The following is a 288,358-nucleotide window of genomic DNA, read 5'->3' on the forward strand; positions in this document are numbered from 1 at the left end:
GCTGTTATTTCTCGTTTCAAATCATCAATGGTGGCTGGGAGAGGTGGCCGAAACACCATATCCTTAACATACCCCCATAAGAAAAAATCGCAGGGGGTAAGATCAGGGCTTCTTGGAGGCAAGTGATGAAGTGCTCTGTCATGGGTTGCCTGGCGGCCGATCCATCGCCTCGGGTAGTTGACGTTCAGGTAGTTACGGACGGATAAGTGCCAATGTGGTGGCGCTCCATCCAGCTGAAATATGAATTGTTGTGCTTCTTGTTCGAGCTGAGGGAACAGCCAATTCTCTAACATCTCCATATACTGTAGTCCAGTTACAGTAGCACCTTCGAAGAAAAAGGGACCAAAAACTTTATTGGCTGAAATGGCGAACAAATGTACAACTAAATGAAACTTTATAGCTCCCTTAATTCGCTGACAGATAGTGCTTAGCTCTGCCTTTTGTCGTTGCAGAGTTTTAAATTCCTAAAGTTGTGGTATTCTTTTTGAATCACCCTGTATATTTTAAAGAGAGACTGATGAGTAAGTAGCGCCCAGAACCTGAAAACATCGAGGCACTTTCAATAACGTGTGCTACCTACTGTACTATGACCACCACAACTTTCTTTAATTCAAATTTTGTTAATTTTTGGCGACTTTTACTAGAAACATACTTTTTAAAGAATTATTGATGTGAAAATACGGCCTGAATTTAAAAACACTGCATATGCCATTCAATGGGAAAAGTGACATCTTCTACTAAGACTTCAATTTTTGGGCTAAATTGAACTGACAAATTTCAAATATTTCTATAATCCATTAGAAAAATGTACTGAAAAATTAATATTTTTCAGAATTTTGAAATATAAAATACTTAGTAGATTACAATATTTTCAAATGGTGGCCATAAAATACCCACCCTCTACACTTCCCCACTCCACCTTTGGTATTGTGAGGGGTAAGAGAACGCCGGAGACCGAAAGGCAGGTGCACCTGTTACGAAAACCATACGATTATTTCAGATCTTGTGGAAGACTTGCTCCTCTTCGGGCAGCAGTTTTACGTAGATCGCTGTAGTGTTTGAAGCGACTTGCGGAATGCCCAGGTGATACCCTTGTTCTAGAAGGGTCGTCGAACAGATAAAAGCAGCTACCGTACAGGCCTGTATCACTAATGTCAATGTCTTGCAGGATTATGAGGCATATATCGTGATTGTATATCGTAGCCCTCTTTGAAGACGGAATTTTCGAACAAACGCTACTCGTCGTTAAAACTACAACACCGGAAACGACACTAAATAAATAAATTTTATTTATTGCGCGTATACAGTATGGTAGGAAGATACATAATCGAATTTTGGGGGGATTTGGGGCATAAAAGGTGTTAAATTCTGTTGTGGACTGGCAAGACAGCCAATCCACAGTGACTGGTAGCCGAAAGGCACGCGTTTAAGCTCACACAGACTGCCGTGAGGTCTGGAACAAGGTAAAGTAATTATAGTAGCCAAAAATAGTACATAGCTCTTGGAATACTTAACTTTAATCTATAATTGGAGAACATCGCTCTTGATACATAATTACAATCTCAATATAAACTGGTACTGGCGCCTTGCTAGGTCGTAGCAAATGACGTAGCTGAAGGCTAAGCTAACTATCGTCTCGGCAAATGAGAGCGTAATTGTCAGTGTAGCATCGCTAGCAAAGTCGGCTGTACAACTGGGGCGCGTGCTAGGAAGTCTCTCTAGACCTGCCGTGTGGCGGCGCTCGGTCTGCAATCACTGATAGTGGCGACACGCGGGTCCGACCTATACTAACGGACCGCGGCCGATTTAAAGGCTACCACCTAGCAAGTGTGGTGTCTGGCGGTGACACCACAGATTCACTACAGTAAACAACATCAACATCATCAGGATCCCTACGGGAGTGATGCTTAAAGGGTTGCAGTATATTCTTAGAGTCATCATTTAAAGTTCTTTCTTGGCTCTTTTTAAGTAGCCTTTACCGGGATAGTTTACGGCTATCTTCAACAGTCTCCCAGTTCAGTTTCTTCAGCATTTCTGTGACACTCTCCCAATCCTGTGACCATTCGCCCTGTCCTTCTCTGCATACATTCAGTATCTGCCGTTAGTGCTATTTTATACGAGTCCCAATAACTTGAGCAATATTCTAGAGTGGGTCACGTGAGTGATCTGCGAGCAACCTCCTTTGTAGACCGATTGCGTTTTCCCAATACGCTAACAATAAACCGAAGTCTACCACCTGCCGCGCGGGATTAGCCGAGCGGTCTTAGGCGCTGCAGTCATGGACTGTGCGGCTGGTCCCGGCGGAGGTTCGAGTCCTCCCTCGGGCATGGGTGTGTTTGTCCTTAGGATAATTTAGGTTAAGTAGTGTGTAAGCTTAGGGACTGATGATCTTAGCAGTTAAGTCCAATGCGATCTCACACACATTTGAACATTTGAAGTCTACCCCCGGCTTAACCAACGACTGTGTCTACGTGATTGCTCTATTTCATGTCCGTGCAAACTGTTACACCGAGGTATTTGTATGAACTGACCGATTGCAAGAATGCCTCATTGACGTAATAGTCACATGATACTACGTTTTTTCGTTTTGCGTAATGCAGTTTTAGGTCTGTGAACATTTAAAGCAAGTTGCCAATCTTTGTAAAACTCTGAGGTCTTGTCAAGATCTGACTGAATACGAGTATTTCCTTTTAGACGCAACTCCACTGTAGAAAACTGCATCGGTCGCAAAAAGTCTGATGTTACCATTGATGTTGCCTGCAATGTTCAACCCAAACAGCAGGGATCCAAACACACTTCCTACAGAACACCTGACGTTATTTCTACGTCTGTCGATGAATCTCCATCCAAGTTAACATGCTGCCTCCTCCCTACCAAAAAATCTTCAAAGCTGACACAAATTTCGCATGATGTCCCGTACGATCAGACTTCTGATAATAAGAGAACCGAGTCAAATACATCCCGGAAATAAAAAAATAGCGCTTATACTTGGCTGTCTCGATCCAAAATTTTCAGTAGATCACATGAGAAATAAGCGAGTTGGGTTTAACATGATCAGTAAGTTGTTATTTGGGATGGAGAAGGTTTTGAGCTCAGAATATGTTGTAAAATTCTACAAAAAATAGGTGTCTCGGATATTAAAGGGTAATTTTGTGGATTACTTCTACCAACAATCTGGAAAATAGGTGTGAAATGTTCAAATGACTCTAAGCAATATGGGACTTAACATCTGAGGTCATCAGTCCCCTAGACTTAACTACTTTAACCTAACTAATCTAAGGACATCACACACATCCATTCCCGAGGCAGGATTCGAACCTGCGACAGCAGCAGCAGCAGCAGCGCGATTCCGGACTGAAGCGCCTAGAACCGCTCGACCACGGTGTGAAATGTGTTTTCTTTCAGCTAGTGGGTACGCTTTTCTGTTCGAAGGATCTACGATAGATTTTAGTCGTAACAGGGCCTCACTCAACCTCAAACTCGGTCAGATGAATTCCATAGGGCCATGGAGCTTTGTTCAGTTTTAACAATTTCAGCTCATTCACAACACCAGCGCCACTGAGAGTTATTTCACGCAGCTTTTCAGTGGTATGAAGATTAAATTGCGGTAATTCTCCTTGGTTTTTCTTGGTAAAATGATCTTCAATGGATTATTCCTCCTCCTCCTCCTCCTCCTCCTCCTCCTGATCCTCCTCTTCCCCCCCCCCCCCCCCTGCTACTACTACTACTATTTTCGTGGCAAGTAAATAAAAACACCTACAGCCGTCCTTATGATTTTATTTTATTTTGTCGCTACCAGTTTCAACGCTTCATTGCGCCATCTTCAGGCTGTTTTTGACGTGATACATGTTGATACGCTCCCTATGCATACTACGTCTGTTGCCAGCATTACTGGATACGCAGAAAATATGTCAGCAGTTGATAGTTGGAGTGCTGACACGTTATCTGCGTATCAAGTAATGCTGGCAACAGTTGTGGTATGCATGTGGAGCGTATCAACTTGCATCGCATCAAAAACAGCCTGAAGATGACGCACTGAAGCGTTAAACTGGTAGCGACAAAATAAAAACATAAGGACGGCTGTAGGTGTTTTTATTTACTTGCCACGATAGTAAGCGACCGTGGTCCCAGAGACCTCCTGCTAAAAGGATGGACATACAAAACTATTATTATTTTGTCCTCCCTGGCCACCTATTCTTTTGCCTTTCCTCACTTTCCTGCAGCAGTCACCACAATTTGCTCCGACGGCCAGGTCATTTACTTCATCTGTCGATTTAAGCCATAGCTGGCAATGTAGTCAGTGCCTTCCCTATAAAGCTCATGATTTACTTCAAGCAACTGTAATGACGTTTTCCAAAAGTACCACTGTCGTCACTTCTCGTACAACTCTATCACTCTCCACCTGTAGTGACCTCGATGATGGTGGACGGTCTGCCCGAAACATACTTCACGTCCACCGTACTTTCCTTTTGCAGAACCAACTGCGACGCGTAAGCTTGCAACTCCTAGCAGAGTTACCACCGACAAAAAAATAAAAACTTTGCGAACCAGCCGTCTACACTCATTTGGAGGCGCCTCGTACACATCTGAAAACAGCGTCTGGTGAACCGCCTCTCTGTGGTGGGGGTGAGGGAGCGGATTTGTGTGCGTGAACCGCCGGCGCGGATATATTTAAGAGGGTGTCCTGAGGATGGCGCGCCTCTGCCATACAGAAACGACGCATTAGGCCGGGCTGCCTTAATACCTCTCAGGCGTGCTGCCTGTCTCCCCACTCCCAACCTCTGCTCTCTGCTCCCCCCATCTCCCTTCCCCCTCCCACCCGCACCTCACTTCTAACCACCCCCACACGCCACGTACAGCAGGCCCGTGTCTCACCCCTCCCACTTCCAGCGCTGTGAGCAAACCACCTCATTCCAAGTTTGTGCGAAGTTCGCGACCCACGCCTGTGCGCAAGGAGCCACGGACGTGTCGGGTTTTCATTTGTTACCATAGCTACAGCCTCCACCACACACACAGGGAGGCGAAAGTCGCCACCGAGCACTCATGTACAGTGCGTAGCTACAACACGCTGAATTCTTACCGAAATCTGAGTCATCATAAAAGGCGGAGGAGGTGAAAGGGGAGCAGTAGTTGAGAAGCGACTGAGAGACGCCTATAGCCTATCCAATAGTTTTGTTTACACTACTGGCCATTAAAATCGCTACACAACGAAGATGACGTGCTATAGACGCGCAATTTAGCCGTCAGGAAGAAGATGCTGTGATATGCAAGTAATTAGCTTTTCAGAGCATTCACACACGGTGGCGCCACCTACAACGTCATGAGGAAACTTTCCAACCGATTTCTCAAACACAAACAGCAGTTGACCGGCGTTGCCTGGTGAAACGTTGCTGTGATGCCTCGTGTAAGGAGGAGAAATGCGTACCATAACGTTTCCGACTTTGATAAAGGTCGGATTGTAGCCTATCGCGATTGCGGTTTATCGTATCGCGACATTGCTGCTCGCGTTGGTCGAGGTCCACTGACTGTCAACAGAATATGGAATCGGTGGGTTCAGGAGGGTAATACGGAACGCCGTGCTGGATCGCAACGGCCTCGCATCACTAGCAGTCGACATGACAGACATCTTATACGCATGGCTGTAACGGATCGTGCAGCCACGTCTGAATCCCTGAGTCAACAGATGGGGACGTTTGAAAGACAACAACCATCTGCATGAACAGTTCGACGACGTTTACAGCAGCATGGACTATGAGCTCGGAGACCACGGCTGCGGTTACTCTTGACGCCACATCACAGACAGGAGCACCTGCGGTGGCGTACTCGACGACGAACCTAGGTGCACGAATGGCAAAACGTCATTTTTTCGGATGAATTTTGTTCTGTTTACAGCATCATGATGGTCACATCCATGTTTGGCGACATCGCAGTGCACGCACATTGGAAGCGTGTATTCGTCATTGCCATAATGGCGTGTCACCCGGCGTGATGGTATGGGGTGCCAATGGTTACACATCTCGGTCACCTCTTGTTCGCATTGAAGGTACTTTGAACAGTGGACGTTACATTTCAGATGTGTTACGACCCATGGCTCTACCCTTCATTCGATCCCTGCGAAACCCTACATTTCAGCAGGATAATGCACGACCGCGTGTTGCAGGTCCTGTACCGGCCTTTCTGGATACAGAAAATGTTCGACTGCTGCCCTGGGCAGCACATTCTCCAGATCTCTCACCAATTGAAAACGTTTGGTCAATGGTGGCCGAGCTACTGGCTCGTCACAATACGCCAGTCACTACTCTTGATGAACTGTGGTATCGTGTTGAAACTGCATGGGCACCTGTACCTGTACGCGCCATCAAAGCTCTGTTTGACTCAATGCCCAGGCTTATCAAGGCCGTTATTACGGCCAGAGGTGGTTGTTCTGGGTACTGATTTCTCAGGATCTATGCACCCAAATTGCCTGAAAATGTAATCACATGTCACATCTAGTATAATATATTTTTTTCCAATGAATATCCGTTTATCGTCTGCATTTCTTCTTGGCGTAGCAATTTTAATGGCCAGTTGTATACAAGATGTACAGTTTTCCTTCCGCCGTTTGCCGATAGGTGGCGACAATACTAAGTAGCTGTCGAAAGAAACAGATCGCAGACGTCAGGCAGTTAGCTTGGACCTCGGTCAACAAAATCCCATTCAAAGATAAGTCGATTTGTGTCTGCTTCACAAAGTTGTTCCTGATTGAAAATGTCAGTTTACGAGCCTAATTCTCGTCATTTGCGGGAGTGGTGACTGTTTTGTTTCAATATGAAGAAAACAGCGGCTGACTCCCATTGAATGCCCTCAAATAAGTATGGTAAGGACGCTTTTAGTGGAAGAATGTGTCGTGAATGGTTTCAACGCTTCAAGAACGGTGATTTTAACGTCGTAGACCGGCATAGTGGTGGAAGGGAGAATGTTTTCGGAGATGCAGAACTGGAGACACTGCTGAGTGAGTAGTCGCGTCAAACTCAAAAATAATTGGTACGATTAGTGGGAGTGACAGAGCAAGCCATTTCAAAACGTCTAGAGGCTATGGGAATGATTCAGAAAGAAGGAACTTGGGTCCCATGTGAGCTGAAACCAAGAGACGTTGAACGGCGTTTGTGTGTTTCAGAACAGTTGCTTCAGAGGCAAAAACGGAAGGGATTTCTGCATCGCATTGCGGTCGTGGACGAAAAATGGGCTCATTAAGATAACCCTAAACGCAATAAAATCATAGGAATATCCATGCCATGCTTCCACGTCGACGGCCAAGCCGAATATTCACGGCTCCAAGATCATGCTCTGCATTTGGTGGGACCAGCTCGGCGTCGTGAACTATGAGGTGTTAAAACCAAGTGAAACAATCACAGGTGCTCGTTATCGAACACAATTGTGTTTGAGCAGAGCATTAAAAGACAAATGGCAGCAGTACAGCGAGAGGCACGATAAAGTGATTTTGCAGCACGACAGCGCTCGACTCCACGTTGCAAAAGAAGTCGAAACCTACCTGGAAACGTTAGAATGGGAAGTTCTACCCCACCCGCCGTATTCTCCAGACATTGCTCCCTCTGACTAACACCTGTTTATATCCAATGGCGCACGGCCGGGCTGACCAAGACTTCCGATCTCATTAAGTAGTCACAAATTGGATCGATTTGTGGATCGCTTCAAAAGATGAATAATTTTTTTAACGTGGGATCCGTACACTGTCCGAAAGATGAGAGAAAGTAGTGGCCAGAGGTGGAAAATATTTTGAATGATACATGTGTAACCAATTTGTTTCATTAAAGCCTCAAATCTTGGAGAAAAAACGGCGGAAGCAAAGTTGCATATCTTGTAATTTAAATTTTTCAACGTGTTTGAGCATCAGCAACAGCGCAGTCCACGTACGAACTTGATAGGAGACTAAAGGAAAAAGTTTATTAATCCAATACGAAGGTTTCGCCAAATATACAGGGTTTCCATGAAGTCCCTTTACAACTTCAAAATTTTACTACAACGTCAGTTTTTGAAATATTTTAATAACATTTCCTTTATTGTAATCAGTGTTTATAAAAGTTTTTTGACGGTGTTTAATAGACCTCTGCATGGGCGCATTTAGTTGCACGAAGCACTTCAAGGCGGTACTCGATTTCTTGCCATGTTCGCTGTAGCATAGCGTAATCAATGGTGGCAATGGCATTACGAATCCTTTGCTTCAAGTCATCAATGTTCCGTATCTGTATTTGATACACCATATCTTTTACATACCCCCACAAAAAAAGTTCATGGGAGTGATATCTGGCGAACGCGGTGGCCAAGGAACTGGCCCATCCCTCCCAATCCATCTGGCTGGAAATGTTTAATTGAGGAACCGACAAGCATGCGGTGGTGCACCATCTTACGGGAAAATGATAGTTGGTTGTAAGTCGATCAGTTGTGGTGATACATATTCGGCCAGAAGGTCCAGGTAAACATTTGCAGTAATTGTTGGCTCACTGAAGAATAATGGACCAATTATTCTCTTGCACATGATTCCACACCACACATCCACTTTAGGACTATCCCGGTGAAGCTCCCTAGTCACATGGAGGTGTTCAGATCCCCAGATTCTCACACTGTGTCCGTTTAATGTCCCAGTAACATGAAAAGTTGCCTCGTCACTGAAACAAACTCGCTAGAGAAATGCTTCATCCTCCGAAAGGCGTTCCAGCATGTTGAGTGCAAACTCTGTCCGTTTTGTCTTGTCATTTGGCTCAAGTGTCAGTAACAGCTGCACGTTGTAAGCGTACAACCGTAAGTTCTTGTGGAGGACCTTATGCACAGCTCAACGTGGTAGTTTCAACTGTCTGGTAGGAGTGCGGATGGACTTCGTAGGTGAACAAGTGAAGACGTTTAACACGCGATCGATGTTTTCCTCGGATGTTCTTGGTCGCCCGCTGCCCCCTTTATCCAACAGTGTCCGTGTCACAGGAAATTTTTTGTTCGATGCACGGATTGAAGGGCGCGATGGTGGATCTTTTCCAAACTTCGTTCTGAAGTTACGTTGAGTCTGAACATCTGATTCTGTCTCAATAAACCACGACACACGTTGTGCCTTCTCTTGAGGAGTTGCCACTTTATGGAGGTTCAGTTCCTTTCATCAACAGAGTATTTGAAACACAAGATTTTAGTATATATAGTAACTTTACTAAACAGTGATTATAACAAAAGAAATTTTGTTAAAAGTTTTCAAAAACTGCCGTTGTAATAAAATTTTGTCCACCCCCGGTAGCTCAGTGGTCAGCGCGATAGAATGTCAATCCTAAAAGCTCGGGTTCGATTCCCGGCTGGGTCGGAGATTTTCTCCGCTCAGGGACTGGGTGTTGTATTGCCCTGATCATCATCATCATCATTTCATCCCCGTCGACGCGCAAGTCGCCGAAGTGGCGTCAAATCTAAAGACTTACACCCGGCGAACGGTCTACCCGACGGGAGTCCCTAGTCACACGACATTTTTATTTAATAAAATTTTGAGGTTGTAAATGGACTTAATGGACACACTGTGATTTTGCCTTGTTGAAAAGGAAACTGGACTCATAATATCATATATTGACTTAAACGGATGTTGAAGCCGTAAGGATCTTGTTTAGTACAATGTGCGTGTCACCTACAAACATCAAAAATTAAAATGCTTTACTGAATGTAGGAGCCCAATACTGTACGGCTTTGTCGTAAAACTGTAGAATCAAACACATGTGACAATACATACAAGGCTTGTTACACGAGCCGAAACATGTCACTTTAAAAAAAAAACATGCGAACCACTGGCTCCATCAAATATTTAATGTGGCAAGTGGAAGGCTAGTTACTTGAGGCGGCTCATGTCACTAGCCTTGTATGTTTCATGCTAAATGTCTGATGGAGCCATTGTCACGCATGTAGGATATTACAGTTTAACTACAAAGCCCTACAGTATTGGGCTGCTATATTCGGTCATGGATTTTAACTGTTGATATTTGTGGGGGACGTGCACACTGTACGAAACGAGATCCTTACGGCTTCAAAATCCGTTTATATCAATACGCGATTTTACGACACCATTTTCCTTCTGGAAAAGACAAATTTATGTTTGTCGCAACCATGATAAAAGATTAAAAAACTCAAGTCTGCGACTGGTCGGCTGTTTTTTTCAACGCTATCAAGTTATTTTAATGCACACATTCAGCAAGCTGTGTGGCGCAGACGCCGTTGAGGCATGGATCCAAGTTGTTAACAAGGCACTGTGCAAGCTGGCGGAGGCTCCATAATGGTGCAGGTGTGTTTACATGGAATGGACTGGGTCGTCTGGTCCAACTGAACCGATCATTGGCGCAATGGTTATGTTCGACTACTTGGAGACCATTTTCAACCATTTGTGAACTTAATGATGCCAAACGACGATCGAATTTTTATGGATGATAATGTGCCATTGTCACGGAGACACAAATGTTCGCGATTGGTCTGAAGAACATTTTGGACAATACGAACGAATGATTTGGCCACCCATATCGCCCGATATTAATCCCACCGAAGGTTTATAGGATATAGCCTAGATGTCAGTACGCGCACAAAATACGGTACCGTCAACAGTTTTGCAAGGCTCAATATTTCTGCAGAGGGACTTCTAACGAGTGTTGAGTCCATGCCGCGTCCAGTTGCAAAAGGAGTTACGACCCGATATTAGGAGGTACCCCATGACTTGTCACCTCAGTGTATACAATTACTTGGAACGTAAGCAGAAACAGCTCCAAAAATTTCGTCGACTTTCGCTGAAGGCCGAATATCAACAGAACAATTTAACGGCTTAAGACCTAGGAAGAAGAGCTTTCAATTTGAAAAGACTGAATGCCTTATCTTAAAATATTTCATGTAAAACTCGGCTGAAGACCACACGGAATACTTCACACTAAAAAGGAAATCACTGAATCAGAAGGCAGCCTAACCGAAATTCAGTCAAAGAACCAACCAACAGAATCAGTTCTGCTCCACCCGACCAGCAAAACGACGACAAGATGTCAATAGCACAACGTTCTAGATACTGGTGTTCAATCCAGCCAAGTCAGAATAAACGCCTAAAACTACCAACAACACCTCAGCTATCGAACTACACGCCGTGGTGGACAGCATCAACACGACGAGGAAAATAAACTGCAGAAAAATGTCAAATGTGTGTGAAATCTTATGAGACGTAACTGCTAAGGTCATCAGTCCCTAAGCTTACACACTACTTAACCTAAATTATCCTAAGGACAAACACACACACCCATGCCCGAAGGAGGACTCGAACCTCCGCCGGGACCAGCCTCACAGTCCATGACTGCAGCGCCCTAGACCGCTCGGCTAATCCCGCGTGGCCCAGTATTTCCATTCCAGTGGAATACGTAATTAAAATTTACTCATTACGCGTGTTGATTGTCGGTTCTTCCACTACCTAGAGGCCATTCCTACAGATGAAGTACATGATGGCTATTGGGAATATGTAAATTTACTAGAAACGTTTCCTTTGAGATCGCAATATAGAGCTGCTGTGAATGCCCTAGGCCGCGCGGCTACACTGCCGAAAACTACGTCAACGACCAGGGCAGGTCACCGGAACGTCAACGGCCACAAGGCAGAAGATACCGCTGGTACACTTCATTAATGAAGGAAGGAATTAAATTAAGTTAAACACCACACAGGAAGACGGCTGCAATTCTAGCCGACTTCAACGCACACACGTTGTTGCTGGAGGGAATCCCCCAGAAAGCGACAACCAGGAACAAACGAAGAGATGTGATAGCAGTTGAGGCTTGACAGTAGGTTAAGTGAGCACTCAACTTTAGTGTCCAGGATCGGTGGGCGTAGAACTTCGTAACCCTCGCAAGAAGCGCCTCACAACTCAGGCTCCAGCCTGACTACGCGTCAGGGAGACTTCCTCGCTGCTCTGCCCCAACCGACCACACACACCACAGCCGAAAAATATATCCGCCACACCAAAGATAGAACAGCAGTACTAGTATCGATAGACGCTGCTGCTGCCACTCACGGAGAGAAGACAGCAGCGTTATGGCGGTAACCGAAGAAGAAATAAGACACCACTGGACTGCAACCAATGATAAAAAATAAGGCATGACGCGAGCCAGCCACAGCTCACGTATCCCTTTACTTGTTTAAAGACTAGCCACATATTCACTTCGTTTAACTGTTTTACTGGCAGTGACTCCTAATACATCAAGTATTTGTAGCAGTTTTAGTATTTCGTGAACTGCATTTGCCAGAGCTGGCAATTTTACAGACTGCTGAGCGAAGCGGACGGAAGGACACTATTTACGCAGGTTGTAGAAAAAGTAACATCAGGTGGGATAGCATTCGTCGAAGGTTATTGTGTGCAGATAGAAGACTAAGGAAGGGGGCTGAAGGGGGGATGGTGTACTGTGGAGACAATATGCAACCGGCGGTGACGCAGCATTCCTCTGGTGGAGCGCAGCCCCTAGCATCCCTAGACAGGAGCTGGCGAAAGTCTAGGTGGCCGCATCGTCGCATGTCCTAGAAAATTCTATAAAGAACAGTTACGTGTCTCAGATAGCTGGTTACAACAGGGTTCGTGCAGAAGCTCAGCGAGAGCACGGCACCAGTTTGTCAATAGGAAGACAATGCACCGCTGGGCAGCGTGGCCTCCGTGAAAGCAACGTGGAGAGATGGGAAGCCATCTACGACGCTACGCCGTCGACAAAACACGCCACGGGAGGAGGAAGATTCCATGAAGTGGAAGTTCGCGGCATCCTGGTCCCAAATAACTGTAACGGGGCTCTCGTAAAAATAGCAGGCAGTAATCGTAGGTGCTGTTTTGTTGAATCGTGGGGTTCTTCGAGTCACCGACAGCCCGAAGCCAAAACAATTTCTTTCAATTAGCTTAAGGGGGGGGGTAGGACGTTAAACGGGCCGACTTTGAGCAGGAAAGGCACCACAGGACATATTTTCTACTGTCTATACTTCTACAAATAAATTCATAAAACTTTGTCAGCATGACCAGGAAGGATTCAGGATTCACACTCATAGCAGTGGAAGTGCAGAAACATAACAAAATAAATTTTTTTAGATACGAAATTTCATCATTTTTTTCACTTACTGTTGGCTGCATTTGTTGCTATAGCTACATTTTTCTTCACAAGTAAGAGATATTCTTTGATGAATTTTGCACAGCATACAAACCATACTTACAGGTGTATGAAACTCTAGAATTTTCCAGATATATTAAAAACTGTGGTAAAAATTGAGATAATAAACTACAAAAATTGATTTTTTTCTAAACATAAAGTTTAAAACGTAACAGCTCTTTCATTTTTTCATAAATTAAGTAGATTCTAGAGTTTCAGACACCTGTAAGTATGGTTTGTATGCTGTGTAAAATTCATCGAACAGTCTCTCTTACTCATGAAGAAAAGTGTACCTATAGCAAGAAATGCAGCCAATAGTAAGTGAAAAAATGATGAATTTTCACATGTAAAAAAAATTATTTTGTTATGTTTTCGAACTTCCGCTGCTACGAGTGTGAATCCTGAATCCTTCCTGGTGATACTGACAAAGTTTTATGAATTTATTTGTGAAAGTATAGGCAGTGGAAATTAAAATATCCTGTGCTGCCTCTCCTGCTCCATGTCGGCCCGTTTGAAGTCCTACCCCCTTTAAGTATCGAAGCTCTCTAGGCGCGAAATTACGGGAGTTTCATTGGACAGATCGCTCTGATGTACTACTTTTTTGACAATATTTGAGAATTTGGAGAAGCTCTCCAGCCGGATTTTCGGGCAGTTTTTCTTCTTATCGTATGGAAAGACACTCCTGCGAAACCTATTCTTGTCACTGAATAACTGCTTGCAAGATTTTGTTTAGATTGGTTCACCGAGAGGTGAATATTATACTATAGTATATATATATATATATATATATATATATATATATATATATATATATACTAGTATAATATTATAATATAATGTATTTGTCCAATGAATAACCGTTTATCGTCTGCATTTCTTCTTGGTGTAGCGATTTTAATGGCCAATAGTGTAATATAATTTATCGTAGCTTTGACATTCTTTATGAAGGTATCTTAGCTGGCCACGAAATTAAATTCTTGTGTCACTATTCGACTACCCTTTTGAAGTCTGTAGGGGTCATAATATAGCGTCCGTAAAATATCCCTGTGTAACACCTAATAATGAACAGTCTTCATTTGGTGTCTGTGGGGACGGATCTCCGACTGAAAATTGAGGGAAAATGGCATTATGAACATGTGTCTGGCAATGCATCGTTGCCACGGCAAACGGCGCTGACGAATGGAAGTGCCTTTGACCGAGCGCCGTCTCTTCCACGTGTGTTGCAGGCTGTGTAATTGACGCAGAGTACTGTATGGAGCAGGGTGGTTTGGTATTCATGTCGGGAACAAGCCGAGATAGTGTTTGCGTACTGTCAAGCAGACGGGAAAGATCGACCTACCCGGTCATACCTGGCACATAATACATATCTTAAATTTAGTCTTATTTACTTTGTAGGATGTGACTACTGTTTTACATAATGCTATTCCTGATTTTTTGTTTTAAGTAGAAATATATTCCAGTACTAGCTTAGGTCCGCCGCATCGCTCGAGTGGACTATATGGCCTGCAGAGGTTTCTTTTATTTAATCGAGTTGTTACGTTGTTCACAAATTGCAACGCCTTCTAACCTTTTCACGCTAAAGAAGGCCTTATAAGCATTGTCGTTTCCGAAAGTTGTTCTCATCAAAACGCGATTCTGGTAGCTCGAATTCTAAGTTTCTGTTAACCATTCCTTTTGCATTCTTGCGGAAATATTTGCGCAGCAGCTGTCATCCCCTAACAAATCTCTCTTTATATCTAACCCAAAACTGAAATACCAGTTTTCAAAAATTTTGCTTTAATTCCTTTTCTTTATGTAACGAGATATTTCCTCGAAAATTTTCGTGTCTTGTTGCAGTCCCTCAGGGTTTGAATTTACACGAAAACTGAAATATATTTTTTTATTATTTCTAACCGAGAAGTCCTATGCCAATTATCACAGAGGTATCCTTTGGTAGTTCTTTAGTGATTATTTCCAAAAGATCTTTCACCCATAATTTTACCTCCTTACTTGTTGATTTCCCAAAATGCTGAAACACTTGTTTTTAATTTTGTGATTGAGAAGCCTAATACCAGTTTTCCCAGATCTAGCTTCAAAATGCCCTTACAATCGACATACTAACAAAAAAGATTTTTATCCCGTATTTCACTCCCTCAGCAGGGGAATTTCGGACATTTCCTCCTCAAACGATGTCTACGATGTAAGATCCACACCCTCTCCGAATTTCTATCCTTATCAAAAATAGTTCAAATGGCTCTGAGCACTATGGGACTTACCTTCTGAGGTCATCAGTCCCCTAGAACTTAGAACTGCTTAAACCTATCTAACCTAAGGACATCACACACATACACGCCCGAGGCAGGATTCGAACCTGCGACCGAGAGGTCGCGCGGTTCCAGACTGTAGCGCCTAGAACCGCTCGGCCACACCGGCCGGCTCTATCCTTATCGGTTTGGGCTGACCCATGATGAGTCAGTGAATCTGTCCGACCCTACTTAACCCCCTTAAGGGTTGAAATTCGATAAACAGTGGAACACGTATTTTTTCATCTCATCTATTTTTAAAGATTTAGGCTTAAAAAGAAAGTATTTTTATAAAACCTTTCAGTTCCTATGGGCTTGAATTTCCAGAAACTGTAACATGCATTTGTTTTATTTCTAATAGAGAAGGCAAACAAATTTTCATAGAGATAGCATAAAATGCTTCAGTAATAAAGTATTTTCATAAGAAATCTCATCCCCTATTTCACCTTCATAGGGATTTAGTTTCCAAAAACACGAACAACTTTTTTTTTGTGAACCCGGAAGTCAAATACCAATGTTCGTAGGTTTAGCTCCAGAAATACTTTAGTACTATTTTAATAATGATGTATTCTCAAAGAGAAAGCTTTCCCCACTATTTCACCCCCTTAGGGCTAAATTTCCAAAAATCCTGAAACACATTTCTTTGTATCTTACCGAGAAATCAAATATCAATTTTCGTAGTTGTAGCTTCAATATTGCCTTAACAGCAACATTTTCAGAAACCTCCATCCTCTTTCTCAGCCCCTTAGGGTTGGAATTTCGAAAAATCCCTTCTTAAACGACGCCCACAGTATAAGATCGACACCTTATTCAAGTTTCAAATTTCTATCCTTAGCGATTTGGGCTGGGCCATGATGAGTCAGTCAGTGTTTTAGAACATAGGCTTTGATATGATACACAAAATTAAACGTTTAACGGCTTATTTCACAGGCTAAAATAAATAAACAGTAGCCAAAATAAATAAACAGTAGCCAAAATAAGTTGACAGTTTCTTTTATTCATATACCAGATCTAATGGTGGTGAATGCTCGGTTTCTTTAGAGAAGAGATTCACTGCCATGTGGAAGGCATTGGAAGAAGTCCATTTGCGTACGTGTACTACTTGTGAGGAATGAAAGCAAGAAAGCACGGTAGACCTCGAAGTACGTAATTGCACTTAGAGCGCCAGTACCGGAAAGAACCGCTGCACTGCCTGAAAAAGACCTGCGACAGGATGGCATAGCACAATGTGACTATTATGGATAGGGAAGGAAGCTGCAAGTCTCCATCATGCGGTGAAATCGCCTGAGTGAAGCGTGCGAACCGAATGATGCAGCTCTGTTTCAATGCAAATAAGAACTGTTTCTTGAACTTCCACACTGGTTATGAGTAGGACAAAAAATTTTATGAAAAACTGTGCACAAAATTAAGAAAAAGAAAATTTTTCACCTGAAACTATTCGTTGGTATGTTTAGTATCACTTTTGAACGTTTCTTAAAACAGATTATACATCTATGTAAATAATAATATTGTGAGTCCACCAGGAAGCACGTTGTCACACGCGTTGCGTGGCCACATGACAATAAGTGTTAAGTATTGAGCAAGGGAAAATTAAATAAAAATTCATGTTTGGTAGTGTTACATAATGATTTGTCTATCAGGTGCTAACTGCAGATATTTTTGATTGACTTTGGTCTCCTAAGATACGTCGTGCAAAATAGTGTTAATGAATAACGTTCATTTTGCCACTGTCTCGCAGGTTGTCCAACATTACTGTTCTGTTAGGTGATGAGTAGTCTCATCTCCAGGCTCGTCCACTGTCCATTACTGCTGACGTGCAGACAGTGAATGTAAGAACTTGGGTGCGGCACACAGGCCGGCAACTGTAACAGGTGGCTGTGACATCACTGCCATATGTCGAGAAAAACGTCTGTCCACGAATCAGCGCGAGCTCGGAAGGCATCGCTCGCCTTGTTGGTCTTCCTTCATCGTTACCGAGTACGCCGATTGCGAAACTTAGCATTAGAGGCAAACTACTCATTTCATACTTCTCCTTGAACAGTGCTGCCGCCTGCTGAGTAATGGTCAGACTAGTGTAATACGCAACGTCATTGCGGTCACTGAGTGACGGGCATAGGTAGTTCCGTCACTTTTTAGTGAAAGCTTTTCTGATTTTCAATTGTTTGACGTAAGACAAGTTATCTTCTTTGTTTTCGGCCTCTTTCTCCGCAGTCGCTGTTACACAGTGTATGGTAAATACTCTCATGCTCATAAATTAAGGATAATTGCAGAATGTGGGGCCACACAACGTGGCACTACACAAAACTGGCTCTAATAGCATAGGCACGTAGGGAACACTCGCGACACAGATCTGTAATTCCATGGTATTGGTGGTAAGTTGAGAAAACCGTCCCGAAACACATTTGCTACAAGACACCACGGTTTCCTACAATGTACACCAACATCAATACGGGATATGATCACCATGCACACGTACACAGCCCGCACAACGGGTTGGCATACTCTCGGTCAGGTGGTCGAGCAGCTGCTGAGGTATAGCCTCCCATTCTTGCACCAGTGCCTGTCGGAGCTCCTGAAGTGTTGTAGGGGTTTGAAAACGGGCAGCGATACGTCGACCGAGAGCATCCCAGACGTGCTCGGTGGGGTTTAGGTCTGTAGAACAGGCAGGCCACTCCATTCGCCTGATATCTTCAGTTTCAAGGTACTCCTCCACGATGGCAGCTCGGTGGGGTTGTGCGTTATCACCCATCAGGAAGAAGGTGGGACCCACTGCACCCCTGAAAAGGGAGACATACTGGTGCAAAATGACGTCCCGATACACCTGACCTGTTACATTTCCCCTGTCAAAGACATGCAGGGGTGCATGTGCACCAATCATAATCCCACTCCACACCATCAAACCACGACCTCCATACAGGCCCCTTTCATGGACATTAAGGGGTTGGTATCTGGTTCCTGGTTCACGCTAGATGAAAGCCCGGCGAGAATCAATGTTCAGTCTATACCTCGGCTCGTCCGTGAACATAACCTGGAACCTTTGTTCCAATGATCATGTATTGTCTACTTGACTCTAGGCTTTACGGGCTCTCCTGTGACCAGGGTCAGTTGAATGCACCTTTCAGATCTCTGGGCAAATAAACCATGTCCGTTCAGTCGTCTGTAGACTGTGTGTCTGGTGAAATCTGTTCCAGTGGCTGCGGTAAGTTCCCGATCAAGACTACCTGCAGAACTCCGTGGCTGTCTGCGGGTACTGGTGGTGAAATATCGGTCTTCTTGTGGTGTTGTACACTGTGGACGTCCCGTACTGTAGCGCCTGGACACGTTTCCTGTCTGCTGGAATCGCTGCCATGATCTTGAGATCACACTTTGTGGCACACGGAGGACCCGTGCTACGACATGCTGTGTTTGACCAGCCTCTAGTCGCCCTAGTATTCTACCCCTCATAACATCAATATGATCAATATGTGATCTTTGAACCATTTTCAACTCATTGTCACCATTAGCACATCTGAAAACGTCTGCACACTTACTCGCTGCACCGTACTCTGACATCCACCAACACACCTCTGCGTATGTGGACTGCTGCCAGCGCCACCGTGCGACGACCGCAAGTCAAATGCACCGCATGGTCATACCCCGAGGTGGTTTAAACCCGCACCAGAGCGTTGTTTCACCATGTATCAGCGATATCCTTAATTCATGAGCATGATTGTAGTTAATACAGTCTTTTGCGATTGTAATGAAAATCTTATTAAGGCTAAGCGCTTTTCGTTTTATTTTAAAGCACCTTCACTGGTCATTGTAACAATACGGTTTTTCTTACAGGGTCATGAAAAATTCTCATATTTTATCTTACGACTACAAGAAAAATTGGCCAGGTGGAGTTAGGCTCTCGCTCTGAGGATTCCATACAGCTTAGTTACGTAAATAGACAGTTCACCCATCCTGGGAATAAAAAATCTCTACGAATTTTTCTTGCTATCGATGTCGATACTGGCAAATTATTGGTCCCAGGTATTCCAAGACCGAATCAAAATCTCTGCAATAGTTCCTCAGACTAGCTCGAACATACAGATAGAAGCGAGCACGCGACTTCAGTTTGTATTTGTAAGGAGAGAAGATTTAATAAAATATTTTTAGTTACTTACTGAAACACGACTGCAACTCTGATTTTATGTTTGCATTCAGTAATGTTCGTCTATTATGATCTTCACGTAGGACGAATGCAATGTGTGTACAAATGGCAAGAAGATTTTATGTGATATAATTAAACTTTAACAAGTTACGAATTTCTTACATTACTTGTACACGAAACCGTGTTTCTTGCCGAATTTCATGATTCTAGGACAACGGGGAGGACCCCACAGATTATGAGTGATTTCGCGAGTTTCATAAGGGCCGAATCTTTTCATCACACCGACGTAGAAGTTTGAATTTTTTACGGCGCCAAGAGACCATAGACTTTAATATGTGACATAAATTTTAAGTTGATAGGCCACCCAATACCAGAGAAAAGGTCTCAACAGACAGACATATGTATAAAAAATGACAAGACTTATTTTCGTGTAATATTATTACAGAGTAACAGTTTTTGGATTCCTTCCTTTACTTGTAGCGTCAAATACTGCTTCTTGGCGTATTTCATGATTCTACGGTCCGCAGCTCGTGGCCGTGCGGTAGCGTTCTCGCTGCCCGCGCCCGGGTTTCCGGGTTCGATTCCCGGCGGGGTCAGGGATTTTCTCTGCCTCGTGATGACTGGGTGTTGTGTGATGTCCTTAGGTGAGTTAGGTTTAAGTAGTTCTCAGTTCTAGGGGACTGATGACCATAGATGTGAAGTCCCATAGTGCTCAGAGCCATTTGAACCATGATTCTAGGTCAACGGCAAGTATCCTTGTAGATATTTATGAATGAGTTTTTGAGTATCAAAACATTTGACATGAATAGCCGCATCTTTGATGGTTTAACTTAGCGGCAAGGGACTATAGACCATATGTGACAGAGAAAAAGTATCTCAACAGACGGACTGACAAAAAGACGATCCTATAAGCGTTCCTTCCGTTCTTACAAATTGAGGCGCAGAATCCTACTGAGTATTATATTATTATTATTATTATTATTATTATTAATCACTCGTTGTTTATCTGTTTCTCGACGTGTTTTTTAACGACTCTCTACACACATATGCTAAAATTTTGTACGGAGCAGTTTCGCTGACACACAAACATATTTGCTTATTTACGTCGCGTAGGTTTACCGGCCTCTCAGAGATGTAACAACCAGCGGGAACTTGTATGGCTGTGTGCAGTTTCGGCACGTGTGCAGCAAATCATCACCGAGTCATTTCCGCGGAACTGTTTGTTCAGTGGTGGTACGTTCGTAAGTAGTGGGTCAGGGTCTTCCATCATATCCGACAAGTATTAATTTATTTTGTCAAATATTACACGACTTACGTCATGTGAATATCCCTACCAGAGCTGTAAAGTAGGTCAACTGGTTCCTCTGGTGCTATGTAGCGAGCATAGTTTTTGTAATGGACTTTCGGGGCTGGATTTGGTGCGCCTGTGTCGACCCAGAATGTTTTCCTATCTGCGTGGGTGGAACAGTAGGGGAGAATAGGTGGTGGAGGGGAAGGGGAGGGGAGGGAGAGGGGTAGGAAGCAGGAAATTGCGGTCCAGAAAGAAACCCCTGAGAGCAATCGCAAGCCAACGACTGGGAGCCTTCTCAGCAGTCGAGAACAACTCCGGCAAAACTTGTCGACACGAACCGAGATCGCCCAGTGGTGTGGTACTGGCGGTGAGGGAAGTTGGAGGTGTGTGTGTGTGTGTGTGTGTGTGTGTGCGCGCGTTGGGGGGGGGAGGGAGGAAAGAGAGGGGAGCCTGTCATGCCTGGTTGTGTGGCGAGCGGTGTCGGTAATGGTGGCACCCCTGCCAGAGAACGTGGACGGGGGGGAGCCATAGCCCGCGGTTTATAAAATTCAATTAGAGCGGGGAATCCCGGGGATTTGGGGCGGACTCGCGCGCTCTGGCGGCAGATTGAGGAAGTTGGCCCGGCGCGCACCCTGCAGACCATCAGGGCCAACATTAGGACAGGGGGCGGGGGTGGGGATGGGTGGAAGGGGTGGGGGTGATGAGAACGGAATACGGGAAGATTGTGGGTCGGGGGGGGGGGGGGGGGGGGGTCGGCGAGCCGTGGGACGGCCGATGCTCTCCGCAAACTCTGCGACTACAAGCGAAAGGGTAGCTCGCGAAGGAGTCCGGTGGTGGAGGGGCTGTGTTTTGTCGACGAGGGCTGGAACTGCGTCAGTTGCCGGTGGGTTTAGCGCACATGTGTGCTGATAGGATGGGCGTTGCCGCAGACACGCGTTCTGCGGCCGTGTTTGCCGCTTCCCGCGCGGATTATTGCGGATTTGGCGATCGGTACAGGAGGCGTGGCGTAGCGTGGGATAGCGCTTTGAGGCGGGAGGGCAGTGGAAGGCACACACTGGCTGAAGTAGCGGCTGGACTATAGAGCACTGGTAGACAGCCGGCTGTAGGGACCACACCCCACAGCAGCAGGTAAGCAGACGGTAGGTAACATTCTAGGTCTTGTTTGAAGACTCATGTTTCTCTTGTAGAAAATCAGTAATTGATGGTTTACAGCAATATAAGTAGGAATACAAGTACAACCATGCACATACGCACCAAGTACAACTCAAAGAGTGGTTGGTTTGTACCTTGAAAGGAACGTGCAGCTCGGGACACGATTCATACTTTCAGGCGCAGGTGCAATAGCTACAAGAGTCTCGATCCCATCTCCATAAAAAACGAACACTTTGCTAGAACTACATATGACGGTAGTATCTGTTCCAGAAGGAACAATTACCGTGGATGACCATGCAGCTTTGCTAGAAATTATCATTTCATTTCTAGCAAAGCTGCATGGTCATCCACGGTAACTGTTCCTTCTGGAACAGATACTACCGTCATATGTAGTTAAAATATGGCTTCCCGGCCATTGACCTTCTTGTGCGAACGTTCACGCTATGCCCGAACTCGTACGGGACTTGGTAGATTAATCTGCCACGAGTAATGAGTATGATGGGCAAACATCTATTAGGCGCACTACGAATGTAGTGGTGTGGGACATGTTGGGAATGTGGATCTCACGGGGAGCGTGCAAGGGATAAGTCCATGCAGACGCACTATCCTCTGTGCCCGCGGTGGCTCAGTTGGATAGAGCGTCTGCCATGTAAGCAGGAGATCCCGGGTTCGAGTCCCGGTCGGGGCACACATTTTCAACATGTCCCCAATGAACTACATCAACGCCTGTTTGCAGCTAGGGTGTCCATTTAATTATCATTTCACTTTGCTAGAAGTGCTTTTCCTTTTTCATACACAAATTTTCACTTTTCTTAGCTTACTTTAGGAGAATAAAATAGTAGCGGCCTCTAAGCATACGGCCCGGCTATGCGTTACCGTCTCAGTTGTGCGACTGGATTCGTGATTTCGTGTCCGGAAGGTCTCAGTTTGTAGTAATTGACGGACAGTAATCTAGAGAAACAAAAGTGAAATCTGGCGTCCCTCAAGGTAGTGTTTTAGGTCCTCTGCTGTTCCTAATCTATATAAACGACTTCAGAGACATTGTGAGCAGGCGTCTCAAATTGTCTGCAGGATGATGATATCTGCCGTCTAGCAAAGTCATGAGAAGATTAGAACCAATTCCAGAGTGGTTCAGAGGCGATATCTCTATGGTGCGGAACGTGACAATTAGCGCTAAGTAACGTTGAGAGTGAGGTCATCCACGTGAGTACTAAAAGGAATTCATTAAATTTCGGTTGAACGATAAACCGCATAAATCTAAACACTATAAATTCCACAAAATACATAGGGGTCACAATCACACAGATAAAATTAAGGGTTAGGCGAATCCAAGACTGCGTGTTATTGGCAGAACACACAGAAAATGTGACAGATCTACCAAAGAGATTGCCTACGCTACTCTCGTCCATCCTCTTCTGGAGTACTACAGTGCGGAAGGAGGTCTTTACCAGATAAAATTGACTGTGTACATCGAGAAACTTCAAAAAAACGCTCCTCGTTTTGCCCTATCGAGAACAGGATAAGCGAGTTGGGGTGCCAGTCATTAAAGCAAAGGCTTCTTTTGTTGCGGCGAGATCTTTTCACGAAATAACAATCAACAACTTTGTCCTGCGAATGAGAAACTGTTCTGTTGCCGCCCACCTACATGAAGAGAAATAATGATCATAATGAAGTAAGAGAAATTAAAGCACGTACGGGGAACAGTTCGTATCTCCTGCCCGCTGTTGGTGAATGCAACCACAGAAAAAGCGTGAAAGTGGTTCGATGAACCACCTGCCAGGTACTTGAGAGTTAATTGCACGCAACTCATGTACCTGTAGATGTAGACACGTAGCTGTAAAATAGAACATCGAGTTTAGACAAGGCGAAAGAATTCTAAAAAATCAGAACGGTGGCTGAAGGCCTTATTGACCAGAAATTCTAGTTATTTGTCAGCTGAAGGCCCCACTAGCAACAACTCAAAAACCAATTTGACGGCTGAAGGCCTGGATAGCAAATTCTTAGGAAGCAATTAAACTTCTTCAAGAGATATTTAAAGAACTATCATCAACATATCTGTGTTAAGATATCTGTCTAATTAAAATTCCTTATCTAAGAAATTCACTCACAGCTAGAGGCCTTATTAACAAGAAATTCAAATTATTTGTCAGCTAAAGGCCCCAATAGTAATAATTCAAAGTTAATTTTTTTTAAAAGAAAACAATCATCACAATCTGACCAAATTGAGAAAGGAGTGGGCTCAGACTGTGCTCCAAGGATTGACCTGGGAAAGTCCTCAACTCTGTAAATGGTGAGACGGGCAGCCAAGAGTTGTATTCACGTAACCGGATGGCAACTCCAACTAGTGACAGTTTAAACGCAGACCAACACTCTAGCAAAATGTACCTAACATCTGATAACCAATACAGTGATGGAATAACCAAGGCAAGACGGAACCGGTGGACAGCAGTGCGTCTTCAGAATCCAGTATTTAGAAAAGCCAGAAGCAGAAGGAACCAGTACGACCAAAGTAGTCCAAGAGAAACAAAACATCCGAACCACAATCAAGGAGGCTGTCGAACTACAAGCCTTACTAGACAGCAGTAGCAAGGCGAGGAAAGGTATACTGCCACGAAAATATGCTAACCTCCGGTGCAGGTACTTGAGGCGTGAGCCGCCACTACGCAGAAAAATACCGCTGATTGAACTTCATCAATAAACACAAGGAATTTAATGGTTAACAATAAGAAGTGGAGTATGGATAATTAATTTCGCTAACTCCAAACACTCCACTCGCTGCTCTTCTTCTCAGTGACCCTGGGAGCAGCAACGCGCGAATGAATGGCGTGATCTCAAAGTAGGGGAGGTTTCACTACTGGTTTGATGTTCACTCAACTGAAACGTCCTGGGTCCAGTGGACAACGAGGTTGTGGCCCTCGCAACTACAGCCCCTCGATCCGGCAGTGCCTGCGTGTCTCCAGCAGTCCCGGCTTGTCCGCGCGCTGCCGGACTTCACTGCTGTTCCGTCCCTGGCAAACTCCCCGACACATTCTGACCCAAAAAACACTTGACAGCCTTTCAAAGATAGTACCATCTACTACATCTACATCTACATCCATACTCCGCAAGCCTCCTGACGGTGTGTGGCGGAGGGTACCCTGAGTACCTCTATCGGTTCTCCCTCCTATTCCAGTCTCGTACTGTTCGTGGAAAGAAGGATTGTGTGGGCTCTAATCTCTCTGATTTTATCCTCATTGTCTCTTCGCGAGACATACGTAGGAGGGAGCAATATACTGCTTGACTCTTCGGTGAAGGTATGTTCTCGAAACTTTAACAAAAGCCCGTACCGAGCTACTGAGCGTCTGTCCTGCAGAGATTTCCGCTGGAGTTCATCTATCATCTCCGTAACGCTTTCGCGATTACTAAATGATCCTGTAACGAAGCGGTCTGCTCTCCGTTGGATCTTCTCTATCTCTTCTATCAACCCTATCTGGCACGGATCCCACACTAGTGAGCAGTATTCAAGCAGTGGGCGAACAAGCGTACTGTAGCCTACTTCCTTTGTTTTCGGATTGCATTTCCTTAGGATTCTTCCAATGAATCTCAGTCTGGCATCTGCTTTACCGACGATCAACATTATATGATCATTCCATTTTAAATCACTCCTAATGCGTACTCCCAGATAATTTATGGAATTAACTGCTTGCAGTTGCTGACCTGCTATTTTGTAGGTAAATGATAAGGGATCTATCTTTCTATGTATTCGCAGCACATTGCATTTGTCTACGTTCAGATTTAATTGCACATTCCCTGCACCATGCGTCAATTCGCTGCAGATCCTCCTGCATTTCAGTACAATTTTCCATTGTTACAACCTCTCGATACACCACAGCATCATCTGCAAAAAGCCTCAGTGAACTTCCGATGTTATCCACAAGTTCATTTATGTATATTGTGAATAGCAACGGTTCTACGACACTCCCCTGCGGCACACCTAAAATCACTCTTACTTCGGAAGACTTCTCTCCATTGAGAATGACATGCTGCGTTCTGTTATCTAGGAACTCCTCAATCCAATCACACAATTGGTCTGATAGTCCATATGCTCTTACTTTGTGCATTAAACGACTGTTGGGAACTGTATCGAACGCCTTGCGGAAGCCAAGAAACACGGCATCTACCTGTGAACCCGTGTCTATGGACCTCTGAGTCTCGTATACGAATAGCGCGAGCTGGGTTTCACACGATCGTCCTTTTCGAAACCCATGCTGATTCCTACAGAGTAGATTTCTAGTCTCCAGAAAAGTCATTATACTCGAACATAATACGTGTTCCAAAATTCTACAACTGATCGACGTTAGAGATATGGGCCTATGGTTCTGCACATCTGTTCGATGTGCCTTCTTGAAAACGGGGATGACCTGTGCCCTTTTCCAATCCTTTGGAACGCTACGCTCTTCTAGAGACCTACGGTACACCGCTGCAAGAAGGGGGGCAAGTTCCTTCGCGTACTCTGTATAAAATCGAACTGGTATCCCATTAGGTCGAGCGGCCTTTCCTCTTTTGAGCGATTTTAATTGTTTCTCTATCCCTCTGTCGTCTATTTCGATATCTACCATTTTGTCGTCTGTGTGACAATCTAGAAAAGGAACTACAGTGCAGTCTTCCTCTGTGAAACAGCTTTGGAAAAAGACATTTAGTATTTCGGCCTTTAGTCTGTCATCCTCTGTTTCAGTACCATTTTGGTCACAGAGTGTCTGGACGTTTTGTTTTGACCCACCTACCGCTTTGACATAAGACCAAAATTTCTTAGGATTTTCTGCCAAGTCAGTACATAGAACTTTACTTTCGAATTCATTGAACGCCTCTCGCATAGCCCTCCTCACACTACATTTCGCTTCGAGTAATTTTTGTTTGTCTGCAAGGCTTTGGTTATGTTTATGTTTGCTGTGAAGTTCCCCTTGCTTCCGCAGCAGTTTTCTACCTCGGTTGTTGTACCACGGTGGCTCTTTTCCATCTCTTACCATGGTACTAGATATCGATAACCACTGCTGCTGCCACTCGCAGACAGACAACGCTAGCAAACGTAGTGGCGCCAGTATACACAAGAAGAAAACTAGACGCCACTATCCATAGTGCCACCAACGCGAGCCACAACACAGCCCGTATTATTCGCTTCATTTAGTTTTGAGGAGGCGACGATTTTCATCTTTTAGAAATTTTTGGGAGATCATCGTTTGCACGCAGCTGCATAGTCGCTTTATTAAACAACCAGTTTCGGTAAAAAGCGCGTAATGTTGTTGCATTAATTTCTTCAGAAAGCGGTGCTGGGCATCAAGAACATAAAAGTGTGTTAAAAGCTGTGAGCTGTCTACGGAAGTTAACCTTGCATTACTGAGCAACTGTTTCACCAGGTATCCAGTCTAGCTTAGCAAATTCCCAATCAGACTAACATTAATTATAATCTTTTAATAGTCATACGACAACCGGTGATTTATATATATATATATATATATAAGAGAATTTAAATAAAAAGAAATAAACCAGTTTATATTTGGAAATTTATTTTAACATTGATCATTGAAATTTCAGCATATTAAACTTGATTCATAACTAAACTGGTGCCTTATTTAGGGTTGTGAAAATGTGAGATTGTAATCATACGGAACACATCAAATATGGAGCCAAGATTGGGAGACTGCGTACAACACTGCATTCATAAAATAACACACGAGGAACATATGCAAGAGGAAATTAACCACAATCAACCGATTCAATTTTCACCCAAAGAAGTTACGTTCGTAGCGCAGTCCTGTCCGTCATGTAATTACCACACACTGGTATACTAAATTCATACTGACTCTCTGTGAAATCTTCCCGAAAAGAATAGCTGACGGCTACTTTGATGATTACACCACATGCTTCACGTGGTCAACTTGGTTTACACAAAGAGTGTAACTCCACAATAATTTTGATAATTAAAATAAATTAGATCGAAAAGCAATTTACAAAAGAAAAACCTCGAACTGGTTACTATCGTCTTACTATTAACCTGATGCATCAAACCATTGTATAAGCACGTGGTACTGGTCTCACAAAGTACACCCCACGTGGGTTGAACATAAAGAAAAGTTGCTATATTGAAAAATATTGTCAAGACGAGACGTTACAATCTCACGCACATTCGCATTTAAGATTGATGATGCTAGTTAGAGTTACTGATCAACACATGGTTCCACTTTACTCACAAAGTAGTGACAAAGCAACTACCGGAATATATTCTGAACTTCACACTCGAATTACACTGCGTAGCAATTTAAGATAACATTAGATATTTTAGAGCTAAACCTGAAATAAAGCTGATTAAATTTTCAGTTAGGCTGAACTTAAGAATCCATTGTCCTGCGGACGTAGCAGACACGCGCTTAGCTGGAGATCTTACCACTTCAGAAGCTCGCCGCGGGCAGACTGACCTGGCCCCTACCGAGCGTGCTTAACAGATACAAAAGGAAGTGACCAGAGAGGCAGCTTCCTATACCAACATGACAAGGAACGGATAGGACCATACTAAGGATAGAAACCTCTTTGCTTTTAGAAAGCGTAGCTACCTGTTCCGACGTTGGTCCTACTGTTCTCTAACAGACAGGCTTGTCTGCTACCATCCAGCATGCAACTAGAAATACATTTGCTCATTCATCCTCTCACACAGAAGGGAAGGGGGATGACAATATCTTATCATATACAGTATATAAAAGAAAGCGGATGTAGGTTCGGTATGAGACTGTGTGACATGAATTACATATAAACTGTGTTTTCAAGTGTAGTAGTGTCACAGATCGTTCTTGCTTATGTGTAAATGTAACACGTTTCACTGCTCAGTCTCCTCCCGGATAGTCAGAAACACCACAGTAAATTTAGAAGAGGAATTTATGCCGTAAATGACAACAGATTTAAGAAATTAACATGAAAGGAATCCAACAGGGACCTTTCAATCGGACACCCTCAGGTATGGTGTGCCGTCGTTAATCAGATGAATTCATGTGTTCTGCCAGATTGTCTACTGGGTGCTGTGTGTGCTCCAGTATTATTGCTGGATTTAACATAAGGTTTTATGGCATGATGCTCATCAGTGGTTATGAATTGTGATGCACCTGGTTAATTATCTCAAGTGACACGTGACCACGGTCCTCTCTCCACCTGAAGGCAACGCTCCAGCCGGGTAAAGCAGCGAATTTCCCAGCTAACCACGCCTGCTGCCAACAACAAACCTGACAAGGTTCGTGAGTCCACACGCAGGATCCACACACAACACGAATTAGCGAAAGGACTATCCCACCAAATCAAGGAGTCTGAAATCAACTGCATATTACATGTATTTCTAAATTTTCGGAAGAATCATTTTCAAACGCTGTTTGCCTGAATTGTAATTTCTTCGAAGTTATGCGAAAGGTATGCACTAAGTAAAAACATAGAAAAATTATTATTTTTTTAAATTATGGAATATTATTGGAAACACCAGCATCGAAAGAGTAACTAAATATCTGGAAATCGTTGTCCATCATAAACAATGTCAGTACAACACAATCTTTCCAGAATGGGATTTTCACTCTGCAGCGGAGTGTGCGCTGATATGAAACTTCCTGGCAGATTAAAACTGTGTGCCGGACCGAGACTCGAACTCGAGAACTTTGCCGTTCGCGGCCGAGTGATCTACCATGTGAGCTACCCAAGCACGACTCACGCCCTGTCCTCACAGCTTTACTTCTGCCAGTACCTAGTCTCTAATCTTCCAAACTTTACAGAAGCTCTCCTGCGAATCTTGCAGAACTAGGACTCCTGAAAGAAAAGATATTGCGGAAACATGGATTAGCCACAGCCCGAGAAAGGCAAAGTTCCCGAGTTCGAGTCTCGGTCCGGCACACAGTTTTAATCTGCCAGGAAGTTTCAACACTGTCTTCTTACAGAGGCACTCTGCGCAACGGAGTAGTCATCGTTTACTACCAGCGTCGAAAACGTCGACAAAATAGAAGGATAAATTCTAAGAAACATACATTATTTAAAAAAAATCACGCACTACGAAGGAGTTGTGCAAATAGGTCACAAATGTATATTGATACAGGCATCGACGGAAAATTCAAAACTGTAAACTCTGTTGGCCGATGGATCAATGTGAGATTCTGCAGCGCAGCTTCACCATGCAGCGGGAAAAGATAGCAAACACCACGTCGAAAAAAAAAATGCTTCAAATGGGTCTGAGCACTATGGGACTTAACATCTGAGGTCATCAGTCCCCTAGAACTTAGAACTACTTAAACCTAACTAACACCTAAGGACATCACACACATCCATGCCCGAGGCAGGATTCGAACCTGCGACCGTAGCAGTCCCGCGGTTCAGGACTGAGCGCCTAGAACCGCTAGACCACCGCGGCCGGCGAAATTAGCAAATAAGCATCGTAATACAGCCTACTATGAACCATGTTTGCGTTTATTAATAATCTTTTGCATTCGATTATAGTACACACAAGTCATGAATATTCACTGCCCACGAAATATTTAAAAAATAAAAACGTGCGTTTTGGACCCAATCGGGAAGACTCGTTACCTTCATTGGGTCAGACAGTTTTCGTCAATGGCTAATGGTGCAATAGCTTTTAAAGACTACACGCATCTAAATAAGTGCCAATACATTTCATGTTTTTTATTTGTACGAGATTATTGTTGTTATCTGAAGCCGAATAACATTAAAGAGAGACCAAGGGGTCTGAAGCAGAAAATTCGATTTCGAAGGTAAAATAAAACACATGGGACTGATTACCAAAACACCGACAAACTATTGACTTCCCAGAATTTTTGGGCTTCAGGTACGACTTACATTACCAGTTGGGAAAAAGTGGATCTGTCGCGACCTGAACCAGCAGTGGTGGATGTGGAGAGAGAGGTGGTGGAGTTTTGAGAGCGGATGATCTGGTCGTTTGTCCGTCAGAAAAAGGAAATTTGTAAGACTGGATATCATCAACTGATATATTTATATATATTATGACTATTGAACATTATTAATGTAAATACATTGTTTGTTCTCTATCAAAATCTTTCATTAGCTAACTATGCTTATCAGCAGTTAGTGCCTTCAGTAGTTTGAATCTTTTATTTAGCTGGCAGTAGCGGCGCTCGCTGTATTGCAGTAGTTCGAGTAACGAAGATTTTTGTGAGGTAAGTGATTCGTGAAAGGTATAGGTTAATGTTCGTCAGAGCCATTCTTTTGTAGGGATTATTGAAAGTCAGATTGCGCTGCGCTAAAAATATTGTGTGTCAGTTTAGTGCTGATCAGAATAGGTAAAGAGCGAAATGTCTCAGTAGGTTCAGTTCTGCTCAGCTGTTTGAAAATCAAATAACGTAAGAGGTTTATCAGCACAGTCATTTATAAATTTTTCTAAGGGGAAGTTTCAGTATTAATGTTTCCTACTCCAGGCTAATCAGGTATTGCAGTCTTCGATACTATGTCCGTTCCTCGTTGTAACTGTTCACTTTGATGAAGGTTGAGTCCAACAATAATACCTCCAATATTTAAATTTCATTATCTCGGCGTACAGTATCAGAATATCACTTCAGTTCAAGTTCTCAAGTCAGAATAACTGAGAACAAAGTCCGCGCATCTCTATCACACAATATTACTTTTTTAAAAAAAAGAAACAATCTCGTAGCGTTCCGTTTGTAGTACTATAACAAACGGTGCTCTCTATCGACTTGATAGCTAACAAGCTAGCAAGCGACTAACTTTTCCATGATCGAGCATTGTAGACGTATTGAATTTCCTTTTCGCCGCGTTTACAACTCTCTTTCACAATAAATGTTATCTCTGACTGACATATTACTTTGGACTTAACTTTCGTCGTACTGATTTGCAGTTATTACTAAGATGTTTGATAGCTAATTAAAAATAATCTTTCTTTCTTTCCAGCTTTATATCATGACATACTCAGTAATTACTGAAATTGGTGTTCATCAAAACCTTAAGATGTTATATTATTGTCAAAGTTGTCGTACCTCTCAGGATAACACCGTTCCCTACTTTAACTTATCATGACATTCTTATTAGTGTTTTCGGGTTTCTTGAGGTGTTACAATATGCATTTCCTATTTCTGCAATAACGAAGTATGACAATGTCAAAATTTAATCTATGATTCAGCACAATATAAAATTAATTTTATTTTCGCCTTCCCAAAGCACGTAAATATCGTTTGAGATGGCCTTTAATACTCCTGTCATTATACTGCCGCGTAATCTTATGTAAAATGTAGTAAGGGCCTCAACATAACTTCGTTTACTTGCTAAAGTAATTATTCACATTTACGTGTTTAGTAGCAGCTACTGAAACCCCTTTGCGTTTAAGAACATATTCAGGATTTTTATGCGAGTCGTAAATATCCACATCATCCTTAAATTTGAACAAATCGTCCCTGCAAATCATTTTTCATAGCACAGGTTACTACTAATTGCAGACATGTGTTTCTCACTTACCACTGCCTACGTGCAAAGTTGCCGCCAGCGAGAATCTGAGATTAGAGATAGAACTCCCATTTCTCAGCTTATCGTGGAGCTATATACTAACGCGAATGAAGTCTAATACTGAATCTAACATTTGGAAAGAACACTGTTTGGTTTATTTATTATACACTACTGGCCATTAAAATTGCTATACCACGAAGATGACGTGCTACAGATGCGAAATTTAACCGAAAGGAAGAAGATGCTGTGATATGCAAATGATTAGCTTTTCAAAGTATTCACACAAGGTTCACGGCGGTGGCGACACCTACAACGTGCTGACATGAGGAAAGTTTCCAACCGATTTCTCATACACAAATAGCAGTTGAACGGCGTTGCCTGGTAAAACGTTGTTGTGATACCTCGTGTAAGGAGGAGAAATGCGTACCATCAAGTTTCCGACTCTGATCGTACCGCGACATTGCTTCTCGCATTGGTCGAGATCCGATGACTGTTAGCAGAATTTGTAATCGGTGGGTTCAGGAGGGTAATACGGAAGGCCGTGCTGGATCCCAACGGTCTCGTATCACTAGCAGTCGACATGACAGGCATCTTATCCGCATGGCTGTAACGGATCGTACAGCCACGTCTCGATCCCTGAGTCAACAGATGGGGCGTTTGCAAGACAACAACCATCCGAACGTACAGTTCGACGGCGTTTGCAGCAGCATGAAGTATCAGCTCGGAGACCGTGGCTGCGGTTACCTTTGACGCTGCATCACAGACAGGAGCGCCTGCGACGATGTACTCAACGACGAACCTGAGTGCACGAATGGCAAAACATCACTTTTTCGGATGAATCAAGGTTCTGTTTACAGCATCATGATGGTCGCATCCGTGTTTGGCGACATCGCGGTGAACGCACATTGGAAGCGTGTATTCGTCATCGCCATACTGGCGTATCACCAGGCGTGATGGTAAGGGGTGCCATTGGTTACACGCTTCTGTCACCTCTTGATCACATTAACGACATTTTGAACAGTGGACGCTACATTTCAGATGTGTTACGACCCGTGGCTCTACCCTTCATTCGAACCCTGCAAAACCCTACATTTCAGCAGGATAATGCACGACCGCATGTTGCAGGTCCTGTACGGGCCTTTCTGGATACAGAAAATGTTCGACTGTTGCCCTGGCCAGCACGTTCTCCAGATCTCTCACCAATTGAAAACGTCTGGTCAACTGTGGCCGAGCAACTGGCTCGTCACAATACGCCAGTCACTACTCTTGACGAACTGTGGTATCTTGTCGAAGCTGCATGGGCAGCTGTACCTGTACACTCCTACCAAGCTCTGTTTGACTCAATGCCCAGGCGTATCAAGGCCGTTATTACGGCCAGAGGTGGTTGTTCTGTGTACCAATTTCTCAGGATCTATGCACCAAAATTGCGTGAAAATGTAATCACATGTCCGTTCTAGTATAATATATTTGTCCAATTAATACCCGTTTATCATCTGCATTTCTTCTTGGTGTAGCAATCTTAATAGCCAGTAGTGTATGAAGACCTCGACTGTAAAAAGTGGTTAGAGGCAGTCGATGGGAAACAAAGTTACTGTATGTAAAACTTTGTACATACCGTAGGGAGTTTTAATGCAATAATTTTGTTTCACATAGACCGTCTCTTACCGCTTTTTAGAGTCGAGGTCTTCACCTAATAAATAAACAAAACCGTGTTTTTTCCAACTGTTGGGTTCTGTATTAGCCTTAACCTACAACATGGTTGCTGCAATGAATGTACTTCAAAATATGTAGAATGCCTGATAAGGTATAAGCTAGTCCTCATCTTTCCAGGTAAACTAAAGAAATAAAAATAATTATCGTCCACTTACTGGACTTTCTGACAAAGATGTTACGATGTCAGGTGCACTGAGCGTTTGTATTCTTCCCACGTGAGTTATCACCGCGGCCAGAGACGGTCTGCGCGAAACGCAAAACGGATTGTTCATCCCGGAATCCTGACAGTGGCTGACAGTGCCTCGCGACAGCCTGACAGATCACAAACGAATATTGCGTCTCCCGCTCAGGCAACGAGCTCTCAAGGCCGGGTGTGAGTCGCTAATTACGCCGACAAATTACTGCCAGCGTCGCTCATTTTTTTTTTATTATGCCAGCTCTTTGCACCTAATATGACGTGGAAATAATTAAATCCCTTTGATACACATACTGGATAGCGCAGCGTCAGGAGTATATGTCCCCATATCTAGCTCTGTAAATGCAGACAGACACCTACTGACACCCAAAAAACCGTCTGAAACAGAACACAAAGGTGAAATTCGGAAACTGGGAGCCAAAGACCCGTTAGCAGTCATAATAATACACATGAATATCTAAAGATTACATCTACATCGCTACTCTACAAATCGCACTTAAGTGCCTTGCAGAGGGTTTGAAACCGCCCCTTAGAAAAATTTATGAAAGACTGTGCTGATAAACCCCTTACGTTATTTGATTTTCAAAGAGCTGAGCAGAACTGAACGTACTCAGACATTTAGCTCTTTACTTATTCTGATAAACACTAAACTGACACACAATATTTTTAGCGCAACGCATTCTGATTTTCAAAAAAATGGCCCTGACTAACAATAACCTATACCTTTCATGAATCACTTACCTCACAAAAATCTTCGTTACTCGAACTACTGCAATACCGTGAGCGGCAATACTGCCAGCTTAATAAAAGATTCTAACTACTGAAGGCACTAACTACTGAAAGGCATAGTTAGCAAATGAAAGATTTTGATAGAGAATATATATATATATATATATATATATATATATATCAGTTCATGATATCCAGTATTAAAAATTTACTCTTTGTGATGGACACACGTCCAGATCGTCCGCTCTCAAAACTCCGCCATCTCTCTCCACACATCCAACACCGCTGGCGGCTCACCAACTGCGCAACGCTACGCGCTGTTCACATCCAACTGGCCAACACTACAATAGCGAATATTACAACAATGCCAACCAGCCACAGACTGCACCCAGCACAGCCAGTGATTTTCATACAGAGCGCTACGTGACTTTACCAACAAAAAAAACCTAAACAGCCTGCTTACAGGTTGACTGAACCACCTTCACACTAATTTTCTATTATTCCACTCGAAGGTGAGCGTCAACAAAATATTTCCGAATTCGGAGTTTAAGGCTGGTAATTGAAATTTCGTGAAAATGAGCCGCCATAACGAGAAACGCCTTTGTTTTAAATGATGTCCACAGAGCCGGCCGGAGTGGCCGAGCGGTTCTAGGCGCTTCAGTCTGGAGCCGCGCTACCGCTACGATTGCAGGTTCGAATCCTGCCTCGGGCATGTATGTGTGTGTCGTCCTTAGGTTAGTTGGGTTTAAGTAGTTCAAAGTTCTAGGGGACTGATGACCGCAGATTTTAAGTCCCATAGTACTCAGAGTCGATGTCCACAGAAAATCCTGCATCATGTCATTGACACTCTCTCCCTTATCATACAAAACGTGTTGCTGTTCTTTGAGCTTCCTCGATGTCGTCCGTTAATCCTATCTGGTAAAGATCCCAAGCGCGCATCAGTACTCCAAGAGAGGATGGACAAGCGTAGTGTAGGCAGTCTCCTTATAAGATCTGTTGCATTTTGTAGGTGTTCTGCAATAAAACGCAATGTTTTGTTCACCTTCCCTACAAAATTTTCTGCGTGTTCTTTCCAGTTTAAGTTTTTCGCAATTGTAATTCCTAGGTATTTAGATGAATTTAGGGCCTTCAGACTTTACTGATTTACCGTGTAACCGAAGTTCAACTGTTTCCTTGTAGTACTCATGTGTATGACTTCACACTTTACAGTATTTATGGTCAACTGCCAATTTTCGCACCATACAGATACCTTATCTAAAGTATTTTGCAATTTGTTTTGATTTTCTAATGACTTCACTAGACGATAAACGACAGAAGGCTGCTTAGACTGCCTCCTAAATCGTTTATGTAGGTAAGAAACAGGAGAGGGCCTGTAACACTACCTCAGGGAAGACGAGAAATCACTTCTGTTTTACTCCATGACTCTCCATCAATTACTACGACCTCAGATTTCTCTGACAGGAAATTACGAATCCAGTCACATAATTGAGACGATATTTCCTAACCACGCAGTTTGACGACAAGCCACTTGTGTGGTACAGTGTCGAAAGCATTCTAGAAATAGTCAATTTGAAATCCCTTCGTGTGAGTAAGAACTAACTTTGTTTCACAAGAACGATGTTTTCTAAATCCGTGTTGACTGTGTCAACACATCGTTTGCTTCGAGCTAATCCATAATTTCGAACACAACATATGTTCCAAAATCCCGCTTCACGTCTACAATAATGGTTGTGCTTGTAATTTAGTGGATTACTCCTATTGCCATTCTTGAATATTTGTGTGACCTGTGCAACTTTCCAGTCTTTGGGTACGGTTCTTTGTCTAGCGAGTGGTGATGTAAGATCCTTAAGTATGGACCTATGGCATCATCATACTCTGAAAGAAACGTCATTGGCACACAATCTGGCCCGGAAGACTTGCTTTTATTCAGTGACTTAAGTTTCTTCACTATTCCGAGGATATATACTTCTAAGTTACTCATACTGGTTGCTGTTCATGATTCGAATTTTGAATTTTTTACGTCATGTTCTTTGATGATGGAATTGCGGAAGGCAGTGTTTAGTGACTCTGCTTTAGCAGAACTGTTGAGAGGTGGCATGAGCCCCCTCTCATATTTCTATCTTACGATTCTCCTCTCTAATTGGATGTGGTGGAAAGTTGCTATTCCTTCACACGCGGACTTCCCACGCAGCGTCTCTCGTCACCCGGGTGGTCCGGTGACAGGCGGGCTCTGCTGATTTTGAAAGGGTGTGAGGGAGTCGAGTGAATGCTTTGCAGACGCCGACATTGTCAAAAGACACGCCCGGAGGGGGCTGAAGTAGCGGCTGGGCTAGAGGTTCCGTTGCTTCGCAGAAACTTAGTGAAAACGCTTTCTGGCGGGCTACCAGCGAGGCGTGGGAATGACTTGTGTACCGAGGCAGTTGTGGCGGGAAAATTCCCGCGCTTTCTGCAAAATAGTAACTGTGATTGGCTTGCTCAGGGCATAACTCCGTGACGTAGCAAGATCAGCGCAGAAATTGGCGCCAAGAATCTCCATTGGTGGAATGGTAGTGCTCCGGCAATGGAGTGGAATTTTCCGCCGTTTTTCGAGTTGCTGATTGGAACGTTTAACCACGGCAACTGTCGTGGGGATGGGAATGTTCGGTGTTCGGCATGTACGGGTACTCTAGAGTAGTCGGCTCTCGCTTTTCGGTCGAGGACGTCAAAGCAACCAGCCATCGCCTCCGGTACGCCAGATCGTGTTCTGGCAGTTAAGAAGACGGTTTGGTAATGTATGTCCGCAGCACCGGCAGATAGGGATTTTCCTAGGTGATAATCAGAGCTCAGCAGAGCGCGCCTGCTCGTCTTTTTCTAACTTTGTTCTGTCTTGGGTAGCAGCAATTAATGTGGGGTTAGCTGTGTGTCTCTCTTAAGATTTGAGTGGCAAGGAATTGGCTCCACATACCACTTCGTCATAAACCTCACAATCTAGTTTAGGAACAACTTCACCTTCACAGCGTTTGTTTGAGTATCCAATTTGAGCCAATTTGATGTATTATAAATGTTTCATGTATTTTTGTTTATTATTTTGTGTTTAGTCTTAATAAATCATATTGTTATTTTGGACAGAACTTTCATTCTGTTAAACGGTAGAGCAACCCATCATTTCTCACTACGTTAATGAAACCTTCCTTTATTTAACTTATTTATCAAATTAAATTATTGCAGGTGCCAAACTCTTTTCTACTCCACTTGCAGGGTTGATTACAGTCAGTTCGCATATATTTTTTAATCCATGTGCAACAGCAAAAGTCGGAGTTAGAATAGGGGGGGCTTAGAGCATCATTTACATATGTAGATTCTAGAAGAATTTAGTGTTAAATACAGTGCTTGCCCCGGCACCTCGCACTGTCTCATCGATAGTATTCCATTTGTCATCACGCAGAGAAGGCATTGTTTATGTCTTGGCACTAGCATACTTCTTCACTTACGACCGGAATCGCTTTGGATTTTCTGCCAGCTTTCGAGACGAAGTTTTGTTGTGAAAACTATTACAAGCATCTCGCATTGAAGTCAGCGCTGAATTTCGAGCTTCTGTGAAAAACCACCAATCTTGGGGACTTCGCGTTTGTTTAAATGTGCCAAGCTGTTTCTGCAACAGTGTTCTGATCTTTTGCGTACCAAGGGGGATCAGCTCCGTCGTCTATTAGTTTATTTGACATAAATCTCTCAATTGCCGTCCATGCTATTTCTCTGAATTCCAGCCACATGTGGTCTACAATTACACTGTTAATTTGGAAGGAGTAGAGGTTACTTCTCAAAAGGCGTCAAGAGAATTTTTATCATCTGTTTTGAACAGATGTACAAACATCAAAAAGTTTTGCATCACCTAGGTTCCGAGAGCTCCGGAACCTGTACAGAAAATTGGAATAGAGATGAACACAAACATCATTTCCGTCCTTTTCACTGCTCATGAAAACCATGTTGTACCACCATACAGACCTTCATAGGTGGTGGTCCAGATTGCTTTACACATCGGTTCCTCTAATACCAAGCAGCACATCCTCTTGCAATGATGCATACCTGTATTCGTCGTGGCATACTATCCACAAGTTCGTCAAAGCACTGTTGCTCCAGATTTTCCCACTCCTCAACGGCGATTCAGCGTAAAACCCTCAGAGTGGTTGGTGGGACACATCGTCCACAAACAGCTTTCTTCAATTTATCCCAGGTATGTTCGATAGGGTTCATGTCTGGAGAAGATGCTGGCTACTCTGGTCGAGCGATGTCTTTATCCTGAAGGAAGTCATTCACAAGATGTTGTAAGTAGCGTGAATAAAAGGACGCTATGTGCAAGAAGCATGAAGCGCCCTTTGAATGTATCCTGATAGCTAAAAGAGCCACGCGCACTTCGAATAAGAAAATGCTAATTGACACTGAAATGAATATAAAAGATAGGGTCGCCACCAACTCTAGCCACACGACAAAGAAGAGGTAGCACTGAGTCGGAAAATTACTTAATTTATTAATAAGAAAAACTCACAAAAGAACATTCATTGTAAAGTCATTGATAAAGAATGGGATGTAGTTATTAATATGATCCAGGCATTCTTCCCGTGAATCAAATATTGAGTAAAGTAAAGAGGGCGTGAACACCATGCGTAAGTGCAGCCTGCAGCAAGATTCGTGAAAACACGATCTATTCCAGAGCATTTGTTTCAGATAAAAAAAGGGACACTAATCACTACACCTGTGCACATGGAAACGCTATAGGTGGGCCAACAAGGAAAACTACAAGGTAAATGGCGAAGGCAACGGCGACGTAACATCGGTACACAAGATAAGATTGAAGGCAAAATTATTTATTCCTTAAAACATTGATGTAGTGCATCTATAGACTGCTATTGCATGCTAAATATGTACAATTGCTTGTGAAATACTACACGTTTCATAACAGACTCGCGTGCCCACTCGGTCCGCGGAGACAATTTCTATGGACCGTGGCCAAATTTTAATCACATGAGACACAGAAAATTCACAAATACACAAAAATTACCAAGATCCGGAAAAGATTAGAAGCATACACACACAGTTGTAGGCACATAAACATTCACACTGAACCGAGGGCACTTCAACATATGCAACTCCTTTGTGCCGCGTTCCTCTCACGGATCAAAGTCAAGACTGCATTGGGAATCAAACTGAAAGTCTACAAAAGCCTTGCATTCCCTGCTGCAACCCAGCAAGTAAATCTTTATACGACGAAACTCGAGACCAAAAGCTAAAAGCTCCCCTCTCCATGTGACAACGCGCCACGCGGTCAGTCCAACTCACCCTTCTTCGACTGGAGCTGTGCACAGCTGTGTACGCTTCCCGTACCGGCGGCAGACTGCCTCCCGCTTCTCCAGCCTCTTCCACGCTCCGCGTGGACCGGAAAACCCCAGGATGCCATTTCCGCCACCAACCTAACGCAGGTGGATTTCTCATATGTAGCGGAAACCTCTTTGCCGACTTGACCACTACGAGAGTTGGCAATGAAAGGTGGCTGCAGGACCCTTTCAATGTTCACGATGGGGCCGCGAATTGTCGTCTATGAATAGAAATGCCTCGCCCATATGCTTGCCGATATGGTTGCACTACCGGTCGGAGGATGGCATTCACGTATCGTACAGCCGCTACGACGCCTTCCATAATCACCAGCGGTGTAAGTCGGCCTCACATGTCACCCCAAAACCTCTGGGAATCTCCACCTTTCTGCACTCGCTGGGCAGTGTGCCTAAGGCGTTCAGCCTGACTGCGTTGTGTCCAAACATGTCTCCGACGATGGTCTGGTTGAATACATATGCGACACTAATTAGTGAAAAGAACTTGATGATAATCCTGAGCGGTTCATTTGGGATGTTGTTGGGCCCAGCTGTACCGCGCTGCATGGTGTCGTGGTTGCGAAGATGGACTTCGCCATTGACGGTGGGAGTGAAGTTGCGCATCATGCGGCCTATTGTGCACAGTTTGAGTCGTAAAACGACGTCCTGTGGCTGCACAAAAAAAAAGTATTCAATATGATGGGGTTGTTGTCGGGGTTCCTCCGAGCCACAGTCCGTAAGTAGCGGTCAGGCACTGCAGCAGTAGCCCTTGGGCGGCCCGAGCGAGGCATGTCATCTACAGTTCCTTTCTCTCTGTATCTCTGTAAGATGTCCGGAGAACATCGCTTTGGTTCACTCTGATGTGCCTGGACACTTTCCTTGTTGAGAGCCCTTCCTGGCACAAAGTAACAGTGCGGACACGATCGAACCGCGGTATTGACTGCCTAGGTATGGTTGAACTACAGACAACACGAGCCGTGTACCTCCTTCCTGGTGGAATGACTGGAACTGGTCGGCTGTCGGACCCCCTCCGTCTAATAGGCGCTGCTGATGGATGGTTGTTTACATCTTTGGGCGGGTTTTGTAACGTCTCTGAACAGTCAAAGAGACTGTGACTGTCATACAATATCTACAGTCAACGTCTGTCTTCAGGAGTTCTGGGAACCGGGGTGATGCAAAACTTCTTTTTGTGTGTGTATTTTCGTTTATTTGTGGTGGATTGGCGAGTTACGGTGTTTACTCTCGCTGCGATAACCGTAACCTCACTAATCCTTGTATCCGTTTTGATGCTCTTTATTAGCTCAAGATTATTTGCTGCCAAGATGTGAGCTGTGTTTTCACAACCGTTTACTATTCTGGTGTGCTCATGAACTAATTGCTTGTAATAATTTTCAGAGAATGTGTTTAGAGTAAATTAAAGTCACCACCAACTATAATTATATGAGTCGGCTACATGTTTTAAATTAGACTCAGGTTTTGTTTGAACCTTACAGCAATTGTATCATCTGACTTGGTAGATCAGTAAAAGGATTCAGTTATTTTATTCCGGTTGCCAACAATGACTTCTACCCAGATTAACTAACAGGAACTATCTGCTTCGATTTCGCGACAAGGTAAATTACTTTTAACAGCAATAAACATGCTACCGCGCAACTGTGTGTAGCTTGTCCTCTTTGAACACCGTTACGTTCCTCGCAAAAATTTCGGCGGAACTTACATCCGGCTGTAGCTAGCTCTGAGTGCCTATAACAATTTGAGCCTCAGTGCTTTCTATTGCTCTTTGAGCTCTGGTACCTTCCCAAAGCAGCTACGACAACTTACACCTGTTACACCGTTGGTTCCTGTATCTACGTTCTTTCTGTGTTCGTCCTGCACCCTTTGAAACTGAAGCCCTTTTTGTGTTTTCCCGATGCCCTCTAAGCCCTGTGCACGACACACAGCCGCTGCTACCCGTGTAGCCACCTCCTGCCTATAGTGGACTCCTGACCTATTCAGTGGAACCCGAAACCCGACCACCCTACGCCACAAGTCGAGGACTCTGCAGCCCACACTGTCGCAGAACGGTCTGAGCCTCTGATTCAGACCATCTGATCTGTACCAGAGGTCCACAACTGATCCTGTCGACTATGCTGCAAATGGTCAGCTCTTCTTTCATCTCGCTAGCAAGACTGGCAGCCTTCACCACTTCTGATAGCCGCTCGAAACCAGAGAGACTATCTTCCGATCCAAAACGACACACAACATTGGTACCAATGTGAGCCACCACCTGCAGTTGGCTACACCTTGAGCTCGTCATGACATCAGGTAGGACCTGTTCCACATCAGAAATGACTTCGCACAGTACGCCCATGGGACGAACATTGGCTTTCTGCACCTCCTTGGCAGCGAAGTCCTAAGGGGCTCATAACTCTCCTAGCAACTACCAACAATCACACCCTCCTTGACTGCCTGAATCTTGCATACTGAGAGGTTTGCTCTGAATCAGGACAAGCAGCCGCATCTGGCTGAGGGACGTTGTCGGCCACAGGTAATGCCTGGAACATGTTAGTCAAACTAACAGGAGAGGCCTTATGTCCGGCTCCTCATGAGGACTTCCGCAGCCTGCCTGAGACGACCTCCCACTGGACCAGGGGTGAGGGGTCAGCCTCAATGCAAGCAGTTTCTGAGGTGACCACCAGCGTGGACCAACTGGAGGACTCGTGGCTCGTGCTGGACGTCCGCTGGATTCCCACGGCCGGTCCACTGCAGCCTCGAGCTGTGTAACCGAAGCTAACACAGCCTGGAGCTGAGAGCGAACTATCACCAACGCAGCTCGCATCTGCACAACAGTCACAGACCGTATCCATACTAAAGACGGTGGAAAACTACACTACACAGAGAAAAGAACGACTATCGACACGCGCTGCTGAACTCTTCTGTAGACACTGACCAAAACGCGAGAAATGTGTACAGTGAATAAGATTAACACACATAGATCTGCTTCCAATATCTGCGAACTGCTGAGAAATGCGTGAGAGACTGCACTTCCAATCGGACCAGTTAGTATGGTTAATCTATCAGAGCAGTACAAAGGGACTGTTATATATTCCAACATTCACTGCATAAAGCTGGCTCTTGAAACATAATTAGGCTTTCACTGTGTAAGGATCTCATATGTTTTCTGCCATTGTAAATAACTCGGTTTTACCCATACTGGGACAAAGACGAATGAGAACGCTATACAGACAGTGAAAAACATCTTTGACTCTGTGTTTAGTTTTATCTGTGGCTGACTTGCTAGTCAGTCAGTTGTGGTACCGAGCAGTTTAATTTTACAGAGAATGAGATCTTTTATTTGTGACCCTATCTGGAATACTTTATTATGGAGATGAAAACTCGTTTCTAATACTTTCTCGTTCTTTAAGTTGATGAAGATTTTGGGGGAATTTTAAAGGTGACGAAGGCATGTGCAACAATGAAATGTCTGTTCGTCAGAACTAATAATTTGAGGAAATCTTTGCCCCTCAGACAACTAATAACGTCTATGATTAGTGTTAAGTTAATCTCATTGTTTTTATTATGTCACTATCACGTAATTGCCTGAGATGTCTGTAATTTGTTTAATGAGAGAATTTCTCAATTATTATTGTCTTCTTATGCTGTACAGCTACGGTCGCAGGTTCGAATCCTGCCTCGGGCATGGATGTGTGTGATGTCCTTAGGTTAGTTAGGTTTAAGTAGTTCTAAGCTCTAGGGGACTGATGACCTCAGATGTTAAGTCCCATAGTGCTAGAGCCATTTTTTTTTATCATTCAGTCACAACCGTTTGTTGCACAATGGTATAATTTTGCACGTACACTCACTCAGTGGTACAGATGGATAGTGTCTACAGACTCTGTTGCGAGTACGTTCATCATTAAAGACGGAATAAATTAAATCATAATATCTGATGCTGAAATTCTGTCGCACGAATAGCGAAAATGTAGTAAGCGATTAACCTTCTTTTTTGCTTTCGTCATTTTGTGTCGGGTGTCAGCGAGCAAACGTATCGTAAAGGTTGGAAATTATGTGTAAAATTTTCTGGAAGGCACTAAGTCCTTTCGGTCTCGATTACTGGACGAATGAAATCCGGGTATTTGCGTGTCATCAGTTACGCTGCCTCTAAACGAACATACAGTTTTCAACTGTAATCCTTGCCTGGCTTTAACTTAAGACTATCTAAGTCGGAAATACAAATATGTATGGGAATTAGATATCCGTCCTACCCACCATCTTTCCTCTGTCCATCACCTGCTCCCCCTTCCCTACGTCCATCTCAGTCTCCTCCCTATATCTCTTCATCTTCACCATCTCCTCCTCACAGTCTCTGTACATCTCCTCGTTTTCCCTATATATTTCCATTTCCTTCCTCTCCCTGTCTCTGTCCGTCTCCTCTTTCCCGCTCTCTCTGAGCTTCAGCTGTGTTTTTTACTATCGGCAGCGAAACATTGACTTGAAATTCAAGTGGGTTCAGATCACTAGTACGTCCGCAGCTCGTGGTCTAGTAACTAGCGTTGCTGCCTCTCGATCACGGGGTCCCGGGTTCGATTCCCGGCCAGGTCGGGGATGTTCTCCGACTAGGGACTGGGTGTTTGTGTCGTTCTCATCATTTCATCATCATCAGGGAAAGTGGACTGTATATTGATTGAGTGTTCCACAAACCAAATCATCATCATCATCATCATCATCGGTATACGGAGGAGAAATACCTCCAAAGTTTCTGGATCTGTGAACAGAGCAGCCGGCACGGGTGGCCGAGAGGTTCTAGGCGCTACAGTCTGGAACCGCGCGACCGCTACGGTCGCAGGTTCGAATTCTGCCTCGGGCTTGGATGTGTGTGATGTCCTTAGGTTAGTTAGGTTTAAGTAGTTCTAAGTTCTAGCGGAATGATGACCTCAGAAGTTAAGTCCCATAGTGCTCAGAGCCATTTTTGATCAGAGCAAGGTAGGGCAGTGGTCGGCACGTTGGACACGCACTCGTCACGTTATCCCGAATTAGATTTCCCTTCATTTGCCTAAATCGCTCCGGGCAAATGCTGACATGGTTTCCTTTGTTATAACACGGCTGATTTCCTTCCCCATCCTTAAAGCATTCCCAGCATGTCCTCCATCTCTGAAGCCCCCAGTGTCGACGCGACGTTAAACCCTCATCTTGCTTACTAGGGTCTCTGAGGACAGTAGCTTCAATGACAGCATTTTCCGTAGTTTTAATCCGCAAACGGGTAGGATTATGCGGTTCCAGACAATCCAAATTCCGTAGTAGTATTCTATTTATAAGCCGATAAGCCGTAAATACAACATTCCATTCCTGCCAGGAAGAAAACTAAACTGCATCCCCTAGTTGTGTGCCCAATTTTTGTTTAAAAATATATGTAAGGAGAAAGAATATGTATGCGAGGAACAATACGTCTAATGTTTAAAATGCCATGGTATTGTAATTAAAAATGACTGACGGGAAGAAAACTAAACTGCACATTTTCACAGCACAGCGTTTTGTTTCTCGCAGTCGGTTTTAACAGTAAACCTGCACATTGTTGTTTGGTAAAATATGAAGCCTACGAATGTCTGAAGGTTTATTGGAGTGTTGTAAATTTTTCCCTATCATACTTTATATACATATTTACATATTACGCATGCTAAAAGTATATATACTCTATGTCCGTTCAAATGCGTAGTACAGCGTTGTGTAGCACTTTGAAAATATATATATATATATGTGTGTGTGTGTGTGTGTGTGTGTGTGTGTGTGTGTGTGTGTGTGTGTGTGTGTGTGTGTGTGTGCGTGTTTGTTTTACCATATAGAGGGGATTTAGCAAAAATCTCTAAGAGATATTGACTGTATAGTTTAGGCCTATATATTCTAAGCATGCGTAATGTGTAAATATGTATGTAATGTATGATAGGGAAAAAGTTAGCAAATTTATCTAAAATATCCTGACGAACTTACTTCAAAAGTTTTACAACACACTAATAAACCTATAAACATTCTCAGGCTGTATACTTTCTTAGATAACAATATGCAGGTTTTCTGTTAAAGTCGACTGAGAGAAAGAAAACGCTATGCTGTGAAAATGTGCAGTTTAGTTTCCTTTCCGTCAGTCTTTTTTATGAGAATAGCAGGGCATTTGAAACGTTAAACGTATTGTTTCTCCCATAGATATACTTTCTTCTTACATACAATTTTAAACAAAAATTGGGTACACAACTAGAGGATTCAGTTTAGTTTTCTTCCTGGCAGGAATGGAATGTTGTATTTACAGCTTATCGGCTTATAATTACTATAATACTACGGAATTTAGATCTTCTGGATCTTCGTAATCCTACCCGTTTGCAGATTAAAACGATGGAAAATGTTGTCATTGAAGCTACTGTCCTCATAGACCCTAGTAAGAAAGCTTACGTAAAAATTTAAAGTTAATCGGTCAAGAACTTTTTCAGAATTTTGGCAACAACGTTAACGATTTGTGTTTATGTAGCACTATAGATTATACCTCTGAATGATTCCATTATGACTGCGTTTTAAATTTTTGAATTTAAGCAATAAGCAACGTATGAGTGGCCAAGTAAGTGGTCCCGACAGTAGGGATACCAGTTACTTTCGAATAAGGCTGGGCATCTCGGACATATTCTGAGGCGTGGTCACCTTTGTGCTCATACGGCAAAGACTACCAAATCCACCGGTTAGTCCCTCAACCCTTAGGGGTAAAACCCAATGGGACTCGGGGTAAGTAAGGCTAGCAACCTGCTTCCCTGGTACTTTAAATATGATGCTGGCAACAATCAGAGCAAAATGCCTCGGACCTTTGGAGGTGACGGAGTCCCACCTCTAACTGACAAACCAGGGACTCCTAAGATACGACTTGGCAAACAACTGGTAATGAGATTGGGAGCTATTAATATCAATGGGGGCTTCTCTGGGAAGAAGGTAGAGCTGGCAGAGGCTGCAAGTAAGATGGGGCTGGACGTTTTAGCTGTTAGTGACATTCGGGTAAGGGGTGAGAAGAAAGAGGAAGTGGGAGAATACAAGGTCTACATGTCAGGAGTCAAAGCAGGAATAGCACAATGGGGTGTAGGGCTTTACATCAGGAAAGAAATGGAACCCAGCGTAGTTGCAATAAGGTATGTAAACGAACGACTGATGTGGGTAGATTTGACAGTGTCTAGCAAGAAAATTAGGATTGTGTCAGCATATTCGCACTGTGAAGGGACAGATCAAGATAAGATGGATAGTTTTTATGAGGCACTCAGTGATGTAGTTGTTAGAGTAAAGGACAAGGACAGTGTTCTGCTCATGGGTGATTTTAATGCCAGGATTGGAAATCGAACAGATGGCTATGATAAGGTTATGGGTAAATTTGGAGAGGATATGGAGGCCAACAGGAACGTGAAACAACTCTTGGATTTCTGTGCCAGTATGGGCTTAGTAATCACAAACTCCTTTTTTAAACATAAGAACATTCACCGGTATACTTTGGAAGGCAGGGGAACCAGATCTGTCATTGACTATATAATAACAGATCAGGAATTCAGGATGGCTGTGAGGGACACACGTATATTCAGGGGATTCTTTGATGACACTGATCATTATTTAATCTGCAGTGAAATTGGGATTGTGAGGCCGAAAGTGCAGGAGGACAGGTCCATATGTAGGAGGATAAGAGTGGAGAAACTTCAAGATAAGGAAATCAGGCACAAGTATATAACAATGATCTCAAAAAGGTACCAGTTAGTTGAATGTAGTCAATTACAGTCATTGGAAAAGGAATGGACAAGGTACAGGGACACAGTACTAGAAATGGCTAAAGAATGTCTTGGAACAGTAGTGTGTAAAGGTAGGATGAAGCAAACAGCTTGGCGGAATGACACAGTCATGGCAGCCTGTAAAAGGAAAAAGAAGGCATATCAAAAATGGCTACATAATAGAACTCAGGTAGACAGAGAAAGTTATGTTGAAGGAAGAAACAAAGCCGAACAGATAATTGCAGCATCCAAGAAGAAATCTTGGGAAGACTTTGGAAACAGGTTGGAGACTTTGGGCCAAGCTGCTGGAGAACCATTCTGGAGTGTAATTAGCAGTCTTCGAAAGGAAGGTAAGAAGGAAATGACAAGTATTTTGGACAGGTCAGGAAAACTGCTGGTGAATCCTGTGGATTGCCTGGGAAGATGGAGGGAATATTTTGAAGAGTTGCTCAATGTAGGTGAAAATACGATCAGTAATGTTTCAGATTTCGAAGTACAATGGGATAGGAATGATGATGGAAATAGGATCACATTTGAGGAAGTGGAGAAAATGGTCAATAGATTGCAGTGCAATAAAGCAGCTGGGGTGGATGAAATTAAGTCGGAACTCATCATATACAGTGGAATGTCAGGTCTTAAATGGCTACACAGGATAATTGAAATGGCCTGGGAGTTTGGACAGGTTCCATCAGACTGGACAAAAGCAGTCTTTAAACATGGAAACAGAAAAGATTGTAACAACTACAGAGGTATTTCTTTAATCAGCATTGTGGGTAAAATCTTCTCAGGTATTGTTGAAAGGAAAGTGCGAGTATTAGTTGAGGACCAATTGGATGAAAATCAATGTGGGTTTAGGCCTCTTAGAGGCCAGATCTTTAGCTTACGGCAAATAATGGAGAAGTGCTATGAGTGGAACAGGGAACTGTATCTATGCTTTATAGATCTAGAAAAGGCATATGACCGGGTTCCTAGGAGGAAGTTATTGTCTGTTCTACGAGATTATGGAATAGGAGGCAAACTTTTGCAAGCAATTAAAGGTCTATACATGGATAGTCAGGCAGCAGTTAGAGTTTACGGTAAATTGAATTCATGGTTCAGAGTAGTTTCAGGGGTAAGACAAGGCTGCAACCTGTCTCCACTGTTGTTCATATTATTTATGGATCACATATATAGAAAACAATAGACTGGCTGGGTGAGATTAAGATATGTGAACACAAAATAAGCAGTCTTGCATATGCCGATGACTTTGTTGTGATGGCAAAGTAATATTTCAGAGCTAGATCAGAAATGTAAGGACTATGGTATGAAGATTAGCATCTCCAAAACGAAAGTAATGTCAGTGGGAAAGAGATATAAACGGATTGAGTGCCAAATAGGAGGAACAAAGCTAGAACAGGTGGATGGTTTCAAGTACTTAGGATGCATATTCTCACAGGATGGCAACATAGTGAAAGAACTGGAAGCGAGGTGTAGCAAAGCTAATGCAGTGAGCGCTCAGCTACGATCTTCTTCTGCAAGAAAGAAGTCAGTACCAAGACTAAGTTATCTGTGCACCGTTCAATCTTTCGACCAACTTTGTTGTATGGGAGCGAAAGCTGGGTGGATTCAGGTTACCTTATTAACAAGGTTGAGGTTACGGATATGAAAGTAGCTACGCTAATTGCAGGTACTATTAGATGGGAACAATGGCAGGAGGGTGTCCACAATGAAGAAATCAAAGAAAAACTGGGAATGAACTCTAATAGATGCAGCAGTCAGGGCGAACAGGCTTAGATGGTGGGGTCATGTTACACGCATGGGAGAAGCAAGGTTACCCAAGAGACTCATGGGTTCAGCAGTAGAGGGTAGGAGAAGTCGGGGCAGACCAAGGAGAAGGTACCTGGATTCGGTTAAGAATGATTTTGAAGTAATAGGCTTAACATCAGAAGAGGCACCAACGTTAGCACTGAATAGGGGATCATGGAGGAATTTTATAAGGGGGACTATGCTCCAGACTGAACGCTGAAAGGCACAATCAGTCTCAAATGATGATGATGATGAAGCAATAATTACACTAATATTGAAAACTTACTTTCTTGTTGCTCCTCGAAGCTGTTAGACAGACGATCTGAAACTCGCAGTCTTCTAGGTCACTCCGTTAGTAGTACATATGGCCATACCACGGGAATCATTCCGTTTAGATAGTTTCCACATCGTCCCCTCGTACATCTACAATGTATGCCAACTTTTTTTTGTTTTCCTCATTATCACGCTATGTGTAATCAGGTACTCCCCTCAGAAGTCTCATCTCACTGATGGATGTTGTAAAGTAACACGTAAAAAATTCAATACAATTATGAATTTTTTTCCTTCTTTTCAGAATAGCAAAGAGTATGTGATTTCGGAAAGAGCTAGAACACAAAGGAAACACACAATGTAACATGAAAAAGTTTTGTACTGATCTTATGACAAACTGGGGCGCCAAATCCAGACAGTAAATTCTGTGGCGCTGTTTTTTTCCTTAATAACGCGCAAAAACGAAGAATCAGCCAGCGAGGCAAGGATATTCTGTTTCGCTGACTGCAGTGAAACTCGATATTCTTGAGCAAAACTCTGGGCTGGACGAGCAGCACGACGGTATAGCCGTTTGGACACCACATCTCGCCGAGCGCGTGTGTGCACAAAAACATTACGTAGAGAGCCGTGTAAGTAGAAAAAAAAAAAGACCTTGGTGTGTCGGTGTGGGTGGTTGTTTTGGTGGGTGGGACGATAGGAGGCTGGGGTGCGGCAAGGGGGGTGGGGGGGAAGAGGGGCAGGTACGAGCATGTGAGACGTGGTGTGTGGCGAGCGGCAAAGGCAACAAAAGGACGACAAAGGCCGGCGCTTTGTTTTCGTGTTTGTCGGCGGCAGGCGAGGTGAGCCGCCGAGGGTGTTGTGTACCCGACAAAAGAGGGGCGTGGACCCCACCACAAAGCGCTCCTTTTCGGCAGCGTGCGCTCGGGTTATCTTTCAAACACCCGCTGCCACAATGACACGCATTTCAACAAGGCAGTGCCCCGTCAGCAGGAATTCCCGCCGAGAAGCTGCGTGCACACGCTTGAATTTGCATGCGCTGGATGTCACCCACCCGTCCTCTGCTGGTACGTATCAGCGTGCTGGCGGCCGAATCTACAGTACCCGGTTCGATGTCCAGTTGCGAAAGGACAATTTAACCGCCTAGATTAAGTGAAAATGGCTGTCCCGTTGACTTATATCAAAGCCTGTATGCAACTAAGGGTATTCATTTTATTGTAAGTAATAAAACTGTTTATTATTTCGAAAGTAATTGCCGTATCTACTAATATATTTATCCCAGTGTTAGGCAACACAGCCAGTGCCTTGATGGAAAAATTCTTGCGTTTCTCTATGGAACCACGATTGTAGACACCCATGCACCACTCCATCCGAAGCATATAGACGGTCACGAATTTTTGTCTTCTGGGCTCGAAGATATGATAATCTATGGAGAGATAGAGGGATTGTAAGGAGGCTGTGTAAGGGCTTCTCAGCGAAATTTCTCCACTGAAGTCGAAGCAACAGCACGTCAGTTCTGGGAAAGTCATGGCGATCTTTTTCTTCTTCTAATAATTTCAGAAGTCACATCGATCTTTTTCTTGATTGCAACGACCGGACGCTCAACAATATTCTGGAATGTAGCGCCATAATTAGAGCGTGGGTCGTGGACATTTTGCAAAAATTGAAGGGCGTCATTAAGTTCAAACGCCCAGGAATGTTCGCACTTGGTTGGTTGGTTGGTTAGTTGGATGGGGGAGGTGACTAAACAGCAAGGTCATAGGTCCCGGGATTAGGGAAGGATGGGGAAGGAAGTCGGCCGTGCCCTTTCAAAGCAACCATCCCGGAATTTGCCTAAAACGATTCAGGGAAAATCGCGCAAACCCTAAATCAGAGTGGCCGGACGCGTATTTGAACCGTCGATCTCCCGAATGCGACTCCAGTGTGCTAACCGCTGCGCCATCTCGCTCGGTAATGTTCGCGTAAGGCATCATTTTGTAGGAGGATAGTCCATGCCCTCGTGTTGCCAGAGTTGTTTCGACTACAGACCAGAAGCCTAAGCAACTGGAAGTAGCAACAACCTCCGTGGCTGAAACAGACAGAATTCTAAAAAATCCTAAAAAACAGAATCTCATATGGTGTTAATGGAATTTCAAGCAGAATTCGGAAAAGTTGTTCCAAACAGTAAGTACTGTCCCTAGTGATATATGCAACGCATCATTAGCACAGGGAATTTTTCCAGACAGGTTGAAATGCGCAGTTGCCAAACCTCTTCATAAGAAACGTAACAGACAGACAAATGATCATCCTGTTTCCATACTGACATCTTATTCCTGAACATTAGGTGATGTAACGCACTCAACTTTAATTTCACATTGAAGTAGATGTAATTTACGCATCACAGTTTGGATTCCACAAGGATTGCTCGACTGAGAATGCTGTTTCTACAATCACTCGTCACGTAAGACAAGCATTAAATAACAAAATATTGCCAGTTGATATCTTTGTAGTCCTAACAACGCTTTTGACTGTGTGCATCTTGTTACTTCCTTCGAAAAACTCTCGTTTTATGGGACTGATGGCTACAAGCACAGATGGTTTGAATCATACGTGACAAAGAGATTGCGAAATGTTGTGATGAATAATTCGAGCTATATCGGAAGGGTAGAAATTTAAATAACTGGGAAGAAATCACAAAGGGATTCCCACAGCGTTCAATATTACGTCCACTCCAATTCCTTATATATGTGAATCACCTTCCACGTAACATTCACCAGGCAGCATTGGTACGTTTTGCAGACGATACTAGTGTTATAATAAATAGATGGACAGGAACAGAAGCTGTCGTTAATGACGTTTTACAAAGAATTATGAAGTGAAATCTTCCTGAATTTTGAAATAACAAATAACATTCATTTGCCTACAAGAAATATAGTCATAATAAATGCTGTAGCACATCAACAAGAGTCAGTAAATACTGAAGAATGTTGCAAATTTTTGGGTGTACATACTGATGTAATCTTGAACAGGAAGAACCATATTACTGAGCTTCTCAATCAATTATATTCAGCTACTTCTGCTCTTCGTATAATTACTAATCTTGGAAACAAGCGTATCAATCTCCTTGCATACGAGGGCTATTCGGGAAGTACGGAACGATAGGTCGCGAAATGGAAACCACAGTGAAAATCGAAACTGTTTTATCTGCAACGGTTAGCTACAACTTCTAGCTGTTCTCTACACAGTGGCCTCTCAGACTTAGACATTTGTGTATCAGCTTTTCAATTCCGTCGTTATAGAAGACAGCCGCCAGTGTTTTTGACAATTTTCTACTCTGGACTGCAGCTCGTTGTCTGTGTCAAAATATTGTCTTCATAGCCAGCGGTTCATTTGAGAAGACATGAACCTCAGGGGTAGCCAATTACGGACTGTACAGTGGATGATCAAAAACTTCTCATCGAAAACGCTGCAGGAGCATCTTCATTGCCCCTGCAGAGTGCGGCCGAGAATTGTCGTGTAGAACGAACTGCATGACAGTTATGTTATGTGGATTGCATAGCGTCAGGCGAAATCTTTCGCCAGACCCTCATACTTGACAGAAGACGTAGATTTCTAGCCATCTTTACGTTCTCACTGTGCAGTCAGAACTGAAAAGAGCAACATGATGTTATCTCTGTGAGTACTAGACACAGTGTCCAACGCATCTGTGCAAAGCTTCATCACATTTTCGCTGTATTTTCCATCTCGCGACCGATCGTTCCTTACTTTCCGAATAACCCTAGTATTTTGCATATTTTCACAGAATAATGTCGTACGGAATAATTTACTGGGGCAACTCATCACTTAGATACAAAGTACTGAGTCCAAGAAATCGACCAGTAAGAATGATATGTAGTGTTGACAAACAGACGTCATGAACGTACCTGTTCAGGGAGTTAGTCACTTTAACTGCACCGTCACAACACATATTCGGTAAAAAAATAAATCCATCACAGTTTGAAAAGAACAGTGATGTACATGTTGTTGTTGTTGTCTTCAGTCCTGAGACTGGTTTGATGCAGCTCTCCATGCTACTCTATCCTGTGCAAGCTTCTTCATCTCCCAGTACTTACTGCAACCTACATCCTTCTGAATCTGCTTAGTGTATTCATCTCTTGATCTCCCTCTACGATTTTTACCCTCACGCTGCCCTCCAATGCTAAATTTGTGATCCCTTGATGCCTCAGAACATGTCCTACCAACTGGTCTTCTCTTCTCATCTTCATCTACATCCTCTTCCATTTCCATAATATTGTCCTCAAGTACATTTCCCTTTTATTGACCCTCTATACTCCTTCCACCTTTCCCTTCTTTGCTTAGAACTGGGTATAGATACAACACTAAGAAGAAAACAACCTTTATTACCCATATTAAAGCTGTCAGTGGCTCCAGGAAGGAGTCCAATATGCCGCAGTGAAAAAAAAATTATTTTCATTTGCACAATAACATAAAATGTCTGACATGCAGCAAAGCAAGTTCTAAATCTAACATGAAATCATTTATAGTCCACTGACGAATTTCTGCTTAAAAACTGATAGTGAAAGTATAGCAACCTTGTGTGTGTAGGGCTAAAAAAATTTGTTCATTAAAGGTAACACTAATAGTGTACACATATCCTATAATCTGAGTCGCCCCACGTCATTTCGGTAACAGAATCGTTCAAATGATATACGGAACACGTAGCAAAGTACACTGCCGTTTGTGAAAAGTGCAACACCGAGAAGGAATTACCCAAATAGCGCCGCACTTGGTAGAAGTGGTGACGGGTGTGCAAGCAATACGTGATACGTTTTGCAGCGAGATGGGATACACGTAGGCCGAGCAGAGCCCTCACGTGTCGGTCCTACACGGTCGGTGTTGCGCCTAGTGTAGTCGGTGCAGAGCTGTCACACAAGGTGTAAACAATATAGCGAGTGCCAGTATGCCTAGTCAAAGGGAGCCGTATCGGCATGTGAGCGAGTTCGAACGGGGCAGACTGATCGGTCTCCGGGAAACGGGGTTGTCATACCGTGACATTTCGGCTCGCACAGGGCATGCTGCTACGACAGTGGTGCGTGTGCGGAAGAAGTGGATAGAGGAATGTCGTACGCAGCGACGAGCGGGAACTGGACCACGGAACATGACCACAGCCCGAGATGACCATCTTGTCCGCATGGCCATTACGGACAGTACAGCGTCATCCACAGTGTTGGCTCGTCGCTGGAGCACTACATCGACGCTGCGTCGCCGTCTGCTGCAGGTTGGACTGGATGCGCGCATGCCATTACGTCGGCTTCCACTGTCCAGATACCACAAGCTCCTCTGACTGCAATCGTCACTGGGGTGCTGAGAGGCAACTAGTAATCTTTTCGGGTGATTCCCATTTCAACGTGTCCGGCGGTACCGTGGTGAGCGCAACCTGGAGGGCTGCATTGTGGAACGGCATAGCGGACAAACACCAGGTGTGATGGTTTGGGGCGCCACTGGTTCCGACAACCCATCTCGCCTCGTACGTACCGTCGGCACTTTGAACAGCAACCTGTACCTAACGGAGGTTGTGGAGCCTGAAGTACTGCCCCTGCTTCAGGCATCTCCAAAGGCCACATTTTACAGGACAACGCCTGGCCACATATTGCGAGGAATGTACAGGCCTCCTTCGAAGAGCGACGGGTACCATTGCTTCCCTGGCCTGCACCCTCGCCAGACATATCGCCCATCGAACTTGTCTGGAATATGGTTGGTCGGCACATGGTGCGTCACGGTCCTGCAGTAACTGGTGTCACGGATTTGTGGGCTCGGATACAAACTGCGTGGAGAGCAGTCACTCAGGAACGTATTCAGAACCTTACAGATACAATGCTGGCTGGCTCTGAGCCCTATGGGACTCAACTGCTGAGGTCATTAGTCCCCTAGAACTTAGAACTAGTTAAACCTAACTAACCTAAGGACATCACAAACATCCATGCCCGAGGCAGGATTCGAACCTGCGACCGTAGCGGTCTTGCGGTTCCAGACTGCAGCGCCTTTAAGGATACAATGCCACGGCTTACAGCAGCTCTAATTGCAGCGCGTGGTGGCCACACCACATACTGAATAGTAGGCCTCAAAGGACATGTACAGATCTGAAAAGGTAACCATTTGTTACTTGTCATGTACCTAAACTGTGGTATTAAATTAATTGAATTCATGCGCTTCCTTCTTGGTGTTGCAATTTCCACAAAAGGTAGTGTAACTTCATTTGACTGCCCTTTACATTTGTACAGGTTATGTTTGATACGATTTACCAGTTTATCTCGCAGATATCTCCACCATTGGGAGAGATCACTACAATGGCTTCAGAATGATATTTTCACTCTGCAGCGGAGTGTGCGCTGATATGAAACTTCCTGGCAGATTAAAACTGTGTGCCGTACCGAGACTCGAGCTCGTGACCTTTGCCTGTCGTGGGCAAGTGCTCTACCAAGTTAGGAAAGTAGGAGACGAGGTACTGGCGGAAGCAAAGCTGTGAGGACGGGGGTGATTGGGTTGCTCAGATGGTAGATCACTTGCCCGCGATAGGCAAAGGTCCCGAGTTCGAGTCTCGGTTCAGTACACAGTTTTAATCTGCAACGAAGTTTCGTTTTACAGTGGCTTAGGCCAGTCAGCCGTAAGTAATGTTATCTCAGACTGTTCCACTTACCCTGTGTCTCAGCTGCTGGCTGTGCCAGCTCATCATACACACGGCCTCGTTTCCAGAATCATATCCGTGAGCGACGACTTAGTTAGTCCTTGTAGTATTTACCCCGTTCTATGGTGCCTCAAATTAATCAAATTGGACAGTCATGACAGGGCAAAAAAATGCAATTCTTTAATTTGTCTTCCGCGAGAAACAACGTCTGACTTTCTTTTCTCCCTGTAGGCACATTCCATACGAATCGTGGAAAATATCGAACATTCCAAGTGCCAAATATCACCATTGTCAGGAGAATAACTTATTTGTATTTAAAAATTGAGAAGGTAGTCTGCTACTACAGAATTATGCTGCTCACTTCATCACCGTGAAAAGTGAGACAAATGAAAAAAGAAGTAATTTTTTAAGAATATCCTAAGTGCGACACCAGGGTACTGACTGATTCTAAGAGCCAATAAGAAAGTTTTTGTTTCAAAGGTCATTAATAGTAAGGCACTACGTTTTATTTGTGACAATAAAAGTACAGAAATACTGCAGTGATGTTTTTTAACATTGTAAGTGTTCTCAACAAAAAAAATTCTCAAATTTTTAACGGACAATACCAAAATTGAATTCCAGAAAAGATCTATCAGTATTGATTTCTGATCCTTACACAAACCCATTCTTGGAATAATGAATTTTATTGTAGAACTCTTTGCACTCTCAAACAATAAATGTCAACATTACCCTGAAACAGGAGATCGAAAAATAGTCTTAGTATTCAAGAGGGGTAAGATCATGGCTGATGTATGCCATGCCCTACTTAACCTGAAAATTGCAAAATAGAAATCGAGTTGAACTCACGAGGGCTGATGTCAGGGGAGTGCAGTAGGTGGTATAGCACTCAATAGCCTCATCAGTCAAACAAATCAGTAACAGCTTGCACTGTACGTGCTTGAGCACTGTCCTGCAAAATGATAGTCCGGTCGTGCAGAAAGTGTGATCACTTTTGTCTCTAAGCTGCCATAAGTTGTGTTCCAAAAATGAACAGCATAGAGACAGAAGTGATGGCACATTCTGCAGGACCTGGCCATCATTTTGCAAGACATTGCTCAAGCTCGTACAATGCAAGCTGTTGCTGATTTGTTTGACTGATGGGCTGCTAAGTGGTATGCTATCTACTGCACTCCACTGACTTAAGCCTTTCTGAGTTCAACTCGATTTCTAAACTGAAGGAAACACTTCACGGCATTCACTTAAGAACTGCTACAAATTCGTCGGGCAATAGACCGCGCCGCTCGAACTGTCAACACAACTGGCACTTGCACTGCTAAGAGTATCCTACGACTTCCACATCGCTGGCAACGGGTTACACACAATACTGGTGACTACTTTGAAGGGCAGTAAAACTTTGAAACACATATCTATTTTGTACGAGCTGTAAATAAATAGTTGCCAATATTAAAGTTGCAACCCTCGTATACGAGGTGCGACAGTAAAATAATGAGACTGATGCGGAAAAAAATGTTGCTTACCGTTTTATTCTAGTGTTGGCTCAAATGGTTCAAATGGCTCTGAGCACTATGGGACTTAACTGCTAAGGTCATCAGTCCCCTAGAACTTAGAAGTACTTAAACCTAACTAACCTAAGGATATGACACACGTCCATGCCCGAGGCAGGTTTCGAACCTGCGACCATAGCGGTCGCGCGGTTCCAGGCTGTAGCGCCTAGAACCGCTCGGACACCCAGGCCGGCGTTTAGTGTTGTCTCCTACAAAGTAGATCTCTTCTGATTGCACACACTTTTTCCAGCGCTTCTGCCATTGATGGTAACATTTCTGGAACTAATCTGCTGTAATATCCTCCAAGACCCTCGTCACAGCTTTTTGGACGTCTTGTGTTGTTTGAAAATGGTGTCCCTTGACCACCGTTTTGACTCTTGGAAATGGAAAACGTCGCACGGAGCGATATATGGTGAATATGGTGGCTGCGGTAGTTCTGAAATTTGTTTTGAGGTTAAAAATTCCTGTACTGGCGGAGTAGTATGGGATGGCGCATTATCGTGATGCGGAATCCAAATCTTTCTCATACCAAGATCTTCAGTTATTATTAGACGAACCGTTTCTCGATTGATGTTCAGTTCTTCTGCAATCATTTTCACGGATAGTCTTCGATCAGATCGTACGAGTTCACGCATCCTGGCCAAGTTGACATCTGTCTGTGAGGTTGGTGGTCGTCCATTGCGGTATTCATCTCCAACATTCGTTCTGCCTTCACTAAACATTTTATGCCAACGAAAAACTTGAGCTCTTGACATAACCTCCTCTCCTCTCTCTCTCTCTCTCTCTCTCTCTCTCTCTCACACACACACACACACACACACACACACACACACACACAAAGTGTTAACTTATTACAGCACAACTCACGACTGAGCAGTTGCATCGATGTGCCACTTAGACTAGAAGCAGATTATAGACTGAGGTCAAAGATATTGTGCCTACGCAAGCCTGCAGCGTTGCAACATCTTGCAAAGAAAATCAGTCTCATTACTTTATTGTCGCACTTCGTATATTCCAGAACAAAGGCCTTGCTGACCTTTCTTCTACCATGCGCGATCTAGCAATGAACTTGAAGATTTTCCCTATGATTTGGCATTTGTTACAAGTCTAGCGACATGCGACAGTGTACCGAGAACACTGAAAACGCGTTTTATTAGCAAATGGCACTTAGAGCGTTTGACATTTCCACTCTTCTTATACTTGCGTCAGTGGACCTCTTCCACCACCATCTTTTGCCCCCATCCCATCTCATTCTAAGTATACATTATTCTCTCCTCCCCCCAGTCTCTCTCTTCACCTTATCTGACTTGTCCTCTCTCTATAACCCATCTCTCACAGCCTCTGTTTTGTGGACCCCCCTCCCACCCCCCACCCCCTCTCTCATCATCTCCATCTTTCTTCTTCCCTCACTCTTTCTTTGCTCTCTCTCTCTCTCTCTCTCTCTCTCACTCACTATCTTAGCTCCATACAACAAGCTTCAGCTGCTCTCCCAGGGAAGAGCATGTGGTGTGGCCACGTTTTATCATGTAAAGTGAGGTCTGAATGAACCCATGAAAAATGGACTCACAATCAAGTGACAGCGATAGCGGGGAAAAAAATATTTTGTTGAGAGGCTTCTCAATCACACACTCAATATTTTCTCTGACAGGATCACATAAAATGTTTTGACCCGCCACCGTAGCCGAGAGCGCTAATGTGCTGCTTCCTAGACTCGGAAAGGAGCGCCGGCCCCAGATCGAATCCGCCCGGTGGATTAACGACGAGGGTCGGTATGCCGGTCAGCCTGGATGTGGTTTTTAAGCGGTTTTTCAGATCCCGATAGGTGCATACTGGGTTGGTCCCGAAGTTCCGCCTCAGTTACACGACTCACAGCCATTTGTGAACGTTCGCATTAGTACATGACTTACACTAGACGCAGACAGCTGGGGTGCACTACTTACGTCCTGGAGGGTTCGGGGTGGCGGCAGGAAGGGCATCCGGCCACCCTCTGCAACTAACACTACCAAATCTGTAATAACACGGCCGACCCCGCGTTGAAGCGGGACAAAGGCCTCGAGAAAGAAACGAATCACATAAAATGTTGTGTGTCATCAACCAGTATCAGCCAACATGGTCATCAGAACTAGATAAGGAACAGAAAGCAATGTTTACTGTAATTCAACACAGTGGGTAGGTTGTAACATAAAATCTAAACGAAAACTACGTTTCACAACTGTTGAAAGTATCGGCAAATGGGCACCATGTCACGGTTTATCCAACTGGATAAATCTCGGAGTGACAGTGTTATATGGTGAACATTACACATTATGATGTGTGAGAGGGTGTATATCGTTAGGAGCCAAAGCTCGCAGATATTACAGTAACGGCTGGGTTGAAAATTTCTCTTTAATTGAAAGCTCTATTAAAATGTGGCTATTCCATGAAGCTTTCAGTAATTATTATTAAAAGTAACTTTTGTTTAGTTTTTTTGCTATCTCCTACGCACAGATGACAAAGTAACATAAGATTCTTTTCTAGTTATGGTGGAAAATAGAGGCAGTTACTGGTTAATGGTGTAAGATACTTTGTGTGACTACATTTTGGTTTCACACGGTAATTATCTCCACCCCTCCATTCCTCTCCCTTCACCCTTTCCCTCATTTACTTTCTCTTCCCCCCCCCCCCCCCTTCCCCAATGTTTTTGACTCACAATAAAGGCTACGAAATTAATACAGTCGTCTGGAAGATATCCTAGCACGAATATATCAAAATAAACGTTCAGCCGGTATTCCAGTATCTAGGCAATATTGATCTAACCACCAAACTGACTCCTTTGGTTGTTTCTATCATGTCCTTTGCTACGCTGCTCCAGCGAAAGCTTCGGTGCCCGGCGCCTAGGCTTGTCCCCTGGTGGCAGTAGAGCTGCACAGACGCCGACGGTCTGTGGCGTGGCGGCTTCCTCTGCTGCTCTCAGCCCAGCGCACTCTGTCCACCCCCATCCTCGCCCCTGCCGCCCCCGCCTTCCGCCGGCACACCCGAATCTTAATTGCTTGTGCGCGTCGCCGCTTCCTGCCCCTCTGGCTGTTAAACGCGGCGGCGGCGGCGGCGCTATGGGGGTGGCAGAGCACAGAGGCTGCTGTAAGGAGACGTTGGGGCGGGGGTGGGGGTGAGACGACGGCAGGATGGAGGTGTTAGGCGCAAGTGCTGTTCCGCGTCGCAGAGCGGCCTGCGCGAGGAATGGCGCTGCGTCGGATCCAGCACAGCGCCTACCTGCTGCTGTAACACTGCAGCGCACTGCACTGCCTCTCTCTCACTCCTCAATTTCTGCCTCTGAAACCCACACTGTCTGCTTCTGACGAATACAAGGCGAGGATATCAACATCTTGAGTTCTCTCCTAGATAACTGGAGCTGGAGAAAAACTAATATCGTATTTGCATCTACATATACATCCATCATCTACAAAACTGCTGTAAGGTGCATGGCAGACAGTGCTTTACACTACATTACGTATTAGGATTTCTAGCCGTTCTAGTAACTTACCACGGATGGTCATTAGGTTTTACTTTAAAAAAAAAAAAAAATCAAGGTCTATCCTATTGGCCTAACTGCAGGCAGTGTGAATTATTTCTTCACCAAGGCACTAGGTGTGGGAAGGTGTTGAGTCCACTGCCCTGGCCATTTACCTCCGGAAAGAACCTTGATACGTATTTCATAGCAGACTGAGTGAACTTGGGGGAGTTGCGGAGGGTCTGGAACGAAGAAAAATCTCCACTGTCACTCGGATTGGACCCAGAACCTCGAAGGCTGCAGTCAAGCGCTCTACCCACTAGACCACGAACACAATAATAAAGTTCCTTGACATGAAAAAGATTCTGTCAGTATTTCAGCACGGATTTCGAGAGCATTGCTTGCGCAAAACTCTGCTTGCCCTTTCCTCACATGACGTCCTCCAAATGATGGATAAAGCTCAACAGGCAGATTTTAGATTTATGGAAACCATTTGACACGGTGCCCATTGCAGGCTGTTAACGAAGGTACGAGCATGTGGAATAAGTTCACAGATATGTGAGTGGCTTGAACATTTCTTAAATAATAGAACCCAATATGCTGCCCTCGACAGACAAGGGTATCGTCAGGAGGGAAGTGTGATAGGTCCGCTGTTGTGCTCTCTCTCTCACTCTCTCTCGCTCTCTCTCTCTCTCTCTCTCTCTCTCTCTCTCTCATATATATATAATGTTTTGGCAGGCATGGTGGGCAGCAATCTGCGATTTTTTGCTAATGATGCTGTGGTGTACGGAAAGGCGTCGAAGTTGAATGACTGAAGTAAGATACAAGACGACTTACACAAAATTTCCAGGTGGTTTGATGACTGGCAGTTAGGCCTAAATGTGGAAAAATGTAAGTTAATACGGATGAGTAGGAAGAACAAACCTGTAGTGTTCGGATTCAGTATTATTAGTGTCCTGCTTGACACAGTCAAGTCGTTTGGATATCTAGGCGAAACGTTGCAAAAACATTGAATGGAACGAGTATGTGAGGATTGTGGGACGAAAAGTGAATGGTCGGCTCTGGTTTGAAGGGAGTATTTTGCGAAAGCGTGATTCATCTGTAAAGAAGACTGCGTATGGGACACAAGTGTGATCCGTTCATGGGCGCAGCTCGAGTGTTTGGGAGCCGAAGTAGGTCGGATTGAAGGAAGACATCGAATCAGTTCGGAGGCGGGTGGTAGATTTGTTACCGCTATGTTCGACAAATACGGTGCTATTACTCTGTGAAACACTGCCGATAAAATTTAGAGAACTAGTATTTGACGCTAACTGTAGAACTGTTCTTCTGTCGGCGAACGTATATTTCGCGTAAGACTCACGAAGGTAACAGATATTAGGGCTGGTACAGAGGCAAATAGATAATTGTTCCCTTGTTCTCTTCCCCAGCGGAAAATGGTATTTAAGGCCGTGTCGCCGCGCGGGATTAGCCGAGCGGTCTCAGGCGCTGCAGTCATGGACCATGCGGCTGGTCCCAGCGTAGGTTCGAGTCCTCCCTCGGGCATGGGTGTGTGTGTTTATCCTTAGGATAATTTAGGTTAAGTAGTGTGTAAGCTTAGGGACTGATGACATTAGCAGTTAAGTCCCATAACATTTCACACACATTTGAACATTGTAAGGTCGTGTCGTTAATAGCCAAATTTAAATGTAAATTAAGCCAAAAGTGTGATTGTTCTGTTGAACAGACCAACAGATATAGTGTGTGTGTGTGTGTGTGTGCGTGTGTGTGTGTGTGTGTGTGTGTGGGGGGGGGGGGGGAGAGAGAGAGAGAGAGAGAGAGAGAGAGAGAGAGAGAGAGAGTGCTAGCTTTGATAACACTGCAGATGCATAACTGGGTCCGGGGATCTTGCGGGAATGTGCAGTAGCTATTTATGCGAGCAAGGAGGTGAATGGACAGTGGAAGCTACTGTCGTGTGATGACCTGAGAAGTTGTGTCGGACAGGATGCGTGTCCGGATGACCAAGACGTGCGGGAGATCCGGTTTCGAGAACCGCTCCGGTATAAATTTTTCTACTTCCACTATCGAATTATTCCGATGCCCAATTCCTGCTGGGGGCATCTCTCTCCCCCCTGAAAATCTACACTCCTGGAAATTGAAATAAGAACACCGTGAATTCATTGTCCCAGGAAGGGGAAACTTTATTGACACATTCCTGGGGTCAGATACATCACATGATCACACTGACAGAACCACAGGCACATAGACACAGGCAACAGAGCATGCACAATGTCGGCACTAGTACAGTGTATATCCACCTTTCGCAGCAATGCAGGCTGCTATTCTCCCATGGAGACGATCGTAGAGATGCTGGATGTAGTCCTGTGGAACGGCTTGCTATGCCATTTCCACCTGGCGCCTCAGTTGGACCAGCGTTCGTGCTGGACGTGCAGACCGCGTGAGACGACGCTTCATCCAGTCCCAAACATGCTCAATGGGGGACAGATCCGGAGATCTTGCTGGCCAGGGTAGTTGACTTACACCTTCTAGAGCACGTTGGGTGGCACGGGATACATGCGGACGTGCATTGTCCTGTTGGAACATCAAGTTCCCTTGCCGGTCTAGGAATGGTTTAACGATGGGTTCGATGACGGTTTGGATGTACCGTGCACTATTCAGTGTCCCCTCGACGATCACCAGTGGTGTACGGCCAGTGTAGGAGATCGCTCCCCACACCATGATGCCGGGTGTTGGCCCTGTGTGCCTCGGTCGCATGCAGTCCTGATTGTGGCGCTCACCTGCACGGCGCCAAACACGCATACGACCATCATTGGCACCAAGGCAGAAGCGATTCTCATCGCTGAAGACGACACGTCTCCATTCGTCCCTCCATTCACGCCTGTCGCGACACCACTGGAGGCGGGCTGCACGATGTTGGGGCGTGAGCGGAAGACGGCCTAACGGTGTGCGGGACCGTAGCCCAGCTTCATGGAGACGGTTGCGAATGGTCCTCGCCGATACCCCAGGAGCAACAGTGTCCCTAATTTGCTAGGAAGTGGCGGTGCGGTCCCCTACGACACTGCGTAGTATCCTACGGTCTTGGCGTGCATCCGTGCGTCGCTGCGGTCCGGTCCCTGGTCGACGGGCACGTGCACCTTCCGCCGACCACTGGCGACAACATCGATGTACTGTGGAGACCTCACGCCCCACGTGTTGAGCAATTCGGCGGTACGTCCACCCAGCCTCCCGCATGCCCACTATACGCCCTCGCTCAAAGTCCGTCAACTGCACATACGGTTCACGTCCACGCTGTCGCGGCATGCTACCAGTGATAAAGACTGCGATGGAGCTCCGTATGCCATGGCAAACTGGCTGACACTGACGGCGGCGGTGCACAAATGCTGCGCAGCTAGCGCCATTCGACGGCCAACACCGCGGTTCCTGGTGTGTCCGCTGTGCCGTGCGTGTGATCATTGCTTGTATAGCCCTCTCGCAGTGTCCGGAGCAAGTATGGTGGGTCTGACACACCGGTGTCAATGTGTTCTTTTTTCCATTTCCAGGAGTGTATATTTACGTCCCTACAGAACAGACACCACACATGCCTATATTACATCAGCATCATAGTTGCTAAATGAATTCGTAGTAAAACGTGTTGCATTGATTTACATCTTCTATATTTCCCGTAACAATTCTATCTGCTTACGATCCCAGCCTACCGAGATTTGAGCGTTGGTCTAACGAGGGTTTCGTAAGCTACCTTCTCTGTGGATGGACTACAATTTCCAAGGATTCCAATCAATCTCAATTTGGCATTTGCCTTGCGTATAATAAATTTTAAATGGTTGTTCCATTTCAAATCACTCCGTACCTGTATGTATACTGGTAGATTTTGTATGAGAGGTGACCTCTTCCAGTGATTATTTTGAAATCGTGAAATCATACGATAATGGGTCTTATTTTCAAAGTGCTTTATTTATGGACCATTTCACTGGGCTCTGGGCCGAAATTATCAGGGACTAAGAAATGCGGCCAATGGAGCGAATATCTGGCTGTTTATGTCGAACGCCATCTAGTGAGTAGTTCTTACCGTGCACAGTACAAGCAGGGCCAACAGGTACAGGGAAGTCTGCTTTCTCCAGCGGTACTCACCTGGAACAACAGAAACAGCAATTAACCTTGTATGAAACGAGTGGATGACCACTACAAATTGTAAAGAGGGTGTAGTATGATCTGTCTACACCTATTAAGTACATCACTGTAGTTTCGGTCTATATTTGAAGGTTAATGTTAGGAACTACTGTGCGAAGCTTGATACAGTACTCATTAATAGATAGACTGAGTCACCAAGAAGGGCCGCGGGCACGCGAGACGGGCATAAGACGGTTCCGACTGCAGCGCCACGCGGCACGAGCTACCGCTAACCGATTAGAAGTTTTCTAGTAGCCACTTTAAAAAAAATTATTTCAGTTCCATATTTGTTAACAATTGAAATGTAGATTAACATACACTGAATCATTGTTTCTCAAAAAATATAACATCTTAATTTTTTAATTCCTAATTGTATGAAAATGCGAGAATTCTCAGTAATAGAAAATTCCGCATAAAAATGCGACCGATCAATGCCTTTTGAAAAATTTAATATGCTGCCATAAACCCATTTTTCTAAAGTATATGTTAATTTAATTATCCAATTGGTAAGTAATATGGAATTGATATAAGAGTTCAAAAAAAAGTACTTGCCACTAGAGAGATTCGAACCAGCGACTGTACAGTTACGACTATTACGCCAAGCACTCAGTCACCAGTGATTATTTCAATTACTTGAAACTGTTTTGTATTTAAACGCACTTCGAAATCTTCCGCTCTTCAAACATGATTTCACTGAGTCTTCTGCAGAACTGCATCGTACTGCTTTCGAAAACTGGTGTCCGCGTTACTTGCATTCTGATTCTAAAAATATCAAGAAAATCGAACAGTTTCCCGGTCCATGAAGTCCCCTCGCGACTGCAGTCGCCCTTGTTAGGGAAGAATCCCTTCATGTAACGAAGCATTTCGCGACCCGTTCTCTTAGTGGATGGTCAGAAGTCTCGCTTGTATGTTCGTGGTCCACGAAATTCTTTCGCTCCTGACGGCTCGTCCAGAGCTCTGCCGGATGTCTTTTGAGGTGGCTCGGTTATCGCTGAGTGTAGCCGACTTACTTAAGAACGTAACTGATCAGTTCAAATGTAACTGGCCAGAGCAATAATACAGGGTGGCGCAGGGAAACGGGAGATTTCGAAATAACGTCGTTTCCATGAATAAATTCATAAAATTAGTAATTTATTAACGAAAGTGAATGTATTCAGTATGCCATTATTCAGTATGTCTTTACAATCTAAATGTCCAAAAGTGTCTCTCTACTTTTTAAAGAATCGGAAAGATGTGCTCCCATTCGGCGTTCACACTCTAACAGCCTGTTATGAAAACTGTGGAATGCGCGGTGTAGCAAATCTTGGAGAATGGCAGTGATTTCGTTTTCAGTGTTCTCCTTCAGTTCATGGATTGTTGCAGGACATCTACGGTACACCTTGGCTTTAAGATATCCCCACAGGAAGAAGTCGCACACACTAAGATCAGGGAATCTCGCAGGCCATGCAATGTCACCGTTACGTGAAATAATGCGTCTTCCAAACAATTGACGAACTGCTGCCATCGATTGTCGAGCAGTGTGTGACGTGGCTGCGTCCTGCTTTAACCACATGTTTTCGACGTTAAGATTAAGCTCGTACAGTCTCGGTGTAAATAATGCTTGAAGCATTTTAACATATCGAGCGGATGTTACTGTCACTGCACTACCATCCTCACGTTCAAAAAAATACGGGCCGATAACACCATGACATGACACAGCACACCATATTGTGACCTTGGCGCTATGTAGTGGTCGCTGGTGAAACTCACAAGGATTGTCCTGTGCCCAATAACGAAAATTCTGTTTGTTCACGAATCCGTTCAGGTGGAAATGGGCTTCGTCTGATATCCATAAGTTACCAAGGGAATTCGCGTCCTCGTTGAATTTAGCCAATATCTGGCTACTAAACTCCATACGTGACGCTGGGTCTCGTTCATGTAAGTGTTGCACAACCTGCAACTTATAGGGATGGAAGTCTAATTCGTGCAGTATTCTTTGTAAGCTTCGTCGCTTAATCCCTAGCGAAGATGCATGCTGTCGACCGGAGCGCCGGGGACTTCTCTCGATTGCAGCTCTAGCAGCTGCTACGTACCGTTGGAATGCCACCTGGAGGTTTCTTTTTCAAGGCAGATCCTGTTTCTTCAAAATTACGCACCCACGCTGTAATCGCATGCGCAGATGGGACACTTCCATGACGTCCAAGCTGGTAATGCTGTCGAAATGTTCTCTGCGCGTCAGTCGCACTGTCACCATTTTTGTAAAACGCTCTCACAGCTACTGCACGTTCCGCACCAGTCCAATTCTCCATGATTACTAAATGCGAATGCGTTCACATCAATTGTGCAAAGTTTCGAACATCTGTCGGCGCTACAGTGCTGCCAACTGTAACGTTCAAAATTTCCCGTTCCCCTGCGCCACCCTGTATTTTACAGAAACGCATCATCATACAGTGTTTTAGATCAACAAAGAAAGCATGTCAGGCCCCCAGGTCTGCAGACGACACACGCACTCCTCTGTTGTCTTGCGGGAAATAAAAAATGCCACGTGCTTGTCGTAACATCTGCATTGGAACAACAAGAACAAGAGCGAATATAATTGTTAAGGAACGCGAAAGTATTTCCTGACTAGGGAAAGTGGAAAAACAAGCTTTAGCAGAGCACGCTCTTAACTCGGGAAGCTGAAGTAAAGCATTCCGAAACCCAAATTTTTATCTACACTGAGTATCTATTGCCCAGAGTTATATAAAGAAGCAGTCGAAATACATAAACATGGAGACAATCTATATAAATTTAAAAAAAAAGTTTCTTCAAATTCGTAAAACTTAGACAGTTCTTCACCGATTGCTTTGATATTTTGACACAGTGCTCATTCGCGTATAAAATATATGTTATGTACCGAGGTCACAAAACTTAAGGGATATCACCTAATATCGTGTCGGGCCTCCTTTTGCTCGCCGTAGTGTAGCCGCCGTTGGAAGCCCTTGCACGTATACTGTTACCTGCTGCCTCTGTAGTCGGCCATAACTGCCAAAGAGTTTCCCACGCTGGATTCTGTGAACTGCCTGACCTCTTGATTATGTCCTACAAATCTTCGAAGGAATTCATCTCGGGCGAGCAGGGTGGCCAAAACATAATCCCGAACAGTCCAGAATATTCGTCAAAGCAGTTGCGTACTATTGTGGTCAAGTGACATGGCTCATTGTCACCCATGAAATTCCACCGTTGTTTCGAAACATGAAGTCCATGACTGGCTGCAAATGATCACGAAGTAGCCGAACGTAAGTTTCGAATCAATGATCGATTCAGTTCCATGTACACACATTCCACCCCATTACGGATCCATCACCAGCTTCAACAGTGCGTGGTTGTCTACTTGGGACACTGGCTTCGCAGAGTCGGCGCCACACTCTAACCCTAACATCAGATCTTACCAACCGCAATCGAGACTCATATGACCAGGTCACGGTTTTACAGTCGTCTAGGATCCAATCGAAATGGTCAGGAGCTCAGGAGAGGCGGAGAATGTGATTTCGTGTTGTTGTCAAAGGCAAAGGCTTCCACAGCCCATTAACGCCGAATTTCGCAGCACTCTCCTAACGGATACGTTCGTCGTACGCCGCACATCGATTTCTGCGGTTATTTCACGCAGGTTTGCTTGTTTATTAGCAGTGACAACTCTAGGCAAACGCTGCTGCTCTCGGTCGTTAAATGAAGGCCGTGGACCACTGTGTTGTCCGTGGTGAGAGGTAATGCGTTAAATTTGGTATTCCAGCCACCTCCTCACATAGTCGATCTCGGAGTACTGAATTCCCTGACAGTTTCCGAAATAGAACACGCCATGCATCCGATGTCTCGTGTCACCTCAAAAAGACCTAGTAGGTATATAAAACAAGCGTATATCCCAAGGAAATGTGTGTCACAATTTCAATGCACTCGATGAACAACTTTTGGAGATTCAACATTTTGAACAAACGTACATATACATTTTTATTTTCGTAGATGAAAATGCTCGTTTGCTCACAGTCAATACAGAAGTATGGGGATTACAGACTTTGAGCAAACGAACATTTACATCTACAAAAATAAAAGTGTAAATGTCCGTTTGTGCAAAACTTTGAATCTCCACAAGTTGTTCATCGACTGCTTTGAAATTTTGCCATAACATTGCATGGGAATACACGCTTGTTATATATACCTACTAGAGCGTCACGTATAATATATAAATATACAGGGTGAGTCACCTAACGTTACCGCTGGAGATATTTCGTAAACCACATCAAATACTGACGAACCGATTCCACAGACCGAACGTGAGGAGAGGGGCTAGTGTAATTGTTTAATACAAACCATACAAAAATGCACGGAAGTATGTTTTTTAACACAAACCTGCGTTTTTTTAAAATAGAACCCCGTTAGTTTTGTTAGCACATCTGAACACACAAACAAATACGTAATCAGTGCCGTTTGTTGAAGTGTAAAATGTTAATTACATCCGGAGATATTGTAACCTAAAGTTGACGCTTGAGCACCACTCCTCCGCTGTTCCATCGTGTGTATCGGAGAGCACCGAATTACGTAGGGATCCAAAGGGAACGGTGATGGACCTTAGGTTCAGAAGAGACTGGAACAGGACATTACGTCCACATACTAACACCTTTTTATTGGTCTTTTCCACTGACGCACTTGTACATTACCATGAGGGGTGAGGTACACGTACACACGTGGTTTCCCTTTTTCAATTACGGAGTGGAGTAGAGTGTGTCCCGACATGTCAGGCCAATAGATGTTCAATGTGGTGGCCATCATTTGCTGCACACAATTGCAATCTCTGGCGTAAGGAATGTCGTACACGCCGCAGTACATCTGGTGTAATGTCGCCGCAGGGTGCCACAATACGTTGTTTCATACCCTTTGGGGTTGTAGGCACATCACGGTACACTTTCTCCTTTAACGTACCCTACAGAAAGAAGTTCAGAGGTGTAAGATCAGGAGAACGGGCTGGTCAATTTATGCGTCCTCCACGTCCTATGAAACGTCCGTCGAACATCCTGTCAAGGGTCAGCCTAGTGTTAATTGCGGAATGTGCAGGTGCACCATCATGCTGATACCACATACGCCGACGCGTTTCCAGTGGGACATTTTCGAGCACCGTTGTCAGATCATTCTGTAGAAACGCTATGTATGTTGCAGTGCTCTCCGATACACACGATCGAACAGCGGAGGAGTGGTACTCAAGCGTCAATTTTAGGTTACAATATCTCCGGATGTAATTAACATTTAACAATGCAACAAACGGCACTGATTACGTATTTGTTTATATGTTCAGATGTGCTAACAAAACTAACGGGGTTACATTTAAAAAAAGGTAGGTTTGTGTTAAAAAACATACTTCCGTGCATTTTTGTATGGTTTGTATTAAACAATTACACTAGCCCCTCTCCTCACGTTCGGTCTGTGGAATCGGTTCTTCAGTATTTTATGTGGTTTACGAAATATATCCAGCGGTAACGTTAGGTGACTCACCCTGTATAAGTGATAATGACAAGGGAATCTATACAAAAACGTAAATATTAATTTGCTCAAAGTATTAAAACTCTCGAAGTACTTCACCCATTGCTTCGAAAATTTGACACAACGTTCCAAGGCAATACATTAGTTTCTATTGTTGTTGTGGTCTTCAGTCCTGAGACTGGTTTGATGGAGCTCTCCATGTTACAGTAAAGCTGCATGCCCTCGGGAAAAATTACGGCTGTAGTTTCCCCTTGCTTTCAGCCGTTCGCAGTACCAGCACAGCAAGGCCGTTTTGGTTAATGTTACAAGGCCAGATCAGTCAATCATCCAGACTGTTGCCCCTGCAACTACTGAAAAGGCTGCTGCCCCTCTTCAGGAACCACATGTTTGTCTGGCCTCTCAACAGATACCCCTCCGTTGTGGTTGCACCTACGTTACGGCCATCTGTATCGCTGAGGCACGCAAGCCTCCCCACCAACGGCAAGGTCCATGGTTCACACATAGTTTCTATACATCTATTATTTAAACACACACACACACACACACACACACACACACACACACACACACACACACACACACACACACACACACATTCGTAATATACAGGGTGTCCCATTTATCTTGACCACCTTAAACAACTGTTTGTCCAGATGCAGATTACAATATGTTTCAAGCAAATGTTCTTTAGCCGTCAGTGGGACATCAATCAGCATGATTGTCTTCGTTGTAGCTTTGTTTTCTACAAAGATATGAACAGCGGTGTGACTGTTTTCAAATGGCACCCTGTATTTTTTATTCGGTAATTCATTTCCTCTCGTAAAGACCGATTCAATAAATGTATCACAGTGTACCGTTCACTGTAACACAACGTTATTAATTACATAACACAACATTGACTTTGAGCCCGGGATCACAAACTCGTCCACCTGCTGGAGTTGTCAGAAAACAAATGAAAACTAAGTAAAACAATAACGCAAGATTTACTTTGACTCTCCTGTACCACTGCCCAGGAGTAGAACACTGAAAGGTGCTCAGAGTGGTGGGTGATCCTGGATACAGATACACTGGTGCACTGGTTGAATGAAAGAATTATTTCGTGCTTCCAATGTTGCCTGCTGAAGAGAAGCAAGCACCGTTCCTGTGTGTCCTCTGGAGTTGGTGGAATATCGCGATAGACACCGTCTTTAATACATCCCCAAAGATAAAAGTCCGGAGGATTTAAATCAGGAGACATAGCAGGGAAAGTAACTGTTCCTCCTCGACCAATCCATCTGGCAGGATACCTTCGGTTCAGAACACGATATGCACGCAAGGCATAATGTGCTGGACATCCATCGTGTTGATACCACATAAGCATTCTGGTTCTAAGCGGCACTTCACACAGAAGAGGGGGAAGAATTCGTCTGAGGGAGTTAGCATATGCTATGCCGTTTAGACTACCATTGATGAAATAAGGGCCAATAATTGTACTACCACGCATCCCACACCAGACGTTAACTCTCCATTGACGCTCATGTTCCACTTGTTTAAGCCATCGTGGGTTGTCGCTGGACAAATAATGCATGTTCCTTATATTTACCTGTCCTTTGTTTGAGAAGGAACATTTCAGCGGTGAATAGAACATACGGGTTGGCGAGGATTTACTGCTGTGCGCACTGACAGAACTGTACACCATGCTGGAAATCATTATCATGCCATTCTTGACGCAGATGTACATGGTAAGGATGGAACCGGTGACGTGTAAGAATACGATGGACACTGGTTGTACGAACGCCAATCTCGTGTTCAAGTTGTCGTGTGTTCACATGTGGATTCATAGCAATGGAAGCGAGAACAGCAACTTCGGCAGCTTCGTCTGCGCGAGTGCTAAGACGATTGTGCTGTCGTGGGTTGAAACTTCCTGTTTCCTGAAGCGTCGCAACAAGACGAGAAAACATCCGCAGGGAAGGTGGGTTCTTGTCAGGTTATCGCTCTCTGTACAGTTCCGCTGCTTGCGTAGCATTTTGCCTACCTTCAACAACAATAAAAGAAACGTTATATCGATGCAGTTTGCAGGAAGAACAGCATTTACCGTATGTCTACTCTATACAACAGTATTTAAAAGGACTAAACTACTGTATTAAATGTACCTGTACATAAGTATTGCAATTACTGTTCTGCTAACTTACATTCCCCATAGATGAGTAGCATTTCTACCTTCTCTTCGTTGGTGCACATTCTACTCACACAACTCTTCAGCTGACGATGGTTGACGGAATGACGAGTGCGCATTCTACTCATGTTTACGTTTGTCCTCTGTCAACGTCAGCACGTGGATGTGTTCCATTACCCCGAGTATCTACACTAAGCGCTGGGAGCGTCAACGTCAGTGTTGTATTATATAATTAATAACGTTGCGTTTCAGTGAATGGTACACTGTGATACATGTTTGAATAGATATTTAGGAGAGCAAATGAATTACCAAATAAAAAAAATACAGGGTCCCATTTAAAAAAGTCATACCGCTGTTTATATATTCATAAAAAACAAAGCCACAAAGATGGAAATCACGCTAATTGATGTTCCCCTGACGGCTAAAGAATATTTGCTTGAAACATTTTGTAATTTGCATCTTGACAAATTTATGCGATCCATTGTTAACTAATTACTTTAGTGAACCAAATTTCAATCAGTTAGAAGATTTTACCAACGTTAAAGTATAACTTAATTATCAGTATATCCTTTAACTTATTTACACAAAACAAGGAATAAATTATAATAATGAAAATATTAAGTCATTCATTGCAGAACTAGAACAAATCCGCTGAATTTCGGTTACATCATGAATCATACAAATGTAGAGGCTGAAATTGAACTAAATTCTTAAAGGTTACAATGACGAATAACTTACATTGAAATGATCACATTGATAATGTTGTGAGGAGAGAAAACAAAATTGACAGAAGATTTAGAAAATGTAACAGGATTATTAATGTGACTGCTTATTCTACTTTTGTCCGCCCTATTCTGGACTATTGCTGTGCTGTGTGGTATACGCGTCACATGGTACTGACGGAGGAAATCGAAATAGTTCGAAGGACGACAGCTCGTTTTGTATCATTGGGAAACAGTGCAGAAAGCGTCACGGATATGGTAAGTCAATTGGGGTGGCAATCACTAAGCCATAGGCTTTTCCGTTGCGGCACGATATTTCAATCACCATCTTTCTCCTCAGAGTGTGAAAATGTTTTGTTAGCGCACACCGACACAGGGACAAATGATGATGATGATGATGATCATAATGTAAGGGAAATCGCAGCTCGCACAGAAAAATTTAAGCGTTCGTTTCTCCCACACACTTTTCGAAAGTGCAACGTTAGAGAAGTCGTTTGTGGATGATACGATGAACCCTCTGCCGGGCAGTTAATTTTCAAGTGCAGAGTAATCATGTAGATGGTAATAATAATAATAATAATAATAATAATAATAATAATAATAATAATACCCGGCCACTGTGACCGAGTGGTTCTAGGTGCTTCATTCCGGAACCGCGCTGCTGCTACGATCGCAGGTTTGAATCCTGTCTCGGACATGGATGTGTGTGATGTCTTTAAGTTAGTTAGCTTTAAGTAGTTCGAAGTCTAGGGGACTGATGACCTCAGATGCTGAGTCACATAGTGCTTAGAGCCATTTGAACCATTTTTGAATAATAATAATAATGATAGTAATATTAATACTGATGATAAAAAGGATCACTACAGCAGTGAACATTCTGTACACAAATGATAATTTTTTTAAGTACCATAAATTATTCTTAGTCGTGTTAGTTATTAATGGAGAATGTTTTCTTTGTGCTGTGTATGTTTTGTTTAGACTTCTTTTAGATATAAATTACAGAAGTTATCCAGTAGAACTGCAAGAATCGTTACAAGAAAATAAGAAAATGAACGTGGTAATAGGCGGAAAATCATCGAGTAAATATCGAGTAAAACAGAAGTAATATCCGGCGTTCCCCAAGGAAGTGTTATAGGCCCTCTATTGTTCCTGATCTATATTAACGACATAGGAGACAATCTGAGTAGCCGCCATAGATTGTTTGCAGATGATGCTGCCATTTACCGTCTCGTAAAGTCATCAGATGATCAAAAGGACTTGCAGAACGATTTAGATAAGATATCTGTATGGTGCGAAAAGTGACAACTGCCCCTGAATAAAGAGAAGTTATTCAAATGAGTACTAAAAGAAATCAGCTAAATTTCGATTACGCGATAAGTCACACAAATCTGAGGGCTGTAAATTCAACTACATACTTAGGGATTACAATTACAAATAACCTAAATTGGAACGATCACATAGACAATACTGTGGTAGAGCAAACCAAAGACTGCGATTGACTGGCAGAACACTTAGAAGGTGCAACACGTCTACACTACCTTACACTAGACTTGTCCGCCCTATTCTGGAGTACTGTTGTGCGTTGTGGGATCCGCATCAGGCTGAACTGACGGATGACATCAAAAAAGTACAAAGAAGGGCAGCTCGTTTTGTATTATCGCGAAATAGGGGAGATAGTTACACAGACATGATACGTGAATTGGGGTGGCAATCATTAAAACAAATGCGTTTTTCGTTGCGATGGGATCTTCTCATGAAATTTCAATCACCAGTTTTCTCCTCCGATTGCGGAAACATTCTGTTGGCACCCACATACATAGGGAGTAATGATCATCACGATAAAATAATAGAAATCAGGGCTCACACGGAAAATTTTAAGTCACCGTTTTTCCCGCGTGCCGTTCGAGAGTGGAACGGTAGAGAGACAGCATGAAGGTGGTTCACTGAACCCTCTGCCAGGCACTTTATTAGGAATAGCAGAGTAATCACGTAGATGCAGATGTAGAATTCATGTTGACAATTGATTTAGATGTAACTGGTGTGTCCGATTTTTGTGAATTAAACTTATACAAGAGAGGTTGATCGTATTTCTTGGAATGTATTTCTTGGAATATGTTTCTTCTAATGCAGCTGTTTTTATTGTGCCTTGCACGTTTCGCTTCCTTTTATTTGTGAGGCATCTTTAGTGGCCTGTAATACAGTTTATTTCTGTGTCGATCAACTGCGTTTTATAATGATTACACAAATGTGTTACTACATAGGAAAAACAGCAATTCTTTATTCTTAGATGAGGAACAACGTTTGTAGCAGAAGTTTCCTGACATTAAATTTGTTTATGCTTACGATCTGTGACCTTATAATTGCGTATTTGACGTGCTGGAGCTGTACTTACAGTGTTTGCATACCCAGGGTGCCTGATATTCGGCTTTCTGCAGACGCATTTAGACTTCACACCTCACTTCCACCGATCACTACAAACAGTGAACAAAACAATCCAAGGCACTGTGGTCATTAGAAGCGAGATGTCAAGTCGAAAGCGACAGAGCAGTTCGTAAGGTTCTCTTTTGAGTTTCAAATGGTTGTAATGGCTCGGAGCATTATCGGACTTAACATTTGAGGTCATCAGTCCCATAGACTTAGAACTACTTAAACCTAACTAACCTAAGGGCATCACATACATCCATGCCCGAGGCAGGATTCGAACCTGCGACAATAGCGGTCGCGCAGTTCCAGACTGAAGCGCCTAGAACCGCTCGGCCACACCGGCCGGCACTCTTTTGAAGAAAAGTAAAAGAAACGAGTTTGGAACCACGAATGTTGCACCATGTTAGATGCCTCACTTGAAGTGGCTAACATGTAGGCTGCTGTTTGGCTTTCTGGCTGCTGCACCACCTGCTACGTTCCAGAGCCGAGCCGCAGCGCGATAACGGACGAAGCACCGCCGCCGTGTGCAAACCGCGCTCCGCACAAAGAGATTAACAACGGAGACGATCCATCAATCATGGCCCACTTTTCTTAATAAAAGCCGGAATTTATTGCTTCGGGATAGGCGAGGCGTGGGTAAGGAGCGTACGTACACGGGGAAGAGGCGGGAGATAAGAGGAGGATGGAGGGGGAGGGGGGAGGTGGGGGAGGAGGGAGGGGGAGGGGGAAGAGGAGGAGGAGGAGGAGGAGAAGGGAAGATGATGGGAGGCAGAATGGCGGAGAGAATGGCAGAGGAAAGGAGCCTGTTGCTGGCTGCAAAGCCCGTCAGATTGGCTCCACGGCGTATTTTCCTCTCTTTCGCTTTTCTTTCTTTACTTTTCCACCCCACCAGGCCAAACAAGACGTAATTTACATGCGAAAACATAGCGGCTCGGTCGGAATACCAATCAGTGGAGCCGACACGCTGTCAGAACTGCTCTCGAGATCTCTGGCTGAAGGGGTGAGCTAGGGGGGTGGTGGTGGGGGGGATGAGTGGTTTAGGTGGGGGGAGGTGGGTGGTATATAGAGGTGAGGGTCGGTAGGAGGGGGAGTATAGGAAGAGTGGGGGAGTGGCAGGTAGCGTGCAGAAATTACGACCGGCATGTGAAGAGAACTGCAAACAGATCTCCGCACAGAACACACACTCAGTTGTCCTTATGAGACAGACGAAACAGTAACAGTTTTAAAATGCAAATTATGTGACATGGCGCAACCTGCATGCAATTGCGCCGCCGGCATCCAGCGAGGTGGTGAATTATTTCTCACAGTGGACTCGGATTCAAGAGATTCGAGTTCATAACATTGCCTGGCCATAACGGAGCAGGTTTTTGTTAGTTTCCCCAGCTCTACTGAACAAATGCCTGATGGATTTAAACAAAGCCAGGACCGATTACGTTTCAGTCTTCTCCAACTGACGAAGTAAGCAGACGTGTTGGAATTTTATCATAGTACCAGTGCTGGTATTTGTAACAGGTCGGACATATGTTGTTCATTATACGACAGTTACACACTGTTTCTACTAAAACCTCTGCACATTGTTTATAATAATACAACTGCATGTTGTTTAGCATGTTACCAGCACACACAGTTTATAATAGCACACACATTGTTCATGATAGTACTAGTAATGTTGTTTATGATATGCCACACAATGTTCGTTGTAGTATTAGTAGAGGTTGTTGACGTTAGTACCAGTTCATTTGTTAGTGATACTACCATAGCATTTTGCTTACAATACTAAGAGCACACTTTTTGATTATGATACCAGAACAAATTTTCGTGACACTTAGAACACATGTTCGTCGTAGTATCTGAGCATGTTGTTTAGAGTAGCCCCACTAAACACAGTTTATGGCAGCACATTTTTTAAAAAATCATGGTACCAGTACACATACGTTATAATAGTATAGGCACACATCGTTTAAGACATTACCAGTAATGTATGGGCGCTAATGGCCATAGAAGTTTCGCGCCCTAAAACCACAAACAAAAAAAAATTACCAGTAATGCTGTTTACAACAGCACCGCACAATTAGGCGCGTAATGGGGCCCCTTAGGGAAATGGCAGCAAGAGAGGGGAAGAAAACCAATGTGCACTCCGTGTGCATACCGGGGGGAGTCATTCCAGATGTGGAAAGGGTCCTTCCGGATGCCATGAAGGGTACAGGGTGCACCCATCTGCAGGTGGTCGCTCATGTCGGCACCAATGATGTGTGTCGCTATGGATCGGAGGAAATCCTCTCTGGCTTCCGGCGGCTATCTGATTTGGTGAAGACTGCCAGTCTCGCTAGCGGGATGAAAGCAGAGCTCACCATCTGCAGCATCGTCGACAGGACTGACTGCGGACCTTTGGTACAGAGCCGAGTGGAGGGTCTGAATCAGAGGCTGAGACGGTTCTGCGACCGTGTGGGCTGCAGATTCCTTGACTTGCGCCATAGGGTGGTGGGGTTTCGGGTTCCGCTGGATAGGTCAGGAGTCCACTACACGCAACAAGCGGCTACACGGGTAGCAGGGGCTGTGTGGCGTGGGCTGGGCGGTTTTTTAGGTTAGATGGCCTTGGGCAAGTACAGAAAGGGCAACAGCCTCAACGGGTGCGGGGCAAAGTCAGGACATGCGGGGACCAAGCAGCAATCGGTATTGTAATTGTCAACTGTCGAAGCTGCGTTGGTAAAGTACCGGAACTTCAAGCGCTGATAGAAAGCACCGGAGCTGAAATCGTTATAGGTACAGAAAGCTGGCTTAAGCCAGAGATAAATTCTGCCGAAATTTTTACAAAGGCACACACGGTGTTTAGAAAGGATAGATTGCATGCAACCGGTGGTGGAGTGTTCATCGCTGTTAGTAGTAGTTTATCCTGTACTGAAGTAGAAGTGGATAGTTCCTGTGAATTATTATGGGTGGAGGTTACACTAAACAACCGAACTAGGTTAATAATTGGCTCCTTTTACCGACCTCCCGACTCAGCAGCATTAGTGGCAGAACAACTGAGAGAAAATTTGGAATACATTTCACATAAATTTTCTCAGCATGTTATAGTCTTAGGTGGAGATTTCAATTTACCAGATATAGACTGGGACACTCAGATGTTTAGGATGGGTGGTAGGGACAGAGCATCGAGTGACATTATACTGAGTGCACTATCCGAAAATTACCTCGAGCAATTAAACAGAGAACCGACTCGTGGAGATAACATCTTGGACCTACTGATAACAAACAGACCCGAACTTTTCGAATCTGTATGTACAGAACAGGGAATCAGTGATCATAAGGCCGTTGCAGCATCCCTGAATATGGAAGTCAATAGGAATATAAAAAAAGGGAGGAAGGTTTATCTGTTTAGCAAGAGTAATAGAAGGCAGATTTCAGACTACCTAACAGATCAAAACGAAAATTTCTGTTCCGACACTGACAATGTTGAGTGTTTATGGAAAAAGTTCAAGGCAATCGTAAAATGCGTTTTAGACAGGTACGTGCCGAGTAAAACTGTGAGGGACGGGAAAAACCCACCGTGGTACAACAACAAAGTTAGGAAACTACTGCGAAAGCAAAGAGAGCTCCACTCCAAGTTTAAACGCAGCCAAAACCTCTCAGACAAACTGAAGCTAAACGATGTCAAAGTTAGCGTAAGGAGGGCTATGCGTGAAGCGTTCATTGAATTCGAAAGTAAAATTCTATGTACCGACTTGAGAGAAAATCCTAGGAAGTTCTGGTCTTACGTTAAATCAGTAAGTGGCTCGAAACAGCATATCCAGACACCACGGGATGATGATGGCATTGAAACAGAGGATGACACGCGTAAAGCTGAAATACTAAACACCTTTTTCCAAAGCTGTTTCACAGAGGAAGACCGCACTGCAGTTCCTTCTCTAAATCCTCGCACAAACGAAAAAATGGCTGACATCGAAATAAGTGTCCAAGGAATAGAAAAGCAACTGGAATCACTCAATAGAGGAAAGTCCACTGGACCTGACGGGATACCAATTCGATTCTATACAGAGTACGCGAAAGAATTTGCCCCCCTTCTAACAGCCGTGTACCGCAAGTCTCTAGAGGAACGGAGGGTTCCAAATGATTGGAAAAGAGCACAGATAGTCCCAGTCTTCAAGAAGGGTCGTCGAGCAGATGCGCAAAACTATAGACCTATATCTCTTACGTCGATCTCTTGTAGAATTTTAGAACATGTTTTTTGCTCGCGTATCATGTCATTTCTGGAAACCCAGAATCTACTATGTAGGAATCAACATGGATTCCGGAAACAGCGATCGTGTGAGACCCAACTCGCCTTATTTGTTCATGAGTCCCAGAAAATATTAGATACAGGCTCCCAGGTAGATGCTATTTTTCTTGACTTCCGGAAGGCGTTCGATACAGTTCCGCACTGTCGCCTGATAAACAAAGTAAGAGCCTACGGAATATCAGACCAGCTGTGTGGCTGGATTGAAGAGTTTTTAGCAAACAGAACACAGCATGTTGTTATCAATGGAGAGACGTCTACAGACGTTAAAGTAACCTCTGGCGTCCCACAGGGGAGTGTTATGGGACCATTGCTTTTCACAATATATATAAATGACTTAGTAGATAGTGTCGGAAGTTCCATGCGGCTTTTCGCGGATGATGCTGTGGTATACAGAGAAGTTGCTGCATTAGAAAATTGTAGCGAAATACAGGAAGATCTGCAGCGGATAGGCACTTGGTGCAGGGAGTGGCAACTGACCCTTAACATCGACAAATGTAATGTATTGCGAATACATAGAAAGAAGGATCCTTTATTGTATGATTATATGATAGCGGAACAAACACTGGTAGCAGTTACTTCTGTAAAATATCTGGGAGTATGCGTACGGAACGATTTGAAGTGGAATGATCATATAAAACTAATTGTTGGTAAGGCGGGTACCAGGTTGAGATTCATTGGGAGAGTGCTTAGAAAATGTAGTCCATCAACAAAGGAAGTGGCTTACAAAACACTCGTTCGACCTATACTTGAGTATTGCTCATCAGTGTGGGATCCGTACCAGGTCGGGTTGACGGAGGAGATAGAGAAGATCCAAAGAAGAGCGGCGCGTTTCGTCACTGGGTTATTTGGTAACCGTGATAGCGTTACGGAGATGTTTAATAAACTCAAGTGGCAGACTCTGCAAGAGAGGCGCTCTGCATCGCGGTGTAGCTTGCTCGCCAGGTTTCGAGAGGGAGCGTTTCTGGATGAGGTATCGAATATATTGCTTCCCCCTACTTATACTTCCCGAGGAGATCACGAATGTAAAATTAGAGAGATTAGAGCGCGCACGGAGGCTTTCAGACAGTCGTTCTTCCCGCGAACCATACGCGACTGGAACAGGAAAGGGAGGTAATGACAGTGGCACGTAAAGTGCCCTCCGCCACACACCATTGGGTGGCTTGCGGAGTATCAATGTAGATGTAGATGTAGAATTAGATGTCGTTTACGTTAATATCAGCCCATTTGTTTCTGATAGTACCAGTGCATATAGTTTATGATAACAGCAGTAAACACAGTCTTATATTGAGGGATGTCTCCTAATAGTGTGTCGGACCTCCTTTTGCTCAGCGTTTTGCAGCAACTCGGCTTGGCATGAATTCAACAAATCGTTGGAAGTCCCTTTCAGAAATATTGAGCTGTGCTGCCCCTGCATCTGTCCATAATTGCGAAAGTGTTGGTGGTGTCGGATTTTTTGTAGGAACTGATATCTCTATTATGTCTCATAAATGTACGCTGGTACTCACGCCGGGTGATCTGAGTCGCCAAACCATTCGCTCAAATTGTACGGAATGTTCTTCAAACCAGTCACCAACAACTGTGGCCCGACGACATCGTCATGTCATCCATATCATGAAGTCCATGAATGGCTGCAAATGGTCTTCAAGTAGCCGAAAATACACTCCTGGAAATTGAAATAAGAACACCGTGAATTCATTGTCCCAGGAAGGGGAAACTTTATTGACACATTCCTGGGGTCAGATACATCACATGATCACACTGACAGAACCACAGGCGCATAGACACAGGCAACAGAGCATGCACAATGTCGGCACTAGTACAGTGTATATCCACCTTTCGCAGCAATGCAGGCTGCTATTCTCCCATGGAGACGATCATAGAGATGCTGGATGTAGTCCTGTGGAACGGCTTGCCATGCCATTTCCACCTGGCGCCTCAGTTGGACCAGTGTTCGTGCTGGACGTGCAGACCGCGTGAGACGACGCTTCATCCAGTCCCAAACATGCTCAATGGGGGACCGATCCGGAGATCTTGCTGGCCAGGGTAGTTGACTTACACCTTCTAGAGCACGTTGGGTGGCACGGGATACATGCGGACGTGCATTGTCCTGTTGGAACAGCACGTTCCCTTGCCGGTCTAGGAATGGTAGAACGATGGGTTCGATGACGGTTTGGATGTACCGTGCACTATTCAGTGTCCCCTCGACGATCACCAGTGGTGTACGGCCAGTGTAGGAGATCGCTCCCCACACCATGATGCCGGGTGTTGGCCCTGTGTGCCTCGGTCGTATGCAGCCCTGATTGTGGCGCTCACCTGCACGGCGCCAAACACGCATACGACCATCATTGGCTCCAAGGCAGAAGCAACTCTCATCGCTGAAGACGACGTGTCTCCATTCGTCCCTCCATTCACGCCTGTCGCGACACCACTGGAGGCGGGCTGCACGATGTTGGGGCGTGAGCGGAAGACGGCCTAACGGTGTGCGGGACCGTAGCCCAGCTTCATGGAGACGGTTGCGAATGGTCCACGCCGATACCCCAGGAGCAACAGTGTCCCTAATTTGCTGGGAAGTGGCGGTGCGGTCCCCTACGGCACTGCGTAGGATCCTACGGTCTTGGCGTGCATACGTGCGTCGCTGCGGTCCGGTCCCAGGTCGATGGGCACGAGCACCTTCCGCCGACCACTGGCGACAACATCGATGTACTGTGGAGACCTCACGCCCCACGTGTTGAGCAATTCGGCGGTACGTCCACCCGGCCTCCCGCATGCCCACTATACGCCCTCGCTCAAAGTCCGTCAACTGCACATACGGTTCACGTCCACGCTGTCGCGGCATGCTACCAGTGTTAAGGACTGCGATGGAGCTCCGTATGCCACGGCAAACTGGCTGACACTGACGGCGGCGCTGCACAAATGCTGCGCAGCTAGCGCCATTCGACGGCCAACACCGCGGTTCCTGGTGTGTCCGCTGTGCCGTGCGTGTGATCATTGCTTGTACAGCCCTCTCGCAGTGTCCGGAGCAAGTATGGTGGGTCTGACACACCGGTGTCAATGTGTTCTTTTTTCCATTTCCAGGAGTGTAGCTATTTCCATCCAATAATAATTTCAGATGCACCAGAGGACCCAGACCATTACAGGTAAACACAGCCCATGGAGCCGAAACCAGCTTGGTTCAAATGGCTCTGAGCACTATGGGACTTAACATCTGAGGTCATCAGTCCCCTAGAACTTAGAACTACTTAAACCTAACTAACCTAAGGACACCACACACATCCATGCCCGATTCAGGAGTCGAACCTGCAACCGTAGCGGTCGCGCAGCTCCAGACTGAAGCGCCTGGAACCGCTCGGCCACGACGGCCGGCGCCATCAGCTTACACAGTACCTTGTTGACAACCTGGGTCCATGGCTTCGTGTAAGCTGCACCACACTCAAACCCTGCCATCAGCTCCTACTAGCTGAAATCTTGACTCATCTGACAAACCCACTGTTTTCCAGTTGTCTAGGGTCCAATCGATATGGCCACGAGCAAAGGAGAGGTCTGTTAGCAAAGCCATACTGTAGTAATGGATACGTTCGTCGTGCATCCCATATTGATTCCTGTGGTTACTCGACACAGTATTGCTGATGTCTTAGCACTGACAACTCTACGCAAACGACGCTGCTCTAGGTCGTTAAGTGAAAGCCTGAGAGGTTCCATTCCCACTTTTGTACGTCGCCTCTCATTTTCATCAATTTTATTAATGTTTTATATCATTTCACGGTGCTAACAGGCCGAATAAGGTTATTGTAATGAGAGTATTTGTACTGAGAGCTCAGAATACCTTTCCCTTGACTCTTATGCATGGTGGGTTACTTCCCTGGGTGGCCTGTGCGAAGCGAGCACTTTAGGACGCGGCACACTGCATTCCCGGTTGGGGGCTGCACTTCTGCGAATACTGAGAGGGTCATACATCAATGGGCTTAAGTGCCTGGTGGAACGACTAACATCGGTCGAGTTCTGGCTATTGTATGCAGGGTGAAACGCCCTGCGAGACGTCTGAGTTTCGCTGCAGTTTGTGTGTTTACCGTTCCGGCGCATCCAGAACGAAGACTACTGGCACCGAATGACTGCATTGTCCTTTTGATTCTGAGAATACTTGTGGACCCTGCCCTGCTGGGTGCGGCGGTCTAGGCATGTTGTTTTCGTAGCCAGTCAAATGGCAAGTTCAGTGCCCTCAGCTGAATATCAGAGGCATGATTGGTCAACCTAAACTGAGGGTAGTTTACGTCGTAAAACCCTGCTCGAAACTGGAGGGAATGGTTGCTATTGGCGTGAATAATGTTCCGAGACAGTGTGGGGCAATTTTGGAATCAGCACTGAATGCTAATTCGCGGTTTTCGGGGAGAGTAGGGAGTAGAGCAATGTTGGCTCCGCTCTTGCGTTGTGAGGGCGCAGGGATTTCAGAATCTGATCTTCGTCGGAGTTGGACCGTCTTGCAACTTAGTCGCACTTTTCGCGGCAGAATTCTATGACAGCCTTCGGGGCCAGGCGCTGAAACAGAGTTGCTGCACAGCAGAAGCCAGAATCAGATCGCCGCCTAGCGACGACCTGCTACAGATTTCAGAATTGGTACAGTATTTCGCAGCTCCGGCATTGTAGGACCTATCAATTTTATACTGAAGTCCTCAACAGCACGCGCGCTCGCTTCGTTACAAGTCAACCTTTGCTGGTTTCTCCATGTGATCCTATTTGAGCTCTCACTACTAATCGCGATACTGCAATATAGTCGAGAGAGTAATATTTGATTCATTAAGACCCCCAGTTATTATCGTCAATCTATTGCACCACAGAGAGTAGGAGCCCCTTGTTCTCGAGCCAACTCTTATTATCATAATAGTCCAGTATACCCAATCCTTTAACCTACTGTTTGTGTCGATAATCATGAGCCTTTATGTTCTCGTGTATGATAAATATCATTGTAATATTTAATGTGCATATCATTTCGTAGATATACGCAGAATCCCATTTCCTGTTGTTTGTTATGGTAAAGTTCTCTTTTTTTCTCGGAGTAGATTACGATTCTTATTAAATTATTGTGAGTGTGCACTCCTTATTTTACCGACTAGCAGGGTCCACCATCATTTCGTTTCGTTGTGCGCATAATTAATTAGGTGGTAGGTAAGGAGTGGGTCGGGTGCATGTCACGTTCTTATGCAAAATTCGTCAGAATTAAAGAGGTACAAACTCTTACCCATCCCGGGACCTCGTAAGCCGCCAGCCACTGCGTTGTCCGCGATGAGAGGTAATGCCTAAAATTTGGTGTTCTGGATATACCGAATTTTCTAGCGATGTCCGAAATGATATGTCCCATGCCTCTAATTCCTACTACCAAACCACGCTCGTAGCCGTAATTGCCGTTGCCAGGCCGGAAGCACGTCAGAAACCTTTTCACACGAATCATCTGATTTCAAATTTATGCTCCGCCAATGCAGTGCTCTTTGACACCTTGCGTACGCGATACTACCGTCATATTTATACGTGTATACCTGTATCTCACGCCTTTTGTCATCTCAGTGTAGTATTAACTGCACACATTGTTTATAATAATGAAAATACATACTGCTCATTATAGTACCATCACGTGTTCCTTGTGATAGCACCAGTGCATCGTTTTTATGATAGTGCCGGTATACATTGTATATTGAGGTACTACAATATATTATTCGAGATAGTAACAGTGCATGTTTTGGTAACAGTGACAATAGTCTCTACGAGGTATTGTCCGGGATCAGCATTTCATAGGTAAGATGACAGATCTTTCTTGATGAATCTTCGCCCACATTGTCCAGTCTACCATGCGATCATTTCATTGTTCAGAAATATTTGGCAGTGTTTGCTGCATGAACGACTCACTCTGTTCTAAGCTTCCATACTTGACGGCAAATTGTTTTCAGTTACGAAGTGTCCGGTTGTGAAAATTCTGTCCGTAAACTAGTACGCATTTACGGGCAATATGCCTTACTGACCAAACGGAAAACACTTTGCTAGCCCCTGCCACGAGTAATGCTGTATCTTCATCAAACAGAGACTGACCACGGGGTGGACATATCACAGGGGACTGCTTTCTGTTTCTGTTCGTAGCACAATCAGTGCCATTGTAGCAGCCATTAGTTTGTTACAAACCAAGTGCAGTTTATGAACACGTGACCCTACCAGTTCGCTTCTTCGAACATCTCCCGCCTCCTCCAATATTCGTGGTCTGCTCACTGGTTTCTTTTCTTGAAACACGATGTTACGCGTCCTATTTTTAACTTAATTGTTTTTTAACTATAACTACCTCACTTCCTTTTTTGCGCTATTTTTTCATCTCTAAGAAATTACTAGACCTATTCTCTGCAATTAATTGTGCATGTTCCATTTTTTGTCTACCCATGCTACATTTCCCCTATCTATATTTACATCTACACTCTGCAAGCCACCTTACGGTGTGTGGTGGAGGGTACTTTGTGCACCAGCATCACTTCCCCTTTGCCTATTCCGGTCCCGAATGTTTCGTGGAGAGAACGACAGCTGGTAAGGCTTCGTGTGGGCTCGGATCTCTTGTATTATCTTCTCGGCTTTTATGCGAGATATATATAGGAAGAAGCAGTATACTCGTTGACTCTTCCAGGATCACACGCTCTTGGAATTTTAACAATAAATCACATCGTGCTTCTGAACGCCTCTCTTCCAGCATCTGCCGCTGGACTTGGTTGATCATATGTGTAATGCTTTCGCGCTTACTAAATGAATCTGTAACAAAACGTGGTGCTCTTCTTTGAATCTTGTGTATTTCCTCCATCAATTCTGCCTGGTGCGGATTCCATACTATAGAGCAATGCTCAAGTATTGCCACTCGAAGCGTAAATGATTGCGAAAGCATGCTTGACCTCTTAGCAACAAATGATCCAGTACAAATAGTCAGTATCGTGACGAATACAGGGATTAGCGACCACGAGGCAGTAGCTGCTAGGCTGAATACCGTAACACCTACAACCATCAGAAAGAAACGCAAGGTATATCTATATAAAAAAAGCCGGTAAAAATGTTCTTAACGCCGTTTTAAGAGTTCATTCCACCCGATATCGTCATGTAAGCGTAGAAAAGTTGTGGAATGATTTCAGAGAGATAGTATCGCCAGCAATTGAGAGAGATACAACACATAAATTAATAAGTGATGTTATTGATCCCCCATGGTACACAAAATGGCTCATCGCTGTTGCAGAAGCAGCTAAAAAAGCATGCCAAATTTAATAGAACGTAAAACGCCAAGACTGGCAAAGTTATACGTAAGTTCAAAATATAGCGCGCACTTCAATGTGAGACGCTTTTAATAATTTCCATAACGAAACTCTGTTTCGAAATCTGGCAGAAGACCCAAAGAGATTCTGATGATACATAAAGCACATCAGTGGAAAAACGCAATCAGTATCTCCACTGCGCAATAGAAACGGTGAAGTCACTGATGACAGTGCTACTAAAGCAGAGTTATTAAACACGGTTTTCCGAAACTCCTTCACCAAAGAAAACTAAGTCAATATTCCTGAATTACAATCAAAAACAACTGCCAAGATGAGAATCATAGAAGTAGATATTCTCGGTGCAGCAAATCAGCTTAAATCATTTAAAAGCAGGGTTTCCGGTTCAGATTATATACCAGTCAAGTTCCTCTCAGAGTATGCTGATACAATAGCCCCATATTCAGCAATTACATACAACCGCTCGCTCATAGAAAGATCCGTACGTAAAGACTGGAAAATTAGTCAAGTCACGCCAATACCAAAAAAGGGAAATAGGAGTAAACCGCTGAATTACAGGCCCATATCACTAACGTCGATTTGCAGTAGGGTTTTGGAACATATACTGTATTCGAACGTTATGAAGTACCTCGAAGAAAACGATTTATTGACACATAGTCAGCACGGATTCAGAAAATATTGTTCTTGCGATACAGAACTAGCTCTTTATACTCATGAAGTAATGAGTGCTATCGACAGGGGATGTCAAATTGATTCCATATTTCTAGATTTGCAGAAGGCTTTCGACACCGTTCCTCACAAGCGTCTTCTAACCAAACTGCGTGCCTACGGAGTATCGCCTCAGTTGTGGGACTCGATTCGTGATTTCCTATCAGAAAGGTCACAGTTCGTAGTAACAGACGGAAAGTCATCGAGTAAAACAGAAGTAATATCAGGCGTTCCCCAAGGAAGTGTTATAGGTCCTCTATTTTTCCTGATCGATGTTAACGATGTAGCAGACAATGTGAGTAGCCATCTTAGGTTGCAGACCTTCAAGTTGTCTTTGTACCGTTCCTCTCTCGAAGGCGCGCGGGAAAAAACGAGCATTTAAATTTTTCTGTGCGACTCTTGATTTATTTTTCGTGATCATCATTCCTTCCTATGTAGGTGGGCGCCAACAGAATGTTTTCACAATCGGAGGAGAAAACAGGTGATTGAAATTTCGTGAGAAGATCCCGCGCAACGTAAAATTCCTTTGTTTTAATGACTGCCACTCCAAGTATCATGTCTGTGACACTATCTCCCCTATTTCGCCATAATACAAAACGAGCTGCCCTTCTTTGTACTAGTTCGGTGTCAACCGTCAGTCCCACCTGATGCGGATCCCACACCTCACAGCAATACACGCCGAGCGGTTCTATGCGCTTCAGTCCGGAACCGCGCTGCTGCTACGGTCGCAGATTCGAATCCTGCCTCTGGCATGGATGTGTGTGATGTTCTTAGGTTTGTTAGGTTTAAGTAGTTCTAAGTTCTAGGGGACTGATGACCTCAGATGTTGAGTCCCATAGTGCTGAGAGCCATTTTTTTCATAACACTTCATAGGGCTCTGATCCATTTAGTGATTTAGCGGAAGACCAAAACTCCTAAGGATTTTCTATTATGTCCGTACAGACTTTTAATTTCGAATTCGTTGCACGCTTCCCCTCCTTACGGCAATTTTCGCTTCGTTTAGCTTTTGTTTGTGTTAGAGGCTTTCGCAACGTTTTCATTTACAGTAAAGCACTCTTTGGTTGGCACGAACCTGTCTAAAGCGAATTGTCCATTGATGGTCAACATTGTTAGTGCTGAATATGGAATTTACTGTTGATGTCTCAGCAATAAACTCAATGCGTGAGAATAGATGAATATAGACCTCTATATCCACTCAGGGTGGCCTGAAGTGTCATATTCTGGATAGAATCTCTACATCTACAACTTGAGGTGTATGACAGAAGGTTTGTCCCATTGTACTAGTTATTAAGGTTTCTTCATGTTCGATTCACGCATGGAGGGCGGGAAGAATGATTGACTGAATGCTTCTGTGGGTGCAGTAGTTATTCGAATCTTACCCTCACGATCCCTAAGTGAGCGATAAGTAGTAGGTTGTAGTATATTCCGAGGGTAATCTTTTGAAGCTGATTCTCGAATCTTTGTGGGGATAGTTTACGTGTCTTCATGTGTCTTCCAGTTCAATCTCTTGAGTGTCTCTGTGACAGTCTCCCACGGATCAAATAAACCTGTGACCATTCGTGCTGTCCTGTTCTGTAAACATTCAACATCCCCTGTTAGTCCTACCTGGTTACAGTCCCACACACTTTACCAATATTCTAGGATGGGTCATATGAGCTATTTGTAAGCAATTTCCTTTGTAGACTATATGGACTTCCCCAGTATTCTACCAATAAACCGAAGCCAACCACCTGACTTACCCACGACTGAGCTTATCTGATCATTCCATCCAGCTATTTGTAGGAGTGGGCCAATTTCAATAGTGACTCACTGGTATTACTGTCATAGGATACTACTTTCTTCGGTTTTGTGAAGCGCAATATTTAATGTTTCGAAACATTTAGAGCAAGCTGCCAATCTCTGCACCACGTTGAAATCTCATCAATATCTGACTGAATATTTATGCAGATTCTCTCAGATAGTGTTTCATTATAGATGACGGCATCATCTGCCAAACGCCTGATTTTACTATTAATATTGTCTGCAATGTCATTAATATACAACACGAACAACAGGTGTCCCACCACACTTCCCTGGGGAACACCCGAAGCTACTGCTACATCTGACGATGACACTCTAACCAAGATGTCAATCTGTTACCTGTTACTTCCCTACTAATAACTCCCCAACCCATTAGATTGCAACAATGGCAAAATACTCCACATATCGTTAGCTTATCCTCTGAACTGTCTGGTCCACACACACACACACACACACACACACACACACACACACACAGATAGAGAGAGAGAGAGAGAGAGAGAGAGAGAGAGAGAGAACGACACAGCCTGCCTCTCCTCACCACAATACACAGTTGAATCGACTGATATAGGTGTAATTTCTGAACTGACATTTCCACTACCGAATGCAGCTGGTGCTTTTTTTCCGCTCTTGACCATTTATGCCATTTTGAAGCGGTGCTGGAAATTGACAACGACGAGCTGGTAACATACGCTAGCAACAAGCATAGGTAGTCTTTCCGTCTGCGTAATTTTGGGCTCCATGGCCTTACGACCGTAAGGCGATCAGTATAGTCACCTTCAGAAAATATGACCTAACCTCAGCATTTCGCCCCAGCGGGCTCTCGCACTCGCTCTGAAGCGCCGCAGTGCCCACTGCCTAACTCGCCCTTCTCCAATGCTGCCGCCTCCAGCGCGTATCTGCGCGGCCAGCGCTTCCAGAGCTCGCCTCCAGGCCTCCATTCGTGCTCCTCCGGAGGGACAGAGGCCGGCTAAGCCACAAACACGGCCCGTCTCTGCAAACAGAGGAACCGCCCGCCCCTTAGAGAGGAATAAGCCGCACTCCAGGGCATCACTGGAGGCTCCAGGAGCAGGCCAGCATCTCCTCATAGCTTACAAAGTAAGATATTACCCAGGATTACCGAAGGCTTCTCAGAGTTTTTCTATGACTGTTACATTTTTTTCTTTAATTTTGTCACATCAACCTTCAACCTTACCTCAGTGCATGACCTACACCTAACGTCTTTGGTCACTTGCTGTGTACAAGGTCAACCTCGAATTCATCGAGAGACTTTCAGAGGTTGTTTGTAAAGATTGTCTGAGTTTTTTTTTGGTCTGATGCGCTCGTGGTCTACGATTGTTCCTTATAGGGAAATAATTCAGTTATCTTTTATAGCCTTTCTCACTGTGAAAATACATTGATGGGCGAAAATGTTACTTCCTCTGGCCACAACAAAGCTGAAAGCCATCTGGTGATGGTATGGCGACGTAGTGCGATAGTTGAAGTGTGAACGTGAAGTGTGAACGTGAACGTGAAATGCTATGGCTTTTAACTCACCTCAGGGCAGGGTGACTTAGCAGACAGTTCACTACTGTTATTTTGCTTGATGTGTGTGTCAAGGGTTGTTCGCATCTCGTGGTCGTGCGGTAGCGTTCTCGCTTCCCGCGCCCGAGTTCCCGGGTTCGATTCCCGGTGGGGTCAGGGATTTTCTCTGCCTCGTGATGACTGGGTGTTGTGAGGTTTAAGTATTTCTAAGTTCTAGGGGACTGATGACCATAGATGTTAAGTCCCATAGTGCTCAGAGCCATTTGAACCATTTTTTTTGTGTGTCAAGGACATATCATGCCATGAAGGTTATTAACAGGAAGAAGGTTGTTATTAGTCATCCAAAACATATTAAAAACTAAATAAAAAGAAGAGCTGCACCACGAATGAATGCACTGAATGGTACAGAAATCGGTAGGTGTGATGTCCATGTACAAATAAATAAATGATTATAATTTTTTAAAAAAGTTCAAATGGCTCTGAGCGCTATGGGACTTAATATCTGAGGTCATCAGTCCCCTAGGCTTAGAACTAGTTAAACCCAACTAACGTAAGGATATCAGACACTTCCATGCCCAAAGCAGGATTCGAACCTGCGACCGTAGCGGTCGCACGGTTCCAGACTGAAGCGCCTAGAACCGCTCGGTCACAGCGGCCGGCTATTAAAAAAAAATTGGACCACTTATTCAAGAGTGTTCCACAAATTGAGCTGTTGGTCTACCTGTGGCTCTTACACAACCAGTTATTTGGCTTGGCACTCAATGATGGACTTTTTGGATGTCCTCCTGACGAACATCGTGCAAAATTCTGTCCAATTGGCGCGTTAGATCCTCGAAATCACGAGCTGGTTGGTGGTTCAAAAATGGTTCAAATGGCTCTGAGCACTATGGGACTCAAATGCTGAGGTCATTAGTCCCCTAGAACTTAGAACTAGTTAAACCTAACTAACCTAAGGACAACACAAACATCCATGCCCGAGGCAGGATTCGAACCTGCGACCGTAGCGGTCTTGCGGTTCCAGACTGCAGCGCCTTTAACCGCACGGCCACTTCGGCCGGCCCGGTTGGTGGGCCCTGTCAATAATTCTCCTAACGTTCTCAACTGGGGAGAGGTCCGGTAACCTCTCCGGCCAAAGCAGGGTTTTGCAAGCATGAAGACAAGCAGTAGAAACTCTCACTGTCTGCTGTCAGGTATTATCTTGCTGAAATTTAACCCCAGGATGGCTTGCCATGAAGGGCAACAAAACGTGGTGTTGAATATCGTCGACGTATCACTGTGCTGTTAGGGTGGCGCGGATGACAACGAAAGAGGTCTCGCTATGGAATGAAATGGCAACAGAGAACGCGAAGTGTGAACGTGAAGTGTGAACGTGAAGTGGTATGGCTTTTAATGCACCTCATGACAGGGTGACTTAGCAGACAGTTCACTACTGTTATTTTGCCTGATATGTATGTCGAGGACATATCATGCCATGGAAGTTGGTTGTCGAGCCACATTGCGGGAGACAGATTGGTATCCCAACGCTGTCCAGGGCGTCTCCAGTCATATGTTCGCTGGTCACCAGGGACCAATCCGAGGCAGGACTCTCAGACAACTCTACTCCGGTCAATGAAATTCCAGGACGAAAGTAGGTCAGGAGATACCCCATGGTTCTTATCTGCAACACCTCTTAAGCCAGCAGAGTTACTGCCTGTGGACTCAAAACGGAGGGTACACTGGATGCTTCCTGAGTGGCACCTGATCGCCGATGATCGTGCCAAATAAATCATTAACACTACAGCCACTCAGTATACTTATAGTATAGTCTTATGCCATTGACCACAGTCCTTGAGAGTTTTGCACTTTTTTTCCCCCGCAGTGTGGAATTTTATAATCATCTTACTGAGGTCCAGTCGCCTTTCCACCCTTCGCAGCAGTACTTCTGTTTAGTGTTGGCAGCTCTTGGTGGTATAAATAGAGCGGGTTTAGTCAGTTCGGCAGGTTGCACGAACCGCAATGGCAGACGGCATTCCGGGCAATATACCGTCCGCTTTCCCTAAGGAGAGGGGAGAGGTCCCGAGACTAGCTGTGTTGCACCGCCCACGCTGTTACTGCTGGGTAGAGTGCTAGGTGGGTGGGGGGGGGGGGCGTGGAAGTGGTTGGGGGAGGGAGGGAGGTTGCCCCTAGCGGATGTGTCAACAGGGCAGTCCGCCCTCGGGACGTTGGGACCAAACACTGCGGCTGCAGTGGAGGCGGCCAGTCAGAACGGAGAGCGGGCACTGCACGGCCTCCTAATAACAGACCCACTGGCCGCGGTCAGCAAACACTGTGCGTCTAGGCGAAATTCTGCTACAGCACTTTGAACTGTATTTTAGATCAAATAACGCGTCCGTGAAGGTCTCAAGAATTTTTATCTGCCCTTTAACTAAGTTTCCATTTTTTAAGATCCCCTAATTATCTCAAATTCACATAGTTCACGGCTACGAACAGGAATCAAGCGCCGATGTCGAAAATGCGAGGGCGCTCTGTAAGAGCCGGCCTTGGTGGCCGAGAACTTCTAGGCGCTTCAGTCTGGAACCTTGCGACATCTACGGGAGAACTTAGAACTACTTAAACCTTTCTAACCTACGGACAGCACACAAATCCATGCCCGAGGCAGGATTCGAAGCTGCGACCGTAGCGGTCGCGCGTTTCCAGACTGTAGCGCCTAGAACCGCTTGGCCACTCCGGCCGGCTCGAATCCTGCCTCGGGTATGGATGTGTGTGATGTCCTTACGTTAATTAGGTTTAAGCAGTTGTATGTTCTAGGGGACTGATGACCTCAGATGTTAAGCCCCATAGTCCTCAGAGCCAGCGCTCTGTAAGTGATGGTTAAACCGTCCTCAGAACCAAGCGTGGTAGTTAACGTTTGCGTGGAGCCGTACGAGGTTTGTGACGTCACTTCGTACTACTTCATGTTGAGGAGTCTTGCTTTGTGAGATTTGAGATATCACTTCGTGTTATTTCACGTTGAAGAGCCATTGCTTCCCGTGAAAACACGGGAATAAATTCTCCGATATTTCGGCTACGTGCTACTAAAGGTTAAACCAGTAATAGACGAAATCGCTCTCTACGTCGCAAGCGGCATTTCCGAGGCGTCATATTGCATTCGTCGTTTTGAACTGAAGCCCTCATATTTGGTGGGCTTTATACTATAACATACGCAGTTTCTAGGCAACAGCAGACGAAGGACCTCCCGACAACGCGTTGTTATTGGTACGATTTGTTGTAATAAAACGATAGGAAACGTCATATTGTTGGTTAAAGAATTTTCGCATGTAGTTATTTTCATGTAATAAAACGCGCGTTGGGGCGGCCGCTGTGGCCGAGCGGTCCTACGCGCTTCAGTGCGAAACCTCGCGGATGCTACGGCCGCAGGCTCGAATCCTGCCTCGGGCATGGACGTATGTGATGTCCTTGGGTTAGTTAGGTTTAAGTAGTTTTAAGTCTAGGGGACTGATGACCTCAGATGTTAAGTCCCATAGTGCTTAGAGCCATTTGAACCAACTCGCGTGTTGTGGAAGTACGTAGATATAATACAGAGGATGACTGAAGATTAACCAAAAACGGTGGTTGTTGGTAGAATTCATTACAATTAAATTTCAGTTAATTACATAGCACCGATTAAAGCCATAACATAAAATACAAGGTCGGCCAACTTCAGCGCTGGGGAGCTGGTATAGGCTTTTAGTTACAAAGCGATGTGCAGCAGGTTCCGGTCAAGCTATACAGAAATTGAAACTTCCTGGCAGATTAAAACTGTATGCCAGACCGAGACTCGAACTCGTGACCTTTGCCTTTCGCGGGCAAGTGCTCTACCACCTGAGCTACGCAAGCACGACTCACGCCCCGTCCTAACAGCTTTACTTCTGCCAGTACCTCGTCTACTACCTTCCAAACTTTACAGAATCTCACACAGTTTTAATCTGCCAGGAAGTTTCATATCAGCGCACTCTCCGCTGCAGAGTTAAAATCTCATTCAGTATACAGAAATTCCGTTTTTCTTTCACCTTCACATCTTCCAGGACGTTCTGGGATTTTCGTATCAGATTAACAATAATATTTACTGCAATATTCGATGTTCTGCTGACGTAAGTGCAGTCTCTCTCAGGAGTAAGTTTGTCCGATTTTGTGAAGTTTTATAAGCTGACGTCTTTACTGACTGGACATGGAAGTTTAATTTTTGTTTTAGGACACGTTCATAGATATTTATGTCTTTATACATGTACACTATAGACAGAAGAATACGACTAGCATACGGACAAGGAAGAAAATGTGCGTTTTAATAGAGCTGAAGTAGAAGTTTTACGCGCGTCCATTTCCGCGAACAGACTGTGTGGTTTGCGAGCCGGATACGACCGACAGCTGCCGCTTGAGACAGCTACAGTCGGAGATCGCTGTAAAAAAAAATTGTTCAAATGGCTCTGAGCACTATGGGACTGAACATCTGAGGTCATCAGTCCCCTAGAACTTAGAACTACTTAAACCTAACTAACCTAAGGACAGCACACACATCCATGCCCGAGGCAGGATTCGAACCTGCGACCGTAGTGGTTGCGAGGTTCCAGACTGAAGCGCCTAGAACCGCTCGGCCACACCGGCCGGCGAGATCGCTGTAACTATGACGTCCCATGTGAAGAGGGCGCGTGACTCGTGCTGGTGGATCTCCCTTCCGCATCCCCATCAGCGTTAGCTGCCTCACTCCCCTTGAGTACGACTTCAGTTCTGGCTTCCGAGGTGGTTGATGAGAAGTAGCGGCTGAGCCTTTCCCGTTCGCAACGATTGCAAGAATGGCAACGATTAGCCGGAACGTAATCAAAATTCAGGGTCTTATTAATACACTGGCCAATTTAAGAGTATGTCTGCAGCTTGGAGGTCCTAACCTGAATCGTAACAATGATCCTAAGTACCTAGGGATGACACTTGACCGGACCCTTAAGGGGAGGTTCAGTATCTTTGGCCAGAGAAATGCATGTCCTTTGAGAATTTTTTTCTCGGGATGTATTATAGATATCAATGTCAAATTTGGTCAAAATGTGTATTGATGTTTTCTCTACAAACTGGAATTTTTTCGACCGGAAATGCCGAAGAGCAAAGGCGGAAGTGCCGTCGGAACGAAACAAAATTTCGATGTAGACCTCCAAGCGCGGTATGTCACAGGTCAGCCGGCTCGTCTGAAATCAAAATTGAGTTGACGTTAGCGAAGTATATAAGATCTTTTAGGAATTGTATCTCGTTTACGTTATTTGGAGCATAAGAAACTAGATGGCGGCAATTTGAAAAAAATAGTGGTTTTTTTCATCACTTTTTCGACTTCGTCGGCCAAGTACAAATATTTATAGTTGATGGATCGGAATAAAAGTGGTGGAACTCCTAGACAATTTAGTTAGCTTCGTCAGAAACAATCATGCCTATCGGTTCAGTAGATTTGAAGTTAGCATACAACGCGATAAAAAAGAACGTCATTACGAGAAAAACGCATTTGAAGTTTTGACTACATATAAATGCAATATTATGCAACGTACGTTCAGTCTGGTATTCCGGTTCCATAAACCAGTCCTTCCTCTTCCTCACAGAGGGCGTTCTGCTCGATCAGGGCCATCCTCCGCTGCTCCAGAGCCGCTCGTAAGGCCGGTGACAAGCGGTTTTCGGCCGCTTGAATCCGGTGGTCGTCCGAATGCTTGGCAAATTTCGTCGAATAGAGTCCCAGGGTGGCGTCCATCGTTGTCATGGTCTTCAGAATTGCTGAATACCCTTCGTTGAAGCTGCTCACTGCCAGGAAAGTCGCAATCTCCACAGTCTTCGCACCAGAATGCAAATGCTTGGGGGCTAACTTCCAAACACACGCGTTCAAACTTTCATTTGAATTTTGTTCATTTCCTCCCAAGCACCGGTACAATAACTCATCCTCCGAAAGAAAAAGCTGGTGCGTGAAAAAAGCCGATTTCAGGCAGTAGCATTTTTTGTTCAACTGCGAATAACAAACATTTCAGTTCCGTATTCGGATAAACCGTTTCAAGGGTGGATTCTAAACAGTTCTATGGTCCAAAAACGCAATTTTAAAAAATCTGTTTTTTGAACCAAAAGATAGTAAACCTGCCCTTAAACACACAAAGCACCTTGAGAATGCCTCAGCAGAAATATCAGAAACGACGTAATTTGCGGAACTCTTGTCGGAGCACTTCATCGCTTGCTCTAGTATTCTCCGTAGCTGAATATTGTGTCCTGGTCTGGATCAATACTAGCCGCTCCAAGATTGTTCTCACCGCAAAAATAGCCACCACCAGAAAATTGATCTACAGGACTACCAAATCAACACCCACATACTGACTTCCTGTGTCGTGTAGCTTGCTACCTCCGGAGAGGCGCAGAAAAGAGGCTCTCCTACAATTATTTAGGAAATATGTTGAAAATCTGAGCCTACCAGTACACCGATGATCTGCCACAGCTATATCGGAGACGTATAAAATCGCGACCAACCGTCCCTGCATCTGTCTGAACAACTGGAAACCGACGCGTACAAACCAAGACACCAGTCGTCGCGCGACTAGAATCAAGAAAACCAAGGGATCGTCACAGCAGTGGTCCCAGAGGGTCAACCCCAGAAGACAGTGGCCGGCACTAAACTGGGTGCGTTGATTCACAACACAGATGTGGGAAAAAGTACGTCCCCGGATTTTCTCTGTGGTGCACCGAGATGGTCTGTGACTCTACTGTTTGTGAAAATTGAAAAATCTTTTAGACTTTTGTGCAGTTTCAGCCTATTACGTCTGCACAGAGTAACTCGGTGCACAGGTCCTGACGGGCTCATCCGTGCCGGCCGACCGCCGTGTCCTCCTCCGACAATGACGTCATCTGATACGGGATGGAGGGACGTGGGCTGAGCACAGTGCTGCAGCCGCTGCTACTCAGTCGAGCAGCTCGGCAGTTGGACTCACGAGGATGAGTGCACCCCACTCCAGTCCTCCCACTGAAGACAAAAAACTCTCTAGCAGTACCGGGGATCGAACCCAGGTCCTGAGCATGGCAGTGAAACCAGTTCACCACTGAACTATGCAGTTGGAAATTTAAATGGTATTTCGTGCGGTAAATAAATAAGGCAATAAACTATATTTTTATTACCAGTGATTACAAAATCTGAATTACGCGCATATTATGTGAGTGAATATTACGGCCGTGTTCTCGTCGAATCTGCTCACCAATCTGTAATGCTGTGTCGGGTACTGGAATCGACTATCTATCTCCTTACGCATGCGGAAACAGTTCCCTTTCCCCCTCCGTGAACAATGCCTTAGCGGCCCCGCGATCAGTTACGAACGCCAAGGCACCATGGACAGAAGTTACACCAATTAACGGTACGCTGAGATGCTTTTGATGTATAGCAAAGCGAATAGCCCTTTGACGCTGCATGATTGTACGAAGACGCTTTTCCTCTCCGCATGGAGCCCGACAGACGTACAGGTTACATCAGCGCCTTAGAGACGGGGAGTTTCCCACGCCATGTACAAGAAGGTCGATCCAGATCCATAACACCCTATGTTCAGGAAAGGCTGTTACGCATTGTACACGAACTTTCGAGTACTTGAACAGGAAAGATCGCTACCCATGGGATGTAAGTGAGGGGAACGGGCAGGCCAGTCCATTCGCTGAATATCCTCTCGGCCTAACACGTCCCCCACCTGCGCTGTTCGAAGCGGTCGCGCACTGTCATCCATAAAAACGTTGTCAGGGCCCAGTGCACTCCCGAAAACACGCATTTAGGGTAGGAGTACAGTGTCACAATAAGACTGACCGGTGATAATACCGTGTTCAAAGATTTAGAGGTCAGTTCGCAGACGCAACGTTGGGCCTCCCCATAACCTGGGCCACGAAAACAACTGTTGGACGATGTACTGAGTGCATTGCCACCTCTCGCCATGTGAAAACACTTCCAGAATCACTACGCAGACGGAATCTGCCCTCATAACAGAAGAGCAAATGATCCCACTCCTGATCGGTCCAGTTCCTCTGCTCTTGGCACCATCGCAAATCTTCCAACACGGTACACCCACCAGTCAATATTATTTTGACACTGTACTTCTTCACCATGTCCGTCTTTTCAGAGAAGCCTGCGGCCCCCAACTTAAATCCCGTATTGAGAGAGGTGGCGCAGTGGTTAGCACACTGGACTCGCATACGACGGTACAAACCCACGTCCGGCCATCCCTATTTAGGTTTTCCCGTGATTTCCCTAAATCGCTTCAGGCAAATGCCGGGATGGATAATGTGAAAGTCCATGGCCGATTTTCTTCCCCATCCTTCCCTAATCTGAGCCTGTGTTCCGTCTCTAATGACCTTGTTGTCGACGGGACGTTAAACACTAATCTCCTCTTCCTCAAATCCCGTCGAGCACGATTGTGATACGTCTGGGGAGACGTGCAGCTCGTCCACACATGGAGGAACGACCATCCAACACTGGTCAACCACGCTGGTGGAAGAATGGAATGCCGTACCAGAAGAACTCCTTACGAACCTTGTGGCCAGTTAGGAAGCTCGTCGCGAAGTATCCACTGACGTTCGTGGTGATCACACACACACTATTTACACTTTGCCATCCAGCGAGACCACAGCGGTGTCGTGCGCGAAATAGCGGACATCGGCCGGCAACACCACAGTGGTGTCGTGAGCATAGTATCGCTCAGTGGCCGGCGACACCACAGTGGTGTCCCTAGCATGGTATCGCTCAGTGGCCGGCGACACCACAGTGGTGTCCCTAGCATAGTATCGCTCAGTGGCCAGCGACACCACAGTGGTGTCCTGAGCATAGTATCGCTCAGTGGCCGGCGACACCACAGTGGTGTCCTGAGCATAGTATCGCTCAGTGGCCGGCGACACCACAGTGGTGTCCTGAGCATAGTATCGCTCAGTGGCCGGCGACACCACAGTGGTGTCCTGAGCATAGTATCGCTCAGTGGCCGGCGACACCACAGTGGTGTCCTGAGCATAGTATCGCTCAGTGGCCGGCGACACCACAGTGGTGTCCTGAGCATAGCACCACTCAGTGGCCGGCGACACCACAGTGGTGTCCTGAGCATAGTATCGCTCAGTGGCCGGCGACACCACAGTGGTGTCCTGAGCGTAGTATCGCTCAGTGGCCGGCGACACCACAGTGGTGTCCTGAGCATAGTATCGCTCAGTGGCCGGCGACACCACAGTGGTGTCCTGAGCATAGTACCACACAGTGGCCGGCGACACCACAGTGGTGTCCTGAGCATAGTATCGCTCAGTGGCCGGCGACACCACAGTGGTGTCCTGAGCATAGTATCGCTCAGTGGCCGGCGACACCACAGTGGTGTCCTGAGCATAGTATCGCTCAGTGGCCGGCGACACCACAGTGGTGTCCTGAGCATAGTACCACTCAGTGGCCGGCGACACCACAGTGGTGTCCTGAGCATAGTACCACTCAGTGGCCGGCGACACCACAGTGGTGTCCTGAGCATAGTATCGCTCAGTGGCCGGCGACACCACAGTGGTGTCCTGAGCATAGTATCGCTCAGTGGCCGGCGACACCACAGTGGTGTCCTGAGCATAGTACCACTCAGTGGCCGGCGACACCACAGTGGTGTCCTGAGCATAGTATCGCTCAGTGGCCGGCGACACCACAGTGGTGTCCCTAGCATGGTATCGCTCAGTGGCCGGCGACACCACAGTGGTGTCCCTAGCATAGTATCGCTCAGTGGCCAGCGACACCACAATGGTGTCCTGAGCATAGTATCGCTCAGTGGCCGGCGACACCACAGTGGTGTCCTGAGCATAGTACCACTCAGTGGCCGGCGACACCACAGTGGTGTCCTGAGCATAGTACCGCTCAGTGGCCGGCGACACCACAGTGGTGTCCTGAGCATAGTATCGCTCAGTGGCCGGCGACACCACAGTGGTGTCCTGAGCATAGTATCGCTCAGTGGCCGGCGACACCACAGTGGTGTCCTGAGCATAGTACCACTCAGTGGCCGGCGACACCACAGTGGTGACCTGAGCATAGTACCACTCAGTGGCCGGCGACACCACAGTGGTGTCCTGAGCATAGTATCGCTCAGTGGCCGGCGACACCACAGTGGTGTCCTGAGCATAGTATCGCTCAGTGGCCGGCGACACCACAGTGGTGTCCTGAGCATAGTATCGCTCAGTGGCCGGCGACACCACAGTGGTGTCCTGAGCATAGTACCACTCAGTGGCCGGCGACACCACAGTGGTGTCCTGAGCATAGTATCGCTCAGTGGCCGGCGACACCACAGTGGTGTCCTGAGCATAGTATCGCTCAGTGGCCGGCGACACCACAGTGGTGTCCTGAGCATAGTATCGCTCAGTGGCCGGCGACACCACAGTGGTGTCCTGAGCATAGTACCACTCAGTGGCCGGCGACACCGCAGTGGTGTCCTGAGCATAGTATCGCTCAGTGGCCGGCGACACCACAGTGGTGTCCTGAGCATAGTACCGCTCAGTGGCCGGCGACACCACAGTGGTGTCCTGAGCATAGTATCGCTCAGTGGCCGGCGACACCACAGTGGTGTCTGTAGCGTAGTATCGCTCAGTGGCCGGCGACACCACAGTGGTGTCCCTAGCATAGTATCACTCAGTGGCCGGCGACACCACAGTGGTGTCCTGAGCATAGTATCGCTCAGTGGCCGGCGACACCACAGTGGTGTCCTGAGCATAGTATCGCTCAGTGGCCGGCGACACCACAGTGGTGTCCTGAGCATAGTACCACTCAGTGGCCGGCGACACCACAGTGGTGTCCTGAGCATAGTACCACTCAGTGGCCGGCGACACCACAGTGGTGTCCTGAGCATAGTATCGCTCAGTGGCCGGCGACACCACAGTGGTGTCCGTAGCGTAGTATCGCTCAGTGGCCGGCGACACCACAGTGGTGTCCCTAGCATAGTATCACTCAGTGGCCGGCGACACCACAGTGGTGTCGTGTGCATGGTATCGCTCAGTGGCTACCGACACCACAGTGGTGTCCTGAACGTAGTATCGCTCAGTGGGCGGCGACACCACAGTGGTGTCTTGAGAATAGTATCGCTCATAGGCCAGTGACACCACAGTGGTGTCGTATGCACAGTATCGCTCAGTGGCCGGCGAGACCACAGTGGTGTCCCTATCATAGTATCGCTCAGTGGCCGGCGACACCACAGTGGTGCCCCTAGCATAGTATCGCTCAGTGGCCGGCGACACCACAGTGGTGTCCCTAGCATAGTATCGCTCGGTGGCCGGCGACACCACAGCGGTGTCCTCAGCATAGTATCGCTCAGTGGCTGGCGAAACCTTAGTGGTGTCGCATGCATAGTATCGCTCAGTGGCCGGCGACACCACAGTGGCTTTTAGAAAGTGCAATTCGTAATTAATTATTTTTACAAAAAGTTTAAAGAAACGTTTAATGTAAGTCACAACATCCCAACTGATGAAGGAATGATACCGCGGCGTGGACAGGTAAATTTTAAAGTTTGCAGTCCGACAAATATTACGAAATACGGCATACTCATTCGGATGCTGTGTCATTCGAGTACGGGATATGTTTCTTCATTGAAGATATATACCGGCGCTGGACAGCCATTAGCAGAAACATTGATGGAACCATTGATACCTTCGTATGGAAAGGGGCATCCCCTCTATATGGATAATTATTATAACAGTATAGAACTTGCAGAGAACTTACTTGAAGAGAAAATTCGTCTTTGTGGATCAATACTGCAAAATAGAGTATTTCCGGAAAAATTAAAGCGCGAAAAAGTCAATGTGTTTGAAACTTGTCATCAATGACACGCGGCCGGCGACAAGCCAAGTACTCCGAATTAGCGCTTCCGGCGCCAAGCGAATAAATTTGAACGACACATGCGGACGGCAAAGTGTTAAGAACTGTGTCCCGCGTTTCGCAATATTCAGGAGACCATCTTGAATCACGGTAAATTTAGTGTGATTATCGTCTTTGAACACAGCATCAATTCTGTTGGTGTAATGGAGTATTTCTTTCAATTACCTTCTGTACCATACTTCAGCAGTTTTTTTGTGTATGGTGCAAGGTGCATCGAGCCATTGTACTTGTCAGCCCGCCCGGTTGGCCGTGCGGTACAACGCAAGGCTTTCCGGGCAGGAGGGAGCGCCTGGTCCCTGGCACGAATCCGCCCGGCGGATTTGTGTCGAGGTCCGGTGAACCGGCCAGTCTGTGGGTGGTTTTAGGCGGTTTTCCATCTGCCTCGGCGAATGTGGGCTGGTTCCCCTTATTCCGCCTCAGTTACACTATGTCGGCGATTGCTGCGCAAACAAGTTCTCCGCGTACGCGTACACCACCATTACTCTACCACGCAAACATAGGGGTTACGCTCGTCTGCTGGGAGACGGTCCCTGGGGGGTCCACCGGGGGCCGAACCGCACAATAACCCTGGGTTCGGTGTAGGGCGGTGGAGGGGTGAAGTGGACTGCGGTAGTCGTCGTGGGGTTGTGGACCACTGCGGCTGCGGCTGCGGTGGGGACGGAGCCTCTCCGTCGTTTCTAGGTCCTCAGTTAACATACAGTACAATGGGTACTTGTCTAATCATGCAAAAGTTACTTTTGTACTGTTTCTTCTGGGTGGACTTGGGTTTAAAAAGAATGTAAACTAAATATTACGACAAATTTTATAAATAATCGACAAGTACGCCAAAGAAGAAGAGATAGAACTACAATGGACATGTTATTCCATGGACTCTTGCGCTTCTATGAATGAGCTATCTTTCCTTTGTCATTCGGGTATCTTATCTGCTTGGATTCGGACCTAAGAGGGCGGTTTTGTGTTAAGCTCATCTTGCTGTACCAGCTGATAATGTAAGTTGTACTTAAAACCCGAAAAATATAATGGTTGTTTGTCAAAAGAATATGTGTATGTGGTCAATCTATAGTAAATCTGATACCTTTATTGTCTTAAGTAGATATGGGCCTTAACAAAGAATTTTTATTCTCAGGCGCCATCTTAGAAAAATCTTTAACATTTTTCTTTTAGCTCATCTACGAGACGTGCCGTCGGTTAGGACAGTTAACTTTACTTCAGATCCCACGAGACCGGAGGCAGCTACTAAATATTTAACAATTTTATTTACATATTTTCTTTATATAACGAGGTAACATCCCAGGCACAATAGGTTTGGTCACAGGATTCCAGTTCCATTATAGGATTTCATTTTTGATCCTACTCTGGTCATCTTATATTGGGAAATCGAGACGAAACCACGATATTAAGTTACGTACTACAGTAGTGTACACCGAACAGACTTGGCAAATGTTCTCTGGCGCAATAAGCACACGACTTCTAACGAGCCTAGTGTTGGATAAATGAGAAAAGGGCAATTAATTATCGACGCTTACGTAACTACCCTGAGAATTGAGCTAGTTTACTGAGTGCTTATACACGTCGGGCTAAATTAAACAACATGTTACACTGCTAATAATATTCCTACATCAGTTATTTCTCTTTTTTTCTGAACCATTGCATTAATGTGTGTTTCCTTTTTATGTAAGTCACGGCTCATACTTTATTTTATTACATTACGCTTTCCCCTTTTAGTTTCGCATGCCAGTGTATATAATTATGAATTTTGTAAAATCCGTCACTACGCTTCCATCCAACATTATGACTAGCCTACGTAGGGCGAAAATCTACGTTTTTACAAAAAATCAAAGCAAAAGAAAGACAAAATAGCACCAGCAGGTGTCATACGTTGCGTCATTTGGTGCTAATAAAATACCAGCGCTGAATAGAAGAAACTCCGAGTGCTGCACGCAGTCTTGGCGAAAGAGGTTTCTTTTAATCTCCGTTGCGACGCGAAAGAAATGAATTTTTATTTTTTTTATTTTTAGGAAGTGCCAGACGGAGAAACCGTCCCTCGCCGTGTCTGATGTTCATTCTCGGAAATCGCCTAATTTGCATTCCGGCTCCCTTAACGCCTGCCCGCACCGCTGCAGAAGTGTGTCAGTGAGAGAAAATTGCCCATTAAAACATTAATTTAGAATTTGTTTCCCCCCTGCTGGCCGTTAATAAAAGAGAAGTTTTTTTTAGAGGCGGCGGTGTAATTATGTATTCATTCCTGCAACCGGCTGGAGAGCTGTGATTCCCTTCTTCTTCTGCGGCTCTTGCAGCCGTAAAGAGAACCGTCTCCGCAAAAGTTGGACATTAATAGCTTATATTTGCCAAGTGCAAACGCTCACGTCCATGCACACTCACACGCACACGCCCACGCACTATATATGCAAATGGCCCTAACATAATCGTTGCCATTTTACTTCATTTATACGAAACGCTAGGAAGCATTTTTTGAAATTTACTGTAGAAAACGTAAGTTTGGAATTGCGTTTTTATACTTACCCCTGAAAAATAAGGGGTGTTGCATACATTTTGAGTATAGATTGAAATCGCTTGTGGCAGACGACACACGATATTTGAAAGCCAAATTTTGCCCTCGTTAATACCTTGTTTTACAGGCTAGGTCTCCAGTTACGCTAATCCAGTAGGTAATGCAGATACCGGAACATTTCTTTTAGGTATATATGTAAAGTTCCTTAATGATATAGAGCATGTCACAAAACAGGACTTTATCTCCTTGTTCTGTATACAGGCCAATTCAGCTGTCCGTATCTATTGTGCTTTATGCAACGTACAGCGCCTCCTAGAACGACATGCGAAACTTCCACATTTTCTCGCTCGTTATGCACAAACTATTAGTCCTACAAAAAATCAAGAGGACCTTTTGTAGAGAATTCAATTAGCTAAATTGTGTAATGAGATACGTTTTCATTGAAGGACACAGTTCTCGAGTTAATCAAGGAAATCCGTTTCCGAAGTCACTTTTGTACGTTTTTCTTGAATAATTCAAAAAAATATGACTCCTAGTGGAAAATTATGCCAGCACAAAATCTAACTAAATCAAGTTTTCTTCATTTTTTTCTGTAGGGCTAACAGTTTTTGCGTAGCGCGTGAGAGTATATGAAAACCCTGCACCTCTTATTTGAATGGGTTGCAGGTTGCTTGGAACCCTTAGTTAGGGGCAGCTGATTCACACTGTATACTGTAAATGTTCGTCTCAGTAAATGCTGTAGGGATTTTGATCCGTTTTCACTAACAGACTGATCCACAAAGAAAGTCTGTGTCTAACATTTATTACCGTTACACGAGACATGTATGGCTGTAGGTAATTAGTGTTACGTTTGTGAAGCCGGAGCGAATCGCATGAGTAAGTACATAGGGAAAAAAAATTAACTAGTGCTTCTCCCTAAGTAATATGTCTATCCTGGATGTGGAATTAATAAAAAACAGTGACACATTTTTATCGAAGTGGGAGTAAGTACCGATAAATAGAGCAGATATACGAGGTGCGACAATAAAGTAATGAGACTTATGTGAAAAAAAATGTTGCATAGCGTTTTAGTCAAATTTAGTGTTGCTCCTTTAGAGTAGTTCCCTTCTGATGGCATACACTTCTTTCCAGCGCTACTGCCACTGATGTTAACATTTCTGGAATTCATCTTCTGTAATATCCTCCAAGACCCTCGTCACAGCTTCTTGGACATCTTGTGTTGTTTGAAAATGGTGTCCCTTGATTGCCGTTTGGACTCTTGGTAATAGAAAAAAACTCGCATGAAGCGATATCTTGTAAATAAGGTGGCTGTGGTAGTACTGAAAAATTTGTTTAGGCTAAAGATTGCTGTACTGACAGAGCAGTATGGGATGGCGCATTATCGTGATGCAGAATCAAATTATCAGCAATATTGGCACGGACACGACGAACTCTTTTACGAAGTCTTTCTAAAATTTCTTTGTAGTAATATTGGTTAACTGTTTGTCGAAGAGGCACCCACTCTTTATGAACAATTGTCTTGGAATCAAAGAAGCACCCAAGCATACATTTCACTTTTGACTTTGACATGCGAGCTTTTTTTGGTCTGGGTGATCCCTTTGAGCACCATTGCTGACTTTGGCGTTCTTTCTCTGGATCGTACTGAAAAAAACATCTTTCATCAACAGTGATAACACGGCTCAACAATTTTGGATTGAATTCCGTTCGCTCTTACAGATCGGCTGCCAAATTTTTCCGTGTTTCTCGCTGTTGCGGTGTGAAATTTTTGGGAACCATTTTTGCACAAACCTTTCTCATATCAAGATCTTCAGTTATTACTAGACGAACCGTTTGCCGGCCGCGGTGGTCTCGCGGTTCTAGGCGCGCAGTCCGGAACCGCACGACTGCTACGGTCGCAGGTTCGAATCCTGCCTCGGGCATGGATGTGTGTGATGTCCTTAGGTTAGTTAGGTTTAAGTAGTTCTAAGTTCTAAGGGACTGATGACCACAGCTCTTAAGTCCCATAGTGCTCAGAGCCACTTGAACCATTTTTTGAACGAACCGTTTCTCGATTGATGTTCAGTTGTTCTGCAATCCTTTTCATGGATAATCTTCGATCAGATCGTACGAGTTCACGCACCCTGGCCACGTTGACATCCGTCCGTGAGGTTGATGGTCGTCCACTGCTGCCTTCATCTTCTACATTCGTTCTGCCTTCACTAAACATTTTATGCCAACGAAAAACTTGAGCTCTTGCCATAACCCCTTCTCCAAAAGCCTTCTGAGTCTTACCGTAGGTTTTCGTAGCGTCACCCAATTTAACGCAACAAGAAACGGCATACCGTTGCGCAATATTATGTGGTCCCATTTCCGTGACGACAGACACAAACACGTGTTACTACAGCACAACTCACGACTGAGCAGTTGCATCGATGTGCCGCTTGGACTAGGAGCAGCTTATAGACCGAGGTCAAAGATATTGTGACTACGCAAACCTCCCGGGTTGCCACATCTTGCAAAGAAAATCAGTCTCAATACTTTATTGTCGCACCTCGTACATGTCGATGTGATCTGACAAGGAAGCACCACGAATTCGACCTCAAATTTTAAGGAGAAAGCAGCACACTCGCAAGATCTCAGCCCGAACAATCGACCCCGTGTGAAAAATTTTGGTCATAATTCTAATAGAACTGTATGACGTTGCGAATGCCTTTCTTCTAAAATTTCGTGTGCACCGGTTGTCTGTCACTCTTTCCGCCCCACTGCACCCGCCTGATGCCTGATCAACCTGTTTTGATATCCTGTTCGAGCATTCGCTATTCTACGGCGAAAAACAGTAAAGTAACGTGTGTGTACGGTTCGAAATATATGTCAACCTCACGAACAGATACATTCGATATTATTTATCAGTATTTTCGTACTGAAATTCTGCAACTATATATACACCTCCGAAGCAAAACGAGAAACCTGAGAACTTCAAGAATAATTATTAAGGTAATTGGGTGTAGAAAAATTTCCACTGCCAGTCACAACGAAAGGGTATTTATTTGTCACACGACCGGTTTCGGGATTGCGCCATCCTCAGGTGTTTATACATTCAGGTACATGTTTATATTGCTGGAGATAACTGTATAAATACAAAAAAAATTGCTGGTGACTAAACAGATACAAATGGGACAACTGTAAGTGGCAAGGCAGCATTCGTCGAAAATATATCTGTACTTACATGAAGATGAAGCATCATTATTATAGTTGCGCTGTGTTGAATGTGATATACGCAGGTAAAATTTGTAAAACTGAAATATGGACGTGAAAATGGTAAGTGTGCAACTATGTGGAAAAGCTGTCACCACAGGGAACCTATAATAATGATGTTTCATTATTATGTAAGTACAGATATATTTTCGACAAATGCTGCCTTGCCACTTACAATTGTCCCACTTGTATCTGTTTAGTCACCAGCAAATAATTTTTTTATGCAGTGATCTCCAGCAATATAAACATGTACCTGAATGTATAAACACCTGAGGATGGCGCAAGCCCGAAACCGGTCGTGTGACAAATAAATAACCTTTTATTGCGACTGGTAGCGGAAATTTTTCCACACCCTGTAAAGGAACAGTCACGGAGTTCAACATCATCCACTATGGATAAAATTCAGTTAAGTTAATTATCTTATACTTACAATTTAACCATGCCAAAGACACTGCAAAACACAGCATATTCCAATCATGTACTTCACTTTAACATAGCCAGCTTCAAAACCCAAATAAAGAAAAGTAACGCCCAACAGCGACGTTAGTAATTAAACAGCGCTTCCAACTTCCTTAATGACACACTTAATCGATTTATTCATTTACATAGTATTTGTGAGTCGCAATATAAAAATTCGCAAAGCAAGGCTACCGGTTATAGGCCGCGCAAATGCAATGAACAAAGTATGTTACGAATGACACATCAGTATTTCAGAACCCTGTTACATACTGCACTGTACAGTGCGGCGGAGAGAGCCACAAACAACACAGACAAGAGGTGCGCGCGTAAGTTTAAATGCTGTTCTTACAAATGGCTCTGAGCACTATGGGACTTCTGAGGTCATCAGTCCCCTAGACTTAGAACTACTTAAACCTAGCTAGCCCAAGGACACCACACACATCCATGCCCGAGGCAGGATTCGAACGTGCAACCGTAGCGGTCGCGCGGTTCCAGACTGTAGCGCCTAGAACCGCTCGGCCACACCAGCCGGCGCTGTTCTTACAGAAGGTAGTAACTGTACACTATCAGGATAATGGTCAAAACAGAAATTTTCAGGCAGGGTCGATTGTTTGGACTGATATCTTGTTTTCCCCATAGAAAATGAGGTCGACTTGTTGAGGTTTGCTTGGAAAGACGGCCTGAGGTTAGTAGCTGTGGGACAGGTTGTTCCTCTACACACACACACACACACACACACACACACACACACACACACACACAGAGAGAGAGAGAGAGAGAGAGAGAGAGAGAGAGAGAGAGAGAGAGAGAGAGAGAGAGCGACTTTCTCTGGAGGTTAGAGTAGCGGCTGGAGTCTGTCGTGGTTGCCGTTGTGAGGATGACGGAAAGGGGGGGGAGAGGGGGGGGGGGCATGGAGCTCTGTGAGACCACGGCAGTGCAGGGCGGCGCAGTATTTGCAAACCAAATTGATAACGCCTGCCTCCAGCGGCGTCCTTTTTACACCCGACGCCACCCCCGCAGCCGCCGCCGCCGCCGCCCTGGGTCTTGGCTGGGGCAGGGGACGGACTCAATTTGAATATCCCCTGCAGGGCTTCTTTCGGTCGGTGCTTCGCCTCCTCGCTGCTCTCGCCTCGTGTTTTCTGGTCGAGGCCTCGTCCTTTCTTGACTTTTGCCGCTTCATGTCAATTCACCCCTTGTGACCGCCGGTACGTTAGACTCTTCAGAACTGTCACCTGGCCCTGCGGTTCCGCTGAGCTTTCATTAGGAGTCGAAGCTTAGTAGGGGTAAGGCGTTAAAGTATAGACCTTTAACAATTCCAAGAGTGGACCCATCATCAATCCGTGTGGTACACCTATGATGACCGTTTACGCTCGGAACCTCCGGCTTCGTTGTGTACACTACACGCTTGTGTTAATGGGGCACTAAGCGTTATTTTGTTTAGACAAGACGAAAACCAACCACATCTGTAATACAATAATAATTGAATTTTTGAACAACAATATTGAGAACAACACGATTACGACCTCGGCTGTAAACAATGCTATGGGACAGTCGATGAGAACCAATTATTGCATGTAGAATGTGGTACCTGAGATGCTTTTCCCATACTGTAATTCCACGATAAGCCGAGAAACGGCAGCTCTGTTTCTAATTTAGGGTTCTCACTAATACACTACTGGCCATTAAAATTGCTACACCAAGAAGAAATGCAGACGATAAAGGGCTATTCATTGGACAAATATATTACACTAGAACTGATAAGTGATTACATTTTCACTTAATTTGGGTGCATAGATCTTGAGAAATCAGTACCTAGAACAACTACCTCTGGCCGTAATAACGGCCTTGATACGCATGGGCATTGAGTCAAACAGAGCTTGGATGGCGTGTACAGGTACAGCGGCCCATGCTGCTTCAACACGATACCACAGTTCATCAAGAGTAGTGACTGGTGTATTGTGACGAGCCAGTTGCTCGACCACCATTGACCAGACGTTTTCAATTGGTGAGAGATCTGGAGATTGTGGTGGCCAGGGCAGCAGTCGAACGTTTCTGTATCCAGAAATGCCCGTACAGGACCTGCAACATGCGGTCGTGCATTATCCTACTGAAATTTTGGGTTTCGCGGGGATAGAAAGAACGGTAGAGCCACGGGTCGTAACATATCTGAAATGTAACGTCCACTGTTCTAAGTGCCGTCAATGCGAACAAGAGGTGACCGAGACGTGTAACCAATCACACCCCATACCATCACGCCGGGTGATACGCCAGTATGGCGATGACGAATACACGCTTCCAACGTGCGTTCACAGCGATGTCGCCAAACACGGATGCGACAATCATGATGCTGTAAGCAGAACCTGGAGTCATCCGAACAAATGACGTTTTGCCATTCGTGCACCCACGTTCGTCGTTGAGTACACCATAGCAGGTGCTCCTGTCTGATGCAGCGTCAAGGGTAACCGCGGCCATGGTCACCGAGCTGATAGTCCGTGCTGCTGCAAACGTCGTCGAACTGTTCGTGCAGATGGTTGTCATCTTGCAAACGTCCCCATCTGTTGACTCAGGGATCGAGACGTGGCTGCACGATCCGTTACAGCCATGCGGATAAGATGCCTGTCATCTCGACTGCAAATGATACGAGGCCGTTGGGATCCAGCACGGCGTTCCGTATTACACTCCTGAACCCACCGATTCCATATTCTGCTAACAGTCATTGGATCTCGACCAACGCGAGCAGCAATGTCGCGATACGATAAACTGCATTCGCGATAGGCTACAATCCGACCTTTATCAAAGTCGGAAACGTGATGGTACGCATTTCTCCTCCTTACACGAGGCATCACAAAAACGTTTCACCAGGCAACGCCGGTTAACTACTGTTGTGTATGAGAAATCGGTTGGAAACTTTGCTCATGTCAGCACGTTGTAGGTGTCGCCAACGGTGCCAACCTTGTGTGAATGCTCTGAGAAGCTAATCATTTGCATATCACAGCATCTTCTTCCTGTCGGTTAAATTTCGCGTCTGTAGCACGTCATCCTCGTGGTGTAGCAATTTTAATGGCCAGTAGTGTAGTATCTTTGTCACGATGTGTGCATATAAACAGTGTTAAGTGCCAAAAAAACAGGACTACCAGTAATAATATCATATGCAATGTTCGTGCTAGGACAATGTTTTGAGGGACTATTTGTACCAGTATTACTGATGTATGAAGCAGAGGTAGTATAAAAATTGTAGGAAGAATTAAGGGTGTATGTCAAAGCATTTATGAGAAAATCAGTTACTATTTTGTGATGTTGACAACAATATTTATAAAAGGCTAAAAAAACCGAACGCTGTTTAACTGGGGTGCCATTTTCTTTGGTACTACTGACTGTACAGCTCAGAAGAACAGCCAGGTTACTGACAACATTCATGGAAGTATTTTATGCCTCCAGTTTCGTCTTCTGATGCTATTTTGTGAAGACTATACAAAATTTATTTTATTGCATGAATTATTATGAAAATTTTGATGAATAACCACACTTCTTGGCCTCATATCTTAGAATTTTTAGAAAACAGTAGTCGAGGAAGGTAGAGAAGGTCATTCTAAATAGATGTGCCAATTTTAGTGAATCGGTAATTTAGGAGAAATGTGTACCTGAATGATAAAAATTCGAGACTCCAATAAATTTCAGAAGAAGTTTTGCGAACTTATTTCCACATTCTTGTTGATCACCTCTTTCTTTATCGTCCATCCTCTTTCTCTACATTCTTCTACTTAACTTAGCATCCTTGGTAACAACTTCTGCAGCTCTCTCGCAGCCAATCAATGAGAGAACTGAAATAATATTTCTCCTAGCCTGTCTACTCAATATTTTTGAGACGATAAATCCTGAAAGTAGCACCATCAAGGTAGTTTACTACTGCTTTCGTTAAACTTCTTTACAACATTTTTTTACCCGACAATTACTGTTTTCTGCATTCGTTAAACTTCTCTACAACATTTCTTCCCGACAATTACTGTTTTCTGTCAATTTTAAACACGACTGACTGCAGCAACTTTAAATAAATTTACAATACTTAAACTTCACAGCCAACCGGTAGCGTAAATCTTAAGCAGGTTTCGATACTGCCAAGCGTATCATCTTCAGAAAGAATAGACCTATAATGTTTAAAACTATTACAAAATAAACACCTGAAAGATTTAATACTTGACCACATTGAAAAGGTAATGTTTATGTAAGTACCCGTTTTATTCCAAGTTCTTTTCGGTTATCGAAGTATTAAGTATTTTAGACGTTTCTTTTGTAATGTGTTTAAACATTACAGGTAACTTTCCTGTAAAGAAGATACTCTTAGTGCTATCGAAACCTCGTTAACGATTTTGCAATTAAATTTAAGCAACCGCTTGGCTGCAAACTTTATACATTGACAGTTTTCGGTATTCGCTCCCCTATGCAGCTGTTGAAGGTTTCGTTCAGATTCTGTCCGAGACCATGGAGGTATTTCCTAAAATGATTTGTATTTGCCAGATCCATTTCCTTAGCGTTAACTGCCCCCATAACAGCAAGGAATACCTGTGAGCGTATGGTATGCCTGTAAACTCAATTTCTGCTTCTTGAGGTTGAGCCAAATGGCGTTTATTATTCGATGCCGCTTTGAACTGGTTGCCTCGAAGCCTCCGTTTGTTGTTCAATTTCTTTATTTTCGGCATTTCGAACACAGAAAACACATGCACTGAAATACAGCAACACAACAGTCACTGCGAAGGGAACATGTTTAAAGTTCCGAATGCAAGAAGTAAACAAATATATCGTAAGATCAATGGATGCAGCCAAGCCACCAACTTCTGAGATCCTACTAGCCGGAGCCTTCTAGAATACCCTCTTGTTTATAGTCCATGTCTAAAAGCTGAAACAGTAAGGGAAAGAAAAATACATCACCCATTGTGACGCACTGTAAAATGACATGGAAGCATGGTACGCGTGCAACATTACGTTGGAACAGAATTTACGTACAGTCAAAGAATGAAAATGTTCAAAACAACACGTTCTTGTAAATGGCATGAAATGCTCTGTCTTATGGAGCAGAATTTTTTTTTTCAGATTTTCGGTCACTTCTCACGAGCAGGTCCTCTTAAGCAAGTGAACAATGTTAAGCTGTCTCTCTTACTATCATTTATGTGAATTTACGTGACAGTGTGATCGCAGATGTGTGAAGGGCAATCGTCAACATCGGTTACATTCTGTAGTAAGGCGACAGTAGTTTCGATTGTGCTGAAACATGGACTCGTTTTTCTCTCTTAATCAGCCACCATAAACTCACAATAAAGGCAGGTAGTAACAGGCATCCTCCATGTTTCGATATTGGGCCCTATATTCCTTTCATTGTACGTAAATGACGTGTCATCAGTTTTATCCAACCGGAAATACGATATGTACGGTGATAACATCCAGTTGTATCTAAGTGCGAAGCCAATAAAACCGAAAATATTTACAATACCGAGTGATGTGCACTATCACAATGAGCTCAGGATATTTGGTTGAAACCTAACCCATCAAAAACCCGTGCAGTGTTTGTTGGTAATTCTAAGCTTATTAGCAGGAAATATACGGGATCCGTATCGTTTTTAACCCTAAAGAGCACAAATATCAACATCCCTTCTGCAGTAAGGAGCCTAGGAGTAAGAACAAACAGAAATCTAAACTGAACTGAGCACGTAATTACAACGTGCAAGAAGACTTCAACATCTCTTCGATGCAACACCAAAATACAAAATAGTACTTCCATCTTGATCTCTAAAAGGAACTTGTACAAACACACTTCCAGTTATTGATTACAGCAATGTTATACTGCATGATCTTTCTTAGGAAATCTCCCAGTCCCTGGAACTCCACATGTATGACTGTCCGTTGTATCTGCGATGTTGGACTCTGACCAGATTTCACCATCATATGCACAGCTAACCTGGTTGCTGACACGCAAGAGCATGGTTTCCATGCCCTATGTCTTCTTTACTCTCTTATCAATGAACACAGTCGCTCATCTCTTTCCTCGACCTTAACCATCTTGTCTGAATAGCATGGCAGAAGTACCAGCTCCCATTACAGCAAGATCATTTCCATCGCACACCATCATTCACCCACTTTCTATAAGTCTTTCTCAGTAGCGGGAACCGACTCGGGAATTGCCTCCCGCATTATATTAGACAACTGAACAACATGTTCAGCGTCAGTTGGCCCTTAATGAGGTACGTACTACGGAAACAATGAAGATTACCATTGCCCCTGTATGCTGTCTTTCCCTCGAACTACTCCTTTTGAAGAAATTCTATTTATTTCCCAGTATTCTTAGCTGATGCAGTCCCCCTAAATTTCCTAGTCGTCATTATTATCATTATTAATTTATTATTTTATTATCACATTCACTAATAGTGAACACTCTATTGTGCATGTGAAACTCTTGTCGAATGTAAGAGAAAGCTGATGACGCTAAGTAGACAAGTTCAATAAATAAATAACAATATTACTGCAAAACATGTTAATGTAAATCATCTTAACGTAAACTGAAACAATTCGGACATTTCAAATTTGATTTTTGTGGAGTTCCAAAATAATGTTTCATGAACTCGTTCCGTATGGAAACAATTAACGCTTGTTAAATGCACTCACTTTGAAAGTAAGCATTGTCACGTTCCCTGTTGTGTACTGTTAACAACAACATTTTGGATAGAATTTATGATTTTAAAAGCAAGTCGTTACTCTACAAATATTTGAAAACAATAACTCATATGAATAAAAAATCATAGTGGATGTACCTGAAATATTTGTGAGGGCGCATGAAAAGGAAGCAGTGGTTGAGAAGGGAGTAAGAGTTGCAGCGTATTCGCAACGTTATTCAATTTGTCCAATGAGCAAACAGCAAAGGAAACCACAAGAAAATGTGGAGTAGGAATTAAAGTTCAGGGAGAGGGTTTGCCGATGACGTAGTAATTCTGTCACAGACAGCAAACGACTTGGAACAGCAGTTAAACGGAACGGGCAGCGTCTTGAAATGAAGATACCGGATGAACGTCAACAAATGCAAAAGAAAGCTGATGCTGAGCGTATTTGATTAGCAAATAAGAGACTAAACGTAATAGGTAAGTTTTGTTATTTCGGCAGCAAAGTAACTCCTGATGGCTGAAGCAGAGACGGTATAAAATGTAGATTGGCAATATTAAGAAGAGCTTTTCTGAGGAAGAGAAATTTGTAGACACTGAATATAGATTTAAGTGTTGGAAAGCATTTTCTGAAAATATTTGTACTGAGTGTAGCCATGTAGGGAAATGATACATGGACGATAAGCAGGCTAGGGAAGACGAGAACAGAAGCTTTAGAAATATGGTGCAACAGGAGGATTCTCGAGATTAGATTGATATGACAAGTAAGTAATGAGGTGGTACTGAATATAACTGAAGAGAAAATAAATTGGTGGCACAACATGACTAAAAGAGGTCTCAGTTTATAGGACTCCCTCAGAGGCATCAATAGGTCACCAATTCAGTACCGGAGGGAAGGGTGGACGGAAAAATCATAGAGGGAGACCAAGAAATGAATACAGCTTGCAGAGTCATTAGAATGTGAGTTGCAGTAGTTATTCGAAGATGATTAGGCTTGCACAGGATATAATAGTATGGAGAGCTGGCTCAAACCAGTGTTCGGGCTGAAGACGACCGTAACAACAACAGCAACAACAATAACAACAACATCATGATATTGTATTGGAACTTTCTCAAAACAGAAGACTTGTCTCTTGTCATTGTCCAGAACCGAGGGCTTCATATTACAGCAACGGCAATACGGTAACTGCGTCTCTGTAATGCCTTTACAGAAATGACGATGAAGAAACGGTATTACAGAATACATTTTACGTACAAAGCTTCTCAGACGATACTTAGCCCTATTGTATCTCCGTATTACTCATGTGGCAAAAGATTACATCTCAATCAGAACTCGTCAGACAATGACTAGGATCGAATCAAAACACTGGTTAAAAAAAAGCTGTTTGCGAGAGGGCAAACAATTTGATCAACCAGAAGTTTTTTTCAGAAACCAATATTTGAGCTGCAGATACCCATCGTTCATAATGGTGTGTGAGCCAAGTTCCCTTTTTATCTAGTCTTGTCTTATTTATTTTACTGTTTACACGTATTAGAAAAGCCTTAATGGAGCGGTAGTGGGGGCAGCAGATTCGTTTGCAAACATCGCTCTAGAATAGTTCGTTGTTTTTGTCTCGTTTCTGCATCAAGGCATAGACTATGTTTTAATGAGAATATTTATGCATTCAGAATGAAGGTTTTTTCTGTCTTACCTTAGTGGAGATAGTGGACACTACAAGGCAACTTCAGCTATGAGACATTTTCTCCTCGCAAGTTACTCACCTGTAAGAAAGGAATGTTGTAATTAGTACAGTTTTGCAAGTTAGTCCTGGCAGCTGCTGTGATTACTGTTTGAAATGATGTATATGCTCCCATGTTACTTGGGCAGCTCGTGATAATTATATTAAAACTACTTTCACTGGGGAAATGGAATGAGGTGGAAATAGGTATCAGTTCCTGACAGCTGTGTGAAAAATAAATCACTTTTCGACGTGTTCTATTAAACATGACTTAACCTAATTTATCAGAAACTCAGTAAAATACGCAAATAGAAAACTAACATCGATTACATTTTTATATGCTCTGTCCACCGCATCTAATCGTAGAATTCATATAATCTTATTCTTGAACTGGAATGTGACATCTGTGGAGAGACGCTTATACGAGGGTTGGAACTTTAATAGCGGCAACTGTTTATTAACAGCTCGTACAAAATAGATACGTGTTTCAAAGTTTTACTGACCTTCAAAGTAGTCACCAGCATTGTGCATAACCCGTTGCCAGCGATGTGGAAGTCGTAGGATACTCTTAGCAGTGCCAGTTGTGTTAATACACTGCTGGAAATGGAAAAAAGAACACATTGACACCGGTGTGTCAGACCCACCATACTTGCTCCGGATACTGCGAGAGGGCTGTACAAGCAATGATCACACGCACGGCACAGCGGACACACCAGGAACCGCGGTGTTGGCCGTCGAATGGCGCTAGCTGCGCAGCATTTGTGCACCGCCGCCGTCAGTGTCAGCCAGTTTGCCGTGGCATACGGAGCTCCATCGCAGTCTTTAACACTGGTAGCATGCCGCGACAGCGTGGACGTGAACCGTATGTGCAGTTGACGGATTTTGAGCGAGGGCGTATAGTGGGCATGCGGGAGGCCGGGTGGACGTACCGCCGAATTGCTCAACACGTGGGGCGTGAGGTCTCCACAGTACATCGATGTTGTCGCCAGTGGTTGGCGGAAGGTGCACGTGCCCGTCGACCTGGGACCGGACCGCAGCGACGCACGGATGCACGCCAAGACCGTAGGATCCTACGCAGTGCCGTAGGGGACCGCACCGCCACTTCCCAGCAAATTAGGGACACTGTTGCTCCTGGGGTATCGGCGAGGACCATTCGCAACCGTCTCCATGAAGCTGGGCTACGGTCCCGCACACCGTTAGGCCGTCTTCCGCTCACGCCCCAACATCGTGCAGCCCGCCTCCAGTGGTGTCGCGACAGGCGTGAATGGAGGGACGAATGGAGACGTGTCGTCTTCAGCGATGAGAGTCGCTTCTGCCTTGGTGCCAATGATGGTCGTATGCGTGTTTGGCGCCGTGCAGGTGAGCGCCACAATCAGGACTGCATACGACCGAGGCACACAGGGCCAACACCCGGCATCATGGTGTGGGGAGCGATCTCCTACACTGGCCGTGCACCACTGGTGATCGTCGAGGGGACACTGAATAGTGCACGGTACATCCAAACCGTCATCGAACCCATCGTTCTACCATTCCTAGACCGGCAAGGGAACTTGCTGTTCCAACAGGACAATGCACGTCCGCATGTATCCCGTGCCACCCAACGTGCTCTAGAAGGTGTAAGTCAATTACCCTGGCCAGCAAGATCTCCGGATCTGTCCCCCATTGAGCATGTTTGGGACTGGATGAAGCGTCGTCTCACGCGGTCTGCACGTCCAGCACGAACGCTGGTCCAACTGATGCGCCAGGTGGAAATGGCATGGCAAGCCGTTCCACAGGACTACATCCAGCATCTCCACGATCGTCTCCATGGGAGAATAGCAGCCTGCATTGCTGCGAAAGGTGGATATACACTGTACTAGTGCCGACATTGTGCATGCTCTGTTGCCTGTGTCTATGTGCCTGTGGTTCTGTCAGTGTGATCATGTGATGTATCTGACCCCAGGAATGTGTCAATAAAGTTTCCCCTTCCTGGGACAATGAATTCACGGTGTTCTTATTTCAATTTCCAGGAGTGTAGTTCGAGTCATGCGATCTATTTCCCGACGAATTTGAAGCAGTTCTGAAGCTAATGCCGTGAAGTGTTTCCTTCAGTTTAGAAATCGAGTTGAACTCACGAGGGCTTAAGGCATTGGAGTGCAGTAGGTGGTATAGCACTTAGCAGCCCCATCAGTCAAACAAATCAGTAACAGCTTGCACTGTACGTGCTTGAGCATTGTCCTGCAAAATGATGGTCAGGTCCTGCAGAAAGTGTCGTCACTTCTGTCTCTATGCTGTTCCTTTTTGGAACACAACCTACGACCAGCTTAGAGGCAGAAGTGATGACACTTTCTGCAGGACCTGACCATCACTTTGCGGGAACATGAACCAGAGCGTTTATTTCGACATTCTCGATAACCAAGTGTTGCCCTTTCTCTTGCTTGTCCATGTTGGGTACGCTTTGGACGCTTCCGTCCTTCAAGATGGCAACAGCCGTTTTCAGAGGGCTGGAATTATACGTTGCCGGTTTGACGAACAGTTTGGCACCAGTATCACGTCCCGACTGGCCTACTAAATCACCCGATATGAATCCCACAGAAAATGCATCACCGTATGTGCAACCTCGAGTGAAAAGTAGCAGTCATCATCACTTCCATAGTTTCTCAGTTCTATGAGATCTAAACGTCAATGGGTGCTTTCTGCCGGATATGGCATACTCGGTGAAACTTATGGACTCCCTCCCTCCTCTAATCGAATTTATCGTCAAGATCTGACGCCGTGTTTCACGATATTACACTGTTGTCTCCCAAGGTTCAGCAACCTTTTTTTTTTTTGTGCAGCGTGCTCTCCTGACGTTTACTGAGCCGTAAACATTTTTGTTCTGGCGTGATTGTAAGTAAGTATACCGGAGTGGACGAAAATGTCTAGACGTCAAAAACACAACGCAATGCTTAATAATGTGCAGGAAACCCGTTAGCATTCGAAACAGGTTCCAATCGTCTCGGAATGGATAAATTCAGGCCCTGTATGGTTTTCCAGGGAATCTTTTATCATTCTTCCTATAAGAACGTGGGAAGTTCAGGTAAGGATCATGCAACTTCCTGGCAGATTAAAACTGTGTGCCCGACCGAGACTCGAACTCGGGACCTTTGCCTTTCGCGGGCAAGTGCTCTACCAACTGAGCTACCGAAGCACGATTCACGCCCGGTACCCACAGCTTTACTTCTGACAGTATCTCGTCTCCTACCTTCCAAACTTTACAGAAGTTCTCCTGCGAACCTTGCAGAACTAGCACTCCTGAAAGAAAGGATATAGCGGAGACATGGCTTAGCCACAGCCTGGGGGATGTTTCCAGAATTAGATTTTCACTCTGCAGCGGAGTGTGCGCTGATATGGAACTTCCTGGCACACAGTTCTAATCTGCTAGGTCATCAGTCCCCTAGAACTCAGAACTACTTAAACCTAACTAACCTAAGGACATCACACAACAGCCAGTCATCACGAGGCAGAGAAAACTACTGATTAAGATGCATAATCTTGTGTCAATAGTTTAACACTACAAGACAGTTACTACTGTTAGAAACAGTCTTTCTCTTCAGGTAGCGCAACTGACGGCACACAAACACTTTATTTATCCAGTATTTGAGAATGAGAGCAATTACCAACTTTAGGAAAACTAATCACACTTAACTTCAAATCTTTACTCACTTTATCTAGGTACCCCTCCCCCACTCCCTTCGTCTCTCTCTCTCTCTCTCTCTCTCTCTCTCTCTCTCAATCACACACACACACACACACACACACACACACACACACACACACACACACACACAAAATGATATTATAAAAATAAGTTTATTATTTACTACATTTTCGCCATTCAAGCAGTAAAACCTCAGCATCAGACATAACATTTCGATTTGTGATTTATTTACTACCTAATCTCTTCCCAACACACTTTCCAGACAGTATCTACGACCACACCGACTTTGCAGAGTAGTCGTGTTGATCTGGATATAGTTTTCAGCAATTGCAGTCTTTCTCGACGTATTCCACTGATGAATTTTTCTCGGGTTATCAGCCGAGTGATGGCGTCCTCTTGTCGCAATATTTCAATGACTTTCGTACCAATCATCATCTGCCGAAGTGTCGGGATGCTACCTCTCTCACCTTATAACTTTCCCCTCCTTGGGGAAGTGTATTGAGGAGTTTGTAGCCTGTTGGCTTTTACTCCACAGTGTCTATTGTGAGTGTGTGATTGTCTTTGACTGTTTTGGCTGTCTGTGTGTTGTGTTGGTGTTCTGGTGGTGCCTAGTACTTGGCTGAGGTTGGCGAGATGTTGGGTATTTTAAGGATTAAGGATTAGTGCTAGGATTTGGTGATTTTCGGGATTTTTCTCTTCGACAGTCGTTGAAGATCGTCATGGGGCGTTTGTGCCTGTCGCGAGACATGTCATACCGACCTAGGGAGTGGATAAGGTTGTTTCCAGATCTGGAAGAGCTCTCATAGAAAGCCCTTACCAGATCCTGGAATCTTTCTTTGAGGAGTGGGATTTGTGCACCGGCATGCAGATCGTCAGGGGGGGATCCCATGGGCAGGTGCAGTGCCCTCCTGAGGGGGTAGTTCTCCAGCCTCTGGAGTTTGTCCAGGTGCTGCTTTGCCGCGTATCCCCAGACAGGGCAGGGCACGTATACTCCATTACTGGCCGTATGAGGGCCTGATAGACGTTTAGTCCTACAGAGCAGGGAAGTGAGCTGGTTGTGTTGAGGACTGGGAATAGGATGGACATTCTGGCGCAACCCTTCCTGTGGAAAGGAGACCCTTAGTCTCGAGTGCAGGGTTACGCCGAGATACTTGGCGGATCTGCGCCAAGGGGTCGGGATGCTGTGTTCTGCAAATCTATATAGCTGCTTGGCCGTCGTCCGCTACTGTAGGCCGGCCAATCACGTTCCTCCGGAAGGGGGTACCACTCCGTCAGTGGTGGGGGGGGGTGTGGGGGGGGGGGGGGGGGGACTGGCTGGCTCGGACTGGCGTCGACACCCCGTGGCTATCCAATCTGTCTGAGGACGCCGATGCCTTCAGATCGGAGCGTTCTTGACGTATTTAGTCAATTGTGGGATTCCACGCTGCACTGAGCTGCAAACCGCTATCCCTGTTTACTAAATTGTTGTGCAGACGTATCTCCACTGCCTCTTTGAAGATCGAGTCCCACAAACCGTTGGCGCTGCACAGCTTCTTCGTTTTTTTTTTTCGAATTCGAAGGTGTGTCCCTCGATAATGCTATGTTCTGCTACCGCGGACTTGTTTGTCTGTCCCAGTCGTACGTTCCTGATGTGTTCAGTACAGCGCCGGGAGATACATAGTTGTGTCTGCCCGATGTATTCCATCCCACATTCACACTCAATGCTGTAAATGCCCCGCGTCTGCAGCCCCAGTAGGTCTTTGGTTGAGCCAAGTATATCTTTGACTTCTTTCGGTGCGCGAAAGATGGTCGTTATTTCGTGCTTCTTTAATATTCTTGCGATCTTGGCTGTGTGCGGTCCAGCGAACGGCAGAAACGCCACACGTTTTGCTTCGTCTTCTGCTGGTTTCTCCTCCCGCCTCTTGTCTGCACGCAAGGCGTGTCTAATTTGTGTCTCGGTGTAGGCATTCTTACGGAAGGTGTGCTAACTCACGCGGCAAACTCTCGCTATCAGAGATCGACCTGGCTCTTTGTACTATGGTGTCCAGTACTGAGTTACGTTATGCTGGATGGTGGCAGCTCCGAGCATTGAGATTTAAGTCCGTGTTCTTCCTGTAGACCGAGTGTCCCAACCTACGGTCCGGATTTTTTTTTTTTTATCAAAATATAGAAGAAGGGAAGGCAGCCAGTTTCTTCTACCTCCATGGTGAATTTGATGCTGTCATGTATGCCACTGAGATGGCGTAGGAACTACTGCAGTTTTTCCTTGCCATGGGGCCACACTACAAAAGTGTCGTCTACGTATCTATAGAACACCTATGGTTTATGGCGGGCGGTGTTCAGTGCCACATCTTCAAAGTGCTCCATGTACAATTTGGCAATACCTGGGGCCAGGGGGGGAACCCATGGCAAAAGATGATGGGTACGAAACTCATTGAAACGTTGCGACATGACGACGACACCTCCCAGTTGATAACCCGAGAATAATTCGTAAGTTTTAAGCAGTCATTCATTCTGCACTCCAAACATGCATGGAACGGGAGAAACATAAAGAATGGTTGAAACTTCCTGGCAGATTAAAACTGTGTGCCCGACCGAGACTCGAACTCGGGACCTTTGCCTTTCGCGGGCAAGTGCTCTACCAACTGAGCTACCGAAGCACGACTCTCGCCCGGTCTCACAGCTTTACTTCTGCCAGTATCTCGTCTCCTACCTTAATCTGCCAGGAAGTTTCATATCAGAGCACACTCCGCTGCAGAGTGAAAATCTCATAAAGAATCGTTGAATGCTAAGTACCCTGTGCCATGCACTTCGCAACAGTCTGAAGAGAGAGTATCGAGATGTACATGACAATACGCACCAGTCACAACTGATGGCGTCGTTGGTTCACAGAAAGCCTAACACACAACAGCGATTTCTATAGACATAACACCACTCACAGATCGCGTGATATTTCTCACGCCAACGCTAAGGGAATGTGACGTGTGGGCTACCCGGGTGGCAGAAAGGGGGCTCTGCTACGGAGAAGCATATATTGTGCTCGGCAGAGAGCGTCACGTTTAGTAGCCGTAGCGGCAAATGAGGCGACAGTGGGAGCGACAAGAGAAGCTTGTAATAGGAGCTCAGTTTTCAGTTTTTTAATACGACGCTGGCCACGCAGCAGGTAGGAGCGAGGTTGCGCATGTCGAAGGAGGAGAACGAGGTGGAAGAGAGAGAGATTGGACAGGGAGGCTGGAAAGGGATAGGAGACAGAAGGGAAAACAGGAAGGGGGGAAGAATGCGCGGAGGAGGGCCGTGGGAAAGAAAGGAAGCGTGAGTGGCTGGGACAGGGAGAATTCCGCACGACCTGCCCCCGCGCAGATGTTAGGTATGTAATATTCCCGCAGCTACCGTCGCAAGGGCAAAAAAAAAAAAAATTATAACGAACTCGGCCGCTGTAGATGACAGTTGTGCCGTGACGTGGGGGTTACGAGGAGTAGGAGGGACACCGGGAGGGATTTGGAGGGTGAGTGGGACTGAGGCAGAAGCAGGGGAGAGTTGAAATTTTTTCCCATTAAGGAGCGCGGCTGCAGCGCAGCGCGCCAGTAACACTGAGATGCAGAATTTCCTCCCCCACTCCTTCCATCTCTCCTCAGGCTACCCCTGGCTCTCCTCCATTTGTCAGACTGCTTCCTCCCAGTCTCGTTATGCCGAGCCATGTCACTTGTCAGGCAGTCAGGCAAAAACGCGATGCAGTTCCGGGGAAACACAAGACTGTCAACGTGTGTGTGTGTGTGTGTGTGTGTGTGTGTGTGTGTGTGTGTGTGTGTGTGTGTGTGTGTGCGCGCGCGCGCGTTTCTTGCTCTCGGAATGGAATGCTGCTTCTGGACGGCAACGAGCTTATTTTGGTGCTTTCTTTGAGTTTAAGCACCTCCAGGTAAAAGGAAAAAATTTGAGAGCATATGAATCATTTCTACATCTAATAATACGCTACTGGCCATTAAAATTGCTACACCATGAAGAAATGCAGATGATAAACGGGTATTCATTGGACAAATATATTATACTAGAACGGACATGTGATTACGTTTTCACACAATTTGGATGCATAAATCATGAGAAATTAGTACCCAGAACAACCACCTCTGGCCGTAATAACGGCCTTGATACGCCTGGGCATTGAGTCAAACAGAGCTTGGATGGTGTGTACAGGTACAGCTGCCCATGCAGCTTCAACACGATACCACAGTTCATCAGGAGCAGTGACTGGCGTATTGTGACGAGGTAGTTGCTCGGCCACCATTGACCAGACGTTTTCAATTGGTGAGAGTCTGGAGAATGTGCTGGCCAGGGCAGCAGTCGAACATTTTCTGTATCCAGAAAGGCCCGTACAGGACCTGCAACATGCGCTCCCGCATTATCCTGCTGAAATGCAGGTTTTCGCAGAGATCTAATGAAGGGTAGAGCCACGGGTCGTAACATATCTGAAATGTAACGTCCACTGTTCAAAGTGCCGTCAATGCGAACAAGAGGTGACCGAGACGTGTAACCAATGGCACCCCATACCATCACGCCGGGTGATGCGCTAGTATGGCGATGACGAATACACGTTTCCAATGTGCGTTCAGCGCGATATCGCCAAAAACGGATGCGACCATCATGATGCTGTAAACAGAACCTGGATTCATCCGAAAAAATGACGTTTTGCATTCGTGCGCCAAGGTTCGTCTTTGAGTACACCATCGCAGGCGCTCCTGTCTGTGATGCAGCGTCAATGGTAACTGCAGCCATGGTCTCCGAGCTGATAGTCCGTGCTGCTGCAAACGTCGTCGAACTGTTCGTGCAGATGGTCGTTGTCTTGCAACCGTCCCCATCTGTTGACTCAGGGATCGAGATGTGGCTCCACGATCCGTTACAGCCGTGCGGGTAAGATACCTGTCATCACGACTCCTACTGATACGAGGCCGTTGGGATCCAGCACGGCGTTCCGTATTACCCTCCTGAACCCACCGATTCAGTATTCTGCTAACAGTCATTGGATCTCGACCAACGCGAGCAGCAATGTCGCGATACGATGAACCGCAATCGCGATATGCTACAATCCGACCTTTATCAAAGTCGGAAACGTGATGGTACGCATTTCTCCTCCTTGAAATGGTTCAAATGGCTCTGAGCACTATGGGACTTAACATCTTTGGTCATCAGTCCCCTAGAACTTAGAACTACTTAAACCTAACTAACCTAAGGACATCACACACATCCATGCCCGAGGCAGGATTCGAACCTGCGACCGTAGCAGTCGCGCGGTTCCGGACAGAGCGCCTGAACCACTAGACCACCGCGGCCAGCTTTCTCCTCCTTACACGAGGCATCACAACAACGTTTCACCAGGCAACGCCAGTCAACTGCTGTTTGTATGTGAGAAATCAGTTGGAAACTTTCCTCGTGTCAGCACGTTTCAGGTGTCGCCACCGGCGCCAATCTTGTGTGAATGCTCTGAAAAGCTAATCATTTGCATATCACAGCATCTTCTTCCTGTCGGTTAAATGTCGCGTCTGTAGCACGTCATCTTCGTGGTGTACCAATTTTAATGGCCAGTAGTGTAGATACATAAGAAATTACTCTTTGGAAGCAAAAACGGATCGTAGAAATTTTCTAGGTTGTAGTTAAATGGCTGAGTGGCCTATGAACTGCATCCTATTATGTTATGGAGAAGGTTTCATTAAGCTCTCACGGCGCACTTTCTCTGATCTAAGAGACAAGGTAGTAACACGTCGCACTCCTATCACTTCACTTCACTTTTGTATCGCAACATATTGTTTTGGTTTAACTGTCATGTCTCTGTTGCACGATCCTGCCTCTCCCTCACTCACTGTCTCACACTCACTCACTGTCTCACCCTCTCGTATCCACTCATTCACTCACTCACTCTCACACACACACACATACATTCTCTCTCTCTCTGCAATAAGACATAAACTTCAATTTTATTGAAAGCAGACGTAACCACAGATCACATGAAAACAGCAAAATGGACTGGTTGTAAGCATGATTTAAGAATTTTTTTCACAGTATGTTACTCATTTGACAGTATGTTACTCATCAACTATATGAATAAGCTGAGGGGTTCAAAACGGTTCAAATGGCTCTGAGCACTATGGGGCTTAACTTCTGAGGTGATCAGTCCCCTTGAACTTAGAACTACTTAAACCTAATTAACTTAAGGACATCACATACATCAATACCCGAGGCAGGATTCTAACCTGCAACCGTAGCCGTCGCGCGGTTCCAAACTGTAGCGCCTAGAACCGCTCGGCCACTCCGGTCGGTTCTAAGCTGAGCGTCACAGTTGCCTTGTGAGATTGAAGTATGATACAAAAATTAGTGAAGCTTCCCTACAATTTACCTGTTGCCGTTGGTTAGGACTGTTTATGTTAGTAACAGGCCACATTTATCCACGGTATTTGACTCTCACGGTTTATCAGAGCATGTTTAGGAGCTGCTGCTCTACTTTCACCAACTACGTTGTTGTTGTGGTCTTCAGTCTGAAGACTGTTTTGATGCAGCAGTCCTCGCTAGTCTATTCTGCACAAATCTCTTCATTTATCCCTAACTAGTACAACTACATCCATTTTGACCTGCCTACTGTGTTCAAACCTGTGCGGCCGTCTAGAATTTTTGCCCCACACACTTGCCTCCACTACCAAATTGTCCCTTTTTGGTGCCTCATAGCGTTTCGTATCACTCGATCCCTTCTTTCGCTGAAGATGTCCCACGAATTTTTTTTTCCCCAGTTCGATTCGGTTCCTGCCCGTTAGTAATTCTGTCTTAACTTCTCATCTTCAGAATTCTTCTGTAGCACCACACATTAAAAGCTTGTACTCTCTTTTTGAGCCGGCCAGAGTGGCCGAGCGGTTCTAGGCGCTTAAGTCTGTAACCGCGTGACCGCTACGGTCGCAGGTTCGAATCCTGCCACAGGAATGGATGTGTCTGATGTCCTTAGGTTAGTTAGGTTTAAGTAGTTCTAAGTTCTATGGGACTGATGACCTCAGAAGTTAAGTCCCATAGTGCTCAGAGCTATTTGAACCATTTTGAATCTCTTTTTGAGTGACCTGTTTACCGTCGCGTATCACTTGCGCACAAAGCTACGCTCGAGACAAATACGTCCAGAAAAAACTTCGTAACAGTTAAATTTACATTTGATGTTACGAATTTATGACTGTCAGAAATTCTCTTCCTGGTATTAGCACTTTGATTTTATATCCTCTCCATTTCGGCCATCATCCGTTATTTTGAAGCAAAACTAACTTAAGTGATATACTACGTTTTGTCCGTCATTTTTTATCTGATTCCCGTCTTGTGCCTGAACTTTTTCCAGTCTATGTCATTCATTTGATCAGGAAATGTTCCGTCTTGTGCATCAATGAAAAATGTAGTACAGCCATAAACAGGTTACGTTATTTGAACTGTAGGTGGAAATGTGGAATTATATCATTGCAGAAGATTAATATTCTGTGGACAATTGTGGTTCATAGACTCCTGACGCGCCCAAGAAAAATGAATATGATCACGAAAATGGAGCTGTGGCTTCAAATGGCTCTGAGCACTATGGGACTTAACATCTATAGTCATCAGTCCCCTAAAAACTACTTAAACCTAACTAACCTAAGGACATCACACAACACCCAGTCATCACGAGGCAGAGAAAATCCCTGACCCCGTCGGGAATCGAACCCGGGAATCCGGGCGTGGGAAGCGAGAACGCTACCGCACGACCACGAGCTGAGGACGCTGTGGCTTCCATAAGCGTTGTGCTAAGGAGAGGGAATAAAATATTACAAGTGGTGATCGCACACTACTAACGAAACTATTTGTAACCTATCAGATATCTTCTTTCGAGAAACTTTTTTTTTTTTTCAAAATCGCTGGGACGTAACAACAATTAGTTGTTTCGACCATTTAAAAGACCATCCTAACATCACGTAACAGAAACCAATGTCTACAACTGCTACTAAAGTGACTATGTTTCTGTTATACCGCACAATGCAATACTGCAGAGCTAATATATATTGTAACTACAATTTTCGAGTTTCAAATTGTAAACATCATTACGAGAGAGCTTCTTACTTCAGTAACCGATCTAGATGCAGCCTTCTGTTATTTGAGATAAGGATGCCGATTTATCTGGTCGAAACTAGCAATCATTTTATCCTTCCTTGTGATCTTGGCAACTAAGAATTTCTTCAATAGAAGACTAAAACACTATGTTTAAACATCGCTTCCGGCAACACTGACAATGTTCTGTTATTACAACATGTTGACTTTGTTTACACATCGGGCGCTCAATTCCAAACTGGCTCACAAAATTACACACCAAGCACCAATTTTAAGAGTAGCCAGTGACTGTTCAATGTTTCTGACGAGGATTTTATGACCTACAATTGCACGTGGTCTGTGCTTTTAGACACCTGGAGAGGATGAACCAGCCCTCATCTGAACACAGGCTATCAAGTGGTTCAAAATGGCTCTGAGCACTAAGGGACTTAACATCTGTGGTCATCAGTCCCCTAGAACTTAGAACTACTTAAACCTAACTAACCTAAGGACATCACACACATCCACGCCCGAGGCAGGATTCGAATCTGCGACCGTAGCAGTCGCGCGGTTCCGGACTGAGCGCCTAGAACCGCTAGACCACCGCGGCCGGCTCTGAATACAGGAAAAATGTCTCGATACCAGGTATGCAAGTCCTGGTGTCCTAACTGAGAACGTGCATGTTGGACTACAAGCTTTTGATTCGTGTACAAGTGGCCGTACAATGGATACATACGGCGGTCCTGTTCAAAATAAAATGAAATAATCGTATGGCATTACTGATAAGGAATCCCATATGAAGCTGTTCGCCCAGCTTCTGCAAGTCTTCCTATTTAACGCAATTTGAGCGATTTACGTGGCGATGAAGATGAAATGAAATTATTAGGGCAATAGAAACACTCAGTCCCAGAGCGAGAATAATCTCCAGACCCGCCGGGAATCGAACGAGAGACCCTGCGGTCCAGAGACAGCGAACCTAAGCGCTTTTTTCCTACCTTCATTTTCTTTGTCATTCTTCTAGTCATTTGACCAGGACCAGCGTCACATGACACCCCTTAAAGTTCATCGTTGAACACTTCACTCAGTTTTTTTAGTTACAGAGGACAATGACAACTAATAAAATGTTCCGGACTGCGCATGCCATGGTCAATTGGATTTCACCTTAAAACTTAACGTTTCGTCCCCATCTGCGGAGGACATTTTTAAGGGGGATCGTAGCTTCTTTGAACATCCGAGTCACACCCTGGCTCGATACCGACTACAGTGAAATCCCGTTTCCACGTTCTTCCGTGCAGTGGCGTGACGTCACATGTTTTGAATGCGCGAGCGTAAATGGCCGTTGTCGGCTGCCGTCGTCCGCTTTTGCACTCACCCATGGTCGAAGAATGGTACCCCTCTTCCTCAGCACCTGAAACCAGGTATTCGATTTCACGCCCTCCTCTCGCCCATGGCCATTTGCCATCGCGCATTCAAAACATGTGACGTCACGATACTGCAGTCAGTAGCGATCCAGAATGTGAATCCGACACTCGAAGAAGCTACGATCTCACTCGAAAATGTCCTTCGCAAATGGGGATGAAACGTTGGGTTTTCAACTGAAATCTATTCGACAACAGTACAACAGCCCAGAAAATTTTATTAACTATGACACTTCCGGCCGTGAATGTTAGTCTTTTGCAATACAGAGGGGAGCCAGCCTGCTGACAGGACACGCTGAGATAGAGCGCCAGCGAACACTGCACTACGAGTTATGGACAGTACTTCAACAGATGGCCGGCATAGCGATTTTTTTTTTCGAGTTGCTCTGCACGGTGTGCAATACTTTGGTAAACGTTTTGGTAAAAAGTTATGTCGTGTCCATGGAGATTAAATGGCTGGCTGATTATCTTGTTCATTATCAGACGTAGTGCTATAAAAAGGAAATAGAAAATTAAGTGCGCTGATTAAGTAATAAATGAGGCGGTTCTACGCATAATAGGCAAGTGGGGAAACACGGGTAAAACATCGACAAGAAGGTACAGGATGATGATACAAGACATCAGAGAACAACTCCCATGGGACTAGAGGGACGAAACTGTAGTGGGAGACAGAGCCTGGAATACATCTAGCAAATAACTGAGAACTGTGTCTTCTGAAATTTTCCCGGCGTTTTTCTTCCAGTAATTTTGGGGTTTGCAGCCGGATCCCATCAACATTTTGCCCCGATATTTCGGCCGAGAGACGTCCTGCCATCCTCAGGTGAGCAGACGAAGTACTGAAGTGAGTTGATGCAGTCATGGGATTTATAGCGAATACCGCGCGTGCGAATCGTACTGAGGGTTTACAGTGCATGCGTTAGGATGTGACCTACGTGAGGCAGCCAAGTTGTGTGAGCTGCCCTCAGTGGTGAAGTAAAAACAATCTAATCGGCGAGTATCGACTGAGCACGTAGATTCCGTTGCGACCGAAATATCGGGGCAAAATGTTGATGGGATCCGGCTGCAAACCCCAAAATTACTGGAAGAAAAACGCCGGGAAAATTTCAGAAGACACAGTTCTCAGTTATTTGCTAGATGTATTCCAAATTTTATCAAACTGAAAGCCATTATCACCTTTCATTAAAATACCAGCAAGGCGTATTTCCACGGATTGTTTAATTACACAGTCCCAGAAGATGGAAATCGGTACTAATATTTTGGTATTATTGTATTTCATTGAATGTCTCATGGCAATGGAATGTTCTGCCGCTGTTGATTTTAAAGGTTGCCGCAGACGGGTGTGTCTTTCGTGTTCTACACAGGGTTCCTGGACTGTTGGTGTCGTCTGACCTATAGCTGCAGAGGAAAAAAAAAAAAAACTGGCTCTAAACACTATGGGGTTTAACATCTGAGGTCATCACTCCCCTAGACTTAGAACTACTTAAACCAAACTAACCTAAGACATCACACACACACACCCATGCCCGAGGCAGGATTCGAACCTGCGACCGCAGCAGCAGCGCGGTTCCGGACCGAAGCGCCTAGAACCGCTCGATCACAGCAGCCGGCTGCAGAGCCACACTCACAGGGAATTTTATAAACAACTGTCTTCCTTGATTGTAAATCGTCTTTAACGGATCCGACTAATGCCCTGCTCTTTGCTGGTGGACGGAAGATGACAATATTATTCTTCCTAAGCCATCTGCCTTTCAGGAGTGCTAGTTCTGCAAGGTTCGCAGAAGAGCTTCTGTAAAGTTTGGAAGGTAGGAGACGGGGTACTGGCAGAAGTAAAGCTCTGAGTACCGGGCGTGAGTCGTGCTTCGGTAGCTCAGATGGTAGAGCACTTGCCCGCGAAAGGCAAAGGTCCCGAGTTCGAGTCTCGGTCGGGCACACAGTTTTAATCTGCCAGGAAGTCTCATATCAGCGCACACTCCGCTGCAGGGTGAAAATCTCATTCTGGAATCTGCCTATTTTAGAAAACACGTTCCAGGCATATGGAGGAACGCAGTTGATTTATAGTCGTCGTCAGTCTCTTCAGAGCGTTGCTTCTTGTTATTACAATTGAGCATGGCCTTCCGCATTTGACGCGAAGTATAGCCATTCTCTTTAAAAACCTTCTCCAGATGCAGTAATTCTTCGCGAAGGCGTCAGAAAAGACGTGGTTCGGGTTCGACGTTGAAAGGAACGTCATCTTTCCCTGGTAGGGTTACCAGTGAATGTGAGGCACACATGAGTCGCCGAAGTGGTGTCCAACTGAAGGACCTGCACGAGGCTGCCGCGAAAAACAGAATCATTGTTACCGTTATTATTCAAGTGGGTGGAAGACTTGGTTTTAAAGGTTGTGTACATGGCGAGCTGGTTAGAACATGAACACAAGCTGCGTTCGGATAGGGGAGTGAGAAGGGAAAACGGACAAGGAACTTTCAGAGGAACCATCCCAGCATTCGCTTTGTGGGATTTAGGGAAACCACGGAAAACTTACATCTGGATGGCGAGCAGGGATTTGAACGGTAGTCTTCTGGAATACGAGCCCACGGTCTTATCTCAGTCACTGCCTGCCTGTCGTGGGGTGCATGCTAATGTCCCTCAACTGGGCGAAAATGGTTTCTCCACGTTCTTGGGTAGGTTCGTGTGAAACAATTTATCAGTGTATTGTCTGAACTAGCAATTGGAATAAGTCGTGAAACTGTGGTAGACAGTGATAGTAATTATTGACTCCTTCCGCTTTTGAACTGACTGCTGACTTGGACGAACAGTCCAGTGCTTGTACATCACGAGGCTGGCTAACTACACACAAATTTTCCAGGGTGCTGCGAAACACGAATGCGACAAATCGCTGCCGCCCCTGTCGTGCAGGCAACCAGAGCTGCCCGCGCCATCCCGCGTGTGTTCTCGGGACACACACGCCGCGTCGCGTGCGAAAGCAACAGGTGTGTATCGTGCCGTGTTGGCACGACCACCTGTTGCTGACGTGATATTTGACGCCGTGACGTCACGGTACGGCACGCGACGTCCGTCGCCAATTCCCACCACCACACGCTACGGTCGTGAGAGCCCACACGTCTCGGGAGAGAACGATGTCGAAATCATTACAGACGACAGAAATTCCAGATGTGAGAGGATTCGAACTGTAAAAAAGTAGCTGCACCGCCGTAGAGAGGCAACGTAACGGGTTCAAATAATGCAGCTTAACCCACACGTCAGTTACCTCAGCGCAAATGGACTCTCCCGTCCATCACTCACATGTGCCATTACGGGAAGAACAGGGGCCTGCGAAGCGAAGAGCCTGTTACACTGCTGTCAACAGGTTTGGGAACAAGATCAACGGTGTTGGAGAAAATTTTAGTGTGCCCGAGGACATACAGCACGACAATGTCATCAAGGTCTTAAAGAGGCTTGTAGATCTTCATTGCTTTAGAGAACAGTGGCAACGTGAAAGCTTTCACTGAGGAACGCCGAAATGAGACAGGCATTCCTCGGCCATATTGTACCCGTTATACATTATACGTCCCTTTGGAAGTCTGATCTGGCAGCTGGAGAGATCTGGAGAAACTGAATAAGAGTCTCTGATCGTTCTTTCCACCAACCCGTCGTCTTCTGAAGTTGTGTCCCCAGCGCAAAAAGACAGCTCATCCGTCGTGCGATCTTCTTCGGCGGAGGCTTCTACGCTGTCAATTTGGACCTGTGATTGTGCTTTTTGCCGGATACCACTTGCCCAGGTTATTCTCTATCTACAGAGGGCAAGATCTGTGTAAGTAGGCTGTTTAGGTTTTTATGTTGGTAACGCCACGTAGCGCTCTATATGAAAACCACTTACTGTGCTGTGTGAGGTCTGTGGCTAATTGGCATTGTTGGAATATTTGCTAGTGTAGTGTTGGGCAGTTGGATGTGAACACCGCGTAGCGTTGCGCAGTTGGAGGTGAGCCGCCAGCAGTGGTGGATGTGGGGAGAGAGATGGCGGAATTTTGAGAGCGGACGATCTGGACGTGAGTCCATCAGAGACAGCAAATTTGTAATTCTGGATATCATGAACTGATATATATATGATGACTTTTGAACATTATTAAGGTAAATACATTGTTTGTTCTCTAGGAAAATCTTTCATTTTCTAACTATGCCTATCAGTAGTTAGTGCCTTCCGTAGTTTGAATCTTTTATTTAGCTGGCAGTAGTGGTGCTCGCTGTATTGCAGTAGTCCGAGTAACGAAGATTTTTGTGAGGTAAGTGATTCATGAAAGGTATAGGTTATTGTTAGTCAGGGCCATTCTCTGGTAGGGATTATTGAAAGTCAGATTGCGTTACGCTAAAAATATTGTGTGTCAGTTTAAGCACAGACATTTATAATTTTTCTAAGGGGACGTTTCATCTGTAGTACTGACAATAATGATAGGCGACACTTCTCATTATTCTATCCTGTTTGGTTATTTTTAAAATATTCACACATTTACACTTTTACAACACTCGACATAACTTTCTTAATTGTACGGTAACTTTTCCATCCAACTTCCGAAATATGATACACATGTGCGGTACGCATTAGACAGAGTGATTATTACATATTCACATCCAAGTAACGCACGATACTGAGATAAGTTTCCGATCCTCCAGAACGACCGCAACAGAGTCAATAGCGCAGCCGAAGTTCTTCGTCTTCCAAGCGCACCAAAGGGATCCGAAGGTGACCGAAGCAGATTACAGATCCTTAACATCGGTTTGCTGGAGAACACCACATTCTGAGTTCGAATGTAATAAATTTCCTTGAGACAGAAAAGCTTATCTACATCTACATCTACATTTATACTCCGCAAGCCACCCAACGGTGTGTGGCGGAGGGCACTTTACGTGCCACTGTCATTACCTCCCTTTCCTGTTCCAGTCGCGTATGGTTCGCGGGAAGAACGACTGTCTGAAAGCCTCCGTGCGCGCTCTAATCTCTCTATTTTTACATTCGTGATCTCCTCGGGAGGTATAAGTAGGGGGAAGCAATATATTCGATACCTCATCCAGAAACGCACCCTCTCGAAACCTGGCGAGCAAGCTACACCGCGATGCAGAGCGCCTCTCTTGCAGAGTCTGCCACTTGAGTTTATTAAACATCTCCGCAACGCTCTCACGGTTACCAAATAACCCTGTGACGAAACGCGCCGCTCTTCTTTGGATCTTCTCTATCTCCTCCGTCAGACCGATCTGGTACGGATCCCACACTGATGAGCAATACTCAAGTATAGGTCGAACGAGTGTTTTGTAAGCCACCTCCTTTGTTGATGGACTACATTTTCTATGTACTCTCCCAATGAATCTCAACCTGGTACCCGCCTTACCAACAATTAATTTTATATGATCATTCCACTTCAAATCGTGCACATTTCAAAACGAATTTAGAAAGGATCGCTCGTGCGTCACTCGGATCACCATTTTTCCACATAGTATTCCACAAATCATTGATGAAGGGCAAAAGGAGGGAATCAATATTCGTACATTTACAGGAAGTATTTGAGGCGGTGCCCCACTGCAGATTTTAACGAAGCTCCGACCATACGGTTTAGATTCCCAGATATGTGAAGACTCTTTAAGTAACACAGTACGTGGTCCTCGACGACATAATCAGAAACGAGTGTAGCGTCAGGAGTACCCCAGGAAGTGTGGTAGGACCACTCTTGTTCTGTTCTTGCACAAATGGTCTGACAAACAGGGTGGGCAGCAGCCTGTGATTATTTGCTGATGATGCTGTGGTGTACAGGAAGCTGTCGTCGTTGAGTGACTGTAAGAATATACAATGTAAGTTAGATGAAATTTCTAGTTCGTGTGATGAATGGCAGCTAACCCTAAATGTAGATAAGTGTAGGAATGCGGATTAATAGGAGAAACAGTCCGGTAGCGTTCGACTACAGCGTTAGTAGGGTGTAACTAGCCGCAGTCAATTCTATTAAATAATCTGACGGAAAAATATCGTAACATCAAGAAATATCTAGTGTAGAGCAATGAAATTTCAGTACTATATTTGTCTTGGTAACATTTAACTCCGCACACCTTCATCATGGATGTCTGACAAGGGAACCCTCCATACTGTAAATCACGGATTTTGATGTTCTTTAAATATGTTGTACAGGCACTTACCCCGAATACCTGGCTATCCGGTTTCTTAGCGACGGGCCTTGTTTTTTGAGAAAGTCGTTTTTTGTAGATCATTGCGCGTAACACTACGTATGTTTCGAGCAAGTCAGCGTAGGGCAGTAGTAAAGGTTCACGGCTACCGCGGTGGAGGTACTGTGATCGAATCAGGCTCGTGTACTTCTTTTTTCAAAATCGACCGAATTTTTCAATTTTATTTCAAAGAATATCAACAAACAGTGTAAGGTGTACGAAATTATAAAGATATACTCAGTTATTAATTTTTTCTTTCATACAGTATTACCAAATCTTATTTCCCATGGTCCACATTGCTTGATGTGCCAGAACAATACTGTGGGTGATACGTATCACAGAAACGACCAAAACACAAATTTTCGCACCACCATGCGCATTTTATGAAAGAAACCGTCTTGCAGGCGCACGGTTTCTTCATGAGCAACACCGAGAAACACAATTCTTTTGCATTCAAAAAGATTTCTCTTTCATCCGCTAATTTCGATGCTAACCATGCCTATCTAATCATGCTTTCAAAATTACGTGCCCTGAATTGATGTAGGATTAGCGAATGTAATTTTATCAAAATTCCCTAGAAGCAATCTCTCTATTGTCTTTCATGAAGTCGGGAGCATTTATAATTTCGCACACCTTACACTGTTTGTTGATACTCTTTGAAATAAAATTGAAAAATTCTGTCGATTTTGAAAAAAGGAAGTACACGGGCAGGATTCAAACACGGTACCTCCGGCGCGGTAGCCGCGAACCTTTAACGCTGCCCTACGTTAACTTGCTCGAAACATATGTAATGTTACGGGTATACAAAGCGCGCAATGAACTTCAAAATCGATTTTCTCAAAAACGAAGGCCCGTCGCTAAGAAACAGAATAACCAGGTACTCAGGGTAAGTGCGTCTACAATATATTTGAAGGGCATCAAAATCAGTGGTTTACTATATGTAGGGTCCCTTTGTGAGACTTAAAAAGCGCTCTAGAACCATATAGTTTCATTTACGTATTTAAGTGATTATTACAGGTTAATGTAAGAGCGAGGAAAGCCATAGCAAATGTGAAATTCTGGTGCATTAATAGGGAGTGTAACCACCAGAAAGCGAATGCAAGCATGAAAACCTGCACGCATTGTGTCGTTGAGAGGCCGGATGTCAGTTTGTAGGAGACAGTTTCATTCCTGTTGCACTTCGTCGGTCAAACCATGGACGGTTAATGCTGGTTGTGTTCGATGGTGGAGTTCTCATGATTTCACACATGTACTCGATTGGAGACAGATCTGGTGATCTAGCAGACCAAGCCAAAATGCCGATACTCTGTAGAAAGTGCTGGTTCGAAGCAGCTGTATGTTGGCGAGCGTTATCCTGTTGGAAAACACATAGTGAAATGGTGTTCATGAATGGCAGCACAACAGGTCGAGTCTCCAGAATGACGTAGACGTTTACAGTCATGGTACGTGGGATAAACACGACAGTACTTCTGCTGCCACGTGAAATTGCACCCCAGATGTCAACTCAAGATGCAGGTCCCATGTGTCTAGGCCGCGGACCTGACGGTCACAAGCGCTCACTGGCATCTTCCTGACCAAAAGAGGGCGGCCACGAATGGCATTGTCACAGAGCCGATTTTTATCGTAAAACGCTACAGATCTCCACTCAGCACTCCAGTGGTATTTTCCTTGCCACTACTGAAGCCGCAAACGGTGGTGATTTGGGGTCGGTAGAACGCACGCTACAATGCGTCTGGCTCGGAGATGTCCTTGAAACCGATGTGTAACATCTCGTTACGTCACTGAAGACCCACCTGCTGCAGATGCAGTACGATATGGCATCGCGACACGTCAAACCCGATTGTCTCTTGGTAGTATCACGACGTCCGCAGCTCGTGGTCGTGCGGTAGCGTTCTCGCTTCCCACGCCCGGGTTCCCGGGTTCGATTCCCGGCGGGGTCAGGGATTTTCTCTGCCTCGTGATGACTGGGTGTTGTGTGATGTCCTTAGGTTAGTTAGGTTTAAGTAGTTCTAAGTTCTAGGGGACTGATGACCATAGATGTTAAGTCCCATAGTGCTCAGAGCCATTTGAACCATTTTTAGTATCACGACGCCGTCCGGAGCCCGGTCTCTTTGCGATCGTACCCTCCCATATCCACTGCTGCTTGCAGTCATGTACACTACTGTCCATTAAAATTGCTACAACACGAAATGACGCGCAACAAACGCGCAATTTAACCGACAGGAAGAAGATACGTGATATGCAAATGATTAGCTTTTCAGAGCATTCACACAAGGTTGGCGCCGGGGGCGACACCTACAACGTGCTGACATGAGCAAAGTTTCCAACCGATTTCCCGTACACGAACAGCAGTTGACCGGCGTTGCCTCATAAACGTTGTTGTGATGCCTCGTGTAAGGAGGAGAAATACGTACCATCACGTTTCCGACTTTGATAAAGGTCGGATTATAGCCTATCGCGATTGCGGTTTATCGTATCGCGACACTGTTGCTCGCGTTGGTCGAGATCCAATGACTGTTAGCAGAATATGGAATCGGTGGGTTCAGGAGGGTAATACGGAACGCCGTGCTGGATCCCAACGGCCTCGAGTCACTAGCAGTCGAGATGACAGGTATTTTACCGCATGGCTGTAACGGATCGTGCAGCCACGTCTCGATCCCTGAGTCAACAGATGGGGACGTTTGCAAGACAGCAACCATTTGCACGAACAGTTCGACGACGTTGGCAGCAGCATGGAGTATCAGCTCGGAGACAATGGCTGCGGTTACCCTTGACGCTGCATCACAGACAGGAGCGCCTGCGGGGGTGTACTCAACGAACCTGGGTGCACAAATGGCAAAACGTCATTTTTTCGGATAAATCCAGGTTCTGTTTACAGCATCGTGATGGTCGCATCCGTGTTTGGCGACATCGCGGCGAACTCACATTCGAAGCGTGTATTCGTCATCGCCATACTGGCGTATCACCCGGCGTGATGGTATGTGGTGCCATTCGTTACACGTCTCGGTCACCTCTTGTTCGCACTGACGGCACTTTGAACAGTGAACGTTACATTTCAGATGTGTTACGACCCGTGGCTCTACTCTTCATTCGATTCCCGCGAAACCCTACATGTCAGCAGGATAATGCACGACCACATGTTGCATGTGCTGTACGGGCCTTTCTGGATACATAAAATGTTCGACTGCTGCCCTGGCCAGCACATTCTCCAGATCTCTCGCCAATTGAAAACGTCTGGTCAATGGTGGCCGAGCAACTGACTCGTCCCAATACGCCAGTCACTACTCTTGATGAACTGTGGTATCGCGTTGATGCTGCATGGGCAGCTGTACTTGTACACGCCATCCAAGATCTGTTTGACTCAATACCCAGGCGTATCAAGGCCTTTATTACGGCCAAGGGTGATTGTTCTGGGTACTGATTTCTCAGGATCTATGCACCCAAATTGCGTGAAAATGTAATCACAATACCCGTTTACCATCTGCATTTCTCCTTGGTGTAGCAATTTTAATGGCCAATAGTGTACAATGGTTACATTTTCGCTAAGTCGTCCTGCAGTATAGCGGAAGGAACATTGAGCTTCTCGCAGCCCTGTTAAATAAACTCGTTCGAACTCGCTGAGCTGATCAATATAGCGTGTTCTTTGTCTTAAAGGTATTCTTGACTAACGTCAACTCGCAACGTCCAATCTCAAAGATAACTAACGCTCACGACCGTTGAGGGGAGGTTTACTATCTTTGGCCCGAAAAAAGCATGTTATTTGAGAATTTTTTTCTCGGGATGTGTTATAGATCTATATGTCAAATTTGGTCAAAGTGTTTGTTGATATTTCCTCTACAAACTTGAATTTTTTCGACCGGAAATGTCGAAGAGCAAAGGTGGAAGTGCCGTCTGAACGAAATAAAATTTCGATGTAGACCTCCAGGCGCGGTATGTCACGGCTCCTCTGAAATCAAAATTGAGTTGCTGTTAGCGAAGCATATAAGATTCTTTAGGAGTAGTACCTCGCTTAAGTTATTTGGACCATAGGAAACAAAATGGCGGCCATTTGAAAAAAAGGGTTTTTTCATCGATTTTTCGACTTCGTCGGCCAAGTAAAAATGTTCATAGGTGATGGATCGGAATAAAAGTGGTGTAACTCATATACAATTTAGTTAGCTTCGTCGGAAACAAAGAACCATGCCAAACGATTCAGTAGATTTGAAGTTACCACACCGCGTGATAAAAAAAGCGTGATTTCAAGAAAAACAAGTTTGAAGTTTTGACTACATATAAATGCAATATTATGCAACGTACGTTCAATCTGCTATTCCGGGTCCATAAACTAGTCCTTCCTCTTCCTCTCAGAGGGCGTTCTGCTCGATCTGGGCCATCCTTCGCTGCTCCAGAGCCGCTCGTACGGCCGGTCACAAGCGGTTTTTGGCCTTTTGAATCCGGTTCTCGTCCGAATGCTTGGCGAACTGCGTCAAATAGAGTCCCAGGGTGACGTCCATCGTTGTTATGCTCTTCAGAATGGCTGAATACCCGTCGTTGAAGCTGCTCACTGCCAGGAAAGCCCCGATCTCCACAGTCTTCGCACTAGAATGAAATGCTTGGGGGCTAACTTCCAAACACACGCGTTCAAAGTATCATCTGAATTTTGTGCGTTTACTCCCAAGCACCGGTACAATAACTTGTCCTCCGAAAGAAAAAAAACTGGTGCGTGGAGACGTCCGATTTCAGGTAGGTGCATTTTTTTTTTTCAACGGCGAATAACAAACATTTCCGTTCCGTATTCGGAAAAACCGTTTCAGGGGTGGATTCTGGACACTTTTATGGATCCAAAAATGCAATTTAAAAAACATCGATATTTTAACTACAAGATAGTAATCCTGCCTTTAAAGCGCATATTTAAAGCAAACCTGATTTTGATGGCTCTGAGCACTATGGGACTCAACTGCCGAGGTCATTAGTCCCCTAGAACTTAGAACTAGTTAAACCTAACTAACCTAAGGACATCACAAACATCCATGCCCGAGGCAGGATTCGAACCTGCGACCGTAGCGGTCTTGCGGTTCCAGACTGCAGCGCCTTTAACCGCACGGCCAAAACCTGATTTTGATATTCACAGTGGCGCTACTAGCAACATTTGTATGCGACTGGCGCAAAACTGGAACAGATATTATCTTTCAGACGTGGAAACATTCTTATCAACACTCGTTATCTCGCTCAGCTGCTTTAGTTGTAGGGATTTTTTTTCCGCCAGTTATGTAGCCGCAATGTCACGAAGTTATATGAAAGGTAATAAGCACGCCATGATGGTAGTCACGAAGACTAATACTCAACCTCGTTTTCTTGACAGAACTGTGGGAAAGTATAGCTCATCCATAAAGAAGATGCCGTATACTACGCTAGTGCGACCCACAAGGTCGGATTAAAGGAAGAAACCGAACCAATCAAGAGGTATGTTGCTAGATATGTCATGGTACGTTCGATCAGCACCGCAGTATTACGGACATGTTTCGTGAACTCAAATGGGAATCCTTGGATGGAAGACGATGCTCTTTCCGCAAGGCACTACTGTGCAAATTTGGAGAACTGGCGCCTGAGGGCAACAGGAAAACAAATCTACTGGCGTGGAAGTAGATTTCGTGGGAGCACCATGAAGTTAAGAAGCGAGGAATTAGGGTTCGTATGGAAGCTTTTATACCGTAACTTTTCCATCGCTCTGTTTGCAGGTGGAACTGGAGAGGAAATGACCAGTAGCAGTACAAGGTACCTTCTGTCATGCACCGCATGTAGATGTAGATGAAGTTAGTTAGTTACTATGTCATTACTGAGCCGGCCGCTGTAGCCGAGCGGTTCTAGGCGCTTCAGTCCGGAACCGCGCTGCTGCTACGGTCGTAGGTTCGAATCCTGCCTTGGGCATGGATGTGTGTGATGTCCTTAGGTTAGTTAGGTTTAAGTAGTTCTAAAGTTCTAGGGGACTGATGACCTCAGTTGTTAAGTCCCACAGTGCTTGGCACCGTTTAATTTGATTTGTCAGTACTGAGATTTCTTTACGACAAAACAACTCACCAAGCTGCCCTGCACTAAACCGAAGGGGAGAGAAGAGATGCTTTGTATCACACTTTTATTTCGAAGTCTGTAGCAAAAATTAAAGAAAAAATATTAAAAACTGAGTAGCGCTCATACATTCTTTGTCATAGAGTCCAGATCACCAAGTCACAAAAAAAAATTAATTCAAAGACAAAGTAGTCCTTTTCCGAAGATGCTTTTTCACAGCATTTCCGAGCAAGTCAATACATGGTGGTGTGTCCCGTAGCTCGGATGCCGTCTTAAATCCATCGTTGTCTACCATCAAAAACGGTTCAAATAGCTCTGAGCACTATGGGACCTAACATCTGAGGTCATCAGTCCCCTAGAACTTTTTTTTTTTTTAAATCTTTATTGCAACATCTATAGTATTTATACAAAAGGAACCCACCACCTTAATGATTAGTGGGTCATAACAATACTACAATGTTATATATTCAGCAGCTATTTTTATTGTTATTACAATGGTACTATGTTTATTATTGTGAGCTACAGACAGGATACAATACAAGGTAATAGGCAGACTACAGCTATTAATCTAGACTACTCGCTAATTGTTAGTTTTCTTACCTACTTGTTAATTCCTAACTGCCTGCAGCGTTACAGGAACTAGAACTACTTAAACCTAACTAACCTAAGGACAGCATACACATCCATGCCCGAGGCAGGATTCGAACCTGCGACCTTAGCGGTCTCGCGGTTCCAGACTGAAGCGCCTAGAACCTCACGCCACACCGGCCGGCTGTCTACCATCCATGAGGTCTTCAAGCCAGCCCAGTCCATATAATCCCATTCACCAATGGCGATTCTTCAAAAGTTGCGCTAAATACGTGTTTTTTGTCGACGTCCTAAAACAGCTGTTTTCAATCGATCCCACACACTCTCGATTGGGTTCATAGCAGGGTAACAGGCTGGCCACTCCACTCTTGTGGTCTTAGCACGCTCAAGGCACGTCTTCCCAACAACAGATCGATGAGCAAGAGAGTTGTCATCCATCAATACGAAACAATGAACGAAATATTCGCGATACGGTCACACCATTGGTTGTAGAATTTCGGCCCTGGATTGTACAGCAGTGAGTTTGCTCTCAAAAACCACGTGAGATGAATGGGACACTAGTACATGTTGCACATGTGGGACAGAGTGTTGGAACCGTTCGACATTACGAGGTTACCTGCGATTGTTAGGTTACCTACAGGTCCGAGTCATGTCAGTAAGCAACAACCGACGCTTATGCTGGTGCGTCCATTTTGCAAAATTTCTTTATCGTCTGTTGATGGTGGTGTGGTGTACAGCTTGGTTCTCGCCGTGGAAGTAACAATTTGATGCGATACATGATGTCCTGTAGGCTCTTCGAACGTGGAATTCATTTCTGCAGCAAGCAAGCCACAGTTCCTCTGAATCCAGAATCGCAGATATCGATAATACTGTGCACCTATCGAAGAGGATGGCCTCTGCAATGTAGGTTCTCAATATTACCTGTCAATTGGAACCGACTGCATGTCTGCACCAGATCACTCGATTCTGGTGCACACACCGAGCAAAATTCCGTCGTTGACAAGCCTTCTGCGCGTAACGTGATGATGCTGACCCGATCACTGCTCGCGACTGTCCTTCGCGCCATGTTTGATGTTCACTATACTGTTCCACGGACGCCTCTAATTCGTTGCTATTAGTGCCTTATTTTGTGCTGAAACGCTGGAACCCATTGCAGTGTGGCATTCTAATCGTAGGTAGCACTCACGTTTACTGTCTGTATGTTTATAGACCATGTCATGCGTGACCTTCTGATCGCTACAGTAACAGTCCCAGCAGCAACAGAACATCACCACATGTCGAGTGATGCATGTTGATGTGTACGTAAATTTTCGTATTTGTAGACTTGGAGAAGGCTTTTGACAATGTTGACTAGAATACTTTCTTTGATATTCTGAAGGCAGCAGCGGTAAAATACGGGTAGCGAAAGGCTATTTACAACTTATACAAAAACTAAATGGCAGCAATAAGAGTCGAGGAGCATTAAAGGGAAGTAGTGGTTGAGAATGGAGTGAGAGAGGCTACAGCTACAACCACATCCTCTGTATTTTCCAATATGTATATCCAACGGACAGTGCAGGGAACCAAAGAAAAATGTGGAGCAGAAATTAGAGTTCAGGGAAATTAAATAAAAGCTTTGCTAGTCACTCCTGACATGGTCTATAAACATACAGACAGTAAACATGAATGTTACGTACGATTAAAACGCCAGACTACAATGGGTTACAGCATTTCAGCAGAAAAAAACGCACTAATACCATTTGCGGATGACATGGCAGTGATCGCCCAAGACATTACTGATGCACAGAAACAGCTAGAATTATTAGAAGAGCAGGTAGAAAAGAAAGGATTAAAAATTTCATTCGAAAAAACAAAATTTATGACTGTCATCAAAGATGCACCTTCTGATCTCAAAATTGGTAATAACTACATCTCACGAGTAAAAGAATTTAAATATTTATGTGAATGGATTGCAGAAAATTGTAATGAAAAGAAATCTGTCAGATCAAGAGTCCAGAAAATGGAGACGGCGTTTCAGTTAACAAAAAATATTTACAACAAGAAAAGTCTCTCGTGGAACTGCAAAACACGACACTACACAACAGTAATTAAATCAGAAGCTATCTAAGCATCTGAGACACAAAACCTTCTACAGAGAACACAAAAGGGGAATTAGAAGTGAAAGAACGTAAAATAATGAGGAAAATCGTAGGACCAAGAACTAAATATGGTGTGCAATATCCAAAACCCAATGCAGAAATATATAAAAATGTCTCCAAAATAACAGATACAATGTGCATGAGAAGAATCCAATTCATGGCGCATTTAGAAAGAATGGACTCAAACAGGTTAACGCACAAAATCCATACATTTTTAAAGAACAAAGCTACAAGACCGAACTGGTACAAACAGACGGAATTAGGGTCTCCAAATGTACATGACAGAAATGAAATCAGAAAATTCACAAACACACGGGGTATTAGGGAAGAAGAGAGAAAAACTAACCGACATACGTGGTCTACGCAATGCAAGCTAGTCCATTCGTTGCTTATGAAAGAATACTGGGTATTAGGAAGGCCAACAAATGTTGATTACGCGTGGTCCAAAGTGATACATCCGCGAAGAAGAGGAAGAAGAAAAGCTTTGAGGTTTGCCGCTGACAACGTAATTATGTTAGCGATAGCGGAGGACTTGGAAGAGAAGCTGAATGATTTGGACATTGTCGTGAAAGGTGGATAGAAGACGAACGTCAGCAAAAGGAAAACAAGAATAATGGAATGTAGCAGCTTTACACCAGGTGAGGCTGGGGGATTAGATTAGGAAACGAGGCACTTGCAGCGGTAGATGTGTTTTGCTGTTTGTCCAGAAAAATAATTGATAATTACTAAAGTAGAGAAGATATAAAGGCAACGGCCTCGGCGCAGTGGATACACCGGTTCCCATGAGATCACCGAAGTTAAGCGCTGTCGAGCGTGGTCGGCACTTGGATGGGTGACCATCCGGGTCGCCGGGCGCTGTTGTCATTTTTCGGGGTGCACTCCTACTCGTGTTGCCAATTCAGGAGCTACTCGACCGAATAGTAGCGGCTTCGGTCGAGAATACCATCATAACGACCGGGAGAGCGATGTGATGACCCCACGCCCCTCCTATCGGCATCCTCTTGAGGATGACACGGCGGTCGGATGGTACCGGTAGGCCACTCGTGGCCTGAAGACGGAGTGCCTTTCTTTTTCTTTTTTCTTTCTTTTTTTTTTTTAGAAAAGATATAAAATTTAGTCTGACTATGGCAAGGAAAGCATTTCTGCAGAAGAGGAATTTCTAAACATCGATTATAGATTTAAGTGTCAGTAAGTCTTCTCTGAAAGCGTTTGTCTGGAGTGTAGCCATATATGGAAGTGAAACATGGACGATTAACAGTTTAAACAAGAAGAGAATAGAAGCTTTTGAAATGTGGTGCTAGAGAAGGAAGTCGAAAATTAGAGGGTTAGATCACATATTAATGAGGAGATACTGAGTATAATTCGGGAGACGACAATTGTGGCGCATAACTTCATCAAAGAAGTGATATCTTCGTACATCCATAGTTGAAATGGACGACAGTGGGACGTCATCTGATCTAAATTTACATTAAAAATGAACAAGTTCCTCCAGCTGTAGTTAAGGTGTCGATTTTATTTTGACAACTAGTTTCAACGTTGTAACAACGTCATCTTCAGGCCCATACACTTGTTGACGTCAGGTCAGTGGTGAGATACGGACGTCCTCCGTGTGGAAGGTGGGTAGTTACTAACCACCTTCCACACGGAGCACGTCCGTATCTCATCACTGACTTCTAGTACCAGCCGCACGCAGTTGACGTCAACAAGTGTTTGCGCCTGAAGATGACGTTACAACGTTGAAACTAGTTGCCAAAATAAATTCGACACCTTAAATACAGCTGGAGGAATTTCTTCATTGAGTAAAACGGAGCTTGGACGGCGTGTACAGGTACAGCAGCCCATGCAGCTTCAACACGATACCACAGTTCATCAAGAGTAGTGACTGGCGTATTGTGAAGAGCCAGTTGCTCGGTCACCATTGACCAGACGCTTTCAATTCGTGAGAGATCTGGAGAATGTGCTGGCCAGGGCAGCAGTCGAACATTTTCTGTATCCAGTAAGGCCGGTACAGGACCTGCAACACTCGGTCGTGCGTTATCCTGCTGAAATGTAGGGTTTCGCAGGGATCGAATGAAGAGTAGAGCCACGGGCCGTAACACATCTGAAATGTAACGTCCACTGTTCAAAGTGCCGTGAATGCGAACAAGAGGTGACCGAGACGTGTAACCATTGGCACCCCATACCATCACGCCGAGTGATACGCAATTATGGCAATGACGAATACACACTTCCAATGTGCGTTCACTACGATGTCGCCAAACATGGATGCGACAATCATGATGCTGTAAACAGAACCTGGATTCATCCGAAAAAATGACGTTTCGCCATTCGTGCACCAAGGTTCGTCGTTGAGTACACCATCGCAGGCGCTCCTGTCTGTGATGCAGCGATAAGGGTTACCGCAGCCATGGTCTCCGAGCTGATAGTCCGTGCTGCTGCAAACGTCGTCGAACTGTTCGTGCAGATGGTTGTTGTCTTGCAAACGTCCCCATCTGTTGACTCATGGATCGAGTCGTGGCTGCACGATCCGTTACAGCCATGCAGATAAGATGCCTGTCATCTCGACTGCTAGTGATACGAGGATGTTGGGATCCAGCACGGCGTTCGGTATTACCCTCGTGAACCCACCGATTCCATATTCTGCTAGCAATCATTGGATCTCGACCACCACGAGCAGCAATTTCGTGATAGGATAAACTGCCATCGCGATAGGCTACAATCCGACCTTTATCAAAGTCGGTAATGTGATGGTACGCATTTCTCCTTCTTACGCGAGGTATCACAACAATGTTTCACCCGCAACGCCGGTCAACTGCTGTTTGTGTATGAGAAATCGGTTGGAAACTTTCCTCATGTCAGTACGTTGTAGGTGTCGCCACCGGCGCCAACCTAGTGTGAATGGTCTGAAAAGCTAATCATTTGCATATCACAGCATCTCCTTCCTGTCGGTTAAATTTCGCGTCTGTAGCACGTCATCTTCGTGGTGCAGCAATTTTAATCGGCAGTAGATAAAAATCGCGTAGGGAGATCAAGAGATGAACACAGTAAGCAGATTCAGAAGGATGTAGACTGCAGTAGTTATTAAGAGATGAAGAGGCTTTCAGAGGATAGAGTAGCATGGAGAGCTGCATCAAACCAGTCTTCGGACTGAAGACCACCACCACCACAACAATAACAACGTAGTTTCTACCGCGTATTCCCCTCGTATCACCTGTGACGGCGTGTGGTATGCCCGACACGAGCTCTGCGAGAACCACAGTCGGTGGCCCGCAGTGCAGAGGCGAGTGAACTTGACGCCGCGAACCGCGCGAGCAAAACCGACGCCAGAGAGGCCCGGCCGCGAAACCAGAGCCACGAGGTAGTTTACACTGTAAACAGCAGAGCGACGTGCGTCCCTGGGGCGCGGCGCATCCCGCTGTTTACACGGGCCAGACGCGACCTCCCGGAAATAACAGGCCCGCCGAAAACACAAAGATAATAGCGGCGCACAGCAGGTAGCGTAACGGCGGCCCGCCTCGAACGCTCGCGAGTCCCTACTAGAGACGGCCGTGAACGTGACGGAGTGGCTGAGCTACAGCGCTCAAAACTCCGGTGCGCAGTAGCACCTGCGGCGGTATGAAAACGAAAACAAGCCCCGAGGCGCCGCGGAAACAGCAATGTAAACAGATACCGCCTGCCCACTGTTATTGTTACAACCTGTTTGTTACAACGCACGACGTCTCCCTGACAGCTGATATAATGCCGACGCCCTACCTGCGGCTGTTATGAATACATTTTATCCAGACAAAACAACCTCGCAGTACTCTCATTCCATTATTTTTCATCGCTCCAGCAGCTGAACAATTGTTTTCTGTACTAACAAACGCGTCTTATTTTCAGAACGCACTCAGGAGTAGTATCTATGACGGTTATGTAAATTGAATGGGGATGTGAGAGAAACGAAAAGAATTAATGGTATTAGCGGCATCGGGATTTTGTGGAGAGCCATCGGCGACGACTGGAAATCTGTACCGAGTTTTGGACTCGAACCTGGGATGCTTACTGGGCAGTTGCGTTAGCCACAGCATCACGCAGACACGGTGTTTATCAAAAATGCGCGGACTATCTCACACGCAACCTGAACGACTCAGATTCATATCTAGCGCCTCCTAGCAGCAGTCCCTGTTCGTACCCTTCGTGATCGCCAATTTTACAAAATGGTTCAAATGGTTCTAAGCACCATGGGACTTAACTTCTGAGGTCACCAGTCCCCTAGACGTAGAACTACCTAAACCTAAGTAACCTAAGGACATCACACACATCCGTGCCCGAGGCAGGATTCGAACCTGCGACCGTAGCAGACTCGCAGTTTCGGAGTGAAGCGCCTAAAACCACTCAGCCGCAGCGGCCGGCCGCAAATTTTACATTCCCGCTGGAGGTCGAACTTAAAAGTGCACCCCCTCTGGTGGTTATGGATTCATCGTTCATCGAGACTAAACAATTATACATGAACGCCTCATATCTGTTCTGGCGGTCATGTGCGAAAGATCGGATTTTACCTCTTCATATTGAAGAGTTTTGGGCAAACAGAACAAAGCATGTTGTTCTCAATGGAGAGACGTCTACATACGTTAAAGTAACGTCTGACATGCCACAGGGGAGTGTTATAGGACCATTGCTTTTCACAATATATATAAATGACCTAGTAGATAGAGTCGGAAGTTCCATGCTGCTTTTCGCGGATGATGCTGTGGTATACAGAGAAGTTGCAGCATTAGAAAATTGTAGCGAAATGCAGGGAGATCTGCAGCGGATAGGCACTTGGTGCAGGGAGTGGCAACTGACCATTAACATAGACAAATGTAACGTATTGCGAATACATAGAAAGAAGGATCCTTTATTGTATGATTATATGATAGCGGAACAAACACTGGTAGCAGTTACTTCTGTAAAATATGTGGGAGTATGCGTACGGAACGATTTGAGGTGGAATGATCATATAAAATTAATTGTTGGTAAGGCGGGTACCAGGTTGAGATTCATTGGGAGAGTCCTTAGAAAGTGTAGTCCATCAACAAAGGAGGTGGCTTACAAAACACTCGTTTGACCTATACTTGAGTATTGCTCATCAGTGTGGGATCCGTACCAGGTCGGGTTGACAGAGGAGACAGAGAAGATCCAAAGAAGAGCGGCGCGTTTCGTCACAGGGTTATTTGGTAAGCGTGATAGCGTTACGGAGATGTTTAACAAACTCAAGTGGCAGACTCTGCAAGAGAGGCGTTCTGCATCGCGGTGTAACTTGCGGTCCAGTTTTCGAGAGGGTGCGTTTCTGGATGAGGTATCGAATATATTGCTTCCCCCTACTTATAACTCCCGAGGCGATCACGAATGTAGAATTAGAGAGATTCGAGCGCGCACGGAGGCTTTCCGGCAGTCGTTCAACCCGCGAACCATACGCGATTGGAACAGGAAAGGGAAGTAATGACAGTGGCACGAAAAGTGCCCTCCGCCACACTCCGTTGAGTAGCTTGCGGAGTATAAATGTACATGTAGATGTAGAAGATATACAGTGTGTAACAAAGAGATGTGGCCAAACTTTCTGGGAACACATTAAATGTATTCGCAATTGAGAATATGGACAACTATCAACTGTAGAATGGAATGACAAGTGAAAATTTATGTCAGACCAGGATTAGAACCTAGATATCCCGCTTATCGCAACCGGTCGCCTTAACATTCGGCTATCCAAGCGGCCAGACCGAAACTTCTATATGTCGCCAACCACACTCTAGAACCTGTACTTACACATCTACGTGTATTTCCGTACAGGAGAGACAGTTTACTTTAAAGTTGCTTGTCCGGTGTCTGCGGATAAAAACGACATTGCACTGCCTGTGTTGACCTGAATTACGATGCAGAGTTCCTTTGGATATTATAAATTATGCGCGTCCTTTGGAAGTCAAACCTGGAAGCTGGAGAGATTGAGTAAGAGTCCCTAACCGTTCTTTCCACCAACCTGTCGTCTTCTAAAGTTGTGTCACGAGAGCAGAAGCCAGCTCATCGGATCTTCTTCGGCGGAGGCTGCTATGCTGTCAACTTGAACCTGTGATCGTGCTTTTTATGGGATGCCACTTGACCAGGTTAGTCTCTGTATCTATAGAGGACAAGATCTGTAGTACTGACAACTGTGGTAGGCGATACGTCTCATTAACGTATCCTGTCTGACTATATTTAAACAGTCATTTTACACTGTGTTTCTTTTTAACACTCGCCCTACCTTTCTAAATTGCACGGTAACGTTTCTGACAACTTCCAATATAGAGCACAAGTTCGTCCCTCCTGAACGACCTAAACATGGTTAAGCGTCCGTCCCTGTAAGACGCCCGAAGTAGAGTTACGCGACCGAAGCAGAGTTACATGACCGAGGCAGAGTTACATGACCGAAGCAGAGTTACATGACCGAGGCAGAGTTACATGACCGAAGCAGAGTTACATGACCGAAGCAGAGAGACGTGTCCGTCCCTCCAGAATGCCCAAACCGGAGTTACATGTCCGAAACGGAGTTACATGTAGCGCCCGAAACAGAGTGACTAGCGCATTCGAAGAACTTCGATTCCTAGGCGCGCCAGAGCGACCTGAAGATGCCCAAAGCACTTCGGTTGCAATATATTTACTCTTATGTTTCTCAGAACTAGTGAAACTTAATAAACAAAAACGGTAGTCTCGTAGGGTAATCATGAGATATTGTCATACTTAACACTGGGTTAAATATCTTGAAAAGTACGAGGTGCATTCAAGTTCTAAGACCTCCGAGTTTTTTTTCTAATTAACTACTCACCCGAAATCGATGAAACTGGCGTTACTTCTCGACGTAATCGCCCTGCAGACGTACACATTTTTCACAACGCTGACGCCATGATTCCATGGCAGCGGCGAAGGCTTCTTTAGGAGTCTGTTTCGACCACTGGAAAATCGCTGAGGCAATAGCAGCACGGTTGGTGAATGCGCGGCCACAGAGAGTGTCTTTCATTGTTGGAAAAAGCCAAAAGTCACTAGGAGCCAGGTCAGGTGAGTAGGGAGCATGAGGAATCACTTCAAAGTTGTTACCACGAAGAAACTGTTGCGTAACATTAGCTCGATGTGCGGGTGCGTTGTCTTGGTGAAACAGCACACGCACAGCCCTTCCCGGACGTTTCTGTTTCAGTTCAGGAAGGAAATTGTTCTTCAAAACATTTTCGTAGGATGCACCTGTTACCGTAGTGACCTTTGCAACGCAATGGGTAAGGATTACGCCATCGCTGTCCCAGAACATGGACTCCATCATTTTTTCAGCATGGGCAGTTACCCGAAATTTTTTTGGTGGCGGTGAATCTGTGTGCTTCCATTGAGCTGACTGGCGCTTTGTTTCTGGATTGAAAAATGGCATCTACGTCTCATCCACTGTCACAACCGACGAAAAGAAAGTCCCATTCGTGCTGTCGTTGCGCGTCAACATTGCTTGGCAACGTGCCACACGGGCAGCCGTGTGGTCGTCCGTCAGCATTCGTGGCACCCACCTGGATGACACTTTTCGCATTGTGCACAGAACCCACAGAAATGCCAACTCTGGAGCTGATCTGTTCAACAGTCATTCGGCGATCCCCCAAAACAATTCTCTCCACTTTCTCGATCATGTCGTCAGACCGGCTTCTGCCAGCCCGAGGTTGTTTCGGTTTGTTGTCACACGATGTTCTTCCTTCATTAAACTGTCGCACCCACGAACGCACTTTCGTAACATCCATAACTCCATCACCACATGTCTCCTTCAACTGTCGATGAATTTCAATTGGTTTCACACCATGCAGATTCAGAAAACGAATGATTGCACGCTGTTCAAGTAAGGAAAACGTCGCCATTTTAAGTATTTAAAACAGTTCTCATTCTCGCCGCTGGCGGTAAAATTCCATCTGCCATATGGTGCTGCCATCTCTGGGACGTATTGACAATGAACGCAGCCTCATTTTAAAGCAATGCGCATGTTTGTATCTCTTTCCAGTCTGGAGAAAAAGATCGGAGGCCTTAGAACTTGAATGCACCTCATATATAAATCGTTAGTAAGAGAAGTTACGTGTTTTGGTGCCCAGCACCCGAATGTTCTGACTAATCAGAAGGAAGTTCAGTACAATTGGCGGACTCTCCCACGTGACTGATACATAATACACCATTGGTCGCTTGTACCTCATACCACTTTTGTACCATATGCTACTTCCCGTGCATCAAGCTCCATCAAGGAGAGCTTCTAGTAAAATAAAATACTGCTAGCCACAACCAAGAATATAACAACTTTTGTGCATGTCCAAAAGAATTTTGCATCGTGATTCGGAGTAACACAGGCATAGCAATAACATATTTATGGAAACATTCCGCACACTTAAATCAATGAAATGTGTTATACGGATATGTCTCCCAAAACGTTTCATTTCAATATTAACAGCTTATTTTCTACTTCTCTTCATAATCACTTTAATGATGGGAAACACAACTGGTTTGAATCACACTGCACAAACAGAATGCAAAAAGTTATGCCGAATTCAACCAGTACAAAAAGCAGGAAAAGTTCTAATGACAAGGGAGGAGCCACTAAGGAAGCCCCACATGGTTCAGTTTTAGGTCCACTCCCATTTCTTATTATGAGCCGACAAGAAACCTCACGAAATTATGCAGTCACGTCATCAACAAAGATTTACTGTCAACATTTGCACCGGCATTGTTGGTGGCCTATTTAAGGACCTGTGTTACGCCCCCCAATCTGACTGAAGAAACTTACCATGCTTTTTTAAAGCATGCTCTTCTGGACCTTGTGCCCGTACGATTGCGACCGAAGATGCATGACAGTGTATTTTGGAGCTGCGTCTCATTTCACTACTGATGTTGGTAGGCTTTTAAATTATAAATTCCTTGACCGATAGGTAGAGGTGCACCAATTTCTTGTCCTCCACGCTCTCCGGACCTAAACCCCAGTAGTCTTATTTTTGTGGGAATTAAAAGCTCTGGTGTTTGGAACACAGGTGAAAGACGCAGAGGGTCTTAATCCCCGTGTTGTTGAAAGCTGTGAAACAATACTCAATTGTCTAGGGATACATCAGCACAAGACAGGTTCAAAACGACTGCGGGTTGGTGCGTGTATCCTTGTTAACGAAGGGCATTTCCAACATTTCATTTACGACAGTATTTCATTCTGTGAGGATTGTTCTTTTTCCGTGTAATTCCCATGGTTTACATGATTAATAAATGAAGAAGAAACTGAGTTCCAGCATTGAAATATTGCGTTTCTTGACAGCTGTCGGTATATTTCCTTCGTCTATGTTTGAGAAATGTTTCCTGGAAGCTTGTTTATGCCTTCCCGTTACACCCTGTATGGAGTGTTCCAAAAATAACCATTCGTGGGAACACTATTATTAAGTCTTCTTTTGCAGGTCTCTGCAGTGTTCTCAGCGGAAGTTTCCTGGAAACTTTTGTGGCATACGTCCGAATCGGTTCGTCAGCTGTACTGAGAAAGACATGGAAACGAGCCACCAATAAAGACCAATACCTGGCTTCATGACAACACATTCAGAAGAACAGGAAGTGTGCTTAATGATAAACGTCATGGACAACCGTCAACAGCCGACGACACAAACCGAAGCCTTGAGAAGACCACTGACAGGAGCCCACGTGCTTTCGCTCGTCAACTGAGCCGTGAGTTGAGCGTGCCACGATCCACTAGCTAGTCTACTCTTCGTTTTACGCTGAAGAAGACTGCGTATGGCGTCCAGGTAATGGATCATCCGGTCGAGGAACATTACGCTACCTGTCTGCGAATTTTGCTGTCCTTTCGGTGGCCGAGGAAAATGACATCCTGTTAGATACCCTCGTCTGCACAGAGAAGGCCACTTTCCACACCTGTCGTGTTGTGAAACGTCGTAACTGCCGGATATGGGCTACAGTCAGTCTTCAGTCTTCATGAGGTGCAAGAACTGGAAACACCCCGAAAGTGAGCGTATGATTACGGATGACTAAGTTTAAAATTTATCGACCGTTCTTTTCTGCAGTGCAAGGGTTGTTTTTTTTTTTCTGGAGTCTCAATCGAAACATGAGGCAATTCTGAATTCTGCCGTTTGTCAGCAGATTGGAGCTCCTCTCAACTTTTATCTCACTTCTCACTGTTAGAAGTTATCTGGACGGTAGATCGTGCGAAGGTGCATCGCGTTGTGTTACATCAACTCTCTTGCGTGTAAGGTTAAATATCAAATACATTATAGTATTGTGGAAACAGTTAATAACAACACTCCTGATGAACTATCGAACTTGTTCCAGACAACAGCGCAAAGACAGTCTCTTCACGTTAATGTACTACGTGGCTACGTTGAACATAAATGAGATCTAAGGTCTCCTCTGAATTTACATCATCACTACTCTGCAGTTCACACTGAAGTGGCTAGCAGTGGGTTCATCGAACCATTTTCGCACTACCTATCACTCCTCTTCAAAAAAGCATCTAAATCTTTCTGTAAGAGCTCTGAATTCTCGTATTTTATAACTATGTTCGTTTCACCCCATGTACGCGGGTGACAACAAAATATAATGAAGCGCTCAAGAAACTGGCATAGGCATGCGTATTCAAGTTCAAACAGGCAGAAAACGGCGCTGCGGTCGGCAACGCCCATGTAAGACAACAGGTGCCTGGCGCAGTTGTTAGTTCGGCTACTGCTACAATGGCAAATTATCAAGATTTAAGTGAGTTCGAACGTAGTGTTATAGTCGGCGCTCGGGTGATGGGACACAGCATCTCGGACGTAGGAAGTGGGGATTTTGTCGTACTACCGTTTCACGAGTCTAGTGGAGGCATCAGGAATACGGTAAAACGCCAAACTCCCGACATCGCTGCGGTCGGAAAAAGATCCGGGAATAACGGGACCAACGAGGACTGAAGAGAATTGTTCAACGTGACAGAAGTGCAACCCTTCCACAAATTGCTGCAGATTTCAATACTGGGCCATCAACAAGTGCCAGCGTGTGAACCATTCAACGGAACATCGAGTGGACTTTCGGAGCCGAAAGCCCACTCCTGTACCCTCGATGACAGCACGACACGAAGCTTTACGCCACGCCTCGGCCCGTCAACACAGACATTGGTCTGTTGATGACTGAAAACATGTTGCCTGGTCGGACAAATCTCGTTTCAAATTGTATCGATCGGATGGACGTGTACGGGTATGTAGACAACCTCATTAATCCATGAACCCTGCACGATAGCAGGGGACTGTTCAAGCTGGTGAAGGCTCTGTAATGGAGTGAGGCGTGTGCAGTTGGAGTGATGTGGGACCCCTCAGAAGTATAGATACAATTCTGACAGGTGACACGTACGTAAGCATCCTGTCCGATCAGCTGCATCCATACATGCCCATTGTGCATTCCGACGAACTTAGGCAATTCCAGCTGGACAAAGACAGCCCACACGTCCTGAACTGCTACAGACTGGCTCCAGGAACATTCTTCCGAGTTTAAAGGTTTCCGCCGGACACTAAATTCACCAGACATGAACATTATTGAGCACATCTGGGATTCTTTGCAACGTGCTGTTCAGAAGAGATCTCCACCCCGTCATACTCTTACGGATTTGTGGACAGCCCTGCAGCATTCATGGTTTCAATTCCCTGCACCACTATTTCCGACATTAGTAGAGTCCATGCCACGTCGTGTTGCGGCACTTCTGCGTGCTCGAGGAGGTCCTACTCGATAGAAGGCAGGTGTACCAGTTTCTTTCGCTCTTCAGTTTAGTTTGTGCGTAGTGAGCGAGAGAGTATGAAAAATCTAGCGTGTGGTTTCTGAAGGCGTTGCAGGATGTATAAAACCCACAGATAAGGGCAGCTAAATCACACTATGTATTTAAGAAGTACCCAAAATTCATTACAGTACCGTGAGGATGTCTGGAGTAAATCGGACAAGAACTTCTCGAAGTTTTTGCTAAAAAATCTTTCCCCTTTAAATAATATACGTAGAGGGTGCGGAGAAACAATCTGACCGAAACGTAGGGCAGAAAGATAGTACCAAACGAAGGAACTTGAGTGTAGAACTACGGATCGTACGTGATATTGAAAACGGTGGTCAGTTTGAAAATTTTGTACGACGTATTTACGTTAATCAAGTGGTGGTTGTCTGTATACAGGAGCATACTCGTTTTTCATTTACTTCAACATTTTTAGGACATATTGAAACATAAAACGCGGGTACGTGATTTTTTTCAATTTCTAAAGAACTGCTGTATGCTATGTCAACTAAGTACTATACAAGTCTATGTGATGCTTTTAATCTTATTTTTTCTCATCGTCCCGTCTGGTCAGTCCAAACATTTTGTTTAGGAATAACTTTTTTGTGAATTATCTTTTTATTTTAAGTATGTTCGTGTGTCATATTTCGCTTCCACTGCTGTACCGCGGAACACAATAATAATAATAATAAATGCCATCTAGAAAGATGTAGATTAACGTAGCACTTTTGAAGCCATGCAGGTCAGCAAGGGACTGTTAAAGCTGGTGGAGACATTGTAATGGTGTAGGGCACGTGCAGATGGCCTGATATGGGAACCCTGATACGTCTAGATACGACTCTGACATATGGCGCGTACGTAAGCATCCTGTCTGATTACCTGCATCCATCCATGCCTACTTTGCATTTCGACGGACTCTGGCAATTCCATCAGGACAATGCGACACCCCGCACTACCAAAATTGCAACGGAGTGGCTCTACGAACATTCTTACGAGTTTGAACACTTCCACTGGCCACCAAACTCACCAGATATGAACAATATTGAGCATATCTGGAACACCTTGCAACGAGCTGTTCAGAAGAGATCTCCATCCCTCCGCACTCCTACGGATTTATGGACAGCCCTGCAGGATTCATGGTGTCAGTTACCTCCAGCACTATTTCAGACATTAGTCGAGTCCATAGCATGTCGTGTTTCGGCACTTCTCCGCGTGCTCGCGGGGGCCCTACACAATATTAGTCACGTGTACCAGTTTCTTTGGCTCTTCAGCGTAGATTCACTCTCTGAGGAAGAAGTTAGTGATTGCAGTTTCATGAGAGAATCCTGCCGCCCCAGTTCATGTAGCCATATCCGTGGCACACATTCCCGTGTTTCACGATAATACAAAACGAGCTGCCCTTCCTTGGACTTGGCTGACGTTCTCCGTCAATCCTATCTACACTCCTGGAAATTGAAATAACAACACCATGAATTCATTGTCCCAGGAAGGGGAAACTTTATTGACACATTCCTGGGGTCAGATACATCACATGATCACACTGACAGAATCACAGCCACATAGACACAGGCAACAGAGCATGCAGAATGTCGACACTAGTACAGTGTATATCCACCATTTGCAGCAATTCAGGCTGCTATTCTCCTATGGAGACGATCGTAGAGATGCTGGATGTAGTCCTGTGGAACGGCTTGCCATTCCATTTCCACCTGGCGCCTCAGTTGGACCAGCGTTCGTGCTGGACGTGCAGACCGCGTGAGACGACGCTTCATCCAGTCCCAAACATGCTCAATGAGGGACAGATCCGGAGATCTTGCTGGCCAGGGTAGTTGACTTACACCTTCTAGAGCACGTTGGGTGGCACGGGATACATGCGGACGTGCATTGTCCTGTTGGAACAGCAAGTTCCCTTGCCGGTCTAGGAATGGTAGAACGATGTGTTTGATGACGGTTTGGATGTACCGTGCACTATTCAGTGTCCCCTCGACGATCACCAGTGGTGTACGGCCAGTGTAGGAGATCGCTCCCCACACCATGATGCCGGGTGTTGGCCCTGTGTGCCTCGGTCGTATGCAGTCCTGATTGTGGCGCTCACCTGCACGGCGCCAAACAAGCATACGACCATCATTGGCACCAAGGCAGAAGCGACTCTCATCGCTGAAGACGACACGTCTCCATTCGTCCCTCCAATCACGCCTGTCGCGACACCACTGGAGGCGGGCTGCACGATGTTGGGGCGTGAGCGGAAGACGGCCTGACGGTGTGCGGGACCGTAGCCCAGCTTCATGGAGACGGTTGCGAATGGTCCTCGCCGATACCCCAGGAGCAACAGTGTCCCTAATTTGCTGGGAAGTGGCGGTGCGGTCCCCTACGGCACTGCGCAGGATCCTACGGTCTTGGCGTGCATCCGTGCGTCGCTGCGGTCCGGTCCCAGGTCGACGGGCACGTGCACCTTCCGCCGACCACTGGCGACAACATCGATGTACTGTGGAGACCTCACGCCCCACGTGTTGAACAATTCGGCGGTACGTCCACCCGGCCTCCCGTATGCCCACTATACGCCCTCGCTCAAAGTCCGTCAACTGCACATACGGTTCACGTCCACGCTGTCGCGGCATGCTACCAGTGTTAAAGACTGCGATGGAGCTCCGTATGCCACGGCAAACTGGCTGACACTGACGGCGGCGGTGCACAAATGCTGCGCAGCTAGCGCCATTCGACGGCCAACACCGCGGTTCCTGGTGTGTTCGCTGTGCCGTGCGTGTGATCATTGCTTGTACAGCCCTCTCGCAGTGTCCGGAGCAAGTATGGTGGGTCTGACACACCGGTGTCAATGTGTTTTTTTTTTTTCATTTCCAGGAGTGTACTACAGATCTCCTAATGTACATCAGTACTCCAGAAGCCGACCGACAAGCGTTATTGGTAGTCTGTTTAGTGGACCTGTTCCATCTTCTAAGTGTGCTCCCAATAAAATCCCGTGTTTGATTTGCTTACTGCACAACATTATCTATGTCATCTTCTCAATTTCAATCATTCGTAATTGTAATCTCTAACGATGTAGTAGAATTGTCAATCGTTTGATTCGTGAGGTTTATCATGTACTGGAAATTTAACGGATTACTTTTAGCAATCATGTGGATGACCTCACACTTTTCATCATTTCGAGTCAACTTCCACTTTTTCGCACTATACACATATCTTTTCTAAATCGTTTTGCAACTCGTTTTGATGTTCTGACGAATTTCCTAGACGGTAAATGATAATATTAACTGTAAACAATCACCTGCCTCCTAAATCGTTTAAAAAAAAACGGGAACAGCAGAGCACCTGTAAGGCTATCTTGGGGAACGCCAGAAATCCAGTCCGTTTTACTCGATGACTTCCTGTCAGTTACTACGAACTGTGACCTCTCTGACAGGAAGTTACGAATCCGTCCGCATAACCGAGACGATACTCCACAGGCACGAAATTTCATTAGAAAACGTTTGTGACGTTTGGTATCCGAGGCCTTCTATAAATCTAGAAATACGTAGTCAGTTTGAAATCCAGTGTCGACAGCACTCATCACTTAGTGCGAGCCGCCCAGTGTGGCCGAGCGGTTCTAGGCGCTTCAGTCTGGAATTGTGCGACCGCTTCGGTCGCAGGTTCGAACCCTGCCTCGGGCATGGATGCGTGTGATGTCCTTAGGTTCATTAGGTTTAAGTACACTCCTGGAAATTGAAATAAGAACACCGTGAATTCATTGTCCCAGGAAGGGGAAACTTTATTGACACATTCCTGGGGTCAGATACATCACATGATCACACTGACAGAACCACAGCCACATAGACACAGGCAACAGAGCATGCACAATGTCGGCACTAGTACAGTGTATATCCACCTTTCGCAGCAATGCAGGCTGCTATTCTCCCATGGAGACGATCGTAGAGATGCTGGATGTAGTCCTGTGGAACGGCTTGCCATGCCATTTCCACCTGGCGCCTCAGTTGGACCAGCGTTCGTGCTGGACGTGCAGACCGCGTGAGACGACGCTTCATCCAGTCCCAAACATGCTCAATGGGGGACAGATCCGGAGATCTTGCTGGCCAGGGTAGTTGACTTACATCTTCTAGAGCACGTTGGGTGGCACGGGATACATGCGGACGTGCATTGTCCTGTTGGAACAGCAAGTTCCCTTGCCGGTCTAGGAATGGTAGAACGATGGGTTCGATGACGGTTTGGATGTACCGTGCACTATCCAGTGTCCCCTCGACGATCACCAGTGGTGTACGGCCAGTGTAGGAGATCGCTCCCCACACCATGATGCCGGGTGTTGGCCTCGGTCGTATGCAGTCCTGATTGTGGCGCTCACCTGCACGGCGCCAAACACGCATACGACCATCATTGGCACCAAGGCAGAAGCGACTCTCACCGCTGAAGACGACACGTCTCCATTCGTCCCTCCATTCACGCCTGTCGCGACACCACTGGAGGCGGGCTGCACGATGTTGGGGCGTGAGCGGAAGACGGTCTAACGGTGTGCGGGACCGTAGCCCAGCTTCATGTAGACGGTTGTGAATGGTCCTCGCCGATACCCCAGGAGCAACAGTGTCCCTAATTTGCTGGGAAGTGGCGGTGCGGTCCCCTACGGCACTGCGTAGGATCCTACGGTCTTGGCGTGCATCCGTGCGTCGCTGCGGTCCGGTCCCAGGTCGACAGGCACGTGCACCTTCCGCCGAGCACTGGCGACAACATCGATGTAATGTGGAGACAACACGCCCCACGTGTTGAGCAATTCGGCGGTACGTCCACCCGGCCTCCCGCATGCCCACTATACGCCCTCGCTCAAAGTCCGTCAACTGCACATACGGTTCACGTCCACGCTGTCGCGGCATGCTACCAGTGTTAAAGACTGCGATGGAGCTCCGTATGCCACGGCAAACTGGCTGACACTGACGGCGGCGGTGCACAAATGCTGCGCAGCTAGCGCCATTCGACGGCCAACACAGCGGTTCCTGGTGTGTCCGCTGTGCCGTGCGTGTGATCATTGCTTGTACAGCCCTCTCGCAGTGTCCGGAGCAAGTATGGTGGGTCTGACACACCGGTGTCAATGTGTTCTTTTTTCCATTTCCGGGAGTGTAGTTCTAAGTTCCAGGGGACTGATGACCTCAGATGTTGAGTCCCATAGTGCTCAGAACCATTTGAACTTAGTGCGAATGAAGGGATAGTTGTGTTGCACAAGAACGATACTTTTGTGAATATGAGCCGTTCGTCTGTCAACAAATCGTTTTCTTTGAAGTAATTCTTAATATCCGAACACAGCATATGACCCAAAATCCAGCTGAAAATAGAGTCAGTGCTTAGGGTCTGTAATTGAGCGAATTACTTCTGTTTGCTCAACTGAGTTTTAGTGTGACCTGTGCGACGTTCCGGTGTTTAGGTACGCATCTTTCATCAAGCGCGCGGTTTTATATGATCGCTGAGTATGGAGCTATTTTATGAGCACACTCTGAAACGAACCTAACTGGTATTTTGTCTGGACCGGAGGCCTTGCTCTTATTAAGTGATTCAAGTTGCTTCCCTACTTCGAGGATACCTGCTTCTAAATTACGTTGGCAGCTCACAATCGTCCTTGTGTTATGCACATATGTTCCCTGTATTAAACATCTGTTAAATGAATGTGAATCGCTACTTTTGTGTCATCCTGTATGTAACACACATTGACAGGCATTTAGAGATGGTGTGTTTGTGACTACAGCTTCTAGATGAAGGTAATTATCATTAGTAATACTCGATCTTTAATCACATTTTTTATCTTTCTTGATGTGTTTCAGGTAAATTACTTTATTTGCTATTACTGAATTGACGATTTTGCCCGCATCTCGTGGTCGTGCGGTAGCGTTCTCACTTCCCACGCCCGAGTTCCCGGGTTCGATTCCCGGCGGGGTCAGGGATTTTCTCTGCCTCGTGATGGCTGGGTGTTGCGTGATGTCCTTAGGTTAGTTAGGTTTAAGTAGTTCTAAGTTCTAGGGGACTGATGACCATAGATGTTAAGTCCCATAGTGCTCAGAGCCATTCGAACCGTTCAACTGACGATTTTGGGTGCTACACCCGCCTCAGCTTATCACCTTCATTTGTCGAAGAATTATTGTTGTTCTGTCTTGTTGAAAAATTTCCACATTTGGTATTATTCTTCACGTTAGTTAATACTTTTATGGTATGAAAGTGCAAGCTATTCAACAATACCGATCGCAAACGTTCTGGTGCCAAATAAAGTGATGAAATGAAGTGGACGCGTTGGTCAAAATAGTCGATGTAATATGTAAACAGTGTTATGTTTTCCAAATGCATTTCATGTATACTGAGCAATAAATACTGCGACTAGGGAAAATTTGCCTACTCTACATGTTGGGTTTATTCAAATGGGGTACTGCGAAAACCAGTGCAATCTGTTTAACATTTACGTGTTTCAGTTAGACTCCTGTTTTTTCTTCTTTTCTTTTTTCCCGCAGTGTCAACACTGGTTCTCGTCACACCACCGGAGTTAACGTCTGTCGGGCTGGGCTGGCACTCAGATGGGTGACCATTCGGTCTGCCGAGCGCTGTTGGCAAGCGGGGTGCACTCAGCCCTTGTGAGGCAAACTGAGGAGCTACTTGATGGAGAAGTAGCGGCTCCGGTGTCGTAAGCTGACATATGAACGGGAGAACGGTGTGCTGACCACGTGCCCCTCCATATCCGCATCCGGTGACGCCTGTGGGGTGAGGATGACACGGCGGCCGGTCGATACCGTTGGGCCTTCCAGTGCCTGTTCGGAGTTTACTTTAGTTCCTTTTTTTGTTTCAGGGTGCAAAAACAAGAGAGGTCATATGCGCACACGACGTAACTGAGGAACACGAAGACAAAGGAGTAGTTGAAAACGACTACACGTTAATCCCAATCGACGGAAGAGAAGACAGCAAAACACAGGGACGTGGAGTAAAGTCTTTAAAATATGCTATTGAGAAACGGAGTTCCAGAACATAAGAATTAAATGACCTTCGCCATATTGCTACTTCGGATAAAAAGTAAAACGGCCGATAAATCAGACGACAAATACGAACGAGAACGTGAACGGTAAAAAAAAAGGCATTTTGTCATAAAATGGCGGACCGTCAAAGGTTGAGCGCAGTGAGTACAAAGTGGTGGAGGTGCATCACTTAACAAATGTCGATGGCTGGAAAGACAGTGCCCGATACGCAACTTAGCTAAAATGATCCTGCCACAGTGAAAGCGTAAGTAGAGCAATTAGAGAAGCGTCCAGTGATTTTCAAAGTGAGGCATTGTCAACCGACCTGAGTAGAAACCCTGGGAGATCTTGGTCTTACGTAAAATCAGTGTAAGTGGGTCAAAATCGTCTATTCATTCTCTCAGCAACCACACCGGCACCGAAACGGAAGACAGCACAGAGAAGGTCGAAATACTGAAATTGGTCTTCCGAAGTTGTACCACTGTCTTTCCTTTCAATTGTCGTACGAACGTCAAAATGGCAGATATTGAGATAACCAATCGCGGAACTGAAAAGCAGCTACAATCGCTGAGTAGTGTCTAACGTTCCCTGGCAAACTCACACTATTAATAAACTAAAATTTAATTGTACCATATACGCCGCTATGAAGCAATTTGTATATACTGTAATCATTTAACAAAAAATTATTATTTAATTTTGTGTAAAGGACATTCGTTATTATTTCAATATTTCCTGTAGTAATATTCTCGATGTATTTAGGATGGTAATATTTCTATACTCATAATGTAATTGCGAAATGTGTCAATATCTGCGATAACAAAAATGTAAAATTCAGCCACAGAGGAAAATAATGTTGTAAGATTACAAAGAGATGTTAATGGTCAGCAGTAATATAAAAGCACCACGTAGTGTGTATTCTTTGTCGTCTCCCTGTAGAGCTGAAAGTGAGAGGAACCTGTGACGTAGCATTTTATGAATGGGTAGACTTCTTTTGTTTGTATCTAGATTTAGCCGCCATTAGAGGAGAAATTACAAACTAATGTAAGTTGAATTATTGTTGTGGTCTAAATACATTATAATTTGTCAAAAGTGTGTATTATTAATGTAAATTAGCTTGCCAATGTCATCTATAATATTTCTTTAAAGAATTTTCAGCATTTTTAGCGGTGTTGCTGGGCTGTGCCGCGACGGAACGATTTGCAGCGGCGGCACATTTAAAAAATTGTTCCGCTAAGAAAAATTAACCAAACCCGCAAATCGGGAGCAGATAAAAATTAGCAGTGAATTAAGAAAATGTTTTTCTTTTGCAGCGATCCTGAGACTGACGGAATTTATTACTAGTTTCACATTTGTGCATTCATAGGCGGATAGCTAACGTTGAAATTTAACAATTTTGGTTCTTTCAAATAACTTAAATGTATAGTGGAGTGTGTTTTATCAGTGATAACTAAACGTCGGCTTGGAAATATTTAACCATTTTCTGCTAATAGAGACAGTCTTGTGTTCTATAGCTAACGCCAGGAAAGAATTCAGTAAATATTAAAAAAAAAAAAACACTGCATTTAGAAAATGTGTGCCAAGGCCGAATTATATAAAGGATTTAATTCTCAACTAAATATTCTTAATCAGTTAATATGAATTCACGTAATTTTAAATGTACTTAATTGTGTGTAAATGAAATTTTATTACCACACGTAAATAAGAGGTTCTACAACAAAGTTCGTACGTACAGAAGGAAAGAAAAGTAAATTAACTAAAAAAACAAATATTTAAAGAAAAGGTAACTGTAGTTGATTATGATTATGATTATTTTATTATTCTTTTTAATGAAATTTCATTAAAAGTGGAAAAATGTCAGGACCAGATGAGGTACCTATAAGATTCTACAATGATTATGCGAAAGAACTCGCTCCCCTTCTAGCAGTAATTTATCGCAGATCGCTTGAGCAACGAAAGGTACCTAACGACAGGAGAAAAGCACGGATCATTCCTTCTTTTAAGAAAGGCCTGTAACATCGCGAGTCAATACGTAACAGCACTATCGCAGGAAACTACTCTGCAGTACGGCTCGTAGCTTCGGAGCCGTTGGCGGTGACAGAAACAGCCGCTTGTATCTTAGCGTGAGTATTCGCACCTGTCGCTAACCTAGCGGTGAGAAGCGGTACCTGCGTCAATTCGAGTGACAGAATATTCAAGCCCCCTAAGAATCTAAATAAACAGTATTAAATATTATTCAATTTGGCCAAAAGTCAATTAAAATGAAGATTGTGTTAAAATCTCAGATATCTAGCTGAGATACTTTCAGATTTAGAGACAATTATCTAAAACACCAAAAACTGACAGTTGTAAAATTAAAGTCAGTCAGGATTCATACCAGTTTGTCTTTTAGTATCATTTGGAATTATTACTGTAGTTCACTAAATCGCAGAACAATTTATTGAGACTTTTTATAACTGAAAACGTTAACTATTTTTCATTTTCGTAACATAGAACACAGAAAGCATTAATATTTATTTAATAACTATTTGTTTTGTTGTGTGAATAAATAAGAGTAAGAGTGTATATGTGGGACATACGTAAAGATTCAACATTATCTCAGGTTAACCATTACGCAACTGTATTATGGGAAAGTTTTAAGCAAGCTAGTTGCAATGATAAATGTAATTTCCCCACCTTGATAATGATTTATGTCTAAGGGTACTTGCTTTTGTAAGGATGCAGCCAGATTAGCCGTTTAAAGAGCTATAGTTATTTCAAGATTAGTATTCTTTTCGTTTGGTTTTGCTAAACATTTTGTTAATATTTGCATGATGAAGTGACGTAAATGCGCCTCTGAATGTTGGTATAAGACAGATTTAGCGCGAGAAGGAACTCTCAAGGATTGTTTTGATTGGCTGGTCATTTTGAACAACAAATCAGAGTTCAGCAGTTCCCACGCACTGGCAGTTAGTTATAGGCTGAGGAAGGAGCAGCATTCAGCAGTCACCGGCTAGCTATCGGACGCGCAGGTCATGTTGGATGTGTCCATCAACATTATGAGTAAAATGAATAAGTTATTGGTTTCTCGCGTCCGAATTGTATTGCCGTGAAAACAGTTGCACTTACGGACAGATTGTGAAAATTGGAGCTTGGTTAAGTGATTTGTTAGAGAGATACACGCGTGTGAACTTTCAGCCTTTCTAAAATGCCGCGTGGCATGTTTCATATTCGTCTATGGAATACTTGGCGAGCTATTTCTGTTAATAGACATCCGCTGAACAAAACGACCGAATGTGCAGAGTAATAATTGTGAAATCGCGCAATTATTCTGGTCGGACTTACGTATATTTCTGGCTGCCTTGCATCTAATCTGGATTGCATGAACTGAGAGGTGAGGACAGTGATATTATTCGTTAATTAAATACGGGCTGATGGCAAGTGTTTAATTTTGAACCCAAGAAAAAGATCTCGTTGCAACAATTTGCCATTTTTCTAAAGAGATGAAGCAGTCACCCTCCACCCGAAATTTGTTATAAGATATTACAGGATAGCTTGCTACCAGAGTTTACGCGGACTTTGTAAACGTAAGTGTTTTTCTTAAACGCAGCTTTTAACATCGTCTGGACAGTATCTACGTATGCAGAGAAACGGGCTGGTGATCAGACACCGTACTGAGGTACGTGAAACTTTTGTAGTGATCAGTACGACGAAAGACAGTGATCAAACATTTACGCCACATTTCTAACCAACCACGCCGCATGCCGTAGGACAGATCCACACTGTTATAGACCTATATCAAAAATGGTTCAAATGGCTCTGAGCACTATGGAACATCTGAGGTCATCAGTCCCCTAGAACTTACAACTACTTAAGCCTAACTAACCTAAGGACATCACACAAATCCATGCCCGAGGCAGGATTCGAACCTGCGACCGTAGCGGTCTCGCGGTTCCAGACTGAAGCGCCTAGAACCGCTCGGCCACACCGGCCGGCGAAATAGTTGCTAATGATATCCATCGAGTGTATCATTCTTCGTTGGCTTGTGTCTCGGGTTCTTCGGCCGAAGTTGGCCTGATGAGGCTTCTGACGTTTTGCCAGCACGAGTGGCTGGCATTGTCAAAGCTTCACCCTCCATTGCCAGTAGGGAACTGGAGCCGAGCTCGCGGGCGCAGACTATATGTACCTGGGGCGCCAACGTCCCAGGGCTTCTCCGCGGCCATTTCCGGTGCGGTTCTCCTCTTGCTACCTGCTACGGTCGTTCGCTGCAGTACGGGAACCCACCGTTTACCTTAGGGCTTTCCTCTTTCTTGTTGAAGCTATTCTCGTGTTTTTGTATTTCTAAAGCTTCTCTGAAGAAGCAGGTCTGATTGCGCTTCTCTACGGCCACAACTTCTCTGCCGGAGAATTTTATTACGTGGTCGGTCTAGCTCAGCGAGTGCTCTGCTACGCCCGATTTCTCCACTGTTCCAACCTGCAATGTCGCTTATGTTCTTTGATCCTGGTGTTGATTGCTCGTCCAGTCACTCCAACATATACGTTTCCGAATGTGCATGGTATGCGGTATATTCCCGACATTGCAAGTGGGTGCCTTTTCTCCTTTGCCGATCTAAGACACTCTTTGATCATCTTTGCCGGTTTGAAAACCGTCTTTACGCCGTGTCTGCGCAATGTACGGCCGATTCTGTCCGTAACTCTGGGAATTTATGGTAGAAAGCCCGTACCCGACATTTCTTTTTCTGATTTGTCACTTCGCCGAGTGTTTGGCTCTGTTACACGTCGAATATAACTTGTGCAGCACCCATCGCTCCACAGAACACTTTCCAGGTGTTGCATTTCGCGTCTGAGGTGCTGCGACTGACATATTCGTCCTGCTCACTTTACGAGCGTATTAATCACGCCTCTCTTCTGGCTCGGGTGGTGGTTTGATAGTATGTGCAGGCACCGGTCCGTGTGTGTCAGTTTTTGCCATCCCTTGTGACCAGAACATCTAGAAATGGTAGTTTTTTGTCCTTTTCTACTTCCATAGTAAATTTTATGTTGGCATGGAGGCTGTTCACGTGTCATAAAAAGTCACCAAGCCGGCCGCTGTGTCCGAGCGGTTCTAGGCTCTTCAGTCCGTAAGCGTGCTACAGTCGCAGGTTCGAATCCTGCCTCAGGCACTGATGTTTGTGACGTCCGTAGGTTAGTTAGGTTTAAGTCTAGGGGACTGATGACCTCAGATGTTAAGTCCCAGAGTCATTAGAGCCATTTGAACCGTTTTTGAAGTCCCCGAGCTGTTTCTTCACCATGGGTCCACACAACGAAACAATCATCGACGTATCTGTAACACACCTTAGGTTTACAAGTCGGAGCAGCCCTCGGACGTTGGCGCGCTAGGTACATCTAGTCTACGGCCGCGAGCTCGACACATTCCACCAGAAATGGAGGGTGAAGCTTTGACAATGCCAGCCACTCGCGCTGTCAAAACGCCAGTAGAATCATCAGGCGAACATCGGCCGAAGAACTTGAGTCAGAAGCCAATAGACAGTCTGTCAACAAGTGGCCACGAAAGCCTTAACAATTCTGTATAATATTGTTCCCTGAAGAGTGTAACATATCTGATGTACAGTAATGTTTGTTAGATTTTGTCTGTGCACTGACATGACACTATAGGTTTCTTTGATTTCTGAGGAAAAAAATTTCAAAATTGACAGTTACAAGAGCTGAAGTAGTATTATAAGGAACAAACCAGCCACTTTGAAGAAATCCTGTACATCATCTCTCACTGTAGTCGTGCGTAGATTTTATTTATTATCTCATGCTAGACATTTAGCACCCCGATATGTAGTCAAAGTATACATGGAGAATAGTATTTGACGCATGCAAACATGAATAGCAGCAACATACTTGCATCACACATCGGGGTGATGCATCACTCTTAGATCATTTTGGTATTTTCAGTGCAATGCAGCTAAAATGATAAAATTGGCGAGGAGGTACGGAATAAATGAAACGCAATTACAATATAACGAGCTACCGAAGACAACTGGTCCCTTAATTGAAATATTCAGTCAGTATCCCTGACAAACATCAAAAATTTTGTCTATGAAGTTCGTGCCAACTTACTATTCAGTAACTGCAATCGAACTATTAAGTCTTCAACCCAGTTTCAATTTCGTATCTGTTGAGACATTGTGTATCGACATATTTTTGCCGGCCGGTGTGGCCGTGCGGTTAAAGGCGCTTCAGTCTGGAACCGCGTGACCGCTACGGTCGCAGGTTCGAATCCTGCCTCGGGCATGGATGTGTGTGATGTCCTTAGGTTAGTTAGGTTTAATTAGTTCTAAGTTCTAGGCCACTGATGACCTCAGAAGTCGCATAGTGCTCAGAGCCATTTGAACCATTTGACATATTTTGGTTGTTATGAACCATACTGCGAGCCATATGTAATTAAAAGTCTGAATGGTTTATGTTACTGCGGAGTGTGTCAACAGAGTGTCAACCAAGTGCCATATCGCACTGCGAAACTCAAATGGAAACATCAAGGCCGCCGTCTACGACAAAACGCGGGCACGAATGTAAAGAAGAAACCAGGTGGAATATATAGATGCCACGGAGGACTATTTTAGCGAGCAGCTGACTTTCCAATTAGTTCCTCTCATTTAAGTTCCGGGACCGGAATAAATTGCCGCCACAGCCGGCAACAGTGGATGCAGGCCGCGATAAATACTGTATGAGCGCTCGTACCGACTGCGTTTATCGACTGATTTCGGAGCGCGACAGACTAGTTGGGGGAAGGGGGGGGGGGGGAAGAGAGAGAGAGAGAGAGAGAGAGAGAGAGAGAGAGAGAGAGAGAGACAAAAATACAACAAACAAACCCATGCGGGACACGTAGTTGCAAGTGGCATTTAGCTGATTAGATTTTTCCGTAATTATCCGCATTAATAAGAAATTCAATTTCCTTGCTGTTGACAGCAAAGCGCTGATTTTTTTTCTTTTTTTTTTTGCGGCTACATCAAAAGCGGGACATAACGCGATTGTTATTTTCACGGCGGGTGACGTGCATTTGAAAACAGGCCAGATAACCGTATATCCGGGCGCGCGCGAGCGTTCACGGTGGCGTAAAGCTGATAGCGCATATTTCTCCCGGTTTTTTATGTTCGATGCGCAATTTACAGCGTAGTTGTTTGACCCATAAAGCATCGGAAACCTGGGTGAGTGCTCTATAGCACACGCACTACATCCGTAACGTCGCTAAGCGTGTCAGATAGAGAGAGAGAGAGAGAGAGAGAGAGGGAGGGAGATAGAGATATTCAGACGGAAACTGTCACACCATGAGGCACTTGTCCCTTGCTTACCAAACATTGTAGAAGTGCCCACCACATTACGGATACCAAACGGTTAACCTTGTTTTCCATTCGGAAATTATGTCTATCATCAACGTCACTGTGAGGCGAGACTCACACGTGGACCAGTTCGCTTTCGTATTCGTCGTGACTTTGAAGTAAACAGCCTGCGACTGTTGCTTTGAGAAACGTTTTGCCATGTATACAACATATGTTTTGTCATTTCATGAAGGGAGCTGGTATAAAGGAATACGTCTTCCTATCGCATCGAAGATTTGTACTATGGTTGATAATATTTTTAATTTTTTTTCGCTACCAGTTTTTAAATTCAAATTCCTGCATGCCATAGAAGGATTAGTCAGGAGATATGACTTTAGCCTAGATTTAAAAAAATGGCTCTGAGCGGTATGGGACTTAACTTCTGAGGTCATCAGTCCCCTAGAACTAAGAACTACTTAAACCTAACTAACCTAAGGACATCACACACATCCATGCCCGAGGCAGGATTCGATCCTGCGACCGTAGCCGTCGCGCGGCGCCAGACTGTAGCACCTAGAACCGCTCGGCCACTCCGGCCGGCTTAGATTTAAAGCCTGTTTTGCTACCTGTCGGACATTTAATGGTATAGAGCAAATAACGTACGTTGAAAAACTTCAAAAACTCTTCGTAAGAACACTGAGAAACTGATATTCAAAGAGCGAGTAACTAATCTTCAAATAACCTGTAATTCATAGTTAAAGTATTAGAAACTCTTTTTTGAAGAAACAGTAACTGAACTCTGAAGAATTAGAAAGTCATATTCGAAGAGCCAAGAAGATTTTCTATAGCTAAAACTCTTCTTTCCGAAATTGTGCAGTGTTCCTTAACTTGGTATAATCAAATCATCCACCTCATAAAATAAAGAATACTTCGAAAAATTTAAAACCGTTTTTCAAAACGTCTAAAATTCTCCGTGGAAAAATTTATATCTGTCATTTGACAAATTTGGAAGTCGCTGTCGTTAACTAGAGAACCCTCCCCCTAGGTATTAACAGCTTTTCTTTGAAAAACTAGCACTGTAATGCACCGCGAAGAAGTGCTTGGAAGTGAAGTTAATGAACAAGCGAGATGGAGTAGTGACAAACATTCCATCGGAATTGGGGAGGACGACCGTTCAATTCCTCGTGCCGTCGATCAGAGTTACATTTTCAATTATTTTTGTAAGCTGCTTAAAGCGAATGCTGGGGCGTTTGTTTTGAAAGAACATGGCCGATAGACTTCCACATCCTTCCTCAATCTGAGCTGGTGCTCATCTCTGATGACCTGGACGTTAAACCCGAATCTCCTTTGCAGACAGAGGTGGCAAAAGTCATGGGACACCTAATAACGTGTCGGATCTCGTTTTCCCCGGCTTACTGCAGCAACTCGACGTGGAATGGCCTCAATAAGTCGTTGGAATTCCTCTGCAGTAATAATGACCCATACTACCTCCATAACCGTCCACAATTGCGAATGTGTTGCCGGTGCAGGGTTTTGTGCACGAACTGATCTCTCGATTGCGTCCCATAAATGTTGGGTGGTATTCATGTTGGGCGATCTGGGTGGCCAAATCATTTGCTCCAGATGTCCAGTCACGAACAATTGTGGTCTGGTGAAGTGGCGCATTGTCACTCACAAAAAATCCATAGTCCTTTGGGCTTAGGTCCATGAATGGCTGTAGATGGTCTCCAAGTAACCTAAACTACCGATTTCCAGTCAATGAAGGGTTCTGTTGGACCAGCCCACACCATTATGGAGCCACTAGCAGCTTCTTCAGTCTCCTGTTGACAACTTTGGTCAATGGCTTCGCGGGGTCTGCGCCACACTCAACCCTACCATCAGCTCTTACCAACTGAATTGGGACTCATCTGGCCAGGCCACGGTTTTTCAGTCGTCTAGGGTCCAACCGATACGGTCACGAGTCCAGGAGAGCCGCTGCAGGCGATGTCGTGCTGCTAGCAAACCCCCTCGCGTTAGTCGTCTGGTGCCATAACCTATTCAAGCCAAATATCGTTGCACTGTTCCAACAAACACGTTCACCGTACTTCCCACATTGTTTTCTGTGGCTGTTTCAAGCAGTATTGCTTGTCTGTTAGCACTGACAACTTTAGGCAGACGGCGCTCTCTCGGTAGTTAAGGCCGCCAGCCAGTGCGTTGTCCGTGGTGAGAGGCAATGACTGAAATTTGGTTTTCTTGACATGCTCTTGACACTGTGTATCTCGGACTATCGAATTTCCTAGCGATGTCCGAAATGGAATGACCCATGCGACTAGCTCTAAATACCATTCCGCGCCGCGCGGGATTAGCCGAGCGGTTGTAGTGGGACGAAATTGAAGCGTCACCCATCCACCAGTGTCAGCCCAGTTTGCAGGTGAATATAAGTTTAATTTAGTTTTGTTTATGTATTTTTGTAATATTTGTAATGGTTGTGAAGTGTCTAAAGTTTTGTATTTTTTTTATGCTTCATGTACGGAGAGGGCGGCGCAACGAACGGAAACAGCATCTTCGTTGCTGGCCACTATACGTCGCGGGTCGACAGCCAAAGAGCAACAGTAGATCCTGAAACCGAGTTGTTGCGTCGTGCTTCTAAAAATTAAATAACTGAGAATTTGTAATGTTTTGTACAACAATGATATCATAGGAAGTTTAATCTAATTGAAAATGTTAGTTTTGTCTTGTCAAGGCTCAGGTTCACGTCTGTATGAAGGAAGACAATGAACTAGTGGATGCTACTAAAGTTGAAATACGTGTTCCGAGGATTTATTTATGAAGAATTATGTGAATGAATTAATAATAGATTTGACAAGATTATTGGATTTTGACAGCGTTCATCGCGACTTTGAATCTCAAAAAGTTTATTCAATGTGGTTCTATTATTGATTAAATCAGATAACGTGTATCAATATAATTTCTGAGGAGAAACAAACGACATCTAAAATTGAAAAAGTTTACGCAAACCAGTTGGCCCGAGTGACGTAATTCTGTGCATACGACTCAAATGATGTTTTACAGTTTCGTTCAAGAACCATTCTGAGACGATTTAAAAAGGAATATAAATAATTTTGAAGTGGGTTGTAACTGACGTAGGTGACGAAGTCTGCACACGGTCGAAAGAAAATCATTTATAAGAAACTTACGTCGTTACACTACACGGTCTGGGGCGCTGCAGTAATGGACTGTGCGGCTGGTCCCGGCGGGGGTTCGAGTCCTCCCTCGGGCACGGGTGTGTGTGTTTGTCCTTAGGATAATTTAGGTTAAGTAGTGTAAGCTTAGGGACTGATGACCTTAGCAGTTAACTCCAATAAGATTTCACACACATTCGAACACTCGAACCATTCCGCGTTCAGACTCTGTTAATTCCCGTCGTGGTGGCATAATCAAGTCGGAAACCTTTTGACATGACTCACCTTACACGGAAAACTTCCTATCGCACCCTGTCAGATTTATTGGTAAGATAGGTGAGAATATAGCCTGTCAAAAGCTGAAAGCAGACCAAACATGAAAACGCGAACAAGGTGGAATGAAATGTGAAAGAAGCAGCAAGATAGAAACAGTGATTGGTAAAAACTCCAGATGTGTTACATCGATCATGTTTGGAAAATCGCGACGTCGTGGTTTTGTGGTAATGGTGATGAACTCCGAAGTGAGGAATCCGTGTTGAAAAAAATGGTTCAAAAGGCTCTGAGCACAAAGGGACTTAACTGCTGAGGTCATCAGTCCCCTAGAACTTAGAACTACTTAAACCTAACTGACCTAAGGACATCACACACACATCCATGCCCGAGGCAGGATTTGAACCTGCGACCGCAGCGGTCGCGCGGTTCCAGAATGTAGCGCCTAGAAACGCTCGGCTACACTGGCCGGCGTTCCGTGTTCAAATCTCGCTCGTGCCCCATACTATTATTTTTTTCACAAAATTATGGGCTGTCCATACGGTCACTGACGTGTCTGTTCGCCGTATCCAAATTTGAGTCTGAGTCATGGTGTAGAGTCCGTTTACAGCAGCGAGGTGTATGGAATAGGCCCCCACACGTACGTACCACCTACTTGTCCTATTATCGTATGTTATCACTCCTGTGTCTCGTTTTGGAAATTTTGACTCTTTAATTTCTTTGTTGTAAAATAGTTGACACCCATTTCTTTGTTGTTTTCATTTCTGTGAGGGGTCTGTACGGTATCTCGCCTGCTCTCACTATTCCATCATATTTACTCGCGACGGTAATACATTCTTACCTCGTATCCTATAATGAGATATGACAGTTGCCAAGAGTGCAAAAGGACGACACACATGTCAATGACCGGACGGAAAGTTCATAATTTCGTGGAAAAAAAAATTGGGCAAGAGGAAGAGTTGAATATGGATCTCACGCTTTGCAGTCAGATACCGTGACCACACCTTGCGATTCGCTCAACGTTGTATATCTTGAGCTTGGACTGTTCACAGTTTCCATTTTGCTTCTTATTACACAGTTTAGTACCCATCCTTTGTGCTTTCATGCTTGATCTGTTTTCAGTTTTTGACAGGCTATCCACTGGGACATTTTACCACAATCTGAGGATGGGGGCTTATCCTTCTGAGTACAACTGACAGCTCCGCCACTGCACTGCCCTTTTATACTATGTGAACGCTATACTGTCGCCGTCTGTATACCGGGTGTTACAAAAAGGTATGGCCAAACTTTCAGGAAAAATTCCTCACAAACAAAGAAAGAAAATATGTTATGTGGACACGTGTCCGGAAACGCTTACTTTCCATGTTAGAGCTCATTTTATTACTTCTCTTCAAATCACATTAACCATGGAATGGAAACACACAGCAACAGAACGTACCAGCGTGACTTCAAACACTTTGTTACAGGAAATGTTCAAAATGTCCTCCGTTAGCATCCACCCTCCGTCGCATGGAATCCCTGATGCGCTGATGCAGCCCTGGAGAATGGCGTATTTTATCACAGCCGTCCACAATACGAGCACGAAGAGTCTCTACATTTGGTACTGGGGTTGCGTAGACAAGAGCTTTCAAATGCCCCATAAATGAAAGTCAAGAGGGTTGAGGTCAGGAGAGCGTGGAGCCCATGGAATTGGTCCGCCTCTACCAATCCACCGGTCACCGAATCTGTTGTTGAGAAGCGTACGAACACTTCGACTGAAATGTGTAGGAGCTCCATCGTGCATGAACCACATGTTGTGTCGTACTTGTAAAGTAGAGTATCCCGTATGAAATCATGATAACGTGCTCCATTGAGCGTAGGTGGAAGAACATGGGGCCCAAGCAAGACATCACCAACAATGCCTGCCCAAACGTTCACAGAAAATCTGTGTTGTTGACGTGATTGCACAATTGCGTGCGGATTCTCGTCAGCCCACACATATTGATTGTGAAAATTTACCATTTGATCACGTTGGAATGAAGCCTCATCCGTAAAGAGAACATTTGCACTGAAACGAGGATTGACACATTGTTGGATAAACCATTCGCAGAAGTGTACCCGTGGAGGTCAATCAGCTGCTGATAGTGAATGCACACGCTGTACATAGTACGGAAACAAGTGGTTCTACCGTAGCAATCTCCATACAGTGACGTGGTCGACGTTACCTTGTACAGCAGAAACTTCTCTGACGCTGACATTAGGGTTATCATCAACTGCACGAAGAATTGCCTCGTTCATTGCAGGTGTCCTCGTCGTTCTAGGTCTTCCTCACTCGCGAGTCATAGGCCTGAATGTTCCGTGCTCCCTAAGACGCCGATCAATTGCTTCGAACGTCTCCCTGTCGGGACACCTTCGTTCTGGAAATCTGTCTCGATACAAACATACCTCGCCACGGCTATTGCCCCGTGATAATCCATACATCAAATGGGCATCTGCCAACTCTGCATTTGTAAACATTGCGCTGACTGCAAATCACGTTCGTGATGAACATTAACCTGTTGATGCTACGTACTGGTGTGCTTGATGCTAGTACTGTAGAGCAATGAGTCGCATGTCAACACAAGCACCGAAGTCAACATTACCTTCCTTCAATTGGGCCAACTGGCGGTGAATCGAGGTAATAAAGTACATGCTGACGAAACTAAAATGAGCTCTAACATGGAAATTAAGCGTTTCCGGTCACACGTCCACATAACATCTTTTCTTTATTTGTGTGTGAGGAATGTTTCCTGAAAGTTTGGCCGTACCTTTTTGTAACACCCTGTATATTCATATCATTATCCCATGACTTTTATCACATTGTATGCAACGATAGTACTTCACTGCTACGCAGGAGGGTCGAACTGGTGGCATCGAAACAGAATTTCCTTGACCACAATCTTCTTAGTCTCCAAGGACGCCTGGGGTCGAAATGCGGCATGCAGATGAAATGACATTAGGAATCACGGTTGTCAGCTCTCTTCGCACTGTTACCAATGACCATGACGGCATCAGCAAACAAGGTTCGGAGTTGAGATACGGCCTACGTGACTTTCAGGGTCGTGCGGGCAGGCCGCGAGAGATGTCAGGAAAAGACACAAGGTAATAGTCCGCGGTGTCGCGTGACTGGAGTCGAGGACGGAGTGGTGGAGAGGGGGGGGTGGGGTGGGGGGTGGATTAAGCTGGCTGGCCGCCGACCAGACGAAGGGCGACTTTGCTTAATTAAAAGTGGACGCGTGAGCTGAGACCCAGAGCGTCGCAGCGTCTCTGCAAGGCTAGTGGCGGGGGAAGACTGTAACGTAATCCGCGCACGCGACCTGCAGGGAGAATCTCCACGTAACAGGTCACGACACGGTGGGAGCCCTCCCACCTGCCCAGCGCCCGGAGGACTTGAAACAGCGGAGCACTCAACGGCAGAGCTCGTGGTGGAACCGACGAAACACTTGCAGAAAAATACGTTTTTCATAGGATCCATGACTCAGAGTCAAGTGTCTGGTTCCTGATATCGTCTTAACTCGGAAGATGTGCTTGACGCATATCTCCGCAGTAGTAGGAGGTGCATTCAAGTTCTAAGGCCTCCGATTTTTTTCTCCGGACTGGAAAGAGATAGAAACATGCGCATTGCTTTAAAATAAGGCCGCGTTCATTGTCAATACGTCGTAGAGATGGCAGCACCGTACGGCAGACAGAATTTTACCGCCAGCGGCGAGAATGAGAACTGTTTTAAATACTTAAAATGGTGACGTTTTCCTAACTTGAACAGCGTGCAATCATTCATTTTCTGAATTTGCGTGTTGTGAAACCAATTGAAAATCATCGACAGTTGAACGAGACATGTGGTGATGGAGTTATGGATGTGTCAAAAGTGCGTTCGTGGGTGCAACAGTTTAATGAAGGCAGAACATCGTGTGACAACGAACCGAAACAACCTTGGGCTCACACAAGCCGGTCTGACGACATGATCGAGAAAGTGGAGAGAATTGTTTTGGGGGATCGTCGAATGACTGTTGAACAGATCGCCTCCACAGTTGGCATTTCTGTGGGTTCTGTGCACACAATCCTGCATGACGACCTGAAAATGCGAAAAGTGTCATCCAGGTGGGTGCCACGAATGCTGACGGACGACCACACGGCTGCCCGTGTGGCATGTTGCCAACCAATGTTGGCGCGCAACGACAGCACGAATGGAACTTTCTTTTCGTCGGTTGTGCCAACGGATGAGACGTGGATGCCATTTTTCAATCAAGAAACAAAGCGCCAGTCACCTCCATGGAAGCACACAGATTCACCGCCACCAAAAGAATTTCGGGTAACCGCCAGTGCTGAAATAATGATGGTGTCCATGTTCTGGGACAGCGAGCGCGTAATCCTTACCCATTGCGTTCCAAAGAGCACTATGGTAACAGGTGCATCCTACGAAAATGTTTTGAAGAACAAATTCCCTCCTGCAACAAAAACGCCCGGAAGGGCTGCGCATGTGCTGTTTCAACCAGACAACGCACCCGCAAATCGAGCTAACGTTACGCAACAGTTTCTTCGTGATAACAACTTTGAAGTGATTCCTCATGTTCCCTACTCACCGGACCTGGCTCTTAGTGACTTTTGGCTTTTTCCAACAATGACAGACACTCTCTGTGGCCGCACATTCACCAGCCGTGCTGCTATTGCCTCAGCGATTTTCCAGTGGTCAAAACAGACTCCTAAAGAAGCCTTCGCCGCTGCCATGGAATCATGGCGTCAGCGTTGTGAAAAATGTTTGCGTCTGCAGGGCGATTACGTTGAGAAGTAACGCCAGTTTCATCGATTGCGGGTCAGTAGTTAATTAGAAAAAAAATCGGAGGCCTTAGAACTTGAATGCACCTCGTATGTCGTGACCAGACCTGAACATCTCTGCATAACTAATACTACCTCCCACCGATTGAACCTGCTTACTCTAGAAAATCCTCAGTCTCCGTCTACAGTTTGTACTCTCAACAGCCGGCCGGTGTGGCCTAGCGGTTCTAGGCGCGACAGTCTGGAACCACGCGACCGCTACGGTCGCAGGTTCGAATCCTGCCTCGGTCATGGATGTGTGTGATGTTCTTAGGTTAGTTAGGTTTAAGCAGTTCTAAGTCTATGGGACTGATGACCTCAGATGTTAAGTTCCATAGTGCTCAGAGCCGTTTGAACCATTTTTTGTACTCTCTGACACGTCCTGTAATACTAAGTTAATTGTCCACTGATGCCTCAGGTAATGTCCTAACTACCTATCTCCTCTTTATATCAAGTTAGGCAATAAATCGTTTATCTGTCGGACTGGATTTCTCTTCAGTCACTGAAGCACTGATTTAAGAAGGGATGTTATAGAAACTTTAAATGTCTCTTTAAAAAAATCTTTATAGCCATACTTAGTAATCTAAACATCTGAACTTGTGCATGTGCAAAGGAAATGAGCTGCGCTGTAGTTGAAAAACATAGCAAAGTATTCAGAATTGGTTCTTAGTATGAATTACAAATTTTTAATTTTTTAAACGAGGATAATGGAATGTAGTCGAATTAAGTCGGGAGATGCTGAGGGAATTAGATTAGGAAATAAGACACCTAAAGTAGTAAAGGAGTTTTGCTATTTGGGGAGCAAAATAACTGATGATGGTCAAAGTAGAGAGTATATAAATGGAAAATTGGCAATGGCAAGGAAAACGTTTCTGAAGAAGAGAAATTTGTTAACACTGAGTATACATTTATGTGTCAGGAAGTCGTTTCTGAAAGTATTTGTATGGAGTGTAGCCATGTATGGAAGTGAAACATGGACGATAAATAGGTTGGAGGAAAAGAGAATAGAAGCTTTCGAAATGTGGTGCTACAGAAGAATGCTGAAGATTAGGTGGGTAGATCACATAACTAATGAGGAGGTATTGAACAGAATTGGGGAGAGGAGGAGTTTGTGGCACAACTTGACAAGAAGAAGGGATCGGTTGGTAGGACATGTTCTGAGGCAGCAAGGGATCACCAATTTATTACTGGCCAGGGTGGAGGGTAAAAATCGTGGAGGGAGACCAAGAGATGAATACACTAAGCAGATTCAGAAGGATGTAGGTTGCAGTAGGTACTGGGAGATGATGAAGCTTGCACAGGATAGAGTAGCATGGAGAGCTGCATCAAACCAGTCTCTGGACTGAAGACCACAACAACAACAACAATTTCCTTTTCATAAAAACGTGAACGTTTTACCGTAGCATCACTAGAAAGAGAGAGAAGCGTATGTCCACGAATCAGCATGGTTTTAGAAACACTGTTCGTGCGGAACTCACTGCAAACTATGGATGTAGGGCAATAGACAAATTCCATATTCCTAGCTTTGTGAAAAATACTTGACACCGCACCCCACTGCAGACTGTTAATTTACGTTTGAGCATACGGAGTAGGTTCTCAAATATGTGAGTGGGCCCGCATCTCGTGGTCGTGCGGTAGCGTTCTCGCTTCCCACGCCCGGGTTCCCGGGTTCGATTCCCGGCGGGGTCAGGGATTTTCTCTGCCTCGTGATGGCTGGGTGTTGTGTGATGTCCTTAGGTTAGTTAGGTTTAAGTAGTTCTAAGTTCTAGGGGACTGATGACCATAGATGTTAAGTCCCATAGTGCTCAGAGCCATTTGAGCCATATGTGAGTGGTTCGGAGACTTCTTGATGTAATGGATCTCAGTAAGCTTTTCTCGGCAGCGAGTGTTAATCAGCAGCGACATGGGTAGCTTCAAGAGCGACGCAGGGAAGTGTGATAAGAGGGCCGTTATTGTCTGCACACAAAAACCATCTAGTGAAGAGGTTGAGCAGCTGTCGGCAGTTGTTCACTGATGATACTGTGGTGTACGAGAAGGCGTCAAAGTTGAGTGGCTGCAGGACGATACAAGATCACTTAGACAAATTTTCTAGCTAGTGTAATGAATAGAAACAAGCCTTAACTTGCATTTGTGCGAAAGCTCGCTTTTTTATGTTGTGGTGCACATTGGTTAAAAACTAAGATAGAGGACTGAAATTTTACATACTTTTTTAAAATATACAGGGTTATTACAAATGTTTGAAGCGATTTCACAGCTCTACAAGAACTTTATTATTTGAGATTTCTCACAATGCTTTGCACACACATACAAAAACTCAAAAAGTTATTTTAGGCATTCACAAATGTTCGATATGTGCCCCTTTAGTGATTCGGCAGACATCAAGCCGATAATAAAGTTCCTCCCACACTCGGCGCAGCATGTCCACATCAATGAGTTCGAAAGCATCGTTGATGCGAGCTCGCAGTTCTGGCACGTTTCTTGGTAGAGGAGGTTTAAACACTGAATCTTTCACATAACCCCACAGAAAGAAATCGCATGTGGTTAAGTCGGGAGAGCGTGGAGGCCATGACATGAATTGTTGATCATGATCTCCACCACGTCCGATCCATCGGTTTTCCAATCTCCTGTTTAAGAAATGCTTCTGCTTTAGCCTTTTCCGTAAGATTTTCCAAACCGTAGGCTGTGGTACATTTAGCTCCCTGCTTGCTTTATTCGTCGACTTCCGCGGCTACGCGTGAAACTTGCCCGCACGCGTTCAACCGTTTCTTCGCTCACTGCAGGCCGACCCGTTGATTTCCCCTTACAGAGGCATCCAGAAGCTTTAAACTGCGCATACCATCGCCGAATGGAGTTAGCAGTTGGTGGACCTTTGTTGAACTTCGTCCTGAAGTGTCGTTGCACTGTTATGACTGACTGATGTGAGTGCATTTCAAGCACGACATACGCTTTCTCGGCTCCTGTCGCCATTTTGTCTCACTGCGCTCTCGAGCGCTCTGGCGGCAGAAACCTGAAGTGCGGCTTCAGCCGAACAAAACTTTATGAGGTTTTCTGCGTATCTGTAGTGTGTCGTGACCATATGTCAATGAATGGGGCTACAGTGAATTTATGAAATCGCTTCAATCATTTGTAATAGCCCTGTACCTAACTAGAAAGTAGAGTATCCTTACTTCAGTTTGAAAATTAGAAACTTTTTAAAGAAAAACTGAGTTTATTACTGAAATTTTTCTTAATCATTATCAAAAATTATATGAACCATAATTTACGACAGCAGCGTGTTTTTTTAAAAGTCTACTTTAAAGGTAACTTCCACAAAAAGTATCAAGCTTATCCTTGGATTTTATTTCCAGGTATGTGTATCGAAGCTCTACATAAATCAACATCGTTTATTTCAATTGCAACAAACAGTACAGTTCAGGTAAAAGTGAGACACAAAACTGCGCAGTCTTTACACGAAATTGTTACCAAAAGATCTGCGGAAAGATGGTAAGCATTACATAGTCCTGGAACTCTTATTCGTTCAGCTACACTGTTTAAAAAACTGAAGTATTTTTCAAGATTTCCCCTTATGGTCACGATCCTTCCCTCTAAAATTCCTTAGCCTCTCTTGTTTTCCCGTGAAGGCGCTTCCTCAGTCCATCAGGGTTTGCAGAAAACCTGAACGTGGACTTCATTGCATTCGTAACAGGTTCAGGTAGCGAGTGCTCGTGTGAATAGTTTTAAATTTTTGTGTTGTATTGCATTAAATGACTTTCGTACTATGCGTTTGTGTTTGGCCAGTGGAGAATTGGTGAATATAAACTGCACACTCAGAGCAGCTCCCATTGCCTCTTCATTGTTTGTATTTTTTTCCAATAGCCGCCCCATAAAATAACTGAAGAAATCAGTTCCTCCAACAGTAAGCCTGCCTTTTTCCCCCGGTGGTTTTCCATCCTCAAGAACTGAACGTTCCTTCTGCTTCAGCGAGCGACGAAACCTACGATACAGTCTCTCTTGAATGTGGCCATCACAATTCAACCTTTCTATTAGAGTATTGTACGTTTTACTGTTTATTGTAAGTCTGAAAAAGGAAGACTCCTAACTAATCATGTGAATTGGATGTATGTCCTAGTTTATGTCTCCACCTCTTTCATATATATATATATATATATATATATATATATATATATATATAAACACAGATGATGTGACTTACCAAATGAAAGCACTGGCAGGTCGATACACACATAAACAAACACAAACACACACACAAAATTCTAGCTTTCGCAACCAACGGTTGCCTCATCAGGAAAGAGGGAAGGAGAGGGAAAGACGAAAGGATGTGGGTTTTAAGGGAGAGGGTAAGGAGTCAATTCCAATCCCGGGAGCGGAAAGACTTACCTTAGGGGGAAAAAGGGACAGGTATACACTCGCATACACACACATATCCATCCGCACATACACAGACACAAGCAGACATTTGTAAAGGCCAATATATATATATATATATATATATATATATATATATACATATATATATAAACAATAACGGCCTTTACAAATGTCTGCTTGTGTCTGTGTATGTGCGGATGGATATGTGTGTGTATGCGAGTGTATACCTGTCCTTTTTTCCCCCTAAGGTAAGTCTTTCCGCTCCCGGGATTGGAATGACTCCTTACCCTCTCCCTTAAAACCCACATCCTTTCGTCTTTCCCTCTCCTTCCCTCTTTCCTGATGAAGCAACCGTTGGTTGCGAAAGCTAGAATTTTGTGTGTGTGTTTGTGTTTGTTTATGTGTCTATCGACCTGCCAGTGCTTTCATTTGGTAAGTCACATCTTTGTTTATATATATATATATATATATATATATATATATATATATATATATATATATATATATATCCTGCCCCCCTATCCATCTCCTCCTCTGTGACTACGATCCTTGTTTCCTCCTATTACAAAGTAAATCTTGATTAAGAATTGAAGTCGCTTAAAATGAATGGGTAAACTGGTTCGCGTCATTGGTATAACGGTATGAGAGAGATCTCTCCAGCAGCTGGAACTGCCAAGGTAGTGGCTTCAAGGTCAGTGTTTCTCATGGTTTTAATCTGCGAATGGGTGGGACTACAAAGTTTGGGGCGATTTATATTCCACAGTCGTATTTTTACCGTAAGCCGATAAGACATGAATACGACATATTCTTGTGTATATATAATTTATTTTAACTTACATGTAGGGAGAAAGAAAATACATGTATAAGGAACTGTCTGTCCAATTGTTTAAATGCCCGATATCGTAGTTAAAACTGTCAGCGAGAATGAAAAACGAAACCTCCCATTTTACAGTACAGTGCAGCACTTTTTCTCAGTTCTTTTTAACAGAAAACCTGTAGGGCGCTGCTAAAAAAATATATAGCCGATGTCTAAATGTTGCATGCGGTAATATACAAAAATTTATAGTAAATAGACGAAAAACTTCTCCAGAACGTTGCTACCAAAGCTCACCTATTATACGCTGAAGCGCCAAAGAAACTGGTATAGGCATGCGTGTTCAAATAAAGAGAGATGTAAACAGGCATAATACGGCGCTGCAGTCAGCAACGCCTATACAGTATGTTTCAGAAGTGATGGTCAAAATTCAGGGATATGACAGGAATGATCATTCGAAACAAAGAAGTCAAGTAAACATGGATCCTAAAACGAATACATGAAGAGGTAAGATGAATTCTTGATCTTAGATTCTTTGGAACAAATGTCATCTACTGCAAGCTCTTAGTTTTCCATATTTTGGGAGTTATGGAACTCTTGATACTGCATCCATTCATTGTGAGCTTTTCGTTCCAATCATTACACAATGTTGGCGATATAAAAGGTAGAAGTGGAACCACTGTACAGAACTTTAAGAAGAATGTTGACTTCTTTATTTAGCAAGAAGGACGTTTAAGTCCACCCAGAAAGGCACATAACAGTCGGTTGTTGTTTGTCATTTTGTTTCAGGTCGACAATCACGTTTGTAAGGCCAGCACTTGTGCTCAGATTTGCTGGAAACCAGACCAGTATTGACCTAAAAGGTTATTTGATGTTACATAATTAGTAACCTGATCGTGAACTATGTGCTATAAAGCCCTGCATAGTGCTCGTAGAATGCAAATGGGCCTGTAGTAGGAAGGTTTCCAGAATGAGATTTTCACTCTGCAGCGGAGAATGCGCTGATATGAAACTTCCTGGCAGATTAAAACTGTGTGCCCGACCGAGATTCGAACTCGGGACCTTTGCCTTTCGCGGGCAAGTGCTCTACCATCTGACCTACCGAAGCACGACTCACGGCCGGTACTCACAGCTTTACTTCTGCCAGTATCTCGTCTCCTACCTTCCAAACTTTACAGAAGCTCTCCTGCCAGGAAGTTTCATATCAGCGCACACTCCGCTGCAGAGTGAAAATCTCATTCTGGAAACATCCCCCAGGCTGTGGCTAAGCCATGTCTCCGGAGTATTCTTTCTTTCAGGAGTGCTTGTTCTGCAAGGTTCGCAGGAGAGCTTCTGTAAAGTTTGGAAGGTAGGAGACGAGATACTGGCAGAAGTAAAGCTGTGAGTACCGGGCGTGAGTCGTGTTCGGTAGCTCAGATGGTAGAGCATTTGTCCGCGAAAGGCAAAGGTCCCGAGTTCGAATCTCGGTCGGGCACACAGTTTTAATCTGCCAGGAAGTTTCATATCAGCGCACACTCCGCTGCAGAGTGAAAATCTCATTCTGGAAACATCCCCCAGGCTGTGGCTAAGCCATGTCTCCGCAATATCCTTTCTTTCAGGAGTGCTAGTTCTGCAAGGTTCGCAGGAGAGCTTCTGTAAAGTTTGGAAGGTAGGAAACGAGATACTGGCACAAGTAAAGCTGTGAGTACCGGGCGTGAGTCGTGCTTCGGTAGCTCAGATGGTAGAGCACTTGCCCGCGAAAGGCAAAGGTCCCGAGTTCGAATCTCGGTCGGGCACACAGTTTTAATCTGCCAGGAAGTTTCAGTAGGAAGGTTGTTTGGCAAATTCCTTCTTTGGTAGCGGTTTTATGAGTCCCTGCTTCCAGGTTTTTGGGAGGTCATAGATTGGTTGAAAATGTAGATGTAGGTATACATTTACGATATGAAGTAGTCTCTGTCGAGATTTACGAAGAAGACTGCGTATCAGGTAGTCGTAGGAACGATTATGATTAGGGAAGTAGTTTCCCATATTTGAATATCTCCTGAGTTAATGTTAACTTGGTTATGGTAGCCTGCAAATACACCGTCTGGTCACTTGTGTTTCGTCGCATATACATGTACATAAAGGGCTTTTCACATGAGTTATTACGATCATTATCCCCAGAGCGTATAATGCATTTCTGAACACCAAGTACGATAGTTTAAGTATCACTTATTCATTTCAATTACGACAGTAGTTGGACGGATTCACGTAGGAAATATGAGCATAATTAATGGCTTTCGGTCGGTAAGTACAGCTCAGGAGCTACAAACTGCAATTTCCTCATAATCCCGAAGGCAAGCCCCTGCCGTGTACCGAAGCTGCCGAAAAAAGAAAACCGTGCCACGAAATTTATTGTTGTGCTTTAACACGAGACGACTCGAAACGTAATTTGTTTTAACGGTGAGTTATGGATTTAGTTGGCCCCCTGCCATAGAGACCTGCCTGTTATATGTATGTGCGCGTGAGTGTGTGCGCGCACCCGGATTTTGCGTGGCCTGGCATAAATCAGCATTATAATCAACTCCGCTTAGGGGGTGCTGCGGATATTTTGCGTCGGCTGTACGGTTCTGCAGGCGGATCGTAAAACTGCGCATTGACTTTCCCCGTCCATAAGTTTCCAAATTACGTGCGCTGCAAGAAATATTTGCGTCGCGCGATAAACGCGTCGGCTTGCTAACCGCATTACCCTTTTGAACAATGCTGTCTCTGCCGTGTGAAAAGAGAATGACAATGTTAGCTGATTTTTCTCTTTAAATTCAGCGAACATGACGAAGTCGGCGTTGTAAACTGAAACTTGGTGGTAGTCATGGGAGGGCAGGATTCGATTACTATCGGTTGCCTTTTACAATTACACACAGTTTATTTGAAACCAGTCATTCCAGACTCAACAATAAAAAAAAAATACCACATGTTATTAATTAAGAAATAAACAACAGTGTTAATAATAGTGTTTTCAGTGAGTTACAATTTAGCTAATCACCATTAAATACAGATTCTACAACAACAAAGGTCAAAAATTAATTATGATTGCAGTGTTGCTCACGCTGCTAAATATTCCACTTTCTGGCAACAAAAAAGTTATATTATGTGGCAAGTGTCATCAGAGCACAGTTAATAAAGTCATTTCTTGAAATAATGGATGAACTAGGCACTCATCTTTTCGTGTTTCCCACGCTGGTCTCGTTGTGAACTCATGGCTCAATCGTCGAAAATCTAATTAGTGATGATTCCAAGCTCGGATGCAAAGAGGCCTAGGTGATATTCTGCGATATTGAAAATTTTTATAGATGTGTTTCATAAGCCACTCTTAAAGATTAAACTTTTGGAAGTTAGGACAATGGTGATGTAAAAAAGTTATCAACAATCCGAATTTAAGTTACACTTCTTTTTTATTACTTTTGTTGCAATATCACGTAACTCGTTCCAAAACATCACTTTACAATATAAAACACACTTGAGAATATCTTCCTCACTGTTAAAGTTCACATTTCATAAACTGACTACAATCTGCGTCTTTTTAACATGACGACCAAAACTTGACACTCTAACAACCGCTTACGCGCCCAAAAATCAGAGTTACAAGTACGTCAAAGATCATAGCGACAAAAAAAAGAATACACATAAGAATAATATCATTGCAATATATACATATCAAAGTGTCGAAGTACCTCTACATTAATGAAAACAAATCTGAATGTTGTCACAGAAATATGGTAACTATTTTACAGAAACACAGTAGAATATTGCTGGTATCGAGAGGTTGAGGTGAGGTGCCGTAATGGTTACGTAATTCAAGTATCATTACAAGGTACAGCAGATAAATTTTTAAAAGCAAGCCACTGTGATCTGGGCAGAAGGCTTTATACGCCAGAAATGGCAGTAACACAAAAAAATTTTGAAACCTGCTGCAAAACAGCAAATACAATATCAAAAGTTAATTAAAAAAACAAGCAACTGGTCCAGACGGTGCTCCAGCAATCGACCTCTGAGAAGGCTGGGCTCTGAGCACTACGGGACTTATCTTCTGAGGCAATCAGTCCCCTTAGAACTTAGAACTACTTAAACCTAACTAACCTAAGGACATCACACACAGCCATGCCCGAGGCAGGATTCGAACCTGCGACCGTAGTGGTCGCGCGGTTCCAGACTGACGCACCTAGAACCGCTCGGCCACCCCGGCCGGTCCTCTGAGAAGGTCCGGCAACAAACACTTTCTTGAGTGATGAGATAGGCAGCCAAGAGTTGAATTCACTTAACAAGATGGTAACTCAGCCTAGTGGCAGTCTAACGAATGACTAATGATAATATAGCTGAAGTTATCTGACGTCCAATAAACCAAATGCAACGATGGAACAATACACCAAAGCTGGGACCGGCGGTCTACACCACGTCTAGAATACTGTGTTTAGAGCACCCGGAACGAGAAAGGAATAATTACCACCAGACTAGAGGAATCACCAAACTGGCCTACAATCAAGAAAGCTGTCAAAACTACACGCCTTACCGGACAGCAGCGGCAAGCCGAGGAAACGTACACTGCCGTTACATACACTAACCGCCAGGGCAGGTAACTGGGGCGTTAGCGGCCATCAGGGAAGAAATATTACCGCTGGTTGAAATTAACAAATTGTAACAAGTTGAACCCAGTAAATAGTAATAATAAGTCGACGAAAGCTAATCAGATCGGCCTTTGCCTTGGAGACACTACGAGCAGCAACACGAACCCAAGTCACTCGAAAATCGCGAGATATCAGAATGGTGGAGGTTTCTCTACTTGGATAGAAATGCACTCAACTTAAAGCTTGCTGGATCCGGTTTACGACGAGGTCGTGCACCCTCGTCACCACAGCCCTTCCATCCGGCAGTCGATGCGCGCCGCCAGCGGTCCCGGCGTGTTTTCGCACTGCGCGGACCTGGCTTCTCCTCAGTCCACAACTGAACTGCCACACTCACACGACCCGGCAAAACAACGACGTCGCACCAAAGATAGGGCAACAGTCCTACATATCTATAACCGCCGGTACTGCCACTAGAGGACAGGCAACACTTACAAAACCGAGTGGCGCCGGTTAACACAAGAAGAAGACAAACAACGGCAACTGAACGATACCGTCTGGCCTCCAACAAAGGATGGAAATCTACAAGCAGTACCAACGCGTGCTGCAGCAAAAGGCTCATAAACCTTGACTTCCACACCACTCTATATTTTCACTATCCAGTCGTGGTGATTTATGAATGAGTTTGTGTGCTATACACGCTCAGCGTCTCAAGCTGATATACAAGACAATAGTTCCTGAGGATAATTTTGTTAAGTGTTACATACGGTGAAGCTTTACTGAGAGATTCTAAGGAGGTGCCTTATTTACGATGTTTTTTATAGTTTGCCAAGAACACTTCCAGTTGTCACTGCTTTATTATGCAGGACAGCTCGTTGCTTTCAGACAGGCATGCAGCCTTCAAGGACGCCTGCAGCTTTCAAGGACGCCCGCAGCTTTCAAGGACGCCCGCAGCTTTCAAGGACGCCCGCAGCTTTCAAGGACGCACGCAGCTTTCAAGGACGCACGCAGCTTTCAAGGACGCACGCAGCTTTCAAGAAGGCGAAGGGTCCGCTGTTTTCAGAAAGGCCTACGATTTTCAGAAACGCCTGCCAACTGTCAGCATCTCTGTACCACATTCAGGCTACAGTTTCAGGAGCATTATAGTTAACTCACGTTGATGTTTCGGCGATCGAATTCACCTCAGGTAAATACTGCGGAAACCATCTGGGTCGCTATCGGGCGCCATCACCGCGTACGCAAATCAGCGGCTCATAATTTACGCTAGTTGCACGACCTGTGGGTAGTGATCTAATGCCACATGCCTCCTCAAACGTACCAACTAGTTTCGGCTACCTGATACGTAGAATCAATGACGTATTTCGTTCCACAGACGGACAAACAAGCTCTTAAGCAAGTGGTCATAGTGCTTTCGCTGACCAGTGCATGTATAAATGACCTGGTGAGTGCAGCCCGAAATTGCTCGAGTGTGTGAGTAGATGTCGCAGTTGTGTACACGGCAGTGGCATCGTGCAGACCCCTTTGAACCGAAACGAACAGAAGTGGTCGTGCAACGGCCAACGGAACTGTACGGTCTTAAGAAGACCGGGCTCCGGACAGATACGTTGCCCTACCGAGAGGGAAGACCGTCGTGTTCGGCGTATAGGTCTGGCTCATCGTACTGCATTTGCTGCAGTTTGCACAGCATTCACCCAACGAACTCTTACAAATCGGTTATCTACTTGACAGACCCGCTGGACTTACACCTGGAGTTATCGTCCGCGCTGCGATTTCACACGATAGCAGGAGCATTCTCATGGTTGTACCAAGCACCCTGGCTGCAAATTTTTACGTCAATCTGGTGATTCGACTTGTTGTGCTGCAATCATGAAGAGCAATCCAGGGGGTGTTTACCAAGAAGATAAATCTCCTCCACATGTATCTGTTGTACCCCAACATGCGCTGCTGAGTTTCGACATGTTTCCTTCGCCAACTCTATCACTAGATCCGTCTCCAGTCTAGTATGGGAAACCATGGGGGGACATCAACTCCAGCGTCGTCAACTCCAGCGTCGTCAACTCCAGCGTCGTCAACTCCAGCGTCGTCAACTCCAGCGTCGTCAACTCCAGCGTCGTCAACTCCAGCGTCGTCAACTCCAGCGTCGTCAACTCCAGCGTCGTCAACTCCAGCGTCGTCAACTCCAGCGTCGTCAACTCCAGCGTCGTCAACTCCAGCGTCGTCAACTCCAGCGTCGTCAACTCCAGCGTCGTCAACTCCAGCGTCGTCAACTCCAGCGTCGTCAACTCCAGCGTCGTCAACTCCAGCGTCGTCAACTCCAGCGTCGTCAACTCCAGCGTCGTCAACTCCAGCGTCGTCAACTCCAGCGTCGTCAACTCCAGCGTCGTCAACTCCAGCGTCGTCAACTCCAGCGTCGTCAACTCCAGCGTCGTCAACTCCAGCGTCGTCAACTCCAGCGTCGTCAACTCCAGCGTCGTCAACTCCAGCGTCGTCAACTCCAGCGTCGTCAACTCCAGCGTCATCAACTCCACAGAATCTGATTGAAGAGCAGAAAGCACGACGCAAAATAATCGCAGAAGAATTCCTTCAACCTCATCTAATAGAAGGAGAACGGTTTCTGGAAAGGACTGTTGCGCTTGATGGAAGTTTCATAAGAGAGAACTTCTAACATTGCAGCGCGTCAGCAATCGTGTATAATTCAATGATTATAAAGAATCCGCCTCGATTGCTAATAGAAACCGGATGTTGACCTACGTTTCGGCGCGGATAACCATGCCTTCTCCGGAACACACTAAAACTACAAACTGCCTAAAGAGGCATGGTCCAACATTAATACAGAACCCCCAAAAGGGCAAAAGTATCGCATAAAATGTAAAATAAACGGTACGTGTGGACATTCTCACAGCCTAGCTGCAGGCGCCACCTCAGTTTACCTGAGAGCCCGCGGCCCACCGAACGTTTTGGCTGGGGTGAGAAAGCACGCCTCTGACGTTCGAGCTAAGTACAGCTATTGACATGGTACACTAGGTCAACATCCGGTTTCTATTTGCAATCGAGGCGGATTCTTTATAATCATTATTTCACACGAGATTTTGAGCCAGATCTGTAGTCTGCACATATCACACGAATAGAGTCATAACTACAAATAGAATGCCACAGGGAAAGTCTGTAACGGGAGCGTACTACAAGCTGTTTTTGCAAAATGTATTGAGCCTGAAAATTTATCAAAGAAGGCTTTACATGCTTGCATATGTCTTCGTTTTGAACGATAATGCAAGACCGCATATTGCCCTACCAAAATGGATGGTGAATACTTCCCCCACAAACCATACAGTTCTGATATGAGCCAATCAAACTTTGTTTCACAAATCCAAGGAACTACTCCCTGGAAAATGTGTTGATACAATCGATGAAGCTTCCAGCAAGTTGATACGAATAATCAGACACCTCAATCAATGAAGATGCCGTATCGTGAATACTCAAGTTGCCAAAATGTTGGGAAGCTGTCGTAATAAAGAATGGAGATTATATTGAAGGACTGGAAAAGTATTCTGTGAAATAAATTATTTTCTTCAATTCCATCTTACACAATGCAGAACTGTGGAAATGATCCACGTGTGTGAGCGGCTATCCAGCGCAATACAAATTCAGACAGTGGCAGCTGCATCAACCATTCGCTCTGTATTTAAAGGTTCTACCTATACGAATAATTAGAATTATAAAATTAATTAGAGGAAACAGAGCATTAAATAATTTAGAAATCCCTCAGCACATATCGCATTGCGAAAGGACGGGGAAGGAAGTCGGCCGTGCCCTTTTTTAAAGGAACCATCCCAGTATTTCCAAGCAGCGAGTAAACAGGAATCACGGAATACCTAAATCTGGGTAGGCGAACGCGTATTTGAACCATCGTCCTCTCGTATGCGAATCCAGCGTACTAATTACTGCGCATTCTCGCTGGCTCATTATTTAAGATAAATACGACAGCAAAGAGGAGGGTATAACGTTACCTTTATCTTAAACCGTTCACTACATACCTCCCGACTGCTTTTGACCGTCTGCAGGCAGCGGATTCCTCCGTCTGGAAGCACATTTCCACGATGAGTCGTTGCTACTGGCCCTTTAGCTTGAGACTGTTGCTAGGCAACAGCGCGACTCGTTTTGCGGACAATACGTTATTGAAAATGACGTCGCACTTAGGGAACAAGAGCTTGATCATATGTACACTCCTGGAAATGGAAAAAAGAACACATTGACACCGGTGTGTCAGACCCACCATACTTGCTCCGGACACTGCGAGAGGGCTGTACAAGCAATGATCACACGCACGGCACAGCGGACACACCAGGAACCGCGGTGTTGGCCGTCGAATGGCGCTAGCTGCGCAGCATTTGTGCACCGCCGCCGTCAGTGTCAGCCAGTTTGCCGTGGCATACGGAGCTCCATCGCAGTCTTTAACACTGGTAGCATGCCGCGACAGCGTGGACGTGAACCGTATGTGCAGTTGACGGACTTTGAGCGAGGGCGTATAGTGGGCATGCGGGAGGCCGGGTGGACGTACCGCCGAATTGCTCAACACGTGGGGCGTGAGGTCTCCACAGTACATCGATGTTGTCGCCAGTGGTCGGCGGAAGGTGCACGTGCCCGTCGACCTGGGACCGGACCGCAGCGACGCACGGATGCACGCCAAGACCGTAGGATCCTACGCAGTGCCCTAGGGGACCGCACCGCCACTTCCCAGCAAATTAGGGACACTGTTGCTCCTGAGGTATCGGCGAGGACCATTCGCAACCGTCTCCATGAAGCTGGGCTACGGTCCCGCACACCGTTAGGCCGTCTGCCGCTCACGCCCCAACATCGTGCAGCCCGCCTCCAGTGGTGTCGCGACAGGCGTGAATGGAGGGACGAATGGAGACGTGTCGTCTTCAGCGATGAGAGTCGCTTCTGCCTTGGTGCCAATGATGGTCGTATGCGTGTTTGGCGCCGTGCAGGTGAGCGCCACAATCAGGACTGCATACGACCGAGGCACACAGGGCCAACACCCGGCATCATGGTGTGGGGAGCGATCTCCTACACTGGCCGTACACCACTGGTGATCGTCGAGGGGGCACTGAATAGTGCACGGTACATCCAAACCGTCATCGAACCCATCGTTCTACCATTCCTAGACCGGCAAGGGAACTTGCTGTTCCAACAGGACAATGCACGTCCGCATGTATCCCGTGCCACCCAACGTGCTCTAGAAGGTGTAAGTCGACTACCCTGGCCAGCAAGATCTCCGGATCTGTCCCCCATTGAGCATGTTTGGGACTGGATGAAGCGTCGTCTCACGCGGTCTGCACGTCCAGCACGAACGCTGGTCCAACTGAGGCGCCAGGTGGAAATGGCATGGCAAGCCGTTCCATTGGACTACATCCAGCATCTCTACGATCGTCTCCATGGGAGAATAGCAGCCTGCATTGCTGCGAAAGGTGGATATACACTGTACTAGTGCCGACATTGTGCATGCTCTGTTGCCTGTGTCTATGTGCCTGTGGTTCTGTCAGTGTGATCATGTGATGTATCTGACCCCAGGAATGTGTCAATAAAGTTTCCCCTTCCTGGGACAATGAATTCACGGTGTTCTTATTTCAATTTCCAGGAGTGTATTTATCCCTAGTAGCTACTGTCAACACGCCAAGATGGTTCAAATGGTTCGAATGGCTCTGAGCACTATAGGACTTAACATCTGACGTCATCAGTCCCCTCGAACTCAGAACTACTTAAAGCTAACTAACCTAAGGGCAGCACACACATCCATGCCCGACGCACGATTCGAACCTGCGACCGTAGCAGTCGCGCTGTTCCGGGCTGAAGCTCCTAGAACCGCTCGGCCACCGCGGCCGGAAACACGGCAAGATAACATAGAGCAAACAACCATCGTACGACGGTTGAGCTGCAGAGGTCGTTAAGATCGGTGAAGTTTTCTGGACACCACCACACCAAAACCTCCAGTGCAACTCGTACATGGAACCACTGTGTAGCTAAATTACTGGCAATAATTATACAGGACGATTTCTAACCTTCAGCACATGAGCCCCTTAAATTCGAAGGCAACTCCCTTCACAACTTCTCATTCACATCTTTTCTCATGAATCCTCTCATCACATTTCCACTTCGCAGACCTTCATTTCACTTAAATCTTCACTAATATACATCGTTTCTCTGTTCTACTCCAGACTGCGCCTACTACAGCTCACGAAGCGATCTACTGGCCCACTCTACTCTCACAATATACGTGAAAATCTACTCGCGGAAAAATCCTAAAGCTCACACTGCCAACATGACGACGCCCAGAAAACGACCGTCTCACTTAGAACACGGCTTCCATTAGAGGCGACGTGTTTACAAATGTAATTAACAATACGTCGCAGAGAAAATCCTGACCCGGAGGGTATTCCAGTGTTATTTGTCGGTATCCTTCCCTCTCAGATTGGGATCGGCTAAAGTGATCCAAAATATTCGAAGCAGAGGTGCACAGTTCGCCACGGTTTTGCGTAACACGCACGGTCGCGTCACAAGGGCCTCTGCAAGCTGTAGTCAGAGACACTACGAGGAAGTTGTTACGCAACATGGACCTCCTTACATAGTTCCGACTGCTCAGGTCCGAAAACGACGGTGGAATTTTGTTACTCCCTCTGAAGTACGTGTGGCATATCGAGATCTAAACCAAACTCCGCCATGGAGGCCTAACAGTACCGACCGGCCGCCGTGTTATCCTGAGTCAACAGGCGTCACAGATTGCGGATATGGGATCCCGGCCGTATGTTTACGACACCGTGGCATAATGAGAGAGTCTTTAAAATTGAGTTGGCGTGATACATTTGCGAACAAATATTTGGGACTCTGTGAGTGACGGGAACAAGCGAACACACTATCTGATCAGTAATATCCGGACACCTGCTAGTGGACCTTAATGTCGGGAGAGTCCACCCTTCGCGTAATAGCAGCCTGAACTCTGCTAGGGACAGTTTCAGAGAGGTGTCTCAACGTCTGTGGCGGAATGACAGCCCATTCTATCTCAAGAGTCGAAACCATTGAGGTTGGTGATTGTCCACGCTGGGTCAGGAGCAAAATCGAAGTTCTAACTCATCCCAAAGGTGTTCCACTGCGTTCAATTCGTGATTCACGCTTCAGGAATGTTCCTTTACGATGAGGTGCATTGTCATGCAGATCCTTCCGCATTTAGCTTTTTCCTACGCGCAATAAAGAGACCATAACCCAACTACAGAAAACACCCCACCCCGCCTTGTCGTAACAACACCTCCTTAGTGCTTCACTACTAGCACTACACATGATGTTAGGTCACGTTCACCAAACATTCTACAAACCCAAACCCCGCCATCCCAGTGTCTCGGGGTGCAGCGTGATTCTCTGCTCCAAAGTACTTGTTTCCAGTCTGCTTCACGACACCTCAAGCATCGCGTAGCACTGAGTACAGAAATGTGTTATGAGGGGCTGCTCGACCATTCTATTCTCTTTGACTCCCTGCGCATTGTCGTTGTACTAGTATGACTGTTGGTAGCACCCTGGAAGTGCCAAATGATCCCTATCGTTAATCTCTCTTTCTTTTTCACTACAACCCTCCGGAGTGCTTGACGGAGTCTGTCGGTCACTACATGAAGTCTTCCTGGACTAGTTTTAGCTGCAGCACTTGTTCGTGGTTCTACTTCACAATGTTGACACAGTCGACTTCGGCAGACCTAGTAGGGTTGATGTGTTCTACATGGATTTTGTACTGAGGTGACTCCCTGTGTCTAGTCTATGTTCAAAGTCACTGACTTCTCCTGATCGACCCAATCTTCCGTTACTGCCGCTCTCCTGTCAACACAATTCTACAAGCTTCCTCCTATTATACTGGCGAACTTTCCTCTCGTGACAACTAGTTGGCATTCCCGCGTCACATGGAGTTGTCCAGATACTTTTGATGAGATATGGTAGAAGCGTAAATGCATACACTTCTACAACCGGACTGAGCTAATGTGGTAGTTTTGTGATTGTAAAAGCTTTTACTGCTGTACGAAACAACCATTACAGACGTTTCGGACGCTGCTTCAGTGGTCTTCCTGACTGTCTTGTGGTGTGCTGTGGTGCCCACGGTCGATAGATATCTCGTCGTAACTCCTCTACTGCGTATAACGTTAAGAGTCAATACTTTAGAATTGAAATGATTGCTGTCCTGTGGAGGAATCAATATGGGTTTGCTACTATCCACACTACTGGCCATTAAAATTGCTACACAAAGAAGAAATGCAGATGATAAACAGGTATTCATGGGACAAATATATTATACTAGGACTGATATGGGATTACATTTTCAAGCAATTTCGGTGCACAGCTCCTGAGAAATGCCTGGGCATTGAGTCAAACAGAGCTTGGATGGCTGCCCATGCAGCTGCAACACGATACCACAGTTCATCAAGAGTAGTGACTGGCGTATTGTGACGAGCCAGTTGCTCGGCCACCATTGACCAGACATTTTCAATTGGCGAGAGATCTGGAGGATGTGCTGGCCAGGGCAGCAGTCGAACATTTTCTGTATCCACAAAGGCCCGTACAGGACCTCCAACATGCAGTCGTGCATTATCCTACTGAAATGTAGGGTTTCGCAGGGATGGAATGAAGGGTAGACCCACGAGTCGTAACACATCTGAAATGTAACGTCCACTGTTCAAGGTTCCGTCAATGCGAACAAGAGGTGACCGAGACGTGTAGCCAATGGTACCCCATACCATCACGCCGGGTAATACGTCAGTATGGCGATGAAGAATACACGCTTCCGATGTGCGATCACCGAAATGTCGCCAACACGGATGCGACCATCATGATGCTGTAAACAGAAGCTGTACTCATCCGAAAAAATGACATTCTGCCATTTGTGCACCCAGGTTCGTTGTTGAGTACACCATCGCAGGCGCTCCTGTCTGTGATGCAGCGTCAAGGGTAACCGCAGCCATGGTCTCCGAGCTGATAGTCCATGCTGCTGCAAACGTCGAACTGTTCGTGCAGATCGTTGTTGTCTTTCAAACGTCCCCATCTGTTGACTCAGGGATCGAGACGTGGCTGCACGATCCGTTACAGCCATGCGGATAAGATGCCTGTCATCTCGACTGCTAGTGATACGAGGCCGTTGGGATCCAGCACGGCGTTCCGTATTGCACTCCTGAACCCACCGATTCCACATTGTGCTAACAGTCATTGGATCTCGACCAACGCTTGCAGGAATGTCGCGATACGATAAACCACAATCGTGATAGGCTACAAGCCAACCTTTATAAAGTTCGGAAACGTGATGGTACGCAATTCTCCTCCTTACACGAGGCAACACAACAACGTTTCACCAGGCAACGCCGGTCAACTGATGTTTGTGTATGAGAAATCGGTTGGAAACTTTCCTCATGTCCGCACGTCGTAGGTGTCGCCACCGGCACCAACCATGAGTGAATGCTCTGAAAAGCTAATCATTTGCTTATCACAGCATCTTCTTCCTGTCGGTTAAATTTGCCGGCCGAAGTGGCCGTGCGGTTAAAGGCGCTGCAGTCTGGAACCGCAAGACCGCTACGGTCGCAGGTTCGAATCCTGCCTCCGGCATGGATGTTTGTGATGTCCTTAGGTTAGTTAGGTTTAACTAGTTCTAAGTTCTAGGGGACTAATGACCTCAGCAGTTGAGTCCCATAGTGCTCAGAGCCATTTGAACCATTTTTTCGGTTAAATTTCGCGTCTGTATCATGTCATCTTCGTAGTGTAGCAGTTTCAATGTCCAGTAGTATATGTTAAGCTGAAGTGTGCGGTGAACGCGTGTATTACGAGTGGGCGCAAGGAAGATAGTTCGCTATTCAAAAGGGGAAAAATAATCATATAGTGGAGTGTTGGTTGTGTGTCTTAAACGCGAATGAAACGATGGTAAAATATTGGCGGACAGAGTGAAGGTGATGGAGAGGGGACGTAGAGGCGCCGAGTTTGTCGCGAAGAGAGCGGGCTAACCTGTAATCTGGGCCAAAATAAATAGAATTATTCCCGCAGAGCGGGCGGGAAATGGCCGCCTCCGAGGGCCCACAAAGAAGGGCGTAAACAGGTAGGAGCTAGGGCTAGGGGGGGCCCCTCAGCTTTCCTCACCTGCGGAAACGCCGAATTTTCCCGCTAACGAGGAAACCAGATTACGCCGGCCCGGTGTCTGTTAACAAAAGACTACTGCAGGTGGAGGGGGTGAGCAGCCGCCGCCACCGCCGCCAGGTGTCGCCGCTGTGCTAATTAGCCCCGAGCACCTGCTTTAGCAGTCCCAGACTGCTCCTCCAGCAAACTGCGGTGGGAGCTGCGATTATGCCGGCTGGCTCGGAGAATTAAACACTGGCAAACGTTTAGAGGTGGACACGGTCGAGGCAGTAGCACCGTCGACATCTAAAGGTTAAATGCAATATAATCAATAACGCTAACAATAATAATGATGAAAAAATGCAGGTTGTAGCAAAAGAAGATTTGATGGCCTTAATTAATAACACATACCTTGTTCCATAATAATTGAATGTGTGTATTGTTACAGCATGCTGGCGAACATACATCATGGCAGAGCCACGCAAAACCGATGTATTTAAAAATATCATGTATGTATGTATGTACGTACGTATGTATGTATGTACGTGTACCCCATGAAGTTTCAGGCTTGCAGCCCGGTGATGTAGGCATCCTACCACGATGTTTCAGCTGATAACCATTTAACTAAGTGTGAAATTCACCTGAAGATAACCAAATGGTTGGAAACTGCAGTATCATGACAACATGTCGACGTCGTCCGTTTGCAATGCTGGAACCTCATGAAATACCATGTATGTATGTATGTTTCTATGTATGTATGTATGTTTCTATATATGTGTGTTTCTATATATGTATGTTCCACATTGTTTGTATGTATGTATGCATGTATGTATGTATGTATGTATGTTCCACATATAAACCTAAAAAAACAGATTGCTCTAAACCAAACTATATACTATCTGATAAGAAGCATAGAGGATGTAAAATACACCTACTTCCCATAGATGTAGGGCTGGTGTTGAAAAGAGAGTGACATAGAAGAACAACAGAGAAACCTCGGGAGAAATTTCAACCAACGTTGGTAAACATGTGACTTATTATTCTATATTTTCTATAATTATTCGTATAAAGATGCGACCAGGGTTGTATATCACTACTATCCTTAAGGGTGACACTTGGGGAGAGAAACTGTTGCATATAGAAATACTCGCTTACAACCAAGATTAAAATCGAATTCGCTTACTGGTGTCGGTCCCGATGTTTCACAACTAGGAATGAGGGGTAAGCGGTGGGGGTCAGTCACATATGGTCGTATCTACATAACGTCTAAAGCCGTTTCTATCGAAGTTGGCACAAACGTCAGTTGCTACTTGGAAAAAAATTATCTGAGAGTACCATACGCCTAGCACTCCTCTGGCTGAATGTGGTGGTGAAAAGGATGACATAGAAGAATAACTGCGCAACACTGTGAGCAATTTGAACGAAATTTAGTAGAGATATGGCAATATTTGTATAAAAATACTGTGGGAGTGAAACGCCCATTCAGTCCGCAGGGGTAGGGATGTGGACAAGAAAGGGTGAATGTTCAAAACTACCTCCCAGCCAGGCACACATTTTTAATCTGCCAGGAACTTTCATATCAGTGCACACATTGTTGCAGAGTTGAAAATACGCTGTATATTCTGAATCTGTGATCCAAGTTCAGTTCTACTTATGACAGTACTGGGAACTACACATTGAATAGTTTGGCTCAAGCACCCACGTGCTATGGCACGAAAATGTATATATTTGTTACACCCTACCCTCAGCTTAATTGAGCGGCCCAGATTTGTGGCTAGTCTCAATGTTTGGCTACTTCATCAGAGGGTGCCAGCTCACACCTGTCTTAAACTCAATTTTTAAGCTGAAATAAAATATAACAAAACAGTGCTGGTAGGTATTGCGGTGGAATTTAAAATATTGACTCACTCACGTTGATTTATAATTTGAACGAGTCGTTTATTTTTCTTCAATATATTCACTAAACACTTAAAATGCAGTCTGAGAGGCTCTTACGTCAGGGAGGCCGATATAAGATGCTACAATATGTCACTATGAAATTCATATGTCGCCATCACAGCACTCGACGGTCTGTTCACAATTCACAAAATACTCTTGTCTACTGTCCTAAACCACTATATTGCACTCCGCTTTATCACTTTCGAACGTCGCTACTTACATCCTCGTTCCCGACCGTGGCTACCAACCCAATAGTACCCCGAGATGCGCGGCACGTCCGGCTCTTAGCGTCACTCGAACTCAACTCCCTGTCATCAAAGATGGCCGCCCTATGCACGCTCCAAACGACTACCTAACTCAAAACAATGTTTGACAAAAACAATTACGAATATTCTAAAACTAAATACAAAAAAATGTATGATACATTGCGGAATATGGAAAATTCACGGGCAATAAAATTTCAAGGTTGAATTTTCTATCTCTGCCACTATTTTTTTTTCGCAAATAATGTTCTTGTTTCATGATAGTGCTTTTCCAGTATTTTTGGTACTTAAATAAATAAATAATTTATACTTAATTATTCATCTACCTCTTTAAACTTTAGGATGCTGCCTTTAGTTTCGTCTCTTCAAATTTATTTATTACCAGAAATACAGTTTCTCTCAGTCAAATCCCATATTCCGACCTCTCATTCAAAAATGATACATGGCCTGCTAAATTGGCTGTGATTGCTCGATGCAGCTGTACTAGCCCCATCCGCAGACATTTTGTTTAAATTAATCGGCCAAAGCATTGCCGAAATATTAGCTTTTGAACTTTCATAAATTAACAATTTTTAAGACAACAATAACTTTTAAACTATTATATATTTTTGTGGCGCATCTAGATAATTTAGCTTTACATATTTTTCTGTCCATGAGTGCTAACTCGCACTTTCGTGTCAATCTTAGTCCTCCATTTTATAAATTTTTCTCTGGCATATAAACTACTCCAAGTGCTCCAACACGGCCATAGGCTCCCGCTCGGGTTTTCCCCAAGGCCGCGTAGACGCTAGCCGCTCGCCACGGCTCCATAGTAACCGCCATCCAGGTGCTCTGCGACGGTAAACTGACGCTCTAAACTCACCCCCCCCCCCCCCTTCTCCTCACAGCTTGTACGCTCACATACTAGGTGGCTAGCAGGCTTGTAGCTGTTGTTGCTGCGAGAGGTCAAAGTTCTGCGTACTGAATTTGCCACACTCTATACCACCAAACCACCTACAAAATATATCATGCTCCATTCCTACAGTTGTGCCACAGAAAGATATTGCGTGCAAGTTTTCTGCAGCCAGTGATAAGCCAAGTCAAACTAGGCCAGCATGCCATGTATTAATCAGAATGACAAGCAACCTGAGACCTGATACTGTCAATAACATGCCGCACACCAACTACATCTAGGATCTACATCTACGTGATTATTCTGCTATTCACAATGAAGTGCCTGGCAGAGGGTTCAGTGAACCACCTTCTAGCTGTCTCTCCACCGTTCCACTCTCGAATGTCACGCGGGAAAAACGAGCACTTAAATTTTTCTGTGCGATCCCCGATTTCTCTTATTTTTCTCCCTATGTAGGTGGGCGCCAACAGTATGTTTTCGCAATCGGGGGAGAAAATGGGTGTTTGAAATTTCATGAGAAGATCCCGTCGCAACGAAAAACGCGTTTGTTTTAATGATTGCCCCTCCAATGCACGTATCATGTATGTGACACTATGTCCTCTATTTCACGATAATACAAAACGAGCTGCCCTTCTTTGTACTTTTTCGATGTCATCCGTCATTCCCACCTGATGCGGATTCCACACGGCACCGCAATACTCCAGAATAGGGCAGACAAGCGTGTTGTAAACAATCTCTTTAGTAGACCTGTTGCAACTTCTAAGTGTTCTGCCAATAAATCGCAGTCTTCGGTTTGCTCTACCAACATTATTATCTATGCGATCGTTCCAATTTAGGTTATCTGTAATTGTAAATCCTAAGTATTTAGTTGAATTTACAGCCTTGAGATTTGTGTGTCTTATCGCGTAATCGATTTTTAGCGGATTTCTTTTAGTATTCATGTGAATAACTTCACACTTTTCCTTATTCAGGGTTAATTGCCACTTTTCGCATCATACACATACCTTATCTCAATCATTTTGCAAGTCGTTTTGATCATCTGATGACTTAACAAGACGATAAATGACAGCATCAACTACAAACAATCTAAGACGGCTACTCAGATTGTCTCCTACGTCATTAATGCAGATCAGGAACAATAGAGGGCCTATAACACTTGCTTGGGGGACGCCGGATATTACTTCTGTTTTAGTCGATGACTTTCCGTGTATTACTACGAACTGTGACCTTTCTGACAGGAAATCACGAATCCAGTCGCACAACTGAGGCGATACTCCGTAGGCACGCAGTTTAGTGAGATGACTGCTTGTGAGGAACGGTGTGGAAAGCCTTCTAGAAATCTAAAAACATGGAATCAAACTGACATTAAAGAAATGGTTCAAATGGCTCTGAGCACTATGGGACTTAACAGCTGAGGTCATCAGTCCCTTAGAACTACTTAAACCTACCTAACCTAAGGACATCACACAAATCCATGCCCGAGGCAAGGTTCGAACTGCGACCGTAGCGGTCACGCGGTTCCAGACTGAAGTGCCTAGAATCGGTCGGCCACACCGGCCGGCAATTTTACATCCGCTGTCGATAGCACTAACTGTTTCATGAGTATAAAGAGCTAGTTGTGTTTCACAAGGAGGATACTTTCTATAACTGTGCTGACTATGTGTCAATAAATCGATTTCTTCGAGATACTTCACCAGAAGATATTACTTCACCTCGCTCGAGTGTGATGCCTGAATAGTTCATTCAGCAACATGACCTCACTGGGGAAGAACGAGATGATCATTCTGAGGGTACAGCACGATACTGCAAGAGTTGGTAGATGTTCTGAAACAACACCTATCAGCATGCGAACATGTCAGGAAAGCATCAAGCTGAATCACTGAAAGCCACTGTCGTGAAACTGAAGGGTGGCGAAGAACACTTATCAGGACAGAATATGAGGACGCATGTCATCATCCTTGTCAAGACACATCATCATTGCTTCAGACAGACAGTAATAAACAAAACAAAACGTTCAAATGGCTCTAAGCACTATGGGACACAACATCTGAGGTCATCATTCCCCCAGAATTTGAACTACGTAAACCTAACTATACAAGGACATCACACACATCCATGCCCGAGGCAGGATTCGAACTGCGACCGTAGCGGTCACGCGGTTACAGACTGAAGTGCCTAGAACCGGTCGGCCACACCGGCCGGCAATTTTACATCCCCTGTCGATAGCACTCACTACTTCATGAGTATAAAAAGCTAGTTGTGTTTCACAAGAACGATATTTTCTGAAACCGTGCTGACTATGTATCAATAAATCGATTTCTTCGAGGTACTTCACCAGAAGATATTACTTCACCTCGCTCGAGTGTGATGCCTGAATAGTTCATTCAGCAACATGACCTCACTGGGGAAGAACGAGATGATCATTCTGAGGGTACAGCACGATGCTGCAAGAGTTGGTAGATGTTCTGAAACAACACCTATCAGCATGCGAACATGTCAGGAAAGCATCAAGCTGAATCACTGAAAGCCACTGTCGTGAAACTGAAGGGTGGCGAAGAACACTTATCAGGACAGAATATGAGGACGCATGTCATCATCCTTGTCAAGACACATCATCATTGCTTCAGACAGACAGTAATAAACAAAACAAAATGTTCAAATGGCTCTTAGCCCTATGGGACTCAACATCTGAGGTCATCATTCCCCTAGACTTAGAACTACGTAAACCTAACTAACCTAAGGACATCACACACATCCATGCCCGAGACAGGATTCGCACCTGCGACCGTAGCAGCAGCGCGGTTCCGGACTGAAGCGACTAGAACCGCTCGGTCACAGCGGCCGGCAGTAATAAACACTTAGCTATCCAAGCCCGTATCTATTCAGTTACAGCTAGCCAGCTACGATGCAGGACTATCCATGTGCTGTTTACCGTTCTCCATAAGACTTCTACCTTCGAGCTGCTGCTCGCATGGTCTATCAAACCTGGTGGCTGTGAACCACTGAGATCTTGTCCGTTGATGTGAAGTATTGGAGACTAGTACCTTTGGCTTTCTGAGGGATGAAGTGAGTGTGTTTGAGAGACAGTCAAACTGTCACTGTGTCCTAGAGGAACGCTAGAGGTCGCTGTTCCTGACTTGCATCTACTGTTAAACACTGTCAACCATGGCGTACCTCAGTTGGAGAAGTCGCGCCTTATCCATGGCCAACCACCTACATTCCACGCAGAGCTGATGGAGTTAGTCAGGCACACTCCTTAGATGTCCACAAGAGTGTGTCCTTGTAACAAGCAGTCGACGATTTGATGGTCGAAACCAATGCAGAAGCTACGCATGCCGCCTTCTTCCCTGCACAGTACTAAGGTGTTTCGTGAGTGATCACAAGAGAAATAATGGCCTCGATAATCCGCGAAGGTGGACAAGTCGGTGTGTTCCAAAGATGCGTGCTTCATCCAATTCGAATAAATTTATGTCTTCCTAATCCTATTTAATCAACACACTGTGCTCCACCTGGTCCTCACTGCTGTACTCCACACTTCGCCATCCCGAAACCATGGAAGACGCAGCCCAGACTCTTACACTTCTATATTGTGTACACTGCGTGTCCCAGTTCCGTTACAACTGTGGCTTTGAAAAAATGTAAGTCACGGATTACGTACACTAAATCAGCGTATTTATTGGAAACAGTCTCCCCCTGAATCAACACACACCTGAAATCACTGTAAGAGTGTTTTGAAACAGGCACTATAGTCCTTTTTTGGAACCGCATTTAGCATTAGAGCACAGTTTTCTAGGATGTCCTCAATCGCTTCCGAACGGTGTCTTTTTCATTTCCAACTTCAATTTGGAGAACAGTAAGAAGTTGGCTGGGATCAAATCCGGTGAATACAGTGGGTGATCCGTTTGCTGTCCCAAAACTGGCGCACGAACTTCGCTTTATGCGCTGGGGCGTTTCGTGGAAGAGCGACTAGAAACCTGGATCCCGTTATTTTCAGTCGAATTCGACGAATTCACTGGCTGATGTGTCTGACTTAACCCACAACTTGCTGTCGCCTGCTGGAGTGGCCGAGAGGTTCTAGGCGCTTCAGTCTGGAACAGCGCGACCGCTACGGTCGCAGGTTCGAATCCTGCCTCGGGCATGGATGTGTGTGATGTCCTTAGGTTAGTTAGGTTTAAGTAGTTCTATGTTCTAGGGGACTGATGACCTCATATGTTAAGTCCCATAGTGCTCAGAGCCATAGTCAGACACGTTATGTTACATTCACTGTCAGGACGCTTGCTGCAACTGTGCTAGAGCTTTGTCCTTCTGCACAGCTGTTCTTGAAACTTTAACGCTTCAGCTCGCCACTATGTAGCATTGCAATTTGGAATTTCACACAAACAGTTCTAATGGTACTGGGACGCACTGTGTACGTTCAATAAATAAAATGTCTTAACTGTTTTCCTTCCTGACGTTGCAAATTTAATGACCAGCAGTGTCCCTCTCGTATACTGATCATGATGCCAAAATGTCAGCAACTAGATATCTTATAGACGTATAGCTGTACTTGCGAGAAGAACAAGGGGGAGCAGGGATAGTGACACCAGAAGTACTCTCCGCTATACATCGAAAGCTCTGTTGCAGGGTGTAAATGTATGCAGTCGTACAGTTTGACGCTGTGTATTGTCCGATCACGAAGAAAAAACCGCTGCAAGAGTAGAAGAAACGGCTTTGCAATTGGAGGCAGTGAATTTATCGTCTCTCTGGTAAGAAGTTGTCGTCCTGCGGAAACTGTATTTACGTTTCCGCCCCACATCACCACCACATTTCTGAGATGCACAAAGCAGTACCAGTAGCGGAGGCGGCGGGGGCGGAAACGAGACCGAGATGGCACAGCACGGAATAAAAAAAAAAAAGAGACAACCTCTCGCAGTTCTGTACTCCATTCTCCCTGCTACAAGATGAGGCGAAGAAGAGAAGAAGCGAAACGGGCTACCAGACGAGGAATTGCAATCGAAGTGGAAAATTAGCATATTGAGTAGGTGCGCCGATAAATTCCAAAGGCAGCCAATAAACAAATCTGGCCAGCGGGTGGGAGAGGGAGAGATGAGTGAGAGAGAGATATACAGAGAGGGATAGTGGTGGAGCAGGGGGGAGGGAGAGCGGAGTTGAAGCGAGGAACGCGAAACCGCAAGGAAATTAAGCAATTAGCATAGTTAATTAAGTGCTTTGAGCGCGCACAGCGGTATTTCGTTTTCCGAATCACTTTGCCCGCAGAGCAGGGCACGCTCGGGGGAACGGAGGGGGAAAAGAACTGCAAATTTATGCACCGCGGCAGTCGGCTGCGGTGATGCGAGATAGATTAACACGAATTCGGCTGAACCGCCGTGGGATATCGAAAGCACGGGGGTGGTATAGTACACGTTGGCCAAGTTCGGCCTTCTTCCTTCGGTGTGCAGCGGTGCAGATGTTTCGCTACTTACGTAGGGTGGCTTGGAATATGTGGTGTCACCGCCAGACACCACACTTGCTAGGTGGTAGCTTTAAATCGGCCGCGGTCCATTAGTACATGTCGGACCCGCGTGTCACCACTGTCAGTGATCGCAGACCGAGCGCCACCACACGGCAGGTCTCGAGAGACTTACTAGCACTCGCCCCAGTTGTACGGACGACTTAGCTAGCGATGCAACACTGACGAAGCCTCGTTTATTTGCAGAGAAGATAATTAGAATAGCCTTCAGCTAAGTCAGTGGCAACGACCTAGCAAGGCGCCATAGCAATTGATAGTTATCGTATGAAGCATGTCTCATCAAGAACGATGTATACAAATGATGGATTAAAGTTAAGTATTCCAGAAGCTACGTACTTTTCTTTATAGCATTCATTACGTATCCTGTTTCAGACCTCACGCCATCCTGCGTGAGCTAGTAGCGTGCATTTCGGCCTTCTCTAGCTATATGACAGAACACACCCAGGCTTTCGTTGTGTGTGACATTGAACCTACTCCAAATATGGTGGGTCTGTTAAGTCATGCCCCTTTTCTCAAAAATCTCCATCTAGTCGGATGTAGTGGCACACCTGTCTGTGTCAGTTGCCACGTTTTCCAGGTACAGGGGCAATGCTAACAAATAGCTACTAAAACAAACAACTGTATAAGACGTGAAGTTGCAGACTACAGTATATTTAATTGCACGTTGGATATCAGAAAAGCAGCTCAGCTTTCACTCTTTAACAGGTAGACGCTCTAAATATCCAACTAACGTCAACACATGTGAAGAGCAACGTAGAAGGTGTGTTACTTCCATAGTTTAAAAATCTGTTTAAAAAATGCAACTGCCACCTATATGGGTTGCGTAGATGCAGAGACTGCCGAGGCGGTCACACACGTCAATGGGGTCAGTGTACTAGAAATAGTGCAGTTAGGCCGTGGCCGGCTCGCGTTTGTTCTTCGTCGCAATCGACTGGGGTCTTATTTCTCCCAGAGTTAGTTCCATAACGATTTGCTGACTTGCCTCCATCAGTGGCAGCAGGAGCGCTTATCGATACTAGTACTGCTGTACCACCTTCGGTGTGACCGTTATATTTCCGTGTGGTGGTGTGTATGACAGTCGGTCTGTTGGGACAGAGCAGCGAGGAAGTCTCCGCGGCGCGAGGTCTGGCTGGGACTACTGGCAGTGTGCACGCGCGGTCGGATTGTGAGGTGCTACCTGCCAGAGCTACCAAGTTCGTTGCCCACCGAACCTGGACACTGACGTTGAGTGATCAGTTAACCTGTTATGAAACCTCAACTGCTGTCACGTCTCTTCTTTCATTATCGGTTGTTGCTTCCTGGGCCATTCCGGCTAGCAGCAACGTATGGTGTGTTGGAGTCGGCGAAATTTTTCATCCGTCTTCCTGTGTGGTCTTTAACTATTACATTGGTTGTTAGTTATCAGTGAAGTTGCACCAGCGGTATTTTCTGCGTTGTGGCCGTTAACACTCCAGTTACTTGCCCTGTTCATTAGCATAGTTTTTCAGGAGTGTGTTTTTCCTCGCCTTTGGATGCTGTCTGGCACGGCGTGTAGTTCTACAGCCTTTTAGTTGTTTGTTCATACTTTTTTTTAAAGAATGATTATTGTGTCTTGGCGGTTTTAAACGTCAATTTTGAAGATGTAGTGCGGCTGGTACCTTCGTCCTTGGCCGATATTTTCCATTGTCGTACCATTTGTCGGGCAGAAGGGAATTGATTAGGTTGTTAGCCCGTGATTCAGCCGTCCCTGGGTCGGGTTGCCATCCGCTTATTTAACCTTACTTTTGGCTGCCTGTCTAACCCCACCTTATGTTCGAGCTACCTGCTCAGGCCGACCCTTGGAACACTTCTGAGCACCAATGTTCTGCTGATTTTAGATTGTGATTTTCATTTTATTCTGATGTACTGTGCAAGGCCTTCAGCCATCTATTAATTTAGTTTGTTTTAATTTTAAGATAAGGCCTTCAGCCGACTTAAATTGAGGTTTGAAGATTCATTGTTTAATAACAAAAATTTTGGAAGTTTGTTCTATCAGAAATTCTTGTTATCCAGGCCTTAAGCCCCGAGTTGTTCAATGTCCAGTGTGTGGCCTTGGGCCGAGATTTTATGTGAAAAATTTTAAGATAAGGCCTTCAGCCATCTTAAATTAAAATTTGAAGATTCATTTGTTTAAAACGAATTTTAAAAAAAATTTGTTGTATCTGAAATTCTTGTTATTCAGGCCCTAAGCCCTGAGTTGCTCAATGTCTTGTGTGCGGCCTTGAGCGGAGTATTTAGTTGAAATTTTTTTTAAAAAAATAAGGCCTTCAGCCGCGTGTATTCTTTAAAGCAATTTTTATAACTTGTGTTCAGGCCTTGAGCCGTTCTTGTTTTTGTTGTGGTTTTGGGCCTTCACCCCAGGAGGCATCTCAAGTTTTCTTAACCAGGCCTTCAGCCGTATTGTTTTAATTTAATCCTTTTAAGGCAATGTGTAATTAAGTGGTTTTTAGGAAAATAAAAGTTTGTGTGTTTCGTGCAACTAACAGTAACTGATTATGGCCCTCTCCACAACGACAATCTGATCAGCTCTGTCCTGCGAAACCAGGTTTCAGCAGTAATTACTGGTCTAAATGTAGATGCAATTGTAGTAAGTCAGCATACTTGGAGCTCTTCCGAGGCTGATAGTAACAGCTTCAGTTATTTATTTATTTTGTTTCTTTAACCTGATCACATTAGAGACTTCAGGCCCTCTCTTAGATCGGGGCAGGGTTTCACAGAAGTAGTATATTTTTCACATCATAGTTCCTGAAGAAATAAGGGTAATTTTAAGATGGATTACAGTAATAATGTAATTTTACTATACGTAGAGAGAATACAAGCGAACAGCACTAAGAACTACACTGCCCTGTCAGATGCCTGGATGACGATATATTGCAGCGCCGACCGCTGTGAGACGCGCAGCAGGGGAGTAAGTTAGGTCCGGGAATGTACCAACAGCGATGTGGAACCATACCGATCTCATAGCCGTGACCATCTGCGCTGGGTATCTCGGTTAAGGATCCATGGTGCAACAACCCGATCGAGGTCATCCCACAAATTCCACATTTGGTTTCAAACCACAGAGTCTGGTGGCCAGTGGTGTAAGCTAAACTCATCCTAGTGCTCGTCGAATAACGCACGTACACTGCTAGCTGTGTGACACGTTGCAGTGTCCTGCTGGAAGATGCCATCGTGCCGAGGAACAGAAAACTGCATGCAGGGGTGGACACTGTCTCCAAGGATAGATGCATAATTTTATTGATCCGTTGTGTCTTGCAGAATGACGAGATCGCCCGGGAATGCCACAAAAACATTCCGTATAAAGGTTCCCCTTCCAGCCTGTATACTATCACACGTTCAATGCCTAACTGTCCCAAAGGCCATCAAATGTTATTCATCTTAAAACGCTCCCCGTCGTCATTCAGTGAACCAACAATTAAGATTTGTTTATAAGTAACTCATCTGCTACCAGTCACAATTTTCTTTATTTCATTGTTCACACGACGCGTTTCCGTAAATGATTCCCATTTTCAAGTGGGTTTTTTTGTGTTTGGTATGTCATTCCTGTGTGATGTTGTCGATGTGTGAGATTCTGTTTCATTTTGTTGACTTTAAGTTTCCTCTGTGGTCCATTTGTGCGGAGAGTCTCACACACACTAAACATCACACAGAGCTTCTTGTACACTTTTGAATATCGGAAACATTTTACATAAACAAAACAGTGACACAGATGTTCTTACACGTAGTCAACAGAGATGACATTATAGGTCTTCCACAGAGTGTGATATGCTTTTGTACAGAGGTTATTCACTTCAACAATTTAGATAATAATTTACTTATGTCTATTTTACAATTGTGTTTATTTCTATGTGTTACTATTTTTATTTAAGTATACTATCGAAACATCTGAAGAACGTCGCTGACTCACTTTCAAGTTTTTCGTTTAATATTTTATATCCATGTTTTCTGTAATGTTAATGTATCTCTAGTTCTTCTAGAAAATCTATTTTATGTCCTTTATTCACGGAGTGGTTCCTTAATCTTCGGAATCACATCAAAGTGCTAAGGAATTAAGTCCGGGGAGTATGGTTGATGGTACAGTACTTCCCAGTCCCATTGACCGAACAGAGCAGCCACAGCTTGCGCTGTATCCGCTTTCTTACGCAGTATCGTAACACTGGATGAGACATGGGCCATATCGTATGAGCCAAAACTGATACACCAGTCCAACGAATGGCGTCATAATGGGTCGCCGCGAATGTTGAAAGTGCGTCAGAGCACCAGTATGGTGGAAGTTACGGTGATTCTCGTGTACGACTGTGATGGTGTTTTCCTAACGCATTACGTTCCTCCACGGCAGACCGTCAATGCACAGTATTACTGTTAGTTATTGGAGCATCACCTGCGACCAGCTCTGCGAAAGAAGCGACGACATTTTCTGCGCAACCCACCCATCATTTTGCACGACAATTCGCGGGCGTATACAGCGCAAGCTGTGTCCGCTCTGTTCGGTCGATGGGACTGGGAAGTACTGTGCCATCCCCCGTACTCCCCACAATTAAGTCCTTGTGACTTTGATTTGATTTCGAAGATGAAGGAACCACTTTGTGGCATTCGCTTCAGAACTGTTTCACAGATTCGACAGGCAGCAGACCGCTCCATTCGCACAATCAACAGAATAGGCTCTGCTAACTCAAAGTCCGAGTTAGCCTCATATCGTTAAATTTATGGTTATTTCATTGTCGTTTGGTATATGCTGCGGTAAATTTCATGCATCGACTAATATTATCCCTTTTTGTTTTCAGATAACTACAGTGCACACTGTCTGCGTACTTCTAATTCACAGGCCCTAGATCGAACCGAAATTACGGCTGCCACGTTGTTGTTTTGTATTAAAAATCCAAAATAATGTTTCAAGTATGATGAGTCATGATCCCCGAAAAGATGTTCCGTATGTCTTTTCACTGTGGAATAAAAGATAATTTCAAAACTTTGACTAATTTTTGCTCGTCTGAATCAAAACCTGGCCTTAGGAAAACACTAAATGCGAAACGGCACGAGCACATTTCACAGCACTGTGTAATGCTTACAGCAGAGAAACAGTTCAGAGACGATTACCGACTGTATCAGCATGACAATGCAAAAAATGGTTCAAATGGCTCTGAGTACTATTGGACTTAACTGTTGTGGTCATCAGCCCCCTAGAACTTAGAACCACTTAAACCTAACTAAGCTAATGACATCACAAACATCCATGCCCGAGGCAGGATTCGAAACTGCGAGCGTAGCGGTCGCGCGGTTCCAGACTGTAGCGCCTAGAACAGCTCAGCCACTTCGGCCGGCCATGACAATGCAACCTGTCATAAAACAGCATCTGTGAGGCAGTGGTTTCGGTCATTTAGAACATTCTCCATTACATTAACTATAATATTATATGTATGAGGCTACTGTTTGTGGACATCATCATTCGTCAAATGAACTTGCCTACAGGGAGTCACGACCAGAAGCCAGTGGAACACATTTGAGATGATTGCGAATATCGATGTCACTCCAGATGCCAGTGTCCAATAACACTACCTTCTATGGTTTCACCTCTTCAAGAAGGGGGTTCCATTGTCCCACAGGTGTTCTGATACATCACGGGAACTGTCTCCAGAAAAGTACAAGTTGTCATAAAGCGTAAGTATGGCTCAGATGGTTCAAATGGCTCTGAGCACTATGGGACATAATATCGGAGACCATCAGTCCCATAGAACTTAGGCTTAAGTAGTTCTAACAAACCTAAGGACATCACACACATCGATGCCCGAGGCAGGATTCGAACCTGCGACCGTAGCGGTCGCGCGGTTCCAGACTGCAGCGCCTATTAGTCCGCAGCTCGTGGTCGTGCGGTAGCGTTCTCGCTTCCCACGCTCGGGTTCCCGGGTTCGATTCCCGGCGGGGTCAGGGATTTTCTCTGCCTCGTGATGACTGGTTGTTGTGTGATGTCCTTAGGTTAGTTAGGTTTAAGTAGTTCTGAGTTCTAGGGGACTGATGACCATAGGTGCTAAGTCCCATAGTGCTCAGAGACATTTGAACCATTTTTGCAGCGCCTTGAACCGCTCGGCCACTCAGGCCGGAGTGTAAGTATGGACATGCACTATATTTATGGAAACTGCTAGGTGTCCCGATATCTTTAATCACATAGTGTTTGTGTAGCATCCCTGGCTGTGGGGTCGGACAGGACGCGATTGACTGCCCAATCCGCCCTTTTCTCCTATCCAACACAAAATTAGGCAAACGCCCAGTAACCCGCCTGTTCGGCATTGTATTACGCTTTTCACCGCTCCAGTATATGTGACTCGAAAGTAGTTGGGCACGCACGGGCGGAGAATTGGACGGAATTGAATGCACCGCACGCTGCGTTTCATACCGCGTGTGACGTAATAGATTTCCGAACACACCCGCTGCCGCCCTCGCAGTGCGACATCCGGGGAATTACAGACGCGGGTCTGTGCCGCGGTGGTGAGGTATGGGGGCGGGGTAGGGGTGGGGGTGGGCAGGCATCAGTTGTCGGACAGTGTAATCTCTCGGCTGACACCGCATAGCACGTGTCCGCGCATAAATTCCACGTGGACACCGCGCCGGCCCGGCTAGCGCTGCCGCTGCAGCCCCAGAGCCCGCCGCCGCTGCCGCGCGTCTGCATTTAGGCTTACCAGCTGTTTGTTGTCGCTGATCGCCGAAGGCGAAAGGGTGGGATTAAGCGAATGAAGCCAGGCGCACCGAAGCAAAAAAAAAAAAAAAGAAACATGATAGTAATTTAATTGACAGGTGAGGTGGAATAGGAAAATTTGCATGATGGCTAGCTTCGGCATTGTATATGCGTCAGTGGATCTCGTATTTTACAATGAACTTTCACTCTGCAGTGGAAAGTAAGCTGATAGGAAACTTCCTGTCAGATTAAAATTCGAGCCCGGGACCGTTGCCCTTATCCGGTCAAGGCCTCTACCGACTGACCTAGTCGAGCACAGACGATCCGTCCTCCACGTTTTACTTCTTTCAGCTACAGTCCCTCCTCAGTCCGTCTCATAAAACGTTCTGACAGGTGGCCGCTACAGGAAACTCATCCTATTACGGAATTCGCACGGCTGTACAGCAGGACGACGGAGAAACCTGTGGTGGTCATAGGACATTGTGTGGTGCCTTCTCTGACGAAGAGCAACAGGGTCCCAGGCCGTCCCGGCGTTTGGTTCACCGGCCGTGTCATCCAATTTGGTCCCAAAAAAATGGTTCAAATGGTTCTGAGCACTATGGGACTTAACATCTGAGGTCATCAGTCCCCTAGAACTACTTAAACCTAACTAACCTAAGGATATCACACACACCCATGCCCGAGGCAGGATTCGAACCTGCGACCGTAGTGGTCGCGCGGTTCCAGACAAACTCCTAGAACCGCTCGGCCACCTCGGCCGGCTGGCTCCAACATCTCTGGGCTAAAGTCACGTGAATGTTGGCAAAACATGGTTGTTTCGTGTTGCGCTTATGGCTGTACTCAGCGTTTTGTCTGGGGAAATGGCATTACATTTCACGTTTGTTTCTATGATAGTGCAGATGCGTTAATTTAAATCTGCTGAAGTGACTTTTATATACTTTTTACACTTGACATAGAGTATTACGTAAATTGAAGTGTTGAAAGTGATGCCTGTAAAGTCAGACTCATATTACATTTTGGAAAGTATCCGTGATAATTTGGTTACAGAAGTAAATATAACCGTTTCTCGTTCCTACTCATAGATTCCCTAAGGATGGATACAGGCCCTGAAACGGAGCCATCTGCACATACGCGCCTTTTTGTACATACAAGTGAGATTATAGTGAGGTAAGAGCACCTATAGTCGACACATGAAGAGAACTTTTTTCTACCTTCTAATACTATTAAATAAATGTAGGCTCCAAAATTATTTTCTGAAACTGATAGTTTAAACTTTTGTAAAAATAGTAGGAACTGAACCTTTGAAGTGCACCTAAAATTGATACTCTAAATTTTGGGACCTATAGTTGACATAATTCCCATATCCCATTTTCTAGACCTCTAAACGTGGTGAATCCAATATTTAAAGTTTTGACACGAGCCCACTCTTACTGTTTAAAAGAATTTTAACGGCATTTTACTTTAATTGGTAGTTTATGGTAATTTCGTCCCGCTGCCCACCAGAGGGGCGTTCGATGTATTTGTTAGATTTTATAAATGGAACTGTGAAAAAATCCAGGTCAAATGTAGTTCTGACATAATTTTTGGCAAATAAAAAAATAATTTTTGTTGGAAGCGTGTGGCAGTCAATTGAGAAATGTGGGTAAAATACGATACAAACATAGGATGGCAGACCGCTGGTCTGAAATCCCGCCACGTTTTGCCTACAGTCACGTGGTTTATGCTGGAGCCACACCAGCCCTATACCTTCTGCACAGCAAGGCCAGTCTACTAGTATCGCTGGTGGAAGATACCATCCCTCGTGGTGCCTTGTCTGACGAAGAGCAACATGGCCCCAGGCCGTCCCGGCGTGTCATCCAGTTTGGTCCCAAAAAATTTCCTTACTTTCCAATAGCACGTAAATCCGCTTTTATACTACTGCAAGCAATGACCGCTCGTACATTTAAGATCAATTAATTACGCAGTTCTAGGGCGGGTCCATACACTGAATCTTGCGAATCTGCGTATGTTATGGGTCCATTCCGGAAAACGGTCCCATAACATTGTCTTCCTTTAACCCAAATTGGTGAGGTTGCCAAACATTTGAGTAGTACTCAAACCGGGACGCCTTAGTGTTGTACCATGGTATTCTTTATAAATGAGCTAAATCCTCCTCAAATTCTCCCAATAAACGAAAGCCTGCCATTCGTCTTTCTCACTGCCAAACTTGCGTGCTCATTCCGTTTCAAACAGGTTTTCAACGATGTACCCAGATATTTAATTGACGCTGCTGTGTCAAACTGCACAGCACTAATGATGTAGTCTAACATCCCTCTAAGGAGGAGAATCAAATTTTTTGTGAACATATTGGAACATTTAGCTAGAAGTTGGTGTATAAAAGTATTTTCCTTTATTTACAGGTTATCTACAGGGTGTTTCAAAAATGACCGGTATATTTGAAACGGCAATGCAAACTAAACGAGCAGCGATAGAAATACACCGTTTGTTGCAATATGCTTGGGACAACAGTACATTTTCAGGCAGACAGACTTTCGAAATTACAGTAGTTACAATTTTCAACAACAGATGGCGCTGCGGTCTGGGAAACTCTATAGTACGATATTTTCCACATATCCACCATGCGTAGCAATAATATGGCGTAGTCTCTGAATGAAATTACCCGAAACCTTTGACAACGTGTCTGGCGGAATGGCTTCACATGCAGATGAGATGTACTGCTTCAGCTGTTCAATTGTTTCTGGATTCTGGCGGTACACCTGGTCTTTCAAGTGTCCACACAGAAAGAAGTCACAGGGGTTCATGTCTGGCGAATAGGGAGGCCAATCCACGCCGCCTCCTGTATGTTTCGGATAGCCCAAAGCAATCACACGATCATCGAAATATTCATTTAGGAAATTGAAGACGTCAGCCGTGCGATGTGGCCGGGCACCATCTTGCATAAACGCCCGCATCTCGTGGTCGTGTGGTAGCGTTCTCGCTTCCCACGCCCGGGTTCCCGGGTTCGATTCCCGGCGGGGTCAGGGATTTTCTCTGCCTCGTGATGGGTGGATGTTGTGCGCTGTCCTTAGGTTAGTTAGGTTTAAGTAGTTCTAAGTTCTAGGGGACTAATGACCACAGCAGTTGAGTCCCATAGTGCTCAGAGCCATCTTGCATACACCACGAGGTGTTCGCAGTGTCGTCCAAGGCAGTTTGTACCGCCACAAATTCACGAAGAATGTCCAGATAGCGTGATGCAGTAATCGTTTCGGATCTGAAAAATGGGCCAATGATTCCTTTGGAAGAAATGGCGGCCCAGACCAGTACTTTTTGAGGATGCAGGGACGATGGGACTGTAACATGAGGCTTTTTGGTTCCCCATATGCGCCAGTTTTGTTTATTGACGAAGCCGTCCAGGTAAAAATAAGCTTCGTCAGTAAACCAAATGCTGCCCACATGCATATCGCCGTCATCAATCCTGTGCACTATATCGTTAGCGAATGTCTCTCGTGCAGCAATGGTAGTGGCGCTGAGGGGTTGCCGCGTTTGAATTTTGTATGGATAGAGGTGTAAACTCTGGCGCATGAGACGATACGTGGACGTTGGCGTCATTTGGACCGCAGCTGCAACACGACGAACGGAAACCCGAGGCCGCTGTTGGATCACCTGCTGCACTAGCTGCGCATTGCCCTCTGTGGTTGCCGTACGCGGTCGCCCTACCTTTCCAGCACGTTCATCCGTCACGTTCCCAGTCCGTTGAAATTTTTCAAACAGATCCTTTATTGTATCGCTTTTCGGTCCTTTGGTTACATTAAACCTCCGTTGAAAACTTCGTCTTGTTGCAACAACACTGTGTTCTAGGCGGTGGAATTCCAACACCAGAAAAATCCTCTAAGGAATAAACCATGTTGTCCACAGCACACTTGCACGTTGTGAACAGCACACGCTTACAGCAGAAAGACGACGTACAGAATGGCGCACCCACAGACTGCGTTGTCTTCTATATCTTTCACATCACGTGCAGCGCCATCTGCTGTTGAAAATTGTAACTACTGTAATCTCGAAAGTTTGTCCGCCTGAAAATGTACTGTTGTCCCAAGCATATTGCAACAAACGGTGTATTTCTATCGCTGCTCGTTTAGTTTTTATTTCCGTTTCAAATATACCGGTCATTTTTGAAACACCCTGTATGATCGACCGTGAAGTAGACGTCAGGTTACGACAACGTTCGGTGATGGAGTTCCTCTTCAAGACCGGCGATGACTCTGCCACATCGATTTATGGGGAGGACACAGTGGATCACAGCAGTATCCAGCGGTGGTTGCAGAGGTGTAAAGAAGGTGATTTCTCTCTACCGGACAACCACGATGCGGTACACCATCGACGGCAGTGAGTGATGTGAATAAGGAGACCATTGATCAAATCATGCAATATGAGAGATGTGTGGCTATGCGACTGCTTGCTGAAATGACTCTTTTGTCATTGGGTACTGTAGTATCACTGGTAATCGTTGGGTACCTAGATTACTGACAAGAGAAATGAAAACAATGAGGAAGAATGTGTGCGAGGGTCTCATGAAGACCTTTATTGAAGAGTGGAATAACAGTGTTTTGACGGCGTCATCACCCAGGATAAAACATGGTTGTTTTTGTCAGAATCTGAGAGCAAAACCCAATCCATCGAGTGACGTCATCCGGGTTCCAAATGGGTTCAAATGCCTCTCAGCACTATGAGACTTAACTGCTTAGGTCATTAGTCCGCTACAACTTAGAACTACTTAAACCTAACTATCCTAAGGAGATCACACACACCCATGCCCGAGGCAGGATTCGAACCTGCGACCGTAGAGGTCGCGCGGTTCCGGACTGTAACGCCTAGAACCGCTCGGCCACCCCGGCCGGCCCATCCGGGTTCCCCTCGGAAGAGGGAACCAAGACTTTCACGAACAGCAGGCCGAAAGGTGATGGCTTGCTTCTTCTGGGATCAATGTGGTGTCATTTTCATAGACGTTTTGGAAACTGGCTCCTCACAATTAACCAGGACCATTACTGTTTGTCATTGAACAAGCTGCGACGTGCCATCAAGACCCACAGACCACAATTTCAGGGTCAGCTCATCAGACTACTCCATGACAATGTGAAACCCCATACAGCGATTATGACGCAGGAAAAAATCAGCAAAATGGGTTGGAAAATTGTTCCTCATCCTCTCTACAGTACGGACTTGGATCCGTCTGATTTTTACCTCTTCGGTCGTCTGAAGGCCTACTTGCGCGATAAAACATTTCATAGTGAGAAGGACGTTATTTCCTCTTCAAGCGACCGGCCGTTGTGGCCGAGCGGTTCTAGGCGCTTCAGTCCGTAACTGCGCTGCTGCTACGGTCGCAGGTTCGACTCCTGCATCGGGCATGGATGTGTATGATGTCTTTAGGTTAGTTAGGTTTAAGTAGTTCTAAGTCTAGGGAACTGATGACCTCAGATGTTAAGTCCCATAGGGCTAAGAGCCATTTGAACCATTTTGAACCTCTGTCAAGCGATGGTGTAAACGTCAATCCCCCAGAATTTTACCAGTGTATTTACATCATGGAAAGAACGTTGGGCCACATGCGTCACTGCTGATGGAGGCTACATTGAGTAGGTTCACAAATGGTTGAAATGGCTCTGAGCACTATGGGACTCAACATCTGAGGTCATCAGTCCCCTAGAACTTGGAACAACTAAAACCTAAGGACATCACATACATCCATGCCCGAGGCAGGATTCGAACCTGCGACCGTAGCAGCAGCGCGGTTCCGGACTGAAGCGCCTAGAACCGCTCGGCCACCATGGCCGGCATTGAGTAGGCCTGGTGTATAGTTAAGTGGACCTAGTATGTACACAAAAAATGTCATAATCCTCCTGCAAAAAGTAAAAAAAATTTGAGACGACTGTGCAAAACTTTTTGAAAGCCTTTTGTATTCAAGTCATCCTGTAACCCCCCGACCCCTTACAGTCACTTAGAGGACAACACTTTCCTGTACACTACAGCGTTATCAGTAAACAGTCGCAGACTGCTACACATCCTGTCCACAAGATCGTATGTGGGGAACAAGAGCGGTCCTCCCACACTTCCCTGGGACACTAATTATATCTTTGTGATGAACATTCGTCCCCAATGACTCTGTAATGGGCCCTCTACTTAAGAAGTCATCAAGTCAGTCATGTGTACATTCTGAACTTTCTTCGTAGTCTGTAGAGCGGCACTGCATCAAACGACTGCCGGAATTCTAGGAAATCATAATGTGCCTATTTCCCTTCATCTGTGGTTCGTAGAACGTGGCGCGAGGGAAGACCCATCTGAGTTTTGGACGAGTGGGGCTTTCTAATTCCTTGTTGATTTGTGGACAGAAGCCCTCCGTTTTTGGCGGTGGCGCCGCTATGGCAATCGCAGCTTTGGTGTCTCCCTCTGGTGGGAAAGGGGAAAGGTTGCCTGTTCACGTGCATTTAAGGGGCGCTATAAGCTCGCCAATTGGTCAGTCCGGGTCAGTCTCTCGTCCCCAGCTTGCTAGTCTGTCTCTCGTCCGAATTTGTGAGGCAGTTAGTGTCTATCTGTCGTTCGGAGTGCTAGTATGTCTGTCGTTCGGATCAAACTTAAAAGCCGGCAAAATGAGAGTCTTTCCACTCCGCTAGTAAGAGAACACAGCGAGTGGTCGCCCGGTCGGGACTTAGGTCCTGCATCTGAGTCTGTGCGTTACGCCGGCAGTCTGCTCGACTGTGCTCAGGCAATGGTCATTGGCGGTTGTATCGATCGGTTGGTCGGTCGCGCACTGAGACAGGAGATGACTTGTCCGTCTTGAGCGTCGGCGCATGTCAGGTCGCCACTTGAGTCCAGAGGGCCGCGGCGTATAGCGAGGGGTAGTGACTTCGCGATCGCCAGGAGTCAACCCACGACATCAGTCTGGCCGGTGCGAGCTGCGACGCCGTGAGACGGGAGATCGGCGCGCCTTCCTGCGTCCGTTGAAGCGGCTGGGAGCGGACTGTTCGGGAGAGGGATTTGGGGGTGCTGCGCCAGGTCTTCTCGAGAAATCGCAGTTTATCAAAAGTTAAGTGAATGGTGATATGTTGTGTGATTTACTCCTGTTAAATTTTACTTTTCTTGGACAGTCTCTCGTCCCGAGCTTGCTCGTCTGTCTCTCGTCCGCATTTGTTAGGCAGTTAGTGTCTGTCGTTCGGAGATGCCTCTGTCATGTTTGTCGGATTCAATGTGTTAACGAATTCATTACTTGGAGTGTAACGGCCTAATTCCTGAAATATGTTTTTATCTTGCCTATCATCTTAAGAGGCGGTATATGTGTACTGTAGAACATGTTAACTCGTTTGGCCAACCTTGAATATTTTTATATAAGATTGCATTTCATGCGCTTTTATTTAAATGGTCATTTTAGTATATAAAGTTGCCACCCTTCCACCTTAAGACTTTTCTTAGAAGTTAACATCGAGTTGCACCTTCGGTGGCAAGTTAATCTTTTAATTTTAGTGCTTTGTACCATTTCCATCCCTCCTACGGGGTGCATAGTTTGTATGCTTGTGTGAATTGTTATAACCTTTGGTTTAAAGTAATCTGGTGTGTTGTCGGTTTACACCAGTGTAGTATTTCAGAGGTGGTTGTGAGCGGTCGTGACTACGGCCGTGTCAAAAGGGAGCGGCAAGGTTCTCAGCCCGAAAGCTCATACACTCAAAAATTTGTTTCTTTCTGTCTCTGAAGGAATTATAACTTGATATTTTGAGGGTACTTTCTGCTTACAATTTTAAATCTGTTTCTTAAAAAAAAACGCTTTTAGGAATAAAATTTCCATTTCTGAAAAGCGATTTATTATGGTTTCATCAGTTACTCCGTGGCACATAGTGTGATTAAATCTGTTAATGTTCTTGATGAATCGCTAGTAAATAAAATAAAATTTTAAGAATATTCTTTGAAACTATATCCACGGTTTAATTATATTTGAAGCTGGAATTTGCTGAAGAATTATGCAGTAAACCGAGATGTAGATAAACAGGACCGCAGTTGCAGGAGTTGAATGACACGACCGGCAGACAACAGAAGGTTAGAAGGAAGTTAGAGGTACTCCCGCTGATATGCTGTGCACAGTGGCTTGCATAGTATGTCTGTCGATGTCCAACTTGAGTCCTATTTTCCGTCTCTGGGCAGGCTTCAAGTGCCGCTAAAGTGGCGCTCTAAATAAACAAGTCTGCCGCCTCGTCTCTTGCCGTCCCTCCGCCCCCCTCCCACGCCGGGTTTATCGACGTCGGCGTCAGCGGCGCGACCCGGACTGGACTGCTCTCCTCTCCTCTCCTCTGCTCTGCTGTCGCCCGCCTGCCAGGGCAGTTTCGCCGTCGCCCATCGAACGCGCCGCTTGTTAAAAGTTTGATTGCCGGCAGACTCTTCCGCCCCGCCGTTCCACATTCTCTTTGAAGTCGCTGCATATCGGGGGCGCGCCGCTCGGGGCCGCATTACCGAAACCTCAAGTTCCAGTCCGGTCGCGCTTTACACGCTCGACTCTTTCGCGGTCGTAATCACCACGAAACTGGCGACGACTGAGAGCGGCTGCGCACTCTGCGATACCCTCTCTTCCAGTTTACGAAGGTCACAGATGAGCCATCAATTTTTATACGTACGCTACCTGAGAAACAGACAGTGAAGCGCCCGGAACGGGATGCACTTTCACAGGTTGAGATGTTCTTATTTCACTGATTACAAAATAGAGCCAAACTTAGAAGGAACTTGGTAGTGCGAACCCACTTCGCGAGGTGCCGGGGCTAGCAGTGTATTTAACACTAAATTCTTCTAGAATCTTCATACAGAAAAGATGCTCTAAGCCCCCCCCCCCCTTTTCTAACTCCGACTTTTGCTGCTGCACATGGATTAAGAAGAAACGCGAACTGACTGTAATCGACCCTGCAAGTGGAGTAGAAAAGAGTTTGGCACCTGCAATAATTTAATTTGATAGAAATTAATTTGATAAAGGAAAGTTTCATTAACATAGTGAGAAATGAAAGGGTTGCTTTACTGATCCACAGAATGAAACTTCTGTCCAAAATAACAATTTGATTTATTATGACTAAACTCAAAATAATAAACAAAACACACGAAACATTTACAGTACGTCAAATTGGATACTCAAATAAATGGTGTGAAGGTGAATTTGTCCATAAACTAGCTTGTGACGTTTATGACCAAGTGGTATGTGGAGCCAATTCCTTGCAACTCAAATCTTAAGAGAAACACCCTGCCAACCCAACATTAACTGCTGCTACAGTAGTGAGAACTCAGGTATTGAACATCCAAGACAGAACAACGTAAGAAAAGGCGGGAACAGGCGAGCTTTGCTGAGCTCTGATTATCACAGAGCAAATTCCCTAATCTGCCCGTCTGCAGACATACATTACCAAGCTGTCTTCATAACTGCGAGGACACGATCTGGCGTACCTGAAGCGATGGCTGGTTGCTTCGACGTCCCGTCGTGGTGGTGATAATGCCGCGAGTATAGCCCGAAACAAATTGTCCTGGTCTGGTTATTCCAGACTAAAGACTTCCTATCAATACAAATGCGCCTCTGAAGGAGACGAAGAAGGCTCGCCACACAATCACTGACGGTACAGTGATGGATTTTAACAAGCGAAGTCACACAGTAACGCCCATACAGTCAACTTTAGCCAAAACTGCTCAAGACGTACAACATAGGCCGCTTGTACGCGGAACGCTCGATTGCCAACTGTACTCGGAAAGTTACGTTGAAGTCGAAACTTCAGCAACTTCGTCAAACAGTTACAATTAAATGAAAGTATATTAGACAGCCAATGGAAGGCAGGCTGTCCAGAGCAGCGAGAGCTCAGTCTTGTAACCTACCCCGACCGAAAGGCGAGAGCCGACCCTCTCAAGAGCACCCGTACAAACCGAACACAGAACATTTCCGTCCCCACGACAGTGGCCGTGGTTAAACGTTCCAGTCAGCAAGCCGAAAACCGGTGGAAAATTCCACTAATGCCGACGCGCTACTATTCCACTCATGCAGATACTTGGCGCCAATTTCTGCCCCGATTTTGCTACGTCACGGAGCCATCCCCTGAGCAGGCCAATCACAGTTATGATTTTGCAGAAAACGCGGAAATTTGCCCGCCAAGACTGCCTGGGAGCACAAGTCATTCTCACGCCTTGCTGGTAGCCCGCCATAAAGTATTTTCACTAAGTTTCTCCGAAGTAATGGAATCTGTAGCCCAGCCGCTCTGTCAGGCCCCCACTCTTATGACAATGTGGGTGTCTGGACAGCATCCACTCGACTCCCTCACGCCCGTTGGCTTCATCCTTTCAAGATCAGCAGAACCTGCCTGTCACCGGACCACCTGGGTGACCAGAGACGCTGCGTGGGAAGTCCGCATGTGAAGGAATAGCAACTTGTCACTGCATGCAATTAGAGAGGAAAATCGAATTAGAGTAAGATAGAAATATGAGAGAGGGCTCATGCCACCTCTCAACTTATCATATGACTTTACACCCACTCTGGCCTTGATGCATGCATTCATTCATTCAGTTGGGACTGCTGTCATAATAAGCTTTATTCTCTCGTTACGAAAACTGGCCCAAAACTGTTGTGACGTACCTGCATACTACGGTCACTGGGACAGAGACAACACTCGAGCTGGTGGCAGTTTTGGGGCTCTTGCTGTCCACAGTAGCACCTCAACATGGTTCGAACAGTTCATAGAGGCACTTGCCACCCATGGATGAGCAATGTCCTTGTGAAAAATTGTACCATCTGCGGACACTGCATGTTCCTGATGTACCGCCGTGCCTGTAGAGTTACCTCAACAGTCTCGTGGGACATGCAATCATACCCCGATGGCCAGATTGACATGCCAGCCAGATTGACATGGGGGTCATAGTATTTAATCGCTGAAGGGAAAGCGCTGACTCTCGTCAACTGTCCATGCTTTCTGGTGAGGGTACCACCCTAAACACAGCCTCTTGTGTTGCAGTGTTAATGGCAGACTATAAACGGGGCTGCGATTCCGTAGTTAGGCTGCTGCTATAGTCCAACTATTGCTCGGGGATGAGATGGAATTCTGCACACCACTTACTTAATATGTTATGTTAGTTTACCCACCTCGAACTTAACTTTTGCGGAGCAGAGACTATTGCTTACTGCTTTATATTATAAATGTTAGTGTTCGTAATTTATTTGAAGAATGTACCAGCTGTCTGTGAGATGTAGCTTCGACTTTCAATACAATTGTCTCATGAGGGACTCTGCGCCACTGCTGAAAAGGAGAAAGCAAAACGCCTTCATTTGCTTTGTTGTCACCTCTCCATTCGCTGCATATGACTAATGAACGAGCCAGCTGAACGTGATAGCTGGACTACGGAGACACCTCCCAGCAACCATATGAAGTAGCCTGGAGGCAAAGTAAGTAAGTTCGGACGTGGAAGTTCAAATTCACCTCAAATTTTTGGTCTTATCATTTTCGTGCAAGTTTTCTAGAAAATGTTTAGCTTTTTGGCACATAATGCGTGATTTAAGTCCCTTATCAATATGCTTCAGTAAGTCGTAGCGGAATGTTACGAAAAATGAAATGGAAGGGAATGATAGTAAATGCAGATAAAATCAAAGTGACGTTAATTTCAAAAGATAACACAGACAAAGAACAACTCATTATATTCTATAATAGAAAGATTCATGAAAAAACTATTAAGAACTTCTTGGGCGAACTGAATAAGAGATGCTAAATACAGCTGAAAAAGCAGTCTCAGCGCACCAGCAGGTGAGCAACAAAATAGCAGCGAAGAAAGAGGTAAGTTCAAAAACTAAAATGTAAGTTTACAGTGCAATCATGTCATCAATTACAGTGTATGGCACGGTGAGTTTGGCGCTACAAGAGTAGCACGTAAGTAGTATTACTTCCACAGAAATGGAGTTTATGAGTAGAGAAGTAGGAAAGAGAGGAAGAGATCCACTTCGAAATAAATGGATAACAGGAGAGAGTGGTCAAAAGAAAGTTATGGGTGTGAGGTTGAGGAGTGTCAGTTGAGATGGTATGGGTATGGTAAGAGAATGAGAAAGGAAACAAAAACTAGGAACGACTTCCCATCACCTAAGAGCACAGGGTCGAGAAACTGGGCAGAGGCGTGTAAATTCAGGAGATTATGCGAAAATAGACAGAAATGGAAGAAACGAGGCTACTCCGATACAAGCGTAAGAGGATTGAAGAAGAAAAATAAGAAGAAGTTAATCTACTGGTCATAACTGTCTATGACAAGGTATTATTTCTGCAGCGACTCTTCCTTCTGTAACCTTCACGTTTGCAAACGCCAAACATCGGCTGTATGAAAATGCAGACTTCTGCAGGTAAATGAGCCTGGTGGTTGATAGAACACAAAAGTCCCTATCGATACTTTTTTTTTTACAATTTTGTATGAGCACCATGACTTTGACGTAGTATAGACTGATGGGTCCAAACAGGGGGATATCACTGACTTATATTGTTTCAGTTTACCATGTTCTCAGAATCCTCGTGTCCAGTCAGTTTAATGTATTGCAAACTGAACTCTTTGATATTCTGAATACTGTCGATCATATGAGACGCGAGCGGGGTTTGAAATTCCCGATCTATTCCGACTCAGTGCTCTGCAGACCATCCCGCATACCTATCCGTCAGGCGAAACTCTATAGAATGTCCAGTTGCAACGATAGGGTGATTCTAACAAGTTTTCGTCTCATGTTAAATCAGTAACCGGATCGAAGTCATCTGTGCAGATACTCTGTGACGATAACAGAAGACACAGAGAATGCGGAGACACAAAGTGTTTCTCCAAAACTTTCTGAAAGGAAGAACGCACAGTAGTTCCTCGTAAACATCGTCGCACGAGTGACGAAATGACCAAGGGATACAAACCTGAGCCGGCCGAAGTGGCCGTGCGGTTAAAGGCGCTGCAGTCTGGAACCGCAAGACCGCTACGGTCGCAGGTTCGAATCCTGCCTCGGGCATGCATGTTTGTGATGTCCTTAGGTTAGTTAGGTTTAACTAGTTCTGAGTTCTAGGGGACTAATGACCTCAGCAGTTGAGTCCCATAGTGCTCAGAGCCATTTTTGATACAAACCTGACATCCATCACTCGACAAAGGGATGGCCACTGGATGTCGCCGGATGTGAAGGAAAGAAGGAAAAAAAGAATAAATATTAGATTTAACGTCCCGGCGACATCGAGGTCATTAAGGGGAACCGGAGGTGGTCAAATCCTAAAAATTACAATTTTTTTTTTGCTACCGAAAATTAATTGGAACATTCCTCTTTAATGCAAACTTTGAATTATTGTTCTACTCGCCCTAGAAGTAGCGTTATTACCATTTTCCCTCACGCCTGCAGAGGAAATGGACGGCCGCTGAATGCATCTAACACCCTCCCGTGGCTTCCTGGAGAACTGCTTGGGATTTTCTCGGCCTGTTACGCATACAGCGCCTTATGTTACGCATACAGCGAGTGTGCAAGGGTTGGCTACATTGTTTTCTGTGACAAATATTACCCGTATTTCCTTACAGCTTACTCCTATTTTCCTCAGAATTTCGAACATCTTGCTCCATTTAATATTGTCGTACACTTTTGTTCTGGTTACGATGCCACGTTTTAGTAACCGTGTATATAAGAAGAGGAAGAACGTGGGGAAAAGAAAATTAACACTAATACCAAGTTGCGATGCTACAATGAATAAGAGCGCGGAACATCGTCTCTTTGCTGTTTACCGTTTCGAATTAGTTCAGTGTTGCGCCTGTTGTTGGTAGTATTATACTTCTTGTGTAATGCGGGTAATATGCAGTATGTACAAGAATCAGGGGGGAACAATAAAACCAATTTTTCATGACTTAGCACAGCCAGAATTGTTACACAAATGTCTACACGGAAAGACGCAGAATCCTAAAGAGAGCGTAAACAATTTGATTTGGAAAATTGATTCCTAAAAGGGTGTTTGTAAGCATAAAAACACTGCACTTTGGCATTTATGATACAATAGCAACCTACAACCAAGGGAACAGTGTCAAGTGTCAAGTTCTGAAGGCATTAGGATTTACAGCTGGGGTGAACACTGTACGAGCATTAAAAAATATTGACAGAGAAAGGATAAGAAAGAAGAGAAAGGCATATGAAGTATGGTGGAACAACAGGCCAGAAAAAAAAAAGACAGAAGAGGAAGCTTTTGGAGAATGAAGAAGAAGACCCTGATAATCCATCCTATAGTGCAGGAATGTATTGAGAAACTCTGATAGCCATTTCCCGTAAATTAGAATTTTTCGAATATAAGGAACATTTTCTCAAAATCCACTCAAGCTAGAGAGATGAAATTTTTATAAAGCACTCCTAGTGGTCAAACTTACATTGTAACACAGCCATTTGGCAATATGTTCAGTAGTTTCATTTCAATTTAATTATAAAGCAATTATCTGTAAAAAAAAAAATTGGGTCATTAATAAAAAAAAAAATTGGAAGGAAACTAGAAAAGATACTCCAAGATCCCTCTGTCATAACTGCAATACTAAACCACTCTATACATTAAAAAAAATTTAAATTTTTCTATTTGGTAGTTTATTCATAAATGTTCCTCAAACTTAGTGATTTTAACATGGGCAGCATAGGCACCTGCGGCTCCCCTTAAAGACCTCAAGGATCGGGAAGAAAATCAGCCGTGCCTATTCAAATGAGCCATGCCGGCAGTTGCCTGGAGTGATTTAGGGAAATCACGGAAAACCTAAAACTGGTTGGCCATACGCGGGTTTGAGCCGTCGTCCTCCCTAATGGCTGACAGAATACGAATTCGATTCTACGTAGATTATTGGAAACAACTTGCTTCTGTTCTAGCAGCAGAGTATCGGAAATTTCTGGAGGAACGAAACGTTCCTAATAGCTGCAAAAACGCACAGGTCATTCCCATTCCCATTAAAAAAAAATTATGCCGGGCGGAGTGGCCGAGAGGTTCTAGGCGCTATAGTCTGGAACCGTGCGACTGCTACGGTCGCAGGTTCGAATTGTGCCTCGGGAATGGATGTGTGTGATGTCCTTAGGTTAGTTAGGTTTAAGTAGTTCTAAGTTCTAGGGGACTGATGACCACAGCAGGTAAGTCCCATAGTGCTCAGAGCCATTTGAACAAAAAAAAAAATAATCGGGCAGACGCACGAGACTGTATGCCTGTATCTCTGACGTCGGTCTGTCGCAGAGTTTTAGAATATACTTTATGTTCGAGTGTTAGATGTTTCTGTAGATACTGACATGGGTTCCGGATACAACGAGCGTGTTAAACACAGCTCAGAAAGCCCAGAAAGCAGCGGACACCGGCGCCCAGGTAGACTCTCCCCTGCCGTTTCGCCATTGACTGCGGAAGGCATCCTCCGCGGACAATAGGCGAACTAGTCTTATGTATGGACCAAGGCATCTCAGCCCGGAAGTGTTAAGTGATGACAAAACCGGCCGTGAAAGCCTTCATTCTACGATCAGAACACAGCATGTCACACTGAACCGCGGGAAGTCTTCAGACGTAAATGTAGCTTCGACTGGACCCCAAGGCAGCGTTTTAGGACCATTACTTTTCAGAATATACTCGTAGATAAATGCCATAGTAAATAACGACAGAAGTTCCATGAGGTTGTTTGCTGATGTTGCTGCGGCATATAGGGAAATCGCAACGCTGAAAATCGTAACGAAATGCAGGAAAACCTGCAGAGCATCGACGATAACTGTGTAAGTAGGCTATTTAGGTTTTTTTATTGGTAACGCCACCTCTGTATGAAAATCACTGGCTGTGCTGTGTGCAGTCTGTGGCTGCTTTGCATTGTTGTAATACTCGCCATTGTAGTGTTAGGCAGCTGGATGTGAACAGCGCGTAGCGTTGCGCAGTTGGAGGTGAGCCGCCAGCAGTGGTGGATGTGGGGAGAGAGATGGCGGAGTTTTGAAATTTGTCATGAACTGCTATATTTATATATGATGATATCAAGGTAAATACATTGTTTGTTCTCTATTAGTATCTTTCATTTGCTAACTATCCCTATCAGTAGTTAGTGCCTTCCATAGTTTGAATCTTTTATTTAGCTGGCAGTAGTGGCGCTCGCTGTATTGCAGTATGCAGTAGCTTGAGCAGCGAAGATTTTTGTGAGGTAAGTGATTTGTGAAAGGTATAGTTTAATGTTAGTCAGGGCCATTCTTTTGTAGGGAATTTTGAAAGTCAGATTGCGTTGCGCTAACGAAATATTGTGTGTAAGTTTAAGCACAGTCATGTATAATTGTTTAAAGGGGACGTTTCATAACTGTAGACTGTGTCAACTGACTGTCAACATAAACAAATGTAACGTATTACGTATATATAGACAGAAAGATCGCTTAAGGTGTGATTACAAGATTGTAGATCAATGGAAGCAGTTACTTCAATAAAGTATCTAGGAGTATGCGTACATAGCGATTTGAAATGGAACGCCCACATAAAATTAATTGCAGGTTCAAATGGCTCTGAGCACTATGGGACTTAACATATATGGTCATCAGTCCCCTAGAACTTAGAACTACTTAAACCTAGCTAGCCTAAGGACAGCACACAACACCAAGTCATCACGAGGCAGAGAAAATCCCTGACCCCGCCGGAAATCGAACCCGTGAACCCGGGCGTGGGAAGCGAGAACGCTACCGCACGACCACGAGCTGCGGACTTCATTGCAGGTAAATCAGATGCTAGACTGAGAGCCATTGCGGGAATACTCAGGGAATGAACCCCGTCAGCAAAGGAAGCGGTTTACAAAAGCCTCGTTCGACTAATCCTTTAATACTGATCGTCAGGATATCGATAAGATCCAAAGAAGAGCAGCGCGTTTCGTTACAGGTTCATGTAGTAAGCGCGAAAGCGTCTCACGAGAAGACAATCAAGATAAAATTAGGAAGATTCGAGAGCGCATGGAAACTTACTGGCTATCGTTCTTCCCGCGAACCATTCTTGAATGGGAAACGGGGAAGTGACAATGGTACAATAAAGTACCCTATGCCACACACCGTATAATGGCTCGCCAAGTACACTCCTGGAAATTGAAATAAGAACACCGTGAATTCATTGTCCCAGGAAGGGGAAACTTTATTGACACATTCCTGGGGTCAGATACATCACATGATCACACTGACAGAACCACAGGCACGTAGACATAGGCAACAGAGCATGCACAATGTCGGCACTAGTACAGTGTATATCCACCTTTCGCACCAATGCAGGCTGCTATTCTCCCATGGAGACGATCGTAGAGATGCTGGATGTAGTCCTGTGGAACGGCTTGCCATGCCATTTCCACCTGGCGCCTCAGTTGGACCAGCGTTCGTGCTGGACGTGCAGACCGCGTGAGACGACGCTTCATCGAGCCCCAAACATGCTCAATGGGGGACAGATCCGGAGATCTTGCTGGCCAGGGTAGTTGACTTACACCTTCTAGAGCACGTTGGGTGGCACGGGATACACGCGGACGTGCATTGTCCTGTTGGAACAGCAAGTTCCCTTGCCGGTCTAGGAATGGTAGAACGATGGGTTTGATGACGGTTTGGATGTACCGTGCACTATTCAGTGTCCCCTCGACGATCACCAGTGGTGTACGGCCAGTGTAGGAGATCGCTCCCCACACCATGATGCCGGGTGTTGGCCCTGTGTGCCTCAGTCGTATGCAGTCCTGATTGTGGCGCTCACCTGCACGGCGCCAAACACGCATACGACCATCATTGGCACCAAGGCTGAAGCGAGTCTCATCGCTGAAGACGACACGTCTCCATTCGTCCCTCCATTCACGCCTGTCGCGACACCACTGGAGGCGGGCTGCACGATGTTGGGGCATGAGCGGAAGACGGCCTAACGGTGTGCGGGACCGTAGCCCAGCTTCATGGAGACGGTTGCGAATGGTCCTCGCCGATACCCCAGGAGCAACAGTGTCCCTAATTTGCTGGGAAGTGGCGGTGCGGTCCCCTACGGCACTGCGTAGGATCCTACGGTCTTGGTGTGCATCCGTGCGTCGCTGCGGTCCGGTCCCAGGTCGACGGGCACGTGCACCTTCCGCTGACCATTGGCGACAACATCGATGTACTGTGGAGACCTCACGCCCCACGTGTTGAGCAATTCGGCGGTACGTCCACCCGGCCTCCCGCATGCCCACTATACGCCCTCGCTCAAAGTCCGTCAACTGCACATACGGTTCACGTCCACGCTGTCGCGGCATGCTACCAGTGTTAAAGACTGCGATGGAGCTCCGTATGCCACGGCAAACTGGCTGACACTGACGGCGGCGGTGCACAAATGCTGCGCAGCTAGCGCCATTCGACGGCCAACACCGCGGTTCCTGGTGTGTCCGCTGTGCCGTGCGTGTGATCATTGCTTGTACAGCCCTCTCGCAGTGTCCGGAGCAAGTATGGTGGGTCTGACACACCGGTGTCAATGTGTTCTTTTTTCCATTTCCAGGAGTGTATAAATGCCGACGTAGTTGCGGATGTAGGGATGTCTCCTCCTGCTGGGTACCAGGGTATGCGGAGATTCGCGGAAATGAGATGACCGATATTGCCCCCAAGGAGGCATGCGGTCTTCCGCGCCTATTAACCGAATATCCCTCCTCCTGCGTGCCGTGATGGCATTACTGAGAATGTCTGCAGTGTGTGTATGGTGGTAACATTGGCAAGGCGTGATGGATAAAATGTTGAGGTCAATAAAGTGGGCAGGGCTCACATAGACATTGCTTCCATCTCAGACGTGAGAACGTGCCTGTCTATGATGCTTTCTTGTACCGTACAGTTCGTCACACTTTTAATTGATTGTGTGCGTATGACGACGAGAGTGTAGAAACTGGTTCATTAGCAGACGTCTCCTCAAATGTAAGTGAAGATGTGATGGTTGTGGGACGCATTTGAAGATTTAGTGTCTTGCCTTAGCTTCTGCCTCAGATGAAAGGCGGTAGGTCTTACTGTGTGTAGAGGATGGTTGAATGAGCCAGTAAATGTGATCAGCCAGCCACCACTCCAAGGCTTGCTGCTCCTTAGCTTTTCTTATCTGCTAAACAATCTATTAACTGATTTTAGAATCACTTGAAATAGCACTCACTCGAAACCACCAGGAGTAGCTTCCGGAATTACCTGTATTTTTGTTGCGAAACATGGATTTTGTGTAGCGTTTGTAAATATTACAAGTCATAAATATTTAAGTCCTGTGTAACATACTACTTTTATTTGGAAGATTCTGTTAATTCTTCAATTGCAGAGTTTTAAGGTGAGTGAAATTATGCCAGTTTTTAAAACTAGTTATGTAACCTGTGGATTTACAGGGTGATCAAAAAGTCAGTATAAATATGAAAACTTAATAAATCACGGAATAATGTAGATAGAGAGGTAAAAATTGACAAACATGCTTGGAATGACATGGGATTTTATTAGAACAAAAAAAAAACAAAGTTCACAAAATGTCCGACAGATGGCGCTGGACAGCAAAACTGCTACCGTGACGGGTGAGAGGTACGCCGATATGTTACAGAATCGCATCATCCCCAGCCTGGCTGATAAACACCTGCTGGAACCTAAGATGTTTATGCTCCACCCCAAATTGCTAGACGCGTGAAAGATCTCTTGGCTCTTCGTTTGGTGATGATCGTGTGCTCAGCCGCCACTTCCGTCATGCTTAGCCTCCCAAGTCCCCAGACCTCAGTCCGTGAAATTATTGGCTTTGGGGTTACCTGAAGTCGCAAGTGTATCGTGATCGACCGACATCTCTAGGGATGCTGAAAGACAACATCCGACGCCAATACCTCACCGTAACTCCGGACATGCTTTACAGTGCTGTTCACAACATTATTCCTCGACTACATCTAATGTTGACGAATGATGGACATATTGAGCATTTCCTGTAAAGAACACCATCTTTGCTTTGTCTTACTTTGTTATGCTAATTATTGCTATTCTGATCAGATGCCATTTGTCGGACATTTTGTGAAATTTTGTATTTTTTTGGTTCTAATAAAACCCCATGTCATTCCAAGCATCTCGCTTCCCACGCCTGGGTTCCCGAGTTCGATTCCCGACGGAGTCAGGGATTTTCTCTGCCTCGTGATGACTGGGTGTTGTGTGATGTCCTTAGGTTAGTTAGGTTTAAGTAGTTCTAAGTTCTAAGGGATTGATGACCATAGATGTTAAGTCCCATAGTGCTCAGAGCCAGCCATTCAAAGCATGTGTGTCAATTTGTACCTCACGATCTACATTATTCCGTGATTTATTTAGTTTTCAAATTTATACTGACTTTTTGATCACCCGGTACATCGTCGGTTGTGCTGCATCTTGTACCTTGAAACGGAAGGATGTCTTCTACCATGGAACGCTTGATATTTGTGATTGGACTTAATTTCTCTGACCTTTAAAGGTCTCTGTTAGATTCCTTTCATGCTCTTTTTCTCGATTTATTGTTGTTTACGTCATACATTTGGACCTCTAAATTTACTGTGGTATTCATAAATTTATCTGGGAGAAGGCTGAGCAGTGGAATATGTCATATTGACATATAAACACGAACAACTTGTCATACTACATTTTCCAACATTTTTATATGTGATTCTTATCATAGTGTTTCCTATGAAACCCACATCCCCTTCCTATACGTAGTGTGTATGATTCTTTAAGATACTGTCATCTCCTTCCCTTCTGATGTGAAAGGATGAACGAGTGAGAGTATCTGTAGTTGCATGCACGGTCGTAGCAGAGAAGTTCTGTCTCCTAGAGAACAGTAGGACCGACGTCTGATTAGGTAGCTACGATTTCTAAGGCAAAGAGATTTCTCTCTTTGGTGTGGTTCTGTCCGTCCCTTGTCAAGTTGGTACAGGAAGATACCTCTCTGGTCACTTCCATATGTATGTGTGGGACACCCTCGGACAGGACCCTTGCTGGTCAGTCAGTGGGCAGTTTCTTAAGTGGTAACATCTCCAGGTAAGTGCGTGTTTGGTGACTACGAAGGACAATGAAATTATTAAATTTTCAGCCTAACTGAAATATTAATTACTTTTCTTACAGATCCACATCGAAAATTTTTTATATATTATTTTAAATCGGGATGCAGTGCAATTTCAGTGTTGGTTTCGGAGTGTATTGCGGTAGTAGCTAGGTTTCTACTCCAATAAATAAAAGTGGAAGCACGTTGTAATGACGCGTAATTGTGATTAAAATCATCGCTCTTTATTGTGAACTTGCGTATAAGTGTCTTCTCTCGTTGAAATTCTCGAAATTAATAATTTGTCTTTGTGTTCAACTCACGTGGTGTATGCTTTCCAGTAGCAGCGCCACGTGCTCGTAAAATTGTTTGAGCCATCAGGTCAATACTGTGCCGTTATTAACGCAGTTGGGAAGTTTCTTTTGTAACTAATGTGTCTGGATTCGATTTCGTCATTAAAATCGTCGTGGAATTACACATTTTCTGTAAATGTACTTGTGCACGTGGAACATGTGCTGCAGGAACAAAAGTAGCCCTCAGCTACTCTTTTGCATAATATTTCGCGTATTCAAAGTTAATTAATCCCTATTGCGAACAGTTTTCGTTTTTCACTATTTCTAGAAAGATTTTTGTAGAGTATTTTGGTAAGATTGTGGACACACCGGAACATGTGATCTTTGTCTAAACACCTAATACCAGTCTGTGGTTATCCAATGGGAACACGACTAGGCCAGGAGCGGAATTTCCTTGCCTTAAATAGAATGGATTCGTGACGGTTCAGTTTTTTTATGTACCTTGAACCATCTTTGTGTGCTTGTTTGAATGCGGTATCCCATTCTTTGTTTCCCATTCTTCGAAAATCACGTTTTATGCTAATTGAACCCCCTCTGAGTTACACTTTCCTTCATTAATTCGCAATAGTAAATAAGGCACCAGCTTTGATGCAGACTTAGCATCTGTTATACGTTTTAGTGAACATTGATGGATTTTAAAATAAATATCAAAATTTAAACATATTATACTTTACTTTAATTTTTCCCGTGATTTAATAACTTAAAATAATAAAATCATAAAAAAATGAGCTAGTAGTGTACGTGACTACTCCATAGATTTAAAAATTCATAACAGTAGTAAAACTTTGTCAGTCACCCACGCATACTTTCTACCCTAGGTTCGGAAGGATTTAAAAAGACTAGGCTCATTATAATCCCTTAACAACTTTCTCAGTCTTGGTAATGGAAATTTGTCTCAGTTGCCCAAAGCTTCAATTTCAAAATGTTTTCAATTAGCGACTGGTTTCTGATAATAGTAAGCCCCTACTAAATTTTATTTCACTTACTGGTTGCTGGTCTGTAGTAGATTAATAATATAACGTACAGACTATTAAATATAGTACTGACAAGAATTTTTCGACTGGAACATTTTTAATTTTGAATAGAAAGCTTGTTCCCAGCAACATGATCGTGCTGTACTTTGGAACAGTTTTTCGTATTTGGAAAAAACCTTAGTCTTCAGGAGTATTTTCTGTAGTTACAGAAATAGACTGCAGCGCACATAAAGCGCATGCTGCTATTTCAAAATGAACTAAGAAAATATGTTAAACTTCCATTACATGGCTGGCTAAACGCGATAGTCTGAGAAGCGTTCCAAGAATGTACAGCACTCTCATTTGCATTTGGAAGTAGATTTCAAATGTATACCGTTAAGAGTGACTCTGTGGACGACTATAAGGAAGAGTGATACAGACCAAAGATGGTCTTATGTAGCTATCGGGACGCCTGCATTTCATCTCTTTTAATTTCGACCTAATGCAGTATTTGCGAGGACTCAAATACTGACGTCCCTAAAGGAACAACCACAAAAAATTCGTATTTTATATCATGTTTATTCAGTTTCAGCGTCTATTCGTGGTGTGCTATCCTTGTTACATAAAATTATGTAGTTTGCGAAACATATTTGTCATTTTGGGAGGTAGCGCAGAAATAACAAAGCCTCCAACACAGTACACTCCATTCCGAACCCATGACGGGCTATGCACTTCTCGAAATGAGCCCATTCGCTTTAACGATTATGCTGACCAAATGATTTACCGCGAATTCTTCATTTTTCACAGCGTCCGCACATATGTATTTCACACGTGCCGTTAGCTTTTAACTCTGGAGAAACTTTATGCATCAGGCACACAGTTCATTACACACAATGCCCAACGTTACTATGCGGTAATGGACAATTTTACAGAGACTTCGAAACTGCCGAGTCTCGCAATCGACGTCACGAATTACGCTTTCTCATTAATGCACTGGCTAATGGTAGCCTCATTATCACTATTTTATTTTCGTATTGACCACCTAGGATAGCGTAACAAATTCAGTCTTTTCTTCTCAGATCCCCTACATCATCACATATTGCCTCCTCGTTTCTGTTCTTCCATGTTGTTTCAATCCATTTTTTGTGTCTTGGTACCGTCCTAAACTGAAGACCTTCGTTCTAAAAGAGATCACATCATCTTGATGTTTCAGTCTTTCTTTTCTCATTTTTGTGTTGTACACTAGCGTTGATTTCTTGTTCCAGAAGTACTGTATAATTTTTTTCTTAGCCCATCCTCTTTCTTTCGGTAGACATGTCTATAAAAGCGCAATCTTCGCTTTGCCATTACTTCCGGCATTTAAGTACATCTGTGTACACTTCTTTCTTGTCTCCCCTTTTCCAGTATTCATTTTAAAGTGTTGCAATCACTGCTTTTCAGTGTTACGTCTTTCAACTACTTCAAGTCTGTCCAACTTTTACTTCAGTTTAAAATACACACAGGTTTGTAAGTTTTCTTTCACTAACACTGTACATTACAATTTTAGTTTGTACTCCAGAAGTTGCACTTTTTGTTGGAATTTTTTGCTATTATTATTATTAGTAGTATTATTATTATTATTGTTATTCTTTCCTTTCTCAGACGTTATGTCTGGTCAAAAATGGAAAGTGACGCGGACCTTGACCAAGCGTGACTTCCTATTAACTGTACGGTATATTTTACATTGCGTTTAGGAACTTTCGGGTAATGGAACATGTATGAATAATTACAGACTTCTGTAGTTGTATATATGCGTTTGGATGTAGCTGTATTGCGTTGATATACTGGTGGATATTGTGTGGTATGACTCCTGTAGTTGATAGTATAATTGGTATAATGTCAACTTCATCCTGATGCCACATGTCCTTGACTTCCTCAGCCAGTTGGATGTATTTTTCAATTTTTTCTCCTGTTTTCTTCTGTATATTTGTTGTATTGGGTATGGATATTTCGATTAGTTGTGTTAATTTCCTCTTTTTATTGGTGAGTACGATGTCAGGTTTGTTATGTGGTGTTGTTTTATCTGTTAGAATGGTTCTGTTCCAGTATAATTTGTATTCATCATTCTCCAGTACATTTTGTGGTGCATACTTGTATGTGGGAAAGTGTTGTTTTATAAGTTTATGTTGTAAGGCAAGCTGTTGTACACCTGCTTGTGATGTGATCTACTGTTTCTATTTGTTGTTTGCAAAGTCTGCATTTATCTGTTGTGGTATTGGTATCTTTAATAATATGCTTGCTGTAATATCTGATGTTTATTGTTTGATCCTGTATTGCAATCATGAATCCTTCCGTCTCACTGTATATATTGCTTTTTCTTAGCCATTTGTTGGATGCGTCTTGATCGATGTGTGGCTGTGTTTGATGATACGGGTGCTTGCCATGTAGTGTATCTTTTTCCAATTTACTTTCTTCGTATCTGTTGATGTTATACGGGTGCTTGCCATGTAGTGTATCTTTTTCCAATTTACTTTCTTCGTATCTGTTGATGTTATGTGATCTAAAGGGTTGTAGAAGTGGTTATGGAATTGAAATGGTGTAGCTGATGTATTTATATGAGTGATTGCCTTGTGTATTTTGCTAGTTTCTGGTCGTTCTAGAAAGAATTTTCTTAAATTGTCTACCTGTCCATAATGTAGGTTTTTTTATATCGATAAATCCCCTTCCTCCTTCCCTTCTGCTTAATGTGAATCTTTCTGTTGCTGAATGTATGTGATGTATTCTATATTTGTGGCATTGTGATCTTGTAAGTGTATTGAGTGCTTCTAGGTCTGTGTTACTCCATTTCACTACTCAAAATGAGTGGGTCAATATTGGTATAGTGTAAGTATTTATAGCTTTTGTCCTGTTTCTTGCTGTCAATTCTGTCTTCTGTATTTTTGTTAGTCTTTGTCTATATTTTTCTTTTAGTTCTTCTTTAATATTTGTATTATCTATTCCTACTTTTTGTCTGTATCCTAGGTATTTATAGGCATCTGTTTTTTCCATCGCTTCTATGCAGTCGCTGTGGTTATCCAATATGCAATCTTCTTGTTTAGTGTGTTTTCCCTTGACTATACTTTTTTCTTACATTTGTCTGTTACAAAAGCCATATTTATATCATTGCTGAATAATTCTGTTATCTTTAGTAATTGGTTGAGTTGCTGATTTGTTGCTGCCAGTAGTTTTAGATCATCCGTATATCAAATGTGTGATTTTGAGTTGCTATGTTCCAGTAATATTGTATCCATAATTTGTATTATTTAGCATGTTCGATACTGGGTTCAGAGCAAGGCAGAACCAGAAAGGACTTAATGAGTCTCCTTGGTATATTCCACGCTTAATCTGTATTGGCTGTGATGTGATATTATTTGAATTTGTTAGGATATTAAGTGTGGTTTTCCAATTTTTCATTACTATGTTTAGGAACTGTATCAATTTAGGATCTACTTTGTATATTTCCAATATTTGTAGTAACCATGAGTGGGGTACGCTATCAAAAGCTTTTTGATAATCAATGTATGCGTAGTGTAGCGACCTTTGTTTAGTTTTAGCTTGATATGTCACCTCTGCATCTATTATCAGTTGCTCTTTACATCCTCATGCTCCTTTGCAACAGCCATTTTGTTCCTCATTTATAATTTTGTTCTGTGTTGTATGTGTCATTAATTTCTGTGTAATGACTGAAGTTAATATTTTGTATATTGTTGGTAGGCATGTTATGGGGCGATATTTTGCTGGGTTTGCTGTGTCTGCTTGATCTTTAGGTTTCAGATAAGTTATTCCATGTGTAAGTGAATCAGCGAATGTGTATGGGTCTGCAATGTAACTGTTAAATAATTTAGTTAGATGTGAATGTGTTGAGGTGAACTTCTTTAGCCAGAAATTTGCTATTTTATCTTTTCCAGGGGCTTTCTAATTGTGAGTAGAATTAATTGCTTGGGTGACTTCATGTTGCAAAATTATCACTTCAGACATTTGTGGTATCATCTTATATGTGTCTGTTTCTGCTTGTATCCACCGTGCATGCCTGTTATGTTGTACTGGGTTTGACCATATGTTGCTCCAGAAGTGTTCCATGTCCGTTATGTTTGGTGGATTGTCTATTTTAATGTGTGTGTTATCTATTGTCTGGTAAAATTTATTTTGGTTTGTGTTGAATGTTTGGTTTTGTTTCCTTCTATTTTCACTTTTTTTGTATCTTCTAAGTCGTTTGGCCAATGCTTGTAGTTTCTGCTTCTTTTCATCTAATTGCTCTATTGCTTCTTGTTGTGAGATTTTACCTAACCTTTTTCGTTTTTTGTCTGACATTTCATTTCTTATAAATTGTGTTAGCTGACCGATGTCTTTTCTAAGTTTTTCTATTCTGATCTGTAGCCTGTGTTGCAATGCTGGATTTGTGGGTTTCTTCTGTATGTTGGTTGGTTCTGATCTCTGCCTAGTGTGTACATTTAATGTAGTGAGTGCTCCTATATAAACCAGTAGTTGTAACTCTTCCATAGTTGTATTTTCATTTATTTTGTTGTGTATGATTGTGTTGGTAGTTGTTATTGTTGTTTCGACTTGTGGGTTATTTGGTGGTCTATGCAAGAATGGTCTAATGTCTGTATTTGTGTCTTTGTATTCTATATATGTCAGCTGAAATTTTTCTTCTATATCTAACATGTGTGTCACTTCGTGTTCTATTTGTGCTTATTCTGGTGGCTGTCGTAAGATTTTGTTTTCCTCTGATTGTTTAATTGATACTTGTTGTACTTTGTTTGTTTGCTCTGGGATGTTTGAGTCCATTACTGTATTTTCTTCTTCTTCTGATTGCACATTATTTTGTTCCAGTATTTGTTGTACTTTTTGTTTGATGTTTTCTAATTCTGACTGGGGTATCCTGTTATTTTTGATTATTACACGGATCTGATCAGCTAGTCGTTGTTCTGTTAAAAATTTTAATTCTGGGTATCTGGTAATAAATGTTGTGTATACTTGTAATCTGTATCCAGTTGTGTTGGTTCCTAGGTTTGTTGCTTGGTAATAACAGAATATGAGGTGTCGGTTAACTTCATCTGACCATCTCATCCTCTTTCTTTGTTTTCCTTCTAGGGTGGTTGCAGGAAGCATATCCTGCAAAACACCTGAATTTGGATTTAAATAATTTTCGAGTTGGCTAGCAGTGTCGTTACCATTGTGGGCGGGCATAGGGTTCAAGCGTCGTCCCCGACCATGACGGCGCTTGTCCGAGGCTTCTTTAGTTCTGTCCTGAACCAACTAATCACACTAAAAGGGGGGTTAGCCCTATTAGTGATTTATTCTTTTCGTCGCCTTTTACGACTGGAAGAACATACCGGAGGCCTATTCTTTTCCCGGGCCTCCAGGGGGTTTATTATATTATTATTATTATTATTATTATTATTATTATTATTTCTTTTCTCAGACGTTATGTCTGGTCAAAAATAGAAAGTGACGCGGACCTTGATCAAGCGTGACTTCCTTTTAACTGTACGATATATGTTACATTGCATTTAGGAACTTTCGGATAGTTGAACATGTATCAATAATTACAGATTTCTGTAGTTGTATATATAAATTTGGATGTAGCTGTATTGCGTTGATGTACTGGTGGATATTGTGTGGTATCACTCCTGTAGTTGATAGTATAATTGGTATAATGTCAACTTCATCCTGATGCCACATGTCCTTGACTTCCTCAGCCAGTTGGATGTATTTTACAATTTTTTCTCATTATAATTATTATTATTATTATTATTATTATTATTATTATTATTATTATTGTAAACGATAAGGGTTCGATTACCATCTAATACCTGCTTGGGTTCAGTAGAAAGGAATATAGAAACATTACTTATCACAGAAGATAAGAAAATAAGAAAAACCTACAATTATATCACTCATAGATTTGAAAAAGGTTTCTGTCAATGTTGAATGGAATAGACAATGGAATTATGAAGATAGCAGGGGTAAAATACAGAGATCCAAGGGTTACTTACAACTTGTACAGAATCGATACCGTTGTTAGACGATAAGAAAGGAAAGTAGTATTTGTAGATATTCGGTCTGAGCACCGAGCAGGCAGTAAAAGTAGCAGACGAGAAATTAGGAAAGAGAAAATTCAGGGAAACGACATAGAAAATATAAAATGCAGAGCTGCAATAGCGAGAAAAACATTTCAGTAAATGAGGAATATTCGAACGTTTAATATAAACTGAAGTGATGAGAAGTCGTTTCTGAAACTATCTGTGTGGTGTGTAACCTTGTACGAAAGTGAAATATAGCTGAAAAACAGTACAGGCGAGGAGGATGAAGATGCTTTCAAAATGTGCGGCTACGTACGAATATTGAAGGAATGACTGATGAGAGGGATCAGAATCGAAAAAGAAGGAAACTTATCACCATTCTACTTGAAGTACGTATCGGTCGATAGGACACATCCTCAGGCACCAGGGAACAGTTCCTTGGATAATGGAATGAAGTCTATGGAAGAGGACTAAAAATAATACGAGGAGACCAAGACTTTATGAGGCCTATAGCAAAAAGGGTCTGCAGAGATGAAGGGTCTTGCACAGGACAGACTTATATGGACAGTTGCATTCAACTGTGAAACGGTGACAAAATGAGATCGATTAACAAGCATTAGAAGATTGTGAGCTAGGTCTGCAAGAAAACTCCGATTACCAAAGTCTGATTCTTGTGAGAAGTAAGTGTGTGTCTGATTTGCTTACATTATTTGCTAAGCTATCGTATTTTAACGAAGCAGCCTGCTGAACAGCAAATTTTTAAGTTCTGATTCGTCACATTGATTTAATTTGACGGGAAGTTTCAAATCACTCTTATTGTTGACAAAATAACTGAACTGTTGCATAATAACGAATAATCCCGTTTAAAAGTAACGTGGGGAAACGTTCTTATTGCAGATTTTCTGAAATGTACGTAAGCCTCTCATCACCACCAGTTCTCTGTATTAGTCGTGACAATTACATGCTGTTAATACAGTTTTGATAGCTTAACACTCACAGTGGGCTCAGGAAATAAGAACCGAATTTTGCAGAATCTAATTCTTTTTAACTTTTTTCCAAAGACGTTACTGCAAACCACGTTAGCTTATAGTCATGATCTTTTGCGGGAACTGTGTACCATAGCGCTGATGAATTTCTTTAAGACAACTGTTTCACGTAACATTTATTTACGAACTTCCAGTATGCTGGGGTAGCTGTGGGTGAGCAACATCTGTTAATCAGTACGATGAAAAAACAGTTCAGAGTTGCTAATTTCACTTTTTTTTTTTTAATTCACTCGATGACTAGTGTCGGTCGCATACACATAACTGTATGCGCTGTTACTGTTCCTCAAGCATTTTTGACATTGATTTCATATCTTCGGAAATACCATTTTTCACTACGTTATGATGATCTGAAAATGGGTCTCGGCTCGAAACTAGTCATCGAGTCAATAAAAAAAGTAAAATTTGCGTCTTTGAACTGGTTTTTCGTTGTATTAAAAATCTATTTATCGTCAATAATGAGTCATATACTATTGTAACAACTGACAGGTGTAAATCATGTTTCAGTCCATATTTTGACTAAATGATTTATTTTCTTGGAGGTATGTTTCGTCTATGCAGCCAATTGAACGCAGTTTGTTTGTTGCCGTACGCGTTTTGCTTCATTTATTTGGGAAGCATCATCAGGAGCCTGTAATACATGTTTCCTTTTTTACATACAATAAACGTATTATATGGTAGATATTATATACTGCTATACTACATTTTGTCGTGTCTTTTTTTTTTTTAGGTTAAAATCAACTTTTCTAGCACGAAGTTTTTAATGGGAACATACAGTTCGGCTTTACTTCCGATTTCCAGCGCTCTTAACTCATGAGTGTGGTCGTCGAGATGTATTTGTTAGTTTTCATACTCCAGCTGGCCGATTTCTGACGTTCTTTCACCCACATTTCTCATATCACCTACATCACTTTCCAAAAAAGTAGTTCAAATGGCTCTGAGCACTACGGGACTCAACTTCTGAGGTCATTAGTCCCCTAGAACTTAGAAATAGTTAAACCTAACTAACCTAAAGACACCACACACATCCATGTCCGAGGCAGGATTCGAATCTGCGACCGTAGCGGTCTCGCGGTTCCGGACTGCAGCGCCTAGAACAGCACGGTCACTTCTGCCGGCTATCACTTTCCATTTTGTGATCATTACATATATATATATATATATATATATATATATATATATATATATATATAATGTGTGTGTGTGTGTGTGTGTGTGTGTGTGTGTGAGACAGAGAGATCCAAACACATGAGTTAACAGCCCTCGACATCGTAAGGAACACCGAATTTTAAGTTCACACGACGAAATTTGTGTCATAAAAGTTGTTTATAACCTGAAAGATAAGAGAAGGGCACGACAAAACGTAATATAGCAGCATACTGTATCTACCACGTAATACGTTTATTGTGTGTAAAACGGTAAACTTGTACTACAGGCCACTGATGATGCTTCCGAAATAACTGAAGCGAAACGCGTATGGCAACTAACTGCCTTCAACTGATTGTATAGACGGTACATACCTCCAAGAACTTAAAGCAGCTAAGGGAAAGACGGAAAACAGCAAAAATGACATACAAGGTGAACCAGGAATCCCTCTAGAGATGAATTACGTTTTACGCTCCATCGGCGTGGAGGGACTGTTTCAGAGGCTCTTCCGCGAATGGATCGGCCTGCGCGTTGCCCCCGAGTGCGTATGTTAAGCGTTCAGTAGACAAATCTACATAAGCACTATACAGTCACGTTCAGGTGACCACCTGTCAAAAGCCTGAATGACAACCTTTTGCGACTCACACCGCTGCGAGAAGCGCAGGAGGATAGTCAATGAGATTCTAAAAGTTACCGACAGGGGTGTGGCGCCATGCCGATCCCAGTCCCGAGGCCAGCTGCGCAAGGTTTCTCCGTTAAGAATCGATGGTAAGAACAGCACGATCGAGGTGATCCCAAAGATTCTGTATTAGGTTTAAATCGTGGGAGTTTTGTGGCCAGGGTCTAACATTCTGCGTGGTGTCTGTTGTTCTATATCGTGTCTCCCTACCACTTTCGCGCAACGACGCTCTGAGCGTGCTTTTTAGGGAATTGACTAGTTTAAACCTGGGACCTGTTGCTGGCAAGGAGACGCCAGACCACACATGACATGCAGAATTCAGAAGAGTTCAGTGAGACTAGCGGTGATATAACCAAATACTTAATGATTTCAGCGTCAGCTCCACTGCACTCCCTGTAAAAGAATCTTAATACAAACTAAATTTAGTGGAAGGGGTTCAAGGCTTTCCTATTTTTAGTTAGCTGGTAAAATAACGTCGAAAAAGCAGTTAAGTTTACCGTTGGAAATTTTATTCTACTGACAAAACATTGTTTATAAATTGCACTATAGATAAAAGGAAATGTTTTAATACAGGATGGTAAAAACCAACTGCGTTCAACAAAAATGTGAACGAATATTCCCTGAGTGGGTTTCCCAGTTCTACAATGGATCGAAGGATGACCTATGCCATATCACATCTGTAATCTAGGTTTAAATTACGTTTCACAAGAGAGAAAACTATCAAAATGGTCTACAGTGACCCTCAATTATCTTTAATTGCTTATCTAACTTGTCGTAAATTACAGTGGCTGATGTGGCTTCTCAATAACTATTTAACAGAAAAATCATCTCGTTTCAGATTTTAACTTACGTAGCAAATGTGAATACCATGAGCTTTAATTGACGATCGACACTAGTATTACGTAAAAAGGGGATGTTAGAGATGAGACTTCTGCAGTTCTGAGTGAAGCTTTATGCGCTGTTATGCGGCATCGTGTGCGTTCATTACATTGTCGGTGTTTGTCAGGGGGCGGCGGGCAGCACAGCTCTGCTCTGCTCACTTCGCCGTCTCGGAAGCAAGTCTCTCCTATCTTCTCCTTACTACAATTTACCAAAGTTGGTTTAAAAAAAAACTATCTGGCTGTGTTTTCATCTGACCAATCAGGGTCTCAATGCTAACCTTGAGCTCCGCCTACAAAAATTCTGTCTATCCAATGAGAAACGTTATACTTTTCGTGGTGGGGCAATGTTTTTAAAGTCTGCAACATAACAGAGACGTAAAAGGTCTCACGCTAAAACTTGCAGCTGGTGTGGTCCTTTTAGTGTTATCGTAAGATCTATACTGTTCTTCTAGAGGGCTCTAGCTTTTAACATGGGCTGGGGGGGGTGGTCGCAGCGGTTAGCTGACGACGTGGGTGTCCGTCCCTTATCGTAGGGCCTTCTCGCGTAACACGGTTCTGCTCTCGGCTTCTGTTCTCGTTTCTCCCCTCGGAACTGCGTCTGTCTCACGGTGGGAAGGTATGACATGCATTTAGGCATTCTTGTGTTAGTCTGTGGTATTCAATTTGCTCACTCGTTACTCGTATTACTTTGGTTAATTGAATGTCACGATTTATTCGGAGCTATGTGACATACTACTGGATTTGCTTATCATGTCAGGGTTTTCATGGAAGGTGTTGGATTTGCCTGACACCTTACAAGGGGAGTATGGTAAACCAATCAAGGCGCTCTTAGTACCACGTACATTGCAGGCTGTGTGACACGTTGCATTGTCTTGCTGGTAGATTCCATCATGCTGACGAACAACAAACGGAATGAGATTTTCACTCTGCAGCGGAGTGTGCGCTGATATGAAACTTCCTGGCGGATTAAAACTGTGTACAGGACGGAGACTCGAACTCGGGACCTTTGCCTTTCGCGGGCAAGAAGAGACGATGTGCTGGCTGAAGTAAAGCTGTGAGGACGGGGCGTGAGTCGTGTTTGGGTAGCTCAGATGGTAGAGCACTTGTCCGCGAAAGGCGAAGGTCCAGATTTCGAGTCTCGGTCCGGCACACAGCTTCAACCTACCAGGAAGTTTCAAAAACAAACGGCACGTAATGGTGTAAAGGGCCCCCAATGATAGGGGCATCCTTGTGTTGATCCACTGTGTCTTCCACAATGACGCGATTATTCGGGGAATGCTACGAAAACATTCCCCAGACGGTACCGCTCGGTCTCTGGCCTAGAATCTTCGGAAGACTTCCTTGCAGACGTTTCACGCCGATGAAGCATGAAACGTGACTCATCTTGGAAAGCCAACTGTCATCACGTTTGACAGGGCGACACTATAACATAACTGTGGGAACATAATAAGTAATAAAAATATACATCTACTCTGTTGTTGAGGAGACGCTGTCGGTAGTCTCATCTTGGCGATCAGTTGTTAAAGAGTTGCACGTCTATTCGCTCGTTACATCTGAACAGCCGCCGTTCACTCGTGTCATCTATAGCGCTACGTTCCCACATTTGCCTCGATAACTGCTTTGGGTTGCGCCCTTTTCCCATTCGCGGTACACTTAAACCCGGCGTCGCACGTCCAGTTTCCAGACTTAGCCACTTTGGAAATGCTTCTACCCTTCTCCCGAAAGGTGAACATCATGCCCTTTCGGACTTCATATAAATCACTCCGTTTCCGAATTACAAAGATTACAGTATTTACCGCGTATCCCCCCCCCCCCCCTCGCAACCACGCAACGGTTTATTTACTCTCCACTGCTAGTGCATCCACCTGCCGTCTTTGTGTGGTTATTGCTCAATGATAACGAACACAGGCGGTTATAACAAAGTAACTGGACCGTGTATAAGGTTTAGTACAGCAAGGGCCACGCATTAAATTGTACCAAAGTTAATTACCATCTTGAAAAATTCAATAGAGGTAATTTGCTATTTTTTATTATGTTCCCACTGTTCTGTTATATTGCCACCCTGTCAAACGTGTGTTTCATTAGCAAGCGTACAGTCAGCCATATTTGACGAACCATACCAGGGATACATACTAGTGGATGTTTGGGCTGAATTAATAGCATTCAGTTACTACATTCACAACATTTTTATTTTCGTTTTTTCGTAATAATGTACTGAGAGTTTCGTCAGGCAGCTGCCACTATTTACTGTTCTGAAACAGCAATTTCTTGTGAACTACCTGTAGAAGAAAATTGAACAAAAATTCCATGGACCTGTTTCCAATTAAATAAACTTGCTTTTATACAACATTCACTTATTACAGCCTTTATTATGCTGCAGTTGTAGACCGTTTGTTGCACCTCATTTCTGTTGAACAGCGCATTAGAATCAACTACTATTTCAAAAAAAAAAAAATATTTTGGATCCATGGTTTGCGTGATGCACCCAGTACACACACTACGAATTCGTTGAAATTGCTTGCCTTCAATAAAGGATGCAGTTGAAGCACTTACTCAGCATCATGATTTTGATTTTGGAAATACAAAGACCACAAGATACATTGTAGAGAAGACCATTTGTAGGCTTCTGCTTATTGGGAGCCTTTTGGGCAAATTGTACCCCGTCCATGGAGGGGGCTTCGTATAGATTACTTGTGCGAGTGTTTGGTATCTCCATCAAGTAGGACTGAAGGAAAACACGGGAGGCAGCTTGCTTAGTTTGTCACCAGCAGGTCCCAGCAATACTAAAGTTATACGGAGATGCTCAGTAGACTAAAACAAGAATCCCTGGTGGAAACAAGACTTACTTTCGGGAAACATTACTGAGAAAAGAGCTTCTCCAGTTGATAGCAGAACGATTTTACTGCCACCAACTTACATTTCGTGCAAATGCCACAAATATGAGAGAAATTAAGGCTCGTACAGAGGCATATACGGTATACAGTCGAGTTTCCCTAGCTTTGTTCGCGAGTGAAATAGAAAGAAAATGACTAGCAGAGGTGAAAGGTACACTCTGCGAAACACCACAGGAAGGCTTTTCATGTGAAGTATGTCGGCAGATGTAGATTTTGAGGTAGAAGTACTAAACCTCGTAATAGATGTAAACGTTTCAAGCAGAGTTCCTTCGCTTCACTAAACAGCTATATTTTTCGCAAAGTTCTTAATATCTGGTACACGGATAGTTCGCCGACACAGTTTTACATTTACATCTGGTCAACTTCCTTGCGCGGAGAGCTCTCTCAAAGCTTAAAAATACAATGTTCATTTGTGGTAACGGGAAAAACACAACGTATAAAGAAAATTGTTGTTTTCATAGTTAAAAATAACATTTACTTGAACGAAGAGCCATGAAAATCAAAAGGCACACTGAACGAAACGAAAATGCATTCAGATAAATACGAAAGAGCAGTAATAAAAACAGACCTTAACCGTGACATATCGAAGGATTAAAAAAATATTACCTGGAAAACAGCACTAACATCTCACACATGTTAACACTCCTCACACAGCAGTACATCTACACCGACACTCCGCTTGCCACAGTACGGAGCGCTTAGGGTGGTATCCTGTACCAATACCAGTCATTTCCTTTCCTCTTCCGCTAGTGAAGAGAGCAAGGGAAAAGCGACTGTCTAAAAGCTGTCTTACAAGCCCTACTTTCTCTAATGTTCGTGATCGTTACTCGAAACGTACGTTGGCAACACTGGAATCGTTCTGCATTTATTTTCAAATGGCACTTTATCAATAGCGTTTTCGCGAAAACATCGTCGTCTTTGCTCCAGGGATTCCGATTTGAGTTCACGAACGTACGGGCAACGAATATAGCAGCCCGCCACGGTATTGTTTCGATGTCTTCCCCTATCCCTTTGAGTCCCAACAATACAAAATCAAGTATAATTTTAAAATCTTTCGCAAAAATAAGTTTTTTATCGCAGTAAGCAGTGAATACAAGAAGAAACGGGCATTGAGTCAACCCTGAATTGTTTTAAGGAAATGGTTTCACCGTCGAAAATTTTTCAGAAAATTAACCTTTGTTATCTCAGGAAGCAATGTATACAAGAACTGGCAAATATTAACAATTTTAAAGAGGTGCTTTCACTTTGAAACCACTAGGACACACCGTTTTCGACAACCCTTCATTTCATGTAATAATAAGTAAAAACGAATTCACATTTTTTCTTGACACCATCCCACATCTTGAAACATCCATGAAGTCATAGTATCCGAAACAAATTACAATCCTTAATTATAAGCAAAAATAGGCCTAAAATTTAATAAATCTTGTAGCAAACCTTCATACTGTTCATACTGCCCCAACGGCATCATTTCGAAACAATTCACAAAAGTGTTAGTAGGAACAGCAAACCTAAAGGCTTTTTTTCGTTTTTGGTCCATTTTCTCAAATCTTCAACACACATAACATACCTTATGCGGCGCCAAAGATTTATCTTAATAACGACGTTTAGATCCCAAGCATGACAGATAAACCTTTGTAATGTTTCTTTTGTGTCTTTAATCACAAATTCACCACACATATAACAACAATTGTCACCAGAGTTTTTACAACCATGATTAGACATTGTACTGAGCGCATGTACAGGAAACGGGAAAGGTAGGTTAGGTTGACAGTAAACAAAACACCATGTGTTAACACAAAAATATAATCGACTTTTTTTGCTAGAAAATGTTTTTCAGCAGTGCTACCAACGTCATCTACATTCATTACACCTCAAAGTATTTTAACTATATAAAAGCTGTTAAATTCTTTAAAAAATAGCTTCATTTAATAAATTGAACTGTAAGACGTGAAGAAATGATAGGTGATACAATTTTTTTAAGTATCGTAGTTGGATTCCCACCCTAAAAAAACATAAGAATAAGGTATTTTCAGGAAAAAAGGTTTCCCATCGTTGGCCTGTGTCAGTGATGTATAAGGGCGTGCTGAAAAGTAATGCCTCCGAATTTTTTATGTGGAAACTAACTTTTTTTAAAATAAAACAAACACTGTGCACGACGAATATCTTTATTCTTCAGTCTACATGTTTACTTCTCAGTATAGTTCAACCTGGCTAGAAAAGCATATTTCTTCCAACGATGGACCAGTTTATTAATACCGTCACTGCAGAACGTCTGGCTTTGTTAACGGAGCCACAACCCAACCTCTGCTTGCACTGCTTCCTTACTATCAAAGAGATGTCCTGGAAGGTGGTCTTTAAGTTATGGAAACAGGCGAAAATAGGGTGGGGCCGTATTAACATCTAAAACTGTAACCTGTCGCAATGTACCTCTTCAACCACACACCACCACCTCCCCTTCCCAACTCCCCCCCCCCCCCCCCCCCCAAGCCATAAAAAAATCACAAGCTTTGGGAATTATTATAACCACAACAACAAAACCATAAGATTTAAGATAAACAACAGGCTCTACCGCCCTTCCCCTTAGCAGTGTCGTTTTGCCCCCCAGTTGTGCTCAGGGCATTTGCCTTCGTGACTATGACGTCATGTTTTCAACAACTGCCTTCCACCCTCTACCCCCCCGCCGACCCCCCCCCCCCCCCCCGACCCCCCCCCCCTCCCACACACACACACACACACACACACACACACACACACACACACTTGGTTACCCATTGCCACGTTCACTGGTGCTAGCACAGCGGCAAATTACAGCCATATTGCGATTTAAGGGGCTCCGGAAAGGCTCAAAATCATGAAAAGTTCAATTTTTACTTTTTTGCGTTTTTTGAATCTGCAGACTATTACCTTTTAATAGATATATAATTTATTCAATTCTGATGACTACAACTATTTTTAAATTTTTTTTGAAGTGTGTTCTACATGGGCGTGACCCACTGTGGCGCTGTTAAACTGCTGTCAAATGGTGTTATTATTAACGTCCGTGTTCATCAGGTACATTTTAGTGATGTGAGATAAAGTATGTGTTGTGGCTAACCTGTGATGGTTCAATATATATCGCTGGTGTGATTGTCGATTGTTTCATGTTTATTTACTCTGTCGTTATCTCGAAAATATTCGTAATTAATTCTGTTTCTTGAGTCTCTGTTTTGTTGAAGTATAATAATGAGTAAAAGTAAAGTTATTAGAAATCCTCTGAAGGCTTTTAAGAAAAGGAGAAATGTTGGAAAGCCAAAGGTATGTGTTATTACTGTAAACAATAAAAACGATAACCAAGTGAGTGGGAAAGAAAATACTTCACGAAAGAAGCTTGGTTCAATGAGTGAAAACTATGAATGTTTTATGGGCGAATCGGATGTGAATGAAATATTTGATATGTCGGTTCTCAAAGGAATTTTTTCAAACTGTGTAAGATGTATTCATTGTAGTGAAGTTGGTCTGGAACTCTCCATAATAAAGCACGTAGGATTTGCTAGTGAAATACAACCGAAATGTGATAAGTGTTCATACATGACCACCTTTTGGAACAGTGTTGCAGTAACTGCAACTGAAGAAAATGGTAGCAAAATCTACGAACACAACAACGAGCGATGCTTGCTTTAGACAAGGAACGCCTTCGGGCTGCAAACAGGGCTGTAAAGAGTCTAGAAATACAAGCAAGAGTAAACAGGAGGAGGAACAAGAGGAAGCTGGAGGAGGAGTTTGCAGAGGATGAAGATAATCCATCCTATGGACCTGGAATGCACTAAAAAGTTAATCCAATCTTTGTCGCTCGATTCCCAAAACTTTTATTTTCTCATACTAAATACATGTTTTCTAAGGATCTTCCAAACATATTTGTTTCAAACTTTCTGTAAATGTTACACAGTACCTTCTGCATAATTTAACACAGCCTTTTTCCAAAAAACTGTATATTTTAAAATATATAAATAAAAAATTGCAAAAAATGTTGTGAATTTATAAGCGTTATTTTAACATTGCAAGTATAGTTCGTTCCGGAGCCCCTTAATACACGTGTGCAATTTTAAATCTCCGGTATCGGCGTTTTCCAGTGAGTTTAAGAAACATCCCCCGTGAGGTGCCAGAACGCAGTTCCGGCGCGTTACAGCCGAAATTAAGCCCTAAGATGGGGCCAAGTCGGGACTGTATCGACGATGATCGCGCACAGTGGAACCGAGTTATCTGACTGTTGCAGATGTCGCAGTGCTAGTGTGTGGACTGGCATTGTCATGCTGAAGGAGAGGCTGTCCCACGAATGAACGAACTCTGCGAACTCTGAACTCGATTACAGCACGCTGCTTCTCAAGCAGTGACACAGTTTGAGAGCCTAACATTTCCCGGCGAATTGAATGTTCAAACAACTTACGGGTTTGCTGCCGGGTGACGTCGTCGACCACCGCCGATATTTCGACAGGAGCACACCCTGCCATTCTCTAGGCACATATGCGAGGAGGAACGAATGTGCAAGGTAATTTAATACCTCGGTTCACATAGGAGAAACAAGGAAGATACCATAAACAAAGATGACCAACACCAGAAATATCGATAGTGACTAATCAGCAGGTGAGGTAGCACTTATTCTGTCCCTCTGGGGCCCGTCCACCCAAGTGTAACATTACAGCAGCAAACCCGTAGGTTGTTTGAACAGTGACACAGTTATGTTGCACATCACTATGTTACACATTCAGATTCGATCCCCTCTCGTGGGAGACGACTGCGAAATATGTAGACATGAGAAATGAAGATATGGAATGTTAATAACATTTGTGTTATTTAAATGAGCTTTAAGAATTCTGACGTAAAAAGTTCGGAGGCATTATTTTTCAGCACGCCCTCCCTCATATACAGAGACTAAGAGTGGTCATATCAGACTTTCCTGAGGCACTCCTAGCCAGACGTTTGTCTCTGGTGAACACTCGCCGTCTAGGACAACATACTGGGTTCTGTTACTTAATAAGTTTTCAAGCGATTCACGTATCAGCCAATCTGTTCCTTATGTTCGTACCTACAGTGCCGTGTCTACAGAGGGACACTTTGTGAATTACAGTTACAATATTGCGGTCTATAACCAAAAGCTCCAGTAATTTATAGTCTCAAGAATATCACTTGGGTTTGTTGGACAGGCCTAATTTTACTTCATCTGGGATAATGCCCGCTAACCTTACTTGTAGCCTGCAAAGACTTGACTACGTACTTAACACGACAGCCTGAATGCAAGCATTTCTAAGGGAAAGACTGCACACAACGCCAATGTCATTCCATCAAGGTGAACGCCCACCCAAGCGGAAGTTGTCCCCCATAAACAAGTTCAGATGCTGCCGTCTCGGAAGTTCTTCAATACCGACCTTCAGGAATGGTAGTAGACGGAAAGTACGCTGTGTCCTAAGGCGTCGGTAAAGCTGCGGGTCACCTTTACGAGTTGAGAAGTAATAAAACGAGAGAACTTCGAAACCGAGCGTAACCGAAGAGTGTGCACAGGGAGGATTTAAAGTGGAACACGAACTGTGATTAAACGAGAATACGTATGAGTGTCTACCGTCACATAATCAGAGCAAAACTCTCGCAATTTGCCATAATTGATTTAATGCATGTACGGAAAACCCATATGTAAATACCCACACGGAGTTTCGAATACCACTCCACAGGAATAGCAATCGAGTGCCTCTATCGCCGCTAGACCTGCTTGTTGACATATTTCGTACGGTCAATACCGGACGTAGCTGTGTACAAGTAAAGGATCGGAGTCTTTTTCAGTAGGAGAGTGGTTCAATCCAAATCCCTCCATACAGGGTTACAAGGGAATGGTCCAACAAGACATGTCGAAACCCACCCTGAAATTTTTTACACGGGAAGAAGACAACGAAAGAAACGCACTGTCAAAATTTTAACTGCTATGAGGCTGAAAATTGCCAAATTCGTAGCGCGCCAAGCGGCAGTACAAATGTACACCCCTACTGGCGCTGTAGCGCGAGCGCGCACACACACACACACACACACACACACACACACACACACACACACAAACACAAACACACACACACACACACACACACACACACACACACACACACACACACACACACGCACACACACACACACACAGAGAGAGAGAGAGAGAGAGAGAGAGAGAGAGAGAGAGCCGAGGTCGGTGGTACATTTGTAAACAGGGAACAGGAAACACGACACAACCCGATCGTAATTTGTAAAGGAAGTTTCACTTTACCGTTCGTTGATAGTTTCTCTGACACTGCAGTATACATTTATTATTCTCTCAATTTAGCCACTCAAGTTACATCTATTACACCTTATCAGTTGTCTTTTGGAGTATTCTTAAGTACTGACAACACAGATAAAGCTGAATTAATATTTATTCTTCTTTCGTAAGGCATGCCTGCCAATAGCACAGTTTTTTCTTCCAGTTTCACAGTAATGTGGTATCCAATTAACACTCTCAATTGAGCAATGATGCAATATGAAGAATGTGGTTTCCATTGAAAATCACCTACTTCTCCTGAGGACGTACACTCATTCGTTAGTTGATTTCCTTGACATTCATTCGAATGATATCGACATATCGTTTGAAATTTTTGACGCGTTAGAAGGAACAGGAAATAACTCTGACGATTCCATGAACTGTGTGTTGTGCCAGTAACAGTTCTAAAGAAAAATCCCTTCGAACCCTAAAAAACAATACTGGAACAGCTTTCAGCGACAAAGAAACGGCAGCTAAATATTGGTTAAACAAGGAGGGAAGAAACGTTTGAAAAAATGGTTCAAATGGCTCTGAGCACAATGGGACTCAACTGCTGATGTTATTAGTCCCCTAGAACTTAGAACTAGTTAAACCTAACTAACCTAAAGACATCACAAACATCCATGCCCGAGGCAGGATTCGAACCTGCGACCGTAGCGGTCTTGCGGTTCCAGACTGCAGCGCCTTTAACCGCAAGGCCACTTCGGCCGGCAAAACGTTTGAAGTTATGCAATGAGCAAAGGCGCTTTCGTTTCGTAAAATCAGAGCATGAACTGCACAAATGGAAGAATGAATTACATGAAGTAAGAAATATACTCCGAACGGAAACCCGAAACCGTCTGAATGAAAAACTAGTCGAAAGAGAACTGCTCGTTAGGGGTTAAGCAATGTCACCGACGGGTATCTACGAGACTGGGCCCTCCGAACTGGATCGGCCATGAACGTAGCTGATGTCCAGGCTTCGTCGGCCTGGCTACGCAGGCTCAAGAAATCGTACAGAACAGGAAGTCGCAAAATTACCAAATTTACGTCAGGTAAACGTGTAGAGCGACTGCCAGTTATGGACAATGCTATAGAGAAATTCATAGCTGACGTAAAAACGAAACTTGCTGTTAACCCCGCAACTGCTGTTTATAACGCAGTCGTAAAAGAGCTGCGTGCACACCCTACTTTATCATTCCGGAGTGAAAAAAAAAAAAGACTGAGTCGGTTGCCCAATCAATGAACGCAATGACACATTCATATGCGACAATGCCAGTGATAAGTATTAATGGTTTACTGTTTCTGCAGCTGTATACTTATCTTCAAGAGCCGCAAGGCAAATTAGGAACAAAAATAAAAAATCTACTGTTTAGTTGCAATGAATCTTGTAATCGACGTATCAAAATCTGGTAAAATGGGGAAGAATGATTTTCAACATTTCGTTCGAAAAGTATTTCTACCAGCTGGAGAAAATAAATCATTCCTTTTGTTGGTTTCATGGCCTCGACATAACGACGCCTCTCTTTTTGTGGAGGACGACGAAAAGTCTGCAAATATAATGTGGATTCCGCTGGAACTACTATTGCGATTCAACCTCTCGACGAAGAATCTGTTCGATAGTGGAAGCATTTTCCAGGAAATTATCAGACCGCAATTTCCGATACCTCTCTCTCATTTCAGGTTTATAAGCGGAACAGTACTCTTAAGCTCCAGTCATTTGTGCATTAGCAGTTTTCTTCGCTACGCTTTACGAATCCGATCAAGTATGCCCTGTATGTAGCACAAAGTCCGTAATAAGTGTTCTGTTTATAAATTTCCCCTCAGTGGTAATGAGAAGCCAGGGAAAATGCCAGCCGACATGCAAGGAAAATTTTGGACCTGTGCTTAGGAGAGGTGGAGATGAAATTCCATGTAAAGTGCACAATCTACACGCATGCCACGCTTCCATACAAATTAACACACTTAAATTCTTCCGTCCCTGCTCCATTTTGCATACTCCGTCAAAAACAGTGCGCTCGCCATGCAAAATAATCCCCACTGAATAGCGAAGTTTCGCATTGTGGCTGTAACAAGATAGAGTTGTATCCTGTATGAACTCAGCGTTCATATGTAATGTTCGCTACCTCGTGTTCTCTTCCGTTCCTTCTAGTACAAGCGCTTCTACCCATAGACAAGCGAATGATAGTGAATTTTCTGCAAATGCTCATTCGCACGTGTTCGCTTCCGTTCGCTCCATTGTAAACCGGATAATTCTGCTCCGCGGAGCTGTGTGAGTGGTTCGCTAGGGTATTCTTCACTTGGCAAAAATGTTTCATTTCAATATTTTTTTTACAAAATACTTGCAGTGCCTCTCAGCAGCTAAAAGTTTGGCAGTGCATCTTTTTCGTTGTCTTCTTCCTGCGTAAAATATTTCGGGATAGGTTTCGATATGTCTTATTGGACCATTCCTTTCTTAGTTCTCTCATGATTTTTCTGAATGTCAGACTGGAAATGGAGGGATGATTCCTCTGAACAACACACGGAAAAATTTCCGTCTCCGTCGTTCCAACATTCCATTTTTTATGTCTCCAGCGTCCTCCACATCGACTGGACATTAAGCCGTAATCTTCCCTCTGCGTACTTTGAACGCCCTTAGCGAGAAGATGTGGCGTGGAAGCGCTATTCCACTCCCACTATCAACAGAGGTGAACATGTCACATATGTACAGCGCATCACCAGGAATAAATCTCACGAATATGGGTAAGTTTACAACGATGAAACTACATCTACATCTACATTGATACTCCGCAAGCCACCCAACGGTGTATGGCGGAGGGCACCTTACGTGCCACTGTCATTACCTCCCTTTCCTGTTCCAGTCGCGTATGGTTCGCGGGAAGAACGACTGTCTGAAAGCCTCCGTGCGCGCTCTAATCTCTCTAATTTTACATTCGTGATCTCCTCGGGAAGTATAAGTAGGGGGAAGCAATATATTCGATACCTCATCCAGAAACGCATCCTCTCGAAACCTGGCGAGCAAGCTACACCGCGATGCAGAGCGCCTCTCTTGCAGAGTCTGCCACTTGAGTTTATTAAACATCTCCGTAACGCTATCACGGTTACCAAATAACCCAGTGACGAAACGCGCCGCTCTTCTTTGGATCTTCTCTATCTCCTCCGTCAACCCGACCTGGTACGGATCCCACACTGATGAGCAATACTCAAGTATAGGTCGAACGAGTGTTTTGTAAGCCACCTCCTTTGTTGATGGACTACATTTTCTAAGCACTCTCCCAATGAATCTCAACCTGGTACCCGCCTTACCAACAATTAGTTTTATATGATCATTCCACTTCAAATCGTTCCGTACGCATACTCCCAAATATTTTACAGAAGTAACTGCTACCAGTGTTTGTTCCGCTATCATATAATCATACAATAAAGGATCCTTCTTTCTATGTATTCGCAATACATTACATTTGTCTATGTTAAGGGTCAGTTGCCACTCCCTGCACCAAGTGCCTATCCGCTGCAGATCTTCCTGTATTTCGCTACAATTTTCTAATGCAGCAACTTCTCTGTATACTACAGCATCATCCGCGAAAAGCCGCATGGAACTTCCGACACTATCTACTAAGTCATTTATATATATTGTGAAAAGCAATGGTCCCATAACACTCCCCTGTGGCACGCCAGAGGTTACTTTAACGTCTGTAGACGTCTCTCCATTGATAACAACATGCTGTGTTCTGTTTGCCAAAAACTCCTCAATCCAGCCACACAGCTGGTCTGATATTCCGTAGGCTCTTACTTTGCTTATCAGGCGACAGTGCGGAACTGTATCGAACGCCTTCCGGAAGTCAAGAAAAATAGCATCTACCTGGGAGCCTGTATCTAATATTTTCTGGGTCTCATGAACAAATAAGGCGAGTTGGGTCTCACACGATCGCTGTTTCCGGAATCCATGTTGATTCCTACATAGTAGATTCTGGGTTTCCAGAAATGACATGATACGCGAGCAAAAAACATGTTCTAAAATTCTACAAGAGATCGACGTAAGAGATATAGGTCTATAGTTTTGCGCATCTGCTCGACGACCCTTCTTGAAGACTGGGACTATCTGTGCTCTTTTCCAATCATTTGGAACCCTCCGTTCCTCTAGAGACTTGCGGTACACGGCTGTTAGAAGGGGGGCAAGTTCTTTCGCGTACTCTGTGTAGAATCGAATTGGTATCCCGTCAGGTCCAGTGGACTTTCCTCTATTGAGTGATTCCAGTTGCTTTTCTATTCCTTGGACACTTATTTCGATGTCAGCCATTTTTTCGTTTGTGCGAGGATTTAGAGAAGGAACTGCAGTGCGGTCTTCCTCTGTGAAACAGCTTTGGAAAAAGGTGTGCGCCGGTATCGTTTAAATAAACACACTGAGGAAACGAATTGAAAATTTAAAGCTGAAGTAATTTATATTAGTTTCTTATCGGATAATGGAAACTTCCAAGGATCAATGAACGTCAGGAAGTATTCACATACCATGGGAAATCAATACGACAATAAAGTAATTTCGCGAATTGCGACAGTGTAAAACAGCTCTTTCATCAGAAGCACCCGAATTGCCTTAGATGTCCTAGGAGAACAGTTCATACTAAAATATTTCGCCCAACACGATAAAATGGAACGTGGATGATGAATAGGGGAACAGCTGACCTGCCTACGGTACTGAACAGCTAAGCCTCTTCGCGGTGCATGGTTCAGAGTTGCAGGTTACCGGTCTCAGGACTTCCAGGAGCGACGGAATTTTGATTTTGAATGTTTCCCGCACGCCGTTCGTGAGTGGAACCGTACAGAGACAGCTTGAAGGTCTGCAAACAATCTAAGATGGATACTCAGATTGTCTCCAATATCGTTAATATAGATCAGGAACAATAGAGGACCTATAACACTTCCTTCGGGAACGCCGGATATTACTTCTGTTTTACTCGAAGACTGTCCGTCTATTACTACGAACTGTGACCTTTCTGACAGGAAATCACGAATCCAGTCGCACAACTGAGGCGATACTCCGTAGGCACGCAGTTTGGTTAGAAGACGCTTGTGAGGAACGGTGTCGAAAGCCTTCTGGAAATCTAGAAATATGGAATCAATTTGACATCACATGTCTATAGCACTTATTACTTCAGGAGTATAAAGAGCTAGTTGTGTTTCAGAAGAACGGTATTTTCTGAATCCTTGCTATAGGTCAATAAATCCTTTCCTTCGAGGTAATTCATAATGTTCGAATATAGTATATGTTCCAAAACCCTACTGCAAATTGACGTTAGTGATATAGGCCTGTAATTCAGCGGATTATTCCTATTTCCCTTTCTTGGTACTGGTGTGACTTGAGCAACTTTCCAGTCTTTAGACACGGATCTTTCTGTGAGCAAGCGCTTGTACACTCCTGGAAATGGAAAAAAGAACACATTGACACCGGTGTGTCAGACCCACCATACTTGCTCCGGACACTGCGAGAGGGCTGTACAAGCAATGATCACACGCACGGCACAGCGGACACACCAGGAACCGCGGTGTTGGCCGTCGAATGGCGCTAGCTGCGCAGCATTTGTGCACCGCCGCCGTCAGTGTCAGCCAGTTTGCCGTGGCATACGGAGCTCCATCGCAGTCTTTAACACTGGTAGCATGCCGCGACAGCGTGGACGTGAACCGTATGTGCAGTTGACGGACTTTGAGCGAGGGCGTATAGTGGGCATGCGGGAGGCCGGGTGGACGTACCGCCGAATTGCTCAACACGTGGGGCGTGAGGTCTCCACAGTACATCGATGTTGTCGCCAGTGGTCGGCGGAAGGTGCACGTGCCCGTCGACCTGGGACCGGACCGCAGCGACGCACGGATGCACGCCAAGACCGTAGGATCCTACGCAGTGCCGTAGGGGACCGCACCGCCACTTCCCAGCAAATTAGGGACACTGTTGCTCCTGGGGTATCGGCGAGGACCATTCGCAACCGTCTCCATGAAGCTGGGCTACGGTCCCGCACACCGTTAGGCCGTCTTCCGCTCACGCCCCAACATCGTGCAGCCCGCCTCCAGTGGTGTCGCGACAGGCGTGAATGGAGGGACGAATGGAGACGTGTCGTCTTCAGCGATGACAGTCGCTTCTGCCTTGGTGCCAATGATGGTCGTATGCGTGTTTGGCGCCGTGCAGGTGAGCGCCACAATCAGGACTGCATACGACCGAGGCACACAGGGCCAACACCCGGCATCATGGTGTGGGGAGCGATCTCCTACACTGGCCGTACACCACTGGTGATCGTCGAGGGGACACTGAATAGTGCACGGTACATCCAAACCGTCACCGAACCCATCGTTCTACCATTCCTAGACCGGCAAGGGAACTTGCTGTTCCAACAGGACAATGCACGTCCGCATGTATCCCGTGCCACCCAACGTGCTCTAGAAGGTGTAAGTCAACTACCCTGGCCAGCAAGATCTCCGGATCTGTCCCCCATTGAGCATGTTTGGGACTGGATGAAGCGTCGTCTCACGCGGTCTGCACGTCCAGCACGAACGCTGGTCCAACTGAGGCGCCAGGTGGAAATGGCATGGCAAGCCGTTCCACAGGACTACATCCAGCATCTCGACGATCGTCCCCATGGGAGAATAGCAGCCTGGATTGCTGCGAGAGGTGGATATACACTGTACTAGTGCCGACATTGTGCATGCTGTGTTGCCTGTGTCTATGTGCCTGTGGTTCTGTCAGTGTGATCATGTGATGTATCTGACCCCAGGAATGTGTCAATAAAGTTTCCCCTTCCTGGGACAATGAATTCACGGTGTTCTTATTTCAATTTCATGGAGTGTATATAATTGCTAAATATGGAGCTATTGCATCTGCACACTCTGAAAGGAACCTGACTGGTATACCATTTGGACCGGAAGCCTCGCCTTTATTAAGTGATTTAAGCTGCTTTGCCACGCCGAGGATATCTACTATGCTTCTCATCTTCGTAGTTGTTCTTGACTGGAATTCGGAAATATTTACTTCGTCGTCTTTGGTGAAGGTGTTTCGGAAACCGTGTTTAATAACTCTGCTTTGGTGGCACTGTCATCAGTGACTCCACCGCTCTTATGGCGCAGTGAAGGTATTGATTGCGGCTTGCCTCTGGTGTGCTTCATATATGACCAAACTCTCTTTGGGTTTTCTGCCAGAATCCGTGACAGAGTCTCGTTGTAGACATTATTAAAAGCATTGAAGCATGCGCTATATTTCGAACTTTGCCAATCTTCGAGATTTCGCGTTCCTTTAAATTTCGCATGTTTTTTTCGTTGCTTCTGCAACAACGATCTGACCCGTTTTGTGTACCATCACTTATTAATTTATGTGGTATACATCTCTCAATTGCCGTCGATACTATCTCTTTCAAATCTTTTCTAAGCTTACGTGATCAGATCGGAAGGAGTGGAGACTGTCTCTTAAAAAGGTGCCAAGAGCATTTTTATCAGCTTTTTTAAATAGATGTAACTTGCCTTTCCTCTTGATGACTGTGGATGTTACGGTATTCATTCTAGTAGCAACTGTGTTATGGTCGCTAATCCCTGTATGACTTATGACACTCCCTATTTGTCCAGGAATATTAGTTGCTAAGCGGTCAAGTATGCTTTAGCAAGCATTTACGCTTCGTGTAGGCTCATGAACTAATTGTTCAAAATAATTTTCTGAGAAAGCTTTCAGTACAATTTCGGATGACGTTTTGTGCCTGCCACCGGCTTTAAACGTATAATTTTTGCAGCATATGGAGGGTAGATTGAAGACGGTACCGACTATAACTGTATGAGTGGTGTACCTATTTGAAATGAGACTCAAGTTTTCTTCGAACTGTTCACTGTTCAGTAACTGTATCTTCTGAGTCGTGGGGAGGGGGGGAGGTCGGTAAAACGATCCAATTAATAGTTTAGTCCGATTGTCAAGTATAACGTCTACCCATATTATCTCGCGGGAACTATCTACTTCAATTTCACTACAAGGCAAACTATTTCTGACAGCAATAAATACTCCACCACCAACCATATTTAATCTATACTTTCTGAACGCTGTTAGATCTTTTGAAAAAATTTCGGCTGAACTTATTTCCTGTTTTAGCCAGATTTCTGTACCTGTAACTATTTGAGCTTGAGTGCTTTCTCTTAGGGCTTGGAGCTCTGGTTCTTTCTCAACGCAGCTACGACAATTTACAACTATAATACCGATGGTTTTTAGGACTACCTTACTGTGTTTTACCTGCTCCCTTTGGCAGAACTGAAGCTGTGAAGACGGATCGTGAGTCGTGCTTGGTAGAGCACTTGCCCGTGAAAGGCAAAGGTCCCGAGTTCGAGTCTCGGTCCGGCACACAGTTTTAATCTGCCGGTTAGTTTTACACCCAACACAATTTGCAGACAGTATCCACTTTTACCACTGACTGTTCCCGCAAAATTTTGTGGCTGTATGGCACAGAGTTCTGGCAATACGAAGTCATAAACTTTGAGATGTGTGGAAAATGAAACGAGTAAACAAGACGGAGATGGAACACAGGATGCACAGAGGTAGTATGCTATAAAAATTCTACTTTCAACACAATAAAAATGATGAATCACGGCTGGCACGCATTTGGGATATTCCCAATTGCGCCATTTCATAACGCTGGAAAGGAGCGCAGTTTGGTCAAGGAAGTCTTGTGTATCGTTACTTGTCGAGATAGTACATGAACGGGAGAAGAAATACCTTTCTCGGTCCCCACACCTAGCATTTCTTCAGCGCAGCGATGTGTCCATAGAAGCCAGCCCCAAGGTGTAAACGTTTCGACACGGTTAGTCGGCCACCCACCTGGCGTGCGACATCGACACTTATTTGTGAGTGTGGAGCGAGATCGGCAGGAAAGTATAAGACAAAGCGCACACCGAACTCCCTCTGCTGCCCACGAGACATTAAGCATATTGCACGAGATAGGACTCTGCAGTGCCTATCGGGGACGCGAGAGAGCGGTTACGGTAGTGAAACCAATTCGTTAAGCAAACGTGGCGGGATTGGAAGACTGCTGACCACTCGTAACACCTTAGACCGATTCCGTCATGAGGTCGCATAGCAAAGCCTCACTGCAGGTGAACATAAATATCCGAACTAGCTGGCCTACAGGCCGTCTATCAGTAAGATTCTCTGCCTCCAACGTCGCAGTTCGTAGTAATAGACGGCTAATCATCGAGTAAAACTGAAGTGATATCAGGTGTTCCCCAGGGAAGCGTCCTGGAACCTCTGCTGTTCCTGATCTATATAAATGAAAAAAATGGTTCAAATGGCTCTGAGCGCTATGGGACTTAACATCTTAGGTCATCAGTCCCCTAGAACTCAGAACTACTTAAACCTAACTAACCTAAGGACATCACACAACACCCAGCCATCACGAGGCAGAGAAAATCCCTGACCCCGCCGGGAATCGAACCCGGGAACCCGGGTGTGGGAAGCGAGAACGCTACCGCACGACCACGAGATGCGGGCTATATAAATGACCTGGGTTACAATATGAGCAGTTCTCTTAGGTTGTTCGCAGATGATGCTGTAATTTACCGTCTAGTAAGGTCATCTGAAGACCAGTATCAGTTGCAAAGCTATTTAGAAAAGATTGCTGTATGGTGTGGCAGGTGGCAGTTGACGCTAAATAACGAAAAGTGTCAGGTGGTCCACATGAGTTCCAAAAGAAATCAGCTGGAATTCGATTACGCGATAAATAGTACAACTCTCAAGGCTGTCAATTCAACTAAGTACCTGGGTGTTAAAATTACGAACAACTTCAGTTGGAAAGACCACATAGATAATATTGTGGGGAAGGCGATCCAAAGGTTGCGTTTCATTGGCAGGCCACTTAGAAGATGCAACAAGTCCACTATAGAGACAGCTTACACTACACTCGTTCGTCCTCTGTTAGAATATTGCTGCGAGGTGTGGGATCCTTACCAGGTGGGATTGACGGAGGACATCGAAAGGGTGCAAAAAAGGGCAGCTCGTTTTGTATTATCACGTAGTAGGGGAGAGAGAGTGGCAGATATGATACGCGAATTGGGATGGAAGTCATTAAAGCAAAGACGTTTTTCGTCGCGGCGAGATCTACTTACGAAATTTCAGTCACCAACTTTCTCTTCCGAATGCGAAAATATTTTGTTGAGCCCAACCTACATAGGTAGGAATGATCATCAAAATAAAATAAGAGAAATCAGAGCTCGAACAGAAAGGTTTAGGTGTTCGTTTTTCCCGCGCGCTGTTCGGGAGTGTAATGGTAGAGAAATAGTATGATTGTGGTTCGACGAACCCTCTTCCACGCACTTAAATGTGAATTGCAGAGTAGTCATGTAGATGTAGATGTAGATTCCCGTTCTGTCACGCTCTGTGCCCCTAATAGTCTCGCTGCCCGGCCGAATGACAGCAGATCTGTAACCGTGGGTAACCGACGCCGGAGTCCAGGACGGAAACTGCCACTGACGGGTAGTCAATAGCTCCACCAACATAGTTCCAGATCGATGCTCTGATAGTTCGGCATTGTATGGGGCAGGTGGGCTGCCTCACAAGCGGGCCAGGACCAGCGTATGTAACGACACGAGACTTCACGCCACCAGACACCGATGTCCATCCGATTAGACAGCACAGGCAGGGACCAGAGAGGGACAGAGAGCCGCCAGGGCGGCGCGTAAGTCGCTCACACACGCACCGCAGTAACGCCCAATGCGCAGTAGGGATGGGAAAAACCGACAGGCTAAAACCCATACAGGTAATTCAGTTCTAAATTATAATAGTTATTTTTTTGGTCTCGGCTGTAACAGTTCTTTTGCTAATAACCGTGAGAAAAACCCTGTTATTAGGTTTTCATAGCAGCGGTAGTAAAAATGTACTTTTTTAATAAAACTTCATTTTACTTTATTTTACAGGTCCGTCTTGATTACATTTCTTTATTTTTTTATTATGAACAGTTTCGGCCATTGGCATCTTCAGATCATAAATTATTCTGCTATAATATTAACGTCCAACTTTCGGAAACGCGTAATACTGGTTCTTAAAATTCCCGTATATAAACAGACTATACAATAAATGCTGGTCATTGGATTAATTCGTTACTGAAATTCTAGCTATTGTAACTGTTCCTTGTAAATGTTTTACTTTGGAAAATAACTTTACTGCTTATTCGGTTTTTTTGGCAAAAAGTCAATAGTAATCAAATTCCTGTTAAAAAGTAAATAAATGAATTTGATTACAGAAAGGGTTTCCCATTCGAAGTAATTAAAAAAATAAAAACAAAAAAATTTTACGCAGAGATGCCATTAATATGAATTAATGAAAGAGAAAGGAAATTAAGGCTTATTATCCGCCTCTTAAAAGGCTTATCTGTCTCTGCAGCACTTTTTTTAACTGTCCTCTTCATTTCCATACATGAAGAACATTCCATATATATGGTCGTATTTTTTAAAGAGAATGTTCTCGGTCGTCCACTTTCTTCTGCATGATTTTGCCTTTAAGAGTATCTAGCAGAAGAATATCGTGTTTAAATATCCAACACGTTTTGCTTTGCTCTGGCCTATAATTTACAGTGGTTATTTCTAATCTCCTATTTCTTGTAGAAGCGTCTAATTTCTTCTTCTTCTTCTTCTTCTTCTTCTTCTTCAGTGGAGCTAGTTATCGTGATTCTCCTCCGAAACCATGTTTCCGCAGCTTTATCCTCGTTTGCTAAACACACACACACACACACACACACACACACACACACACACACACACACACACACACACACACGAGCGCGCGTTTCTTATTTTGGAAGCCGCTCTTGGCCAGTTTTATTCTTCTCGCAATTTCCTTGCGGCATCTACTGTTTCTCATAGAGAGCTACCGACCAAGTGTCCAAATAGTGGTGTGATCATCGATTATATCATGATTTTTACTTTGAAAGACTTAGAATCTATGTGACAACACTGGTGATTTTTGTAGTAGTACACGTCTCATTACTTTTAGGGAAAAGCAGCTGGTGGTGAACAGAAGAAGATTTGCTTTTCCTTTATTTACCTATTTGTTTGAAGTTTCGCCTCTACATTTCTTGAAGCATATAATACGAAAGTCTGAGACAGTCTTGGAGTTTTTTTAATTTTTGTTCGATGTCCTCGTTTATTAGTGGAAATATTCGGAATAAAATACCAAAAATGGGTTACTGCAGAAACGATTTACTTTGAGCGATTTTAACAGTCAAGTTAAACTGTACGTGGAAAAAAAAAACGGTTATACCCGAACAGCGGCTGTTTAACCGATAACCACCATCCCTCATCCCTAATTCGCAGCCCATCTGCCGCGCAGGACCGATGACCATCGCAGTCTGGTCCCTTGAATCCCACAAACCCAACCATCTGCCGCGCAGGAAGCGCCTAAAGATTGTCGTGTAGGCAACCCGCCAGACCAGGATTCGCCAGCCTGTGCTTCGACTGACTGAGGTACCTACGGCAGCCTTGAGTCTACCAATGATGACAGCAGGTTCCACTACGGCCTACGTAGCATACGGCCGTCACTGCGGCCACAGCTACGAGATATACACTTAAACTGAGTAGAAGGAACACACAGAAAATGTTGTGGGAAGGCTAAGCATTGGCTGCGTTTTATTGGCAGGACACTTAAGAAAATGTAACAGATCTACTAAGGAGACTGCCTACACTACACTTGTCCGTCCTCTTTTAGAATACTGCAGCGCGGTGTGGGATCCTTATCAGATAGGACTGGCGGAGTACATCGAAGAAGTTCAAAGAAGGGCTGCACGTTTTGTATTATCGCGAAATATGGGAGAGAGTGTCACTGAAATGATACAGGATTTGGGCTGGACATCAATAAAAGAAAGGCGCTTTTCGTTGCGACGGAATCTTCTCACAAAATTCCAATCACAACTTTCTTCTCCGAATGCGAAAATATTTTGTTGACACCGACCTACATAGGGAGAAACGATCACCACCATAAAATAAGGGAAATCAAAACTCGCACGTAAAGATATAGGTGTTCGTTCTTTTCGCGCGCTATACGAGATTGGAATAATAGAGAATTATGAAGGTGGTTCAGTGAACCCTCTGCCAGGTACTTAAATGTGATTTGCAGAACATCGATGCAGATGTAGAATAATAACTAATACTGTTATAAACGTCAAACGACGCCCCACAGGTCCTCAGGCCACATATACTGACGAAACGTAGCAGTTTCCAGCCCGGCAGTGGAAGACTCTCATAGTATTATGTTTAGCAACTGAACGCTACTGCTAGTTCCGAACATTCGAACTGGTAATGTGGCTAATCCCGTGCTAAAACCGAAAACAATGGTCATTAACATTCATCACGGCTGGCGTGGCCTGGTGGGAGTAAGTAGCTGATGGCTTTAACAGTAAACAATTCGTCAAGGGTCCTTAGCTGAACGGATTTCGAAGTAATTCCGACGAACAGAAGAAGGATGTAAACCACCAACACTTGAAGACGGCATTGCCGTCACTTTTACACTACCTGAAGAGCTTTCCAGCAGTCTTTTCTCTTTTATCAAAATATTCACGTCTGACACACGTTGTTTGATATTCTCGATTTGGGTTAGGGTGACTAAGGGTATACAGGTAGCTACCAACATTGTAAGTTGTGTTTCACGGAATGTTTCAAATCACAATACTGATTAGGCTCACTCTGTAATTTTCTACACGTATCTGGGTGTCCAGTGAATGGGTACCAAAACTGCTCTTACGGAAAGCTCTCACAAGAAATTTAGTACGTTGTGACACATGTAGTTGGTAACTGACAGCTCAGAAAAGCTAAGTGTTCCCTGAGCCAAAGTGGGACAATAGTATTGTAACATTGATAATACTGCGGTACTATTTTGTTTTATGAGAGCACAGATACCTACTGATATATCGGTCACTGATTATATTGATAAACATACAGAGTTTTTTCTTGCTATGAGAAAGGCTGTATTAATTGCTCCTCCATTGCCTGCTACTGCATGAACAATTCAACGATCCTTCAGTACTGGAGGAAGTGTAAAATTGTTGTTGTATTCTACAATCAGTGAGAATACGTTTTGTTGCTGCACGAGGAATTGTTCACAGAAGAAAAGTCATTGAAAAATCAGGTTTTACGAACTCAGTTATTGACAAATCCAAGCAACAGCCTCCGCTATTGTTATTCTCCTACCATCAAGAGCAGTTGTACCATTACATTTTGTGTAGTTACATATATCCAGGTATACATATATCCAGGTAAACATTGCAACTGAGGCAGTTGTTAATTTAAAGTTAATATTTATACAGTTGCTGACAGGGCCGCGAAATGTTGAAAATATTAGTTTCATATCGCATATGGTTCTTCACAGCAACTCAATGAAAAGAAGACAAATTACATTTCAAGTATTTACGAGACATCTAAGTCGTAATTGTAAGTGACCCCAATGGCCAGGAATTCTTCATCGTCATTCATCGCCAAATGCTTTGTTCATTAACACTGTTAACACGCCCACCAAGCAGCTCTACTGTAACTGTTCCAACGCTACGACCGGCAGCAGTTGGAAACATGACGTCATAGTCCCGGTGACTACCGACTTGGTGTCGTTATGTATCAAACAGAACTAGGGAGCCAAGTGACATCGCTACAGGAAGAGATGGTAGAACCTGTGTATTATTTTGACAGTAAGAAACTTTATTTTGAAAACATGAAGTTCCGATCATTGTAAGTTTTATCGCAGGTTCTCAAAAATCGAAATTTGCCATTCTTATGAGTGGACTGTGTGGGACTTAGCTTCCACGCCAGAAATTTTAGAAATAAAGCACTGGGACTATATAAGTATAGGGGGCAGATAAAATAGGCGAATATACCAACAAGAAGGGAGTAAGAGAACAGAATTATTGGCGACAAAGTCTTTACTCTGTAACAATTACGTTATGAGTTATGCCATATGAAGTGCGCTGTCAGTTACGAAATTTGTGTCTTACAAGCTAACCAAGCAATGCTTTGTAATTACTGCATATGTATTGGACATGGATATACGTCTTAATCTGACGTATCCCTGGGAACTGTGTTAGGACGCAAATTTCGGCTGCTCTTTGTGACTTCGCCCACTTCGAATGTGTGGAAATCGAAATTCTGCTAAATTATGCATAAATGGGAAGAAACGCTGTTACTAAAGGTCCCTATAAGTTCTTGACAAATTTACGTCAATTTTTTACACGGTACTCTGACAGACACTTCAGTCATAAATCAGTAAAAACCTTTTTGAATGTACAACCTCTTTTATTGTTACTGAAAACAAAGCGTTGATCCGCTTAAAGTTAGCGGGTGAATCTGTTATAATCATTCATGTGACGGTGATGATGATGAGCAGCTATCTCATTGAAATATTGTAACAACTTTCACAACGTTACCCGACGCGAAGACCTTACCAAGGCCTGTACTGCGCTATGGCAGTGAAACCTGGACAATTAAAGCGATAGATTCGTGAAGACTAACACACACTGAAATAGTCATCAGACGAATAGCTGGTTGCACCAAATGGCATTACAAAATGAAGGAAGATGTATCGAAGGAATCTGAAATAGAACCCATCACACAATGTATTGAGAACTACCCAAACAGTCTGAGGGAATATTTCCAACGAATGACTACAAACAGGGTCCCAAAACTTATGCTTCACTGCTACCCGAAAGGTATAAGGTCGCTAAGTCGACTATTCGAACGATAGCAAAACAACCTTTCAACGAGACCATAAGAAGTGAAAAGGACTAATACTTGGAAGAATATCGTGATTATATTACGATTTACGCTGAGACTTGCACGTGGTTCGATCAGCGAACTTGGGCAATGGAAGCCTAGGGGAATTATTAGCACTTAGTTGAATTTTGGAAAGCATTCTGTCATTGGAGCACTGCGATCGGTACAAAATGTTGAAAGTCTTGACTGCGGTTTCAGATTTTTTACTTGTTCGCAATCGGTTTCAGCCCTTTCCTCAGACCATCATCAGGCGTTTCACCGCCATTACGGCTGCTGGTGGCGGCAGACACAGCGAGATCCGTAGAAGCACGGTTGCAGTGACAAGCCTAAAGATGGTCTGGGGAAAGGGCCGAAACCGTTTGCTAACAAGTAAAAATCTGAAAACGCTAACCAGGTTTTATTTGATTTTTAACTTTGTTGAATAATGTGTGTTAGACAGACATGACAAAAGACTACTGCTCTGACACTGTTCATACTACTTCGTCTGAAAGGAACGTTCAGTTTGGCTGGATTTTAAGTTGACGTAATAAACATCCGCATGGCAAGGAAAGCGTTTCTGAAGAAGAGAAATTTGTTAACATCGAGTATAGATTTTAATGTCAGGAAGTCGTTTGTGAAAGTATGCGTGTGGAGTGTACCCATGTATGGAAGTGAAATATGGACGATAAATAGTTTAGACAAGAAGAGAATAGAAGCTTTTGGAATGTGGGGCTACAGAAGAACGCTGAAGCTTAGACGGGTAGATCACATAACCAATGAGGAGGTATTGAATAGAATTGGGGAGAAGAGGAGCTTGTGGCACAACTTGACTAGAATAAGGCATCAAGGGATCAGCAATTTAGTACTGCAGGGCAGCGTGGAGGGTAAAAGTCGTAGAGGGAGAGCAAGAGATGAATACAATAAGCAGATTCAGAAGGATGTAGGATGCAGTAGGTACTGGGAGATGATGAAACTTACACAGGATAGAGTAGCATGGAGAGCTGCATCAGACCAGTCTCTGGACTGAAGACAACAACAACAACATCAAAAACAGCAACAACAGCAACAAAGTTTTGTGAAATCATAGATGTTGCAGTGTGTCGCCTAAAATAATTTTTCTATAGTTGTCCGCTTCGTCTAAAATTTCAGAAACTTACAACAACAAACTGCAGATCTACACCTAAAGGGAACAGCCTATTACAGTGGAATGCAAATACCCCTAATATGAGGAGGAGGAGATTAATGTTTGATGTCCCGTCGCCCAAAGAGCCATAGTGATCAACGTTTCCGCGAGAAGGAGTAAGTTTCTTAATTTTGCTACTGGATCCGGTGTGTCATCTCCTATTCAGATAACTTTTTAAATGAAACTTCAATCGTGTAGCATGACATTGTAATGGAACACGTAAAAATAAAGAAATAAATAAATAATAAAATAAGGGAGAGTGGGTGACTTCGATCCGGCGGTGAATACGAGGTATCATTATTTTCCTGAACGGGAATGCAGTCTAGTGGCTGTTTATGAAGTCCTTTTCCGCATGATGGAGCAATCAGTTACTGCTGAGGTAGTATAGCGAACTAACGTATGTTTTGTCACCATTTGTCATAAATTGTCATAAATTTCTACTTTAATTTTAAGAGGTAACATCCACGGTTTAATTTATTATTAAATGCATGAATAATACGAACAATTTTCATATGTCACCACATCCAAGGATATAGTATTTAAGAGAATGTATAGCTTGTACGTTCTAGTTTCAGATTATGCCTAAATTGCGTCATTAAGCTCGCTATAGAGATTACATGTAGTAGAAAATTAAACATATTACTACTGCAATATTTTTCACCCACTTCACCGTCATTTTGCGCCATGTTCGGGTAAAATGGCACAGCGCAACAAGTAGGGCACAAATTGTGTCATATAAAAAAACTACCACTCAAAAGTCATATTACCCTAATACTGGGTTACGGATGCGTCCATGAAAGTTTAGGAACATATTACAAGATTTTAACTATACAACATGGCGATTATTAATAAAATTCCCTTAGATGCGCCAAATTTGCGAATCCTCCGCTAAAACTTCAAGAAATTCGACGTTAACGAGAGGGCGACCATGACGAGATCCTGTAAACCAATCGTAAACATTGTTTTCTGAAAGTTTGATTACTACAAGTTGACCGAAGCAACTACAGGTCTTTCGTAAATTCGTAACAATTCACCCAACGAAAATTTCCTTAGTTTCATAGTCTCACAAGTCTGTTTCCTTAAACGTCCACTGCAAATAAAACGTTCGTCCAATTCGTGAGATGTCAGTGTTTTAACAGTGGTAAAGGACAAATCTTTAGAACTCTCTTGATGTTACGACTAAATAGCACCATCTATTGGACGTTCGTAAAGAGAAGGTGGTGCCAGCCCATATAGGTTGGGTCGCGTAGAACTTACTTCGAGAATGGTTCGAGATATGTGAACGAGGGTTTCACTGAATGGTAGTATATGTGATTCTTCTGTGTGCGTAATACTGTTGACTACTGTATCAACCGAGATACCGTTTACTTCCTGGCATTCCACAAAGAACAGACAGTGCTGACTATCACACACGTATGAAATAAGTCGAAATTTGAATATTGTTGGTATTATTGATAACACGATTCGTTATGAGCAGCAACGATGGTCACCAGTCTGTCAAAAAAAAATGATTTTATCAATGTTACTAACACGCTATCCCGGAACGAGGCGCCAGTTGCAGTGAAGATCAACTAAATTTGATTTTGAATGTTTCGCGTAAGTGTTAACCGAATTTAAAAGTTTGACATCTTTTCAGTAAGACGTACAATTTTATTTTCGACATTCATAACTATTCATAACTATTTCCGACATTCATAACTTTACCGTCTCCTTTGCTACTAACATTGTTCGCAAGGCATTTCGCATACCGTATCTACAGATACCACATAATCTAATTATGTACGATTTTGTGGCACACACCCCAGGAGATATGACGTCAACAACATCAGGATTCGTGAAAAACGAGGTTTTGATTAAAACGAAGCACAGATTACAGACACCATATTAATTCTATACAGGGCTATTACAAATGATCGAAGCGATTTCATAAATTCACTGTAGCTCCATTCATTGACATATGGTCACGACACACTACAGATACGTAGATAAACTCATAAAGTTTTGTTCGGCTGAAGCCGCACTTCAGGTTTCCGCCGCCAGAGCGCTCGAGAGCGCAGTGAGACAAAATGGTGACAGGAGCCGAGAAAGCGTATGTCGTGCTTGAAATGCACTCACATCAGTCAGTCATAACAGTGCAACGACACTTCAGGACGAAGTTCAACAAAGATCCACCAACTGCTAACTCCATTCGGCGATAGTATGCGCAGTTTAAAGCTTCTGGATGCCTCTGTAAGGGGAAATCAACGGGTCGGCCTGCAGTGAGCGAAGAAACGGTTGAACGCGTGCGGGCAAGTTTCACGCGTAGCCCGCGGAAGTCGACGAATAAAGCAAGCAGGGAGCTAAACGTACCACAGCCGACGGTTTGTCAAATCTTACGGAAAAGGCAAAAACCAGAATCCTTACCGTTTACAATTGCTACAAGCCCTGACACCCGATGACAAAGTCAAATGCTTTGAATTTTCGGCGCGGGTGCAACAGCTCATGGAAGAGGATGCGTTCAGTGCGAAACTAGTTTTCAGTGATGAAGCAACATTTTTTCTTAATGGCGAAGTGAACAGACACAATGTGCGAATCTGGGCGGTAGAGAATCCTCACGCATTCGTGCAGCAAATTCGCAATTCACCAAAAGTTAACGTGTTTTGTGCAATCTCACGGTTTAAAGTTTACGTCCCCTTTTTCTTCTGCGAAAAAAAACGTTACAGGATACGTGTATCTGGACATGCTGGAAAATTGGCTCATGCCACAACTGGAGACCGACAGCGCCGACTTCATCTTTCAACAGGATGGTGGTGCACCGCACTTCCATCATGATGTTCGGCATTTCTTAAACAGGAGATTGGATAACCGATGGATCGGTCGTGGTGGAGATCATGATCAGCAATTCATGTCATGGCCTCCACGCTCTCCCGACTTAACCCCATGCGATTTCTTTCTGTAGGGTTATGTGAAAGATTCAGTGTTTAAACCTCCTCTACCAAGAAACGTGCCAGAACTGCGAGCTCGCATCAACGATGCTTTCGAACTCATTGCTGGGGACATGCTGCGCCGAGTGTGGGAGGAACTTGATTATCGGCTTGTTGTCTGCCGAATCACTAAAGGGGCACATATCGAACATTTGTGAATGCCTAAAAATACTTTTTGAGTTTTTGTATGTGTGTGCAAAGCATTGTGAAAATATCTCAAATAATAAAGTTATTGTAGAGCTGTGAAATCACTTCAATCATTTGTAATAACCCTGTATTTCACAGTGAGAGCTCTTAGCGACTTCGCACAAACTGCAAACGTAACATCAAACCTTGCCTAAACGTTTTTCCTCTGCATACTTCACACCAAATATGTAACACCTTTGTACAGTACTCAGATGTTTCAAGACGTTTTACACGTCGGACTTCGATTCTTCAAGGAATCGGGGGTGTACTGGTCATTTATCTAAGCTCTCCGCAAATTTCAGTCTCCCACTGCAGTGAGCTCCACCCCGAGTGGTGAGGCAGCTGGAGACAAGATTACGGACTTTATTGCCGAACCGCAGCGTTGTCACAAGAAAAACACCATGCTGTGGGTAAACGGTGCAATGACACTTGCTAGGTGCAGCTTTAAAGATATAGGAAAGATAAAAAAGGAATCCATGCACTACAGCAGATATACTGTTAGATAAGATGGATGTGACTGCCTTTTTTTGTTTTTTGTAAGTCGGCAGAAAGAGAAAAATCTGTTGTGTGTCTCGATGAAGACAGGACAAGAACATTTTTATCGCTCCACCGGTTGTAACAGTTTCCTGAATAAGATTGTACAGGGTGATTCAAAAAGAATACCACAACTTTAAAAATGTGTATTTAATGAAAGAAACATAATATAACCTTCTGTTGTACATCATTAGAAAGATTATTTAAAAAGGTTTTTTTTCACTCAAAAACAAGTTCAGAGATGTTCAACATGGCCCCCTCCAGACACTCGAGCAATATCAACCCGATAGTCCAACTCGTTCCACACTCTATGTAGCATATCAGGCGTAACAGTTTGGATAGCTGCTGTTATTTCTCGTTTCAAATCATCAATGGTGGCTGGGAGAGGTGACCGAAACACCATATCCTTAACATACCCCCATAAGAAAAAATCGCAGGGGGTAAGATCAGGGCTTCTTGGAGGCCAGTGATGAAGTGCTCTGTCACGGGCTGCCTGGCGGCCGATCCATCGCCTCGGGTAGTTGACGTTCAGGTAGTTACGGACACATAAGTGCCAATGTGGTGGCGCTCCATCCTGCTGAAATATGAATTGTTGTGCTTCTTGTTCGAGCTGAGGGAACAGCCAATTCTCTAACATCTCCAGATACTGTAGTCCAGTTACAGTAGCACCTTCAAAGAAAAAGGGACCAAAAACTTTATTGGCTGAAATGGCACGTTTAATACACCACCTATCAGGAGGTTTAACACCATACTTCGTTCGAAATGCACGCTGAACAACTGTCGTCGATTCACTTCTGCCGTACTCAATAACACAAAAAGCTTTCTGTTGAGCGGTCGCCATCTTAGCATCAACTGACGCTGACGCCTAGTCAACAGCGCCTCAAGCGAACAAATGTACAACTAAATGAAACTTTATAGCTCCCTTAATTCGCCGACAGATAGTGCTTAGCTCTGCCTTTTGTCGTTGCAGAGTTTTAAATTCCTAAAGCTGTGGTATTCTTTTTTAATCGTCCTGTATTTTGGGTTCGTAGTGAAGGGAAACACAGTAGCTGTCTATTTATTTGACAAACAGTTGGTCTCACAGCATCGAGATAGGAGTTTCTTTGATTGGGTGACACGTTCAACAATTAGCAACATCTACGGCGGCTCTATGCGAGACGCCCACCGCAGCAGAAGGAAGAGGTAAAGTTCCCCACTAAGAAGAAAATACAGCGAAGTTTATTTCAGATTGGTTTGATGGTGTCTGTTCGGCAGGCGGCTGTAAAAGCATTTCATGAACTTTCAGTTTTGACTTCACACTTAAAAAAATCAGAAAACATTTCCAATTAAAAACTCTAATTCATTCTCCAGCCAATAGTAAAAATAAATAAATATAACACAAGGGGGCACCATGGTATTAGGGGCAACGAAATTGTTGACGCTGTCCTTAATAGCGTCATCCACCATGGGAAGAAGATGTACGAACATGTTACACAGGCCTTCTGCAAGACGTAAGGCGACCTTGTGGAAAAGTGAGTGGCGCCTGCTGTACCAACACAGTGGGGTTTTATAGCGTTGTACCATGAAGTGCTACTCCATTGGTCTGTACCACGGAATGTTTCTGGTTATGTTCCGATCCCGCTTAAACCACGGGACAGTTACGGCTGCATCTGTATGGGCTACAACTGGTTGACTCACCCCTACGTGATTGTGGCGCTTTAAGAGGACATGGAACACATCGTTTTCGGTTGTCCTTTGCGACGAGACGCGACAGCCGAACTGATGTAGTGCATGGTCCCTCACGGACAACAGCTTCCTACGCTTCTGACGTCACTACTTGCAGCGTATATACAAGTTTTCTGCGACTGAACACATAAGTCAGTAACTGCTGCCTATACAACAGATGTAAATATTCAGTGAGATTCTTGAGTGTAGGATAAGCAAGGATATAGCGGCCAGGGCAGATAAAGTGACCGCTTCGTTTTATCCTCTTGGACGCTGCTGCAGCCTAGTGGCGAACATTTCAACAGTTCAGGGAGACTTCTGTCTTTTTTTCCGACAGCGATAGCTGCCCGCTTCTCTCCATTCAAATATTACGCTTTCTTCAACGTCTCGTGTAATTCAAATGACAAATTTATTTGCATTTGTTACTGATGTGTGTATTATGACAGTTAATTACTGAATTCTGGTAAAACGATATATTTTAGCCTTTGAAACCACATATTTGTTAAATGCTTGATAATGAGGAGGTCCCATACTCCGAGGAGCGTAGGGGAAGATGCGGGAGACCCGCACCGCCGTACTAGTCAATTTGCCATTGCCTTCCTCCGACAGTAATGGGGATGAATGATGATTATAAAGACGACACAAGACTACCCAGTCATCTCGAGGCAGGAAAAATCACTGACCCCGCCGGGAATCGAACCCGGGACCCGGTGCGTGGGAAGCGAGAACACTACCACAAGACCACGAGCTTCGGACTATTAACTGCATAGGTTACGTAATTCCGCACTCAGATAATACATAGCGTAATGGCGATCGCTAGCCAGTCGCCTGACAACAGCAAAGTAGTCCAGTGGTCAGTCAGACCACATAATTTGTAGTATATTTAACTTGGCTCAGAGTAAGGGTACTGATATTAATACGAGAGTGTTTCCTAAAGTAAGTATTTTAACGCATTAGTGTATTACCAACTTCGAAAAAAGCTATGTTCTCTTTTTTAATGAGTCTGTTAAAGGCTATCAAATTCTTTTAGAAAAACACTACATCAAAAATGGGATACGCAAGTTAAGAAACAGGCATTGGATACTGCAAGGAAAGAAATGATGTCCTATGCTACAGCAGCCGAACTACTCAGTGTCTTAAGAAACACACTTACAGGACGAGTTCTTATAAAAATACTGTGATGCTACCAAATACAAAAAGAGTCTTGGGTGCTTCAGAAGTGTATTCAACGAACAGCAAAAGGAAGAACTCCTTTACCATTTTTTTGACAATGAACGAAAACATTATGGCATATCAGTAACTGATTTTCACCACTTGGCACTTCAGCTTGCTGGGTGGAAAAATGTACCGGAAGTCCGTCACTACAGCGACAGAACTATTCAGTGTCTGAAGAAACATAGTTAGAACTTAAGTTCTTAAGAAGATGAACAATTGATGCTACAGAAGCCAAAAAGATTCTTGTGAACCTCAGATATGTTTTCAACCAGGAGAAATATACAGACTTCCTGCATCATATTTTTGAGATGGGTCGAAGATACTGAGGCGTTTCAGCTTGCTGAGCAGAATAATTTATCACACCCGTTCAACGAAGAAAAAAAGATGGCAGGTGAGAATTGGGTGATACAGTCAACGAACAGACACCGAAACATCAGTCTTAGATAACCAAATTACCCTTCACCTGTGTCTTATTTTTCGTATCTCTCTCTCTCTCTCTCTCTCTCGACACTTTTTCACTTTTTGCTACCTACCAGGCAAAGTGACCTCTTTTAGGATTTCACTTAAACTCACTTTCCCAGTAAAAAGGAGTACTTGAACAACATGAGAACTTAACTGTGAATGTTTCCGCGGCCGGTATCAGTTGATACAGAAGTTTTCTACAGCATCATAGTGTGCGAAATTACAGTGAAAAACTCTTTTATGCCAATATGAGAACAGCTTTATAGTTACGGAAAGTAAACACTTTATACAGATACATTTAATATGCTTATATATCACATGATGTCAGAGAAAAACAACGATCTCCTTTTGGATGGCCACTTTAAGATGCTACCCCTTTAGTGTGAGATCGCGTGATTGGATATGCCTTTTAATTTGTAATTTATCGTGTATTGGAGCCTGGCTATGTGGGCCATCTCGTAAACGCAAATAGCCGAGATATTCGAGGAGAAATTTTTTTCGCAGTTGTGTCATACCGTTCTGTAATGGCATTAGAAAGTTAGTGAAGAGACGAGTACAGTGACATAGCGCTCATTAATTTTTGAGTTGAAACTTATTTCGCAAAAAATGCGAGAAGTTTTCTAAAATTAAAAGGTACAGCACTCCGAATAGGCTACTGCACTGTTAACAGCCCCTACTAGATTTCTCAAGTGAGGCTACGTCGCTGAACGCAGCAAGAAGAGAAGCCTACGCTACTAACGTAACATGTGTTTCTTCCTGGGCCTACTTTGTAAGACACAAATGCAGCGATAAGCTAAGATTGTTGGAAATAGAACTACTTGCTCACTTGTAGTGCAGAAGAAGGGACTGAGAAGCTCAGTTTTGAATGTGTGTAAGTGATCATGTTTCAGCGTATACCGTATCTGAAAACCAATGAACAATCTAGAGGCTTGTAGTCAACAACGGCGGAGCTTGGCATGTGAGATCAAATACGCGTTGTTAACATAACGCAGTAGCCGATTCCGACCACTTTGCCTCATAACATAGGACATTTGTCGGATCCTTAGTCGAGAAGTTTCAAGCCGACATCAAAAAACCGTTGCCTCACTCTACTCGTCTTTTTAAGTGCTTTCGAATGGCGTTGAAACAAATACATAGCCTCTTCTCCTCTACATACACTATGTGACTTGCATAAGTGCGTGTATTATTATCTGTGGAATGATAACATGTACACAAATCAGTGTCTTAGTTACTTTTTCTCAGCGTTCAACATCTTCGAGCAAACACGTAGCGTCATTCACTACCTGATGTTTTCTGCAGGGTCATAACTGCATCAATGACTGGACTACACCTGTCAGTAGAGACTAAGCGTTTCGCAATCGCGCGTCTCCTCTGTGACACTTGACCTGCTGCCCAGGGGAAAACAAACGTTAATGACATGCTCTTGCCGCATGTGCTTGGAGCTACTAACCAACCTGAAATTACTCTATTCCTAATAGCTACAATTATTAGACTGCAAATGAAGTAAGTACTGATTTAATGTTCCTCAATAGATTGTCGTCGGTCACCGATAAAAATATCTGTACTTGTCCCCTTTTTACACTGAACACATAGGCTAATCTTAGGAACTACTGCAGGGATATTGATCCGGTTTTGATTAAAGACTATTCACGAGGAAGGTTCGTGTACACAATTTCGTAAATTTTTGTGGAAAATGTCTGAACTATGATGAATATAAGTGCACTGGAGCTGTGAAAACGTTGGCATTGCCATCTCGCGGGACGGCAGCCGCAACTCCCGACGAGCAGAATCCGAGTTTGGCCTGGCGGTTTAGAGCGTGCCTGAAAACCGAAAGGTCGGGGAATCGAATCTCGATCGGACCACGAACTTTTCATCTTATTTTAACATAGTATTCACTTCTGGTCAATGTTGATAATCGCCGTAAGCCAAACGTGGTTCTCTTCCCGTATTAAATATAGATCTTATTTTCCGAAAAGGGAATCGAAGTCAGGTTGGTGGGCTTACTTCTGCGAGGCTCCCGATTAAGTCTCGTGGCCCGTCGTAAAAACCACCATCACTTAGGTAAATCATATTTTCTTGGAAATAAAAAGATAAAAAATGAACGATAAAGCGGTGTTGGAAATAGAAAATATGCGCGATCGAATCCCATTCGGATCACGAATTTGTATCTTTTTTTTTTTTTTTTTTAACCTAGCAATCAACTCTCAATTATGTAGATATTCACCAGAAAATAAACGTGTTCCGGATTCGACATTAAAATGTGTGTCGCCTTTTCCCGTTGGATAACTGGTTAGGGACATGCAAGTCGCCGACGTCACGTCCAATTAAAAGATTTGTACCAACACACTGAGTCACACGGAACTATTATTACCTCAATTAGTTGGTTTGTTGGGTGGTTAGTTTGCGGGAGGTCATTGGTCCCATCGGATGAGGGAAGGATGGGTAAGGAAATCGGCCGTGCCCTTTCAAAGGAACCATCCCGGCTTTTTCCTGAAGCGATTTAAGAAAATCACGGAAAACATAAATCAGGATGGCCGAACGCGGGTTTGAACTTTTGTCCTCCGGAGGAATGCGAAACAGCAAAGTTCATTTGAACATATAAAAAAGCCGAAAGAAGCAGTACAACTAACTACGGCAGCATAAGTATTCTGAATACTGCTTACAAAATCGACAGCAAACTAGTTAACGAGACGTTATGAAATATCATTCATGTAATTTTAGTGGAGGGACGAGTAGGCTTTCAAAGGAAAGATCAAGCACAGACGAACTTTCCGCAATGAAACAAAGGAAACAAAGAATACAAAAAAAGAGAGGTGGGAATTTAATCTCGAATTTAAGCTACCATTTGTGGATAAAGCAATGGACAGAATTCGCGGGGATAAGGTAAGGACAACAATGGAAGAAAGTGGAATCCATAAACATCTTATCCAAGTCGCAAAAAGGCTACATATGAACAAGAAAACTCGAAATGTGACAGGTAAAGAAATAAAACTTGACATACAAGCAAATCAAAGAGTAGAACAAGGTTGTAGTTTGTCACCAATACTATTGAGTATCTATATAAATGATAATATCAGAGAATGGAAAAGAGATAGAATACCATCAAGCATCAACATTGGGAGGGTAAACATATTGACAATCTGACAATATAAATAAATCTAAAACGGTGACCTTTTTAGGTGTTCACCAGGTACTAGCAAAAATGGTCCTCAATAACAAACCGCTAGAACATTTAGCCCATTTCAAATATTGAGGGTATGATTTATCACATGAAAAGATACGAATAGCCAGCACAAAACTATAACTTATTAGCGAGTATGTGGCACAATGAGGACAACACTTAATGGTAAAACAAGAAAATATACACAGATTTTATAGCCATGGCACATCCTACATTATTATATGTCGAGTAAAGCACGACGCTGAGAGGCGGAGATTTATGGCAACTCTATCATCAAAAATGAACTGTCTAAGTTGTGTCGAAGACTGCATTAGGGTAGGCGAAATTAGAAATGAAGTAATAACGGAAGACCTTGGGGCGCAACCAATAACCCAAAAGGCAATCCAATACAAAGAAAAATGGAGCGAACGTGCACTTCGTATTCCGCCATTAATATTTCCTAAACTAGCAATGGGCTGTAAACCACGGGATAAGAGAGATGAAAGACGACCGGTAAAGATATTGAGATCGAAACAGTCCTTAGGCCTAACCATAGAGTGGCAAAACAACAACAAGAACAAACACACAACCCCGAATTGCATAGACGTAAGGGAAATGATCAGGCTGCCACAGCTACGTTAATCATAATCCATAACAAACTTACATATTTCACAATCGATCACTCCTTTTCAACGATCATTACTCATATATACAATCAGAACATCAAACAATAAGATTACAAAAGAACAATTCAGTATCATTTGGTAACCTGCTGAACGCAGTTATCACAGGCTGTAACAGTGACTGATTGGGAGTGAAATTTCTGAAGTCTAAAATGTTCATGTACATGATGGAAGAACGACCTATACATCAGAAAGCAAAATTTTTAATTTGTTTTCAAATGCCAATTTTTTGTTGTCATATCACTATACACAATAATCTGTAAAATTCTTAATAAATTTCATTAAAGAAATCTCGGTTTTTACCTAATATACAGGTACGTATGCACCACAAAAAATTAGACTTTCCTCCAAGTAAAACAAAATCATTTGCGGAAAACCTCATCTCGATATCTTAAACCGTCCACGAAATGAAAGGTGTGTTAAGCCTCGAGTGACTCCCCTGTCTACATCACCATGCAACCCAACGAGAGCCAAAAGAGATGTCTCAAATCTTACTGCACGTACAAACGAAAAAGCCAGTTAACATGTCACTCGGACATGGGTAGATACGCGCATGGTTTCGACTAGAGTCTGTACTCGGCAAATGCCAGAATAGCATCGAATTTACAAAACAACAGTTGACATGACTATATAATAAGATTGGCAACATTCTTGCTAATCGCACAAACGAACCCGACTTCGCTGAAGAGGTTATGCAGGCTGAATATGAGAAAAATTCACCAGAAATCAAATGAAGATCGAGCAAGAGATTTTTTTTTCTTTAAGGAAATTATTAATTCCAAATGCACGGATAGCATTTTGTTGAGTTTCTCTTAAAGTACACCACTGTTTGGGTTTGTAGCGTCGCAGAACTAGGAACAGAGGCAACTCATGCTAAAACCACACACTGTTTATGTGACACTACGCGAGTACCTGGATGACAAACTGAAATTACTACAATAAGACCTCTTTGTGAAATTTCGAGAACATTATATTCTTCAGGTTATAGGCTCCCATTGTCTTCGCCAGGAAACCAGATGACCGTCACAGAGAGGATGGAAATTTTGTGATTGAAACAAAACTTCGGGAAACTAATGAGAAAAGACGTAGAAGTCACATTGACAATAATATTCCAAGACCGGCTTTTCTTTATAAAGATTGTCACTCCCCGTCCAAGTGACATAATAAGACTTGACAGCTCTCAGAGGATACTTTTACGTCCGTAAATGGCAGAAATTGGATAGGAAGAACGAAGAACGGAAATATAAGCGAAGAGTGACACATATAAAAAATTTGCATGACAAAGTATGCAGGCGTACGAAACTAAAAGCCTACAGCCCGTCATCATTAGGATGTTAGAGAACTGGGTGCCAGGAGAAGTTCTCCATTATAACAACCAAGGAAATCGCATTTGGAAAATCATATCGTCGATGGAACAACACATTTTTGTAGTCGCAATACAGGATCATACCCGACGCGGCAAATTAATGATGATTATGATGATGACCACAATGTGATGGTCGTCCCATAGAAGCAGAGTTTACAATTGCATTCAGATGCCACCTGTAGTATCTTCTACCTCACTGCGATTTTAAACCTTTAACTGATACTGTTAAGTATGTACACCACTAACTTCCACGTATCTATCATGTGTAATTCTTTCTCCAGATTCACTGGTATCTGTATTTACCACCCACGCCACATGTAAACATTAAATTGAGCAGTCTTACTCATTACTATACACCTTGAATACATGCTGACATGCATTTCACTGTTATGCTCACAGAATCATTTTGTCACGTGAAAGGTTAAATGTGGGAGATACGACTTAATTTGTGACATTTTAATTCTGTCTGAGGTGGTAAGGGTCTTCGAAATTTTGTTAATAGGAAAGAATACCGTCGTGAAAAGTTTGGATGGACATGTAAAACTCGTGTAATGGACAGGTTTTTAAAATTGTATCATGTGTTCTAGAGAGACTTATAGCAAGAAATGAGGGACAAAAAGTAGTGGATGAACATTGTTACTTATGCAGAAAAAGACCTGACGGTGACATAAGTAAAGAATATATATCATGTTGACTGTCAACTGCAAGAAAATCGTTCGAGAAAGAGGGAAATATTTTCAAACTGAACCTAAAGCAGTGCTGTAGGAAGTATTTCCCAAAAATGTTTTTGTGCATTTCAGAGTTATACGTTAGTGAAATGTGGCATTAAACAGCACGCACAAAATATAAAGACTGGCTGCATGTATTGTATAATTAAAGGAGAGATGCTGAAAGAGAGAAGAAAATATCTTTGTCGTGGGACTCTACTAAAAGAAGAGTTACGATGATACTACGCAGCCTGAGACATGAATGAATAGTGAACTTGGTGCCGTAGGTACTTATGTAGAGTAAAAATCGTTGAGGAGAACAATGCCTGGAGTACGTGAGGGATACAATGGATGTGCTTTGCAACAGATATGCAGATATCAAGGAACTTTCGCAGGATACACTCGAGTGGAAAACGATATTGAATCAGTTTTCGAACTGAAAACCGTAACAAGAGAACTTCTTTACACTCACACAGTACGGAGTAGGCCTACTATCTTAGTGGTAACTCTATTAGAATTTCGTAACCCAAAAGCAATTTAAAACTTCCACAGTAAGCGTCGACTGTACGAGTATTGTTAAGTTCTATAATGAAGACCATAGAGATAAGGGTCGAAAATTTTCAACGTCATCAAAACGAAATGCCTAACATAGAGCGATAAC

At 44.4% G+C, this 288,358-nt stretch overlaps 1 non-coding gene across 1 annotated transcript; it reads left to right on the forward strand.

Annotated features, from left to right (window-relative positions):
* Window positions 1–22,633: 22,633 nt before the first annotated feature.
* Window positions 22,634–22,708, forward strand: Trnat-ugu. Its single transcript has one exon. It is a non-coding gene; the product is annotated as a tRNA-Thr (tRNA).
* Window positions 22,709–288,358: the final 265,650 nt, after the last annotated feature.

Source organism: Schistocerca piceifrons, chromosome 10 (genome assembly GCF_021461385.2).
Source record: "Schistocerca piceifrons isolate TAMUIC-IGC-003096 chromosome 10, iqSchPice1.1, whole genome shotgun sequence".
Lineage (NCBI taxonomy): Eukaryota > Metazoa > Arthropoda > Insecta > Orthoptera > Acrididae > Schistocerca > Schistocerca piceifrons.